We start from the raw sequence: 287,909 nt of genomic DNA, 5'->3' as shown, positions 1-287,909 counted from the left end.
AAGCGTATAAATTATTAAACAGTAAAACATTAACATTTAAGAAGTAAAGTTACATTAAGTACTACTGCTGTGCCTTCGGGTATACCTCATTTTTTGTTTGCCCATTACATGCTTAAATGTATACATTTTTTGGTGCACCTACCCGAGAACACGCGACATATATAACCGAGCGTGGGAGAAGCATGGATTTTAAACACGCGTTGAGTTGATGTGCTGGTCTCCCTCGTGAAATAACTGGTAATGTTTGACTAAAATCTACAGCGAGTAAAACGACATTAGCTCCTATTTTTTTTTTTACGATCTCTGAGATGTTGCTTTTTTCGGTTCAAGGCTTCATAAGCTCTTTTATGTTGTATGGTGTACTTATCCCAAACCATCATCTTTGAATGTTGCAAGACTTTCGCCTTGTATGTAGATCGGGGTAATTACATTCATTGCATTCCTAGTCTGAATCATAATGTGATTGTATGGGTGGTTACCTGGCACTGTAGGGTTGCCACCCGTCCTTTAAAATACGGAATCGTGCCGCGTTTGAGAATGAAATTGCGCGGCGTCCCGTTTTGAATCAATACTGGACGGGATTTATCCCGTATTTTTGTTATCATTTTTTTTTTAAAGCAGCGTCTCATGCAAATCATCCCACACGCATTTTATGAAGATGCCTCCTTTCCTACTTTTGATTGGGTAATACTTGATGTCATCGTTAGTTTGATTGGTGTTTTTAACTGTCCAGTGAGTAGGGCGTGTCTTTCAACCGTAAGCAGATTTTTTGCAGTGGTATCACTGACCTCGACGACGGCGACGTTATACGTCAAAAATAAATTACGATAAATGACGATTTTAGCGATACTTTATTACGACGGCGGCTACATAGACACGATCAAATAAAAACAAAAAAATCAAATAATCATTCTACATTTTCAAAACGTCGAAAAAAACGACGGAATGAAAAAAAGGCCCACCCGACGACCCACCCATTCCATTTTTATATATATAGACTAGTCATTTAGCCCGTTACAATAACGGGCGCTAGAACAGTAGTGCATAAACATTAGTAGGAACAGTCTATATTAAATGGCAAGGGACTTTGACCTCATTCTTTTTGTTGGTCGTATTTTTCTTTCTTTCAGCCTTTCTTTTGTTGATGTTTACTTGCTGAGCTGACCGTTCTTCGTGGGCTGCCGCCGTGTATTGTGTGTCTTTAATTTTCTGTGACAGTAATACTGTCTTGTACGGCTCTATTCAATGAGGGCGCGCACAAAAAGGCGAGCTTCAAAAGGGCGACCTCAATTGAGCGCGGCGAATAAAGGCGTTCGTAGATAATTTAGTTCAAATGGCTCTGGAATATGTGAAGAGCAACAAAGGTGCAGATCTTTATTTACGCACACCTTTATTCGCTGCGCCCAATTGAGGTCGCCCTTTTGAGGCTCGCCTTTTTGTGCGCGCCCTTATTGAAGGATACCGTCTTGTACGTCCGCTGGCTTGTACGTCTGCTGGCTTGTACGTCCATAATATACCTTTAATTTTCTCTGGCGGTAATACAGGCGTGCGCGTCGGTAATATGCCTTTAATCTCCTCTGACAGTAATACTGGCTTGTATGTTGCTGTAATATGCGTCACTGTATTGTGTACCTTTAATTTCCTCTCGCAGTAATACTGGTTTGTATTTCCGTAAAACGCCTCTAACTTTCTCTGACAGTAATATCGCGCATCGCACCGTGCCCCGCGCATGCGCACTTCACCAGAAGACACCCACACACGGACACCTGGACGCACACAGGGATTTTATATATATATAGATGATATCAGTGCCCACATCTGTGCTCAAGAGTCTAAGAATTACTCCTAGAAATTGCACTAAAAGTCTGACTAGGATAAGAATTTGCCCTACTCAAGACATGGACAAGACAAGAATTTATGAAGAGTCCCACACTCACCACCAGTTAGGAGAATGAATGATGTCACAAATTTATAGCCCAGCGTAAAATTAGCTGCCAAATGGCACTCATGAAAGTGTTTTGTAGTTTCCTTTTAAATCATGATGATGCTTTGTAGTTTTCTATTACTAATGCTAAGGTGTCGCAATCAGACCCCTTCATTGTTTCTTCTTCCTTAATTAGCAGTCAAATAATAATGAGATACAAAATGAGCCAAAACATGACCAGCAAACTATGATCATCATTCAGTATCTGAAAATAAAAAGGGTGGAGGTCTCAGGAATATTGATTTGCTCAGGTCCACAAAACATTTTAACAGTGCTCTTAGAAAAGCAAAGAAAAAATCAACAATTTCGGAAATGTCTCCCATTGCACAATAAGAGCAGCAACAAGCCATGGAATTAAAGAACGGGTTTACTTAACAAGACTCAATGCCTAATTAAGCAACTGGTTGGAGTGAAATTATTTAGAGTTTGAGGCCCTGACTTAGTTGGTCTTCTGTTGGCTCACTCACTGCACATTTCATTTCTGGTTAAGGAAAGAAAAGAAACAATTCAGAGGAACGATGAAGAAATTCCAGAGAAAAAAATCTTAAAAAACACGTCGATTAAAATGAATTCAAAAAAGTTAATTAGCAGCGAAAACAGATCACTAATTAAGAAAAGGGTTAGAATGAAAACCTGCAACCACTGGGGCCCTCCAGGACTGGAGTTTGAGATCCCTGCTCTAGAGTCATCCATTGAACCAGGCTATTCGTAACAACATTAAGAATAATAATACAATGATGAACACCAAGATGGAAAGACAGAGATACACACACTCCAAATGAGAGTAAAGCCAATAACAGACATGTTTAATTAACAATGAATGATCCACCTTCCCGCTTTTATAGCCACAAAGAAGCACCTTGTAAAGTAACAATTATACTGAAACTAGACAGGGCTATTCATGTACTGTTTCTGAAGTCACATTCACTCTTCCAGTGTTGCCGCTCATCTTCTGCAGTTGCGTAACATGTCTGTCTATCGTCATAATTCCCATTTATCTTCTGCAAGACCCTTTTTACCCAATGGCCCAGGAGTCTGTGCCTGCCTTCTTGAACCTCCCCTGGCTTATAAAGTGTAATCTGAACATTCCAGGGGTTCTTGGAATGCAGAGCTCATTTTGTTGTCAATCACCCATCCAGTCCCATCTATCTTCAGGGTAATATGCTGACTACTACAATACTGTTTTCATCCATGACCACCTGTGTGTCTGTACTGAGATACTGCTTGCAACTGACGTATGCATGCTCAATTATCTTTATGAGTGTGCTGATTTGCATGAACATGGGGAATGTGGAGCGGTGGGGAAAAACTGTACATTAATCTGCATATAACATCATGTGTTATAAGGGCATTCAGTTTGGGGCAAAATTTGTGAAACAGTTGGTTGTGATTAACAGGTTAGATTAAGTTTAGATTAAACAGTTGATTAAGTTGTGTCAAGTTAAATCATTGCATTTGTAAAACTGCATTTTCCCTATGGCCAAAAATGTAATTTTACCAACCCTTTCATTCTGGATGACAGCACGTGGAGTCTTCTCAAGAGAGAGAGATATCGTAACATGCAAAATTTGTTACAAGTGTTTATTCCATCGATCGATTTTTTTATGAGTTCACTGTTGTCCAGCCATTCAGCCATTCTAGGGATGTACGTGACTATCTCTGCCTGAATGTTATCTTCTGGCAGCTTCTAGAGAGTCAGAACAGCACATGAGCTATCCTAAATCCTGGAGAAGATAGGAATTATTTCCTAAATTAAGTAAATTGATTAAATGCTTTTCACAAAATCAAGCTGTAATAAGTTGACACCCATCAGACTCTCAGGAAAAGTAACGGGTCACATGGCTGCTCTGTCAAATCATGTCCTGTCTGGAGAGGACCTAACAGAAACACAGTAATTAGTGACTCGTCTGCCCAGAAAAAACAGTGGGTTTTTACAAGACCAGTACTGAATCCCATTTAACCTTGGACAAAAACCCAATCATCTATCACAGTTCCCCAAAAAATGTAAATCTGTACTCTCTAGGATTTCAGCTTTCGAAGGAAATTCGTTTGAAGCTTTTGAGAAGAATGTCTGTTGTCAGAGAATTTTTACGTTTTGAAAACAAGCTAAAATGTGTTTTTTCCCCAACTACAATCCTTGCCAAGCTGTACAGTACAGAGATTTGGAGCATGAGCCATGGCTGAAGACCTTCCAAAAGAAACACTGCTGACTCAGCCGAGAAGGCACCTCAGCCCTCTTCACCATTAGGACAGCCATAAACTGCTCACGTATCTTTGAAGAAAAATTGCATTTGTTTAATGCGCTTCACATAAAGGAGACTTTGCTTTTCTGACCATGCCAACTGGAGCCTGGCAGAGAATTGTATAGCATCTCACCACATTTTATTACAAAGAGATAGTACAGTTCAATCGCAAGAAAGCCCCCTTTCTTCATGCCTTTCACCACAACCTTCCACTCTTGTTCATCTTCACTGTTGCAGTGCTAAAATGAAAAAGTTGCACAACTGGTGTCATTAAAGAAGAACCAAAAGTGGGAAGAGAAACACACATTTTCATCACCTCTATGTCTGATATGACTGGAAAGAGAGGCCCTGCACAGAAAACCTACAAATCATGCCCACCTAAATGACCAATATGGGAGACAAAGAAGGAGAGTGAGAAACAGCTCCTTAAAATCAGGGCTGGGCGTCTGCTCAGAAGTAAGACTTCAATTAGTGTGGAGTGTCTTTGCTTCTTCAAGCTCGTAGAAGAATCACAATTTAACTGTAAGGGGTTATATATAGTTTAAAGGAACATCCCTTGATGGTTTCTTGAGGATCACATGAGGTACAAAGTTAAATGTCTTGAGTGATGAGTGGTTTCACAATTTTTAGTTCTATAGTTTCGCTTCTTAAGGTACATGCATGTTACACATTTTTACTTCTTCAGGCTCGCATGGTGTTCAAAGGTCCAATTCTTTGGGGCACATGGGGGTCATAAATTCCACTTCTTCGTAAAAGTTTTTCTTTTGACAGAAAAATTGCATCCTGTCTATTGGTTTTTGAGCAATATATGGGATCCAAAGAGATGCTCAGAGAGGGACATACAGTAGAAAGTTCAATGTTTCATCTTTGAGTCTTTCATGAGGGCCATGTGGAGTTTAAAAGCCATTTTTGAAGACCACTTCTATCAATTTATTTCTTAAACCCGCCCATCCATCCCTCCATTATCAAACCTGCTTAAATGTAATGGCAATTATCTCAGCAGCATTGCACATAAAACAAAAGAAGGTTTAAAGAACACTTGGGCTCTTAAATTCAAATTCCTCTTCCACGTTTTAGTGACCACAAGAGATTAATGATATATAAGTAAATGATTTGTTGATAGCTACTTGCAGTGCTCCACTCTGGTATACACATGCTACACAATAAAGAAAGCTAAGGTAAGTACAAAAATCTGTGAATCTTGTACGCTTGCCCTACTTCTTTTTGTGCTCCTTGCTTATGTTTTTATTTCTTTTCTTATTTATAATTTTGGCCAAGTCCCTCTCCCTATAATTATAGAAATTTAGTTAGTACCCTGTACTGTATGTGCTATCTGATTGCCTCCATACTTTGCGTACCCATTCTCTAACCTTCCTGGCTATTGTTCAACTTCTCTATTGAGCTTCCCCTTTGTGAGATTTTCTTTATCTTTTGCTTATTTTCATTGTGCTCTTTTTAGCTCTTGACTTCCCCTTTTGGTTTTTAATGACTAGCTTTAGTTGTTATTGTTGTTGTCCTCACTTCTTCCTTCTAAAAAATGATACAGAACCTTTGGTACTTGCACTGGAAGACTGCCATGGGAAAGACAATTGAAGTCACTTTGTTTGCAGTTTAACAATTAAAAGGGTATCATTAGATGGGTGGCAAATTAAATTATTTAAATTAATTATTAAATTAAACCCCTACTCCTCATCGTGTTTTATTCCATATATTACTACAGTATATACAATATAGTAATATTTGCAGTTGTGCACATGGATAAAAGACATGCAAGTTGTGATTGTTACAATAGCTTTATTAACGCAGTAGCTTTATTAACTTCATTAACTCAAAACAATGTTACATTAGCACAGTGCACTTAGGTACGATCTCATAAGTGCTCAAATTACCTATAAGATATATATGTTTCACATAATCACAACAGTAAACCTAGTATTTACCACTCCCATATATATATATTGTGACAGATAGGGGCCCTCTCGCTCCCTTGAACCCTCGGACAATACGTCAGACACCAGATAAAAGTCCAAAATATTGAACTTATTATAATAATACTGTGCACAAAGCACCACTACTCCACACTACTCCAATAAACAATACACAATAATCAATAATCAATCCTCCACTCTCCCAGATGCATTGCCACCCTTCCACCCAGCTCAGCTCGTTTGTCTGGGATTTCCCAGAGTCCTTTATAGTCTGTGACCTGAAAGTGCTTCTGAACCCTCAGTCCATGTGACTTCTTAGCACTTCCGGGTCAGATCAAAAACTCTTCTTTTTTATCCCAGAAGCACATCATTCCTTCTGTCCATGTGACTGGGACGTACTTCAGGGGTGTAGGGAAAATAGATGTCCTTGAGCTTCCCTGCAGCGACTCCTGGCGGTCCCCATGGTAGCCAGCAGGGCTGTGCATAAAAACTTCGTTGTCCATAATTCCCTGCTGGCATTCGGGGCACCTCCATGCTGCAAGGAGGGCTCCATCATGCGGCCTGGGGGTACTGGCCGGGATGAATGACCGGCCATGTCTCACAATATATGTATTTGCATTTTAATATTGTGTATATGTGTGTGTAATGTAATATTACATCTTGTATGAAGAAGGGGCCTGAATTGCCTCAAAAGCTTGCATATTGTAATCTTTTTAGTTAGCCAATAAAAGGTGTCATTTTGCTTGGCTTCATAATACTTCAAAAACAAAACAGAGGTCTCCAGTTTTATGTACAATTTATTTTTATTGAGTCTGGCAAGTACCTCTTTTAGACAAGTGATGTAGGTATTAAAATTACTGGAAAAACTTGAAATATGATCTGTATCGAAGGTGTCCAGCTCTGATCCTGATCTGGCCATAGTGGCTGCACTAGAAACTTTCTTAATTAGCAACCAGTTAATTTAACAAAATGCACATGCCTAAATTATGATTGACTAAGCTTTGTTTTTTTTCTTACCCGGCACCCAAAACAATAAAGAGCTACAAAGCAGACCAGCAGATGACCAGTTAACTCAGAGTTGTCCAACAGTCCTGGAGGGCCACCATTTTCAAACCAACTAGTTTCCTATATAGCTGTTAATGAAGCACGTTATTTATTTTGATGGCTTGTTAGTAATCTCATTCTCCAAGATCAGTTATTGCCAAAGCCGAATTTTTTTTTTTCTGAGATCAGCATCCAAATATTTTCTGGATCAGAGTAGATCAATATTTCACAAACCTTCATTTGTTTATTTTCAGATATTTTATTGAGACAGATATGTATGAAAGACAGAGAAGCACATGAGATCTAAGTTAACATAATCATCTTTTACGTCACTTTGTATCTTATTATCATTTGACTGCTTGTTAAAGAAGAAATCAATTAATTAAAATGGAAGTCAATTAAAATGAAGACAAAGTATGTTCCATTATCAATAATAATTGGTCAATAGTGGAGAAAGCAGCTAGAATGAAAACCTGCTGCCAGTGCGACCCTTCAGAAACTGAGCCGGACACACTATCTATCTATATAAGCCAATACAAAGACACCCACTCCAAATGTATCATTAACAAAATTTCTGAAACAAATGCTGGAGCACTGGCTAACCCATAGCGGGATACTGACAGGTCCAGAAAATCTGAACTTACTCTATGTTACTGTATGAGGAACAGCTGTTCTAAAATCAGGAACCCAGTGGTATTTTATAAACCTGCCATTATGTATTCATGGTTATTTATGGAGCTTGTTACAAATCTAAACAAAAGATCTTTTCGGAACCTTCATATGGATGGTTCTTTAGGTAACCAAAAATGGTTCCCGCTCTGAAATTGCTCTGAAGAAAAACTCTGCCACTCTGGTCCAAGTAACTTTACCAGAATTTTCCTGCCAATAACACCACTGATATAATAAGTTAACTATATAAGCAAATACTCTTCCCTTATTTTTTAAGTTTTTCTTTTATTTTTATTTAAAGTTCAGATGAGACCCCTCAATCCTATATAATGTGGATGCTACCACTTCACCAATTGGCCAATGAGCAGTGGCTTTATCACAGTAGGAAAATGCCATTGGAAACCAAAACTAGAAAGATTGATGCTACAACAATGCAGCAGAAATAAAATAATAATTCAAATACAAGGAATTCCAAACACTGGAATGAAACACTTTGATGCTTTTTATATGAAAGCCACATTGCTTGAGTACACAGCAAAATAGCATTTTGGATTTCACTCTCCCTGTGATTATGGAGGGCACTGTTCTAATCCTGACCGCCATTCTCCATGCCCAGATACAGCAGGGCTGAAATTCCCACAAGGTAGAATAGTAGGAACAGAGACCAGATGCAGCATATGAGTATATATAACAAGGTACCAAGAAAATAGCAAGGACAGAAACAATTTTATCATTTGAAAACAAGAGGCAGACATATTCTGAGTAGGAGTTTAGACATGAAACTGAACCAAAAGCAAAGGAAGACACTCAAATTTTCAAAAACATCATGAAGGACCCTACATCATGTGCCTAGAAATTCCTAAAGAAGTTTAATCACTATTAGGCTCTGGCAGAACTGCTGATATTATCTGTGATACATAGCTTATCAAGTGTGTTGCAAAGACCTCAAGTGTCACCATTGACTAGTTCTAAAATTCAATAGACCAGGACCTCCTGAAGACCACAGTACTGTGCAGAGCAGTGTTTTACTAGATGTAAAACTTGATGTTCCATCTATGTTTTGTGACCTACTTGGCACCTGTCAAGTGGTTTGAGGGAGGGAACATCCAGCCTTTACCTTCTGTCCTGAGTATGTGATTGCCAAAAGGTGCTCTGCTACACCGCAGTCTGACAACACACATCTCAGAAAAGATTGTCCCATTGTGATCTGCATCTTCTTCTGCTCAATCTTGTGGACATAAACACCTTTTAAACATGTCCTGTATTTATGTGTGCATGTCCAAGTTTATGTGAACAGTTAAATTAATGGTACATGAGCAAAACTTTCTCTTCATCTTCTTTTGGGAAATTACTGATTCTAGGCACCCTGTGGCTCCTAATCATTCCAGACCAGCTTTGTTACAATTACCACTTAAGAACCAGGCTTTATTTCTTCATAATTTAACTATGCAGAAAAACTTCGACTTATTTTGAATTTGGGACACCTAGCAGCAACCAAGAAATTACTGTATATGTTTTTAAATCTATTAATACCTTTAGGGTATAATTTTCTTTTCAAACCTCATTTGAACAGTAAGGCTAATGGAGTGGCTGCTGTATTATAGACAGATAAAAATAAGGAGGTTTGTTTATCTTTGTAGGACAAAGTGGGCATTGCTGATTCTGCTAGGCTTTCGTGTACCAGGCCCGTTAAGAAAGCAAATTTAACAGGGATGCAGGCATCTAGCTGTGCCTTCAACATCTTGCTTTCCAAATGAGGCAAGTGAACTCCAGCTCGTACTAGGATTTGTCTGGACTTTATCTGATAACAAAGGTGAAAATCAAAGTTGCACTGACATTTTCCCAGGGGACCCTCTGCAGACCTCTTGAGCCAGAAGGGGCAAATTGGACTCAAGGAAGGATCAAGACCTATAATTCAAGGGGTGACAACTAAGATGGAGAGAGGGATGTGCATATAAAGAGACGCCAGTTTTGTAAATGGAAGTGACTTCAATCCATTCAGGAGAAGGTTCAACCTTCTGCTAAAATCACATGCACCCCATCTCTAAGAGGGAAGTAAGAAGAAGCAAGCAAGAGGGAGAGAATGGCAAGTTAAGAGAAGTTCAAGGATTCTCTTAGGGCACCTTCTATGGGATTCTGTCAGGGAGAGGAAACTCTCCAAAATGACTGAAAATATCTGAATTCTAACCTCTGAACCTAAAAGTTACGAGCCTCTCTTCCTTGTCAACAAACTCTTCTCTTTGTGAGACTAAGAGCTAAGATCCAGTCTGCCGAGCTAAGCACTGAGTTATGTTTGCTTAGGGCCAGCCATTACTTCAAGAAGGGAACTTCAGCATCAAAACTCTTGGGCCACAATGAGTAATGCCTTCTCCCTTTGAAATGGCAAAAGACAGCTGAAGTTAACACGAGGAAGCAGCAGCACAGCACTGACAAGGATCATGAAACAAAGAGAAAGATTGCACTCCAATGCATGAAGAATCTTCCACTTGAACCCTGAGCAACAATAAAGCAACACCTCTACACAACATCAGACATCATCCATAAAGACTTGGTATCACAAAACTATTTATCTGTGCCAAGATAAAGTAGAACTATAAATACCATTAAACAGCCAGCCTATGTGTTATGATTGTCTGTCTAGTCTGTCTGTGTCCAGTGTTATACAGTATGTCAATATACAGTATACTGTATATGCAGGTATCATACTTCTATAATCCTTGTGTTTATCAATAAATTGTATTATTCTGTTTCTTAAAACAAATGTGCTTCACTTACCTTGATATAAGACTAAAGGCCAGAGACCCACCTCCTACAACAGAGAAAGGTAAGCTAAATAAAGTAGAAGCCTTACCAAACTATTTGATTAATTACTGGCATTCCCAAAGACAAAACTGATAATTAATTAACCAAGTTAAAAAAAATTCTTCAAATCCCATATTATTATGGTGTTCTCCTGGGTGGGTATTGTATTGATTATTAATCATCAAAAGTATACAACCTCCTTTAGAGGCATTCAATGTCATATCCTCTATCCCACTGCTTACTATGTTATTATATCACTCTCCTAAAATTGTATCTGTCTGCCCTAAGTAAATGAATCGCTTACACTTGCTTCAGCTGTATACTGTGATGAGGAATTTTAATATGGTCATGGATACTAACTGTTCTTTTGCAAAATAATTTTTGACTATTTTTGAATTTTTTTAACCTGACTCAATGTGTTCATTTTCCTACCCCTAATTGTGGTCATACGCTAGATCGGATTTGTTCTTTTGGACTTGATGAATTTGCTGTCTTGGGTTTCTTGGTCGGGGATTCTGCTCACAAACTCATAAAAAGTGAAACCTCATAGAAAACCACTCTATCCTTTCAAAATATTAGGTCTATTGATCCATTTGTTTTTAACAAGCCCCTTTTTACTTATACTGTATTTTTCAGATCTTTTCTGTCCAGACAACATGGTTTCTCATTACACCTGTTCAAATAAATGCAATTATTTTGCCCTTCTAAGAATGATTGAGGTCCCTGCTGCTCACTCTTCCCCAGTGGTGTAATCCAGGGCTTAAGGATGTTAAAAACAACTGGTGTGTCAGCTTGAATGTGTTCTTACAGTTTCTGAGCCTTTGTGGACTGAGTCTCCCACTGCTCATTATTTGTGAATCATGGAGTTAAATCCTGATCCTCATAACTCAATGCTGCTCCTACATCTCTTCTTAAATCCTGTGCCTCAGTTACTACAGGTCCCATATTTTCTTATTAATACATCTCTAGCTTCCGGCTATATTCTATCTTCTCTTAGAACTTGTCGCTGTTATGCTCATTCCTAAGAAACTTGGTCTTTATACAACATGTCTTGATAGCTTCAGGCTATTTTCCAACATCCTATTCCTAGTTAAGGTGATGGAATCAGTTGTCACTAAGTCACCTAAGACCTAGTTACGTAGGATCTTTATGAACCTTTTTGGTCTGGTTTCATGACACTAAGACTGCTTTCTTCAAAGTTTTATCTGTTGAGGATGAGGCTGCTCTTTGGATTTAGTAGAATCTTTTGACATTAAAAAGTGTTATATACTTCAATCTACCATTCTTCGACACAATTATATCTTTGTTTACATATTTTCTAAGTATTAGATTATATTTGTTAAACATAAATCATCTTCATCTCCTGTTACCCAAGATGTACCACAAGGATCTGTCCTCTGATCTCTACTTTTTTGAATATACAGTATATGCTCTTAATGAGACGATGGATGGTGTCCTGGGGGATCTCCTCCCAGATCTGGACCAGGGCATCACTGAGCTCCTGGACAGTTTGAGGTGCAACCTGGCAGTGTCAGATGGACCAAAACATAATGTCATTATGTTCTATTGGATTGAGGTCAGGCAACTGAGTGTGGGGGCCAGTCAATGGCATCAATTCCTTCATCCTCCAGGAACTGCCTGCATACTCTCACCACATGAGGCCGGGCATTGTCGTGCACCAGGAGGAACCCATGACCCTCTGCACCAGCATAGGGTCTGACAATGGGTCCAGGGATTTCATCCAAATATCTGATGGCAGTCAAGGTGCTGTTGTCTAGCCTGTAGAGGTCTGTGCGTCCCTCCATGGATATGCCTCCCCAGACCATCACTGACCCACCACCAAACTGGTCATACTGAACAATGTTACAGACAGCATAACGTTCTCTACGGCTTCTCCAGATCCTTTCACGTCTGCCACATGTGCTCAGGGTGAACCTGCTCTCATCTCTGAAAAGCACAGGGTGCCAGTGGTGGACCTGCCAATTCTGGTATTCTATGGCAAATGCCAATTGAGCTCCACAGTGTCGAGCAGTGAGCACAGGGCCCACTAGAGGACCACCCTCATGAAGTCTGTTTCTGATTGTTTGGTCAGAGACATTCACACCAGTGGCCTGCTGGAGGTCATTTTGTGGGGCTCTGGCAGTGCTCATCATGTTCCTCCTTACCCAAAGGAGCAGATACCGGTCCTGCTAATGAGTTAAGGACCTTCTATACCAGGGGTAGGCAACGTCGGTCCTGGAGTGCCACAGTATGTGCAGGTTTTTGTTCCAACCCAGTTCCTTAACGAGAACTCAATTATTGCTGATGAAGCACATATTGCTTAAGTGACATTTTAATGCTTCATTTTAGTGGTCTCGCTTGTTAAGGTTCTCCAACCTTAATTGCTTATTTCAATCTTAAACTGCTGCATTCAGTGTTTTAATTGCTCCTTATTAGCAATAAGATGTAAAACAGGGGTAGGCAATGTCGGTCCTGGTGAGCCGCAGTGGCTACAGGTTTTCATTCAACCCAATTGCTTAATTAGAAACCAATCATTGCCAATCTCAGACCTTATTTAATTTTATGGCTTGTTAGTCTGTGCAATGTAAAGCTTTTATATCGTAGATTTTTTTCCTTTCCAAGGATATCATCCAAATGATTTGAAGCCTAAAACAGATCATTTTCAGTCTGTCACATTTTTCTATTAAGTGTTTTATTAAATCAAACCGTGCATGATGAACACACACAGATGTAATTGGAAAAAAGCTAGCTGGAGAACTGCTGGCTGCTTTGTCTTTTACATCTTATTGCTAATAAGGAGCAATTAAAACACTGAATGCAGCAGTTTAAGATTGAAATAAGCAATTAAGGTTGGAGAACCTTAACAAGCGAGACCACTAAAATGAAGCATTAAAATGTCACTTAAGCAATATGTGCTTCATCAGCAATAATTGAGTTCTCGTTAAGGAACTGGGTTGGAACAAAAACCTGCACATACTGTGGCACTCCAGGACCGACGTTGCCTACCCCTGTTCTATACCCCTGTCCAGCTCTCCTAGAGTAACTGCCTGTCTCCTGGAATCTCTTCCATGCCCTTGAGATTGTGCTGGGAGACACAGCAAGACTTGATGTGCCATCCTGGAGAAATTGGACTACTTGTGCAACCTCTGTAGGGTCCAGGTATCACCTCATGCTACCAGTAGTGACACTGACCGTAGCCAATTGCAAAACTAGTGAAGACACAGTCAGAAAAGATGAGGAAGGAAAAATGTCAGTGGCCAGGAATGTTAAACTAGTCCTGTTTTGGCGGTCATCTCATTGTTGCCCCTCTAGTGCACCTGTTGTTAATTTCATGAACACCAAAGCAGCTGAAACTGATTAACAACCCCCTCTAGTACTTAACTGATTATTTAATAGCCCCGAAGTTTCATTGACTTGATGCTATACTCTGATTAAAAAGTATTCCTTTAATTTTTTTGAGAAGTATACGTATCGTCTAGGTGTGCGAACAGCCCCCATACGTTAGGATCAGAGAAAGTCAGCGCAAAAGAAAGAGAAAAGTAAGCTGGGTAGCTTCTCAGCCATCTGCCAATAGCGTCCCTTGTATGAAATCAACTGGGCAAACCAACTGAGGAAGCATGTACCAGAAATTAAAAGACCCATTGTCCGCAGAAACCCGCGAAGCAGCGAAAAATCCGCGATATATATTTAAATATGCTTACATATAAAATCCGCGATAGAGTGAAGCCGCGAAAGGCGAAGCGCGATATAGCGAGGGATTACAGTATATATATATATATATATATATATATATGTATGTATTTGTGTGTGTGCGCTCATGCCCAGCTTGGTTTTGCATCCTGGCCAGGTTTAATTCTTGCCATTTCCACACAATAGTGTTGAGTTAAGCCCCTATCATCTCCATGTGACCCTAAACTTGATATGGGGATTTGGTAATTAATGGGTGAAACTAAACGTATTGGCATTAAACTACAGCATACAGACTTTTCTTGGTAAATATGTCGCTCCTGCTCGCACATTACACAAATAGAAAGTGTGAGGCTGCAGCCTGGCAGGCTACTTCTGTAATTTAGTCCACCCTGTCTCTCCTGATTCATATTGGTAGCGAAAGACGCTATTTGAATCAAACCATTATTAATCCTTTATGAAGCAACTAGCAAAATACCCGCGCTTCGCAGCGGAGAAGTAGTGTGTTAAAGAGGTTATGAAAAAAAAAGGAAACATTTTAAAAATAACGTAACATGATTGTCAATGTAATTGTGTTGTCATTGTTATGAGTGTTGCTGTGTTTTATATATATAAAATACACACACACACATATAAACATATATATACATATACATATACACATATATATACATATCTACATATATATATATATATATATATATATATATATATATATATATATATATATATATATACATATACACATCCACATATCAACATATATATATACACATATATACACACACACACGCTTTATGGGTGATGATTGTTTTACTGTTTTAATCTTTATTTTATTTTATTGTAGAATCAACTCCTATCTGCGCACAGCAGGGCAGCCGTGGGCGGATGCGTATGGTGTATTCACTCCATGTTATCGTGCATTGCGCTGTCACTGGTATTTTGATAAAAGAATTTGAACAACATATAAGAAGCGTATAAATTATTAAACAGTAAAACATTAACATTTAAGAAGTAAAGTTACATGAAGTACTACTGCAGTGCCTTCGGGTATACCTCATTTTTTGTTTGCCCATTACATGCTTAAATGTATATATTTTTTGGTGCACCTACCCGAGAACACGCGACATATAACCGAGCGTGGGAGAAGCATGGATTTTAAACACGCGTTGAGTTCATCTGCTGGTCTCCCTCGTGGAATAACTGGTAATGTTTGACTAAAATCTACAGCGAGTAAAACGACATTACCTCCTATTTTTTTTTTTACGATCTCTGAGATCTTGCTTTTTTCGGTTCAAGGCTTCATAAGCTCTTTTATGTTGTATGGTGTACTTATCCCAAACCATCATCTTTGAATGTTGCAAGACTTTCGCCTTGTATGTAGATCGGGGTAATTACATTCATTGCATTCCTAGTCTGAATCACAATCTGATTGTATGGGTGGTTACCTGGCACTGTAGGGTTGCCACCCGTCCTTTAAAATACGGAATCGTGCCGCGTTTGAGAATGAAATTGCGCGTCCCGTTTTGAATCAATACTGGACGGGATTTATCCCGTATTTTTTTTTATCATTTTTTTTTTAAAGCAGCGTTTCATGCAAATCATCCCACACGCATTTTATGAAGATGCCTCCTTTCCTACTTTGGATTGGGTAATACTTGATGTCATCGTTAGTTTGATTGGTGTTTTTAACTGTCCAGTGAGGAGGGCGTGTCTTTTAAGTACAGTCTGCAAAGTGTTGGCACTGAGATGTGGCGTCAGCGCCATAGTTGAAGCCCCTAACGTTGCGGTCAGCAAGTCGGCAAACATCCGCCATGTGCCGTCTTTCAGTTGCGAGAAGCAGATCATAGAATGGTTGAAACTGTTGCCCCTAACGTTGCACCACGGCGTGTGGTTCGTTTATACCTCGTGTCTTCTCATTAAAGTTTTATCTCGCGAATATGTTATTGCAATCCGCAGCGGGAGCGTTTCTATAAACTTAATTGAAACTTACGTTTTACACCGTGCTTTGTTTCCCTTATGAACATGCTTGTATGCTTAACTCGCTCCGTTCTCAATTGTTTAATTAATTTTTTACTCTTAGCTGTTCGTGGCTCTTCCTCCATTTCCCCCTACTTCGTTCTTTTATCTCGCGAATATGTTATTGCAATCCTTAACGGGAGCGTTTCAATAAACCGATTGAAAATAGTTTTGCATTTACCTTTTTAGTAAAAGGCGAGCTTTTAAGCCTGAGAAATCACCCCGTAAATGCACACGTTTAATTGCACATATGTTAATATGTATGGTTACACAGTATTAAAAGACAGTGAACAACGTCAGTTACCTTTGTTCCCGCGTTTGATAAAAGGTGAGCTTTTAAGCCTGAGAAATCACCCCGTAAATGCACACGTTTAATTGCACATGTGTTAATATGTATGCTTACACAGTATTAAAAGACAGTCAAAAATTAACGTCATTTACCTTCGTTCCCGCGTGTGACTCGTGCTGTAAATCTCTTCCTTGTTTTTAGTTCACGTGATTACGTAGGAGGCGTGATGACGCGATACGTGACTCCGCCCCCTCCATTACAGTGTATGGACAAAAAATATGTTCCAGTTATGACCATTACGCTTTGAATTTCGAAATGAAACCTGCCTAACTTTTGTAAGTAAGCTGTAAGGAATGAGCCTGCCAAATTTCAGCCTTCCACCTACACGGGAAGTTGGAGAATTAGTGATGAGTGAGTCAGTGAGTCAGTCAGTCAGTCAGTGAGGGCTTTGCCTTTTATTATTATAGATTATCATGCCAAGGTTTGACACTGTAGATAGATAGATAGATAGATAGATAGATAGATAGATAGATAGATAGATAGATAGATAGATAGATAGATAGATAGATAGATAGATAGATACTTTATTAATCCCAATGGGAAATTCACATTCTTCAGCAGCAGCATACTGATACAATAAATAATATTAAATTAAAGAATGATAATAATACAGGTGAAAAAAAAAAACAGACAATAACTATGTATAATGTTAAATATTAACGTTTACCCCCCCTGGTGGAATTAAAGAGTCGCATAGTTTGGGGGAGGAACGATCTCCTCAATCTGTCTGTGGAGCAGGACAGTGACAGCAGTCTGTCGCTGAAGCTGCTCTTCTGTCTGGAGATGACATTATTTAGTGGATGCAGTGGATTCTCCATAATTGATAGGAGCCTGCTGAGCGCCCTTCGCTCTGCCACAGATGTTAAACTGTCCAGCTCCATGCCAACAATAGAGCCTGCCTTCCTCACCAGTTTGTCCAGGCGTGAGGCGTCTTTCCTCTTAATGCTGCCTCCCCAGCACACCACTGCGTAGAAGAGGGCGCTCGCCACAACTGTTTGATAGAACATCTGCAGCATCTTATTGCAGATGTTGAAGGAAGCCAGCCTTCTAAGGAAGTATAACCAGCTTTGTCCTTTCTTGCACAGCGCATCAGTATTGGCAGTCCAGTCTAATTTATCATCCAGCTGCACTCCCAGATATTTATAGGTCTGCACCATCTGCACACAGTCACCTTTGATGATCACTGGGTCTATGAGGGGTCTGGGCCTCCTAAAATTCACCACCAGCTCCTTGGTTTTGCTGGTGTTCAGGTGTAGGTGGTTTGAGTCGGACCATTTAACAAAGTCATTGATTAGGTCCCTATACTCCTCCTCCAGCCCATTCCTGATACAGCCCACGATAGCAGTGTCATCAGCGAACTTTTGCACATGGCAGGACTCCGAGTTGTATTGGAAGTCCGATGTATATAGGCTGAACAGGACCGGAGAAAGTACAGTCCCTTGTGGCGCTCCTGTGTTGCTGACCACAATGTCAGACGTGCAGTTCCCAAGACGCACATACTGAGGTCTGTCTTTAAGATAGTCCACGATCCATGCCACTAGGTATGAATCTAATCCCATCTCTGTCAGCTTGTCCCTAAGGAGCAGAGGTTGGATTGTGTTGAAGGCGCTAGAGAAGTCTAGAAACATAATTCTTACAGCACCACTGCCTCTGTCCAAGTGAGAGAGGGATCGGTGTAGCATATAGATGATGGCATCTTCCGCTCCCACCTTCTCCTGATATGCAAACTGCAGAGGGTCAAGGGCGTGTTGAACCTGTGGCCTAAGGTGGTGAAGCAGCAGCCTCTCCATGGTCTTCATCACATGTGATGTCAGAGCAACAGGCCGAAAGTCATTCAGCTCACTAGGACGTGATACCTTTGGGACTGGGGTGATACAAGATGTTTTCCAAAGCCTCGGGACTCTCCCCTGTTCCAGGCTCAGGTTGAAGATGCGCTGTAGAGGACCCCCCAGCTCCGATGCACAGACCTTCAGCAGTCGTGGCGATACTCCATCTGGACCCGCTGCTTTGCTGGCACGAAGTTTTCTCAGCTCTCTGCTCACTTGCGCTGTTGTTATTATGGGTGGGGATGTTTTTCCTATGCTGGTATCAGCAGAAGGATGTGTGGAGGGTGCAATACTCCGAGGTGAGAGTGAGAGTGGGTTAGGGTGGTCAAACCTGTTAAAAAAGTTGTTCATTTGGTTTGCTCTCTTCACGTCGCTCTCAATGGTGGTACCCCGCTTCGAGCTGCAGCCAGTGATGATCTTCATCCCATCCCACACTTCCTTCATGCTGTTATTCTGCAACTTCTGCTCCAGCTTTCTCCTGTACTGCTCCTTCGCCGCCCTGAGTTGGACTCGGAGTTCCTTCTGCACGCGCTTGAGCTCATGCTGATCACCGTCTTTAAAAGCCCTTTTCTTCTGATTCAAAAGGCCCTTGATGTCACTTGTAATCCATGGCTTGTTGTTAGCATAGCAGCGTACTGTTCTTACTGGAACTACAATGTCCATACAGAAGTTGATGTAATCAGTAGTGCAGTCAACAACTTCCTCAATGTTCTCATTATGAGATCCCTGCAGGATATCCCAGTCTGTAGTTCCAAAAAGTTCTCTCAGAGTATTCTCAGCCTCCGGGGTCCACTTCCTGAATGATCGTGTGGTTACAGGTAGGACTCTAACTTTTGGTTTATAGTGAGGCTGAAGCTGAACCAGGTTATGATCTCCTTTCCCAAGCGCAGGCAGCGGGGTGGCGCTGTATGCGTCTTTAACATTTGCATACAGTAAATCAATAGTCTTATTTCCCCGGGTGTTACAGTCCACATACTGGGAGAATGCAGGTAATGTTTTGTCCAGCGTCACATGGTTAAAGTCTCCAGCGATTAGCACAAGCGCCTCAGGGTGCTGCGTTTGTAACTTAGCAACAGCAGAATGGATGATGTCACTCGCTGACTCCACGTCTGCCCGAGGAGGAATGTATACAATAACAACAATGACATGTCCAAACTCTCTGGGCAAATAGTAGGGACGTAAACTTACGGCCAACAGTTCGATATCCCTGCAGCAAGTGGAGATTTTGACGTTAACATGTCCAGAGTGACACCACCGTGTATTAACATAGAGAGCGAGTCCTCCTCCTTTGTGCTTCCCACAGGTACTTGCATCTCTGTCCGCTCTAACTGTGCTAAACCCGGATAGCTCCACGTTGGCATCTGGGATGGTGTTATTTAGCCACGTTTCGCAGAAACACAACAAACTGCATTCTCTGTAGGTCCTTACATTTTTCACCAGCGCAGCCAGTTCGTCGATCTTATTTGAGATTGAGTTTACATTCCCCAGAATCACAGAAGGCACCGAAGGCTTGAAACGCCACTTTCTCGCAAGCCGCTTCTTTTTTAGCTTAGTGCCGGCTCTGCTGCCACGATACCGCCTTCTTACCTCGTCGGGTAAATATGGAACCACACCGGCACTGGCATTTGTTCTCAGCGCCCGAAGTTGAGTACTTGAATAGACGAGTCTCGGCGTGTTAAAATCCATGCCCACGTTGTAAAAGTAAGTGTGTCCAGGGAAGGAATCCACATAAAATAAAGTGGTAGGAGTGATCAATAAATAAAAATAGAAAAATAAAAGTAGAAAAGTACACATACAGATACAGTCACACAAGGCAATCACTGGCACCAAATGAACACTTGACCACCAGGGACACCCAAAGACGCCGTTTTAACCTTTTCGCATCGAAATGTCGCGATAAATTGTCCGTTAACTTCTTACATGGCCGCTATAGACAAATCGTGTCCTCTATTTTACTCACCCTTATCTTTTTCTTATCTTTTCTTGTCACACGTAGCTTTGAGACACCATAGCTGCTCATCTCCAGACTTTAAAGGACCAGGGGAGGTGCGGCTGCTCCTCACGGCTCAAGATGGATTTGTTCACACTTCCTAGGTGGTGTTTTCTGACAGAAAGCAACGTTCAGAATTGTTCTTCTCACAGCCTCACCACAATTTGAAGAACTTATCAGTGCGCACGAAACACAGTTGTGCTCTGCAGGAGTTCCGGATGAGACAGAGGTATACTTCTCTCAGACCACTACCGACACGCGTCACCAAAAAAAAAAAATCAGATTGGGATTGGATACAAATCTGGAACAATGCTTCAAGACAACAATGCTCGTCTAAAAAACGATAAATCAACAGAAAATGTACACTAGGAAGTGCCTGCAATCTAAATAAATTTGTCGCACACCCAAATCAGTAGCTGAAAAAACAGTCAACCGAATTGACGTTAGTGCAGTAAAATAATACAAAGTGACATAAAATTAATTCAGACATAATAATGTATAAATAAATCGTGATTTTCAGGATTTATCGAACAAAACGTTATGGTAGCCCGCAAAAGTTGAGGAACAGCAAAGTTAAAACGTCGTGTATCCGTCGAGCACGGGTTCAAAAGCTAGAGCTGCATTTGTCTGTGTTCAAGACAAGTCGGGTGTACTGTTCTTTCTTTTCATTCTTTTGGATAGCTACTTTTTGTCCCGTCGAACTGTCAAACGATTGTAAGCTCTAATAGCCTACAGCACGTGTCGTTTTTATTATAAACTGCAAATGATGCCACAAATGTTTGGATTGTAGAATAACTCAATAACTCCATTATTGCCGTCATAATACAGCATGTAACTAAAAATTGACCTACACCTTTAGGCAAATCTACTCTTAAAAATAAAGGTGTCAGAGTAGTTCTTCAAAGCAATGCCATAGGCAGGGCCGGATTTATATGAAAAGAGGCCCTAGGCTATTCCACTTATGAGGCCCTTTCACCTTCCATTTTTAAGTTTGTAAATTACATGAGAGATAATAAAATTTTGCTAACAATTTGAATGTAGGCCCCTCTTGATCTTGAGGCCCTTGGCTGAAGCCTAGTTAGCCTATAGGAAAATCCAGCCCTGGCCATAGGGTAAACATTTCTGCCAACTGGTGAAAAACTAAACATACTAATGTATTTTTGCATTCATTCTATATTTATAAATGTATCTTTTTTTAGTTTATATTCACAGCTGAAAATACCTGATACTGTGAAAATAATCCAGTAGCAGAATTATGTTTTAAAATATTTGTCCCCCTTTTTTCAATTTTTCTGTCTTTCTCAAAATAGATAGCTGAAATATCATATTCTTTTTATTCCTAACATCAGCCATATGATACATTTTGTATACCAGGGATTTTTCCTGCCAAGCATCCAAACCTGCAGGGGAAGGCTCCAGGTTTCCTGCCATCCTGCTCTGGATAAACAAGTTTAGATAATGTATATATTGTTCCTAATCTCAGATGCTGTCTCTGTCGTTTTGTGCCCATCCATGCACCGATTACCTACTCTTGCTCTGCTCATTATGGGTTTACTGTTCTTATGCATGGGCTTTGTCTCACTGCCTCTAACCTTTTCTTTGTTTCCCTCCATACAGCTAGGTGGGGTCTACACACTAATTCAAGCCAAAGAGCTTGTTTCATTGATGCCATTTTTGAACTGAACTTCAGAAATTCCAATAACGTGCAGCACAAGTGACAGAATAACAGGATTCAGTGGTGGTAATGCAATTAATAGCCATCATGCATTTAAAATGACAAATTAAGGATGAGATAAGACAGTTGACCATTAGGAAAGTGGGACTTTGCAGTCCTGTGTGAAATACTAGGGTGTTTTACCGTGTTAGCCATTATGAATGTAGAGAAAAGCCAAGCAAAATGACACCTTTTATTGGCTAACTAAAAAGATTACAATATGCAACTTTCGAGGCAACTCAGGCCCCTTCTTTGGCAATGCTGATAATGCCTTGGCTGTAATTTAAAATCTATCTAATGGTATCTTGATAAAAAGGTATCAAGTTTTTTCAAAAACGCAAACATTTCTGGGTGTGCCAAGACTTTCCCCTGGTACTGTATGTTCTGTGTCTTGGCATAGACTATGTGAAATATTCTAGTTATAGACTCTCTTGCAGTTTATTGATCAATGATTTTCTTCTCATGCCCTGGCCTTAGTCTGTTTAATTCCTTTTCCACCCATTATGACCATGGCTTGTTATTACTATTACCATGTACTGTGTCTTCTGATTTTACCTTACATTAAACTCTTGTCACCCTGTATAGTCAGTACAAGAAATAATGGAAATGGTACAGAAAGAAAAATGTCAATAAAGTCAAAAGAGAACTATCTTATGTCTTGAGCAGTCTTTGATTGTAGACAAAATCTATATCCCTGCCTTCATGAGAGAACACTCAACATTCTATTGTCAAGCCAAAAAAGATTTTTACGTGGGATACTAAATCTAAAAGATTGAATTGAGCCAGGCCTGCAGCTTCCACCATTTTCCCCCTTCTTTGTCATGTCATTTTCTCCCAATATTTCTTCTGTTAGCCTCTCTGTAGTTCTTCCATAGCCACCTACCTCAATTCTTTACCTCCAATTTCCTGGTTATTGATTAGTCCACCAATAAACAAACCCTCACCCTGTTTCCATTGCCCATGCCCCCTTCACTGCTTTGTAGTCTAAACTTCTCCTATACTCTAGAAAGTGTAGAGCGACATAAACATGAACTGTTAAATTAACACTGGCGATTTTACTGTGCATGGAAGCCGCTTGGATCCATGACTCACCAGAGCACTTTTGTCCCTAAAATGCCCAGCCATGCTTCCAAAAGTGGTGTCACATCCAGCTGAGAGTGCTTGTGACCTGAGGTACCACAGCCACAGCCTTGTCATTACCTATAGAGTTCTGTCTTAAGTTTAAATGGACAAGAGCATATACAGTAAACTTGTATAAAAATAATAATTGTTTACATTTATATAGCACTTTTCTCACTACTCAAAGTGCTTCAGTATGTAGGGAGCCATTTCAACCGCCACTAATGTGTAGCATCCATCTAGATGACGCGACCGCAGTTTTTTGCGCCAGTATGCTCACTACACATTAGCTGTTAGGTGGTGAAATGGTGAGACAGATAGCCAGCTAGAGAAAGGGGATGATTAGGGGCCAGAATGACTAGACCATGGTGGGCAGCTTAGCCTGGAAATCATTCTTAATGAAGGATGCCCAGGGACCTTTTATGACCACACAGTCAGGACCTCAGTTTTATGTTTCATCTGAAGGACAGCATCATTTTTACATCACAGCATCCTTATCACTGCACTGAGGCATAAAGATCCATATTCAGTCCACAGGGTAAGTGAAATAAGAGTATGAGTTTAATATGTCACTGTACTCTGTGCAAGTATATCTTATAAATCTGCCTTTTTCTGCTCACATGCACAGTTGACACAGAGCCAGATTTAGCACAGGGGTTCACCAAATAGAACTGCTAGGCAAGCATTAAATTATGAAAAGACAGAGAGACAACTGAGAAACAGGCAGTCAGACCGAGGACTGTTGTATGCTATTTTTTGTCTGTCAAAGTCAGCATGAAACGGTATCCTCTTTTGCCTTGTTTGGAATTGCATGATTCACCTAAGTGGGGGCCCTCACGTGAAGAAAGAGTATAAAGCCTTGGAACATTTGGAACACACCTTTGAAACTGACGAACAGATGAGAGATAACATCATCCGATCCTGAACATCTTCCACTGCAATGGTGAAAATGGCAGACTCTACACATCGGGCCCCCACTCCCGAACTGGGTTCTTGCCATTGGCTTCCTTCATCTGTTATGCAGTATAAGCCATCATTAAACAAAGCTAAGTTATTTCTCCTATGTGATTTCTTACCGCCATATCACTAAGGGAGTGGTATCACCTTTTTATATTATATCTATATAGTTTCAGGTTATATAACACTCCAAAATTACAAAAGAACTCATTGCCAGGGAGCTAATGCTCTCTGCTGGATATAGTAAGTGCCCCGTGCTGGTCTCACCAACACCTCCTCCAACAGCAACATGCTTTTCCTAGATGGTCTCCCATCCAAGTATTGGCCGGGCCTAAACATGCATAGCTTAAGCTCAATGCTTCCATTGTGCCCTCAAGTTTCTTTTCTATGTTTTTGTTTGTTATTGTCCTTTGAATATAATTTTGTAAGTTTTGCTACTGATTAGGTTTTCTTTCTACATGTATTCTCAATTAGTGCTGTTTTGTAGTTATGTTTTATTGTGTTATGTTATGTTATTATACTGTATACCAATTCCTGTAAAGAGTATTCATTCTTTTGGAAGTTTTGACATTTTATTGTTAAACAACAAAATGTTTTGTTATTGGACTTCTGTGCTCGTCACGGATTGTCCATAACGAACACCATGTTCAAGCATAAGGGTGTTCATATGTGCACTTGGCACCAGGACACCCTAGGCCTCAGTTCGATGATTGACTTTGTGGTCGTGTCGTCGGACTTCCGGCCACATGTCTTGGACACTCGGGTGAAGAGAGGGGCGGAGCTGTCAACTGATCACCACCTGGTGGCGAGTTGACTTCGATGGTAGGGGAAGATGCCGGTCAGGCCTGGTAGGCCCAAACGTGTTGTGAGGGTCTGCTGGGAACGTCTGGCAGAGTCCCCTGTCACAAGTAGCCCTTAACTCCCACTTCTGGCAGAACTTTAACCACGTCCCGAGGCAGGTGGTGGACATTGAGTCCGAATGGGCCATATTCCATGCCTCTATTGTTGTGGCAGCTGACTGGAGCTGTGGCCGTAAGGTGGTCGGTGCCTGTCGTGGCGGCAATCCCCGAACCCATTGTTGGACACCGGTGGTGATGGATGCTGTCAAGCTGAATAAGGCGTTCTACCGGACCCTTTTGTCCTGTGGGACTCTGGAGGCAGCTAATAGGTACCGGCAGGCCAAGCGGAATGCAGCTTCGGTGGCTGCTGAGGCAAAAACTCGGGCGTGGGAGGAGTTTGGGGAGGCCATGGAGAATGACTTCCAGACGGCTTTGAGAAGATTCTGGTCCGGCATCTCAGGAGGGGGAAGCAGTGCAGTGTCAACACTGTATATGGTGGGGATGATCCGCTGCTGACCTCGACTTGAGACTTGTGGGTCGGTGGGGGGAGTATTTCGAAGACCTCCGCAGTCCCAATAACATTCCTTCCAATGAGGAAGCAGAGCCTGGGGACTCGGTGGTGGGCTCCCCCATCTCTGGGACTGAGGTCACCGAGGTGCTTAAAAAAATTCCTTGGTGGCAGGGCCTCGGAGGTGGATGACATACGCCCAGAGTTCCTCAAGGCTCTGGATGTTGTAGGACTGTCTTGGTTGACACGCCTTTGCAACATTGCATGGACATCAGGGACAGTGCCTCTGGATTGGCAGACCGGGGTGGTGGTCCCCCTGTTTTAGAAAAGATCACACTCCTCAGCCTCCCTGGAAAAGTCTGTCCTGGAGAGAAGGGTCCATCAGATAGTCGAACCTCGGATTCAGGAGGAACAGTGTGGTTTTTGTCCTGGTCACGGAACAGTGGACCAGCTCTACACCCTTAGCAGAGTCCTGCAGGGTGCATGAGAGTTTGCCCAACCAGTCTACATGTGTTTTGTGGACTTGGAAAAGGCGTTCGACCGTGTCCCTCAGGGAATCCTGTCGGGGGTGCTCCGGGAGTATGGGGTACCGGACCCCTGATAAGGGCTGTTCAGTCCCTGTGCAACCGGTGTCAGAGCTTGGTCCGCATTGCCGGCAGTAAGTTGAACCCATTTCCAGTGAGAGTTGAACTCCGCTAGGGCTGTCCTTTCTCACTGATTCTGTTCATAACTTTTATGAACAGAGTTTCTAGGTGCAGCCAGGTCATTGAGGGGGTCTGGTTTGGTGGGCTCAGGATTGGGTCACTGCTTTTTACAGATGATGTTGTCCTGTTTGCTTCATCAGGCCGTGATCTTCAGCTCTTTCTGGATCGGTTTGCAGCTGAGTGTGAAGCGGCTGGGATGGGAATCAGCACCTCTAAATCCGAGACCATGGTCCTCAGCCCGGAAAAGGGTGGAGTGCCCTCTCAAGGTTGGGGGTGAGATCCTGCCCCAAGTGGAGGAGTTCAAGTATCTCGGGGTCTTGTTCACGAGTGAAGGAAGAATGGAGCGTGAGATCGACAGGCGGATCGGTGCGGCGTCTGCAGTAATGCGGGCTCTGCATCGGTCTGTCGTGGTGAAAAAGAAGTTGAGCCATAAGGCAAGCTCTCAATTTACCAGTTGATCTATGTTCCTACCCTCACCTATGGTCATGAGCTATGGGCATTGACCGAAAGAACGAGATCGTGAATACAAGCGGCTGAAATGAGTTTCCTCCGCAGGGTGTCTGGGCTTTCCCTTAAAGATAGGGTGAGAAGCTCAGTCATCCGGGAGGGGCTCAGAGTAGAGCTGCTGGTCCTCTGCATCGAGAGGAGTCAGATGAGGTGGCTCTGGCATCTGATTAGAATGCCTCCTGGACGCCTCCCTGGTGAGGTGTTCTGGGCACGTCTAACCGCGAGCAGACTCTGGGGAAGACCCATGACATGCTGGAGGGACTATGTCTTCCGGCTGGCCTGGGAACGCCTCGAGGATTCCCCTGGAAGAGCTAGAAGAAGTGGCCAAGGAGAGGGAAGTCTGGGCATCTCTGCTCAAGCTGCTTCCCCCACGACCCAATCTCGGATAAGCGGAAGAGGATGGATGGATGAATGTTAAACAACATGAAATCATAGTAGATTTCATTTGACGTTTTTTTTTTTTTGTATGGATCCAAAATGTCAATGTGCAAACAGTCCTCTGCAAAGTGGTCTAAATGAATTCTCAGGCAACTGGACATGAATGGTCTTAGTTGGAGCTTCAGGCAAAATGCTAAGAGTGAGAGTACTCAAAAACTCTCAATCAGGTTCAAGGACTGGCAACCCAGACTTGATGCAAGGGTTTTGATGTTAATTACGTTTATAGGTCTGTACAGAAATTTCTTGAAGTGTTCTGGTACATGTTGCATTTGGCCATCAACACTGTGCATGTGATGGAAAAAGTCATCTAATTCGTCTGGATTTCATAGGCCAAAAATATTGAGAACAATTGAGAAAGGACCACAGGCCTACAAATATCATTTAAGTGAGAGGGGGACCATAAGAGGGCGGCACGGTGGCGCAGTGGGTAGCGCTGCTGCCTCGCAGTTGGGAGACCTGGGGACCTGGGTTCGCTTCCCGGGTCCTCCCTGCGTGGAGTTTGCATGTTCTCCCCGTGTCTGCGTGGGTTTCCTCCGGGCGCTCCGGTTTCCTCCCACAGTCCAAAGACATGCAGGTTAGGTGGATTGGCGATTCTAAATTGGCCCTAGTGTGTGCTTGGTGTGTGGGTGTGTTTGTGTGTGTCCTGCGGTGGGTTGGCACCCTGCCCAGGATTGGTTCCCTGCCTTGTGCCCTGTGTTGGCTGGGATTGGCTCCAGCTGACCCCGTGACCCTGTGTTCGGATTCAGCGGGTTGGAAAATGGATGGATGGGACCATAAGATCCCTGAATGAAGAAAAATATATTATTAATTATTTAATTTACCTTATTAAATTAAAAAGGCCAAAAGCAGAAACAGCAAAAAACGTCAAAAATAACATAATTTCAAAAATAACATATACATTACAAAAATATAGATGAAAGATTTAAAGAAAACAAAGCTAAATACTAATGCAGCCTAAATAAAGTATGACAAACCAAATTAAAAAAACAAACAAATCCATAATATACGTATGAAAACAGAGAGCAAGAGCAAATTTTCAAAAGCCAGGAAATCAAAATCTTCTTTTTCTTCTTTCAGCTGCTCCTGTTAGGGGTTGCCACAGCGGATCATCTTCTTCCATATCTTTCTGTCCTCTACATCTTGCTCTGTTACACCCATCACCTGCATGTCTTCTCTCATCCCATCCATAAACCTTCGCTTAGGCCTTCCTCTTTTCCTCTTCCCTGGCAGCTCTATCCTTAGCATCCTTCTCCCAATATACCCAGCGTCTCTCCTCTGCACATGTCCAAATCAACGCAATCTCACCTCTCTGACTTTGTCTCCCAACTGTCCAACCTGAGCTGACCCTCTAATGTACTCATTTCTAATCCTATCCATCCTCATCACACCCAGTGCAAATCTTAGCATCCATCCATCCATCCATCCATCCATCCATCCATCCATTATCCAACCCGTCTTTAACTCAAAAGCCAGGAAATCAAAATGAAAAAGGCTAAAAGGCCAACAAAACACACAAAGAAATAGGAGATCAAAATGGAGGCTGAGCAACATAAGCAAGACGATGCATACATCTCTGTCACAGCTTACTGCGTGCTAGACCCTCATACTGGCACCACTAGCCTCTTCATCAGTTCAAGTGTCACAATGCCTTGTCCTCTTTGTTATAGAAAGATTCATTTGATAATTTTTGCTCTTCTTCTGGGATGAATATCGATAATTATATACTATTTACTTTGGTCTTTGAGCTCAAAGGATCCATTTTTCATAATAGATTGAAGTTTCTTTGCCTTGTTCAAGTTTTATCATTTTATTTTGAACTGCTTTATCTGCTATTTTGGTTAGTGTGGGTGTCTATATTTTGTCTTCCTGATGATAAGGGCACCTTAAGGTTGGGGGGCAGAATTACGAAGGTCACAATCTGAGTGAAAACTAATCCTTGTAAAAGGTCGCCTGATGCAATGCTTCGCTATCTGAGTTCACAAATAAGACTTACAAACCCTTCATGCTGAACTGCTTATTCTTTTTTTGTAATTTCTGTTTATGACCCTGTTCTTGAATAGTATGACTGAATTTTCTTGACGTCTTGGTTTTGTCACCTGAGCTAACAATCACTCGGTTTTTGACTTATTCACTACATCCTGTCCACATCTTATCTACTGATCAGCCTCATTAAAATTGCTCTGCTCCCTAAAAGCTGAATGCCCTTAGGCTCAACAGTCAAACAACTAAACTGATACATTAGAGTAACTGGAAGACAAAATGAAAATTTAAAAAATACTTCAAAAATAAGAGGAAAATGAATGAATAATAAGTAGAAACAAAGTCAAAGAAATTACAAAAAGATTTTCATCAACAAATATAACAAAATAAGTAAACAAACAAAAAACAAGAGCCTAAAAACAGCATCTGAACCCTGGAAAAACATGACAGTATAGGGTGGTCCAGATCTAATTATGCAATTTTCATTACGCTATAACTTAAGTTTATTACATAGAGAATTCACAGCACCTGCCCTGCACATAGAGATTTCACTTAAAATTCTTTTTGTTGCCGACAGATGGCAGCACCTGCCCTGCATTCCAAAATGGCGGGGAGATGGTTGTCAGTCGAACAGTTGCACAATTAGATCTGGACCACCCTGTACTCCAGGATGGGGCATTATTAATGCATACAGAAACACCCTGGTGTCAGCGTGGCTCCGCTGTTGTTGCTACTAACAGAACAGTACATTGGATTGCTCTGAGTCTGCCCAAGGGGTTCAAGTTAAATCTTTAGTATTGAGGTACTTGTTCTTCTTGTTCTTTACCTAATTTCAAGCAACAAAAGGTCTTATGCAGTAGACAAATGGCTGAGGATTATGGGTCAGCCCTGCAAAGCAGCCAAGCAGATTCGAGTAAGCTGATGAATGCCTGCACTCCAAGCTGGACAGGTGAGTCTCAAATTCTGAATACTCAAAAGACATTGAAGCAGTGGTTGTTCATGGGACATTTCTTGCCAAAGTGCAAGACTACATTAAGCTCCAAGGTCAGAAGGAGAAGGCAAAGTTGCTAAGAGGGTTTAAGAGATGGAATATCAAAGGGTAGAACTGGCACATTCTCTGTTACCAGTTTAAGCACATTTGCCATCAAAGCAGTGAGGTACATATACTGTATGTGACTGAACTAAGGAGGAGGCAGCACATGCTAAGGAGGATGCAGATAAGAGAATCTGCAAAGCCAAGGAAACAGGATTAGTATCATTTATTTTTTAAAATGTTAATGTTTTACCTGATGGTGTCTCTAATCAATGTGTTAACCCTGTAGGATACTCTATATGGATTTAAAATTGGATGTGCGTTCTTTTTATGGGTGGGCTGTGCTTTTAGAAACAAAATGATTAACACTAGCTTTCATGGACAGTAAATGATATAATGAATAAAGAGGTAAAATCATAGAGAATGGTAGGATCAAACTCTTAGATTCCACTTCAAGCTTGCTGAGATAAGCTCCAGCCCTCTACAGCCCTGCTCAGGATTAAGCAGTATGGTATGGTATGGCATAGCTTCATACAGTAGTCTCATCACTTGGTGTGTATTCCATGAGAGAGCTGGGAAAATTAAGAATCATTTAAAATTTATATTATGCCCACGGTGGCACAGTGGGTAGCGCTGCTGCCTCACAGTTGGGAGACCTGGGGACCTGGGTTCGCTTCCCGGGTCCTCCCTGCGTGGAGTTTGCATGTTCTCCCCGTGTCTGCGTGGGTTTCCTCCGGGCGCTCCGGTTTCCTCCCACAGTCCAAAGACATGCTGGTTAGGTGGATTGCCGATTCTAAATTGGCCCTAGAGTGTGCTTGGTGTGTGGGTGTGTTTGTGTGTGTCCTGCGGTGGGTTGGCACCCTGCCCGGGATTGGTTCCTGTGTTGGCTGGGATTGGCTCCAGCAGACCCCCGTGACCCTGTGTTCGGATTCAGCAGGTTGGAAAATGGATGGATTACGCCAAAGGGCGCTCAGTTATTGATGCTATTAATGAGGATGACTGGCATGTACAGTACCAATCTTGTGATTGTGAAACCTACATATGGGTGCTCTTGTGCTTAAAGTAGGTGTTAACTCTGCATTTAAGCTACTGCCACTGCACCCAGAAATCTTAAATTTGGAAGTTGTAAACTCAGTGGAAGGCACACCATTGTTAAATGTTTGTGATGGGCTGTGGCATATTATACAGTATGTCTCTTTTGAAGCATCAGTTCTTTCATTGGTGCCTGGTAAAGGGGACATGGTGAGATTGAGTGGCACATTATCTTGATGATTTCCTGTTGGTGGAGAAACCAGACTCTTATCAGTGCAGGTAATGCCGGAAAGTTCATGGGAATTTTAGTAGAACTAGGAGTACTAGTAGGACATGATAAACTGGTCCCTCCAATCACTGTTTTGTCATTTTTGACCACTGAGATTGACACTGATGCTGGCCTGCAGTAGAGAAGAGGAATGAATTGTTTGATTGTTTTTTTTATCAATCAATTAATCAATCGTCACCTCTGCTTTTGTCAATGTCAATAATTAATGGGGTGTTTTGGTAAGGCTGTCGCTTTATTTTCCATATCTGTCTCTGTATACAGGAGTTCTTTGGCATTTGACATACATCAAAGTAACTGAACTCTACTCATTTTAAGAAAAGAAACATTACTGGGATTTTGGACATGAAACAAATGCTTATACAAAAACATAAAAGACAGCACACAAGATGGACAAACATGACACAAAAGAGTCTGTTGTTGAGGTTTTCGGGAGTTTCCTGATTTTACAAGCTTTCATGTTTAGTGTTTCTTTTTGTAATTTTTTGTGTGTCACATCCTGCTTTTTTTGCTGTAATGTCAAATGGGGACAAATAGGTTTAGCAGAAGCTCAAGGCTATTTTGTTTCCAGATGAGTCTAAAGCTTGTACAAATTAGTTTGCCTGGCACAATAACAATTAGGAAAAATAATCAAAGGTTGTCTGTTTACTTGATACTTTGAGTTGTAATTTGGTGGCACAAGTAAAGCAGTTTTGTGATAAATGGTACATTAGATAGGAAAGAGAGGGTTAAACTGAACAGACATGTTGCAACTTTTTAATGAGGTAACAGGCAAGTTGTAATTACCTTCAGCAGCTATAATGCATGAAGGAGGGAATGACTGGCCAGAACCAGTTGGACCTTGGTCATCTTGTTTGATATTAAGGCCTTCATTTTGAGGCTACTTTTGCTATAGCCAGAGGTTAAGCTCACACAGTCCTTTACCTTGCTTAGGCGCTCCTACAAGAGGGTTTAATCACAAGAAGTAATGTAAAAGACGTGGAAGAAAATGAACAAAGTAGTGGAGGCTTTTCTGGCTTCTGTGAGTGCTATTGTACCTGAACGAGAGATACAATTTAGCTATGTAGTACTTTGTAGAAGCAATGGGGTCCACTTTTCTATAATTAAACTGGGCATATCCATCCATCCATCCATTTTCCAACCCGCTGAATCCGAACACAGGGTCACGGGGGTCTGCTGGAGCCAATCCCAGCCAACACAGGGCACAAGGCAGGGAACCAATCCTGGGCAGGGTGCCAACCCACCGCAGGACACACACAAACACACCCACAACACCAAGCACACACTAGGGCCAATTTAGAATCGCCAATCCACCTAACCTGCATGTCTTTGGACTGTGGGAGGAAACCGGAGCGCCCGGAGGAAACCCACGCAGACACGGGGAGAACATGCAAACTCCACGCAGGGAGGACCCGGGAAGCGAACCCAGGTCCCCAGATCTCCCAACTGCAAGGCAGCAGCGCTACCCACTGCGCCACCGTGCCGCCCAACTGGGCATATTCAATACAAATTTGCAGGAGGGTTTGGATTTGTTTCTTAGGGTCACTTGATAAGCAGAGCCATTTTCACTTTGGCAAATTGCTACATTCCATAAATCCATGAACTCAACAATATGCAGGAAGGCACTGTCAGTATGTCTGGGTTAATAAGTACTGCAGGGCAGTAAAGGGAATAATCACATTTGTGAGCAGGACAGCACTTACTCTCTAAGGTTATGGCAACAACAGTTGGGCTCGGGATATCAAATCTTTTTGGGAGGAGCTGGGAATTTTCAGACTTTGCAAACTATAAATTTTTTTATTTTACTTAACTTATAACTAAAAGAAAGACTTCTGCAGTTTTTCCCAAACCAGATGTTTGTGTCATTATTTGGAAGGTGAAATAGATGATGTGTCCTCCGCTCTTAAAGAAATTCTTACTTTTTCCAAAACCAATTGGTACATTCATACAGTTTACTTTTCATTCTGTCCACTTATGAAATTAGTACCATTTCTTCAAAGATGGAAAGCGGCAAGGTTCCATCTCCACTTCAGCAGGGTAAATCTCAGCTTTCTTGTTCTAAAGATCATTTTTTTGCCGCTGAATGACCAATGGCACCAGCTTAGTCATGTTTCTTGGTATTCCAAATATGACTGAACATATGGCTCTTTTAGAAGATCTGCATCTAGCACAAATCCAGTAAGATCTCAGTTTATGAAGCAGACATGTTTCTAGTATTGAGTTTATTATAAAAAATGTTCTTAATGAAGATAAGATGTACTATAGGAAGAATAAGAAAATGTATTACAGTGACTCCTGTTTGGGTGTAACTGCATTGTATATTCCAGGGACATGTCAATATTTCCATTTAATTCCTTGTCCTCCCTCTAGATAATACAATGAAACCTTATTTTTCAGCACAGAAAGAGTTTTGCTGCAAGCCCAGGTTCTTACAGTTTTTGTCAATTGACTACACACTGGTACTGCATATTGGCACACCATTTTCAATACCTAAAGCTCCATTGTCTGATTCGAAGACAGTGGCACAAAACTCTAAGCACAAACCCTACAGTTCACTCTCATTACGAATCACACAGTACTCAATGTCACATCATCATTTGCTAATGCTAAGTTAAAAAATGCATACTTGTGAAAAGCAAAGACATGACACAGAGCTTCACAGACCAAACACTACAGAGCTTTTCTCAATACCATTCAAAATAAAATACATACACTTATTACAGAATCAAGAGGCATGAGACTGAGGTAAATAAATAAAGTTAATAGGAAGGTGGAGTCAGATAAGATCAAACTCATGATCTCCACGCTCACTTATGTACAGGGCTAAATATTTACAGTATTGTGGCCACTAGGCTACTGCCACCTCACTATACACAATGATGATGATGTGTACCTTTACCATTTTTACTGATTATTTACACACAAAAGTGGAACCTGAGGCACGTTTACAGAAGCAATCACTTTATGTACCAAATCTCATTACCAAGACTGCAAAATAATATGCTCATTCTCTGCTTAGCACTTCAAAACACACATTTTGCATAAAATAGTACATACAATTCTCTGCATTACAAACAGAATGAAAACCATGTTGTGTGTTCTTTGGAAAACACAGCCAATCAAAATGCAACACTCTTTGGTTAACTGGCTACACCCGATTCTCAGGTGTGAGAACATTCACAGCTTAGATAGCAGAGCATGAACAACAGGTTTGTTATCTTGCTTTGGATAACAATGGAGGCAAATGTTGCACAGAGAGGAGTGGTGTGAGGGTAACGGGAGGATGTTGACGAGAAAGAAAACTAAGAAGGTCCATAATTAATGAAATTTGTGCCACCCTGTTTGATCATGTGGTCAACCATGGTTTGACTATGAGGGAGGCTGGCCAAAGAGTCCAGCCAAACCTTAGCCACTTCACGGTAGCTGGTGTCATCTGAGTATTTAGAAATGAAAACAGGTAAGTAACCTAGAGACTTCATGGTGCTATGATACTTTTTTACATCACTACATACAGTAGTACCATCACATCTATAGTAGATCCATAATGTATATTGTCTAGACATGCAAATTACAGTACATGTACAACATTTCATTACACGCTGCATAACATCTTACACCAAAACTGTTCATATCATGGTTATGCAGAATTGGAAGATGACCACTTGTTGGTGGAAGACACTGGCTGTTTACCCCACAACAGATAGAGCATATTGTGAATATAGTCTTGGCAAACAACAGCATTCAACTGAGAGAGCTTCAAAATCATATTCTCTCAGACACCACCACCTTCAGTAATATCAGACAGGTCAGTTTGTCAGCATTGTCCCGTCTCCTTCAACTGCATCAGATCAGAAAGAAACAGCTGTACAGAGTGCCATTTAAGAGGATCTCTGGCAGAGTAAAAGAATGGCACTATACATTAGTGAAGGTGAGCTTTTTCTAGCTTTTTTTGTCATTGTTATAGTTACTGTAGATAGATAGATAGATAGATAGATAGATAGATAGATAGATAGATAGATAGATAGATAGATAGATAGATAGATAGATAGATAGATAGATAGATAGATAGATAGATAGATAGATAGATAGATAGATAGATAGATAGATACTTTATTAATCCCAAGGGGAAATCCACATACTCCAGCAGCAGCATACTGATAAAGAAAATATTAAATTAAAGAGTGATAACAATGCAGGTATACAGACAGACAATAACTTTGTATAATGTTAACGTTTAAGGGGAGAGTCGCATAGTGTGGGGGAGGAACGATCTCCTCAGTCTGTTAGTGGAGCAGGAAAGTGACAGCAGTCTGTCACTGAAGCTGCTCCTCTGTCTGGAGATGACACTGTTTAGTGGATGCAGTGGATTCTCCATGATTGACAAGAGTCTTCTCAGTGCCCGTCACTCTGCCACAGATCTCAAACTGTCCAGCTCCGTGCCTACAATAGAGCCTGCCTTCCTCACCAGTTTGTCCAGGCGTGAGGCGTCCCTCTTCTTTATGCTGCCTTCCTAGCACACTACTGCGTAGAAGAGGGCGCTCGCCACGACCGCCTGATAGAACATCTGCAGCATCTTATTGCAGATTTTGAAGGACGCCAGCCTTCTAAGGAAGTATAGTTGGCTCTGTCCTTTCTTACACAGAGCATCAATATTGGCAGTCCTGTCCAATTTATCATCCAGCTGCACTCCCAGGTATTTATAGGTCTGCACCCTCTGCACACAGTCACCTCTGATGATCATGGGGGCCATGAGGGGCCTGGTCCTCCTAAAATCCACCACCAGTTCCTTGGTTTTGCTGTTGTTCAGGTGTAGGTGGTTTGAGTCGCACCATTTAACAAAGTCCTTGATTAGGTTCCTATACTCCTCCTCCTGCCCACTCCTGATACAGTCCACGAAAGCAGTGTCATCAGCGACATCAGTATACAGCAACAGTACATCGTTACGCCATACAGCATTGACTGCTCCACATCTGTTTTGAGTGCTGAAATGAAGCAATTCAGAGGAACAAATCTTAACAAACAAATCAATCAAAATGAATTCAAAAGAAGTTAATTAGCAGCAAAAACAGGTCACTAATTAAGAAAAGGGTTAGATTGAAAACCTGCAGCCACTGTGGTCCTTCAGGACCGGAGTTGGGGACCCCGGTCCTACACAACATCCTGATTCCTGACAACATCAGAAGGTACCACAGCAGTCCAGGTTTGTCACCTTCGGGGATATTGTGAGTCTCCACCAGTCTGCTATGGTCCAAAATTGTTTAATCAACCATCCACACATGTCTGTGCTGTATTTCCCACCATACTCTCCATTTTTAAACCCAATTGAAAAATTCTTCTCATCATGGAGGTGAGAGGTGTATGATTGCCAGCCATATAGATGTGTGCCACTTCTCCTGGCAATGGAGGAGGCCTGTGAAGATATAGATGCGGGAGCATGCCAGGAGTGAATATGTCACTCCAGAAAATACTTTCACTGCTGCTTCGCCAGGGAGAACATTTCTTGTGATATAGATGAGATGTTAGTGTAGGTGTTGTAGCCAGACACAAGCAGGAGAGAGTTTGTTGCCTAAGTGTATCCCTTTATAGTTCTTTGTTTTCTTTTTCGGTATCACTTTCTGCATTTTTTGCCTAGAAGCATACAATACAGTATGTTGCTGCCCACACACAGTGTTAAATATATTTGTTTTTGGAAAAATAAACTTGGTTTTGTACAGTATGTTTTATTGACTAAAGGCTGTCACAATCACGTACTTGGGAGACAATTTATGGGCTCGAATATCTGAATGTTACACCTGACCAAGGATTGGCGCTGCCTTCTAACTGTAATAATAATAATAATAATAATACATTTTATTTGTATTGCACTTTATATTTTAGCAATCTCAAAGTGCTACAGAGTCAAAATAAAATCTATAAAGCACTTTAACAAAATGTCTTTCTGAAAAGATGAGTTTTTTGGTTTCGTTTAAAAGCATCAGTCGACTGTGGGGCTCTTAGGTAATCAGGGAGGGTGTTCCACAGCCTCGGCGCCACAGATGAAAAAGCCCTTTCACCCATGATGCTGAGCTTAGTTCTGGGAACTTGGAGGGTGTTAGTGTGTACAGAGCGGAGGGTACATGAAGAGGTATGAGGGGTGAGTAGTTCCTGTAAGTAAAGGGGGGCATGTCCATAAATGCACTGATGGGTGAGGAGGGAGACCTTGTACTCTATTCTGAGTAGGACAGGGAGCCAGTGAAGGGTTTTCAGGATGGGGGTGATGTGATCATGCTTTCGCACCCTCATTAGGATCCTGGCAGCGCTGTTCTGAATATACCGAAGTCTCTGGATACTCTTGCCAGATATCCTGATGAGGAGCGCATTACAGTAATCCAGCCTGGAGGAGACAAAGGCATGGAAGAGCTTCTCTGCGTCTACCAGGGTGAGTGTTGGGCGGAGTTTGGCGATGTTCTTGAGGTGATAGAAAGATGACTTACATCTGTTCCTTAGTTTCTCCTCTTTCCCTGCAGACCAGTCAATGAACCCTCTAAAGCCACTTCCATTCCTCAGAAGACAGTCAACATCACTTCCACTTCCAGTCCTCAAGATCTCACCTCCATTTGATGTAATTTCCGGTTCCCAGAATTCCACCAACCCATCACATCACTTCCCATCTATCAGCTATATAAGGCAATCATCTTTCCTTTTTCTTCAGTTCTGCTTTGAGCTCACTCATGTAAAGACCTATCTAACCAACATTTTTTCCAAGTATATGGGGTGGATCCCCAAACCTTTCTCTTTGTCTTGTATATTATTGTACGGTGCATATATTTTGAAGAAATACTTCAGTTCTTTTCAAACCATTTACAGAAGACTGCCATCCATTGCACATTGAAAATGCAACATAGGATGCAGTGTTTTGCCATCAGTGTGTAGTTCATTATTAGGATGATGTACTCATTTGATAGTTTATATGTAGAGTTTTGATGCAATTGTATCCTTTGTATAATGGTTTATATTGTTTTGAATGTATTGTGTGCTTTCTTAAGAGTTTTGCTCATCTTTTTCACTTTGTGTCTAGTGTTTTCAGGGTTTGTGTTGTAGAGTTTTGCAAAAATGTGGTATAGTTTCAGAAAATGTGTGTAAGCAATCAGAAAAAAACTGTAAAGTGTACATATATGGAGAAAAAACACACAATGGATGCATTAGTCACACTTGTCGGGCAGGCTTCAAGCAATAAGTCTCCACATTGTTATTGAGCTTGAGGAAACTGAAGAGGCCTATATGCCTACCTGCTACACAATGGAAAAGAAAAGGAGAGGGAAGAAGCAGAGCAACACAAAGGGCTCGTCCAAGGAGACATATAGTCTCAAATAAGATATGGGTTACACCAGCTGACCATGTCAGGAACAATGGCTCGGGCATGCAGCCCAATGCATCACATTTCACACTTCTTCGTTTTATACCTTTCATCATATTCCCCCTTTCTGAAACCCACTAAGGAATTGTTTCAGATCAGTAGGTGTTCCTTCTTCAAGCAATGGAGGATGTCTGTGGACAGGTAAGGACTGATTGTTGCAAGAATGGGTAAGGCATTTCAGGAGGCTTTTCCAACCATAAAAGAAAGACATCAAAAACAGACCTCCATTCTTTTTAGGGCAGAGATTCCTGAACTGCTTCCTCACTGGACAGTCTACACAACTGATACTGTATTTATGAGATTCTTCTCTAGTCTTCTTTTAGACATCTCTTTCTGGGTTTTTCTTCCACCAAAGCACATGAAGCTATAAACCAAGGTAGCATATAAATTCTTCAATACAGTAAACATTTGCTCTATAGCCTTTATTTTTTAGTAAATGTTAATAATGTATTGTCATGCTTCTGCGCCTAGGGAACTTCCTTGCTGTCTCTGCCAAAGTAAGTGATACCACTCCAGAATTAAAGGTGGCACTAACTGTGTCTTCTTTTTCCCCCCGCAGATCCGAGAAGGTGAGCAAGGAAGACACCTAGCCCTCTCCACAGTGCCCAGAGAAGGCTCTGCCCCTTCTGCTTTGCTTGCCATACTGTTAAAGCAGTGACTGGAATGGAATTTGAGGCAGAGCTCCCAGTGTCGGACACATATTTTAAAAGATTATCAACAACACCAACAACAACATTTATTTATATAGCATGTTTTCATACAAATGATGTAGCTCAAAGTGCTTTACAAGATGAAGAAAGAAAAAAGAAAAAATATAAAAATTAGGCAATACTAATTAACAAAGAATAAAGTAAAGTCCGATGGACAGGGAGGACAGAAAATACAAAAAAAAAAACTCAAGAAAGCTAGAGAAAAAAAAAAAAACAAAATCTGCAGGGGTTCCAAGGCAACGAGACCACCCAGCTCCCACTAGGCATTCTACCTAACATAAATGGTCTAAATCAGTCCTTAAGGTTTTCAGGCTTCACATGAAAAAATTAGATGATGATGATCATGTCAAACTTTGGCCTTCAATCCATCAATGTACAGAATGCACGGTGCTTTGATCAGGTGGTGGTGTTGCAGGTCGCCACCACAGAAAACTGGAAAAAGAACAGCAGAGAAAGTAGGGATTAGTACGGATTTCAGAACCATGAAAAAAAAGATAATTAAATCCATATACAGAATATCAGGGTTACACTAAAATGAAGCTATGATGAAGCCATGTTAAAGTAATGGGATTTTAGCAGTTTTTTAAAGTGCTCCACTGTATTAGCCTGGTGAATTTTTACCGGTAAGCTATTCCAGATATTAGGTATTTAACAGCAGAAGGCCGCCTCACCACTTCTTTTAAGTTTAGCTCTTGGAATTATAAGCAGATACTCAATTGAAGATCTAAGGTTACGATTTGGAGTGTAAGGTGAGAGGCATTCTGAGATATAGGATGGAGTGAGATTATTTAAGGCTTTGTAAACCATAAGCAGGATTTTAAAGTCAATTCTAAATGGCCCAGGTGACCAATGTAGTGACATCAAAAAAGGAGAGATGTGCTTGGATTTTCTTTTCCTAGTTAAGGTTCTGGTAGCCGCATTTTGCACTCGTTGCAATCAATTGATGTCTTTTTTGGGTAGTCCTGAGAGGAGTGTGTTGCAGTAATCTAGTTGACTAAAAACAAAAGAACAAATTTTTCAGCATCTTGCAGAGTTATAAGGGGTCTAATTTTTGCTTTAATTCTTAAGTGAAAAAATGCTGTCCTAGTAATCTGATTAATATGTGATTTAAAATTTAGGCCAGAGTCAATAATTACCCCTAAATTCTTTACCTGTCTTAACTTTTAAGCCTAATGGTTCAAGTTTATTTCCAATACCCTCATTATATCCATTTTTGCCAATCACTAAAATTTCCAATTTCTCCTTATTTAGTTTAAGAAAATTACTACTCATCCATTCAGAAACACAAGTAAGACATTGTGTCAGTGAGAGAAGAGAGTCGGGGTCATCAGGTGCTATTGATAAATACAGTTGTTTGTCATCAGCATAGCTGTGGTAGTTCACAACATCAGGGTGATTAAAGCTGACTTTGCTACCCATGTTGCTGTTTTTGTTGTACCAATTAAATGGCTTCCCTTGGTCTGTTCACCCAATCACAGCATATGTTCTTTCCAGGTCAACATAACAGGATTTCTCCCCTACACCCTGTCTCTACATATTACCCATTGATAATGACAATGTCAGAACCACAGTGTAAACATTTTCAGGCAACTGATCATGTCAAGTTTCTGGTTCTATCAGGTGGTCATTGTCAGTGGACTCCAACTGACTTAATTTTGTCGGAGCTAAGTTATAATAAGTACAAAAATGACTTCTTAAATAAAGATTGCATTCACATCAGTGGAGATAACATTTAACAGAAGCTATAATAGCCATTGAAACACAATGAATCTGTTAATTTTCTGTACCTACTTTTTCTAATTCATAGTTGTTGAAACCCTTAAAAGATAAGACATACTCTATCAAATCAAATCCAATTTTGTAGTGAAATTCTTAGTTGCTAAACTTTAAGACTGTACATTAGAAGATGAATATAGAAGACAATTGACAATAAATACAATTTTATAAATATCAATAAACATCATCATGTGCAAAGACACCATAAATAAATAAATAAATTGATATTAGAGAATTAACAATAATGTAGTCCTAAGCATTGTTGTTATTTAGATGTATTGTGGAAAGAAGCCCCTCTTCAGTCTTTCTGAACTGGTCTCCAGGAAGTGGTAGCATGTTCCTGACAGCAGCACAGAGAAGAGGTCACTGTTTTGATGTCTGGTGTCACGATAATTTTGTTTTCCCTGGTCTGACATTGCTTGGTGTGGATGTCTTCAAACTTAGGGAGTGCACATCCAGTGATGTGTTCAGCTGACCGCACCACTCTCTGCTGAGCCCTGTGGTCCTGCTGTGTGCTGTTTTCAAACCAGGCGGTAATGCTTCCTGTCAGAATACTTTCAATAGTAAATATGTAATCGTTCTTTAGTATCAGGGAGGGCAGCCTAAAATCACTGAGGTGTATGAGGTAGTAAAGACTTTCCCTGACTTCTACATCAAGATGTCAGTGTGCTTGGATCAGGTCAGGTCCTCTTTGATGCAAACCCAGTGGTATCTCAGACTGCCCAACCTCTCCACCTGAGTGCTGGTATTGTTATGACTAGGAGTCCCAAGACATGCAAGTGCCAAAAAGTTGCAAAATTTCCCACTAGAGGGAGCTATACCACCACAATCCAACTAAACAAAAATGGGCAAAAACATAAACTTTCAACAAGTGTTGTGATGTGAAATTTTGCATACAATTTGATAAATATTTTGTATGTCTTTATTTGTAACTTAGACAAAGCAATGTAATACTGTATTAGTGTTACATTATTGATAATAACAGCAATGGTTTGATGGTTGAGAACCCCTTCCCCCATTTTAGGAATGAGGCTTTGTAATTTTGGGTTGGGGGAAGTGCCTTAAACAAGTTTGACCAATATTTTTCTGCTGGAGTGTCTCAGTCAACCCCACCAGGAAAGCCAGACTGCCTAACTGCCAAGTTTTACATTAACACATAGTTTGGAGGGCAGGTATGAAGGTATTCTGTCCCCCCATTGGTCTGAAGTATGGCTGTTTGGAACTGGCTTGTATCAGAAGCCTTTAAGTACCATGACCCCCTATTGGCTCTAGGGGTTGGACAGTAAACCTATAAATCTGCTTGCTTTACTCAGCTCGCTCTCTCTCACCAAACTGATGAAAGATCATCTCACACCATGAACTCAAAAGGACAACACAATGAAGAGCACAGCTCAGCAACCATATTGAGACAGGCATGCGGCCTGTTCTGAAGAAAGCCGACCACAAATGATGCCTTAACTAGAGACATTTTAAGTAACTAACAAGTCTGTGTGCCGCCTGAAACTACACATCACAATTTATCTGGATGTATGGTTGCCAATATTCAAATGTACTTTGCATATTGTTATTATTTATGAATATTATCAATAATACATTATTTAAAGTGTAACTTAACTCCTATTTGTCTTTTACTACACCTAATTGCCTGAGGTTATAGATGTAGAAGAGAAGGTGAGGAGAACTTATATGGTATACAGTAATCCCTCGCTACTTCGCGGTTCACTTTTCGCGGATTCACGACTTCGCGGATTTTATATGTAAGCATATCTAAATACATAACGCGGATTTTTCGCTGCTTCGCGGGTTTCTGCGGACAATGGGTCTTTATACTTGCTTCCTCAGTTGGTTTGCCCAGTTGATTTCATACAAGAGATGCTATTGGCGGATGGCTGAGAAGCTACCCAATCAGAGCACGCAGTTAAGTTCCTGTGTGTTGCTGATTGGCTCAGCGACGGAGTGTTGCATTAACTAGGAAGTCTCATCTCACTCATTCGTCATTAACGTGCTAATGCTTCAGGGGCCGTGTCCAAGCACCAACAGAAGATGCAAATGATTGCAGAAAAGGTAAAAGTTTTGGATATGTTGAAGGAAGGGAACAGCTACACCGCTGCAGGACATCGATTCTTTTTATTTAAAAAGGAGGAAAAGCATATAAGATCTACGGCTGCAGTGTCCTTTAACCAGGGTGCAAAACAAGTTGCAAATGGACATAATAAGGCAGTAGTCTGGATGGAATCTGCTTTAGGAATCTTTGCAACAAGGTCGACGACGTCATGACTGCCTACAAGCTGCTACATGTACTTCGTAAGTGTAAACTTATCTACCGATTTCATATTGCTTAGCAGTTGTCCCTGTTTTTAATAGAGTAAATGGTGGGTTGTAAACAATACAGGGAGGGTTAAAAACGTCCAAATACACGTTAAATAATTAAATAAATATAGTGTCCCTACTTCGCGGAAATTCAGTTATCGCGGTCGGCCTTGGAACCTATCTCCCGCGATAAGTGAGGGATTACTGTAGTACCTTATAAACAGTGGTAAGTCTGTGAGATTTGAAGCATTCTGACAAAGGGCTATATATTAAGAATACAAAAGATAGATAGATAGATAGATAGATAGATAGATAGATAGATAGATAGATAGATAGATAGATAGATAGATAGATAGATAGATATAATATTTTTATTTTATTAATTTTCATTGTAATCATTCCATACAAACAGATCAATTTATAACCCAACAAATTTGAAAACAAATCAAACTCCACCCCTGAGAAGGAGAGCTTAGCTAAAGGAGAATTTCTTTAAGCTTTTTAATAAGGCAACATTAGACAAAAGAAGGGGAGAAGTAAATATCTATATAAATAAGAGATGGAGAAGGGAGTTAAATGCAATAATAGTTAATTCTCTTATTCTAAAATAATATTGATTAAATCCTGCCAAGTTTTGAAAAAATTTTGTACAGATCCTCTAACTGAAAATTTGATTTTTTCCAATTTCAAATAATATAAAACATCGGTTTCCCACTGACTTATAAGAGGAGAATTAGGATTCTTCCAATGTAACAAAATAAGTCTGCGTGCCAAGAGTGTAGTGAATGCAATCACCGTTTGCTTGTCCTTCTCCAATTCAAGTCCATCTGGAAGGACACCAAACACAGCTGTTAATGGGTTAGGAGGGATTGTGATACTAAGGCTGTCTGAGAGGCACTTAAAAATTTTTGTCCAAAATGATGTTAGTTTGGTGCAGGCCCAGAACATGTGACCCAGTGAGGCAGGAGCTTGGTTGCAGCGCTCGCAGGTTGGATCCTGGCCTGGAAACATTTTGGACAGTTTTAAGCGAGACAGATGAGCTCGATATATAATTTTTAGTTGAATAATTCTATGCTTTGCGCATATAGAACTCGAGTGAATTCTCTGCTTTGCTACCTTCCACTCCTTTTCTGATATATTGATTAAGAGATCTTCTTCCCAATGTCCTCTTGGATCTTTGAAAGGTAGGGACTCTAATAAGATTTTATATATTGCGGAAATAGTGTTTGTTTCCTCGAAATTGAGCAGTATTTTTTCCAGCATTGTGGAGGGTGCAAGGTGGGGGAAATCGGGCAATTTCTGTTTAACAAAATTTCTAATTTGAAGATAGTAAAAGAAATGTGTAGCTGGGAGGTTAAATTTTGAACGTAATTGTTCAAAAGATGTAAATATGTTGTCTATATAAAGATCTCTGAGCATTTTAATCCCAAAACTTTTCCAGGTATTAAAAACTGGATATACTTGCGAAGGTTGAAAGAGGTGGTTCCCTTGCAGAGGTGCCACTGATAAAAGATTTTCCATCTTAAAATGCTTCCTAATTTGGTTCCATATTCTGAGTGAGTAAAGCACAATTGGGTTATTAGTATATTTGCGATAACTTTCATTTATTGGAGAGCAGAGCAGGGAATATAAAGAAGTACTACAGGATTTTACTTCTATTGCAGACCAAGCCTGGGTATGTGCATTTATTTGTGTCCAGGTTTTTATGGCTTGTATGTTTGCTGCCCAGTAATAAAACTGAAAATTTGGTAAAGCCATGCCACCTTCTGCCTGAGGTCTTTGTAGGGTCGCTCTTCGGATACGTGGGTGTTTTGAGTTCCAAATGAATGAGGTTATTATTGAATCTAACTGTTAAAAAACGATTTATTGATATATATTGAAATGTTTTGAAATAAAAAGAGAAGTTTAGGAAGGATATTCATCTTAACAATGTTAATTCTTCCGGCTAGAGTGAGATGAAGGGTTGACCATCTATGCAAGTCTTGCTTAATTTTTTCCATACAGACGCCAAAATTTTGTTGATAAAGAGCTTTATGTTTACTTGTGATATTTACCCCTAGGTATTTAAACTGATCTGCTATGGTAAAAGGTAGGGTGTCTAATTTAATATTATATGCTTGTGAGTTCACTGGAAAGAGTATACTTTTATTCAGATTAATTCTAAGACCAGATATCTTTTCAAATTCTGTTAGTGCTGTTAAAACAGCAGGGACAGTGTTTTCTGGGTCCGATATATATAAGACCATATCATCTGCATATAGAGAAATTTTCTGTTCCAGTCCTTCTCTGACAATCCCCTTTATCTGATAAGAATTTCGGCAGTGAACCGCCAGTGGTTCAATAGCGATTGCAAACAACAGTGGCGACAAGGGACATCCTTGTCTGGTACCACGTTCTAGTTTAAAGTAGTCTGAGCAAATTTTATTAATACAAACTGAAGCTTCTGGACTGGTATACAGTAGTTTGATCCAAGCACAAATATTCGGGCCAAACCCAAATTTCTCCAATGCACTGAAAAGGTAATTCCATTCGATCATGTCAAATGCCTTTTCTGCGTCTAATGATAGTAATATCTCTGGGGTGTTTGATTTTGCTGGTGAATATATAACATTAAACAAGCGTCGGAGATTTGAAGATAGATGTCGGCCTTTAATAAATCCAGTTTGATCTTGTGATATTACCGAGGGCAGCACTTTCTCCATCCTTCTAGCTAGGATTTTTGAGAGTATCTTAACATCATTATTCAGGAGTGAAATTGGTCTATATGATGCACATTGTAACAAGTCCTTATTTTGTTTAGGAAAGACGGTGATTAATGCTTGTCGAAATGTTTGAGGTAGTATTTGGTGGTCTTTAGCTTCTGTAAATGTTACCAATAAGAGTGGAGCTAGCTGAGTGGAGAATTTCTTATAAAACTCTACGGGGTAACCATCAGGGCCTGATGATTTTCCGCTTTGTAGTGACTTTATAGCGTCTAGTAATTCTGTTAGCGTTAGAGGTTTATCCAGTTCCTCAGCAGTTTAAGCATCTATTTGTGGTATTTGTGAATTATCCAGAAATGCATTAGATTGCGTGTTGTCTTCTTTGGGCTCAGTGGAATATAAAGACTTATAGTAATCTCTAAATGTGTGCATTATTTTATTATGGTCGATGATTTCTTCTCCATTCTTGTTGGTGATTACTGGTATTGCATTGTGAACTTCTTGTTTATGAATTTGTTGAGCTAAAAGCTTATTAGCTTTTTCTCCGTGTTCATAGTAATGCTGTCTAGACTTATAAATAAGTTGTTCAGTTTCTTTAGTTGTTAAGATGTTAAGTTCTGTATGCAGGGCCTGCCTTTTCCTGTGAAGAGCTTCACTTGGACGCCTGGCTTGTTCTTCATCTATTCTAGTAATTTCATTTCTTAGCTCTGACACTTTCTTGGTTTCTAATTTATTTCTATGGGAAAGATATGAAATAATCTGGCCTCTTAAGAAGGCCTTTAGAGTTTCCCAGAGTGTTCCTGCAGAAACCTCTGTGGACGTGTTTGTCTCTAGGAAGAAGCTGATTTGTTTGGATATAAATTCTGTGCAGTTCTCGTCTGCCAATAAAAGAGGGTTAAGACGCCATCTGCGAGGTGAGTATGAGGGGCTTATTGATTTTAGCTCCAAGACTAGAGGGGCATGGTCAGAGATAACAATTGTGTCATATTTGCATGATTTAATTGTAGGCAGGAAATTATTATCTATAAAAAAATAATCAATTCTTGAGTAGCTATAATGCACTGGTGAGTAGAACGAATATGTTCTTGAGTTTGGGTTAAGAAACCTCCAGGGGTCTGATAAGTTGTGATCATTTAAAAACTGTGTAATTATCTTTGCAGTATTAGATGTCGTCCCCCCTGTCACAGGAGTCCTATCTAAGAGTGGATTTAAAACACAATTAAAGTCCCCAGCCATTATAATTTTATGAGTGTTCACATTGGGAATGGATGCAAATAGATTTTGCATGAATTCCTTATCATCAACATTGGGTGCATAAACATTTATCAAAATCATTTTACTGTTATATAAGTTGCCCATGACCATCACATATCTCCCTTCAGGGTCCGACACTACCTCTGATGCTACAAATGGAACTGTTCTATGTATGAGAATTCCCACCCCTCTAGTTTTCTTTATAAAGCTAGAATGGAACATTTGGCCAGTCCAGTCTTTTTGTAATCTGAACTGATCCTTGGTTAGTAAGTGGGTCTCCTGTAGAAATACTATTTTAGTGTTTAAGCCTGTTAGGTGAGAGCATACTTTCTTTCTCTTTAATTCGTGATTCAGGCCTTTAACATTCCAGCTCACAAAGTTAACTGTCCCATCATGGAGACATTGATTCTGAGTTTTTAATGTCATTTATAGTTTTAATTGGTAATATGGCAGTTTTAATCTTAGTTTCAAGATTCCCCATGAGTTGTTGCATGTTAGCCTGTTGTTGCATTGATATTTATAATTATAAGGATTATAAGAATAGATTAGATATAACCTGCTCTCCTTCTCTCCCCCCTTTATCCCCCCACCCCCCCATTTTGCCTCCCCACATGAGGCTAGACCCCACTTCGCGATGTCCCAGTCCTCTGACATACGAAGAGACAGAGCACGTCCAAAACAAAACAAACCCCACCCTGCAGCGGCGTTACAGAATTAAAACAGAGATATCTTTTACAGTTAAATCCTTAATACTATCTGCCGAAAATGTTCTCATTAACAATATTTAAGCTTGAAGTAATCTTCAGCGCTTTTAAGTTAAGATATTAAGATTAAAAAAAAAAAACAACCCTGGGAATGATTTTAAAAACTAGTCTAGGATAAACCTGGTAATTCCTACTGTAATAGTATAATGGTAATTGTATAAATAGTAGAACAAGCAATAAACCAAGGGTATGAAGTTAAACAGTCTACTTTAAGGTATAGTAAAATAAAAAAAATAAATAAATAAATAAATAAATAAATAAATAAAACGAATCCTACTTTAATCACTTCCACATTTTCACACTCACGTCTATAACTCTATAACTCTGATTAAAACATAAACATATAACATATAAAGTCCAGATAAAAAAAAAAAAAAAAAAAAAAAAGAAAATAAGGGATGTATAATTATAATACCAGTCTCTTTAAACATGGATCCAGCGATCAGATCATAGGTCCTTCCCGTGCCTCGATAGAATACGGCTCTTTAATTTTAATTAACTTTCAAAAAAGTGTCGGAAACAGCTTCTTTAATTCTTTTTCAGCTTCTTCTTTGCTGAAGAAAATATAATGTCGATCTTGAACTTCCACTTTCAGTTTGGCAGGATACAAGAGGCTGTATTTGATATCGGCTTCCCGTAGCATCCTTTTAATGTCGATGTAGGATCTGCGTTTTGCAGCTGTTGATGGTGAGAAGTCGGGAAAAATACGAATAAGATTATTTTCGAATATAATCTCTTGCTTGATAGATAGATAGATAGATAGATAGATAGATAGATAGATAGATAGATAGATAGATAGATAGATAGATAGATAGATAGATAGATAGATAGATAGATAGATAGATAGATAGATAGATAGATACTGTATTAATCCCAAGGTGAAATTCACATAAAAAGGGGAAACTAGAGGAATATATTACTCTACCAAGACAAAACAAGTAAAAAGATTTTATTTTGACAAAAATGCTCCACGTGAAATTGCCAAGAAACACAAAAGGTAAAAATGAGTTGTCTAAAGCCGGAAGGTAATCTAATACAAAATGCAAAAAGAAAATACAAAAATGAGTTCATAAAACAGAGCAGAATGTAAAATAAATCCAAATGCTCACAAAAAGCACAAGTTATAGCAAAAATACAGAACTTACCAAACCTCCCTAACTCGATTAAAAAATGAACCACTAGGAACTATGGGAGACCCTTGGAAAGTACAGGGAATAGGGCAGTTCCTGGCAGTTATTGGCAGGTGGCACCACCTCCTGGGGGACCACCCTCAAAACACATGGAACATAACCCAAGCAGCTTACATACATAGAGACAATCAAAAACAAAGAATAGTGCAAATAATCAACAAAAGTATCATTAACATGAAAAAGAATAAAAAATGAACAAACAGACATAAAACATGAATTTGAACTTCAGCTGGAAGGGAAACCCCAACAGTTATTACTTCGGGAGTGGTAGTGCCTCTGATGTTTTCTCCCAAAGTCCACACTCAACTCCTTTGTCTTGCTGACATTCAATAGTAGACTGTTGTTCTTGACACCAGTGTGACACTTGATCCACGTAAGCCTGCTCATGTTGTTAGAGAAGAGGCCTACAACAGCTGTGTCATCAGCAAACTTGACAATAAGTCATTGAGTCATGGGCAGCCATGCAGTCATATGTGTAGAGGGAATATAGAGGACTCAGTACTGCGGAGCACCTGAGTTGATAGTGAGGGATGATGAAGCTGGCCACCCACTCGAACACCTGGGGTTTGCCTATCAAGATGTTTAAAACCCAGCTGCACAGTAAAATGTTCAGGTGCAGTTCCATATGGTTTCTGATGAGTTTAGAGGGGTTTATTGAGTTAAATATTCAGCTGTAGCCTAAAAATAGCATTTCAACATACTGTAGTTCCCTCTCCTATTGTCCAGATGGGCCAGTACTGATTGTATCATCTGTGGATCTATTGGAGTGATATGCAAACTGTAATGGAAGCAGTTCTTTGAGCCATGAAGAACATATGTAATTCTTTACTCACCTCTCGAAACATTTCATTGCTATAGGCATTACTTTGGGATTTTTCAAGTCAAAGTTACTTCTTCACAATCATAGTTTATATTATTTTGTAGCATAAAATTGTGTTCTATTGTAAAGTATTTTTTATAAATTTCATAAAATGTTGTAAGAATGACATTATATAGCGCCTGACTCGACACAGATTGGACACGGGTGGCACGTGTAAAATAAGACAAACTGTTTATTTTCTTCAGCTGGAGGGTACGTCTTCCCCATAATCCTTCCAGTCACAACACAGTCCCAAATAAAGCACACCACTAATCCACTGCACTTTCTCTTCCTTGGCACCAACACTCCTCCCAAGCAACCTTGACCTCCTCCACCCGACTCTGGCCGCTGAGTGGTGGGTGCTGGCTTCCTTTTATCAAGCACCCAGAAGTGCTCCAGGTGGTTGATTGCTGACATCCGGCTGCACTTCCGGGTAAGGTAAAACCAGTGCCCAAAAGGGGCCAGCCGCTCCTGTTGCAGCATCCCCTGGCAGCGCCTGTGGAACCCCACAGAGCTGCACAGAACTCCAACCCCCATGAAGCCCTGGGGGAGTCCGAGGCACCGTTGAAACCCAGGGATGCTGCCATCTAGCATCCAGGGGGAGATACTGGGCTTCCCACCCTTGTCCCCCTGGCAGATGTGATGAAGGGGCGTCTCGGCCAGGCATGGACCCCGGCCATTTGTCACAATGTCTACTCTATTTATTGAGATAGTTCAAGATGCCTGAGCACCAAACATGAAAACAAAAGTGTTAAACTTATTAAATATGTCAATTTTTCAACCCAAGAGTGTTATTGAGTATAAATCTGCATTTTGAGTTTGCAAAACAGTGTAACCATTGTCACAGGTGGCTGGGTATGGTCGGCATTCAGCTGCCTATAAAAAGGTCCGCCTCCCGACAATCAAGGCTGGAGTCGGGTGAGGAGGTGGACGAGGTCGGAGAAGGAGGTGGGCGAAGAGAGGCCCGAGTGTGTGAAGAGAGAGGAAGAAGGCTTAGTGAAGAAGCCAGGACTGTTGAGAGACTGTGGGGGGTGTTTGGTGGCAGTGCACATAGTGACTTGTAAATATTAGTTGTGAATAAACGTGTGGTGATGCTTAAGAACGTGTCCTCCTGACTGTGTCCGGGCTGTACCCTTTCACACCATATTGTTTTAGAAAGGAAAAAAACAAAATGCACAGCATTTTTCTGAGATTCAGTCATTTTTAAGAAGACTGACTGTATGCTTCACCTTCTTGCTCATCTTCTTCTGTTGCAATTTTTCAGCGTCAGGAGAGTGATTTTCTCCAGCATACACTTTTCACCTTGAAAAATCATTTTCAAAAGCTTTTATTGAGATAGTTATGTGTTGATAGCCAGAAGGTGGATTGCTGTCTCTGTTTTGAAGAAAACAATACATTAATCACATGAAAGAATGTCACCTGATCATTCACAGTCTTCATGCTTTCATACAAAAGAAAAACGGAAAAAAGGAGATGGATGTAATTTATTTCATTACACATGAAGGCCTAAACATTATTGGTAATTGACAGCTATTACTGGCACATTTCCAGTAGTCAGCATTAAACCAGGTAAGTTTCCATGGCTAAACACACTGACTGATACCTATCACTCTGTAAATGCATGGGGAGAATCTGCAAACTCCATGTAGACCCTGGCAGTGTGAGACAGCAATGGCAGCTCTGCCTTACCACTATGCCCATGTTAAAATATCTATAGATTAGATTACATTTGACAAAAAGCTCACAGAACAAATAATAAAATAAATCAATAGAAGTATAAATAAATAATGTATATTGTGCAGAAATTGATTCAGTATGTGTGCCAGCATTAGGGGCGCACAAGAGGAAATGCCAAAACTTTATGTACAATCACCACAACAAGCAGACAACCAAAAAGGAAATGACTTCTTACCTTCAGAAAAATAGTACAAAGAATTTGTGTTAAAATTATAATTTCTATTTTTCTTTCATTGTCACAAAGATGCCTAATAAATGTCATAGTTTCGTAAATTGAAAACTTTGCTGCTTCAAACTGGATGTATTTGGTAAGTTTTAAGGCTCTTGTTTTCACATTTGGACTCCAGGCACCTTCAAACCCTTGTAAACATTGCAAGAACAGATAAGGTGTATTTTACAATATATAAAAAAGGTTTCACTTTATAACTCAATTTCATATGGCAAACTAATAACACTGGTGTAACGTCCACGAGGCGGGGGCCACCAGACCCAAGGGGTCCACTCACCAGACCTCCCCAAAGCCAGTCACAAAAATGCTTTTAATTTTTGTAAAAAAAAAAAAAAAACATCTATCTGTTTTGTACAATAGGTTGAATTAAATAATCAAACACTGGTGTGCCACGTCACTTAACATTACAGGCAACAGAGGGCCGAACGTAAAAAAATCTGTATGAGTAGACAATGAACAGGTCCATCATGATAAGAAAATAAAAATAACTGAGTGCTTCCCAAATCAAGCAACTAGATAGATAGATAGATAGATAGATAGATAGATAGATAGATAGATAGATAGATAGATAGATAGATAGATAGATAGATAGATAGATAGATAGATAGATAGATAGATAGATAGATAGATAGATACTTTATTAATCCCAATGGGAAATTCACAACAAATTCACAATAGTACAACACACCACAGGTAATGTCTATTCTTAAAGCATTAGTGGAAGACCGAATTGGTGAAATGCTGTTCATGTCATAAACATAGCAGATTATCATCCGGTGTATTGAGCATGGCAGCAAGTGTATCAGAAAATTCTTCTTCTGCTTGCCCTCCTTGTCCACCTCCTCCCATTGCAGATGACTGCAAGTTTATTTACAAAACGATGTGCCGTGCAACCTCATGGCCTCAGACTCGGGTAGAAGTAAGAATGTGCAGTGTTTAAATAGAAATAAGAAAATAATAACATTTGGATCTCAGAATATTTCAGTGTTGTACAGTATGTTAATACTGCAGTGGTTTTTCTCAGAATTGTAACAAATTGGCCAGACACAGTGCAGGTTTAATTTAGATTCTAAATATTTGTTTGAAATGATTTCTGACTTCAGCTGTGAGGCAAATGAGTTTGAAATAAGATAGAACACTCATGTAGCACTTTCTAGGAACAAAATGACAAATGCAGGAAATTGTCAAGGAGTTCTCAGGATGCCATACTGGTCTCAGTTCGCTGTGATTGGTTTTTTGTATGTATTTTCTCTGTGTTATTTTTAAAATTAATAGTTATCATACAGTTGGAAGTGTCCTGATTTGGTCCATTTAATCTGCTGAATTATTACTGTAATTTTTGATGCTTCCGATTGTTATTCTTTTAACAAATGCCGCATACAATCTTGCATTTTATATTTTAAACCAAAAAAAGTTATATTCATCCTGCAGCTCTAGTCCCACTTTTTCACTCATTCTGATTTTTTACAGAAGTATGATTAGCAAACTGTCATGGAATCAACACATTTCAGGAAGTATTTACACTGCTCTTGTAATGACATTTTTTGCACCCAAACTGTCTCCCACCAGTCCTGTCTCCTGTCCTTTAAGCCACTGGTTTCTATGTACAGAATACAGGGATGAATGAGCTCAAACCAACAGCTGTGATCTTTCATTTCTTGATTCTCTTCCCTGCCATCATGAGCTAGCTAACACATTCTCATATACATCCTAAAGTGAAATGATGTGAAGCAGTGCAGCAACCAACATCTTTTAGTTTGTATATTTGTCTAAAAAGTAGTTTTATTAATTTTATTCATTTCATTTACATACAGTACAGGATAGACATATTTGTATCTGAGCAGTCAAAAAAGTAGATACAAGGCAAAAATCATCCATCCATCCATTATCCAACACTTTATATACTAACTACTGGGTCATGGGGGTCTGCTGGAGCCAATCCCAGCCAACACAGGGCACAAGGTAGGAAACGAACCCTGGGCAGGGCGCCAGGCCACTGTAGGACATGCACATACACACACACACACACCAAGCACACACTAGGGACAATTTAGGATTGCCAATTCACCTAACCTGCATGTCTTTGGACTGTGGGAGGAAACCGGAGCGCCCGGAGGAAACCCACGCAGACACGGGAAGAACATGCAAACTCCACGCAGGGAGGACCTGGGAAGCGAACCCAGGTCGGCAAAAATCAAGATAGACCATTTTAGCTACCATGTGAAAATAGCCTTTAAAGACTCACGCTTCTTCAGACAAGAGCTTTTTTATGTCAGCAACAGCATCAAAATAACGTTAAAAATTGTAAATATAGGAATGTTACATCAGTGCTCTGTTGTAAGTGCTTTATTTTCAAGGAGGGGGTCACCTGATTAATGTATACCTTGACTGTGAAGATAAAACTTCAACATAAAAAATACCAAGCTTATCCTTTAATAAAATTTTAAAAAAAGTCTATTTAGGGCAGTACGGGACACAAACCTAATATCTTATTTTTTCTTTCTTGAGCTACACAAATCAAAATGTATCCACTGACTCATAAAATTATTTCCAAAAAATAGTTAAAGACCTAAAAGACATTTTTTACCAACTCACAAAGGAACTTCGGCACACAGACCAAAAAGATGATATGTTAACTTTCTCAATACAGTTTTTTCCATTTTTCTGTGCATTATTGCATTATTGACGAGAGTGTACAGAAGCGATCAAGAAAGCTAATAGGCTGTTAAGTTAGATATTACGATGTATGGTGTACAAGTCAAGGGAGGTTATGTTTAAGTTATGTGATGTACTAGTAAGGACTCACCTGGAGTACTGTATTCTATTTTGGCCTCCATCTTACAAAAAAGACATAGTAGCAGTAGAGAAAGCCCAGAGTACAACCACTAGGCTGATTGTGAGACTGAGGGGTATGATAGACATGACACAGTTCGCTGATGACACTGCTATCGTGGGCTGCATCAGGAGTGGGCAGGAGGAGGAGTATAGGGACCTAATCAATGACTTTGTTAAATGGTGCGACTCAAACCACCTACACCTGAACACCAGCAAAACCAAGGAGCTGGTGGTGGATTTTAGGAGGCCCAGGCCTCTCATGGACCCCGTGATCATTAGAGATGACTTTGTGCAGAGGGTGCAGACTTATAAATACCTGGGAGTGCAGCTGGATGATAAATTGGACTGGACTGCCAATACTGATTCTCTGTGCAGGAGAGGACAGTGCCGGCTATACTTCCTTAGAAGACTGGCGTCCTTCAACATCTGCAATAAGATGCTGCAGATGTTCTATCAGACGGTTGTGGCGAGCGCCCTCTTCTACACAGTGGTGTGCTGGGGAGGCAGCATTAAGAAGAAAGACGCCTCACGCCTGGACAAACTGGTGAGGAAGGCAGGCTCTATTGTTGGCATGGACCTGGACAGTTTGACATCTGTGGCAGAGCGACGGGCGCTCAGCAGGCTCCTGTCAATCATGGAGAATCCACTGCATCCACTAAACAGTATCATCTCCAGACAGAGGATCAGCTTCAGCGACAGACTGCTGTCAATGTCCTGCTCCACTGACAGACTGAGGAGATCGTTCCTCCCCCAAACTATGCGACTCTTCAATTCCACCCGGGGGAGTAAACGTTAACATTTAACATTATACAAAGATATTGTCTGTTTTTACCTGCATTATTATCAATCTTTAATTTAATATATATTTTTTTTGTATCAGTGAGGTGCTGCTGGAGTAAGTGAATTTCCCCTTGGGATTAATAAAGTATCTATCTATCTATCTATCTATCTATCTATCTATCTATCTATCTATCTATCTATCTATCTATCTATCTATCTATCTATATGGGGAGAGATTGAAGGAGCTGAATCTTTTCAGTTTAAGCGAACAGAGATTAAGAGGGGACATGATTGAAGTGTTTAAAATTATGAAAGGAATTAGTACAGTAATTCCCAAATGTTACCTTAAGATAAACTATGCAACAAAAACATGGAGACACACTGAAAGTTGTTAAAGGCAAATTTTGTACAAATGTTAGAACTTTTTCTTCAAGCAAAGAACCATAAACACATGGAATAAAAAAACAAGTAACATGGTAGAGAGTAGGAATTTAATAACTTTAAAAGCACAAGCTGATGTTATTTTGGACAATCAAGATGAAAAGGATGGACAAACTTGTTATGCTGAATGACCTGTTCTTCTCACAACTTTTTTAATGTTTTGAACTTTTTTACTGTAGTAAGGGCATGGAGCCAGGAGTCTAGCCAGGAGCATCAAGCACAGGGCAAGTTTTAAAACTAGCTGGAGCACATGTGTGATGATATCCCAGATACTGATAGCAGTAATAGATCAGGAACTTCACAATAAATAAAATAAATCGCTAGGCACATAGACGGATAAACCTGCCAGGAGCCTTTTAAGACACATGCATTGCAAATGCTGAACTCTGAGGAGGATGTGAAAAGTAGAAGTTCTGCTCCCACAGAAAATAAGTAATAAGTAACCTTTTGACACCCACTGCTCTCCCAACCTACCTGGAAAGGGGTCTCTCTTTGAACTGCCTTTCCCAAGGGTTCTTCCATTTTTTTGAGAGTTTTTTCTGGTCTTCTTAAAGAATCAAGGCTGGGGGGCTGTCAAGAGGCAGGGCCTGTTAAAGCCCATTGTGGCACTTCTTGTGTGATTTTGGGCTATACAAAAATAAAATGTATTGTATTGTATTGTAGTGCAATGTACAGTAGATGTAATCCACCTAACTATTCCATGCAAGGTGAAGAAAACTGGAATATGTTTATTACAACTAATAAATAATATTAACAATTAGTAATAGCGAATGTAACACACAGCTGCATTACATCAATACTAGACCAGCACCTGCTTCATGCATAAAACTCTTGTCATTTGTGTCTTCCTCATTTTATTCTCATCCATGGTGCTGCACCCTCTCATCGTGACTTTCTGCTTTTTACTCCCAGTGCTCAACTTTTCCTCCCACATCTTTTAGATGGAAAGTTTATATTGGCAGCACATGAGGAAGTGTGCTCAAAAAGAGTTAAGAGGTTCAAAAATTAATTTAAAGATAAATAATTGCATATTGTTAGTGAACTTCAAAGACAAAAGTTACCTTGTAATAAAAACCATACATACAAGCAATTCTTCCTGTCTTAACCTTTTATTACAAATGACAAAAAACTTTAGTGTATCGTACAATAACACGGTCAAACCCACTTAATCCTACAGTTAGGTCCATAAATATTTGGACAGAGACAACTTTTTTCTAATTTTGGTTCTGTACATTACCACAATGAATTTTAAATGAAACAACTCCGATGCAGTTGAAGTGCAGACTTTCAGCTTTAATTCAGTGAGGTGAACAAAACGATTGCATAAAAATGTGAGGCAACTAAAGCATTTTATTAACACAATCCCTTCATTTCAGGGGCTCAAAAGTAATTGGACAAATTAAATAACTGGAAATAAAATGTTCATTTCTAATACTTGGTTGAAAACCCTTTGCTGGCAATGACAGCCTGAAGTCTTGAACTCATGGACATCACCAGATGTTGGGTTTCCTCCTTTTTAATGCTCTGCCAGGCCTTTACTGCAGCAGCTTTCAGTTGCTGTTTGTTTGTGATCCTTTCTGTCTGAAGTTTAGTCTTCAACAAGTGAAATGCCTGCTCAATTGGGTTAAGGTCAGGTGACTGACTTGGCCATTCAAGAATTTTCCACTTCTTTGCTTTAATAAACTCCTATGTTGCTTTGGCTGTATGTTTTGGGTCATTGTCCATCTGTATCATGAAATGCTGCCCAATCAATTTGACTGCATTTAGCTGGATTTGAGCAGACAGTATGTCTCTGAACACCTCAGAATTCATTCGGCTGCTTCTGTCCTGTGTCACATCATCAATAAACACTAGTGTCCCAGTGCCACTGGCAGCCATGCACACCCAAGCCATCACACTGCCTCCACCGTGTTTTACAGATGATGTTTGTATGCTTTGGATAATGAGCTGTTCCACACCTTCTCCATACTTTTTCTTGCCATTATTCTGGTAGAGGTTGATCTTGGTTTCATCTGTCCAAAGAATGTTTCTCCAGAACTGTGCTGGCTTTTTTAGATGTTCTTTAGCAAAGTCCAATCTAGCCTTTCTATTCTTGAGGCTTATGAGTGGCTTGCACCTTGCAGTGCACCCTCTGTATTTACTTTCATGCAGTCTTCTCTTTATGGTAGACTTGGATATCGATACGCTTACCCCCGGGAGAGTGTTGTTCACTTGGTTGGCTGTTGTGAAGGGGTTTCTCTTCAACATGAAAATAATTCTGCGATCGTCCACCACTGTTGTCTTACGTGGACGTCCAGGTCTTTTTGCGTTGCTGAGTTCACCAGTGCTTGCTTTCTTTCTCAGGATGTACCAAACTGTAGACTTTGCCACTCGTAATATTGTAGCAATTTCTCGGATGGGTTTTTTCTGTTTTCGCAGCTTAAGGATGGCTTCTTTCACCTGCATGGAGAGCTCCTTTGACCGTATGTTGTCTGTTCACAGCAAAATCTTCCACATGCAAGTACCACACCTCAAATTAACTCCAGGCCTTTTATCTGCTTAATTGATAATGACATAACGACGGACTTGCCCACACCTGCCCATGAAATAGCCAAAGAGTCAATTGTCCAATTACTTTAAAGCCCCTGAAATGAAGGGATTGTGTTAAAAAATGCTTTAGTTGCCTCACATTTTTACACAATCATTTTGTTCACCCCACTGAATTAAAGCTGAAAGTCTGCACTTCAACTGCATCTGAGTTGTTTCATTTAAAATTCATTGTGGTAATGTACAGAACCAAAACTAGAAAAAAGTTGTCTCTGTCCAAATATTTATGGACCTAACTGTATATGGGTTCATGAAGGTTGAAGCCTATCCTGACACCATTGGGTGCAAGGCAGGAAACAGCCCTGGACACGATGACCATTCATCACAAGGTTTACACACACACACACACAAAATCACTCAAGCATGGATAATTTGAAAACACCACTTAACGCAACCCACACTTCTTTCGGGATATGGGAGGAAAGAAAATGGAGGAAAACCCACACAGAATGGACGACATTCACAAAGGATTCAAAGTCAGAATGCTGGGACAATGAGACAACAGCTTTATCAGCTACACCACTGTGCCTCTCACTTTTGGGAAGCATACATTTTAAAGTGAGAACTAATTCATTTCTACATGCATACGATTTTCAGTGTTTGCGGCCTGGCAAATGTCTCCATCTGCTGGGCATATGTCCAATTAACTTGAAGATTCATTGGGACTGGGAATATATTTTGCATCCCATGACCCTGAAAAGGGTCAGTGCTTTAGGAGTTCAATCTATATAATGAATTTCAACAAAAGCATAATCTATATAGCACATTCTTATACAGGAAAATAACCAAAGCTGCTTTACAGTAATACTGGAAAAACAGAGTTACATAATACATTGTCGCAGGTGGCTGGGGGTGACCCAGCCAGGATGCCCCGGAGGACTGGAGGAGGGCTTACGCCTCCCCCAGACCACGTGGGGGCGACCGCCCTGGCGGCTATGGGGACCACGGGTACAGAGTTTTGAAGCTCAACCCTGTAGGGGACCATGGTCACCGCCAGGGGGCACCCCAATGCCTTGGGAGCCCTGGATCTCAGCACTTCCGCCACACCCGGAAGTGCTGGGGGGAAGAGGATCGGGGACACCCGGAGTGCTTCCGGGTACGCAGCCGGCACTTCCGCCACACTGGTGAGTGCTGGTGGAAGATTGTCAGGAGGCACCTGGAGCACATCCGGGTGGTTATAAAAGGGGCCACCTCCCTTCATTCAGGGCTTGAGTCGGGTGGAAGAAGGACGAGATCTGGGAGGAGGCAAGGAGGCATCCTGAAAAGATTGAAGGCATTTGTGTTGTGGCCAGGACTTTTGGGGACTTTGGGCTTGTGAGCACTTTATTGTAAATATGGACTTGTATAATAAACGTGTGTGGGGTGATTTGAACGTGTCTGCCTGTCTATGTCCGGGTCATGTTCCACAATATATATAAAAATTCTTTTTAAAAACCACGCTTATATTAAGTTAAAGTAAAAATAAGTCTCTAATACATCACTCGTAAAATAAAAGCGTGGGCACTTTTCATCAATCAACATTCAAAAAACACTTCTTAAAATCTTAGCAAAAGCGCCCACCTTTTATTACGAGTGATGTATGAGAGACTTATTTTTTACTTTTTAGTACACTTAACTTAATATAAGTGTGGTTTTTAAAAAGCATTTTTTTATTTAAATAATATATATATATATTTTTTCAACTTTTTAGTCTTGGGTTTGTTTTAGTTCTATCTGTTACTAGCACCATCTATTGGTGAAATCTTAAACTATTCTTCATATGAAAATTTCATTTCTTAATTAACATGGATTAATTGATGAATTAGTGAAACTGATTATTGATTCATGTATTGTCATCGGAAGTGAGTAAGTGTGCAAAATTTCAAGTCATTTAAACAATAGGAGGTGGGTTAAATATCGATTACAAGATTTGTACCAGACAACAAACAGGTGAAGTTAATATAAAGCGGTGGTAAAATGGAAGAAAAAACTAAAGAGCAGTTCATTATAACAGTAAGGAATCATAATGTGCATCTTAATGACAAAATGCATGATCAGATGACCAAGGAGAACAGGAAAATAAAAACCTCAGTTATGGTGTGTTGGAGAAAATAAATCTGAGGGGGTTCCAAGGCCAAAACACCACCATGCTCCCTCTGGGCATTCTGCAGTCCTTGGGTGGTGTCACCATTAATGGGATTCTCTTGTGGAGCTCTCTTCATCTTGTCTGGTGGCTTAGGCCAGGAGGCACTGAGGCAGATTACAGCTGACACATCAGGCAGTTAAGTGACTTACTAGGAGTCACAAGGACAGTTACAGACTGTGGTTAAACCAGCAGCCAAATAGTTTAAACCCATTGGATCACACTGGCTCACTACCACAGAATTCTTGCTCACATTTTTTCCCTCTGTAGCAAATAAAAAGGGAATATGCAAACCCACATCATATCACACATCAGGGTGGCACAGTGACTAGTGTTGTATTCACAGAGGCCTTCGTAAAATTTTTAGCACATTCTCTGACAATGACGTGCATTCACTTTGTCTGGGACTCATTTGTTCATTCATTTTCATACAATGAGAAATTTCTTGTATAAATTCTTGATTTCCATTGAAATCCCAAAGAAAGGAAGTTTAGTTTATGTGGTGCTTCAAAACTGGACTCTCATGAATGAGTATTGAGTGTTTCAGGTTGGTGTAAGAACAGTTCATTCCCACATGGCCTGATGGTAATGCAGTAGGTTCTGACTCAATTTATTGGAGAAAGAGGACCCAGAATCTGAATTTACAGAATTTATATGAAGTAAAGGGACAAATTGATTTATCACAGAAATTTCAGGTTAAAAATGTCTTCACTGTTTGTTTATGGTGTTATCCTAAAAGTTGTAATTCACTCTGTAGTGATCTGATTGTGGAGACAATCCACAAGACAAGCCACCGTGCAGAGTCAGTCAGCTGACATGTTTATGTGCCTTTACGTCTGGCATTCTATTTTCCCGCTACATCCTAAAAATGTTATGGTCAGCTTAATGTGTCATTGCTCAGTTGACCCAATGTCAGTGAGCATGTACACACTATAATGGGATGAGACACCTTCCAGGACTGATTCATGCCCTGTGTCTGATGTTGCCAAATTAGGTTTGCCAAAATAGAAAATTAGAAATACGGGACACTCTTAAAATTTCTCTCTATATTACTATATATATATATATATATATATATATATATATATATATATATATATATATATATATATATATATATATATATATATATACATTTATGCATGCCCCCTATACACCCAGACCAATATATTACATAAAAGTAGAGACATAAGTTAAAAACATAAAGCAAGGATTTTAATGGGTTATGAGGAAAACAAAAGTAAAATCATTTGAAAATTATTTAATACAAGCTAAAAAAACAAATTCTGTAAAAGTGACATCATTTGAAAATATTTATTTAATACAGACAACAGAGAAATATTATTATTTAATACAGGCAGTTAGAAAAAAAGTGGGCCATGGCAAGTAGTAACAACACACTTTGTTGACGCTGTATATTACAATACTGATACAGAACTACACAGCAGCGCGGCTGGAGAGCAAAACGGTAAGAGTGTCGCTGTCCTCAGCCAACCATAGCAACTGAACAAGCTGCAAACAGGCAGCAAACACTCGTTTCCTCGTTACATTTGGGTTATTTTCATCAAGAGAATCTGAGAAAAGAAAGCATAATTACTTATAAAGTTACAACTAAGTACCGTAACAAGGTAGTAAAAATATATTTTTATTCCGAAATTTGAAAATGAACTAAATACAGGACATTTTGGTGTCCCTGAAAGGTCAGTACGGGACAGGGGACAAAATGATCAAATATGGAACATGTCTCGTATATAAGGGACGTCTGGCAACCCTATGCCAAATAGTCTTTGGACCCCTGTGAACTTGTTTTGGGTAACAGAAGCTAAAAAAGGGATGAATGGATGGGAGCAGTGGGAGCCATTGTCCATTTGCAGTCATATGCATTTAACATATAAAATGTACATCGCCTCATTGAAAATCATCTGCACTGATGACTACTAGTGATTCAGTTTCATTTGAGGAGCACTCAATACATATTTTAACAGTGGCATTATTTATGTAAGAAATGAAATGTAAACAGATTTTCTCAGACTTTATTGGCAAAATATTATTTGAATGCTTTTCTCTTACTTTTCAAATATAAATTGAAAACTAACTACAATTCACCTTTAAATAAAATATGTGATATGATGGGTACATTACCTTTTCACACTACTGTATATTAAGGTTTGTCAGAAGAGCTTGCTACTTTTTTTGGTTTGTGAAGTAGCTTTCTTTATGTGCTCGCTAACTTTAGAAACCTCTTTTTGTTTTGCTATTGAATATTTTCACTTTCTCTCTGTAAAACTTTACATTTAATCACAATAAACTTAATTTACTACTGTAAAACATAATAAAAAAACAAAGTGGAAGAATTGGTAATACCATTTTATTTCATTGTTGGCAAATTGAAATCTTAAAAATAAATCTGGCAGAACCAATGCGCTCATCTATGGCAGTGTTTTCCAGCTATTTTCCTGTGCTGGCACAATTAGGTGGATTGGCGATTCTAAATTGGCCCTAGTGTGTGCTTGTTGTGTGTCCTGCGGTGGGTTGGCACCCTGCCCAGGATTGTTTCCTGCCTTGTGCCCTGTGTTGGCTGGGATTGGCTCCAGCAGACCCCCGTGACCCTGTGTTCGGATTCAGCGGGTTAGAAAATGGATGGATGGATGGATGGATGGATGGATGGATGGATGGATGGATGGATGGATGGATGGATGGATGGATGGATGGCACATTTTTATAACCATAAACAACCATTCTACTAACCACATTAAGTCTCAAAAACTGTGCTGAACTGTCCAAAGGGGCAGAACTACCAGAGAAGCCAGTAAAAAAGCCAAAAGAGTCTAGCTGTGGACCCCCAGAGCTCCACTACGTTGAAGAGGTTGTCACTTTATATTATACGTTAATGATAACACCTGGTTACACTATGGTTAAAGTTAGGGTTGGGGCAGGTTTATCTGACTCAAGTCAACTAAACCAGCTGGATCCATCTCATAAAAGTAGCTCTGAGTTCTGCCTTAGTGAGGATTTTGCTGGCATCTCCCAGCTGCTTTGTCCCATCGCCCACCCTTCTCTACCTCAGAGGCAACTCGTATGCCCACTATCCACAAGTCCTGTGAGACCTACTGTGTGACCATACCCAGGCAGATGGACTCTAGCAGCCAGGAGATGCATCCAAAATGCACTAAATTCTGTGTCTGCAACATATCGATCGTGGAGCTGCTGCTATTCCAGCTTCTTCAGGTAGTCCTGTCCTTTTCAGACAGGTCTCGACCACCCATGGAGCTTGTCCCTCTCCGATTCAGGCCCAGGTCTTCTACACTATTATTTCCATTGCACACCTGGGTTGTTTTCACGGTGTACCACTGTTCCGTGGCACACATGATTGAAAAACACTGATCTATGCTCATTTGAGGATTTAACCCATTCTGACAAGTTGTGCCTAGGACTCCCGCAGGGCTTCATGGGAGTTGGAGTTTGGTGCAGCCCTGTTGGGATCCGTGGAGATCTGTGCTGCTGAGCCCTGGAGAGCATCTCTTTCGCCACACCCAGAAGTGCTGCCAGAAATAGGCCATCAACCACCTGGAGCACTTCTGGGTGCGTTATAAAAGGAGCCAACAGCCACCATTCCAGGAGCCATAGTCGGGAGGAGGGAGAGGAAGCTTGCCAAGGAGGAGTGGAGGAGAAAGAAAAGAAAAGAGAAAGAAGGAAAAGAAAAGTATTTTATTGAGGTGTGCTTGTGCTGAGAACTGTGTTTGACTTGTGGGGACACGGAAGGCATTACCCACAAGGAAATAAGAAAATAAAATCACGTGTGCTTTGAACTTGTGTCCTATTCCTCTCTGTGTCTGTGTAGGGTGGCTGGTATGCCCCCTGTTGGTTTTACAATGTATATATATAAAAATATATATACACACAGTATACATTTATATATATTTATATTTATATATATATATATATATATATCCATCCATCCATCCATTATCCAACCCGCTACATCCTAACCACAGGGTCACGGGGGTCTGCTGGAGTCAATCCCAGCCAAAACAGGGCACAAGGCAGGAAACAGACCAGCCAGCCCACCGCAGTATATATATATATATATATATATATATATATATATATATATATATATATATATATATATATATATTAGCTATCCCCCGTGGCTCCACCCGAGTAGTAATGAAACATGACAAACTTTGAAAATCAATAAACAAACAGGTATCGATATCTAAGTGGAGGCAAGATACGCTCCAAAACGTGGCCAGAGGTAGAGCGATTCGAACGGAAGCTGGTGAGTAAGTGAGGAGGGCCCTGCCTGGCTCACGTTGACGTCATGCTTCCCCCTCCCCATGGCTCGCAGCCTCTGTCTTGGATTAGCAAGCATATTATAGAAAAAAAGTATACAGTAATCCCTCCTCCATCGCGGGGGTTGCGTTCCAGAGCCACCCGCGAAATAAGAAAATCCGCAAAGTAGAAACCATATGTTTATATGGTTATTTTTATATTGTCATGCTTGGGTCACAGATTTGCGCAGAAACACAGGAGGTTGTAGAGAGACAGGAACATTATTCAAACGCTGCAAACAAACATTTGTCTCTTTTTCAAAAGTTTAAACTGTGCTCCATGACAAGACAGAGATGACAGTTCTGTCTCACAATTAAAAGAATGCAAACATATCTTCCTCTTCAAAGGAGTGCGCATCAGGAGCACAGACTGTCAGAAACAGAGAGTAGGGAAAAGCCAAGCAAAATGACACCTTTTATTGGCTAACTAAAAAGATTACAATATGCAAGCTTTCGAGGCAACTCAGGCCCCTTCTTCAGGCAAGAGAGGAAAGCAAACAAATCAATAGGGCTGTTTGGCTTGTAAGTATGCGAAGCACCGCCGGTACAAAGCTGTTGAAGGCGGCAGCTCACACCCCCTCCTCAGGAGCAGGGAGAGAGAGAGAGAGAGAGAGAGAGAGAGAGAGAGAGAGAGAGAGAAAAAAACAAAGTCAAAAATCAATACGTGACCTTCGAGCTTTTAAGTATGCGAAGCACCGTGCAGCATGTCGCTTCACGAAGCAGCTGCACACAGAAGGTAGTAACGTGAAGATAATCTTTCAGTATTTTTAGACGAGCGTCCGTATAGTTTAGTTGTGCGAACAGCCCCCCTGCTCACACCCCCTACGTCAGGATCAGAGAAAGTCAGCGCAAGAGAGAGAGAGAAAAGTAAGTTGGGTAGCTTCTCAGCCATCTGCCAATAGCGTCCCTTGAATGAAATCAACTGGGCAAACCAACTGAGGAAGCATGTACTAGAAATTAAAAGACCCATTGTCCTCAGAAATCCGCGAACCAGCAAAAAATCCGCGATATATATTTAAATATGCTTACATATAAAATCCGCGATAGAGTGAAGCCACGAAAGGCGAAGCGCGATATAGCGAGGGATCACTGTATGTATATGTATTGTCACACATGTGCGCTTGGGAGGCAGCCAAAGGGTCCAAACAGGAGTGAAAGTACATGGGTCTCAAATCTAAGCATTGCAAAAAAGAAATCTGGTGGCCTTCGTGTCTGTGTGGGATCTTCGAGTTGTGAACAAAGCTGTGGTGCCAGATAAATATCCGTTGCCAACTACAGAGGAACTTTCTACAGTTTTTAACAGTTTTACGGTGTTTTCCAAGCTTGATTTACGTCAAGGCTACCTACAGGTACCTCTGTATCTGGACAGCAGGAATTTAACTGCTTTTGAGACCCACATGGGCATTTTCTGTTATACGAGGATGCCTTTTGGACTCTCTTCAGTGCCTAGCTGTTTTCAAAAAATAATGCACACCATCTTGCAAAACATCCCTGGTGTTGTAGTGTGCCTGGATGACATAGTAGTGTATGGCTCAGATAGTGCAACTCATGATAGACGCCTCAATTTAGTGTTTGCTGCTTTGGCCCGGAATGGACTCACTGTGAATGCAGAAAAGTGCCTTTTTGCTGCCTCACAGGTAGACTTTGTTGGTTTTCGCCTGTCAGGACATGGACTCTCACCATTACAGTGAAACGTAGATGCTATACACAATATGCCTGAACCATCCACTGCATTCGAGTTAGCTTCATTCCTGGGAATGACAGCATACTAGCTCTGTTTTCTGCCCAATTACTCTTCAACAACTGCGCCACTACGACGACTGCTGCAGAAAGGTACACCATGGGACTGGTCCCCTTCCTGCCACCGAGCAGTTAATTCACTTAAACAACAACTCACATCAACCCCAGTGATGGCACACTTCGATATCAACAACCCCACCTTTGTGACTTGTGATGCCTCTTCTTCCGCTATTGGTGCCGTGCTCTCACAAGTACAAGACGAACATGAACATCCTGTTGCTTTTGCTTCTCGTGCTCTGACACCCACGGAGCAAAGGTATTCAGTAGGGGAGCGGGAAGCCTTAGCGTGTGTCTGGGCCTGTGAGTGTTGGCATGTTTATTTGTATGGCAGGCACTTCACACTTTGTACTGACCATCAGGCTCTCACAACTTTGCTGACCACCAGTGGCACTGGCCACCATCATTTGCAGATTTTTCGATGCGCAGATCGTCTGCGCCATTGTAACTTCACTCTACAGTTTACCCCAGGAAGAGAAAATGCAGTTGCTGACATGCTGTCATGCACAATGACTGTGAAAACAGTTGTAGAACTACACCAAGACATGGAGGCAGATCTGGTACAGCTGCTGCACTCTCCCCTTCAAGATATTGTGTCCCTTGAGGAACTGCAAAAAATCTCCAAAAATGATTCCCTTTTCACAACCCTTCATGCCTACATCACTAATGGATGGCCATCCAGAGTGTCCTCTGAACTGGAGCCTTACTTTAGAGTGAAAAATGAGTTATCTATTTGGAATGATCACTGCATTGCAAGAGGAAACATTGCTGTCATTCCAGAACCACTCCGGGGCCGTTTCTTGTCAATGGCACATGAGGGTCATCTTGGCATTGTCAAAGTAAAGCAGCGATGTCGCGAATGGGTATGGTGGCCAGGTATTGATCTGGACATTGAAGCCCTTGTCCGTGACTGTGAATCCTGCCTTTTAAGTGGTAAGACAGGTTTGCCACCCACCCCTCCTCTTCAGCCTTTGGTTTGGCCTTTTCATCCATGGGAACATCTCCAGCTTGACATTTGTGGAGAACTGCATGATGTTCCACATCACCAGAGGTTTCTGATTGTGGTCTATGATTTATATTCGAAGTGGCCTGAAGTTTTTCCTGTGGGCTCCATTACATCAAAAGTTGTAATAGACATTCTATGTAATTTGTTTGCTCGATGGGGACTGCCTCATGTTATAACTACAGACAATGGCCCACAGTTTACCTCACATGAGTTCCAATCATTCCTATCAGAAAGAGGATTGAAACATATTCGTACTGCTTTCTATCACCCACAGGCAAATGGTGGTGTAGAATGCTTCAATCAGACTTTAAAAAATGGTATTCGTGCACACCTGACTCAGGGGTTTCCCTTCCACACAGCACTACTGGAAACTCTTCTTCATTATCTAGCAACCCAACATTCTACCACAGGCGTTTCCCCAGCTTTCCTGATGCTAGGACAGGAGCTGCAGCTTCCTTTGGACACATTGAGCCCTTGCACCATAATCAAACTTCCCTCAACTTTACAAGCCTCAGTTAACAGTAAACAAGCCAGAATGAAACAGAGAGTGGATAAAACTCGCCGTGCCCGTTCTCAACACATACAATTGCATGACTGGGTACGTGTTAGAAGACCCCAACGACATAATAAGTTGTTGCCCTTTTGGTCGGCACCAATTCTTGTTATGCGCTGTTTAGGCTCTTCAAGTTTTTTACTGGAGGATGGTTCCAGATGGCATGCTAGCTGCCTCAGGAAAGTTCTTTCGCCCATGCCACCATCATCACAAACAGCTGTTTCAACTTTTCAGCCATGTCTGGAGGACAGAAATATGACCTCCTCTACTGTTTGTGCTCCTACTTCACCTGGAAGGCTCTGTCCAGCTCCGGCTGACCTGCCAACACACTCAGACGAGATTGTTGCTGCAGCCGCTCGGCCTCCTAGGGTCTGACAATAACCAGCCTATTTGCAATACTATGTGACTACCTTTTAGTACATAGATAATTTTGTTTTTTTTCTTCTTCTCTTTTGGGAGGGGGGAAAATGTGATGTTGGGAGGGTCATTAGAATACACAGAGGGGATTGGCTGTTGATTTGCTCCTGTGACAATTGGAGGATGCACACTGTAAGAAAACGTGTGTGAGTAAAGAGTTTTTGGAGTTTGGAGAAGCAACTGGTCTCGTGTGTTTTTTTCTGTAGCAGACACAACAATTATACTTACATAATTTTACAGTTTTTTCTACTAAAAACTTTGCTTACCATACCTGGAAATAGAATAGGTATTGTCTCATAGGATCACTTTGTTTGTCATTCCTTCAAAGGTCATTTCCATGTATGATATTTCTGCTGCATTATACACATTTATTTAATAAGCATCAAGGTGGAGGTGGAACTCACAGAACTGAAAGTTCAGGTCTTGTTATTGTCACGCACGAGCGATTAGGGAGCAGCCGATCGACCCGGTTTATTGCGTAAAACTTCCCGCGAGGGAGCCACGGCAGTGGCAGATACCTCTCTAACATTGCCGCCCCCAAATATGCTATGCATATTTGCTATTTATTTCAAACAAAAAATATTATTAAACTTATGATTTATTAATATCAGAGTCCTGATGTTGAATGTCCGGAAGGGGTATAAGACAAGCAACAGGCCTAGTATAGAGTCTATCCTTCACCTTCACCTCTACAGCTCTTACATGACCATCTGGGCTGGGGAAGGTTCTAACAATTCGGCCTATTAACCAAAGTGCTCGAGGAAGCTGAGGATCAACGAGCATGACTACCATCCCTTCTAGTAGGTTTTCAGGCTCCTTATGCCACTTCTGTCTGGCCTGTAAACTGGGTAGATAGTATTTAACAAAACTTGACCAGAATTGTTCAGTAAGCACTTGACTCTGTCTCCATCTCCGCCGCCCCATCAGCTCATTAACGGGATAGACAACCTGTGGTAGAGAACTATCAGGCCGCCCCATCAGTAGGAAATTAGGTGTAACTGGGTCCAAGTCGGCAATGTTTGATGACACATACCCCAGAGGCTTACTGTTCAAGATTCCTTCTATTTCAATAAGAACGGTTTTAAGTACTTCTTCAGACACCGACTGTGAACCTATTGTGGTGTAAAGGGCCTGCTTCACAGACCGAATTTCTCTCTCCCATGCGCCACCAAAATGTGGTGCTCCTGGTGGGTTAAATCGGAAATTGATTTTTTGCTTTGCAAGCAATTTCTGAAGCTCTGAACTAAGGGTGGAAAATGTTTCTCTTAACTCCCTCTCTCCACCATGGAAATTTGTGCCTTGGTCAGACAATAGCTCGTAGGGTGTGCCCCTTCGAGCTATGAACCTTCAGAGTGCCATTAGGAAGGAATCTGTGTCAATACTACTGAGAACATCCAAATGCACACATCGGGTAGTGAGACACTTAAAGATAATGCCCCATCTCTTCTCACAACGCCTACCTATCTTAACCTGAAATGGTCCAAAGCAGTCCATGCCAGTGCTGAAAAAAGCAGGTTTTTGAAGCCTCAATCTTGCTAGGGGTAGGTCTGCCATTTTAGGGATAAGGGGCTTTGCCTTTTGTTTACGGCAATCGGTGCAAGTATGTTGGAATTTGCGAACTGCTTCTCTGCCTCTTAGGATCCAGACATTTCTCCTTAATTCAGCAAACACTCTCTCTGGACCTGGATGATGAAGTTTGGCATCATATTCTTGAATAATTAATTTAGTGACTGGATGGTGAGGGTCTAAAACAATAGGATGAATTGATGACTGCTCAATCTCTTCAATACGACGCAATCGCCCTCCAACTCAGATAAGCTGACATGATGTGTCAAACTCTGGTGCTAAAGTAAGAAGTCGGCTGGTGGCAGGAACAGGCTTTCCATTCTTCAGCAACATATATTCCTCAGGAAAACTGTCTAACTGTGAATTTTGAAAGATAAGAAATTCTGACATTCGATAGTCTTCAGCGGTAGGAATGGTTTGGTCACTCCTGCTTTGAACTACAGCTTCTACTAATTCCATCCATGTATGGTATTCCTTAGGGTTAGGAATTAGATGAGACGTCACCGTACTACCACAGAAGACACTCTTCCGTTGCTCTGCTTCAACTTCTGGAACCGTAATATTCGGCCTTACTGGCCATTCTGACTCAGGTTTATAAAGGAATAATGGGCCTTGATTCCATCTGTGTGGTACAGACAATTCAGCTAGTGTTCGACCCCGTGTGATATCATCTGCTGGATTCCTGTTGGAGTCCACATACCTCCAAGAATGGCGATCCGTTAATTCTTGGATTTCAGCTATTCTGGTTCCCACAAATACTTTAAAGCGGCAGGATTCAGACTGAAGCCAGGATAACACAGTTGTGGAATCAGACCACAGAATCACTTGGTTTATTGTTAAAGTAAGCTCATTTTCTAAGAGTTTAGATACCTGTGCTCCATTTAATGCATCACATAGCTCTAGTCTTGGTATGATTTGTCGACGCTTTGGTGCAACTCTAGATCTGGCCATAATGAAGGTAAGATGAATATTACCATCTTTATCTTCGGTTCTTAGGTAAGAAACGGACCCATAAGCGTGTTCAGAGGCATCACAGAATATGTGAATCTGTATGGTAATAGGAAATAAGTCCATATCAACAGGTGTATAACATCTTGGGATACTAATGTTATCCAGAGCGTGAAGTTCTCCTTCCCATTCATTCCAGGCTCTTAATAGATCTTCAGGCAACATAGGGTCATCCCAATCTCTTTGTTTATCCCACAATTTTTGGACCAGGACTTTGGCACGTGTGGTGAATGGAAGAATATACCCCAAAGGATCATACTGACTGGCTAGTACTCTGTATATGTGGCGCATAGTAACAGTTGTCTTCTGCACTGGATGAGACTTGTACTTGAACGTGTCTGAGGAACAATGCCACTTCAAGCCTAAAGTGGGTTCGGTGGAATCTGATCGATCCTGAGACAACCAGAGTTCTGTACTGATTGAACGAGCTTCTTGTGGCAGATGTTCTAGTATCTTGGGAAAATTGCTAGTCCATTGACGAAGGTCAAATCCACCATTTGACAAAAGATCTCTTAGATTGTTTATCAGTTGCTTTGCCCTCTGGGTTGATGGTAGACTCTGCAAATAGTTGTCTACATAGAAGTTCCTTTCAACTAAGGATCGGATCTCATCCCCTGATTCAGTGTTGTCCATTACATGTCGTTGAAGTGCAAAAATTGCACAACAAGGACTACAGGTGGTGCCAAAGGGAAGTACTTGCCATTCATAGATAAGGGGGGAAATGCTACTTTCCAAATTACGCCATACAAAACGGAGAAGAGGTTTATCTTCAGGTAAAAGGCGGATTTGGTGAAACATTCCTTTAATGTCGCTACCTACTGCTACAGGATGTTCCCTAAAACGTAAGAGCACTCCTAATAGGGACGGACTGAGGGCTGGCCCAGGGAGCAGGTATTCATTCAGGCTATGTCCATGATATTTAAAGGAGCAATTGAATACAACCCGGTTCTTACCATTATGCTGAACCAGATGGTGAGGAATAAACCAAGATTCTTCAGAGGAGGTGATTGTTTCTGCTGGTAACTTAATAACATATCCAGCCTCCTCCAGTTTTTTAATTTCTTCATTGTATGCAGCTGCCTTTGTAGAGTCCTTTGACAGACGTCTTTCAATGCTTCGCAAACTCGGCATAACAGCTTCTTGGTATGCTTGTAAACAAGGCATATCTTTCTTGCGTAGCAGTGGTGTGGCATAACGGTTTACACCATCTACCATTACCTTTATCGTTTTCGCATGCAGTAGATCTATGGCCTCTTGATCTTGTTTAGACCTTGTTAGGAGTCTCTCATTTCTGTAAGGTATGATGTCTGTTTGCCAGAGTCTTTCAACATTTCTGAAAAGTTCAGACATTAAAGGGGTGAGGGTAATATGAAGGCATTGCTGTGGTTGCAGGTTCTCCTTAAGTAGTTGCGCTGGACCTTGTAATGTCCACCCTAATCTGGTCTTAACTGCTGCAGGACCCCCTGGTGGTCCAAGGCGCACAGGTGCAATAGGGGTGATCAAGTGTGGATGATCAGCTCCAATCAACAAGAGAGGGCATGCTTTATGAACAGGTTGTAGTGGAAGACCCTTTAAGTGATTGTATCGTTGCTGCAGGTCTGCTATTGGGTATGAATGTTCTGCCAGACTCAGTTGATCAGCTGTAAAGGCTCTTGTGATAAGATAATTCTTTTTAGGTTGTGAAACTGAAGCTATTCTGAAGGATACTGAAGCACCATGCAGTGTCTTCACATCTTGTCTAATAGTCCTTAGTATTAGATCCTCTGGTTCTCCTTTCAGACCTAGTTTCTGGGTAGCATCAGATAACAGGATTGTTCTCTCTGATCCATCATCCAGAATAGCATAAGTGTCTAAAACTTTATCTTGGTGTTGTAGACGAACTTTGATTATTTTAAGGAGGACACGGCTGGAGCCTTCAGGTTTATCTAGGTAAAGAGTTTCACTTGTAGAACTCACTAAACAAGTTTCTTCATTTGGTGGTCTGTCGTTTACTTCATGTAGGATTTGAAGATGCTTCCTGTTACAGATATGACATGGCTTCTTCAGTGTGCACTGAGCAGCTTGATGGGCTCGTCCACACCTCCAGCATCTATTCTTAGTTTTAATCCAGTTGATTATCTGCTCCTTATTAAGCTGTTGAAATTGAGAGCATTGACTCAGGTAATGCTCAGTGCTATCACAGTATGGGCAGAAAACTTTGCTCTTCTCAGGCTTCTTACTTGTAGACTGTGACACGGATGCTGATGATGTCAAAGTAGGTGACGCTGAAGATTGCTCTGTGCCATGAAAGATAGTGGTCTGTCGGGTTTTAGCTCCTATATCTCTTCTGTTGTCTGGTCTGTGCATCGCTCGATCCTTGTGTCCTTTGCCTCTGGTCTGGCCTTCATAGTTTTGGCACCAAGATTCAAATTTAAGCCATTTTGCTAAATCCAGAAGGGTATAAATAGTGCCCGGTTGGTAGCACATTTGTCTTCTAAGATGATCGCAACTCTGAAGGTAATTTGGTTAGTAAACGAGCGACATGTGAGCCACAATGTAATTCGATATCACCTTTTGGACCTAAAGTTTGGAGTAGGCCCACTAAGGCTTGTATCTGAAGGGCAAACTTTTCAAATCCTGCTGCATCACCAGGTTGAATATCAGGCGAGTCCATAACTGCGGCTATTTTGCTTAAAGCTAGGTGATGAGGTTGTCCGAATCTTTCTGTTAATGCTGCCATTGTGTCTGTGTAGGGAGTAACCGAGTTCAGAAATGAATCAGCTATTAGACGTGCCTCTTCTAGCTTCAGATGATCCAACAACACCTGATATTTAAAGAGCTCGGTGGCATCTTCTGGCAGTAGGTTCATCAAAGCTAATCTGAGACGGGCAAACTCACTGGGATCCCTATGACTGAAATGTGGAATTGTTGGTTTTGGACCTCTATACGTCATTTCTTGCTTAATAACACTGTGCTGCTGTCCCGTTTGAGCAGAGTGCAACATGGGAGGATAAGAACAGTGTTGTTCGTGTGGTACTGAATAGGTTTGAGTCAGTTCTAGTGGCTCCGACTTCCGAAGATCTTGATATTGTCTAATAGGAGTATGCAATAAAAAACTTGGTTGTGGAGAGCAATGGTTTACAGATCCATACATAGGAGAAGATTCTTCACATACGTATTGAATGCCTGGGGGTTCTGGAACCATAAGAGCTTGCTGCTCTCCTGATGGTCTATGATGAATGAAGTTTCAGCCCGTACTAGGTTCGTTGTCATCAAAAGAGGCGCTTTCTTGTTTATCTGCCACTTGTCTACGCCTCGGAGCGGGTAGTGGTGGAGTATTTCGATCAAAGTTAAAGGCAATCTTCTCTGCTGATCTAATACGAGTTCTGGGTGCAGGCACTGGGGGAACTTGATCTTGGGTCAGTTGTTGATTTAATTTTAACTGCTCTTGAATGCCTACCTGCATCTCCCATAAGCGCCTGATCTCCTCTCTCATGGACTGTGTAGTCTGTCTTAACTGTTGATTCTCAAGTTCAAGGTCGTGAATAACTAAGTTGTATCTCAGTGGTAAGAAATCAGCATCTTCTGTTTGAAGTAAAGGTGTTTTCACATCTTGTACATCCCACCGATCTACTGTAGTGTGCAATCTATTCTCTCCTCCATAGGAACTGTACTGACTGGTAGGAGATGAGGCTGTAAAGTGATTTGTTGACTTCATTGGGATGTAGTATTTATTGGTATACTCTTGATACCTTTCCTTATCAGGTGATGGGCGTGCTGTATGGGCCACAGATGGTAAAGGAACTTGACCAGGATACTGAACTTCAAATTCTTTAAGATAGGCTGGTGGACGGGTCAAGCGTCGAGGACGGTCACTGTAGGACTGATACTCTGACATCCGTTGTAAACACACTAATCCGGCTCGAAGGACCAAAATATGTAGCAAAGGACCACTTTATCTTTCGTATGTTCAGGACTTATAGTGTTCACTCCGGAGTGTCGATCAGGACACTGGCAAATGATGCAGAATATTCCACACAGCAGCTTAGTTTGAAATTGAACTTATTTATTTGGAGATATACACCTGCATTCGAATAGGTATAGGTGTATTTGTATTTGTGTGTGTGGTCTACAATAAAAAAGAATACATAAAACTTATTGATAAAGTACCCAAAGTCCACTAGATGGCAGTATTACTGAAATTAAGCACTAGCTTACCGGCAGTATAGAATTCAAATCAATAACGTAATCAGTACATTTAAACGACTTTACATCTTAACATATAAAACATAAAATACAAGGAAAATGCAAACGAACCCACCTCTGGTCATCAACGCGCACTTATCTTAACTCGGTACACTGTTGATTCTTACTTATAACAAATAGATGTTTCTTTTTGCGGATTGACTATTGCGACACTCGCGCACCTTCTTCACTTTTTAACATCCCATAATAGACACTCTCATGCATGCTGGGAGGTGCACCATTAAATGTGATCCGTGTCTCTTTATAATTGATACCTCTCTAACACCGGACCTCGTTGATTAAGCACGACATTGTGACAGCCCCAGGGGTGGTTGTCAGGGAACGGCCCTACCGCTTCCCTGAGGTGAAACGTGCTGAAGTGGAGTTAGAGGTTCAACGGATGTAGGACATGGACATCATCGAGGAGAGCCATAGCCCTTGGTCTAGTCCTATCGTCCTCGTATCCAAGCCGAACGGGTCGTGGAGATTTTGCAATGACTTCCGACGCCTTAACCAGGTCTCGAAGTTCGATGCCTATCCCATGCCCCGGGTGGATGAGCTCCTAGAGAGATTGGGGACGGCCCGCTATCTGACTACCCTTGACATGACGAAGGGGTATTGGCAAATTCCCTTAACAGCGTCCACGAAAGAAAAGACGGCCTTTAGTACCCCTAGCGGTCACTGGCACTATAAGGTACTCCCATTTGGACTGCACGGGGCACCAGCGACCTTTCAACGTCTGGTTGATCGAGTGCTACGGCCCCACCAGTCCTTTTGTGCCGCCTACCTGGATGATGTAGTTATCTATTCCGGCACCTGGAAGGAACATATAGTGCAGGTTTGTACGGTCCTCCTGACGCTAGCGAAGGCTGGGCTTCGTATCAACCCTCGTAAGTGTTACTTCGGGATGAACGAAACCCGCTATTTAGGCTACCTAGTTGGGGGAGGATTAGTTAAACCGCAGTGCACTAAAATTAAAGACATCTTGGAATGGCCCTGTCCGATGGTCAAGAAGCAGGTGCAAGCCTTCTTAGGATTGGCTGGGTACTACCATCAGTTTGTGCCCCGTTTCTCTGAGAGAGCAGCACCCTTGACGGATCTCACAAAGAAACGGGCTCCTTTTACTGTGGTGTGGACCAAGGAAGCGGACCGAGCATTCTGTGACTTGAAACGGGCCCTTACCTCGGCACCAATATTGCGCACTCCTAACTTTTCTTTTCCCTTTATTCTCCAGACCGATGCTTCGGACACAGGTTTAGGTGCCGTGTTGAGCCAAAGCATCGATGGTGTCGAGCATCCTGTGCAGTACCTGAGCCGGAAACTGCTGGACCGGGAGAAGAGGTATACGGCGGTGGAGCGGGAAGCCTTGGCTATTAAATGGGCAGTAACCCACCTGCGGTACTACCCGCTGGGACGGGAATTCATGTTGGTAATGGACCATGCCACCCTCCAGTGGATGGCCCTGCATCGAGACTCGAATCCTCGTGTCACCAGGTGCTTTTTGGACATGCAGCCGTTTAAGTTCACTGTTGTTTATCGTCGGGGCTCCCTGCAGGCTAATGCTGATGCCCTCTCCTGCATTCACGACCTCTCGGTTCGGGTCGTCCGACCCTTTGGGTCTGGGCTAACGGGGGGGGGGGTCCTGTCACGCATGAGCGATTAGGGAGCAGCCGATCGACCCGGTTTATTGTGTAAAACGTCCCACGAGGGAGCCACGGCAGTGTACTAATCCCTGTCTCTTTACTTCCTCAGAAAGGTTGAGGAGGCGGAGCCGTAAAGAGCGCCCAGACGTATCAAGGAAACGCACACTTCCGGGTTCCTTTGTAAACAACTGATGAGCCCTGATGACGTCAGACTCCCAGAAACCACCGCAACACTTCCCAGCATCCCTCCACGTTATTTCCTGTCCGCCATTATAAAATGTCCGTCCTTCCCTGTTGTTTTTGTCAATTTGAGATGCCGAAACTGACTTGACCGTTTTTTTGATTTACGGTATATGGGGCGTAAAAATCCTCAATCATTAATCTGTTTTTCGTGTGTTTATTTCACATTATTTATCTACATGTATTTCTTTTTTTTATTAAAATCATGCTGACCTCCTTGCTAGAACACTTGTAAAATAACAAATTGGAGTATTCTGTCCAAACTTATCATTGATGCTATTCACTGAGCTCCTATTCACCAGTTGCAAACTGATTACACCTGTTCACTTCCTCTCTCTCTCTCTCTCTCTCTCTCTCTCAGCTCACACGAGTCCAAAAGCTGTCATTGGACTTTGCACAGCATCTCGTTATCTGAAACATCACCACAGAGTGCCTGACTCCTGAAATAAACCATTCTGAGGATTAACTCAATCCTTATGGAAAAGATCATTCCAGAAAGCCATTGGTGCTGCAGGCAGATATTACATCCAAGCTTATATTTTATCAGTAGGCCTGCAGTTATAATATTTTACCTCTATATTTTGTACTAATCTACTGCATTCTTATCTTAGTAAAAACTAATTAAGTTACAGTATGTCGACTCCAGTCTTAATACACATTTAATTTCGTTCTAATCTGTCAGTCTCCTCATCTACTGTGGATTTTATTGTGCATTATTATTCATAAATGGTTGTACATTACTGTTATGCATGTTGACACTTTAAGAAAATTAGTGTTATTTTATTATTTATTGATTATTTTTATTAATTATTATGGACATTTCAGTTTTTTATTGGGGTTTTTAATTATCTAGAATTTTGTTTCATTTTAGTTTTCATTTTCCTTATTTCTTGAACTTTATCATCATGCTCAGAATGGCTGAGATTCTATATTGTTTTTGAATGGGCACTGCCAGTCTGAGTGCTATGGGGCGAGGCCCTCAAAGTTGTGTTTTGTTTACTTTTTCTTTATTCCATGCAAAAAGTAGCTCTGTTATTTTTGTGAAAATGAAGAAGTGCTTTAAGCTTGTATCTGATCTTCACAAAATTAAATAAAATTACCAAATGCTGTATCTGGCTGATTTTTTTAACTTTATATGTTGAAATGAGGTGAGTGGTCAGCATTACATCACATTTGGGAATTTGAGATATCTCCAAATTTTCCCAATGGGACATACAAACAGAAAAGGTGAGGGCTCATATTTGCCATACTTCCTATATTTCATGAATATAGCTTTTCTCCCATTCAGTCTCTATCACCAATTGAGGATTAATTTTAAAACCATCTTGAAATGAGCTTGGAGATCTTGACTTTGGCAAAGGTAATTCTTTAATCCCAAGGACCTGCTGATGCACACCATTTCTGCAGCATCAGCACTGCATGTCTGCCAGCCTTTTCCCTATCTTCAAGCCCAAATGATTATTATGAATCACTTGCTAAAATCCTGGGCTTTGAAACCTAATGTTTGCATTTTTACATAAAGGCATGTAGAAAAGTGTACAGTATGTGGTAATCGTAAGGCACAATTTACATTAATAAATCACTTTCAGGACGTACTGTATCTTTGACTTTGCAAAAATGGTCCTCTGTCTAAAACACTTTATAAACCACTGCATTAGACAGTAAATGAACACTTTTTAACATTTAGCCTCATTCCATTATTCTGGCAGTGGAGTAGTCACCTTTGTCACAATTTTCTGTGTAAATGGCAGCTGGTTTGTACGGGCATCCCGACCTGGAGATGGGATGGTTCCTTACCCAGATGGGAGGCTCCTAGTAGGCAGACAAGCATCCCGTCCAGTGAAGAGAAAGGTTCCAGACATGGAAGTAATGGCCAGAAGGGATGGACCAACAGCCCACCAAAAGGAAGAAGATGTTGCTGGGGACTCTTTATTCCTTCAGGATGCTAGATGGCAGCACCCCATATGTCGGTGCCCAGTATGGAACCAGAAGGGCATGCTGGGAGATGTAGTCTGCCAACATAGCCCTGCTGGGGTCTGTGGGTGCTGTAAGAAGGCGATGCAGGGATATGCACTCCCCAATTCATGGGTCCTGGAAGTACTTCCATTGGGCAGTGGCCCTGGCACCAGAAGTACTCATGGGTTCTCAATAAAAGGGGCTGCACTCCCTTATCCAGGTGAGTCACAGATGGGAGGATGGAGAGGAATACTCAACTGGAAGAGGAAGAGGAGGTGGAGGAGGAGGAGGAGGGTAGTGCAGTGGTGAAAGGAGAGGTATTGTGGAGTGAATTGTGGAAGAGAGAGATAACTTTATGTTTTATAACTTTTGGAGATTTTTGGTTAATAAACCATCCTTTATTTGAACCTGAGACTACCTTTGTGTAGTCATGTTGGGGTTTCAGGTCCATCACACTGTGTATAAAATGGCATATAAGATTATGATTAGAAATAAAATCAGTGCATTTGGCATCATCTGTCATTTTTATTTTGTTCTCTGTCCATTCGTACTGATGAAGGTAACAGGTTGAACAATGTGACTAGACCGTCCTGTTTCCACTAGTGACTTAAATTTCCTTCTTATGAATTCACACTCACTCCCAGGCCAGTCGAGACAGTTAATATTTCCAGAGTGTCTTGGATCTCTCGTGATTTGTGTATACTACAACTCTTGCAGGTGAATACCCCAGGCAGTGTTGCCACCAAGTGGAGGCCAAAGGGGGCCTCCCTGAAAATAAATAGTGACCCCACGAATCTCCCAACAGCCAAATTTAATTTATTTTTCTTATAAATGGAACAATGAATGCATATTACATGGAGACTGCCATTGGAGCTTGCCGTTCATTTTTCTCTCTCCCCGACTATCACATTGCCCTTCAAGGGACATGTTGACCCAACGAGTTCCATGTGTGCTGTAAACCTGTGATGGATCAGTTTTGTTTGATTGAGTTTATCTTTTGCAAATATATTTTCCCTTTTGTTAAGTTTTGTTCCCTACAAGGTTGTTCGAAAGTAACATTGCTTGCTCATTTGTTGTAGTCATTGATAGCCCCACTTCTCTACGTTTCCCATATACGTAAGGCAGGCTGACTCTGATCCTGTGGTAGCCATCATTGATGTTTAGCCTGACAACTCAGTTGGCTCTCATCCACTATTTCAAAGTTGACTTGAGTTCTAAAGCTAGTGCTAATAAAAATCATTCTCAAAGTTTAAAAAAAAGAAAAATGCTGATAAAGTTATCCAATTCTGCATTTGTAGTGAATGTTGGCGTGCACATACTAATTTTAGTGCTATGAATCAATTTATGCTGACACTATGTTAAAACAAATGACAAAATGAAAAGAAGCTCAATGGATATCCTGGTGTTTTTTAAAGACTGTAGAGATAGGTGAAGTGAGGAGGGGTGAGGACATTGAGGATTTGGAAACAATGAAAAGGCAGAGCAGAGAGTACTTGTTAAGAAAAACAGCCATAGCTTTAAAACGCTTAAAAATCTACTTGATCAGACAATGCTTATTGAGCCTTATAAGAAAGTTTTTCATGAGTTATTAAGATTGTGGTCACGTTACCTGTTAGCATTGCAGCTTGTGAGGAGAGTTGTCCAATTCTAAACCTTTTAAAGAGTTATTCAAGACGTATAATTAATGATAAAAGAATTATGAATTTATTAAGTATTGAGTCAAGGAGGGCATAAATAAGTTTAGGTTTAGGTTTAGGTTTAGGTTTAGGTTTAGGTTTAGGTTTAGGCTTAGGTTTCTTTATTTAGTCATGTTTACACAAGAAAACATGAAATTTGCCTTCTCAGTTGCATTTAATAACAGACAGAATGAAATAAAACAGACAATTAGAAATAAGAAAGGTTAAGGTAAGGCAGTTAGATAATACATATTTACACCAAAAAAAAAGGTTACAGGATATATATCAAAACCTTAAACATTATCTCTGATATTTCTTATTGAAAAGTCATATGGCACTAGGAAGAAAGGAGTTTCTGGAGCGATTTGTGTGGGTTTTCAAAGCAACTATCCTTCCTGATTTACTGAAGTTTAGTTCTACATGTAATGGATGTCTTTTATCAGTTGAGATGATTGAGGATATTGTACCCATAACTGTCAAAAGTACAATCTTCTTCTTCTTCTTTCAGCTGCTCCTGTTAGGGGTTGCCACAGTGGATCATCTTGTTCCATATCTTCCTGTCCTCTACATCTTAATCTGTTACACCCATCACCTGAATGTCCTCTCTCACCACATCCATAAACCTTCTTTTAGGCCTTCCTCTTTTCCTCTGGCATGGCAACACTACTCTTAGTATCCTTTTCCCAATACACCCAGCATCTCTCCTCTGCAGATGTCCAAACCAACGCAATCTTGCCTCTCTGAATTTGTTTACAAACCGTCCAACCTGAGCTGATCCTCTAATGTACTCATTTCTGATCCTGTCCATCCTCATCACACCCAATGCAATTCTTAGCATTTTTAACTCTGCCACCTCCAGCTCTGTCTCCTGCTTTGTGGTCAGTGCCACAGTCTCCAACCCATATAACACAGCTGGTCTCACTACCGTTCTGTAGACCTTCTCTTTCACTCTTCCTGATATCTGTCTGTCACAAATCATTACTGACACTACTCATTCCACCCTGCCTGCACTCTCTTTTTCACCTCTCTTCCTCAATCCATGTTACTCTGTAATGTTGATCCCAAGTATTTAAACTCATCCACCTTCACCAACTCTACTCCCTGCATCCTCACCATTCCACTGACCTCCCTCTCATTTACACACATGTATTCTGTCTTGTTCCTACTAACCTTCATTCCTCTCCTCTACAGAGCATATCTCCATTTCTCCAGGGTCTCCTCAACCTGCTCCCTACAGATCACAATGTCATCAGCAAATATTATAGTACACAGGCACTCCTGTCTAATCTTGTCTGTAAACCAATCTTCTCTATACTTCTCCAACACCCTCACAGCAAACATCACATCTGTAATGTTCTTTCCTGGCATGAAACTATACTTTTGCTCACCAACCATCACCTCCCTTCTTAACCTAGCTTCCTCTACTCTTTCCCATAACTTCATGCTGTGGCTCATCCATTTTACCACTCTGTAGTTACTACAGCTCTGCACCCAACCCCCTATTCTTAAACCAGTAAACTTCTTCTAAACTCCTCAGGCATCCTCTCATTTGCCAAGATTTTATTAAACAATCTGGTTAAAAACTCCACTGCCATCTCTCCTAAATGCCTCCATGCTTCCACAGGTATGTCTTCTGGACCAATGGCCTTTCCGTTCTTCATCCTCTTCAAAGCTGTCCTTACTTCCAATGTTAATCCGTTGCACTTCCTGATTCACTATCTCCACATCATCCAACCTTCTCTCTCTCATTCTCTTCATTCATCAGCCACTCAAAGTACTCTTTCCATCTGCTCAACACACTCTCCTCGCTTTTGAGTACATTTGCTTCTTTATCCTTTATCACCCTAACCTGCTGCAGATCTTTATCAGCTTGGTCCTTCTGTCTAGCCAGTTGGTACAGGTCCTTTTCTCCCTCCTTAGTGTTTTTCTCCCCACCTTTCTCTTCACCTTGTGCCTTATCTCATTGTACTCTTGTCAACTTTCTGCATCTCCCAGACTAGCCCACTTCTTCTCCATCCTCTTCCTCTGTATACTCTCCTGTACTTCCCCATTCCACAACCAGGTTTCCTTTTCCTCCTTCCTCTGTCCAGATGTCACACCAAGCACCCTTCTTTCTGTCACCCTTACTACATCTGCTGTAGTTGACCAGTAACTCTTCACTGCCATCCAGTGCCTGTCTCACTTCCGCCTTGAACTCTACCTTGCAGTCTTCCTTTTTCAACTTCCACCATTTGATCCTTGGCTCTGCCGTCACTCTCCTCCTCTTAATGATCTCCAACATCATCCTACACACTACCATCCTATGCTGCCTAAAAACACTTTCCCCTGCTACCACTTTGTAATGTTCAATCTCCTTGAGAGTGACCCCACTGCATAGGATATAATCTCCCTGTGTGCATCTTCCTCCACTCTTCTATGTCACCCAATGTTTCTCCCTCCTCTTAAAATATGTATTCATTAGAGCCATGCCCATCCTTTTCATAAAATCCACTAACCTCTGACCTTCTTCATTCTTCTCCTTTACACCATACCTACCCATCACCTCCTAATCCCCTCTGTCCCCTTCACCAACATGTCAATTGGAATCCGCTCCAATCACCACTCTCTGTCCCTTGGGTACACTGTTCTCCACTTCATCCAACTCACTCCAGAAATCTTCTATCTCATCCATCACACACCCAGCTTGCGGGGCATATGCACTAATAACATTCATCATCGCACCTTCAATTTCCAACTACATAATCATCACTCTGTCTGACACTCTTTTCACCTTTGTTAAAAAAACAGAACAAAGCAGAAAGATTTGGGGGACCCACGCCATATATTGTAGATGAAACACATAAAAAGTCGAATTACAGTAGTCAATACGGACTGAGTCAAACATAAGACTGAAGTGAAGTGTGGAGGGATCCATCTTATAGGAGCTGTACAGGAAGAGGTGGGTTCTTAGGCGGAAGTGAGGTCTGTAGGAGTGCGTGGTCTGGCAAGGGAGGTGGGTGGAATTCTAAGTTGACTTCCCTTCTGTATAGGTATATGGGAGAGGGAGAAAAAGCATTAGTACAGGTCGTCTGTACTGCATTTATCCCCAGTTAAGCCCTTAGACTGCCTCCCATGCGCACATGTTTGACACCTCCAAAACACTCTTGACATACTGTTCCTTCAGAATAACCCCTACTCCATTTCTTCTCCCATCCACACCAAGATAGAACAATTTGAATCCACCTCCAATCCACCTGGCCTTACTCCCCTTCCATTTAGTCTCTTGCACACACAATATATCAACCTTCCTTCTCTCCGTCATATCAGCTAACTCTCTCCCCTTACCAGTCATACTGCCAACATTCAAAGTTCCTATCCTCAGTTCAACTCACTTTACCTTCCTCCTCTCCTTCTGCCTCTGGACACGTCTCCCCCCACTTCTTCTCCTTCTACTTCTCCTTCTTCGCCAACAGTAGTCCAATTTCCGCCAGCACGCTGTTGGCTAACAGTACTGATGGTGGCTATCGTTAACCCAGGCCTCAACCGATCCGGTATGGAAATCTGTATTGCTGTCCGTATATTCATCTGGCAAAATTTTATACTGGATGCCCTTCTTGACATAACTCTCCACATTTATTCTGTGGTTGAGTTGCGAAAAGCACAATATCTGGAAAATAAAATTAAACATATTTTGTTTTATTAGTAGTGAAAGCCTCTGAATATTTTATTTAGCACTAGTAATTAGATACACAATTGATTAGAATAGCTTAATCTGATACTTAATTGAATTTTATGTTACAATGACCATTACTTTTGCAATGTTAAAGATGAAGAATATAATTTCAATAATTTATTGATTTAATTGAACTTAATAATCAATTTAAATTGGCGATGGACAGGTTAATTAAAGACCACCATTACTTCCATCAGTCATTGTACAACCAAACGGTTGCATACATTAAATCAGTTTTGCTACTGACTTTGATATACCTCTTCAAGATTTTCCCTGACTCACATCTGCTCAATGCTGGCAATTTTCTGCCTGGACCACTTAACCCAAGGGGTTCTATTTTTACTACCTACCATGTTTCCCCGAAAATAAGACCAGGTCTTATATTAATTTTTGCTCCAAAAAATGCACTAGGGCTTATTTTCAGAGGATATCTTATATTTATTCATGTACAATAATACACATTTATCCAAATACTGTACAGTCATGTCATCTTCTTCTGGAATATTGTCATAACTCCATCCATCCATCCATTTGCCAACCCGCTGAATCCGAACACAGGGTCACGGGGGTCTGCTGGAGCCAATCCCAGCCAACACAGGGCACAAGGCAACAACCAATCCCGGGCAGGGTGCCAACCCACCGCAGATTGTCATAATTCTCAACATTCAAACCCTGAATTCCAGCCTGAATTTCTTGCTACCCCAGTTGCTTTTAGGATCCTACAGGATCGATGTCCATGCTTCGATGTTTGATGAATGGTTTGATGTGGTGAAGCAAAATGCCGACATACAAATGCATTTGTAGTGTTTTTATATTCAAGCATCGCATATTCCCCAAAGTAATGACACAATACATTTTAAAAGTCTCACATACCATCTTCTCTGCCGTCTTTTTTTTTTTTTTGCACCTTCACAATACCATCAGAATGTACAGCGGCGTATTTGAGCCAAAGAGAAAACAAAATAAGGACATAATTTTTGTGATTAAAGTGGAAATTTTGGCTTTAAACTCGAAAAGTCCATTTTAAACTCGTAGTTTACTTTATCATTAAACCAGACCATTATAAACGTCATCTTAAAACAGACCCAGTTGTTAAATCACTACGTGCTTCTGGTTTTTCCTCCTGACCTGATAGCAGTGGAAAGCAGCAATAGATAGCCACACAGAACACATTAAATTTATAATATTCCAGCTCTCTGCACATTTAGAATTCTTAGATTTATACTTGATATCACTTTAATGATGAAATGTATTAAAATATGTATGTTACATTTTACAGATAAATCGTTAACTTTGTTTAAATAATGAATACTGTTAATAGTTACACATATGGGGAGGCACGGTGGCAGAGCGGTAGCACTGTTATCTCGCAGGGAGTCACGTCCCTTGTGATCCCTGCCTGGAGTTTGCATGTTTTCCTGGTGGGTTTCCACAGTGTGCTCAGTTTTCCATCCAAAGACATGAAGGTTTGAGGATCTGGTGAAGCTACAATGACGTTATTGTTTTTGTGTGCTTGTGTTCACCTTGCGATGAGCTGATGCCCCGTCCAGGGATTTTGTTTCTGTCTTGTGCCGATGCTGCTGGAATGGGCGCATTCCCCGAAATGATGGATGTAATCATTAAACATCCTTTTCAGAGATATTGTGGCAGGTGTCCTCGGAATTTAATAGATGTTTCGGGCACACGTCGCATCGCGTGGCGTCTTACTTTTCAACTGACTATCTTGACAAGGGCTTATTTTTGGGGTAGGGCTTATTTTCAAGGAAACACTGTAAAATATTTGAATTTTAATAATCCTAATCAGTAGACTGACCACTTCCTTTAAAGAATTAACTTCCATTTTTACCCCCACAGACCTATACAATATTTGCTCCTTTGCAATGTTTGCTTCCTCATCTGAACATTGTAACCTGCTGTTTCAGCTGAACTTTCAAATCCTGCTTATAGGAATCACAAACAGCGCAGGAAACAGCATGTACCCTTGGCAGAATTCTGTGCTAAGCAGATATGGCCTTTATAGTAGTTAACACCAGAGCTGGAAAAAAAGGACCAAAATTCAAACAAAAGCAGTACCAGAAGCCCATACTTTTGCAGCACTTAAGATACATGGTCATACACTTTCTTCAAATCTAAAAAACATAGACAAGCTCTCATGACCCTTGAGCCATCAATACAAGGATAAAGAGTCGGTCTACTATTTATAGACTGGATGTTATCTGCTTTGGTCTTTCTGAAGAGGAGGTTCCTTTATGAGACAGTATTTCCCCATTTGGGTCCCTTGATAACTAGAAATACACTGTACTCCCTCTTTGAAAAATGAGACCACCAGAACTGTAAAATGTTTAATTAACAATGACATCCATCCATCCATCCATCCATCCAATTATCAAGCCTATTAAGTTGAACTCAGATTCACAGGGCAAAGGTATCTTTTTGGGTAACATCAAAAGAAGACAAGAACTAATCCAGGATGGGACATGAACTTACACTTTGTCAGTTTAGAATTTCCTGTTAACAGAACACAGACATCTTTGAGACATGGGAGGAAATCCAAAGTACCATATTAAGCAGTATCTACCACTTATAGCACTTACATCTGGATCTCTTACACAGTTACCTTGCCTTTAGAAAGCTTCTCAGTTGATAGAGTGATCTATTATCTTTCCCTAGACATGGACCTGTTCACAATCCATGATAGGCACAGCCCAATTTATCAATTCAGCAAAATGCTCCTTCCCTCTCCCATCAATAGCTTCAAATGATGACAGTTATTTGCTGATGACAATTGGAATGATGTCCTGTCTATACTTTGTGAGTTATGCAGCATTTGTGGCCTGTCAAATCCTCTCAGTTAAATCCAGAAAGCACAATGCACTGTATCAGTGCATGCTCCCAAACCTCTCCTCTCTCTACATGTCAACATTGCTCTGATAGAGTGTTTCATATTCTTCATGACTCCCCCTACCATTGGTCTCCACCAAAGGGACCGGAGGAGGTCATCAAGACGGGCACTAACCACCCTTTTCTTCAGCACCTTGAACTTTCCAGCCATATTCACAGCTTGAGCAGAACTGAGTTAGACTCCAAGCTACAAACCACTTCATGCAAGGTGACTTCACTCATCTTGAATGGTGTCACCTGGTAGGTGTCCCCAGGACATTCTCTCTATTTATATATGTATTTATTTATTTACTCATATTTTTTAGCTCTGTCCATTCAACACATCGGCTAATGCTGATGCTAAGTCAGGTTCTAACATCTACATCTGTTCCACCCTGTCTGTCGATGATGCTGCCATTGTACTGTCGATGATGGGCATTATACTGATTGTGTTGACCTTTAGCACCTTACTCTAACATCTTAGTTGATGTTGAGGCCCATATTTGCCGAGGTGTCTGCTATGATGCTAGTCTTTTCCTGCATTTGTTGTTGGCAATGTGAAAGAGGTAATCCGCAAAGTGGAGGTCATCCAGCTGTGTCCAGAGTGTCTACTAGATCCTGTCTCACTTCTGTGCTGTGGATACCTTCATGACCCACTCTATTGCCAAATCCCATAAACGCCTGAAGTGACTCTACTCTGTTGGGCCCCTGAGTGAGGCCCTTAACCTGCAATTGCTTCATCCTGAGTATGATGTTAATCTGCATCCAGCCCTACAAGTAGGCTCTCCAACCTGCAGGGAAAAACCTGGGGGTTGGTGGCAGAATTGGCACTCCAGCCACCATAGAAAACCTCACACTGTTCCAGTCCATCTGAACTAGTGTGGTGCTGATGTGTCACCCATTGCATGACTGCACTCTGTCATGTGGTGGGTGCGGCAATGCGCTGTATCAGCGCATGCTCCTAACCTCTCTCATTCATCTCAAGGCATCTGGTCATCCCTTGGTAGGAGTTCCTGATGATATTCATGATCTTAAAATAGCTTCCAAAGGGTCTGTCTATCCACACTATCAAATGCCTTCTTGTAGTCAATGAAGTTGATGTAGAGAGGTGAGTTCCACTCCAGCGACTGTTCTAAAATGATATGCAGTGTTGCAATCTGGTCAATGCAGAACCTGTCCTTATGAAAAACCAGCTTGCTGATCACGGAGTTGCTGCATCTTTTATCCTGTTCAGCAGGGTGGATGAACACTTTTCTTGGGATGGACTGTTATCCCTCTGTAGTTTGAGCAAGAACTGAGATGGCCTTTTTCAGGAGCTTGATGAGGTGACATTCTTTCCATTCTATCTGTAACTTTCTCCTCTTCCCATATCTTGCTGATGAGGGGGTGCAGCAGCTCCACGCTAGTATTCATGTCAGCCTTCAGCACCTCCGCTGGGATGCTGTCAGGTCCTGCAGCCTTGTCATTTCTTAACTGCTTGATGGCACTGCAGATCTCCTCCTTCATGGGTGTACTGCAGTCTACTAGCAGATCATCAATTGCTGATGGAATGAACCTGTGGGTCTGGGGGCGCTGGTCTGTTTAGGAGTTCCTCAAAGTGCTCTGCCCACCTGTTCTTCTGCCCCTCCTCATCTGGTATCGCTCTACCATCTCTGTCTTTCATTGGCCTCTCTGGCTTAGTGTATTTTCCTGAGAGCTTCTTGATGGTGGTGTACAGGTCACGTGTATTGCCATGGTGAGCTGTATCTTTGGCCTCTGTTGCCAACATCTCTATGTAGTTTCATTTGTCCAACATAATGCTGTGTTTGACCTTCCAGTTTGCCTCTTTACACTCCTTTTGCCCCTTGGTTTTTGTAGCTCTCGTTCTGCTATTATTTACTGCTGCCTTCTTTGTTTTCCTCTCTTCTATTTTCTTTAGTCACTCTTTTGACATCCACTCTGAATTCTTCTTGCTTGTCATTGTCTTTCAACAGGGTGGTATTATATTGCCAGTGTTGGCTGGGACCTCCAGACCAGTTCTTCTTTAACTTGAGCTTCAACCATGCTACAAGGAGATGATGATCTGAAGCAACATCAGCTCCTCGCCTGACGCTTAAATCCTGAAGATATCTCTGGATCTCTGGAACTTACTCCCAATTCACATATGGTTGATCTGGTTCTCCATTAATAGGTCTGGTGATACCCAAGTCGACTTGTGTATCCTTCTATGATGGAAGAAGCTCCCTGCAAAGATTAGCTTGCTTGTGGTACATTGGTCAGCGAATCTCTCCCCATTTCCATTCATCTCACTTAAACCTTGCTGCCCCATGACCTTCTCATAACACCTGTTGTCACTGCCAATCTTGGCATTAAAGTCCCTGGTAGCAATGATAATGTTTCGCTTGGGTTAGTCTTGGATGATAGTCAAAAGTTTGTTGTAGGAATCATCCTTCTCTTCCTTACCATTGTTGTTTGTAGGGATGTTGCACTGGATCCTGTCCAAATTAATCCTCCTCTTCTTTGTGCAGAAGGAGGCTATAATTAAATGTGGGTCATGTGTCTCCCATCTAAGGAGTGCTCCCCATGCTGTTTTGGTCATCCTGCTCATGTTCTGAGAAGAGTAGCAACTTTCCAGAGGTCATCTGTCTCTTACCGGAACCATTTCATCTTGACCTGCTGATTCCCAGAATGGTGAGTTTAAATCTTTTCATCTTTGCAGCCATTTGGGCTGTTTTGCCAGTTTCATACATTGTTCGTACATTCCATGTTACGATGGTGGTGGTGATCCTGGTGGAGATGATGGTTGTCGGCCTGATGGCTTCCAGATGACTATGGGTTTCACTATCCAGCATCATGCATTAGCCAGCTGTAGGTCCAACTTCTCCCCAGACCATAGTGTTTGTAGTTGTGCTTTTTGGCGTTTCCATAGCAAATGTTGTTGTTTTTTTTTCAGGATGGGATGGTTGGCTCCTCGCCCAACCCTCCTCCTTTCTCAGCTGAGCTTGGGACCAGCCATGGTTGATCACTATTACTCTATTATTACTCTACTACTCTATTATTAGTGATCACTAATCACTAATTCACACCAAAAATAATAATTTGACACTGTGTAAGTACTCTTGCATCCATAAAAACTCTATATCATGATTAAATGCCATGAGCTAGAATAAAAACAGCAGCCTTTGCATTTTTTAAACAATCTTTTGTGGGGATTTCTCAATATTAGTGTATTAGTTATGGAGTAAGGTGCATTACCAGAGATTTTACTTTTTTCTGTTCTGTTTGTTTAGCAAGTGAAATGAGTTTTCTGATTAATTTATGGATATGTATAATTAAGTCAAGCCCATGTGTTCTAAACCTGTCAATAGGGCAGAACCCAGGACTTTGAAAGGCTAGTGAAACAGTAAGGGAGGCTGACACAGAGATGCAGTTTTAAAAGAGGGGCAGCTGTGCAACAAAATACTTCAATAAATATATAAAAACACTTCCAAAAAGTGTACTTTCAAAAAACGTAAAAATAATTTAAAAAAAAACAGGAGGTGTCATACATGCATGCCTGGGGACCTGCTCCCAGACAATGAAAAAATAAGCAATACCACATTGGGACGAGAGAGAGGGAGTGCTAGAGCTAACCATTTCTTCTCTCCATACCTTTGGCTACTGAAAGCCCTATAATCTGAGTGCTGAGAATAATGATTGTTTATTTATTTTTTCTCTCTACAAATAAATGGGGTTGTCTGGCCAACCTTTTCTGGCATCCTTGGTATGTTCACCTGGTCATAGCAGTTATTAGATTAGATTAGATTAGATTAGATTAGATTAGATTAGATTAGATTAGATTAGATTGTAATGGTAGTCTGAAATATGTGTGTGTCACTGTGAGTTTGCACCTTTCCCTATTCCTGATAATTGTGGAATGGCTTAATTTGTAAGGCTGGCCAATGGTACAAAGGAGGGGAGCACCTGGCTTGGAGAGCCCAACAGATTGTACGGGGAGAAACCAATGGTATGTAAATAGGTGGCGGGAAAAAGGAGAGAGGAGCGCAGAGCCAAGAGAGAAGCAGACGCCATAAAAGGAAAAGGCAAAAAGGGAAAGAGATTCACACCGCATGGAAAATGTCAGGTGAACCAGGATTCATTTCAGGACATATTATTTTCCCTTTCTGGTGAAGATATTCGAGAAAGGACCAGCTGGGCCAGCACAAGGGACTGTTGATCTGTACGTTTCCCGCAACAGGAAGTATGGTTCAGTGCATCATTCCCCACCACAAACTGTAGATAGTCATCCCCAACAAAGAATATTTAAAGGACTACAAATACTTTGATTTTTCCTTTTTCTTGTTCTCAAATGTATGTATTGGTGGCATATGAGGTTAAGTGTTTTGTGCTGTGATTTGTGTGGGGTGGGAGGCGCTGCAGTGCAATAATATGTATATAGGGTGTGGTCCACCAGGCTGGCACCACCAGCTGAACCCGACACAGACACGCGTGGGACACAAGTTCAATGCACACTCTGATTTTATATTCTTTTTCCCTTGTGGGAAACAACTTCCCCATTCCCCACAAGTATAACACAGTTCCGGCACAACCACAGCACAAACAATTAATCCCTTCCTTTACTCTTTTCCTTCTCCTCCTTCACTCTTTGGATCAAGCTTAGTCGCTCCTCCTCCTGACTCTGGCTCTCCGAGTAGTGGTTGCTGGCTCGTTTCCGGCAGCACTTTCGGGTGTGGTGGAAGAACTGCCCATAAGGGCTCAGCAGCTCCTGCTGCAGCACCACATGGCAGCGCCTGCGGATCCCAACAGGGCTGCACCACAATCCAGTTCCCATGAAGCCCTGCGGGAGTCTGAGGCGCTGCTGCAACCCAGGGGGGTTGCCATCTAGCGTCTCAGGGGAGGTAACACTCTGGCCAAGCTTGCTCCCTCCGTCCTCCTAGAGTGGAGGCGTCCCAGCTGGTCAAGAGCCCTGGCCGTACACTACAAGGTGTTTTTGTTAAGTGTGTGTAATCTTTCAAATAATCATTTTTTAACTTACCTCTGCATTCACTGGTGTGTTTCTGTACTTGGGGTGGTGTAGTAGAAAAGCAGTGTTGGTCGCTCGCAACCATGATTATTTCTTTTTTTTTTCTTTGTTGCCGCTCTAGGATATAATCATGCAAGATTAGATTAAATTAGATGACAATAAACCATACTGACATTAATAATCAACTATCTCAGCTACCTCAGACTCAATGCACCCCTACCAAATTCTCGCCAGACTTTCATAATTTTCTACCTCTATCAGCTGATAAGGGACCTAGTCATCCATTCCCCTGTCACACTTGCAAGTATTACTTTAATCAAACGAGCCTTGTGCATACTGGTGCACACTCACCAAACCATCCTGACTCCTGTGTCTCCCTTCCCACGCCTTCCGAAGCGCCCTTTTTAATTCCAAGGCAGCATGCTTCAATAAAGCCACAAAAGCACACATTTTAAACCTTTGCAGGCATTGTCTCTCTTGCCGTTTTCAAACTAGGGACAGCAAGTAAGCGACTTTAAAGGGAAGCCAACAGGCAGTGGCTGCAGCAGCTCCTCGACGGCCTTTCAAGAAGGCCCAATATTATCTGTAAGAGCCATTTTCCTTGTTCTATAAGATTCATGAATGTTTATTAGATGACAATGCATAAACTATGGAAGGTTCCTATAACCCCCGTGAATAGAATCGTTTTGGTATGTTCTTGCCATTTCTAATAGCTTGGAGTAAACATTATTCGACAGTGAGTTAGTGTCAGCTTTGTCTTGTATAAGGTGTAGAGGCATACGGTTTTTAACCGTGATTGCACGTCACCGTGCCTGGGCACTTGCCTATGTGCCAACTGGCTTACGAGCCTTTAGAGTGCGTGAAGTAAATATGCACTTAACAGCACTTAATTTATGTGTTGTGCCGTACGTAAAGCGTACAGAAGAAGAACCTTTAAGTAGGAAAGAAGAAATTAAGAACCTTTAAGTAGGACAAAAGAAATTAAGAACCTTTAAGTTGGAAAGAAGAAATTAAGGAAAGAAGAAATTAAGAACCTTTAAGTATAAAAATACTAAAGTCTTTCAAGAAAAGCTAAGTTTATAGAAGATTCATTTTTCCCTTTTTTGCCTTTTATTCTACGTGTGTAAATATTTTTTCTTTTATTCTTGTTTGGATCATTCGCTTTTAACTTTCACTAAAAACCATTAAAACGAACTCTTGGACTCTGTGAATTCTTTTGACACGCGTCTTACCCGTGTCTGATGACACCTTATATTTTTTGCAGCTACACTAAAGTTAAAAACCGGCCTAAAATTTCAAAACTGCCTAAAATTGAAATCGACCTAAAAAAGAAAACTTGAAATTTCCTTGGATTATAAAAGAAAGCAAGTCTGTGTCTTCAACGCTTCAGATCGGACTGCGACGAAAGAAAACAACAACAACTTGACAAAGATTCAACAGGTATCTTTCATCCTTGTTTTCCATCAGAGTAGGACATATTTGAGAATTATTATTGCTCCTCGCGAGACTGTATAAATTATAAGGGAGTTTAAACACCTAATAAAATCATCATGCCCCCAGTATCCGGCATCCAGAGGAAACATCTGCGAGGCGTGAATGAAAGTCGCTTTGAATATGACGTTTCTACAATGGAGGACCATCTCCATGACAACGGAAAGCCGTTCAATACAGTGACAACCAAACTTCAATCAGAAATGGATTACAAATATAGACAATTATCTGATTCTATGAAGAACATAACGGATTTACAAAAAAATGAATATAACTGTGAAGATATAAAATTAACATTCGAGAATCAGTTCGCCAACCTGAGAATGGAATACAAAAAGTTAAGCGTCAAACTTTTATCCATCCAGAACATCGAAGATGCAAGTATTCGTGACTTTCTACGTAACAATGAAAGTAAAAACATTTCTCAGCAACAGCTTTATGAACACTGTCATGATCAACTGAAAGACCAACAGTATATGACTCAAGTGACTTATGTGTCATACATTCATCCATCCATTTTCCAACCCGCTGAATCCGAACACAGGGTCACGGGGGTCTGCTGGAGCCAATCCCAGCCAACACAGAGCAGGAACCAATCCCGGGCAGGGTGCCAACCCACGGCAGGACACAAACAAACACACCCACACACCAAGCCCAATTTAGAATCGCCAATCCACCTAACCTGCATGTCTTTGGACTGTGGGAGGAAACCGGAGCACCCGGAGGAAACCCACGCAGACACGGGGAGAACATGCAAACTCCACGCAGGGAGGACCCGGGAAGCGAACCCGGGTCCCCAGGTCACCCAACTGCGAGGCAGCAGCGCTACCCACTGCGCCACCTTGCCGCCCTGTGTCATACAGTAAAATCCCAATATTTGACGGCGATCCCTCGAAATATGTGGATTTTATAAGAGCATTTGACTGAGATATCAACGATGTGATAGAGAATCCGCAAGACAAATTGGATTTTATGACACAGTTTACTAAAGGTCAGAGCGATTATGCGATCTCTCCTGGCGAATATACAAACATTATGCCTGACTTACAAGGCGGACAACAATTTGAAAGTAACAATAGCATTCGTATTAAAGTCTGTAAACTTCCTCAAGACCTACAAGCACCGCGGCAATTCAAAGTTCAGAGTATTGAAAGTAGGGAGAGCAGGCGAACCCCTCTCGCCGATCCTGCGAACGTTCTGGACAAACAGACAACATCAGCTTTGAACCCTGTGTGCAGCTCAGCTCGACAAAGCTGATCAAGAGAAGTATCCTTTGAAAGGCGTCCTAAGAGAAAGCAGTTTTGCTACAAACATTTCTGCTGCAAACGGAAAAAGGGATACAGACACCTCAGTCGAAACGGCGGAGAAGGCTGGATGTACAAGCGATAAGCTCTGTCATTTTTGCAATGAAAATCACAATCTTAATGAATGCAGTGCAATTCAGAAACTAACTTATGAAAGTAGAATTGACTTTTAGAAATCTAAAGGCTTATGCTTTAAGTGCCTTAAACAAGGACATTTTAGTAAAAAATGTGAAGAAAAGACTGAATGCCAAATATGCTCTCATTTACATCTAGTAATTCTGCATATGAATATGGAAAAAGGCACCGACGATAAAGCTGGACCTCCTAAAGAGGAGAACGCTAAGTCGGAAGAGAAGAACGTTTCTTCTGCCCATATTTCTGTTGAACCACAAGAGACTTGTACTGATACCGGGGCCGGTAAAGAGTGTGTCTTAACTGTGACTCCAGTTGAAGTTAAGTCTGAAACGAGTGAAAAATGTGTAGAAACATCTGCTCCAAAAGACTCAGCAAATCAGTTATACCAGAAGATGCTACACCCTGAAACTCCTGGGTAAAGACAATACCAAATGCAAAGGGGGCAGTTGGAAGAATTTGTGTGCAGACCTAGACCAGCACACTGGACATACCTGTGAACAAACTGCGCCTGCTCCAGGAAACAGCAAATGATTGAAATAATTAATTTTTCTTTTTGCATGTTTAATTATACATTTCTTAAGCTTTATGTTTTTATAGTAGAATCTAAGTTTCTTAAGTTTAGTAAAGTAGTAAAGGCTCTTAGTAAGTAATGTTAAAGTAATTGATTTCTGCCCTAGCATAAACAATTAGGGGCCGGATATGTAAGAGCCATTTTCCTTGTTCTATAAGATTCATGAATGTTTATTAGATGACAATGCATAAACTATGGAAGTTTCCTATAACCCCCGTGAATAGAATCGTTTTGGTATGTTCTTGCCATTTCTAATAGCTTGGAGTAAACATTATTCTCCAGTGAGTTAGTGTCAGCCTTGCCTTGTATAAGGTGTAGAGGCATACGGTTTTTAACCGTGATCGTACGTCACCGTGCCTGGGCACTTGCCTATGTGCCAACTGGCTTACGAGCCTTTAGAGTGCGTGAAGTAAATATGCACTTAACAGCACTTAACTTATGTGTTGTGCCATACGTAATGCGTACAGAAGAAGAACCTTTAAGTACAAAAGAAGAAATTAAGAACATTTAAGTATAAAAATACTAAAGTCTTTCAAGAAAAGCTAAGTTTATAGAAGATTCATTTTTCCCGTTTTTTGCCTTTTATTCTACGTGTGTAAATATTTTTTCTTTTATTCTTGTTTGGATCATTCGCTTTTAACTTTCACTAAAAACCGTTAAAACGAACTCTTGGACTCTGTGAATTCTTTTGACACGCGTCTTACCCGTGCCTGATGACACCTTATATTTTTTGCAGCTACATTATCCACCTGCAGAGCCACAGCACCATACGTCTCTGCAGGTCTAGTCCAGCAGTTGAAGACAAGCAGTTTCAGGACGGAAGTGAAAACACCATATCTAGGCAAGCACAACATTCCTGAGCACAAAACAAATTCAAAGATGGCAGAAAGCAGCACAGTATTGTTATTACGAGGGACATTCAAAAAGTTTCTGCACTTTTATATTTTCGTTGGAAATGGTGAAGGCGGTAATTGGGCTTTAAAAAGTTGGTATGACACTGGGAAAATTGCATCGCAAACGAAGGTGACTATGTAGAAAAGTGATGTAATTTGTTTTTGAAATTCTTAATAAACAGAGTTAAAATAAAGTGTGGAAACTTTTTGAATGTCTCTCATAGTATTATTATTATTATTATTATTATTATTATTATTATTATTATTATTATTATAAAAAAAGTGTACAACTTGCAAAACATTTTTCAAAACAGGCTGAAAAGTTAACGTGACGCTTTGTGTATGTTATATTTGTTGTTTGACTTGTAAGGTAATTGTTAATAGTTGTAACACTAGTCTGCGGTGGGTTGGCACCCTGCCCGGGATTGGTTCCTGCCTTGTGCCCTGTGTTGGCTGGGATTGGCTCCAGCAGACCCCCGTGACCCTGTGTTCGGATTCAGCGGGTTGGAAAATGGATGGATGGATGTAACACTAGTTGCGATGCTGTTCAGTTTGGCTTGTAAAAACTGGAGTGGTAAACACCAAATGCTGTATTGTCAGCAAATTACGATAAAAGGAAATTTTGCAAAAACGTCTGTCTATTTCCCTGTTGAATGGAAAATTCCCAGTACTGTACTTTTAGAAGATATTTTAACATATATATTTTAAGTTTGGAGGGGGTGGGGTTTCATGAAACAATCAATCCACATGTTCCTATTCTGTTTAGAAGTGAAGATTTTATTAAAGTTATTTAGTCTGCGTCCCTATTACTTGCCCAGAGAGTTTGGACATGTCATTGTTGTCATCGTGTATATTCCTCCTCGGGCGGACGTGGAGATAGCGAGTGACATCATCCATTCTGCTGTTGCTAAGTTACAAACGCAGCACCCTGAGGCGCTTGTGCTAATCGCTGGAGACTTTAACCATGTGACGCTGGACAAAACATTACCTGCATTCTCCCAGTATGTGGACTGTAACACCCGGGGAAATAAGACTATTGATTTACTGTATGCAAACGTTAAAGACGCATACAGTGCCACCCCGCTGCCTGCGCTTGGGAAAGGAGATCATAACCTGGTTCTGCTTCAGCCTCACTACAAACCAAAAGTGAGAGTCCTACCTGTAACCAAACGATCATTCAGGAAGTGGACCCCGGAGGCTGAGAATACTCTGAGAGAATGTTTTGGAACTACAGACTGGGATATCCTGCAGGGATCACATGGTGAGAACATTGAGGAGGTTGTTGACTGCACTACTGACTACATCAACTTCTGTATGGACACTTTAGTTCCAGTAAGAACAGTATGCTGCTATGCTAACAACAAGCCATGGATTACAAGTGACATCAAGGGCCTTTTGAACCAGAAGAAAAGGGCCTTTAAAGACGGTGATCAGCATGAGCTCAAGCGCAGGAGAAAGCTGGAGCAGAAGTTGCAGAACAACAGCATGAAGGAAGTGTGGGATGGGATGAAGATCATCACTGGCTGCAGCTCGAAGCAGGGTGCCACCATCGAGAGAGACGTGAAGAGAGCAAACGAAATGAACATCTTCTTTAACAGGTTTGACCACCCTAACCCACTCTCACCTCGGATTACTGCACTTTCTACACATCCTTCTGCTGATACCAACATAGGAGAGACATCCCCACCCACAATTACAGCAGCGCAAGTGAGCAGAGAGCTGAGGAAACTTCGTGCCAGCAAAGCAGCAGGTCCAGATGGAGTATCGCCACGACTGCTGAAGGTCTGTGCATCAGAGCTGGGGGGTCCTCTACAGCGCATCTTCAACCTGAGCCTGGAACAGGGGAAAGTCCCGAGGCTTTGGAAAACATCTTGCATCACCCCAGTCCCAAAGGTATCACATCCTGGTGAGCTGAATGACTTCCGGCCTGTCGCTCTAACATCACATGTGATGAAGACCATGGAGCGGCTGCTGCTTCACCACCTGAGGCCACAGGTCCAACACGCCCTCGACCCTCTGCAGTTCGCATACCAGGAGAAGGTGGGAGCGGAAGATGCCATCATCTATATGCTACATCGATCCCTCTCCCACTTGGACAGAGGCAGTGGTGCTGTAAGAATTATGTTTCTAGACTTCTCTAGCGCCTTCAACACCATCCAACCTCTGCTCCTTAGGGACAAGCTGACAGAGATGGGAGTAGATTCATACCTGGTGGCATGGATCGTGGACTATCTTACAAACAGACCTCAGTATGTGCGTCTCGGGAATTGCAGATCTGACATTGTGGTCAGCAACACAGGAGCGCCGCAGGGGACTGTACTTTCTCCGGTCCTATTCAGCCTATATACATCGGACTTCCAATATAACTCAGAGTCCTGCCACGTGCAAAAGTTTGCTGACGACACTGCTATCGTGGGCTGCAACAGGAGTGGGCAGGAGGAGGAGTATAGAAACCTCATCAAGGACTTTGTTAAATGGTGCGACTTAAACCACCTACACCTGAACACCAGCAAAACCAAGGAACTGGTGGTGGATTTTAGGAGACCCAGGCCCCTCATGGACCCCGCGATCATCAGAGGTGACTGTGTGCAGAGGGTGCAGACCTATAAATACCTAGGAGTGCAGCTGGACGATAAATTAGACTGGACTGCCAATACTGATTCTCTGTGCAAGAAAGGACAGAGCCGCCTGTACTTCCTTAGAAGACTGGCATCCTTCAACATCTGCAGTAAGATGCTGCAGATGTTCTATCAGATGGTTGTGGCGAGTGCCCTCTTCTACGCAGTGGTGTGCTGGGGAGGCAGCATTAAGAAGAAGGATGCCTCACGCCTGGACAAACTGGTGAGGAAGGCAGGCTCTATTGTTGGCATAGAGCTGGACGGTCTGACATCCGTAGCAGAGCAACGGGCACTCAGCAGGCTCCTATCAATTATGGAGAATCCACTACATCCATTAAACAGTGTCATCTCCAGACAGAGGAGCAGTTTCAGTGACAGACTGCTGTCACTGTCCTGCTCCACTGACAGACTGAGAAGATCATTCCTCCCCCAAACTATGCGACTCTTCAATTCCACCAGAGGGGGTAAACGTTGAACATTATTCAAGTTATTGTCTGTTTTTTTATCTGCATTTTTTATTACTCTTTAATTTAATATTTTTGCTGCTGGAATATGTGAATTTCCCCCTGGGATTAATAAAGTATCTATCTATCTATCTATCTATCTATCTATCTATCTATCTATCTATCTATCTATCTATCTATCTATCTATCTATCTATCTATCTATCTATCTATCTATCTATCTATCTATCTATCTATCTATCTATCTATCTATCTAATGAGAAGGTCCTGAAACTGCAGTGATGTCACTTCTGTCCTGAAACTGCTGCCCTAGGTCTGTGGTGACGAATAGTGCTGCAGCTCTGCAAGTGGGTGCTACTCTAAGGAGGGACACCCTCAACACCATCCACTTCGTTCCAAACACCCAGGTATACTTAACTGAATTCAGAGAGACACCAAAAAGTGAAACCCCGACTGTCCCACAGAAAGATGAAGAGACCACATATAACACTAAAATGTTGTGAAGGGAGTTGAATCATCACAAGCATGTTCATCTTCTACTGACATGTCCGGAGGATCTATGGATCTGTTAAGGTAGGTGAATGCTGGAGGATGTCAAAGATAAGTCCATATTGATACAATAGTAAAATATTAAAGAAATAAATTAAAATCTGAAAGATTTTAAAAAAACAAATTTGAGTAATGAGTATTCTTTGTTTATTGGAGCTGAAAGTGAAAGTAAAATTTTACTTGGGTAGTTTAACCAAAAATATAATTGCCCTTTTAGAATTTAAAATGCTGCCTACAGGTTTTTCCCTGGATCTGGCCTTGCCTTTGCATCAAAAGATCACAGTGCAATGCAAGCCTTTTAATTATGCCAAGATCACAGTGTTTGGGAGGGTGTGGAGCAGTTAGAAATAATTAAATTACTTGAACTGAAAAACTTAAGTGATGGGATTTTACCATGTTTAAAGAGCTGAGCTTGGTTTTTGTTAGCGTAAATGATTAGCTGTCTTCCTCTTGAAACTTCCTTTTAAAGGAGCAATTCTCTTCAATTCAAAGGTGATGAATGATAAAAGTGAAAAGCTATATGCAACTGGAAACTTATCAGAAGTACAAGCTGGACAAATGTTGAAGTATAATAATTTTACCACCTCAGTTGTCAGTGTGTAGAATCCATAGGTTTGCAGCAGATTTAAATAGCAATTAAATTAAATGCCATTATGTGACCACTTCAATTAAGCCATCAGGGAAAGTGCTAATGGCAAAAATCCCTTGATAAGAAAAATCACATTGTCTGCCTCAAAGCAGCCAGTGCAGTATCTTCATTCATTCTCTCATCTCAGTATTTTTAAGTAATAATCATGACATCTATAAATCACATATTTCTAGAAACTAAGTAAAATATGCATTTTAATGTAATTACTGATTTAATCTGGCACAGACAGATAATAGGAAATCGCAAGCTTTGCTCTTTTTTAACTCTCCCTTTTCACTTAGCCTTTAGTTTTCATTAGCAGGCAAGAAAAACTAATTAGAATGATTCTGGCATTAACAATGATAATGTGAAGGAATTATTATACCTCTAATAATGTGGGTAATGAATCATAAAAATAACATGTCAAGGGATTGACTTTAGCATACAATGTACTAGTCTAAAATATGTTTTCACTTAATATTTCTGTAAATGGCTAGTACTTCTAAATAGTTTACTTCTCTGATGCTTTACCACTTTAATAATCTAAGTAAACATATTGTAAAAATCAATAATTTAAAATAAATCTATCAGTAGCACAGTCATATAACTCGTCCATCTCAATCAAATCAAAATTTGATCTATTACCAATGAAATATACTCAGCAGAAAAGATTTAAAACTATTATCCATCCATCCATTTTCCAACCCGCTGAATCCGAACACAGGGTCACGGGGGTCTGCTGGAGCCAATCCCAGCCAACACAGGGCACAAGGCAGGGAACCAATCCTGGGCAGGGTGCCAACCCACCGCAGGACACACACAAACACACCCACACACACACTAGGGCCAATTTAGAATCACCAATCCACCTAACCTGCATGTCTTTGGACTGTGGGAGGAAACCGGAGCGCCCGGAGGAAACCCATGCGGACACGGGGAGAACATGCAAACTCCACGCAGGGTGGACCCGGGAAGCGAACCCGGGTCTCCTAACTGCGAGGCAGCAGCGCTACCACTGCGCCACCGTGCCGCCCCTAAAACTATTATTAGGTAACTAAAACATTAGGGCAAAATTAAAATCAGAAGTCAACGTCATAAAGGGGATCAAAACCAAAAACAACGCTTGACACGAGAGCCTATTTGGATTTGAAACTAACTATGCTAAAATTCACAAACAAGGAGTTTTATCCACCAAGAGATGAGGTGTGATGTGACCACTGCCATAGTTATAAAATCATGTCCTGTAATGTAATCATGTTCACAAGATACATTAAGCAGTGTCATGTAAACAAAGAAATACAACAGGAATAAAATAAAACTTTTCTAATTCACTCGACAAAGATCACACAACCTCATCTGATTCTACATGTAACAAACCATAAAATAGCCCATAATACACTTATGAAACATGTGAATTGTTACAGTAGGACAAAAATGGCATTGCCCTGTTTCCTTTGGTAAGACACACACAACTCACAGATGCAGCTGTAGCTCTTTCATTAACTTTTAACCCTTAAGTTCAGCTAAAGTGGGTGCTTCAAAGATGTCACAGTGGATCACTCCATGGAATGTTCTTTCAAGTCTATATCTGATCAAACTTCATCAATCTGGTCTTTTTGGGAAAGAAAAGGCAGAATAGGGAATTTCCAGAGAATAAGAGAGGGACATTACCAAAAAATCAGTCAAAATACTAGCAAGGGTGACTACCAAAGTCAATATGTTAACCAAATATGTTACCAAGCCCAATATGTTAAACAGAAAAGTTGAGTAACTACAATACAGTTACTATGAATTCACTTTTAACCACACAAGAACGTTTTGAATATAGCCTGTATCTTGAACAAGCTGTGAGAGCATCACTCTGACCTTTATACCTGTTGTGATATGGGAACACAAAATGGCAAAAACAGGTGCTAGTCAAAAAATACACAAAAAGACCAGACCAGAACCTTCAGTGGTCAGCCTAGAAAAAGGCCTCACCCTAGGCATCCAGATCCCAAACTCAAGAAGCAGACTTTCAGAGCTACACATGCCCAAAAAGGGGAGTAGTAGCATTTTATCAATTTTCCTGATTTAGGGAAGTACTCCTAACTTCACCAGGATTTTGGAGATTGTGTGAGCTGTCCTAACTTGCCAGGAACTCCAAGAAGATGGTGTTTAGGCAAAGATCAGCACACACATTCCACAAAAGGCGGACTATTTAAAAATACTGGACAATAATGGACTCATAAAAATATATTTATTTGAAAGAAATTGAATAATATTAATTAGAAATCCTGTACATCACATGATTGAGAACCAATGAGCTGCCACCTGAAATGAAAGTGTTGGTGACATTACGTTTTTGGCTATGGGGAAAATGCAGCTTTGTAATAGGGATGATTTGAGTATGTCGCAACCAACCATGTCTCACATTTTGCATCAAACTTTGGATGCCTTTATAACATGTGAGGTAATATGCAGATTTATACATTTCCCCATCACTTTCTGATCCTGAAGTGATTTGTCATGTGGGTGTGGCAACACGCTGTATCAGTGTATGCTCCTAACCTCTCCCTCCCTCTCTCTCTCTCTCTCCAAAAGGTATTGTTAAATAAAGCTGCATTCATGCAAATCACTGGTTTTCCTGGAGTTGTTGCAATCTTGGGGTCAATGTCCCAAGTGTACTTATTTGTGATCAATATCAATATCATAGTATCAACATACTGTATAGGTGTTCATGGATGCAAACTGTATTGTGTTAGCTAGCATATTATCCTGAAGATAGGTGAGTATGGATGGGTGAATGATAATGAAATGTCACACAGGTGCACTGAGTTCTGCATTCCACAAAGCCCTGGAATTAGGGTGAAGGTTCAAGAAGGCAGGTGGAGACTCATAGATCATTGGATGAATAGAGCCTCACAGAAGATAAGGAGTGATCATGGAGGAAGGCATGGCATGCAGCTCTGGAAGACAGTAGAAGAGTGTTCATAATTTCATAAACAGCACTGAAATAGTTGTAGCTAGATTCAGTAACTTTTTCTATATGAGGTGTTCTCATGGCCATAATAGCGAGAAGGTGATTATTCTGAAAGTATGGCTGTGGATTATTCATTCATTGTTAAATGAACATGCCCATTATCAGGCTTTACTCTTATTCAGTGTGTGTCTTTTACCCGTGTGCCCATTACAGTATTATTCTTGATGTTGTTGCAAAGTAGCAACAATTACATGCAGCTTAAGCGCAGTATCCTACCCTATCATGTTTTCTTTCTTATTTTTCTTCTACTATTATTATTATTATTATCTTTGTGATGAAGCCTAAGCATTAGTATGAGAAAACTACAACAAGTTAACATGATTTCCAAGGAAACTCCAAAATGCCTTCAGAATTGTCATTTTGCAGTTTGGGGTATCATAAAATGGAGACACCATTCATTCTGAAATGTGAACTTCATCTCCTTGCTAGGAGTGGGTGTAGGACACTTCATAATTACTATTCATGTGCTAATAGGTGCTGGGACAATTTTTTATCTCAGTCAGACTTTAGTGCAATTTCTAGGAGTAATTCTGAGATGCTTGATAAATAAATGTGCAGACCTGCCTCCTTTTTAATTCCAAACAAATATTGGATTATTATAGTATTCTGGACTATACATTTGTTTATATACCAGCAATAAAAATAAATTTTTTGTTTTGTAGACTGTAGATGCGCTGTGGGAAGCAGGATACCAGATGTCGCTGTGTATTGTATAAACCCAGAGTGTTCATGAGCCCTGCGGGACTGTAGAGCCTGCATAAAGAGAGCACCATAGTTCAAAACTAAACTACACACCCTGCCCCTAAGCAGCATAACAGTGAGCTGTAATCAGCATGTTCACTCTTTCCTCTTTTTATAGCCTAATGAATATGCAATTCATGTTTGAAGGCACAAGGCCTATAATTATGAAGCTACCCTAATTTGCATATGAGTAGTGCCCTTAATTTCTTATGCATAAATGCTGTTTTATTGTTTCCAATGATTGAAAGGGAAAACAGAAAATGATAATAGAAGGCATGTGTTGGTTTTGGTTCTTTTCCAGTTCCGTGCTCAATTTAATGATAGGAGCATTATATTCATAGGTTCCAAGAGATTGCTTGATCACTGCCATACACACTAAAGTTCGCTACTGCACATGGGTGGCATGTGAATCATTTTAAGAGTGCTAATTGAATAAGGTATTTTCATGAAAAGGTACTTTGCATGAAATGATCAACATGACTGTACATTCTTGGCATTATGTAAGCTACACAGAGTCACACCGGGGTAAGTTTAGGCATTTTAATTTTAACTTTAGCCCAACCCTGTGGAGGACAGATGCTGATATGTGGTGAGGACGACAGTCGCTCCATATGAGGAAAACGTTAATTAAAAAGCATATGGAAAACAATGAGAGGAAGTATTACACCTTGGCCAAAAATTCTCAGTGAATGAGAACTGATTGAGTGAGGAGACAAGCACAGTCTTGCAATAGTGTTAAGGAGTAATTTGATGTTAGGGTATTTTCAGGACTGTTTTTAATAAGCATAAGAGGCCACTAAAGGGGAAATCGGACCACAGACCAAAATTTCAGTCAGTTGCCAGCAAACAAACCTGCAGAGGGAGTAGGAAGGAGACAAAAAGCCAACTTCTCTCCAATTCTTCTAAAGAGTACATGAAGGTTACCCTGTGGATCTGAGAGATTACTAACTGAGTTAAAGTGACAAGATGTCACATTATTTTTTTGAGGCTTCCAGTTAAAATTGTTCCACACTGATACCCAAGCAAGTTAAGAGGAACATTCTTCATAACTGAATCTCCTAATAGACATGACCCAGTAATCAGTCCCCTCTTAAAGACACCCACATCTCTTCCTTAACCCATGCCCTATGACATAATGAGAAACTGGGTCTGCTTAACATTTTTATATGATTTTTTTAGCATGATGAGATATTAATCGCATTATTATCTCAATGTCCATCCCTATATATAAGCATCAATAAAATGTATCTCCCTCATTTCCTTAAGCATTACCTTTGTCTTATCATCTCCTGTGTATAACGTATACAACAGTATGGTTGGGGCAATACATCTGTTGCCATACATGTTCTCATTCTGTATGTGAGATGCCAGAAAACTGATTTAAATAAAGACTATCAATTTTATTGATATTTCATGCTGGGCAAAGGGTAGAGGAAGGCAGATTTTGCATCCTCAGCTGGAGGCAACTGTGGGCAAAAATACAAATTCATGACAATGATGTCCAAGCCTTGATTTGAGACATAAGTTCCAAATAAATCAACCAGCTCTTGAGTTAGGTGACTTCAAATGTTAATCTATGGTTTAGATGAGACATTTATCAACAACCGCCTTGTGAGGACTTCACAGAGAGTATCACAGTGGTCATCTTGTGGCATACAAACCCCTTTCCACACCTGAAAATTCATGTTTGTGGGTAGATAGATAGATAGATAGATAGATAGATAGATAGATAGATAGATAGATAGATAGATAGATAGATAGATAGATAGATAGATAGATAGATAGATAGATAGATAGATAGATAGATAGATAGATAGATAGATAGATAGATAGATAGATAGATAGATAGATAGATAGATAGATAGATAGATAGATAGATAGATACTTCATTAATCCCAAGGGGAAATTCACAATTTATTTATTTATAGATTGGTGTAAAGAACACAAACACTTCCCTACTCAGCAGTGAAGAAAATCAGACATGATCTCCTTTTTCTTCTTCATGCAGGAGTTCAGTGTGTGCCTGACAGATTTACTGTGTTGAATGATTTTCTCAAAGGTGGACAGAAAAGGCGGTCAAAGACTGGAGAAGATCAACAGAAAAATGTAATACTGATATATCAGGGAGAGAATGACCAACAAGAAATATTGCTGGGTGTGTTTTTTTCTTTCTCTTATTAGAAGTCAAAAAGCTACAATCTTTTGTATACCAAAGTGTAGCATGGACATCTAAGCCAAATATTTTCCAAAGTAACCTCTTTGTAACCCTTGTATTGTTCTCCTTGTGAGATACTAGCCACTGCAAAGGAGTATAATCAGTAAAAAGAGTGAATCCCTACTGAGGAGGTAATACCTCAGTTGGATGATTGCCCACTTTATGGCGAGTCCCTTACATTACTAGGATGAATAGTTCCTGTCCCAGTCCAGCAGTTTTCGGCTTAGATATATTAAGTGTGCTTGGGGCTACCAACCATCTGGCTTAGCACTGCCCCCAGGGTGGTGTCAGACACATCAGTCTGGAGACAAAGTCTGGACCAGTTAACACAGGCAGTGGCATTAGAGCCTTCTTAAGGTTTACGAATACTTCTTCAGCTTCAGGACTCCAAACCACCGTATTAGGGGCCCTTTTTCATGAGAGCACTGTCAAAGGTGTGGCTCTCTCTGAGAACCTACAGTAGGTATAAAGCATCAGTAGTAACATGACATCTCCAGGAAAGCTTGCACCTGTCATTTGACTTTTGGCTGGGGCCAGTTGCAAATGGCTGCAACTTTCAAACATTGATCTTTGACCTTCCCCCCACCCTCCACATAGCCTAAATATTTGGCTTTGTTCAATCCAAAGTAACAGTTCTTTGGATTAATATAAATTACAACTTGATACATGGTCTGGATCACAGCCAAAACATGCACTAATTGTTCCTCCCTGGGTCTGAAATAGATGACCCTAAATAGACAGCACAATATGAATTATGGGGTCATTGCAGTTTATCCATTAGACACTGGAAGGTCACTGGGACTCTGTGTAACGTGAATGGGAGGACCTTATAATTTCAATGTCTACTAGTTGTACTTCATATCTTCAAAACCAATCATACAGCTGTGTAATATATTCAATAATATTAACTGAGAACAAATTTTCCATCTCCAAGCCTCCTTTTTAGATATCCCGAAGTCCCAAAGGTTAACTCCTTACAGCAAGTCAAATGTAGAAAATCCTGTGGTGGCCTGGGGAACCTCCTGAAAAACAAACAAGAGTAAGGGAATATGCTATTCCCAGTCTTTTCCATCCTTTTGTAAGACTTTTCATAACATATGTTTTATCATTTGATTGAAACACTGTACCAACCAGTTAGTCTAGGGGATGATGTACAGACGTTTTCAAATGTTTAATTCACAGGACCTTGTCTACTTCCATAAACTTATCCTAGATAAAGGGATTCCCTTGATCTGTTAAGAATTCTTTTGAGATCCCCTTGCATACAAATAGCCCCACAAGTTCCCAAGCAATGTTTTTTTAATTAGCCTGTCACATGGAATTGGCCTAGCGGAGGGTTCTAAGGGACCCACAGTACCTACCTCTGTCCACTCGAATGGCAAATCTGTTATAGCCGTAGGTAATAATTCAGCTCACTTGCAGCATGGAATTTGGTGAATTTGACACTTGTGCAAAACATGCAAAAGCATTGTACCTCTTAATTTATTTTTGACCAAGAAAACCACATTTCAATGCCTTCAAATGTTTTGTCGGTGCCTAAATGAGCTCTCAAAAATGGCACATGCACCAGATCACAAGGAACAAGGAGTTGATGTTCGGCCACCTGATATAGAAGATTGTTATTCATCTCAAAATATGGACTGGTGAGATTAAAATTGAAGGTTAGTTGGCTGTCAATTAATCATCTTTACATGGCTAATGGTCAAACAAAGTGGGCAGTAGCCTATATTGAAATTAAAGAGAATGGTAAAGGATAAGGCAGCACCTCAAGTGAAGTTACTTCCTCCTCTATGGGTAACCCTGATGCAGCATCATCTGACATCACTCCTGGGGATTCCCAAAAGTTAGCCTCCCCACATGGTATGGTGACTCCCTTACCTGGCCTCTTGCATGGCATGGAGACACCCTGGGATTAGGTTGTATCATCCACGGCTAGGCTCTGGATTATTTACTATAGGTTACAGGTCAGCATTGTTGCATTTACTTTGAGATCAGTCAGGTCCCAGTATCAAGGCAAAGGGTAAAGTGTGGGCATGACTGTTGCAAGACGATTCCTTGAGGATGTCTGAAAAGAGATCTCACACACAGTAGTATCATACCACCATGTCTCACAGTGGATACAAGTGAGACTGGTCTTTTTGCTATCCAGTTGTTGCAGCGGCATATATTGGCAAGCGACAATGATGATGAAGCTGCCTGTGTCAAGAAGAGCTGGGACCTTGTGGCCATTTATTACTACAAAAAGGGTTAGTCCCAAAACCAACACAATATCTGTAATGATGGGCCCATCCTCAATCCCTTGGCTCTTCAAGTTGGGAACAGTTTGGAATGATATGTCTGAGTTCTCTGCATTTGTAGAAGCAAGGGCGGTTAGTGAGGGCACTTGTTAACGTGCCCCAGGTTAATTTTTTCATCAATAAGATTCAGGATTGTGTAATTGAACAGGGGTTTTGCCATAACTTTTTTCTTCAGGCTTTTCCATTTGGAGGGCAGTGCAGTGTCACTGGGCCTCCAGTTTTTTCCAACAGTGTCTCCTGACAGTCCTGAAGGGCATGTATAAGGTTGTCGCAAGTGATAAGTTCAACTACTTTTTAAGAAAAGTTTTCCCTGGGTCTCAGCCATTGTGCCAGCTTGGCCCACAATTTGAAAACCTTTATACACGTAGGCCGATCAAGGACTCCAGTCATGGCATCGTTGAACCTGGCATGCCACACCCAAGCCATAGTAGGCAAGGATTTCCTTTTTTAAGGTGTCTAATTGTCCGTTAACTTTTGCTTCATGTCAAAATAGGCACGTTGGACTTCTCATATTAAAAAAGGAGCCAGAATCTGTCTCAGTCTTCCTTGAGACATTTGTGTCATGCAGCGGTCCATTTGAAGAAGTAAACCTCCACATCATTCTTAGGATGGAGAAGCATTAATATCTGGGACAGTCCCATGGCTTTATCTTGCATGGCTTCCCTGGTGGTTCTTCAGGCATTGACCTGTACGTTATGTGCCTATTGGGTGGAGCCTTTCAGTTGAAGTTGACATACCTGTACTTACAAGGCACATGAGACTTCTGCAATATTGATTAGTTTGAACATCGTTCTGATGAGCCCAAAATCCTGCCACCTACACCAGTGTAAATAATTACGGAGTCAGACAAAATTGTTGGGGAACCAGCAGATCCCCACGTTTAATGTCAGCAGCTGGTTAAACATCAAACAAAATTAAAATAAATAGCACTTATGGCTTCTCTAAATACAAAAGAATGCAGAGCTCCTGCGTATTCTGAGTCAGTCACTGATGAGTCTAAGACTGAATGCCTCCTTCCAGTGCTGGGTGGTTTTAAAGTTTAGAAGTGAGGTCATCCATCTGGAAGATAGAAAACCTTAAGCGCTATCCCAAAAATATGATTTATGAAAAATATGATATATGAAATATATGTAAATATGTTTTATGACTTCTAATCCCCTCTTTTTTGGGGGAGAGGTTTTGTAAACCAAACCCCTAATCACACCCCTTTACCGATTCCCACACCCAGGATATAAGCCTTCATCTCCTCTAAGAGCCTATAGCGTCAGGGGGATGTAAATGATGATCTTACGTCCCACCCCCAATAGTAATACTAGAAACTGTCAAATAGATGACTGATGACCCCAAAATATGATTTACGTAATATGATTTATGAAAAATATGATTTATGACATAATCTAATTTATTAAATAATATTTATGAAAATATGATTTACAACCCCTAAGCCTCTCCTTTTTGGGGGAGAGGTTTCGAAAAACCAAACCCCCTTATCACACCCCCTTACCGATTCCCACACCCAGGAGGTATGCCTTCGCCTCCTCTAACAGCAGAAAATATAATGAGGATAGCCACGAAAGTGAGGAAGAGTACCAAGAAAATTAGATAAAAGAACAAGTGATTGAAATGAATTTTTCTATAAAAGACTTGACTTTTTTGAAATCTCTTATTCTGAATATTGATGAAGCTATCCTCTTTACAGTATATTCTGGATTGATAGGCTATTTCTTGGACCACTGTGAGATGTCCTATAGCATTTCTTTTTATTTCTACTTGTCTCAAACAACAATTAGAATCATACCAAGCTGAACTGAATCAATAGTTCTGTAGCTCAAACATTCTGGAAACAGTACTAAGATCGTCGATTCTGTGCGTTTTAAATGTCATAACATTTTCACTAAAAGGACAGATTTTTATACAGGGCATCTTTCTCTTCCCGTCACGGGAGGGTGGAGCGGCATGCCCCCCTGACCCTATACTCTGTTAGAAGAGATGAAGGCATACCTCATGGGAGACAAGCCACCATTTTGCGAATTCCCTGTTATTTTTTGCAGTTTGGCAATGACCTGTTGTTCCAATTGCTTAATTTGGGCAGTGCTCACTTATTTTCTTTTTATTATCGTGATGGATTTCTTCATTTTCTACAAGCTTACTTATGCAGATTTTCTTGTGTTCACCCATTTATTGCGTATAACGTTATGCAATGTGACACACAAGTTTTTCATTGTTTTGTTTCTTTTAAAAATGCACACTTTTTTTTCTTTTTGCAAACATTAAATATGTATGTTTTGTGGAGAACTTTGTGTAGATCTAGTAAGGGGACCCTTTGGATCTAGGTTGTGGGAATGGCTGCTACACCAGTGCACATTGTGTTGCTGTTCAACCACTGTCTATTTGCTACCCAACTCACCCAGCTACTCTCCAGCTATTTCAAGCACATGATTACAAGCAGCAATTTCAAAGCATAAGGTTTGAGACTGTATGACCAATAACAGTAGCAGTTAGTACTTGTAACAAGGGCTGTCATTGATCTAATTGTTTGAAGCCCTACACTTTCAAATTGCTGATAATAATACTGATCACATGTGGTTGCTATAAGGATTGTTAAATATGAAATGATGGGAATTTTTGGGAAAAAAGGGAAGTTTCTTAGCCCCACCCCGTCTTGGGGGCCTGTGGGATTGGATTACCCACCCACTCCATAAGGTTGCTATGCCCTGGATCTTAATCCTATGACAAAGAATTTCTTGGCTTGATAGTAGTGGAATTTTCTAAAATGCCTCTATTTAAAGGGCACAAGAGGTCAACATGTGATTTGTAGAGAATGGCAACAATGTCAATCATATATTACATTCCAGTCACCAGATTACATCCCAAATGAGCACTTATGGGAAGTTGTCAAGTAGTGACTGACAGAATCTTTCCCAGCACCATCACCAAAACAACAAAAAATGAAATTTCTAATGAAGGAAAGGTGTTTAATCCACCCAATACCACCGAAGACACCGAATGAATCTATGCAAAGGTGTATTGAAGCTGCTTTGGATGAAAGTGATGAGTCTGTGCCTTTTACTAGAATTTACTCGTCGTTTCCTTTCTTTTGCTGTTTGTCGAGTCTTAAAGAGAGACGCTGCAGTGCGTATTGCGGGCTCATTAGCAGAGAACTGTATGCATATGGGATCTCTTTCTTGAAAGCACATCTCTTACCAGACTGAAACACATCAACTACCTCGCTGTCTTCTCTTGGGTTATGTTCTGTACAAAACCGAAAATGAACCAGGATGAAGGAAACGGCTGGTAAGAAGCTTCTGCGTGCTACAGTGCGTCTGTATGCGACATGGTGCACTTAGCAGATTTGCAATAATAAATAACAGTAACTCCTGCTTTACACGCGGTAACATTCTCCACGTCAAAGGGTGTATCTTTAATCAACATGGATCTTGCACCTTCCACGTCTTCCTGCTCCTGAATTAACAAACCTCCAATAACCAAGTCTAAACACCAATGTTAGCTCTTGAACGTTTTTGTTGGAAAGCCACTTTGAAAGAAAATGACTCCGCACCGATTATAAAGAATCAGGAAAAAAATCGTGCTTATAATTAAAACACGCTTTTGCGGCATCCGGATAATAAAATATCATTTTTTGATCTGACACGAGAGGGCAGTAAAACCCACACCTGCCCATATTTGTCACGATTTTTGTCTTCGTCCTTCCCCTTTAGAAGTTGTCAAGCAGTCAAAGCAAGCCTCCCACGCATGCGCTGCCACATGGTATTTGTAGTTTTCATGAACGTTGCAGTAATCGTTTCCTGCAGCTCTCATACTACATCCCCCAATACGCCTTTAGAGCTACGTCTTGGAGTCTCCGCTAGCCGATGAGATCACTGCTTCCTCAGTCTGTCGAATTAATTAAGTAGGAGAGCGGAGGACATGAGCAGCTGCAGGGCTGTCGCAGCCATGAAACAATCCCTGCTTTAAGAAATAATAAAGAACAGACGTTTTTTTTTCGGCGGAAAGTCGCCTTTGCGTTTTAGTGACAGTGGCGCGAGAGTGAGTAGGTGGCAGAAGGCGACAACATGAGCTGCAGAATCGCAAGAGTGCGTTGTTGAATCCGCAGAGGTGTGCTTTGCAAGCCAAGCTGAGCTGTGCTTAGCCGATCTGCAATGTCCTCCGTCGAGGAGCCGCAGTGGCTGCGCGATGAGCTCGAGCGGCTGTCTCGCGAATTGAGCGAGACGACGCATGAGAAGATCCAAGCGGCCGAATACGGACTGGCGGTGTTGGAGGAGAAACAGCAGCTGAAGCAACAATATGAAGAGCTGGAGGCGGAATATGAGGGAGTGCGACAGGAGCTGGAGCAGCTCAGAGAGGTGGGTCTGGCCTAGGGCGAGGTGAAGGGGCACTAGCTTTTTTTTTTTTTGCTGGAGCTACCGCAGATTGATATGGATTGGATCTTAGACAAGGACTGCAGCAAATACGTGAAGTTGGTCTCAGGTCCCGAGAAAGGAAATGGGTGTGACAGTTGAAATGGTCATATAGTAGGGGTCTCAGTAGGGAGCTATATGAGATCGATCGAGGAATGTAATCCAAGGCAATTGCCGCACAGTACGGTGAGCTTGAGCCAAGATTTCGGTGTAAACGGGGAATGGTGGTGACTGGGGGGGCGGGTCATTGAAGTTATAAAACAACCGGGGGGTTGCTGGTGTTGTGGATTGGGGTTCAGTCTTCAACCTGCAGCCGAACCTTTCTCAGTGGGTGTGACACTCGGTGGGAGAAGGAGGGGCGTGTGTATTGCCCAATGTCCAGGGGCAGGAGTTGTGGGGACTTACCTGAACGTGGTTTGGGAGAAGGAGCTGGGATGTGTGGGAATCGTGCGCATTGGACCCTTCAGTTTTGTGTAGGAGCACCTCTTTTTGTTGGATTATGGTAGATAGGTAGAGACAGCTTGGGATCCAAGAATATTGTGATATTTATCCAGATAGAGTTGAGCTACAAGAATGTCTGTGCTGTGAAGTGTTGTGCTTTACCTACCAAGAAGGTAAATCGGTAGCAATATAGGTACAGTTTCACATACACCCCCACCCTTTTCACTGTCTCACTGATCAAGGCAAATAACATGTCAGAACTGTAAACCATAAGCAAGACTATTCCATTGGAGAACTAATATATGCATAATTTGGGTATCTGTGTTTTTGTAAACCATAAGCTGGGTATGTGTTTTTGTAAAGAGCAATGTTTCATACTCAATGTGGCCTTAACGCCTGTGTGTTTCTAAGGGTATTGATCGTCAAATGGAAATAGACAAATTAGATAGGAAATACAAATTAGTTCTGCCTTTCATTAGTATACTTTTTGCAGCCAGACATATTCTGGAATGCTTTCTTGCATTGTACATAAAATTATTCTGAATATTGGTATTTATTAAAATGGACAGTTGATAAATCATTTTGTTGATTGAATGACTTGTTTGAAATCAAACAAATGGCATTCAGAAATATCTAGTATACAGAATACATTTTAAGATTTAACAATAGGAAAGCAATTTGTAGACTTGTTTGAAAATTGTATCTCTCTTGCTGTTTATATTCTGGTTGAGAATATTAATTTGTTGTCCTAATAATTCCAGATTCAACTGGAATAATTAAACTTTGTATGTCAGTTGCTTTTGTTTGTAATAATATTAATTTGTGTCACCTTGAGGGGGAGTTTGGGTGTGTAAAGGTAACTATCATGCAGTGTTTTGACAAGTTGTAACCTTAATGAAATCTGAGGAATGCTGGCAGTTTCCCTTGCAGAAAATCAGATAAATGTCCTGTACATGTTTGAATTTTAAGTTTTTGCGCCAAAATGTGGTGCTTCCTGATCAAGTGTCAGCAACTGTACAAACGTTCATTCTGTGATCATCTTTGACGCCTTCTGCATCTGATTATAATTTTGCATTTTCTTATCTAAAATATATATAACATTTTTTAAAGTTAACATTTTTAAAAGGTGGCTTTTAAATTGGCTTGGTACTTTTCATTTTAATCCAATATACTTCATATATTTGATCTTTAACTTTTCAGCATTCTGTTTGTAAAAGTATGCAACTTTGCAAAGACTAACTGAGTCACGGGAACATAATTTTGCATCTTGCTAACTACCTCACAAAATGACTTCAGTAAAATGTAAAACCTATATATCAATTTTGTTATGATATACACATGCATTTTGTGCTGTTTTTATATACAGTTTAGTAAAATCTGATTTTTCAGATTAAACATTCATTTTCAATTTTTCAACATCCACTTATGTTTCCAGATCTTGCTGGGAAACTGCATCTTTTGATAAGATGGTGGAATGGGAGAGCTTGTCTTTCCTTCAGGAAACAAACAAAGGATTTCTCAGATGAGGCCTCTAGAGAGCAAAGACTGTTGAAGGCAGTAGATGGTCGAGCATTAGTCATGAAAACGGCATAAAGCTACAGGCAGTGACTTCAGCTTTTCCGTTTCAAGTGTACTTGCTTCTCCTCTGAGGACAATTGGTTCGGTGCTTTATGGGGCTGTAGCTCAGCCTCTTCTCTGATTCATTTCCCATGCATTCCTCTAGCTTCTCCCACAAGTTTTAGGAGAGAATACAAGCAGTTGTTTGCCTTTCCTGATCTAGTTACTATAGCAACAGAAACTGCTTGCATTGCAGGGAAAATTATAGCTTTAAATCACTTTCTACAAAAAAGCAGTCAGCACTAGGAAATTGCAGAGAGCCTCTTAAAAATAGCATGTGTGAGCGGCATAAACCTCCACTGATTTTTGTTATGATAATATGAATGTCTTTTTGGGTTTATTTTGGCACATCTTCTTGTGAATACTCTTCCCTGGCATCTGTATTCTTAAATAATAACAGAACAAATGAGTACACTTCAAATATAGGCAACATTACGGTTGTGAACAGTTTAGTGTACAGTAGGCCCCATGAATGTTTTATATGATAAGATTTGAAAGTAAAGGTTGGCTAGTATACCACAATCCTGAATTTTAATAATTAGGTCTACAAAATGGGTGGATAGTTTGTTGTCTAGAAAGGGCTAGGGTGCTGCTTTAAACACTGGTTAAGCTGAGGTACAATGTATGGATTTAATAATAAATCATCGGTACTTCCTGGCAGCTTTGCCACAGTAATCTAAATATAGACGTGTCTGCAGTCTCGGTATAATCAGATTTTTGAAATGAAATTACTGCCTTATAAAATTTGGTTGGTCTGTTTGAATTGTATTTTTGATAACAGTGACAGTATTATCTCTAAAACTGCATGTGGGGGCTTGCAGTGTATGATTTTAAAAGTGAGTGCAGCTTAAAAACTTCAAACACAAATGTCAGATTGCTTGGTGTCATGTGTATCTGACACTGAATGCTATAAAAAATTGGGTCAACTTATGTGCAGTTAGAGATGTTATGTTTTATAAACTTGTGCAGTGACGTATTTGCAAGCCTGTCCACAGTTAATGTGTGCCATCTGCCCTCCTCCAGTTGAGTGTTGCCTGTCTCCCTCCCAGCTCCGACTCACCTGGACAATGGAGTCAGTCAGTCATTGTCCAACCCGCTATATCCTAATACAGGGTCATGGGGGTCTGCTGGAGCCAATCCCAGCCAACACAAGGTGCAAGGCAGGAACAAATCCCAGGCAGGGCGCCAGCCCACCGCAGGGACAATGTAGTGTGGTCCCTTTTATTAAGGACCCGGAAATACTTCCGGTGCCAGTTCCACCACCTAATGAAAGTACTTCCGGGTAACGCAGAAGTCCCATTTTAGATGACGCATCTCCCTGCAGCACCCCCTTGCGGCACCCAAGGGTTCCTGCAGGGCTGTGTAGCTGGACTATACTTCCCAGCATGCCCTACTGGTTCCATACTGGGTACCATTATCCAGGGCTGCTTCCATCTAACGTGCTGGATGAATAAACAGTCCACAGTGACATCTTCCAGTTCTGGTGGGATGTCTGTTCATCCTATCTGGCCCTGTCTTCCAGGTCTAATCCATTTCTCTTACCCTGCCAGGTTGACTGTTTGCCTGTTAGGAGCTTCCCATCCAGGTAAGGAACCATCCCCTCTTCTGGCTGGGATGCTTGTTCAGCCCCTGTGGCATCTACAGTATTTATGACTTAATTTACTTCGAGGTTACTATAATGAATTCCAGGAGCTTTAGTACTTCTTTGTGTGTTAGGTGTGGAGTGACAGACAGAAGTCTAGCTTTAATTGGACTTAAATTGCTGTTTGAACTGGACAAAACTAACTAGGTATTAGCGGAAATTTATAGTACATGCTACCATCCATTTTCTTTTTTAAGATACTATTTATCCTGGTTTTGTGGGGATGTAGATCCTAACAAGACATCACTCAGAATTTAGTGACCACTCACCGTAAGAAGCATATGTTTGGTTTGTGGAATCAAAGAAAAAATTGGTTCTTACAGCTTGTTGGTTTAAGTGCAGATTGTTATAGGAATGCATTTTTATTGTATTGCAAAACATAAACAGGAGAATAGACTTGATCTTTCATAGCACTTAAGAGCAGTGGGGGTTGTGCTCTCCAGACCAGTTAATCCACCACAGGCCAGGCACACATTTCTGTTGTTTCATGATCTATGACTTCATTTTTTGAGAGTCCTAGATCTTTGTCTGGTTTGTCTCAAGTTAAGTAAAGCTTTTTCAACTTGTGCATGTCTGTATCAAATCTGTAAGCAATCAGTCATTTTAGAGGTTCTTTGTGTACCAAGTTTCCAGATGAAGATCTTGAAAGGAAAAAAAAAATGTTGCAGGAAATTTGCACTTGCTTCAATGATTTCAGTGACATAAGAAAATGTATTTATTTGGTGGTGGTGTTGGTTGTCAGATTAGTATTTTTGGTGATGGAATGTGAAGTACTGCATCATCTATGTATTTATATGTGTGTTTGTAGGAGTCCCACCATGTCATTTAAGCTGTTGTTGTGTGAAGGTTTCCTGGAATATTTATTATATGAATGCAGCAGAAAACTGCACATACTTTGGAGTGTATCACCAAGCACATTTAGGCATCTTGTATTTTAATGCTCAAAGTGTAGGACCTGATCAGATTTTTAAGATGGAGGGGACTAAAAGGAGGTTATGCACCAGTATCTCTGATAAGCTTATGTTGTTCACTCTGGATGTGTTTTCTTCTAGAATTTCAGTATATAAAAAATGAAATTGTACCCCCACATATTTTTAGGTGCTTGTATCTCTAGAGATATGCTGGTGTTAACTTTGCACATTATATATTTATAGATTGCTGATGGCACATTTATTTAGTTTGCTTTAAGGAAATCTATACTGCTGACATTTAATATGGTTAATGGAGTGATAAGGCTCACTAAATACATAGTTAGTGCTGGCTCACATTGTGTGTATCAAGGATGCTCAATATACCCATATAGCCAGTATAGACAATTCCTTGAAAATGCAGTATTGAACGTTGGCAGGTTTTACTTTTGTGTGATCAATGATTTTAAAATATTTGGCTGTGGTCTGTAATAAAAACTGGAGCATGCTGTACATGGTGATTAATTCCACCTGTCTGGTTAAAGCCAGATGTTTTACTCTGAGAATGAATGGGAACCTACCACTCAGCAAAATTAAGATAATTTGAAGGTAAACCACTGGTTAGTTCACCAAACCGGCCTCACACTACACGACTTCTAGTTGGAGAATATGTTAAATTTAGCAACTGCATTTGCTGAATGCCATGCCTTTAAGATTGTTGGGCAGTACAACTAGGAATGTCTGAATGTTTCTGATTCCCTCAAGACTTTTCATCATGGTTCATAGTTTTCTTACACTGCAGAAGCATTGGAAATCATATAATTTTGACATTTAATCATTGTGCACTTTGGCATGACTGAACAAGTGCTTGCTGGATAAGCCGATTCATCCACAGTTTTCATCTTTTCTTTGAGCCACTTTTGTTATTCAGGGTTTATTACTAGTATATATGTACTGTATGTACTGAGCTTCCAATTGAAAGGTCATTGGCCATCAGCTGTTGCACACTTAAGAACCCAGTTCTACCTTTTGCTTCCAATATAAAATCAAACCAGCTTGATTTTGTTGTACAAAGTCCAAAAGCACTATTACTGAGTCGCTGGAGGGTTTCCTACTAAAGATTATGCAGGTAGTCATTTTTTTGTTGACCTTTTTAGTTGCATTATTAGATTTGATATACGGTGTGAAAGAAATTAGATAAATTGGCTGCTTATTTATTGGTGGATGCATATTTGTGTTCTGCAACTGGAAGCAGTGCTACTGCGTAAAAGCCAATTCTCATTTTATGTTCTAATTAAGGATACAAATATTGATCTCATTTCACAGTCCATAGTTGACCCCCTTTGATCTGTTAATAACCGTCAATTGTTAAAACAAGATAACCTGCTTAATAACCCAGAAAATAATGCAAGGATACATTTTTCTGAATGTTTTATTAATATAATGCATTTGTAAGAATTTCTTTTGACACCATGTGAAAACATTTTTTTAAACATTGTTTGAAAGCTTTTAAAGTATTTTTATTTTAGAACAGAAATACTTTATATCAATATGCTCAGGAGCCAGTCTAATGTGTATCCTGTTAACTGTCAGGCTGGAAGCTGAGAACACCTACTTTGAAAGCACTGATGTTTCCGTCATGCTTAATTAGTCTCTTGTCAAGGTTAAGATACATGATAAATTTGTTATTGCCTGTGACTTGCAGTGTATGAGAGAAGCTGTTACCGAGAGCTGTTTTTTGGACTAGCATGAATTAATGGCAGCAATGTTACTTGCAATAGCATAAAGGTACATAACCACTTAGTTTCTATGTCTACGTAGTGGCAGTTAGCTTTGATGATGATGTCAGCTGTATGTATGAATGAAGCATTTTGTGTCTGTAGTTCCACAGATTTAATGTATCTTCATCTCTGATGTATCATGTTATTCTGAGCAGATTTTTGATTGTCAGTCCAGTCCAAAAGTCAGTTGTTCATGCTTTTATTGACTGTTGTTTGCTGGGTTTTTAGCATCTTCCTCGTGAAATGTTTTTCTAAATAGCTTTTGACAGTGAATGTAGGTGGAACGTTGGATAATTCCAGGATAATTGACTAGCTATCAAAAGCTTTTTCTTTTAGCCTCACTTGACAGAAACATGTTTTATTCTAATATTGTACACATGCTGTATGTAATTTCTTCTTACTGCAGGTTAGCAGAGCATAGTCTTTTTGGATTCCATATGACACAAATGAACTAACAATTAGCTGGTAGTTACTTAATAACCATTATGTTGTTAACCTCTATTACCTGAAAATGTTTCCACAGATACCTTTATATTTTTATAGATGTAAAGGTAGCAATGAACAGTTTCTCAATACTTATATAATGAATGAAAAGGCAGTGCTTGACAAGATTGTACTTTGGAGGGTGGAAGTTATTCATTCAGTAATTGTTTCATGGTGGCATAAGATAAAACAAACAGTTTGGTAAAGTAGGCAATTTTGCTTTTCTCATTGCCAGCAATCGTGACTTTATAACCTCAACACAACAGTAAGAAATAACTGCTATCAACACTAAGAATTTTAAAACCGATCTGTACCACATGCATTTGGAATAAGTACAGCTTGTAAGGTAGTAGGTAGCCTATTATCATGCATCCTGGCAGTGCACATATAGTGAAACATCATTAAACAAACACTTGCATTAACCCTGAAATCACACCAAACCTAGTGTAACCTTTTTTTCATTAATATATGCATGGTATATACAGTGTAGATGCCATCATTGTGCATCACTATCTTTAAATGCAGTGCATAGTCACATTACTTTGTGTGCAGGCAAGTACATTGTTGGAACTGAAACAGGTGCCATGCATTCTTTCAGATCAGTACAGCCAGAGTTACTTAAAACAGAACATTGTTTCACAAAAATGACACTTAGCCAGTTGGTATCAACACTTGAGAAGATACATGTGGTGAGTGAGGCAGAGAAATTATAAAAGGCGTGACGGTGGACTGATGAGAACACAAGATGGTTATGTCTCGCTTTTCCTCACGCTACTTTAAACAGCAGTGTAGAACAGAGTGAGAATAGAGCAGGGTAAGGGAGACCACACAAGAGTGTAAGGAGAAGAGTTTCTTGTTTCTTGTTGTCATGCTGTGGATGAAACCAAGTAAGCTATTACCATGAACTTTCTCACACTCTCTTACACCTGTGTAAAGCAGTGAAAGTGAGATATTGGAAGTACAGTTGGACAAGCATCAAGTTGTCCTTGCGCTGCAACATGCCAGAAAGAATCAACCATAGCAAGTGTATCTTGGGAGTTCTTTTGTACTGATGTGGATGAGGAGTATCTTGAAAGTACTAGAGTATGGCAGACACTCACGTTGCCGTGACTGAGACATGCACAATATGAGGAAAAAGAACAAATCACTGATTACATTTTTGCACTCTTTTCCTTTTATTATCTTCCTCCAGTTCACTTGAAATTTGAATTTGTATAAGTTGAGGTTCTTCTGTAAATATTCTTTCTTCCTCCCTCTCTCTCTCTGTCCCTCTCCCATTCATGTATATAAAATATGCTTAGTTATGGTTTAATTTGTGCTGCTTATGTTTTTCTGTGCTTTCAGTTCATATTACTTTGTAGTTGTGTGACTTTTTTATTATTTTCACTGACCTTTGATGGGGGAACAGTGTAATTTTAATATGGTTTAGTGTTGATCTTTGCTAGAATAAAAACTCAGACGTGAGCTTCAGTAGACTTTCCATACTAGGAACCAAGTTACCAAAACTATTCTGTAACATTTCAATAATTATTTACCACTGTGATGCTGATCTTTCTGATCATAAAATAGGTCATTACGATAGCAATTGACAAGAACAAATTCTTAATTAATTGCAGAATTACAGAATTTGAGGGTTTCTCTAGAGTGCCTTTTTCTCTTGCATGATTTGGTCCTAAAACTAATCAGCACATCGTCCTCTCATAACAGGCTTAAGTTTTGAGTTTGATATTTTTCTCTCTGGCCATTTTAGCTCTAGACCGTCCTCAAGATACTGTGACTCCCAAACACATACCCATCATTGAGATATCAATGTTTTCGGAATCCGGAGACCCAAAAACATGGAGATCTGTTGAAAACCAGAGATTGAAATTTTTGACAAATCTAAAGCTTTCACTCTTCACCCATAGACAATAGGTTATGGTTTATGGGGGATTTGCGCAAAGCAAAAAATATCCCAGCCACAGAACCTGTTTAGGTAGGTTGGGTTATCTGAAGCTTAAATACTGTGTGTCTAATTAAATGAGCATCATGTCCCGAATTAGTGCTTTGTTCACACTTCTATAGTTGCCTGCATTATTTCAGAATCCACATAACACATGGATTCTGCAGCCCAATAGCACTCATTCATATTCATTCATAGTGATATGCTGCATAATATCTGCACATCTGCATGCAGAAGGGTTGCATTTAAATTAACGTAGACACACAAAAACGCAAATACTCTCCGTTTTAGCTTGTGTTTTCAGTTGCATCCTGCACAGCACAGAAAGCCTGCCCCTTGAAATTCACTAGCAACCACCATTTCCTGTTCACTTCTGATCAGGCTGAGCACCTTCATGATTGTAGGTGGAGGAAATACTAGTGCTGCCTGCTGAGCACCTGTGTTGTTGACCTAGACTGGGGGATCTCTCCTTGGAGTCCTCTCTTTCAACAAGTGAACAAAGAAGTTAGCTTTCATAAAACTATGGAAAATAAAAGGAAGACCATATGTGGTAAAGTGTATGTGCATATTTTTTCGCCATGTTTGTCATCATCACTGGTAATTCATGCATCATAGTAGTAGAACACATACATTTTAACAAACCCTCACAGCTAAACAAATAACACAAGTAACAGAAATAATTAGTGCTGAATAGGGCATGAAAACATTTAAGCCTATGTAAAATCAGACATTTTATAAATACATATCAATATGCAAAACACATGGGAAACACACTGGTGCATATGCGTGTCTCTGTGTACACATTGATGTGAATTTAGCTTAAGGCTGTATCAAGCTTTGCAAAGCAAGGCAATTACATTTCATAATGCAAATTAGGTTAGTTGTTTAATCAATGGGACTTTTCGGTTTAAACCTTCGTCGGTTAATAGAGGAATGGCTAAGTGTTAACATTACTAGTTGTAATATCTTTCTAATACTGAAATTAATCACAAAGAGTATCCAAAAAAGCTTTCCAACATAACAAGGTATAAATCCCAGTGTCTCAAGTCTGAGTCAGCATTCAGAACATTCCATTGAGATGAAAAGAGGTTATTGACACTTGAAAGTAAACAGAATTTCATGAAAGGTTCACATTGCACAGATATTGCAGAACAACATGAGGTCATCTATCACCTACACTCAAGCTAGAAATTCTTGGAAATTTTGGTTTAAAATCAAATAAAGAATTTATTTAAAAATGCTTTTGAATTTTAAATAAACATTGATTACAAAGACATACCGTAGGTTCTTGACTGTTACTAATGATTTTGTATTAGGACTGTATCTTTGCTATTTACAATATGGTGAATATTTAAATATGGTTGAGCTGTATTTTGTTATTGTGAGAGGGAGAGAGAAATTCTATTTACTCTTCATAAATATTTAATTTGTTCAAAGTAAAAATACTTTATTTTATGACCGTTTGAATAGTGAGGTTCTCAAAGAATGGTGGAACGTTCTCAAATCCATTTAATCCAGTTAAGGTTTTTTGGGAGCTGTAGCCCATCCTGGCAGAACTGAGCACAATGAAGATTTAACATTAAATCTTCCAATCGGCCACAACATTAAAAGCACCTGCCTAATATTGTGTAGGACCCCCTTCTGTCGCCAAAACTGCTCTGACACACAGAGGCATGGATTCCACATCCTGTAAGTTGCAAGGTGGGACCTCAAAAAAATTTGGACTCGTTTTTCCAGTGCATCCCACAGGTGTTCAATTAGATTGAGATATGGGGAATTTGGAGGCCAACTCAACACCTTGAACTCTTTGTCATGATCATCAAACTGTTTCTGAATAAATGTGTGGTAGGAGGGTGCATTATTTTGCTAAAATAGTCTGCACCTATCAGGGAATTCCATTGCCATGAAGGGTTGTATATAGTCCACAACAATCTTTAGGTAGGTGGTTTATTTGAATGAATGAATGCCGGGACCCAGAATTTCCCAGAAGAACATTGCCCAGAGCACCACATTTTCTCCGCCGGCTTGCCTTCTTCACATAGTGCATCCTGCTGCCATCTCTCCACCAGGTAAACAATGAACATGTATACGTCCATATGATCTACAAGAAAATTTGATTCATCAGACCAGGCCACCTTCTTTCATTGGTCCATTGTCGAGTTCTGATGGTCACGTGCCATTTGTAGGCACGTTCAGTGGTGGACAGGGGTCAGCATGGGCACTTTGACCAATCTGCGACTACACAGCAAGCTGTGGTGCATTGTGTTTTCTGACATATTTTGATCATGGCCAACCTTGAAGTTTTTCAGCAATTTATGCTCTGGTAGCTCACAGTTGGATCAGATCAGATGGACTAGCCTTTGCTCCCCATACATATCAACAAGTCTGGGATGCCTATTACCCTGTTGCAGGTTCACCAGTTATTCTTCTTTGGGCCACTTTTGGTAGGTGCTGACTACTGCTTACTGGAACTCCCAACAGGATCTTTTGTTTTATAGATTCTCTGAGCCATTTGCCTAGCCATCATAGTTTGGTCCTTGTCAGTGTTACGTACTGTAGATCCTTATGCTTGACCATTTTTCCTGCTTTTAACACATCACTTTCAAGAACTGACTGTTCACTTGCTGCCTCCTTTACAGGTGCCATAATCAGTGTTATTCACTTAGCTCTTGGTAGTTTTAATGTTGTGGTTGTTTGGTGTATACATTTATCTCAGTCAGTTGATGTTATGTGAAAAAACAAAGTAACAATCAGCATATTTAAATATTTAAGTGTATTCCCAAAAAATGTTTGGTGTGATCCTACATTCTTAAAAATTAAGTATTATTCCAGTATGCCTGAATGTGAAGAAAGTTAACATAAGATGACAAAGACTGTATGAAATTTCCTTTTCCGCTTTGATTATGTTTAAACATCTTGACAAACATTATCCATCCTGTTTGGCAAATCTACAACAGTAACTCCATAGTAATGACCAAATGTCTATGCCTCTACAAGAATTGGTTAAGTGTGAGTGGAATCTGATGGTGTTACATACTGTATTTTTAAGCAATTATTGGTTAATGCCCCAATAGTCAGCTTGATATCAAGTCCCATAATTTATTTTCCATCCTGATTGAAACTGATAAAGCAGGAGCCATAAACATAATTGTGACTTCAGGAAAATGGAGTAAATATCAAACACATAGATGGGAACTTCCCCCTGCAACTTAAATGCTTTATCCTGCTTTGTTTTCAGCACCTTTATGGAATTGCACTAAATTAAAGCTTTTAGTGGAAAAGAGGGAATGGGTGGCAGCACAATTACACGGAAGCCTTTCATCAAGTCAAACCACAAATGGGTTCTCTTGAAGTATGATCTAATTCTTGCATGCATTATTATTATAGGTCATATTTCCCCTCTGTTTTGAAGTGATGGTCAGGATATGAAAAGAACGGTCTTTGCAGATTGCTTTGCTGGTGCTTTGTTTTTCAGAATGGCATCTTATTATGATTTCTTTTTCAACAAAAATGTGAGTGTTAGAGTAGTACATTCAGTTTTACAGTATCCATGTGCTGCTTGAGGACCTTATTTAGAATTAGACATTTTTTTTGGGGGGCATTGTAATGGATAGTTTGGATATTAAAGTTATGAAGTAGTGTAAAACGTTTAAGGAGTTTTTGAATTTGCCAATCAGCTTTGAATTTCTGCCACAACATGTGGCACTTAGCTCAGTACCTCTTCTCTTTGTCTCAGACTTGTCTGTAGAGTAGGATGTGTGCATGTATAAATGCTTTATATGTCCTTTATAACTTTAGTGTATTTGCTGACAGTAGAACTTTGTTTCTTTTGCTCTTTAGAATTAACAGCTTTATCTGTTCAGTCATTAGTTGCAGGTCACCAAGTATTTCCAGTTCCTGGTTTGTCCCCTCCTTTGCAATGGCTTGTCTTCTTCCCGAATATTTCCAGACCACACTGCTTTATTTTAACTGTTTCTAAATGGGAATGTAGAGAATAAAGACAGCTGTCAGGAAAAAAGTAAAGACCCACTTTCCTATTTTTAAGCTGTTTCACTAGCTCTTTTTGTAAGCAGATAGGCAAAGAGTTTGTTTTTTTTCTTTCCTACAGTATTTTAACACTTAAGACAGGTTTTGACAGAGATCTTTCAGTGACTGTAATGCAGTGAGTGATTAGTTTTTTTACTGTCTTGATCATAAATTGTAGTTTCTAAAACCTAAAGCCTATCTGTTTAAAGTCTGATTTCAGTGAATTGGTCAAACTTTTTTGTAATACTACAGCCTTCACAAGAAGCAGCATAGCAAGACTATTGTCTTTGAATGCAAGCCAAACTAAACTTTACATAAATAAGCATTAAATTAACCAATTTAAGAGTCACTCAGCAGCCATTAATTAAGTAGATTGGGTTCCTTTACTTAGCCATTAGGTAAAGTGTCATTCATAAAAGTAGGCAGCGTTTAATGATCTTTTGCAAAGAGTGTGGTCCAAGAGTTAACTGGATATTCCGAAGATAAGGCAGACAAGGTGAGTGACACTAAACAAGTCAGTTAAGACATAGTTTCTCCTTCCTGCTAGTAAAAATTGAGTAAGTTAAAAGTAAAAAAGAATTCCCTGATTAACTTCCTAGTTATTGTGCATATGATAATTAATCTGTTTGCAAAACAGTCCAGAGGGTGGTATCAGTCTTGGGGACCCTCTAGTATTTTAAACACCACCAACTAGTTTTTCTTCAGTATTCCTAATAATGCAGTTGATGAAATGTCAGTTAAGTGGAGTTTTAACTTCTAAGCAGACACTCATCTAACCAATATTATTGCCTTTTCTAGTGTGCTTTGTTTCTGTGCAGCCTTTGTCTGATTTCATTATAGCAGAATTACAGATATCCTGAATTTTTATATTCTGTAATAAATACTATATAAAAATTAGTATTGTAACATTTAGTAAAGAAATTTCTAAGCATTTTTGCTTTGCAGACCCTTTGGGGTTAACCTATATGTCATAACTGGGGGCTTGTTTCAGTCTTCCTTTTTTATTTTAAGTCATTAAGTCAAGTGGTGGCACAGTGGTGCAGTAGTTAGTGCTTCTGCATTCCGGTTGTAGGCGACTGGCTTTGACTTCTGGTCTGGTCATTGTCTTTGTTTAAGTTTGCTGCTTACCCCATATCTCTATAAGACTTTTCCTCCAGGTTCTTTTTCAAGGCAAAAAGACATTCGCTTTAAATGAATTGCTGTCTCCAGGTAGACCTTCTGTTTATGACTGCAAGTCTGCCCTACAGTGGAGTGGTATTCCACTTTATCAATGGTTGCTATATGCTGTGTTTTTAATGCTTTGTTGTTCACAGACAAGTGTAATTTCAAACGTATTTTCTAAGTTAAAGTACTATTTGAGATATCTTGATGTTGTGGCATTCACTTTTAGCATTTTCATGTTTGTGCCCTCCTGTATTCTTGGAATTCTAACTCTCTAGTTTTCATTGGTGTCTTATATTTTTGTGTGTATATTAGTCTATAGTTGAATGTGCATGTCTTGTATGTATTTCTTCCATCCATCCATCCATTGTCTCCCGCTTATCCGAGGTCGGGTCGCGGGGGCAGCAGCTTGAGCAGAGATGCCCAGACTTCCCTCTCCCCGGCCACTTCTTCTAGCTCTTCCGGGAGAATCCCAAGGCGTTCCCAGGCCAGTCGAGAGACATAGTCCCTCCAGCGTGTCCTGGGTCTTCCCCGGGGCCTCCTCCCGGTTGGACGTGCCCGGAACACCTCACCAGGGAGGCGTCCAGGAGGCATCCTGATCAGATGCCCGAGCCACCTCATCTGACTCCTCTCGATGCGGAGGAGCAGCGGCTCTACTCTGAGCCCCTCCCGGATGACTGAGCTTCTCACCCTATCTTTAAGGGAAAGCCCAGACACCCTGCGGAGGAAACTCATTTCAGCCGCTTGTATTCGCGATCTCGTTCTTTCGGTCACTACCCATAGCTCATGACCATAGGTGAGGGTAGGAACATAGATCGACTGGTAAATTGAGAGCTTCGCCTTGCGGCTCAGCTCCTTTTTCACCACGACAGACCGATGCAACGCCCGCATTACTGCGGATGCCGCACCGATCCGCCTGTCGATCTCACGCTCCATTCTTCCCTCACTCGTGAACAAGACCCCGAGATACTTGAACTCCTCCACTTGGGGCAGGATCTCGCTACCAACCCTGAGAGGGCACTCCACCCTTTTCCGGTTGAGGACCATGGTCTCGGATTTGGAGGTGCTGATTCTCATCCCAGCCGCTTCACACTCGGCTGCGAACCGATCCAGAGAGAGCTGAAGATCACGGCCTGATGAAGCAAACAGGACAACATCATCTGCAAAAAGCAGTGACCCAATCCTGAGCCCACCAAACCGGACCCCCTCAACACCCTGGCTGCACCTAGAAATTCTGTCCATAAAAGTTATGAACAGAATCGGTGACAAAGGGCAGCCCTGGCGGAGTCCAACTCTCACTGGAAACGGGTTCGACTTACTGCCGGCAATGCGGACCAAGCTCTGGCACTGATCGTACAGGGACTGAACAGCCCTTATCAGGGGGGCCGGTACCCCATACTCTCGGAGTACCCCCCACAGGATTCCCCGAGGGACACGGTCGAATGCCTTTTCTAAGTCCACAAAACACATGTAGACTGGTTGGGCAAACTCCCATGCACCCTCCAGGACCCTGCTAAGGGTATAGAGCTGGTCCACTGTTCCGCGACCAGGACGAAAACCACACTGTTCCTCCTGAATCCGAGGCTCGACTATCCGACGGACCCTCCTCTCCAGGACCCCTGAATAGACTTTTCCAGGGAGGCTGAGGAGTGTGATCCCTCTGTAGTTGGAACACACCCTCCGATCCCCCTTCTTAAAGAGGGGGACCACCACCCCGGTCTGCCAATCCACAGGCACTGTCCCTGATGTCCATGCGATGTTGCAGAGGCGTGTCAGCCAAGACAGTCCTACAACATCCAGAGCCTTGAGGAACTCCGGGCGTATCTCATCCACCCCCGGGGCCCTGCCACCAAGGAGTTTTTTGACCACCTCGGTGACCTCAGTCCCAGAGATGGGGGAGCCCACCTCTGAGTCCCCAGGCTCTGCTTCCTCATTGGAAGGCATGTTAATGGGATTGAGGGATCTTCGAAGTATTCCCCCCACCGACCCACAACGTCCCGAGTCGAGGTCAGCAGCGCACCATCCCCACCATATACAGTGTTGACACTGCACTGCTTCCCCTTCCTGAGACGCCGGATAGTGGACCAGAATCTCCTCGAAGCCGTCCGAAAGTCATTCTCCATGGCCTCCCCAAACTCCTCCCACGCCCGAGTTTTTGCCTCAGCAACCACCAAAGCCGCATTCCGCTTGGCCTGCCGGTACCTATCAGCTGCCTCCGGGGTCCCACAGGACAAAAGGGTCCTGTAGGACTCCTTCTTCAGCTTGACGGCATCCTTCACCGCCGGTGTCCACCAGCGGGTTCAGGGATTGCCGCCACGACAGGCACCGACCACCTTACGGCCACAGCTCCGGTCAGCTGCCTCAACAATAGAGGCACGGAACATGGCCCATTCGGACTCAATGTCCCCCACCTCCCTCGGGATGTGGTCGAAGTTCTGCCGGAGGTGGGAGTTGAAGCTACTTCTGACAGGGGGCTCTGCCAGACGTTCCCAGCAGACCCTCACAACACGTTTGGGCCTACCACGCCTGACCGGCATCCTCCCCCACCATCGAAGCCAACTCATCACCAGGTGGTGATCAGTTGACAGCTCCGCCCCTCTCTTCACCCGAGTGTCCAAGACATGTGGCCGCAAGTCCGACGGCACGACCACAAAGTCGATCATCGAACTGAGGCCTAGGGTGTCCTGGTGCCAAGTGCACATATGAACACCCCTATGCTTGAACATGGTGTTCGTTATGGACAATCCGTGACGAGCACAGAAGTCCAATAACAAAACACCGCTCGGGTTCAGATCAGGGGGGCCATTCCTCCCAATCACGCCCTTCCAGGTCTCACTGTCATTGCCCACGTGAGCATTGAAGTCTCCCAGCAGAACGAGGGAGTCCCCAGAAGGTATGCCCTCTAGCACCCCCTCCAGGGACTCCAAAAAGGGTGGGTACTCCGAACTGCTGTTCGGTGCATACGCACAAACAACAGTTAGGACCCGTCCCCCCACCCGAAGGCGAAGGGAGGCTACCCTCTCGTCCACCGGGGTAAACCCCAATGTACAGGCTCCAAGTTGGGGGGCAATAAGTATACCCACACCTGCTCGGCGCCTCTCACCGGGGGCAACTCCAGAGTGGTAGAGAGTCCAGCCCCTCTCAAGGAGATTGGTTCCAGAGTCCAAGCTGTGCGTCGAGGTGAGCCCGACTATATCTAGCCGGAACCTCTCAACTTCGCGCACTAGCTCAGGCTCCTTCCCCTTCAGAGAGGTGACATTCCACGTCCCAAGAGCCAGTTTCTGTAGCCGAGGATCGGACCGCCAAGGTCCCCGCCTTCGGCCACCACCCAACTCACACTGCACCCGACCTCCTTGGCCCCTCCCATAGGTGGTGAGCCCATGGGAAGGGGGACCCACGTTGCCTCTTCGGGCTGTGCCCGGCCGAGCCCCATGGGTGCAGGCCCAGCCACCAGGCGCTCGCCATCAAGCCCCACCTCCAGGCCTGGCTCCAGAGTGGGGCCCCGGTGACCCACGTCCGGGCAAGGGAAAACGCCGTCCAAAATGGTTTTTCTTCATAGGAGGTTTGTTTAACCGCTCTTTGTCTCATCCCTCACCTAGGACCAGTTTGCCTTGGGTGGCCCTACCAGGGGCATAAAGCCCCGGACAACAGAGCTCCTAGGATCATTGGGACACGCAAACCCCTCCACCACGATAAGGTGACGGTTAAAGGAGGGGTGTATGTATTTCTATTAAGATATATTTTTATGTATTTCTATTTCCTGATCCATCAGCATGTTTGTGTGTTCTTGTGACTATGTATGTACTTATTTACATTTTATGTTTATTACATGAGTGTGCATTATTTTCTTCATCATCATCATCTCAGACTGCTTTTTCTGGTGAGAGATGTGCCAGCAGCAAGCCAAGCAGGTCAGCCCAGACTTCTCTGTCTCCAGTTACAGATTCCTAAGCCAACTGAGACATAACCCTCCAGGATATCTTGGCTCAGGGATAGTGTCTCCGCCAAGAGGGAAGTGCCAGAGCAGCTCTAGGGTATGCCTCCTGGAGGGGGCTTCCTTAAGACATACCCAAACCACCTCAAATCTCAATACAGAGCATCATACAGTGGTGTGAAAAACTATTTGCCCCCTTCCTGATTTCTTATTCTTTTGCATGTTTGTCACACAAAATGTTTCTGATCATCAAACACATTTAACCATTAGTCAAATATAACACAAGTAAACACAAAATGCAGTTTGTAAATGGTGGTTTTTATTATTTAGGGAGAAAAAAAAATCCAAACGTACATGGCCCTGTGTGAAAAAGTAATTGCCCCCTGAACCTAATAACTGGTTGGGCCATCCTTAGCAGCAATAACTGCAATCAAGCGTTTGCGATAACTTGCAATGAGTCTTTTACAGCGCTCTGGAGGAATTTTGGCCCACTCATCTTTGCAAAATTGTTGTAATTCAGCTTTATTTGAGGGTTTTCTAGCATGAACCGCCTTTTTAAGGTCATGCCATAGCATCTCAATTGGATTCAGGTCAGGACTTTGACTAGGCCACTCCAAAGTCTTCATTTTGTTTTTCTTCATCCATTCAGAGGTGGATTTGCTGGTGTGTTTTGGGTCATTGTCCTGTTGCAGCACCCAAGATCGCTTCAGCTTGAGTTGACGAACAGATGGCCGGACATTCTCCTTCAGGATTTTTTGGTAGACAGTAGAATTCATGGTTCCATCTATCACAGCAAGCCTTCCAGGTCCTGAAGCAGCAAAACAACCCCAGACCATCACACTACCACCACCATATTTTACTGTTGGTATGATGTTCTTTTTCTGAAATGCTGTGTTCCTTTTACGCCAGATGTAACGGGACATTTGCCTTCCAAAAAGTTCAACTTTTGACTCATCAGTCCACAAGGTATTTTCCCAAAAGTCTTGGCAATCATTGAGATGTTTCTTAGCAAAATTGAGACGAGCCCTAATGTTCTTTTTGCTTAACAGTGGTTTGCGTCTTGGAAATCTGCCATGCAGGCCGTTTTTTCCCAGTCTCTTTCTTATGGTGGAGTCATGAACACTGACCTTAATTGAGGCAAGTGAGGCCTGCAGTTCTTTAGATGTTGTCCTGGGGTCTTTTGTGACCTCTCGGATGAGTCGTCTCTGCGCTCTTGGGGTAATTTTGGTCGGCCGGCCACTCCTGGGAAGGTTCACCACTGTTCCATGTTTTTGCCATTTGTGGATAATGGCTCTCACTGTGGTTCGCTGGAGTCCCAAAGCTTTAGAAATGGCTTTATAACCTTTACCAGACTGATAGATCTCAGTTACTTCTGTTCTCATTTGTTCCTGAATTTCTTTGGATCTTGGCATGATGTCTAGCTTTTGAGGTGCTTTTGGTCTACTTCTCTGTGTCAGGCAGCTCCTATTTAAGTGATTTCTTGATTGAAACAGGTGTGGCAGTAATCAGGCCTGGGGGTGGCTATGGAAATTGAACTCAGGTGTGATACACCACAGTTAGGTTATTTTTTAACAAGGGGGCAATTACTTTTTCACACATGGCCATGTAGGTTTGGATTTTTTTTCTCCCTAAATAATAAACACCATCATTTACAAACTGCATTTTGTGTTTACTTGTGTTATATTTGACTAATGGTTAAATGTGTTTGATGATCAGAAACATTTTGTGTGACAAACATGCAAAAGAATAAGAAATCAGGAAGGGGGCAAATAGTTTTTCACACCACTGTATCTATATCGTGTTCTTCTTACCATATCATGGCATGTTAGCTCGGTGACCTTGCGAGGAAACCTCATTTTTGCTGTTTGTACTAAAATTCTCATTCTTTTGGTCATTGTCCACAGCTCTTGACCATAGGTGAGGAGAAGGGTGTAGATCAACTGATTTTATGTTTAGAATTGGCTTCTGCCTCACCACCACAGACTGGTAAAGCATCAACAGAACAACTTCCACTGCTCCATTCCACATGTTGATCTTAAGTTCCCTTCTTCTGTCACTTGTTAATAAGATCCAGAGATACTTGAACTGCTCCACTGAGGACATTTGTAACCCACTCACCTGGAGAGAGCAAGGCACTCTTTTCTGAAAGAGAACTATGATCTCAGACTAGGAGGTGCTGATCCGCAGCCCTTCCAGTTTCATACTCGGCAGCAAATTGTTCAGTTCTATGCCGAAGGTCTCAGACAGATGAGGCAAAGAGCACAACATTATCTGCATAAAGCAACAAAGATACCCCTGTTCTCCCCCACTGGACAACCTCACATCCTTGGCTGCACCTTTATAGCCTATTCATGAAAACCACAAACAAAAGTGATGACAAGACATATCCTCAATGAAATAACACACTGATAATGATAGGATTCAAGTCATTCTGTAATCCCTCTGGTCACCTTTCTTAAATTATGAGACCACCACACCAGTCTGCTAGTTTTTTTTTTTTTGTTTTTTTTTTCCTTATTTCACCTTATACAGTTTCTTGTATTAGGAATTTGTTAGTTTTCGCATACCCCTTGGGGTCACAGCGCAGGGTCAGCTATTGTACAGCACCCCTGGAGCAATTACAGGTTAAGGGCCTTGCTCAAGGGCCCAGCAGTGTAGGATCTCTTTTGGCAGTGACGAGGATTCGAAGCGGCAACCTTCGGGATACCAGCACAGATCCTTAGCCTCAGAGCCACCACTCCACCCCTCAAAGGTACTTTACCCCTCTTTCATGTGACACTGAATGTACAAGTTAACCATGCTATCCCAACAATGTCCAGTGTATTCAGAATCTCCTGTTAGATCTTATCCACCCCAAGCAGACTTGATACCACTGAGTCTTCAGAACATCATAGTGTCTGTGGCAACAGTAATAGGATCACTGCCTAATGATAGGATGGCATCTCTACTGGGTTGAGGAGGTCATCCACTGCTCAACAATTTTCCCAGAGAAGGCCGACACCTCTCCATCCTGCTCAATACAGTCTGGGTAAGGTTGTGCCTTTACTGTCTACAAGTTGACCAGTTTTCCAGAACATCCTCAAGGCCATCTGATAGTCTAGATAGTCTGTATCCATTGCCTCTCCAAACTCCACCATGCTTCAGCATTTGCTTTCGCAACCACTTTTTCAGCTGTCCTCGTAGCCTCTTGTTACCTCACAAACAAATCAAGAGATCCCACAGGGGGGATTTCCTTAAAGACTACCTTCTTCATTCTAATAGTTTCCTTCCCCTCTGGTATCCAACATGAGATGCCCCAACTTCCTTAAGTACACAACTTTTAGCAGCTGCTTCCATAATTGAGGTCATAAATGGGGTCCATTTGGAATTACTGTAATGTCCCTGTCCTCACTCTGCACAAGAGAGAAGTTCTCTGAGAGGTTCTTATGAATGGAATCCTCAGCTAGACATTCCCAGGACACCTAAACTGCTCATATAGGCTTCCACTGTCTATTCGGCCTACACCCCTTGCTATGAATCCAACTCACTACCAAGTGGACCCGAGTGTGCAAAATATATGGCCTTAGGTCAGATGACTCGACTACAAAGTCTGTCATTGACCTTTGGTCCAAGACGCTCTGATACCAGGTACACTTACGATCTTCCTTATGTTCAGACATGGTGTTTGTTTTGGAGAATTCATGACTAGCAAAAAAATCCAATAACAACTCACTTCTCTGGTTCAGATCAGGCAAACCATTCCTTCCAAACACTGCCCTTTCAGGTATCTCCATCATCCCAGGCATGGGACATTCTTTAATTGGTGTTGTTTTTATATACAGTATCTCTTGGCATGTGTAAAAATGTATTTACTACTGTACTGTATATTTGCTTATACTTTTGTTTCTTTATGTGAAATTATGTAGTTTTTGTGTGTGTTTGAATGGAGCTCTTGCAATATCTGAGTGAAATCCTGCCTTAGTGCCAGGATTGACTCTATGTGACTTTTGATCTTCTGTCGGAATAAATGGATTTAAAGGTGGATAATATTAAATGCAGGCATTCATTACAGCTCATGCTGGGCATTAGCCTTCAAGAACAAAAGAGATAAATGTGAGCCCAGATGATGATGATCTTTATTCACTGGGTTTATTTTTCTATGATGAACTGTAAGCTTAGGGTTAATAAGATGTTGCCTAGCTGGACTTATTTGGCTTATGGAAGGGGGGGGGGGGGGGGATTCTGCATTGGCGGATTCTTAGTCTCGACAATCTGGAGCCAAATGTAACTCTTACTTACTCGAGTTTATATTTATATGGAAGGGCAGGGTGGCCTACCAACGAAAGCAGTTGTTCTGCAAATCACAAGGTTGCTGTTGCAGTGCCCATCACTATCTCACTGTGTGATCTCAGAAACTGGGCTCCAGTTACAAAAGTACAGAAACACAAGTTCCATGCACTAGGGATTTGTAAGTCCCACTGGCAAAAGCTATCGGCTGAATAAATAAAGGAAAAGATGCCTGTTTTATTTTGACCATGCTAGAAAAGACTGGGATTTCTGATAAAATTCTACTTGTGTGCAGGCATAAATTAGAAGGTTTGCCTTTCTCTATCTATTTGCATGCCATTGTGTGGGTAAGTAAAACTTGAGCATGTATTTGCATGAATAATGCTACCAGGGTGTTTAATGCCGTCCCTGTGTTTTCTTCTAACTGCTGCTGGGCTCTCATGGCTTCTGCTTTGCCCCGTGATGAATGAAGGGTTTTGTGTTTTGTCTAGGGAAAGTGTCAGCTATGCAAAGGATACAGCAGCTGCTGGTTGTGGTGGCTCTTTTCATTCTTTTAACCCCTTTATAGATTCTGAACATGCAAGAGTGTATGTGACTGTAGGCATGCCAAAGTTTTTATGCAGTCCCAAAGTGTTATGAGAGGCAGTAGCAAGTGGACAGCCCAGTTTCTGTCCGGACCATACTCCTATCACTTATCTGCAGCAGGCCCCCGCCAGCTCCCAGTGCAATTAATGGGTAATCTGTCCTAAATGACACTAAATAAAGTCCTAAATCCCCTTCCATGGGCAACATAAGAGGATGAATCCCTGTCTCTAGAAAAAGGGCTTATCAGTGGGAAAACAGCCAGTAGTGTGCAGTTAGCACATTTTGGCTGGCAATCACACTATTTAGGAGCTGAACAGAATACAAATCATTTATCAGTTAACTTTAGGCTTTTTGATATACCGAAAAAAGCTTTAATGATACAGCCTTACTTGTAGGCGCTGCTGATAGGGCAATGGCTGCTTTTTGCTACAGAAGCTGTGTTCTGTCCTTCTATTGTTCTTGTTTTTATGGTTAGAAGGCAACACTAAAAGGAATGTTGCATACTGACGGCCAGCCCATCTTCCCTCCTTTTCCTGTGGCTCAGAGTACTTAGTAGGGATTCATGAAAGGCTGGGAAAAAGATGCATTCTGCGTCTCCATCTGCTCTCTTGTATTGGTGGCTTTGACAGATTACTCTGTGGCTATGCTAAATGAATTTGGTTTTGCAGGACATAGCTGAAATATGTAAGTTTTAATATGACACTCATGTTGCAAAATAAATTGAAAATCTTTGTGTCATGGCAGAGCTTAGTTCTAAGCCATCATAATAGTGAAGATCTTAAATGTATAAAAATGATAAAATTGGACAAACCATGTGTAGTTTTAATTGGAAACCCATTTCAGTAGTAATGATGGTTTACATTCACTACTTTCACAATATGAAAAAATATTCAACTATTTTTTTTTTGTTTGTTTTGTTTTACAGTCCCTGGGTTTACAAAAAACACTGTAGAGTAATAGTTTGTTCCAGACAATTTATATTGCCATTACTGGTATAGCAAATCTAATGCATAAGAACACGTACACTAGTATTGTATTCAGGGTAGGGCTGTGTGTAGATTTTTAAATTATGAATGATAAATGGACTTTTTGTTTTCTGTTACTTGATATTGTTGTTTATAAAGTGTTGATTTTGTGTTTGTGGCCAAAGAATGTTTTCTACTTGAGAGAAACAAAAAGAAATAATAAGAAAATGAGAAATAAAATACATATCTTGATCAATGTGGAAAGAATAAAACATAACTAAGTTGCCTGCAAGCTCTTTCAGCAATAATACTTCATTCTTTTTGAATTTGATTTCACTTGAAATTGTTGGTAGCAAATCACACGTAATATCGCTTTACTTCAGTTTTAACTTTGTCACACTATAAGAAATTGATGCAAAATATCCATTATTGTCATATATTTGGCTGAAGCCTTTTTGCAAGGGCACCTTATAACATCCGCTGCATTTTAACTGTTTACTATTTTTTTGCAGATGGAGCACAAGCAGCTTAAGTGACTTGCTTAAGGGCACAAACGTGTGGCAAAGGCAAAAATTCGTCTTGCAGCATTGTGGTTTAAGGTCTAGTGCCTTAACTCTCACATCACTCTCCTTAGGCCAGAACCTAGGCTATTTTCCTATTTAAAAAAATGATATACTCTTCATGGATGTTATTTAGATAATATCCTTACCAAAAAAGGATAGTTGCATTTCAGAAGCTAACATCAAGCTTATTAAATGTGTGAAAATTTGCCTTCAAGTTTCGAGGTAACTAATGAGCCTTTTTAAACCTCCCTACAGGTGAAATACTTTTTTTTTTTACTCATCTCAGAATAAATTACTTTAATAATATAATATAACACAAGCTGCCTATCAGATTTGTTTCTTTCTTTTTGTGTGAAAATGAAGTAGTGATAACGGTCTTAAACAGCATGCAAAGCTTAGGACACCCCCTTCTGCTAAAAACAGACATCGGACACACCGCAGATGAGCCATAATTCCTACCCCCCACCCACACCCCATCACCAGCTTAGAGTTCAAAGGGTGCAGTCTGTCTATTCTCAGTATAATTGTCACTACTGACTGCAAACAACGGCTGCAACTGTAGCCGCAAAGAAAGCCTTTATTCTGTGATGCAGTGCTGCGAGGAACAATGGCTCGCTTATGTTGTAAACCGTTGCTGGACACTTCATCTGTTATCACCTCCCTTATTAATTTAGTTAATATGTTAATTTGGAGTAGTGCTTGCTTTCTTTTGGTGAGTGTAGCTATACACTTGCAATGTCAGCTTTATATTTCGTCAAAGGCTGTCCAAATGGCATTCTTTGATTTCACCTACAATTCTGGCAATTCGAACTGTTGAATAATACAGTATGTCCCAAGTCTTGACCTTTGAATAGTTTATTTCTTCAGGTACCCCAGAAAAGTAAATGCCAACCTAATTTGTAGCTCTAATTTGAGTTAGTGAGTGTTGGTAGATGTGCAAGTGTGCCCTAATTCTGCCTTTGCCTAATATCCCAGTGATAGGTATTGATTCCCAGTGATCCTAAACCGATCTTGTGGTTTAAAAAATAGGTGGCTATATTGTTTGTGTGGGTGTTTGTTAAATGACTTTTCTTGAAATATTTATTTCTAGACAAAAATATTGTTTTTGTACTTGATAGTTTCTTATTTTTGATGGTGCTCAACCTCCTTAACTTCCCTTAAAGATAGGGTGAGAAGCTCAGTCATCCGGGAGGGGCTCAAAGTAGAGCCGCTGCAGATGAGATGGCTCGGGCATATGATCAGGATGCCTCCTGAACACCTCCCTGGTGAGGTGTTCCGGGCACGTCTAACCGGGAGGATGCCCCGGGGAAGACCCAGGACACGCTGGAGGGACTATATCTCTCGGCTGGCCTGGGAACGCTTTGGGATTCTCCCGGAAGAGCTAGAAGAAGTGGCCGGGGAGAGGGAAGTCTGGGCATCTCTGCTCAAGCTGTTGCCCCCGCGACCCGACCTCGGATAAGCGGAAGAGAATGGATGGATGCTTAACCTCATTAGGCTTTTCTGTCCGTGACAATGCTTTTGAACATTTGTAGTCTGAATTTTGACTTCCACCATACTATCCATCAGTCTGGTTTCGTGTTTGTTTACATTTTCAGTGATTTCAAGCATCAGTGCTGCCAGTTCTCATAATGTATCAAAAATATATTAAGTTCTACTTGGTAGTGTCCCAGTTCGTGTCATTCATAAAACAGTTTTATCTTTGTCTTTTTTGTAGTCCATTTTCTTTGCTAGTCTTCCACTTCAGTCTACTTTCATAATGGTCCAGCTTTTTGATACTATTTTTTTCTGCTGGAATGAACCATTACTCTAGATATTTGGCTTTTTTGTCAGTTATACAACATACAGTAGCCTACAGGGGTGTTTGTTCTGCATACCAGAAATGTTATTTGGACCAAAAAGACAGACTAAATGCTAAAAGCTAATAGTATTCAAAGTGGAAATAACAGCAAAGACTGGAAGTCCAAAATGGCAGGTTGTAACGTTTGGGCAGCTGCTTGTTGAGTTCAGATGAAATACATGAAATAATTTCTAGTTGCACACTGTGGTAGCTATTAGCCTGACTGTAGAAGACCTTTATTCAAATAATGTCTTTTTAAAATTGTTCTTAATTTTGTTTTCTGTCCCATTTCCTAGTGAGGAAGCACTTCCTTTTAGGCATGCTTTTAAATATGCATGCAAGGTTAACACAAACCTTAAAAAATACTGTCCATCACTGTCCAACATGCATATCCTTGGCATTTAAAAAACTACATCTGCCCTGTGCTCACTAAGATTATTTAAATGAAATGTGCGATTGAAAAATGATGGAAAACTCATAGTGTGACAGGGGTTAAGGGGCACTTGCTGCCTTGGTATTAGTCTGTGTTGACTTTGATAAATGGACTCAGCCAGTTAAATTAGTGGCTCCTTTTCAATTTTATCTTATTTTAACAGTGGTTATGAACTGTACCCAAGGATTCCAGGTAATCATGACATTTCTTCACCAACAGATACCACTATTCAAATGTTTTTAGATTTAAAATAACTGTTTAACCCTGCCAAGGAAATGAGTATTTTAAAATAGATTTTTGCTGTTGACACAATTGCTTGCCTCATGGGAGCAATTTTCTTGAAGAGATAGGCCATCTGCAGTGAATATAGCTGTAAGGAACCTTTCCATTATGGGATGAAATCAAGGGAAAGAGGATCATGGAAGTCATAAGAAAGGTCTATGACCACTGATGTACTAAGAGGTTTTCTGTCCAAGTATGTCTTAACTATATCAGATACGTTCAAAACGTTTATATATACTTTTTGTATATTAGCAAATATATTACCATTTAGGTGATAAGTAACTACTCTGTTTCATGGTACAGTAAGCTTATAGAAAATGTTAAGTAGCTATCTTTGAGAAACCAACAAAAAGTTTATGTACTTGTTTAAGCTACTTCCTTCCTTCTATACTTTATCAATCCAGTCTACTAATTACTTTACTTAAATTAATGTTCACTTGTCCTCTGTAATGCTATTGTAAAGTTGATTTACAAGCCAGACAATGAAGTGGATTCCTAGTAAATCCATGTTAGGTCTTGATCTATGAAATGTTTTAATTCACTGGGATATTGACTCTGTCTTTAATTCATTCATGACCATGACCTGATTATTTAAAGTTAATTTCCTAGAGTAGCCTGAATATTTTAAAGTGTTTTGTGTTAAATACTGAATGGGCAAAAAAAAGGAAAAGTTAAGAAAAGTTCAGAATCTTAACATATATGTAAACTAGTCTGATTGAGATTGGCTGATTTTCATTCCAAATGACTTGAACAGTGATTGGTAAATTAGTAAATCTCAAAATCTCAATCTACGTTTCTAGTCTTTACAGTAGTTTAGTTGTAGTTCTTCATTATATGAAGTAATACAGTACCACAGGAATTGCACGTGTTATTTAGCTGCTGAACTTCCTAGAAACAGAGAGCCAATAGTCGGCTAGAAACAGCGAGCCAACAGTCAGAGAGTGAAGACAAGGATATTGGCTTTTACATTAAAGAAAGAGGAAGGCCTAAGAGAAGGTTTATGGATGTGGTGAGAGAAGACATGCAGGTGATGGGTTTAACAGAGCAAGATGCAGAGGACAAGAAGATATGGAAAAAGATGATCTGCTGTGGCAGCCCCTAACGGGAGCAGCCGAAAGAAGAAGAAATAATAAACTGAGAAAAGAGAATATGAGGAGTCTTCCTGTGCGTGGAGGGGGACTCTGAAGTGTAAGAAAAGAGAGGTTCATCTTTGGCAAATATTAGAATAGAATGAGTTCAGATTTCATTTTCCCCTATAATTAAAATGGACACTCCTTGTCTGAATGTTGATGATGAGAAAACTTGCATTTAGGGCAGCAGCTCACATTTTTAATTAGAAAGAGAACAGATGAAGAATAATTTGTAATAATGGGGTTCTGAGCTTAAAGGCCAAATGTTTTACTTTTACATGTACAGTAATCCCTCGCTATATCGCGCTTCGACTTTCGCAGCTTCACTCTATCGCGGATTTTATATGTAAACATATCTAAATATATAACGCGGATTTTTCGCTGCTCCGTGGGTTTCTGTGGACAATGGGTCTTTTTACTTCCTCATTTGGTTTGCCCAGTTGATTTCATACAAGGGACGCTATTGGCGGATGGCTGAGAAGCTACCCAATCAGAGCACGCAGTTAAGTTCCTGTGTGCTGATTGGCTCAGCGACGCAGCGCTGAATTCGATTCTGCTGCATTAACCAGGAAGTCTCGTCTTGTTCATTCAGCATCAACATGTTTCGCTGTGTAAAGAGTTAACTTTTGTGCTCTTTTGTGATTACCTTTGTGCATAGTCAAGCCCTTTGTTATGGCTCCAAATAGACCTGCTCCTGCTACTGCTTCAGAGTCCTTGCCCAAGTGCCAAAGGAAGATGGTAACGATTGCCGAAAAGGTAAAAGTCTTGGATATGTTGAAGGAAGGGAACAGCTACACCGCTGTAGGACGCCATTACGGCATCAATGAGTCCACGATTCTTTTTATTTTAAAAGGAGGAAAAGAATATAAGATCTACAGCCGCAGTGTCCTTTAACCAGGGCGCAAAACGAGTTGTAAGTGGACGTAATAAGGCGGTAGTTTGGACGGAATCTTCTTTAGGGATTCAGATTGAAGACTGCCGGAAGAGGAACAACGGCAGAGCTACACAGTCGCCTGAAGAGGCTCTTTTAGAAGAACTGTAATGCTCACCTTTGTTGTGCAGTAAAATTAAACTCCTCGTTATCAGACAAGTCATCGTGTCATTGTTGGTGATTAACAATAATTTTCTATGTACAGTACTTAGTACATGTACGTACGTTTAGTGTCACTGTACACACATTTTACTGTATACAATTTTTCTTGCATTGTACGTATTTATTGCTGGTGGCCTGTCTATCGTAATGGCTGTAACATATGTGATATCGGAGACGCTCGATATCTTTAAAATAATATTTAGGTTTTACTGTATATAAACAGTGTGTTTACATACATAATTTCAATGAATCTTACCTAATATCTAAGAGAATACAAAGGGTTTATGCTGTATAACTGCAGGAAATGTTTATAAGAGTGTGGGAGAGTTTATAAGGGCTTAAAATATATAAAAATAACCATATGAACATTTTGTTTTTACTTTGCGGATTTTCACCTTTTGCGGGGGGGTTCTGGAACTGTACCTCTTTTTAAGCTTTTTATCGTTGCATCTTCTTGTTAAGCATTCAAATTTTATTTGAATAGTGGCCTGTATTTATGACAAGAATTTCTGTTTTCTTTTATGGTGTGCGTATGTTAGAGTTTTTATTGATTTGAGGGTTTTTTTTGTTATGTAATTGAACAATAAGCGTACAGAATTTTATTTTTTTAATAAAAAATACAACTTTAATATAGAACATAAGGCTTCTACATGACTTCTTATGCAGCAGCTTAGTGTAAAATAAATAAATAAAAATTTTAAAAGGGTGAAGAAAACAGACAAGGTTGACTGCGGCTGCCATACACCCTTGAACCTGGGAATGTCGATAGTCCTATTCGAGGATGAGTCAGTGCTTCCTTCTAAAAACTAACGTCTCCTCTGCTAACCCTGAAGGCATCACTACAGCAAAAGGAAATGTCAATCTTTCCATGCTCGGTTCCCTGCCACCATCCTAGGCACTCAGTGTGATGCCTTTCTAAGTCATGCTTCTGTCTCTAGCCACAGTTCCTTGGTCTTCAGCCGGGAGATGTCCAAAGCGGTAGGTCTTTCTTGCTCCTAAGTGCGCTCATCAAGAGCAACCTCTGATCCCCCCTCCCCACCAAGCAAGAGCCATATGCGTGATCCCGTCTTCTTGCTTCCTCTCCATGTTCGCAATTGCTCCACCACAAACATGCTCTTTACCTTCATTTTCGATTTAACCTCCAATCATCTCTTTTCTTTTCAGTTTCCCCAGTTTCCTGTTCAGGCTTCTCTTTATATAATTAATTCAAGCACAATTGCCACAATTACAGTTCCCGGAGCACTAACAAAGTGCTCCTTTTTAAAACTGAATCACCATGGACTTCAATCATGTGCTATACCGCAAAAACAATTTGGAATTTGTACTGGAATTGGCCAATTCTAGTAACATGAAATTGGTCATAAAAAAAAAAAACCTGATTAGAGCATAATCTATTGTAAACTAAATATAATGTAAACTAAAATAAGTGAACGAATGTCAGACTGAATCAACTCTTTTACTAGTTATGACTACTTACAGATTGAACATTTTGTACTTTCTTAGACTGCTGATGGAGACTATGATGGAATAAGAGATTCTGTTTTCAACCATAGTCTTCATACATTTCTTTAACCAAATTAACAATGAAATATGGTGAGTTCGCAAGTTTGAGGCCTGTATTTCAGGAGATCTTTATATATCAAATTCTTGAGTGTCAAGCTGCAAATCTTGCTTTATTTCAAGTTCTTTTATTACAGTATCTTCCATCTGCATTTTCTGGCTCTGAATGTGCCAGATTTGTATTCTTTTTTTTTTTTTTTTTTTTACCCTCTAGATAGGCGAGAAAATGTTCAAGGTCATGCTGCAACTTGTGTTGAAATGATTCATATCTTTTAGCTGCTGCACAGAAAATTGTAAAATATGATCAAAACAACAATAAAGTATCTTAAGTGAATGTTTCATACATGATCACGGATAATTCATGCCGTGACTCTATGCTAACAACAGATGATTTGATCTCTTATATTTTCTTTTCTACTTGTAATTCAGTTTATGAATGTAGAGACCCTGTTCAAAGACGATTTTTAGCTTGTGGTGAAGGAGGAGGCTTGTCTGCTAAGCATTGTTTATTTACAGCACTGAGGGGAAAAAAGGCAAGTGGGCATAGAGAAACGGCACTATCTCCTTTGTTGAAATCTGCACTTCCGCTGATTGAATTTTATTTTAGCCTGCCTTTTATTTCCCCCAGTTATTTTTTTTTCTTTTAAAATGTTAACTTAAGAGTATATTTTTACAATCAAAAAATTAAATGCACTGGGGTTTTCTGAACAATGAAGAGAAAATGGTTGAATGTGATACTATAATTAAGGCTCTGTTGTTTAATTTATTTAAAATAGTTGCATATTATGATCCAATGGCAAAGTAAATTCTTAACAGTTACATGAAATGAGTAAGCAAACATAATGTGCAGTATACTGCAGTTAAAAAAAACAAATGTTTAAATGGTAACTGGAGCAAGGCTTAGTTTGCATTAAAAGAATGCTCAAAAGTAATATATATAATTTTTAATTTGTTACTGACCTCGTGTTTGTAATGATATCCAAGAAAATAGTTTTATGTAATTTCATGGAGACAGGGCATTTGGAACAATGAATAAGGTAGATCTTCAGTTCAAAAGCTCAGAGTCATGTGAGTAGGCTTCACATTCATGCACTGCTCTCATTTTCCGAACAAATTTATTTAAAAATACTTTAGCAAAAAAATTCATGGGCTTTGAAAAATTGTGAGCATATAACTGGATAACTGATGTATGGATTATTTGATATTGGTAACTTGAGTCTTTTTTATGGATAATTTAATATTGTTTTCTGTTGTTCAGTTTTGGTCCCCATTGAAACCCATTGCATCGGAAACATTGTTGTCCATGAAAACATGAGATTAATTTTTTTCTTGGCTGTCTCTGCAAACAACAGGATAAGTAACAGATCAAATGTAATTTGTGAGTGGAATGTTTCTATATACTACTCAAAGATGTTTTGGATTATGTACTTTTTACAACATGAATAAGAGTGGTTACTAGAGAAAGTCTTTTCTAAAGTAACAAAAGCCTGGTGATGTAGAGTGCCTGCAACCAAAGCCATCTAACACAAATGCATACAGGCAACTCTTTCTAATTTGTTAAACTATTGAAAGAGTAACAAGTGAAAATCTTTGGTCCATTGATCAAATGAGCAGGGTTTTAGTGCTTAAGCTTTGTGCATGTATACCTTTACATATGAATTTTGTATATTTAGTGCTTGCAAGTTGCAGTGGGAAGCCTGAAAGGAGTACATGCTTCTCTGAGTGATTACTGGTTTTTGTACTTTGCACTTATAGGACAGTGCATCATAGAAGAATTGGTTACAATAGTATAGTAAAATACTCTTACGTGTTCGGTAGTACCATAGGCTTTTTGGCACAGCAGTCCCCATCATGAGCTTTCATAATTCAATTCAAAACCTTTATTGTCATTGTACATATAATGAAATTTTGGAGATGCTATTCCTGATCAATGCAATTTCAAACAAATAACCACAACAACAGCAGTAAATACCTACAAGTGTAGATATAAAGTGTAATCTCATTTAAATTCCTACACAAATTTTAGAATGTTGAATGATACTGGATAAAAGAATTTAACTTGTGTCTAGCCCTTAGAAAAAATCTGTTTTTAAATCTATTTGTTTGAGTTTTGATTGATTCGTAATGCCTGAGGGAAAGTAGTAATTCAAATAAGTAACTGACAGGATCTGAAAAATCTTTCAAGATATTAGTATCTCTTTTAAGACAATGAGAAATGAAAGTATCCTCTAGTGAGGACAAGAGATAGCTGATAATATTCTGTGCTGCATTTATAATTTTCCTGTCTGTTACTGAGCAGCTGGGACACCACACAAAGATGCAGTGTGCCAGCACACTCTTAATGGAATAATGTTAGAAGTAGTTTCTCTGCCAAGCAGTTCTGTACCCCCAATACACGTGTAGCTTCTACTCAGCCTTTTTAACTACTGTGGTGGTGTTGGCTGTCCACAAGAGGGTCTGAGAGATCTGTGTTCCTAACAATCTGAGGATGGGAACTCTTTCCACACAGACTTCATTAATAAAAAATGGGGTCAGGTCTGCATCCTACCTCCAGAAATTGATGAGTAATTATTTCATTTTTATAGCATTCAGTGCCAAATTACTCATTGAGCACCACTCGATTAATCTCTGGTCCTTTATCCCTGTAGGGTGCCCAGTGTCCTTCTGAAATCAGTTCAGCCACAGTTGCGTCATCTGCAAATTTAATTATGGTTTTCGTGAGATGGGTAGAGACACAATCATGTGTAAGAGTGTATAATGATGGACTGAGGACACATCCCTTAATGAAGCCTGTGCAGAGTGTGAGGTTAAGAGACATGAGAGCCAAGTGACAGTTTAATGTTGATTGACAAGAAAGTCCTTTACACAGTAATATATAGATTTGGAAAGTCCTAATTCAGATAGCTTTATCAGCAGTCTGTCTGGTAAAATTGTATTGAATGCAAAGTTACAGCCTTTAAAAAGCATCCTCACATAGCTCCCCTGTTGCTCAAGATGAGCAATATGTAGTGCTATAGCAATGACATCTTCTATAGACCTATTTGCTCTGTAAGTTAACTAGTCTTTCAGATGCAGGCCATTAGTTTTAACGTGTTGTAAGATCAGTTTCTTGAAAACACTTCATATTATCTAGTGTCAGAGCAACTGGTCAGTGATCATTTAGACAGCTAATAACTGCCATTTTTGGGGCCGTAATGATTGTAGTGGACTTGTAATAGAGATAAATTAAAAATCTTTACAAAAATGCCTACAATTGAGCAGCACAATTTTTGATGACTCTTCCAGTTATCCCATCTGGACCAGCAGTTTTCCTCCTGTTCACTGATCTAAGCACACACCTCACATTATGCTCCCAGACCGTAAAATTTTGATCATTAAAGGCTGAAGATGGTGACAACAATTAAAGGAACTCTCTTAAACATGCAAGATCTATATTGTATGTGTAATAGGCTTTGCAGAGTCTTTCATTATGAAGGGGCACTATGTCTGTCATTTGTTTTTTTTTTTTTGTACTCCATAAACTATTAATAGAAATCCTCCTCATCAAACCTGTTGAAAAACCAGAGCTGCTATTTACATTGATCCCTACATATAATCCTTACAATATGACTTTGTTTATGGTACAAATTCCCTTTTGTTCTTAAACTATTAATATGTCATGTACATTGTCTGCATGTGGTTAGGTAAAATGTTACACAAATCACAAGTTCCTTTAACATGTATCAAGACTACATAGATCAACATCAGAAATGGGTCAGACCAGAGGAGGCATCGTTTTTTTTTAAATGATGCCTTAAAGCATTCTCTCTGAGAAAGTGAAACATGGTAGCTGAAGAGGGAACTGTGAAACAGTGGTGACGCAATAGAAGCAGCTGGGGAAAAGTCACAGTTTCACTGCTGCATTCTGTTAATTGCATTCCCTACTTGCCGTAGAGGGTGGTGTTGACTGTTTGTCTCAAAGCCTTGCTACTTTACGGCTTATCAACTGTGCTAACCAATTTTTCTCAAATATTTTTAGTATTCTTGTAGCTTGAGTTTATCTCTGTTAAGGGCAAATAAAGGTGTTCTTCAGATTACACACCATAAGAGAGCTGCATACTTCAGAGATTTTAAGCATTTACAAATGAATGACATGTTAACGCCCACCACAGTTTGTGAATATTTTGCTTTTTAGAACATGTCAAGAGGGAGAAAGCCAAGCCTTGAATTCCCTTTATTAAAGACAGGAAATGCAATGATAAGCCGCTGAATAGGGTCAGAAAATATTCATTTCTTGTTTTGCAAGCTAGACAAATGGAAGTTTAAAACACCAGGCTTGGTTAATGCTGCAAGCCTTTGTTTAGTGTGCAAAGAGCCAGCAAAGTTAGACTAGAATGGTGGATCTCATGTTTTGGAAAACAGCAGTACTCTTTTTGTCCCAAAATGCTGGTGAGTGTTGGTTTGGCCTCGGTCCCATTAGATTGTTAAATTTAACTGATTTGCTTTTACTCTACCTGTCATTATTTGCTGCTCCTATTCCTTGTGTGTCATTGTTAGTAATGCATTGACACCTTAGAAAATGTTAGTCTGTTTATAAGTGATAGCATGTTAGATATAATTAAGAGTGAACCCAACAGATATGCAGAGCAACTGATTACCGGCACACATTAGGTGTGTTCTGATGAGCTGCTGGTTTTCTTTGCAGTCAAGGCAAAATTCAGAAGTCTGAATTTGAAATTTAATAGTGAACAAATCTTTTACTTGAAATACCATATTGACATAATATGTCAAGTGAAAAAACATTTGAACTTACTTTGCAGACATATGCATGTTGTTGAAAACTAATCCATCACATTGCAGGAGTGGTGAAAAGTAGTAGTTAGAAATCATTTCAAACCATTCTTTGATGTACTGTTGGAGAGATTCAGTAAGGTTTATATACCAGAGCAGAATGTTGTTGTTTTTCAAATCATTATGATTTGGAAAAGTCATTTGGTAATGAAGTAATAGGTACCTCATACAATTACTGAGTTGGCTGTACTTCTACTGAATAAGTGGTAAAGTAATTTGGAAAAGTGCCTAGAGTCTGCAAACTGGTTAAAAAAAAAAAAAAAGCTAAACCTTCTGATGTGGGATTTTTTTATTATTTTTAAAATTTGTTTTTATTTATTTTTATTTCTTGGTTTTCCCTTCATCTGAAACTACTTCATAATGCAAAGCAAATTTGCTGCCAGAATAATGTTTTTTAAATATTTTTGTCACTCAATATCACTGTCTATGTAACTTCAGTAGCTGAAGGATCATACTCTTTGTTCTTAACATTTGACATGTTTTTGTCTTGACATGTTTGTGTTTTGTGGCTACCTGTACTGCTCTTGCTGTTCTTGTGTAGGGGCTATTCAAGTCGCAGCGACTCCTAAGCTTTGACATAAATTCTAGTTTTTCTGTGGTTGCCTCAATACAGTTAACGGTGATTTGAGCTCAAGGGTCTCCTTCCCACTAAGTTTGCCACTAGGACACAGAACTGATCTAACCCTAGGAAATTATGTGCATTATGAGTAACATTTGTGCATGCAGTGTTAATAACACACTGTACATCAATCAGTGTGAATTATTATTACCAGCTTAGAAGCCCATCTCTCTCAATCAGACCACATTTAGAAAAAAAAAGAAAAAGTGTAAATTATCTTGTGATCAAGTTGTTCAACCACATACAGAGCTTTAGAGAAATGTGCCTTGTGTGACAATCAATCAGACTTTCTAATTTTACCTTATGTCTACAACATGCCCACTAGTAATGTTGAGATTCGCTTCAAAGTTTGCTGTAAAAAGCATAAACTAGCTAAAGCGGAAACAAAATAATTAATCATCTCCTGATTCAGCACAAAGCAAACAGACTACGAATGTGAAAACACTTTTAGAGACATTGTGTGGCTTAATCAAGTCATGAGCCGCACAACACAGAGCACATTTTTTGGAAATGTTTCGTCTTTGAAAATTACAACTTAGATTGCATTAAGCAAAAGTTAATGTTGCTGTTTTTTTCAAAATGTCCTTGGCAGTGTCTATTGGCTGGGAAATGGAACTAGTGGAAGTGAAGGTGTGCATGGAGTTTTATTGTTAGTTTCCTTCCCCCTCCCCTGATCACACCCTTGTGTCCTAGCAAACCCACGGAGAGATCTTGGTGCAGCAAGATTACAGAGTATTTGCAGAGCAACACCAAGGGTGGTTTATTTTTATTTATATGTTTATATATATTTTTTTTTTTCCTAGGATGAGCTTCTTAGATACACTAGTGGTTGCAATGCTTTTCAAGTGTTGCCAACCTCCCAAGTGAGTTATCACTTGTCCTTGAGGAAGTTAGACTTACTGCCTTGGGGTATACAGTCTGTGTTCACACTCTTGTGTCCTTAATTGGGCTGAAGATGTGTAATGTGAGAGACCCGTGGAAGCAACACACTTCATTAAACATGTGAGACTGCTTTTGCTTCTGTTGTTTTTACGGTTTATTTCAAAACACTTATTCCTTGGTTTTTTCTTGTACTGGCTAAGCAGTCAAGTGCAGGGTTGGCCTCCTGTGTAACATATAGATATTGTATAGTTGTCGGAAAGATGAGTTATATTCTCATTCAGTGGAGCAGCAGTACACAGTTTAGGATTTTCACTCAGGGTTGTCATCTTAGATGTGAAGTCTTTGTTCTTAGAAATATGTTAATTTCTTTTGAAAAAAGTGAATTGAATAAATATCTAGCAATACAGTGATTAAAGCCCATGTCACATAAGACAACTTTTCCAGTGATTTTTGGGTAGGGAGTTATCACCTTCATTTACATAATATTGTCCAGTCGGGAGCAGTTCGATTTGCTCCTGTGAAGCTATTTGCCTAATGTGACATACACTATGACAGAGACTGGTTATGATAAAATCAAACAGGTTTGTTTTTCTTTGTAGTTGGTGAGGTGGGCTATGTGTGCAGGAGAGCTGCCAAACAATAAATGCTCATCCAGAATTTCAATGCATAGGATGTAGTGACAAGGAATAAGGAGCACTCATGTTTTGAACCTTGCCAACAGAAAAGAGGCTCGTCTTTCTAATGTCATGTTTTATGTACAAAAAGAGAATCATCCACCTGAATTCTCATGTTTTACGTACCATGGCAAAGTTGAAAAAAGGATACTGATTACAGTTGAACTCACCGCAGCTGTTAACCCTTCACTCAGTTCTGGTTCAACACTGGCTTCATTGGGCAGCACGCTATTCGCTGTCAGAAAAAGGGGTGAGCATAACCTGATTGGTAAAGCAGACATGCCCAATGAATTTCAGTCATGTAAATTGACATGGCAAAGCAATCAGATTATCAATTGCAATCAGTAAGTCTGACATGCCCCTCGACAAAAAGTCACTTAATATAACATTGGCTTTAGACTACCAAGGCTACCTCAGTGGTTACTAGCAGTGGTTGTTTTTCTGGTTTATTTTTTTGACAGTCATGTGGTGTTTATTTTAAAAACTTGTTTACTCATAGCAGAGACAGTAATAATGGTTTTCAGTTTTCATTATATTGTATGGGTGTTTCAGTTCAAATAAAACACATCTAAAGTGCTATCTGCCAAGGTATCTGTTTCATGTAGCTAGCAAACAAGACAAGGGTGAATGCCATTGGATAACTGTGTGCAGACATTTTCTGATCATTTGTGTACCTTATAATATAACAACATCCCAATGATGCACTTTCTTGGCTCCCATTCTTAACATTAATCAACAAAATGTTAAAATTGAAAATGATATAATTTTAGTTACTGACTGGTCAGTGTCTATATCTTTTAGAAGGTTTAAGAGTTTGAAATGCAGCTGATAAATTACAGTCACTGAGCAAAGTTAGAAAATGGCTTGCAGGTAGATTTGTGCAGTTCTATTACTAAAACTGGGGTGGTTTATAGAAAGAGATCAAAAGGATGCTTTATGTTCCATCTTGGTCTGCTTCACAGAAGCAAAGAAAGAAAGAAAGAAAGAAAGAAAGAAAGAAAGAAAGAAAGAAAGAAAGAAAGAAAGAAAGAAAGAAAGAAAGAAAGAAAGAAAGAAAGAAAGAAAGAAAGAAAGAAAGAAAGAAAGAAAGAAAGAAAGAAAGAAAGAAAGAAAGAAAGAAAGAAGATGACTATTACTTCAGCACCCTGCTGCCTTTCTTCTCTGCTTTTTATTAATACACTATCCTATGGCTAATATTTGGCAATGTACGTGTTTGTTCAATCTTAATCTCTATAATAGTGTTAATGTGGTTTCTCAAACTGTGTCCAGCAAGTAATAATAATAATGAATAATTCATTAAATTTATATAGCGCTTTTCTCAGTACACAAAGTGCTACCACACAGGGAGGACCCAGGACATGAATCCATGATCTCCTTACTGTGAGGCCATAGCACTCAACTCTTTAATTTGTGCATTGTTGTTCTTAAGCCATGTTTTTAAATAGACAGAAGGTTTTAATTTGTAGAGATGGCCTTTGTGCAAATTTTTCACAGATGGGAGAACTTTTCCCAACTCATAGATGATCAGTCTCTGCTAGTATATTGGAGATTTACCAGGCTATGGAATAGGTTTTATTTGAAAAACAAATGAAATTAAGATTTCTACAAAAAAAAATATCCTCTTACATTAAATTTATTTTTCTACCACACTGCTTTGTCAGTGTCCCACTTTTGGGTTTATTTATAAGCATTGCTTCATACATTTTAAATAGAAGTTCCTGGATTCTCTAATTCTTCCATTTGTTTGCATCATGTTGTTCACACAACTTTTTAGAATTCACATTCACTTTTAATCTTAAATACTCCAGTAACCTATAAAAGCAACACCAGCAAAGGATGGCTCAAATATACTCCCAACATCCCTGCTTGTAGTTTATTTCATTTTAAATAGTTTTGAAAGGAAGATTTTAACTGTTAATGTAGTAATTTGAATGTTTTGTGCTTTAAGTCTGCTGTAGTTTTTTTAGATGGCCGTCTTTAATTTTGTTGAATTGTTAACATCATACATGCCTCTTAAGTTTTAACCTTTATCCATTATAATACCAAGAAAAAAAGTGCAGTTATGTTTTGATTCACTTTTAATATTGTATTGCACCCAAAATGATTATGATTATGACCTTGGTACACTGGAGGAACTTGTTTGCCTTATTGATTTTTTAGAGTTCTGTGGTCAGGAGCCATTTATTTATAATAAATTGGTCCTAGCAAATCAGGTTTACGAAAAAGTCGCCAGAAAAAACAGCAGTATTTAAATCACAGGGCAATGTTGTTGTTTGTTATTAAACATAATCAGATCATGCTTGGAGAAGGGACGATGAGACTCACTCTTAGAGCCAGTCCTTAGGTTTGATGGATTACCCCTGTAGTCCAACGAGGCTCATGACAAAGAGACTGTGTGGAACAGCCATATGGTTTCATCTTCAATACATATAATTACAGTGTTTTGTGGTGCCAGTTGTCTTAGGCAGGTTTACTAGAACTTTTCAACGGAAACTGGCATTTTTGAAAAACTGAAAATAATATGTCTGCAAATGGAGAAGACTGAACTTATCTGTGAGTTTTAAAAATATTGGTTGGACAAAGTTGAACATGGGCGGCACGGTGGCGCACTGGTAGCGCTGCTGCCTCGCAGTTAGGAGACCTGGGTTCGCTCCCTTTGTCCTCCCTGTGTGGAGTTTGCATGTTCTCCCCGTGTATGCGTGGGTTTCCTCCCACAGTCCAAAGACATGCGGATTAGGTGGATTGGCGATTCTAAATTGGCCCTAGTGTGTGCTTGGTGTGTGGGTGTGTTTGTGTGTGTCCTGCGGTGGGTTGGCACCCTGCCCTGGATTGGTTCCTGCCTTGTGCCCTGTGTTGGCTGGGATTGGCTCCAGCAGACCCCCGTGACCCTGTGTTCGGATTCAGCGGGTTGGAAAATGGATGGATGGATGAAGTTGAACATACCCCTTCATGCACCATTAGACCAGACTACTTGATTGAGATCCTTCTCTTTGTATTTCTGTCAATTTTATACAAGAGAAGCAATGTGAAGGTGTTCACATACTTGCCTGTCTTAGATTGAGTGCACTGTAGTTTCCTTTGTTTCTGATGAGTTCAACTCATGATTCTCTGTATCTTTCCAAGGAGTGAAAATATACTGTCTGAACTGACCCAGTTTAAGGCTACACTAATGGATACAGCTTTAAGTTGTAACAAATGATAGCTTTCTCCTGTCATGACCCGCCTGATGGGCACCAGTTGTAAGAAAAGTAGTCATATTAGAGAAAAGGCTTCTTTGTAATGTTACAAGGTGGTTAATTTTATTTGTCTAACGGCTACCAACATTCTAGGCAGTAGCTATAACAGGGGCAGTAATTAACACCAGTGTGTGGGAGGATTTTAATGATGCCAAGAAAAATTACCTTTTGAGTGGTTTCCAAGTAACACTGACAACACTTTACATTACCTAGACATTGCAAATGGGACTCCGTTCAAGCTCCATAGCAAAGGTGGAAGAACATTTGCATTCTCTTAGATATAAACAAGGAAGGAGTAGCAAAAGCTCTCTAGTGCTGAGGCTGCAGATACAATAATTTTTAAGGGCATAGTTGGTTAACATGTCTTGTCTGTTGTGTAAGGGAATCCACCAGTTATCCTCTGTTGTTCCTGATGTTGTTGAACAGTATAACAAGTTGGAACACAGTCTCTACAATTGAACAAGAGGAGTCCTTTGAGATGTAGGATGCTCTCTAAGAGCTTCTTTCAGAGGTGTTCCAAGCTTGGCCCACTGAGAGGAGCCCTAGACATAAACCTAGCATACAATAGTGAAATTATATCACTCTGTAGGCCTGGAAATTCCACAGAAAGTATGTTAGGAGAGACTAGCTTGACAAACTCCACCTTTTACCACCACAACTTCTATAGGAACATAGAAAATGGTATGAGGAAAAAAATGTTTTTCAGCAGAAACACATTTTTGCTGTGATTAAGTATATCTAGTGTTGCAAATAATACTGCCATTGATGATTTCTTTATTAAAAATTAAACTTCTCTTTTTATTTCAAAACATTTCAATATATATCAATAAATCGTTTTTTAAACAGTTAGATTCAATAATAACCTCATTCATTTGGAACTCAAAACACCCATGTATCCGAAGAGCGACCCTACAAAGACCTCAGGCAGAAGGTGGCATGGCTTTACCTAATTTTCAGTTTTATTACTGGGCAGCAAACATACAAGCCATAAAAACCTGGACACAAATAAATGCACATACACAGGCTTGGTCTGCAATAGAAGTAAAATCCTGTAGTACTTCTTTATATTCCCTGCTCTGCTCTCCAATAAATGAAAGTTATCGCAAATATACTAATAACCCAATTGTGCTTTACTCACTCAGAATATGGAACCAAATTAGGAAGCATTTTAAGATGGAAAATCTTTTATCAGTGGCACCTCTGCAAGGGAACCACCTCTTTCAACCTTCGCAAGTATATCCAGTTTTTAATACCTGGAAAAGTTTTGGGATTAAAATGCTCAGAGATCTTTATATAGACAACATATTTACATCTTTTGAACAATTACGTTCAAAATTTAACCTCCCAGCTAAACATTTCTTTTACTATCTTCAAATTAGAAATTTTGTTAAACAGAAATTGCCCGATTTCCCCCACCTTGCACCCTCCACAATGCTGGAAAAAATACTGCTCAATTCCGAGGAAACAAACACTATTTCCGCAATATATAAAATCTTATTAGAGTCCGTACCTTTCAAAGATCCAAGAGGACATTGGGAAGAAGATCTCTTAATCAATATATCAGAAAAGGAGTGGAAGGTAGCAAAGTAGAGAATTCACTCGAGTTCTATATGCGCAAAGCATAGAATTATTCAACTAAAAATTATATATCGAGCTCATCTGTCTCACTTAAAACTGTCCAAAATGTTTCCAGGCCAGGATCCAACCTGCGAGCGCTGCAACCAAGCTCCTGCCTCACTGGGTCACATGTTCTGGGCCTGCACCAAACTAACATCATTTTGGACAAAAATTTTTAAGTGCCTCTCAGACAGCCTTAGTATCACAATCCCTCCTAACCCACTAACAGCTGTGTTTGGTGTCCTTCCAGATGGACTGGAATTGGAGAAGGACAAGCAAACGGTGATTGCATTCACTACACTTTTGGCACGCAGACTTATTTTGTTAAATTGGAAGAATCCTAATTCTCCTCTTATAAGTCAGTGGGAAACCGATGTTTTATATTTTTTGAAATTGGAAAAAATCTAATTTTCAGTTAGAGGATCTGTACAAAATTTTTTCAAAACTTGGCAGGATTTAATCAATATTATTTTAGAATAAGAGAAATAACTATTATTGCATTTAACTCCCTTCTCCATCTCTTATTTATATAGATATTTACTTCTACCTTCTTTTGTCTAATGTTGCCTTATTAAAAAGCTTAAAGAAATTTTCCTTTAGCTAAGCTCTCCTTCTCAGGGGTGGGGTTTGATTTGTTTTCAAATTTGTTGGGTTATAAATTGATCTGTTTGTATGGAATGATTACAATGAAAATTAATAAAATAAAAATATTAAAAAAAAAATTAAATGTTTTTCAACCTTCTGAAATATGTACAATGTTCTACTGTACTAATGTTAAAATGTTATATTTATTATAAGTACATGTACAATGTGTGTGTGTGTGTTAAGTGCTAGCTATGTTTCAACAGCTTTGCCAAGGAAATTTCCAAAAACAGTATGCCTTGATTATATAGTGCTATTTGGTTAAAGGAATGTATCAGAAGTACTATATAACTAAGTACTTTTATGTATATAATATCTATATTTTTTTGCCAAGGGCTAATATTATTAGATCATTGGAACCCCTTACTCTTGAACATGTTACATATAATTTCCCATGAGTAAAATGGATTTATGGTTTTCATACTGACTGACCTTGGCTTTAATTTATGGTCATTGCAAAACACAGTTTTACAGGAAAGTGCATTCTTTTGAATTGAAACAGGTAATCCGTAGGAATAATGTGAATTTTGGGTGTATATTATTATCATTATTAGATGTTAACAATTTTCATTTGTACATGTCGTTCAATCGAGTGTTTCTATAAATATTTTTCGTTAGTTGTGTGTTCAAGCTTCTATTTTTTTTTTGTGTGTGTGTGTTTTGCATATAATGCACAAAGCACTTATTTCAATAGCCTGTGTCTGCCAGAAACCAACACAACCCCACTGGAGTAATTTTGTTGAAATGTGGCACACTTATTCTTCAAGCAAATTTGTCAAGATAGTTCAGTTTTTATTGAGATGTTTCAAAAAGAAGTTTTGACATTTCAAAATCTCCCATTGAAAAGCTTTGGCAAATCACTAAAGCAACACCTAAGCTCACAGCCACAGCAAGTGGCAACTGCACTCAATTTTATAGGATGTTTGCTAACTGTGTTTTCCGTGAACTTCTCCAAACTTTCTTTCTTCTACTTCACAATTCACTGTATATGCGAATTATGTTCAGTGTCTCTCTCCTGTCCAGGAGACCCTTCCTTCTTCACTCATCCTTCTACTAGATAGGCCACTCTCACTCTTTGTGTTCTTTGTCCATTTCTTCTTCTGGTGGCCTTCATTTGCATAAACCGAGAAGCCCTGTCTCTGTGCTGTACCAAGCACGTACACAGCTTGTTATCATAGAGTACTTGCCACCGTATTTTTGGTATTTTGGTATTTGGTACACTGTATAACCCCCAGGGGAAATTGTCTTTTTGCATGACTTTTAGAAGTCAGAGAGCAGGGTCAGCCATTGTACACCACCCCGGAGCACATTTCAGGTTAAGGACTTTGCTCAAGGGCCCAACGGAACAGGATCTGTTCTAGCAGTATTATCAACAAATAAAAAAGCACTGGTCAACTCATATTCATTTTTCTATAATGTCGCCAAATTTCAATCAAATCAGTCAAAGCATTTTTTTAGATTTGTGATATTTAGTTTCTGTTGTAGCAGTCGTTTTTACTCTTAAATACTGATATATCAAAATGTCCTTTCTTAGCATATGAATAGTGCCTTAGATGAACATTTCAGTTTTTAAATTAAACAGGAAATCATGTTTTTGTTTGATAAGTAAGTGAACTTTGAATTTTTTTTTAATATACACCTAGAATGCTTTCCTGCCCTGTCCAGAGTTACTTCTCACCTTGTACTGAATACTGGCAAGATAGGCAACAACTCAACTAAACCATAAACTGGATAAGTGGGTCAAAAAATGGGTAGATATTATTTATAATTTATTCTTATGACTTAGAATTCTGTCTGTTTATTATCCTTGACTTTTATTCTTTTAGAGTACAGTAATATTAAGACTTTTTTTTTAGAAAATGGCATTTTTAAGGTTTTTTGTAATAAATGAGAAATATAGATTTGGTATAATGAAGTAAAAAAACATCTTCGCAATGAGGTGATGAGTACTTTGTGTGTGTGTGTACTTTTATCTTCATATACTGTACAGAATTAAATTCCACTACTGAAACCCAGAGAGTGAGGTTCTTTATAAAGTACTTTATCTCTTTCCATATAGCTAATGAAGTCTTTCTTGGGCCAGATATGTAGAATATGTAATGAAGTCATGAGCCTAAGCTCCTTAACATTTAATCTGGATTTTGTAAATGCTGAATATGCTTCATAATAACTAATGACGATTGTAAACTAAAGCTAGCTTTTCCATTTGAATGCATTGCCCGACTTTATTTTCACACAGAGAAATAATCCATAAATTATTTTGGGAATTAACATTTTGTTATTTTAACATATAGCAATTTCCTTTTTAACAGATAGAACATAACATTGTTTCTGATAGGTAAATATTTTTCCAAGTAACATGCAGAGCCAGAAAGAATGGATAACACTAGTATGATTAGAATTTTCATACACGACACATGGGAAGTACTTCTCATCTAGAATTGTTTTTTCATTTTGCATGTTTGGAGAACTGTAAAGGTTCTTGACTGTGGCTGTGATGAAAACATTTTAGGCCTTTAATATTTAAAACAATACATTTCAACTGTTGACAATGTTACTTAGAGCAAAATGAACAAAAGGCATGTTTTACTCACATTACCATCATGCAATTTAGTTCCTTTTCTCCTCATTTCGCATAGTATTTTACATATATTTAATTTTGTTTCTCAAAGCTCAGAATCGCAGCAAGCTTTGGAATTGTCAGTCTAGTCTGCAGCAAGATTTAGGTTACTAGGAAATGGTTTTCTACATTTTTGATTTGTTTCTATTTCTCTAAGTCTGAACGAGATTTCAAGCTTTCAATTTGCTTCCCAAGATTACTTGTTGTGTTAAAGCCCTTAAACCATGCCTTCTAATCATGGCCTTGGCCAGGCTTTTTTTTTTTCTTTCTTTAATGAATTACTGAAAAAACTAAAGCTGATATAAAATAGAAGGTACTGCCTTATTTCAAAGTAGTAATCAAATATTGTACAGCTCTAATGACATAGTATTTTGGTGGCATGGAAACTAGAAGTATCCAAAGAATTCCATGATAAAACAACAGGCTTCATGAATAGTTGGCTACCAATATTTTGCTTATACTAGTTCATTAGTACTTTATGAATTCTTTCAATTAAAGATTTGGATACCCCTGTGCACCAATTGCTTTTTCTTAAAATGGTTTGTGACTTTGCCATTTCTGATGGATGCCTTTAATTGTTTTTTTTTTTTTTTTTTTGAGGGCAACAAGTAGAAGCCTTTATTGGATAAATCATTAGCGATTTGCACTTTTTAATAAAATTACTTTGGAATGCCACAGCATGACCTTTAGAAAGTTTCAGCCTCTTTTCTGAGATGGAAATGGTGTTTAACAGATCTTCACATGGAATAATAATACCCTTGTGCTGTCATTCAGTTTTCTTTTGATAAACCTATTCTGTTGTTTTCTTAATTCTACTCTTGTCCTTGTTTTTCCTTCTGTGCTTGTGTTCACTAAAACACAGTAAGAAGTAATAAGAAGCAGATACGTTGTAAGTTCATGTGGAATATTTTAGCCAGTCATGCTGTGCAGTGTCCACTGAGTCATGTTTTACAGGAATTGGGCCTTGTACTCTCCATCCTTCTATACCCTTGTTTTTTTTTTTAAACTTGGCTCTCCCTCATAAATGAGATAATTTGAAGTCTGCCTTCAGTTGCAAGGTCATTCGTATCATTTATGCAGTACTGCCCATGTATTTTTTTCTAAACTTGGCACTGAACTGATTTTCCATGCTTTCTGTTTGCTCAGTGAAGAGTATGTTGTTGTTAATTTATCAAAAACACTTAATCTTTCAGTGCAGGTCAGATATGTGCTGGAGTCCTTGTGTGCTGCTTGGCTGAATCCTCCTTATGGCTGAAGTTCTTATAAATCGTAGGTGACAAGCTGACCTACATTTTTAGAACCTGACAGTGGCACATATCACATGGCTGTCTGCTGGATTCGTTCAGGGATTAGCAAAGAGCAGGATTAAATCTTTCTACATGGCTCCTTTTAAAGTCTGCCTTGTCACTGTCACATGAAAATATCATTCTCTAGTAAGAAAGATTAGTCTCTTCAGTGGCATTAAGAAGGATAAAGATTCTTTCAAATTAAAGTGATCCAAAATTTAAAAAAAAATATTGTATCATGTGCTTTGAGAATTAGGTAACATATCCTATAATATACTGTATTATGAGGATGGTGTCTGTTTTTTAAACCTATATTGTCTTGTTTAGTGCAGTTTTATGTTCCCATAGAATGGTCCTAACAACCTCCTTCCAGAAAATGCAAATTCCTTCTCATTGCAATAAATGTTTAATAATTACCAGATAAGTATTCAAAGAATTTGTACACTAAGCCTACTTCTCGAAAGAAAAGAGTGTTAATAAATAATGTGTCACTGATTAACATGTAATGATTAGCATACTTCAAATGCTTTAGTTTTATTAATTAGGGATTGGAAAAATTAATGATTTGAAAAACTGCTACTTTAGGTTCTTTAAAACCTGTTTGTCTTTTTGTTTCTATGCGTGTGGTAGAAGGAGAGACTGCTTCAGTGAGACTTTCATTTGGGTATGTTTCTTGGTCTCCAAAGGTAATACAAACCTTTGTCCAATGTGTTTTGTCCTCTGGATGTCATTTATTTCCTTGCAGTTGTGCTGTTTACCAAAACTAAAGAAAAAAAGAGCTTACACTGTTCTTTTATTGGACTTGCAGGCCTAGAATTTATGTGGAGAACAGTCAGATGTAGTGTAGCTTGGTATTTCTGGCTCACTTCCTGTGCCCTGACACAGTAAAGGAAATACGGGATGTGTATCATTTTTATATGGGAGACTTAGATCTTTGTGTTTTCGTCTCTATTTTTGTTTTTCTCCAATACTAGGGGGCTTCGTTCTCCAACCCCCCCAGCCTCGCATATGTGAATTTCACTTTCACCAAACAACAAATCTTTTAATTCTCGCGGATAGGCCTCTTCATTGGGGAAAAAACACTACTTTTCCCTGATGGCAACACAAATTAGACAATCTACAAGTCCCTGGCTTAAAGTTTAAAGCCGAAACAATATCTACATCTATCATATCACCTATGTCCATATATTCAATCTCTTTTTGCTGTTCCATTATTTCAGAGTAATACTTTCCGTTTGTTAGCACTAAAGCGGTCTTTACTATCAGTTTTTTGAGACTTCCAAATTTTACTACTTTTATAATCTCTAACCTGCTCTGCATGTGTATCGCCCCAATGTTTTTGAACCTCTTTACGACGTTCTACTTTGTCTTCTACTCTTTGTCTTTTATTTCTGACCCAGCTTGGAGCTGAGAGTGCAGGAACTGTGTCTGACAATAGCATTCACACAAATGAGAAGTGAGTGGACCGTGAGCGTGGCTGTAAATGTTTGAGAGGAGGGCGGATTTGTCAAAATCTCTTGCTAAAGTCTTGTCTCGCGGGACCTGAAATTGGGAGTTGAAATTATCTCAGAGAAAGTCTTCTCAGGATTTCTTTTTATAATAGACAGATATATGCAATTCACATCTGTAGGTCCTCCTAAAGTCCTTTATAGTAGCAAGTACAGTGTACACAATACATTGTAGTGCAATCATGTTTACTTAGACAAGATTTCATTTTTTATTTTATGTTGCCTGTCAAACATTAGTGGTGTTATGCTTCAAACATTTTTTCTACGAAAAGGTTTTAGGTTATTAACATGTTAGTCTTCTTAGGTGTATTTTGTGGAGAGAGGAACTGGTTCTGGTTTGTCTGGTGTGAACATGAATTTCTAATGCTTTTTACATTAAACTTTTATATCCCAAGAACCAGGAAAATGCTGTCTGCTTTAGTGCATGAAAGCCCAGGGGAAGCCCATTTTGTATCTATATATTCACTGCTTTTACTTGCTTCTGTTGACATGACATGCTTTTGTGTTTAAATCTCTTGCTTCAATCTTTTGTTTTCTTCATTACATTTCTTTCTATTTTTCATTGAATCTATTTGTCTATTTATATGTAACTGCAATGTGGAGAAAAACTGTTTTGATGTCATAAATGCATGAGTCAGACAAATGGTAAATAATTTGTATGTAGAGCTATTAATAGGGTGCACCATTACAAGGTCTATCTAGAGTCCAATATTATGCTAATGCTACAAAATTGTAAAAATTTAACTCTGCACCACACAGTGCTTTTGCCAACACACTTTCCCTTGTTCATTGTGTTAATGAAAGCATGTGTATTGATCTGCCCTTTGCAAAACCATTTTTGCTCTAGGGAGATACTTGTTTCCAGTGTAAGGGGGTTGAGGTTGTTAGTATGGAAGAAACAAAAGAAGAGGATGGAAACCAAATAGCTGTGCCGGGAGGCTGCCGGAAGGCAGTGTCTGGTTTGAATAGAAAGAGCGAATGAAGGTCAAAAGTAGCATGTGTTCCAAAAAAAAAAAAAAAGAGCTTTAGTATGCGTAAATTCAATTGATTTAAATATGATTGCTCACATTTGTTTTACTATTTTATTAAGAAATATTATTCTCTCTTAAAATTGTTCATCACTTGTTTTTTTTACAATAGCTTTCTTTGATGGGTCATTCCAAGCATTATGAGGTGCAATTTATGAGAAGAATAAAAGATAAAATATCAAATGTAGAGTTGACAGAGTGTTCCAAATCAAAATCAAATGGTGATCAGTGTATGATACCAATATCTGTTTTCTTAGAAAATGTACTGTGTAGCTCATTTGGTAGCCAAATTTTACACCAGATCCTGTTAGGTGCAGTAATATTATCGTTCACATCACTTTTCACATTTTTCCTTTAATCAAAGTTTGTTAGTTGCTTAAATTAAGCAGTTATGCTGTTAAAGCTTTCTGTGTGTTTTTTTTTTTTTTTATGCTGAAGTGATTTAACTCTGCAAGACCACTTACTGGGCATAGCTGGTGTCAGTGGAATAAATCTACATTGCATCTGTTTGTAAGCCTCAGTAGTTATACTGTACATCAGTGTAGATTTCTTCAGTGCAGCTGCATGTTTTGCTGTACTAGCATTGTTTATTGGATCATTTTTTGTTTGAATATATTTTTGAATATCAAATTTGCATAGATTTTAATTTTTAAATATTTCATATTTTGGTGTTTTTTGTAATACCCAAGTAGTGCTTCATGTATGATTCTTAATATTGAAGTCATTACATGTTCACTGTGGGTTTTTGTTTTGTTTCTTGTTGGACCCACAATACACTTAAGTTTCTCATGTCATTGAAATGAATGAAAGGTTAAACAGATGTACAGTATTCTCCATGTCTATGTTATATATATTTACTCCATTCTTAGTCTGATATGGCCAATAAGCAAATGATCTGTTTTAAATTAAAACTCCTTGCTGCTACAGTGCTAGGGACATGGTAAAGACTTCCATCAGCATAATTCCTGAAAGTTATGCTGCTCAAAACGTAAAAAATGTCTTCTTTCCTTATTTGCACATATTGTAGCCTGGGGTGGGGAAGAGTGGGTTGTGTGTGTTGTCCTGTCTTTGGTTCTGTTTCCAGATGTTTTAAATAAGTTTTCCTGTGTGTTTTTTCCTTTTTAAAATGTAAGTTCTTTTTAAATGAAATTGAATTTAACAAAAAATAAGGTTGGTTATGTTTTGTGAACACTTGGCTGCAGATGTCGTTGTATAGTTTATCTCATTTTCTCTGATGCTGCCTTAGGAAATATCTCAATGGCCTTGGCACAGATTTCTCTTGGATTTGTCATTTGTTCAATCCTGAGTACTTTCATTTACATTTGATGAAGTGTGTAGGCTTGGGTAGACTTAACCTTATACTCTAAAGCAGGGGTCCTCAATCACAGTCCTGGAGAGCCGCAGTGGCTGCAGGTTTTTGTTCTAACCTGGTTGCTTAATTAGAAAGCAATTCTTGCCAATAATTTAATTTCATGGCTTGTTAGTGCTTTAGCTCTGCTATACGAGGTCATTCTCATATCCTAGATTTTCTTCCCCTTTATAAGGATATCATCCAAATGATTTGAAGGCTAAAATGGATGAGTAATTCTCAGTCCTATACTTTTTTCTCTTCACTTTCCTTCCAAGTATTTAATTAAACCAACTTGTATATGATAAATACACACAGGTATAAATGGTAACAAGCTAAATGGAGAAATGCTGGTTTCTTTTGTTATTTGCATGTTATTACTTATTAGGAGCAATTAAAAACCAAGAATACAGCTGTTTAAGAATAAAATAAGCAATAAGGGTTCAAAATCTTAACAAGCGAAACAACTAAAGTGAAGCAGAAGTGTTACTTGAGCAATAAGTGCTTCTTATTAAGCAAATGGGTTGGAGCAAAAACCTGCAGCCACTGCGGCCCTCCAGGACCGTGATTGAGGACCCCTGCTCTAAAGCATTACTAACATTAAAGGAAAATGTCACACAACCAGGTACAATGAACTGATAAATCTGTACTTGGGTAGCAAGCTTTGACCTGATTTGTGTTATGTCCAAACCTGTATTTAACATGCTGCATAGATTATGTCTAAAATTAGTACAGAGAGAAAATAGACTAAAATAAATAGGTGAAAAGACAGAAAACAGAAGATAAGAGAGAAGCAAACCTCAAATATATGGATTTGAAGTAACTCATTGGTTGCTCCTCGACATTATGACACATTGGAATTATCACTGAACTAGTATTTCAGGCCGGTTTACCAGTTTAAGTGATACTGGTAAAGCCGTAAGATGTACCAGATGTCAAAAGTCGTTCTTTTTCACACAGGACTTCCTAACAAATGCATATTTTCCAAATATTTTTGTTTTTGCATTCTTATCTTTGCCATTTTAAATAAGCTTATTCAGCCTGAACTACAGAAGATGTTAGTTGATGACTATTTTTGTGTATTTTGAATATTGCCTCTTTTTCATATTACTTAAATATTTGACAGAAGCATAAATTACATAATGGAGAAACAGAGCAGGTGAATGCCATGTTGAACACTTTAATATTTAATGCTGTCGGTGAAATCAAAGCTGCAGCATGTGAATGTGAAACCACTTCTCTGCCCAAGTCAACAAGGGTAAAGGCGATCGGAGAACACCAACTTGATATGAAGACTTTTTAACATAATTACACCTCTTCCTTTTGTTCACCTTGTGCTATCTAGTCATTTTGCAACAATGCTTTTTGTTAAGTGCAGTATTATTTTATTATTTTAAATACTTGTTCACCTTCTTAAACATAAAAAGAACTATATTCTAATTGCATTAATTTCTGCAACCATATAGAATAACTACTGTAAAATTTTTGGTGTCTTCCTGGGCATAATTTGCATTGCTGATTCTCAGCATAATATTTGATACCTGTTGAGAATTTTCTTCTTTTTTTTTTTTGACTAATAACCTTATTCATGAGATGACATGAAGTAAACTGACTTTTCAGCAGTCAGCCGTAATGCAGAAACTCCTTTGCCTCTCTTGAGCTTTTATGTAAGTTAGATGTCAGTGTATTGTAAAATTGATTTTTTTGTTAATGTGTGTTGAACTTGGACCTTAGTAATACCAGTGTATTCGAGTCTATTACCACATGACTTGACGTTGCTGTAATAATAATAATTATAAATGTAAAGCTTTCCACAGAACCCAAGAGGAAGAAGAATAGAATTGTAAAATGTGAAAAGCAGAGGTCATTGTCCTATTAAATTTGAGTCATCAGCAAAAGATTTATTATTTGCATGCTTAAAGCTTCAATAAAATGAGTGAGGTGGGTCTACAGTGTAGGCAGTGTAGATGGGCAGTGAGATGCTTGGACATTTTGAGAGCACAGCAGTTAATGATGGCTCTTTCAATAAATTCAACATACACTGTAGCTGATTTTTTTCCAGTGTGATCTCAGAATATTCAGTGTATTTAAAAGTGGTTGAATTTCCCTTTTTAAACCCATTTGCCAGTTAAACTGCCTGGCAACTCTCTTTTCTGACCAATGCTGTCTGTCTTACATGCATCTAGTAAATAATTTACTAAGTGTTACTAGTGAAAAGTCAAGCAAAATGACACCTCTTATTGGCTAACTAAAAAGATTACAATATGCAAGCTTTTGAGGCAACTCAGGCCCCTTTTTCAGGCAAGATGTAAATTATTATTGTTGTATTACGTCTTACCTGAAGAAGGGGCCTGAGTTGCCTCAAAAGCTTGCATATTGTAATCTTTTTAGTTAGCCAAAAAAAATGTGTCATTTTGCAAGACTTTTCACTACATTCATAATGGCTAACACGGTACAACATCTTAGTACTAAGTGTTACTGAAAAAAGCTGAGCAGTAAGGGTGCTAGTGCTATCACCAAACTGCTCCAGACACCCAGCCTCAAATCCAAACCTTTCGATTTCCGTTAAGTTTTGTATATTAATGCATACTGGCTCAAAACACATTCATATACTTACAACTGTGATGTAGTAGCAGTGCATTAAATCATACAAAATAATGTACATAATCTCAAAGATTACATTAATTAAATCAGTGATCCCCAAACTTTTTGACAGCAAGGACCACTTTACTAGAAGCAGGAGGTTGAGGATTCTGGGCGGGTTCATAGGGCAGTTTTATACACAATTTACATTACATTTCTATTATTATTAAGTTATTAAGCAGTTCGCACACGTTTGCAACCAGAGATTTTTCTTCTTTTTTTGCATATAACAAAGACGTATGCATTGCATTTGTCATTCCAACAGATTGTGATGTGCAAACATTAACACTGCTATCTTTTTTTCATGTCTGCTGTTTCTATAGGAGGGTGAAATTGAATTAAATTCCGCTGGATTTTTTTCAAATGTTGACAAGCAATAAGCAAAAGGTAGCACTGAAAACCACAGAAAACAAAAACAGCAAAAAAAAAAAAAAAAAACAGTAAGAGGAAAGTTCGAAGAAAGAAATTTTTGTACACTGTTTCTGTTTGGGGATCGATGTGCAAATGTGAACAACTAAGCTGCGACCACAGATTTAACTGCTCTGTGGATGATTCATTCAAGCATTTCAAGGTCACTTCGCAGTAATGAAAGTATCTGCTGAATGTACTTCATAGTAATGAGATTTCTATAGACTCGTGTCATATGGGGAAACTGTCAGGACCATAAAAATAGTTTGTTGTAATACTCTCTCACCTCGGTCTTTCTCCTCTCTCTGCGCTGCTGCAAAGCCCCGCCCGCCAAGCGTTCTAAAAAGTCTGAGTGAGTCTCAGTTGCCAGCAGTTCTCTCGCAGCCTGGCTGTCAGACGGCTGCGGACCGGTAGTGGGCCGCGGACCGGGGGTTGGGGACTCCTGAATTAAATAATCTGAAAGGGAAACAAAAATATTAAGTCCATTAAATTTATAACTGAAGTATTGCCATTTAACAACAGAGATGAGGAAAAGAAAAGCTGATCAACAGTCTTCCTGGATAAAATAAACCTTCAGGGCCAACAGTCACTTATAACAAACAGAGTCATAGTTCTGGCAACCTATACCATAAGAACACAACACACTGTATCAACCCCCCAGACACTGTACAAAATCGTAAGTAATATTCTGCACAGACACATATTACATTCTTTTATTACTGAATCACATGACTCCTTATGTCTGGTAGCACTTTCTGTGGTGTTGAAGTAGTAGCTTTTAAATGTTGCAGTGGCACCAAGTGCCACAGTAGGATATTTTGAAAAAAAACAGAACAGAGGAGAGTCAGTTCATAATGATTGTAGGGCTTCTGTTTTTGTGCCAATGATTAACAGACAGAGTTGCAATAAGAACAGTTTGGCCAACAGCCCTAGTTAGGATACGCTAGGCTAAGGTTTGTCACAATAGCAGAAATGGTTCTTTGTCTTTAGAAAACATACAGCCAGTTATTATCTGCATACAAGTGAAAGTGAATATTATGTTTTATATCTATATCATATTAACATATGAAATGAAAACAGTAACAGTCCCAGTACTGAGCCCTGACCATCACTATCACTATTTATGTTTCCTTCCCCAAAAATGAATCTAAATTGGATTGGATTCTCAAAAAAGTTATGAAACTTTTATAAGGTCTGGCTATTGTGTAGAAAATTGATTTTCTACTTAAGCTAGTTATGGTCCGAATACAGTACTTAAAACCTTTCTAGCCTTATCCATTAAGTGAGTCATACTTTTGACATTCATTGTAATTTATTTATGGCCCAGCTTCTATCAAAGTTGTGCATAGTGTTGCTTCCAATGAAGCAAAATATTCTTGTTGAGACTGGAGATTGCTATTCTCAGATTCCAGTAGGAGAAGTCTTTTAACTGAATGCAAGAATCCAGTGTCTGTTTTCTGACTCTGATTTTATCCTTTTTCAAAAAAAGAAGAATGTCACAGATAGGACGTAATGTTACAGTGGCAGGCAAAACCCCCATTTTATGTTTCCGTACATCCCACGAAAAAAAAGGGAAATTATTGCTTCTATCCAGCTTCTGATTTGTGGCTGCCATTGTGGCTTTCACCATTTCTGTTAAAATGGATGTCAAAAATGTCTCAGTAATCTATCTGAAAATAGGTATTTTGTATGGTCAGTAGCTATCCAGAAGTGTAATTGAGCTGAATGAAGTGAATGTTGTACTCATTTCTGTTTCAAGTTCTTTAATGGAGAGAGGAAAAAAAAACATAGTCGACTCTGTGTTTTACTCTGGTCTGCATAGAGTATTAACATTATTGCTGTGCATTTCTGTACATCAAGTACAATTTCTTGTCATATGTCTATTGCAGATAAAATAGAGAAGAAGTCTAGCTTGGGACACAGTAGATGTTGGAAAATGGATAGGAGGACTGATGTTGGTATAGTTTTCTTTTTTCCCCGTTGCCCTGAATTGCAATAAAAAGACAGATGAAATAATGAAATGTCTGTTTTGAATGGTGATTTGTTGTTTAAATCAAAGGAATACAAAATAAGCAAAACAGAACTAATAACAGATGCCAGAACACAACACTATTTTTGTAATCATCCCTCAATGTAGAGTAATTTATAGTCCTTTTTTGCAGGAGGAGCTCAGCTGCTTGTTTTGTTCTATGGAGGAGGTGAGGAATCCCAGTAATTCACAAGTGTTGTAGAATAAAAATCCCAGCCCTGACAAAGTAGTTGGGCCAGTAGTGAGATATAGATTCTAGACTCCTTTTACTGCCTCTGTAGCATCATGTCTATTTTACTGCCTCTTTCCTTTAGTGATCTCTAACTTACTGAAGAATTCATTAAAATTCCCACTTGTATTTGCCATTTGTTGACATTTTTGTGCTCTTGCCAAGCATAATGGTGTACCTTTAAAAATAAGCAACACTGGTCACTTTGAAAGTCTTATTCAGGTATTTCTGTTTTCAGTTTCTTTGCCATTCCAACTTTGCATTATTCTTATTTTTATTCATCACCAAAGAACAAATTTGTATCAGATGAGAACTTTCTCAGAGTGATTGTTGTCACTCCACGAATCCATAGACTAAATAGCACCCTTTAGCAGCTCTCGGTACCATACTTTTGTAGCACTATCCACAGAATGACAGTATTTACAGCCATAGCCCTTCTTAAAATCCACAAATCATCTGTCGATCGGAAAGACAAACACAAGTGACTCGCCCAATATTTGTATAACAGTAAAGAGCTGATCCACTGCTTTGTGTCCAGTGTAGAATCTGCATTGTTCCTCTTGAATCTAAGATTCATCTCTTTATCTTAACCTTTTGTTACAGAGCATAGGTGCTTTCAGCATTTTCGACCAAATCTTTTCTGCCTCTAGTGCCTTTTTGATCTCTGAAGATCTTTGAAGACAAGAAAAAATGGGCTGTACACCAAACAATGCTTCTTTGAAGTTCATATCAACCACATGTAAGAGCTACTCAATGAACTCCTTTCAAGGATTCTGCCAGTCAAGATTAGCATTTCCAAATCCTTTTTGAGAACAACCTGGTCAGTGTCTTGTCTAACCTTCTAGAGTCACAAAATAGTTGGCCGGAGCTCCTTTGAGGCCATCAGAAAGTCATTATCCCTGGCCTGTCCAGGCTTCATCTACACATAGAATTTAATTTCAGTATCTGGCTGAGCTTTTTGTCTAAAACTGTAGTCTAATTGAAAGATCTTCAGGTCACACTGTTTACTGACAAAAGCACGCGGGACAAAAGGGGGCCAATAAAAGATCATAATGTCAAATTCACATGTTTAGTGAAAGATGAACGCAGCTGATGGGCTGTACTTTACATTTCAGGTAGTTGCTGTGGTGAAGAGCAAACAACTAAATGTAAGGGGAGTAAGGCCAGGTGAATCGGAGGTAGATTCAAATTGTTTTGTCGTGGTGTGGATGGCAGGAGGAATGGGGTAGGGGTTATTCTGAAGGAACAGTATGTCAAGAGTGTTTTTTGGAGGTGACGAGAGTGTCAAAGACAGAGTAATGATTATGAAGCTGGAAATTGGAGTTGTGATGATGAATGTTGTTAGTGCATATGCCCCACAAGTTGGGTGTCCAAAGGATGAGAAGGAAGATTTCTGGAGTGAGCAGGATGAAGTGATAGACAGTGTACCCAAGGCACAGAGGGTGGTGATTGGAATGGATTTCAGTGAACATGTTGGTGAAGGGAACAAAGGGGATTAGGAGGTGATGGGTAGGTATGGTGTCAAGGAGAGGAGTGAAGGTCAGATGAATAGTGGATTTTGTGAAAAGGATGGGCATGGCTGTGGTGAATACATATTTTAAGAAGTGGGAGGAACATTGGATGACATACAAGAGTGGAGGATGATGATGCACACAGGTAGATTATATCCTTTGCAGGAGGGTCAAGAGATCTGAAGGAGATTGAAGATTACAAAATGGTGTCAGAGGAAAGTGTAGTTAGACAGCATAAGATGGTGGTCTGTAGGATGACATTTGAGATCAAGAAGAGGAAGAGAGTGAGGGCAGAGCCAAGGATCAAATGGTGGAAGTTGAAAAAGGAACACTGCAAGGTTGAGCTCAGGGGGGGAGGTTAGACAGGCACTGGATGGCATTGAATAGTTGCCAGATAGCTGGGGAACTGCAGCAGAAGTAGTAAGTGTGACAGCAAGAAGGGTGCTTGGCGTAACGTCTGCTCAGAGGAAGGAGGGAAAGGAAGCCTGGTGAAGGAATGGGGAAATGCAGGAGAATATACAGAGCAAGAGGTTGGAGAAGAAGTGGTATAGTCAGAGAGATGCAGAAAGTAGACAAGAGTACAAGGTGATAAGGCATAAGGTGAAGAGAGAGGTGGCGAAGGCGTATGATGAGTTGTATGAAAGGTTGGACACTAAGGAGGGAGAAAAGGACCAGTACTGATTGGCTAGACAGAGGGACCGAGCTGAGAAAGACATGCAGCACGTTAGGATGATGAAGGATAAAGATGGAAATGTACTCTCAAGTGAGGAGAGTGTGTTGAGCAGATGGAAAGGGTTAAGAAGATTAATAAGGGAGGTGATGATTAGTGAGCAGCAGTATGGTTTCATGCCAGGAAAGACCAACACAGATGCAATATTTGCTCTGAGAATGCTGATGGAGAAATATAGAGAAGGCCAGAAGGAGCTTCATTGCGTCGGGAGTGGCAGAGAAGTATGTAAGAGTTGTACAGGATATGTACGAGGGAAGGATGACAGTGGTGAGATCTACAGTAGGAGTGACAGATGCATTCATCATGTAGGTGGGGAGTAGCTGAAAGAAAAAGAAGCAGCAGCTGTGGTGAAGTGTAAGAATTTAGTGGGTACTTAGCAAAAATGAAAATAAATTCCTTCTACAATACAATGTTATTAGCTTTAGGTTTTGTGCCTTGTGATGACATTCTGCTTTTTAATACTTACAATACTTTTAAACATAAAACATATCGTATCACAAAAGGAAATGAGAAATGTGATTTAGTTTTGTTGTATTAATGTCTTAAAGGTAACATCTTTACCAATTTCTTTGTGATCTGTTAGTAATAAGTTAGCCTACCCATTTAAGAATATTGTACATACAAAAAGAAATGGAAACATGTTACTTCATTATACATCTTGCCTGAAGAAGGGGCCTGAGTTGCCTCGAAAGCTTGCATATTGTAATTTTTTTTTAGTTAGCCAATAATAGGTGTCATTTTGCTTGGCTTTTCTCTACATTCATAATGGCTAACACGGTACAACACCCTAGTATTACGTCACTATATAAATTCTTAAAACATGTCTTTGTGTATGGATTTGTGGGTGATCTGTGCCCAATGTCATTGATTTGTAGAGCAGCAGTGCCGTTATGTCAGTACACAGAATTTTATGTCATGACGCTTAACTCTACAAAAAATAAAATAATCTATCCTCCTTAAAACAACTCACTTTTCATGTCGCCAATCCTTAAAACTGAGAAATACACTATATAGTTTCACTTGACATTTAGTTCACTGTTTGTGATGTAGGGTGATAGATGTTTTTAAAACTTGAATTTATTGCATACAAGCAGGATTTTCCTCTATTACATGCCCTATGGTCCCTCCTGTCGTTAAAACAGATCCTCAGTAGTCTGCACTATAGCAATTGAAACGGCAGAGCACCTAGCTGCAGCTTATGCCTGCCTGTACAAACAGTGGTGTCACACATACCGCTGTTGTAAAATATTTCAAAAAACAAAAATGTGATATTTCTCCCCTTGAAGCCAAAAAAATAGCAAAAAAACGCTACAACTTTCAAATCAGTTAACTAGGTCATACCCAAATGTAATGCGTTACGTACATTTTCTACCTTATTAATGTAAGAAAGTCACAATAAAAATACATATACAAAGAAACTTAAAAATACAGTATTTTCTGTCATTTCAATAACATAAATTGTTGTTGTGTCATTTTTCATAATGATTGCTGACTTACAAGCCAATTTAGACTTCTTAGGGCCGTCCTCTTGAAGTTTTGTGCTGAATTGGAGCCTGCATTACAAAGACCATCATGCATAAATCACAGAATCTCTTTTCTGTTACAGATTTAGAACAATCAGATCTAGATGATGGATGGATAGACGGGTGGGCAGGCATCAGAATAAGACTGATGTGATATTGAAATACACAATGAAGCAAGATTTTCTGTTCACTTTATCATCCTTCTGCCTGGAATCAATGTCAATGTCAACTTTATTTATATAGCACATTTAAAACAACATCGGAATGCTGTGGCCAAAGTGCTTTACAATAATAGAATTAAAGAAAAACATACAATTAACATGAAAATGTAGAAATAAAATATGTGAACATAAATAAAATAAGTAATAAATAGAAGTAATGTTACATAATCACAATGAGGAAACCATCAGTATTACTGAAGGTCACGGAATGCAAGTGAATAGAAATGAGTCTTTAATCTTGTTTTAAATAGTTCAATTGTAGACAACTCCTTTATGTGATGAGGTAAAGAGTTCCACAGGCGAGTAGCAGCAGCTACAAAAGCCCTGTCCCCCTTAGTTTTACACTTGGTACAAGGGACAACAAGAGACAACTGACCAGAAGATCTAAGCACTCTGGATGGCTGGTGTAACACACATAATTCAGATAAATAGGCAGGAGCAAGGCCATGTAAAGATTTAAAAACTAGCAACAAGGTTTTAAAATCAGTTCAAACACTGACAGGCAGCCAGTGTAAAGAAGCTAATATTGGAGAAACAGAATCATACTTTCTTGCCCCAACCAGAAAGTGAGCGTCAGCATTCTGGACCAACTGTAACCTGTGTATCAGGAATTTGCTAATCCCAGAATACAGCGAGTTGCAGTAATCAAGGCGAGAAAAGATAAAAGTATCAGTAGCTTTTTCAAGATCCCTAGAAGATAAAAAAAAAAAAAAAGGCTTGATCTTACCTAATAGACGAAGCTGGAAAAAGCAACTCTTGACTACAGAATTAACTTGTTTCTCAAAAGAGAGGTTATTGTCAAAGATAACACATAGATTGCAGACTTGAGGTTTGCAAAAGACAGAGAAAGAGCCAAGAAGTCCAAGACCAATTTGGGCTTTAGCTGATGGACCCACTATAAACACTTCCATTTTATTTTGATTCAGATCAAGAAAATTGTTAGCCATCCAGGATCTTAGTTCAGAAAGAGAGTTGTGCAATTGATGTATTGCAGAGTTGCAGACAGGAATATAAACCTGTGTATCATCAACATAGCAGTGAAAAGAAAGGTTAAATTTCCTAAAAAAAGCTCCAATAGGGTGAAGGTATATAGAGAATAAGATAGGACCCAAAATGAATCCCTGAGGAACACCACATTTAGCAGTAGACAAAAAAGAGAAATTTAAAGTCACTGAAAAGTGTCTACCAGTTAGATATGACCTGAACCAGTTAAGAGCAGCCCCTTTAAGCCCAACAAGATGTTCAAACCGCAACAGCAATATCTCATGGTCAATAGTATCAAAGGCAGCAGTCAGTTCCAGGAGGACAAGGACCGCAGCGCCACCTGAGTCAGTAATAGTAGAGATGTCATTGAATACTTTAAGGAGGGCCGTCTCAACACCATGATAATGCCTAAAGCCAGATTGGTAGATCTCAAATAAATTATTGGAGTTAAGGTGATCAACCAATTGATTATTGGAGTCACTAAAATACCAACACCAAGCCAGTCAGCATAGGACTTACAGATGATTGAAACTTTCTGTAACATTAAGCCAATTTCCATACCAGGTTTATATTTTATAAATCCCAACTTTTGTGTAAGAAATGGCTTACACATATTTCCAAGCATAAGTACATTTTATACGTGAGGCCCAAGCTCTTGTGGCACCAATAGTATATAGTGCAACCTATTGTGGTGGTTTTACTTGGATCTGATGAGCAGATATAATTATGTATGCAGATGTGAAAAGTGCATTTGGATTGTTGTTGTTTTTTTTTAATGCAAAATATAATAACATGTTACATAATAGCATTGTACATATCACATGAATCTATTTTAGAAGTAATAATGATAGAGAAAATTTTATTCAGAAAGAAAATAAAAAATAACCCTATTAAAATATACATATTCTTATTTAAATAATGCAGGCAGTGCAGTTGATAAGATACTGGACTGTAAGCCATGAGGTTGTTGCTTGGATCCTCATTTAGTATTCTTTGCTGGGTAATAAGCCACTCGAAGTTCCAGTGTGCACAAAGTTAAAATATACTAGGAAAAATTACCTAAAGCCATTTAATTGAAAATCACTTTAGAATAATACCCACTGTCAAAAATATGTAAAATTTGTATATTATTATAGGATGGTGCATGTGGATGTGTGTACACCCTTCTTATTATAAGCCAGCAATACATTGCAGTATACTGAATGTACTAGGCAGCAAAGATCATGTTTTAATGGGGAAAATGGCAAAATGTAACAAACATTATCTGATTATTTCTCATTTAGGAGATTTTTGTATGGTTTGAAGCTTTATTTCAGCAGTCTTTTCAACATTTGCTGGACTAACTTGGTCACAAATATCCATCTATTTTTTTTTAATCAGTATTATCACAGAGAGTTAGAGCCTGCCCTCACACCTTTGGGCCCACGGCAGGCACTAGCTCTGGGTAGAACATCAGTCCATGACATAACACTGGATGTATTTTTATCGAAAGGACAAGTGCATTAGTAAAAGTAGAAGGGGGCTCCGCCCCCTGCTCGCTTCGCTCGCCTACCCCCGGCGTTGGGTATTCTGAAATACATTAGTCGAGCTCGTTCGTTTTGGAGCCATGCCCGCTTTTCCCGCGGCATTTCAGACGCGCGTTGTAGGCGCCTGCGTTCATTGAGTTTATCCAGGCGGGCTCATGTTTGTATATCCGTCAGTCGAGCTCGTTCATTTTGAACCCGTGCCTGCTTTGCTTCCGCAGTATCAGACGCGCGTTGTAGGCGCCTGCGTTCATTGATCTTATCCAGGTGGGCTCGTGTTTGTATCTTTGAGCTGTATTGTGTTTGAATTTGGTGTAAAGCGTTCAGCAGTTTGTACAATCCCAAGCAGCACATTATTCATAACTTCACTTCGCAGTAGTGCCACTCACAATGTGGCGGTGACGCCTGCGCCTTCACTCCGCAGTAGTGCCACTCACAATATGGCTGTGACGCCTGCGCCTTCCGTACTATGTCGGGTTTCACTATGCTGTGTAGGCGCCTTTGCCTTTTGTACTTTCCCGCGCCTTCCGACGTGCGATGTAGGCGCCTGCACCCTCCGTACTATGTCAGGTTTGCCTCTGCTGTGTGGTGTGGACGTTTAGGGTTCCGTATTCTCTAGGCTTGTTTTATTTCTTATTTCTGTTAGTTGAGCTCTTTCGGTGTTGGCGGTGTATAGCGCGTTGTAGGCTCCTGTGCTTTCCGTACCATCTCGGGTTTGATTACGCTGTGTGTTTATTATGCTCCGTAGTCTGTCCCGTTTCACTCTGGGGCGGGGCGCTGACTCCTCTTGTTTGTGTGGCTGTGTCGTTCGTAGTCTCTCCCGTTTCACTCTGGGGCGTTTTTGTGTGGCGCCTGCGCACTATGTCTCCTGCGTCCATATCCGGTTTACCATTCTCGGTTAGTAATATGGATTTGCGTTTCTCCAAGGATACTTGTTAATATTGTACAATACACTGCAGAAGGTATTAATGGTTTAGCTATATACTTTGAAAGAAAGAAGACACTGCATACCATTGTGTTTCATGTGAGAGCTTCTTAACTGAGCTGCTGTGCATTTAATTATTTTAGTTTTTTACTGTCAGTAGTTTTTGAATTTCTACTCTTAGCAAAAATGCATGTATAATGCCTACAGAATATTTGGAAGCCATTTTTAGATAATAAAAATAAATAGAACAAATTATGTAATGCTGATATCACAAGAGTTAAATATATAATTTTCCCCTTGTTTTTATACTACTTGTGATCAGTGTGGTATGACCAGTATTATGACTTTGCAGTTACACCTTGGAGTTTGTGCTTTGACTGAACATCTTTTTAACATATATATTCTCTCTGTTCATGTTCTGCTGGGTGTCATTATTTTGTGGCAGTGGAATCTTCTGAACAATGTTGTAATTCAAACAGACTGCTATTTACAGAGGCTAAAATTGCTTAAATTTAACCTCAACCTGGAGGATATTATTTGGGTTCTCATGTAACAGATATTTGTTTTGTAATATTTCAGATACATGTGCAAAGTGTGTCGAGTAGCATGAATAGACATCAGATCAGTCTGCTGTTAGCAACATTTTAGTTTTGTTTTTTTTTTAATGTTATTTGCAAAGGACACCTTTCCTCTTTAAGCATTGGTTTCACATATTTTAAGGACGGTAACATTGTGGCTGCTAGTAAGTATGGATTACTAAAGCAACAACCTGGTAAACCAAAATAGCTATTAAGAGGAAAAGTCGGAGCTTTCACTGTTTCTGTTTTAATATGAATGGCCTTCTGATATATATTTTATTTTATTTCATTTTTTGTTTTGCAAATTTATAGGCATTTGGACAAGTTCATTCTAACCATAAGAAAGTGGCTGCAGATGGAGAAATCCGTGAAGAGTCTTTAATACAGGAGTCTGCATCCAAGGAGGCTTACTATGAACAGAGAGTTTTGGAGCTTCAGACAGAGCTTAAACAGTTGCGTAATGTTCTGGCCAATGCCCAGTCTGAGAATGATCGGCTCACCTCTGTTGTTCAGGAGTTGCGAGAGGTAAGCTGTTAAATGATAAAGTCTTAATTACTCAGAACCATATCTTTGTCCTTGTTTCATTTTGTTTGTTTTTTTATATTTTATTGATGTTTATTTAATTAAAAGGTTAGAACTATGACAAAGAGTACCTTCTCTCATTTAATGTTTTAACTCCTTTTGTTATATTGCAGTTTTACATTAAAATATATATATATATTTTTTTATCTGTGGAAAATATACATTCATCTTGTAGGTCTCTTTTCAAAAATCACCAAATATTTTATATATCACACAGTCGATGGTATGTCAGAACAGAAAATATCTCGTGAAGACCTAAGAGCTACCGTGAAAAAAAATAGGCCATTTAAAAAACGTTTTTGAGTGTTTAAATTTATTAGGAGCACAGTTATGTGTATTATTGAAAAATAAATAATTTCAGGCTCTTCCAAATATTTCCAAAGAGACCTTCCTTCAATACTGAATAATTAGGTAAGAACAACCATAGGAATAATAATAGGAATGACTAAGTAGCAGTTACCCTCCTGGCTAAACTATTGAGGTCCATGACTGAGCTGCAAGAACCTGATCAGAAGAAGTCATTTCATGGGTATAGCCTTTCTGATATTGTTTAAGAAGGGAACTTGTTCTTAGAATAAAGGCATGGATTTACAGACTAAAATATAGCAAAATATTTTCTGCTGTCATGAAGCTAAAATTAAAAAGATTATCTTGTATGAAACTAAGCATCACGTCTGATATATATCTTAAAGGAATGATATAGAATCATCATATTATAGGAGTGTTTTCCAGCAAAAAGGACTCAAAACAGTTGTCAGGACAGAGGAATAAATGAGAAACACCCAATTGCAGGTGAATAGTTTAGGCAGACTGATCTCTGTTTGCAAAAGGATAGTGACTAAATCTCTAAATAGAAAACTTATTGGCACTGGATTTGCAATGAGTTTAAGGTACATTTCCTGTTTAAATAGACAGATAAGTCAAAACCCAATATATTTTCATCAAATAACAGTCATCTTTCAATATTGTGGCTAACACAATAAAAGTGAAAGTTGCTATATTACAAAAATGTGCAGTGTATCTTCATGATACTTGAAGAGGATGCAGAATGGTAGTGAAAATGTGGTAAGATAAACAGCATAAATCCTTTGGTCTTTTTCAAAGTAACAGAAAAGAAAATATATGACTTTTTCCTCAATTGTGAAAGAGATCCCCATCATAATATTCCATCCTTCAAAACAAATGACACATATTTCTTTCCATTCTTTACTTAGTTTTATACCTGGCCAGGTTTTAATTGATTTTTTCAGAAAAATACTGCCATTGATATACCAGAAGAATGTAATTTTTCTCTTGTGTATACTGTATCATAATGCAGTATAGTGTAGTGCCAAATGTACACAAGCATTACAAAGGAAGAGTCTTCATCTGCTTTCCATGCAAAGTTTGCTTTGTTAGGTATGGCAATGTTTATGGAACGACCTTGTCCCAAAGGGCCCAATGAGACTAGAAAGCAGGAACCCAACACTCTCCATGGTCCATGATTTTCTGTTGTTGTATGTTATCAAGCTTCTATTCCAAACAGGGATTCTGTTGACATCTGTAAGTTTTTTTGGTTTTTTTTTGGGTGTTGTATGGGGAAAAAAACTATACACTATATTAGTTTTCTTGCAGTAGCATTATTTCCACTTATGATTCTGACTCCTATTTATTTGATGTTAACAGGACTGGTGGTTCTCTGTAAAACATGTTTATTTAGCTAGTTCAAATGTGGCAGGTGGATTCATTACATATGTCCATTTTTTTTTTGATGCTCCCTTGACTGCACCAGGTTTTTAGTCATTTCAGTCTTCTCTTAGTAAGCTTTGAAACACAAGCTACACTGCTTACTCTATTAGGTCCAGTAAAAAGCCCAGTTTGAGCTGTGTGGAAACATTAAGACTTTGATCATATTTTTGGAATGTGTTTGTGGAACTCTTTTTCACATCACATCATTCAAGTATAGACTAAAAGTGATGTACAGTCTAAGTAAAAAGTATGTGAACACCTAGGAATTATCTATATTTATGTCTAATTCCCATATAAAACATGATCGTATCTTCATGTCAGTCACAATAATGAACAAACACAGTCTGCTATAACTAAAGATACACAGATTTTCAGAGAATTTTTGACCATATTGAATAAATCATTCAAACTGTGAAACTGAAGGTTGGAAAAAGTAAGTGAACCCTAAGCTAATGACTTTTTAAAAAGCTCATTGCAGTCAGAATTTAGCACATCTGGAGTCCATTTAATGAAACGAGTTCAGAGGTGTGGCCCAGAATTACTTTGATTAATAAAACACACTATAAAGTTTGAGTTTGAGCTTTTGACAAGAAGCATATCCAGATGGGAATCATACCTTGCACAAAAGAGCTGTCCGAAGAGAAGAGCTACGATCGAGAATTGTTAATCTACATAAGGCTGGAAAGGGTTACAAAGTCATCTCAAAGATTTTAGATATTCATCAGTCTACTGTTAGGCAAGTTGTCTATAAATGGAGACAATTTAGTATTTTGGCTACTCTGTCTAGAAGTGGGTGCCCTGCCAAGATGACCCCAAGAGCACAACGCAAAATCAGCAATGAGGTAAAGAAGAACCCTAGAGTGACAGCAAAGGACTTGAAGAAGTCATTAGAACTGACTAACATCACTGTTCATGAGTCAACTATATGCAAAACATTGAACAAGAAAGGAGTCCATGGCAGGACACCAAGATGGAAGCCGCTGCTATCAAAAAAGAACATTTCTGAACGCCTGAAGTTTGCGAAAGAGCACTTGGACACTCCACAACGGTACTGGGAAAATGTTTTATGGAGTGATGAAACAAAAAAATTGAACTATTTGGGAGGAACAAGCAGAACTTCATTTGCCATAAAAAAGGCACTGCATATCAACATCAAAACATCATCCCTACAGTCAAGTATGGTGGCGGGAACATCATGATTTGGGCCTGCTTTGCTGCATCAGGGCCTGGACAGCTTGTCATCTTTGAGGGGAAAATGAATTCACAAGTTTATCAAACAATTTCTCCAGGATAATGTGAGGGTGTCTGTCCATCAACTTAAGCTCAGAAGAGGCTGGGTGATGCAACAGGACAATGACTGCAAACATCGCAGCAAATCCACAGCACAATGGCTTCAGAAGAACAAACTCCACGTTTTGGAGTGGCCCAGTCAGAGCCCAGATCTCAATCCTATTGAGATGCCGTGGAATGACTTGAAGAGAGCCATACACAGAAGACAACCAAAGAATATGGAAGAGTGAAGGCAGTTCTGCAGGGAAGAATGGGCTCAAATTCCCCCCGCACGATCTGCAGGTCTGATCTGCAGTTACAGGAAGAGCCTGGTTGAGGTCATTGCTGCCAAAGGAGGGTCAACCTGTTATTAAATCCCAAGGTTCACTTACTTTTTCTACTACCACTGTAAATGTTGAATGTGTTTGTAAAATAAAGACATCCATCCATCCATCCATTTTCCAACCCGCTGAATCCGAACACAGGGTCACGGGGGTCTGCTGGAGCCAATCCCAGCCAACACAGGGCACAAGGCAGGAACCAATCCTGGGCAGGGTGCCAACCCACCGCAGGACACACACAAACACACCCACACACCAAGCACACACTAGGGCCAATTTAGAATCGCCAATCCACCTAACCTGCATGTCTTTGGACTGTGGGAGGAAGCCCACGCAGACACGGGGAGAACATGCAAACTCCAAGCAGGGAGGACCCGGGAAGCGAACCCAGGTCTCCCAACTGCGAGGCAGCAGCGCTACCCACTGCGCCACCGTGCCGCCAAAATAGAGACATGAAAGAGTAAAATGTTTTGTGTGTCATTGTCTTAAGTTCATTGTGTATATCAGTACCTGTGACTTAGATGAAGATCAGATCACTTTTTATGACCAATTCATGCAGTTAACCAGAAAATTCCAAAGGGTTCACATACTTTTTACTTTGACTGTACCTCTTACCTGCATAATTCTGTTTTTACTGTGATATTTTTTCTTTGTTTATAATACTGAAAACCTAAACACAAATAAACCCAAAAGTAACAACCGTCCATCACCTCAGGTCAATTTCAGCTAAATGGTATTTCAGTACTAAATTAGGCTATCTAGTACAATGTAAAAATGTGCAGCAAATCTCAAGAAATATGTCATTATAATGTAAACAAATATTTTTCTTAATGATTTAGCAAATTAAGCACTAGGTACATAGTAATAAATAAAAGCCACAACTGCATTAGAGTAGTCATTTATTTTGAATACTTCCAAATGTTAAGTTCCAGTTCATGTCCAAAATGCAGACTTATTGGGCATTCTTAAAAATGGACACATGAACTATACAATTAATATAACAAAAAAATGCAATTTGACATCTAGTGTATTGTTTTTTTAGAATAAGCAAGTTAGAAATATTTATAGGTAGAGAGATATGTTAGTTATATATTCCCTTTTTTACAGTGTGGCTGAGCAGCAGGGAAGGCTTGCAAGGGATGTCCAAGATTGTCTCATTCTGCTTTACTGAATATCTTTAGTTTATTGGCTAATATTTAGTATAGTGAAATGAAATGTTTATTCCATGCTCCCTGAAATATACCGAAACATAATTAAATGAAACAGCAACCATATACAGTGGTGTGAAAAACTATTTGCCCCCTTCCTGATTTCTTATTCTTTTGCATGTTTGTCACACAAAATGTTTCTGATCATCAAACACATTTAACCATTAGTCAAATATAACACAAGTAAACACAAAATGCAGTTTGCAAATGGTGGTTTTTATTATTTAGGGAGAAAAAAAAATCCAAACCTACATGGCCCTGTGTGAAAAAGTAATTGCCCCCTGAACCTAATAACTAGTTGGGCCACCCTTAGCAGCAATAACTGCAATCAAGCGTTTGCGATAACTTGCAATGAGTCTTTTACAGCGCTCTGGAGGAATTTTGGCCCACTCATCTTTGCAAAATTGTTGTAATTCAGCTTTATTTGAGGGTTTTCTAGCATGAACCGCCTTTTTAAGGTCATGCCATAGCATCTCAATTGGGTTCAGGTCAGGACTTTGACTAGGCCGCTCCAAAGTCTTCATTTTGTTTTTCTTCAGCCATTCAGAGGTGGATTTGCTGGTGTGTTTTGGGTCATTGTCCTGTTGCAGCACCCAAGATCGCTTCAGCTTGAGTTGACGAACAGATGGCCAGACATTCTCCTTCAGGATTTTTTGGTAGACAGTAGAATTCATGGTTCCATCTATCACAGCAAGCCTTCCAGGTCCTGAAGCAGCAAATCAACCCCAGACCATCACACTACCACCACCATATTTTACTGTTGGTATGATGTTCTTTTTCTGAAATGCTGTGTTCCTTTTACGCCAGATGTAACGGGACATTTGCCTTCCAAAAAGTTCAACTTTTGACTCATCAGTCCACAAGGTATTTTCCCAAAAGTCTTGGCAATCATTGAGATGTTTCTTAGCAAAATTGAGACGAGCCCTAATGTTCTTTTTGCTTAACAGTGGTTTGCGTTTTGGAAATCTGCCATGCAGGCCGTTTTTGCCCAGTCTCTTTCTTATGGTGGAGTTGTGAACACTGACCTTAATTGAGGCAAGTGAGGCCTGTAGTTCTTTAGACGTTGTCCTGGGGTCTTTTGTGACCTCTCGGATGAGTCGTCTCTGCGCTCTTGGGGTAATTTTGGTCGGCCGGCCACTCCTGGGAAGGTTCACCACTGTTCCATGTTTTTGCCATTTGTGGATAATGGCTCTCACTGTGGTTCGCTGGAGTCCCAAAGCTTTAGAAATGGCTTTATAACCTTTACCAGACTGATAGACCTCAATTACTTCTGTTCTCATTTGTTCCTGAATTTCTTTGGATCTTGGCATGATGTCTAGCTTTTGAGGTGCTTTTGGTCTACTTCTCTGTGTCAGGCAGCTCCTATTTAAGTGATTTCTTGATTGAAACAGGTGTGGCAGTAATCAGGCCTGGGGGTGGCTACGGAAATTGAACTCAGGTGTGATACACCACAGTTAGGTTATTTTTTAACAAGGGGGCAATTACTTTTTCACACAGGGCCATGTAGGTTTGGATTTTTTTTCTCCCTAAATAATAAAAACCATCATTTAAAAACTGCATTTTGTGTTTACTTGTGTTATATTTGACTAATGGTTAAATGTGTTTGATGATCAGATGATCAGAAACATTTTGTGTGACAAACATGAAAAAGAATAAGAAATCAGGAAGGGGGCAAATAGTTTTTCACACCACTGTATTGTAGCAGTTAAAAGTAATACATGTTGAAACAAAGAAAAAAGTGAAAATTGGTGTTGGCAGTAAAAGTGGTAGCAGTATTGGTCTTTCAAGACATTTCGGGAACAGTATCTCTTGTATTTCCACTCTAATGGAGACTTGCTTTGATTTCTTTTTTTAATAGCAGTTTGTTAAATGAAACAAAACCTGTTATTAAATGGTTAAAGTGAGAGTAAGGGAAGAAGAAAGGCATAATACTTTTACTAGTTAACATAAAATTGAAATAAAAAATGTAAAAACATTGAGGTAGTCTATGAGAACCCCAAAATTTATCAGAAAACTTTCTAGTGTGTAGTTCACAAATTACAACATATTGCATGTTTCATCATATTCCCTGTCAATAATAATCATTTGTCCTGATAATGTTTTTAATGTGTTATTCTTAGAGGTAAAATTAATCCAAATGATGGTTTAAGCTTAATTTAATTTATTTAACTATTTTAACATATACTTTCCCCACAATTGATAAGGTTTATAGCATGAATGCTGATAAATACCTCTGTCAAAAATTGTTTGGACTACCTGGGGAATGTTGAGGATGCTTAGGAATGCACAACTTTATGTGTAATATAGGATGTTCTTTAGATGGTATCACTCAAGTAGGTCATATTTGCAACCTGTATTTCCTTCCTTTTATTAAAAAAATGAATCTCCCTAATAAATTACTTAGTGTTATAGAGTTCCTTTCATGCTCTGCTCCACAATTGATGGGGATGAGCTATTACATAATTGTAATACCCAGAGCTGTGTATACAAAATAATAATGATGAAAAATTGTCTTTGTGATATTATGTCAGTTATATCTAGCAAGGGTAAAGATGGGCACAGTAAGAGTGGTAGTATTTGATCAGAAAGTGGCTGAAAGAATAAAGTAGTCTTAGTAATACCTCTTAGCACACTGAGATGGAGAAGAATGAGCCAGTACCTAAATGTGGTCATGAACAGTGTGACTATCACATTTGTTTTACCAAAAGGGAATCCTCTAGTACTGACCCAGCCTTCTCAGGCAATCACACTCAATTCACCAAGGAAAATGGTCTGAACATACACCAGAATTATTAAAAAAGAAAAAAAAATTAAAAAGAGAGAACATTTTGATTTGACAGTTACATTCACAGTGAAGCATTATGCAGGCATATTGCTGTTGGTGTAAAGGAGTCCCAGTATTGTTTCTTGACACAATTCTGCTGAATGATGTGTTGGCGGAAAAAATACTTAATGTTCGTGTATCAGAGAGAGGATTTGCAGCATTGCTCATAATGGGACTTGTTTTGTTTTTAATCTGTCATTTGCTACTACCTCCAGGGGGTACAGAGTGCATCCTATAACTGAGCCTGCCCTTTTAATTAGTTTGTTGATTCAGTGGGCATCTCTTGAAGTGATTTTACCAGCATAGCACACCACCGCATAAAAAATCGTACTGGCCATCATACGGTTATGTTGTAAGACCAGGTCAGCCTGATCCCTAAGTATTTGTAGGAGTGGAACACCTCCGCATCCACTCCATGAATAGTGGCTGGGCATAGAGTTTCTTTGCTGTGGTGAAAGTCAGCAGCTAGTTCCTTGATTTTGCTGTGTTAAGTTCCAGGTAATTTTTTCTGCAATAATAAACAAAGTTCTCCACACTGTCTCATTTCCCTTATCAATACACACCATAAGTGCAGAATCTATGGAGAATTTCTACAAGTGACATGACCTGGTGTTATATTTATAGTCTGAGGTGTACAGAGTGAAAAGTAGACAGGACTGGTGGTGCTCCAGTGTTGTTCACATCAATATCTTAGACACCGTTCTTGAGCCATGTATAGTGACTTAGTGATATTTCACTATGGTTCTTCTTTGTATTGATAGTAGCCCATCAATTTTATGACATAAAATTATCATTGTCGGCGGTCAATGTCTGGATGGCATACCCTTCATAAAACCATCTACATGACCCTCTAGTAGTTCATAACCATGATAACCACAGAAGCAAGTGAGACAGCAGTTTTGAAAAGTCCAAGTGCACTATGCAAAAATCAATAAATACTTTAAAATTCATTTTAAAATTCTTCAAGGCATCAGGTTAGTCTCTTTAGCAAGATAAGTACAGCATTTTTTCTCTCTCTCTTTCTAGCTCACCCACGTGGGTCCTGCGTGCCATCTATGGTCTCAGCTAAAATACACCTACCCGGCCCTCCGTCATCCCATAGGCCATATCACGCTACCTGTAACATCAGTGGGGACACACCTCACAGCGCCATTGCCTCCGCTCCCTTGCAGTGGTCCAACCATCCTGCCTCCTCTTCTCATCCACGCTTGCTGACAACACTGACCTTGCCTTGATGCTCCCTCTCTGCTTATTTTCTAACTTTGCCTTCTCCCTTAGTGCTCAGTCACTCATTTTAAGTATTCACGGGCAAAGGTGCTTAATTAAGTGTCATGGAGTGCCAACAAAGCAGTTGGTTAGACCGTGCATGTCTGCACATGAATGCGCAATCCACTGAATACCTCATTAACTTCCCCTTAGCTGCTTCACCCCGCTACAAAACACCTGTACCACCATGGACCTCACCTTGTGACAATCATATTGTCTCCTTAGTAATGAAAGTATGTAGTCAGACCTAAGATCAATACACAAATAACTAAATGATTTACACAAACCAAATCTGTCCAATTTTAATTTGTCTTCAACTCTTAATGTGCTAACAAAGTCCAGGTTGCTAATTTTGTCCAGAAAATCAAATTAACTAAATATAGTCAGCATATAAAACTATAAAGCTCTTGGAACATTAAGCTGCTGAAAGACACTCTGGTATCTTGTCAGGTCTAACTAAAAAATGCTGAACCTCACAAAATTCTGTTACAAACATAAATAGACTGCTAGGAAGAACCTGCAAATTATAGCAATTTAAACTTTGCCAACATTTGCCTTCCTTTAGTTGGTGCACCATATGGTAATTTCACTCTGATGCAGATTTGCTCTTAAAAGGCCCATACAAAGGGGTTTGCATCATTTTCACATAGGTTCCAAACAACATACATGATCTTTCGAAGATGTCGGAGTGAATAGCATTCACTGCTGAAAATCCATTTCAGATTATACAAGTGTAATCTTCAGGGCATACCAACCGAGCAAGAAAAATATTCTTTTATTACTAGTATGGCCCTGAAAGCAGAGATTCTGGCTATATGAAACAAAAACATTCCCTTGCAGATTATACATAAAGATCTCTTATTCATGCCATCATCTTTCCCTCAGTCCTACCAATAAATGAGCCTAACAGTAGGGTCTAAATTATGGGGAAACTAACACATTATCATATCTGAATTTTTAATTTTTTTATCTGAGCTTAATGCAAAATTGATTCAACCTGTTTTGACTGTCTTTGTAAAAGCACCCTTGTATTATAGATAAACAGATATATACATGCTAGTGAGATTTGGTTTATTTATTAAAGGCTTAATTTTCCAACCTTTGTTGTAAATGTAGTGTTTCTGTTTTCTAGTGATTTAAATACCCTAAGATAGTTGTATCATTTAGTTAAATTCGTTTTTTAACTCAAAATAGATGAGTTCAGGCATTACTAAATGGAAATGAACCAGGATATAATAGTCTATCCAGCAACATAATTTCAAAGACATACCAACTTATGCCACAACTTAAAGGCCTAAATGTGATTTGACATGCTGTCATGTTAGGATAATCTTCTTAAATTATTGGACATCTCATTATTGTATAAGTCTGAAGTCTGATTATTTTGTTAGCTTCTAGGGTAAGTTATAAATATACATCGCTCATATTTAGTTCCTGATGACTCTTCCGGCTGAGGTTTTGGGTCTTGTGTATGGTTAAAATTGGCTTCAGTGTCCCAGTTGGATTTTTTTATCCTTATTAACAGGTTGGATGGAAGGATGGATGGATGGATTAAGCATTGTTTTTATTGATGCCTTTATTGATAAAAGAAGTAACTTTAGATGACTTGTTTTTCTTCTAAATTATTTGCGACCTATTTTTTTGAGTGTATGCGATAGGTGTAATACAATTTTACACATGCTTATATATCAGTTTATTTTTTGATGTAATACTTCTAAAACAGTAAGCAAGTAGTATGTTTCAGAGATCATTATTGTAAAAGAAAACTGTGGCAATCGTATAAAATCTACTATTGTTCAGTTTCTTCCTAACCCCCATATCGTCTTTTAAAGAACAGGCATTTAGATAATATGGTCCTTGGTGTCAGTCTGAAACGCTCCTTTGTAATATACTTTTTTATTCTGTGCTTTGCAAACATATTAAAGTATTATTAATAGAATGAAGATTGTCATTTTAATTCAAAGCTGGTGAGTCTGAATAAATGATTGATTATGGTAATAGTGCCAGTGTTGTCTTGAGGTTAGCAGTAAGTTTTCACATGGCTAAGGTGGCTACATGATAAGCTATGGTGAGGACAATCTTTCTGAAGTAAATAATTGGATAGGAGTTTATGAAGGAGCAGTGACCTGAGGCTTACCTTTTAGACTGATTTAAGCTGTCTGCAGATGGTGTTTTTTTTTTCACTCCAGCACAACTTGGAGCTATAAAAGTTTTGCTGAAGTTCTTAAAACATATTGCCTTTTTCCTCTGGTAGAACACTTTCCTGCTAATATAGCAGATGCTTTTCAACATTTGTATGAAAAAATGTATTTTAAAAATATTCAGTAAATTTGGTGTAATTTAGTAAAAATATGCATCATTTAAAATGTTACTTTTTTACTTGCTAATAATTCTTGGTGTATCTTTATAATTTCTGCCTGCATCTTTTAGGCAGGAAAAATCCTTTACTAAGCATACTTTTATTTCCTTTATTTTTCATCTTATTCTAAAACCCATTTAATGCAAATCAGAGTAAGGCAGTTCATTGCCCCTTCATTGCAGCACCAGGAGCAATGCAGAGAAAAAACCTTCAGCAGTGCAGCAACCCATTGCTTTTACTCACACAAGGGCCTGTTTAGATTCATTAGTTAATCTGACCTGCATGGTATTGAGTATGTAGGAGGAAAACCCACATAGACATGAGCAAAACGTACAAAAACCCCTTATGGCAGTGCCTTGGCGCAAAATTCAAACACTGGATGTTGAAATCACGAGGCATCAATGCTACTCTTTTCACCAACGGTTTTAGAGATTTACTGAAATGTATTTGTTTTCTTTTAATTCCAAAGCGAGTAAGTGTTTTGTTACAGGGCAAATGAAGACAGTGCTGGGAAGTGAAACTGCAAAAATGCTGTTTCCATTTGCTAGATTATCTTGCTGGCTTTCTTGTTAATCTACATTATTTATCTCTGTAGTAATATCAGATTTGCAAATATGAGAGCTTAAAGTAAAATGCAAAGATCAGTATACAGTAGATCAAAGAAAATATTTCTGTGCTATAAAAAAAGGGGATGCATTATTCAAAAACTGTACACTCGTTTAATAAACAGTACATGGCAAGTACTTGATTAATAAAGTTTCTGTGAAGTTGGATAATTTCCTATTTTTTTCCCTAACATTCACCTAAATAAAATTAATGGAGCTTACAACACTGTCTTTAAAATTCCTTCATATTATTTTTTATGTGTTTGGCTTCAATACTAACAAAATTCTTAGTGTCAACTATAGGTCAGTCACCCACTCAGCCCTAGTATAAGTGCTCTGAAATGTTTCACCTCAGTGACAATTCTAGCAAAATAGCACAATCAGGTAGTAGTTAGTCTGTCAATATCACCCCTCAGAAGAGAAGTCAAGCAAAATGACACCTTTTATTGGCTAACTAAAAAGATTACAATATGCAAGCTTTCGAGGCAACTCAGGCCTCTAGAACATCTTGACTATACATTGTTCTCCTCTCTTGCTAAATGAATCTTAGCCTGAAGAGGTCTATTCATTTTTTACATTTAGGATATCTCACTTAAAGGTTTTCCAATATTGTTATTTGTCCTAGTGTGTATATAAGCACAGGGAACTCCAGTTTCTGTATTACATCTTGCCTGAAGAAGGGCCTTAGTTGCCTCGAAAGCTTGCATATTGTAATCTTTTTAAGATGTCATTTTGTTTGACTTCTCACTACATTCATAATGGCTAACACGGTACAACACCCTAGTACTACTCCTCAGAACAGAAAGAAAAGACTTTGTAACAATTAGTTAAAACATTTGATGCAATTAGTAAAATGCAATATGAACAGAAACTTTAAGGCATATGCTGTCACGGTGCATATACGATTTGAGCAAAATGTTCTAAATGATAAGCAATAATTGAATGGACAGAAAGAATACATTTAGCTAATGCTACTCAAGCTTCAGAGCCAGAAAAAGCCTTGGGTTTTCTATGAGAGAATTAGTGGTTGCTGAAGTTTGCTTGTATTCTTAGTCTGTCATTCTATATCAAAACAAAATATTTTGAATGCACATTTTTCATAAATATGTAAATAAAACATAGGATTAGAAGAATGTTTGAGATTCTTCACTGTTGCATTGTTAAAGTTTTGCTGTTAAATACCAAATACACCATTGCCTACACTATTTGCTTTGGAGTGTGTCATTTTCTGGTTTTAGTTTTAATTGACATTTTATGTGTTAAACCTGTTTAATGTCTAAAGGGTAGGCATGTAACAATGACTTGGAGACACCACCTGGGTAGCAGGGCTGAACTTGTCATTTTGTTAATTAATGTAGTGGCAAAAGATTTTCTGACAACTTCTTCATATTTTATGTGACTAGTACAAATATGCCAAGACATTTATTAAGATTAGTGTATGTGCTGCTGTATGACATTTCTATAGACACTTTATGGTGTGTATATACAGTGTACAAAATAATCTTTAAGAGCAATTTTGCCTTAAGTGACTGAAGTCCTGTGGTAATTTATAAACAATTGGAAGCATTTTAACAAATGCTGAAAATATACAAAATAGCATTTTATGGAAGGGTTTGGTTTAATTCTATATAGAAATAAGGAAAATATTGCAAATAGGAAACTGCTTTACATCCACAGTACAGTGAGCATCTTAAGGACATCCCATAAGAATAAGTTAATATAATGTTTTAGCTAACAATAGCTTGCCTGTTAGCTAGCTAAATTAATTCATTTTTAAATCATCCTAAAAGAGATTATCTCTCATAAACAGATGTGGTTCTTAGTCAGTTGGTTGTGGAATGTAACATTTTTTTGTGTTTTTGATTCATCTCATGAAATTCCTAGGAGCACTAATGCTTATAAGTCTTCCTCAGGCACAATTGTGAGGCATTTATCAGCACAAATTTCTCTTTAAGCCAGTCTGATTTCTTCAGTTGTTGCTGCATTAGCCTGTTTAATAGTTATGGGCTGTTGTGTTGGTGGTGGTGCTTTGTTTTTGCAGCAGGTTTCGCAATAACTGGTTATACAACAAAGCAGTCCATTTTACAAATAAGAGCATTTATGCAGATAATCTGGCCAAAGTGTGAAAAGGAAAAGCATTATACAAATATAATGCATTAGATGAAATTTGAGTTTCAAAGCTTTGCTTTAGTATTATAAAAATAGTCATACACATTAAATTATTATTAATATTACGCCTAATTTTAGATAAAACTTTTGCATCTGTTCTTATATTTAACTGGGCTGTTAATTTGAGGGAATTTGCCTTATGCTTATTATTTCCAGTGCTATTTGTATATACTGTGATGTTTACTGTGTGATCATACAGTATTGTACTGATAGTCTGAGAACCTATATTCTAGTACTTTAAAGTTATTTTCAATTATGAAACCATTTAAACAAAATTAGTATGTGCATTTATAAAATTAGGGCTCCATTTCCATATTTGTTGATTAGAGGAATCCATGCATACAGTAGAAGTAGAAACAGAAGTAGAAAGAACAAGACTATTGCAAGTGTAAAGATAAGTATTTTACTTTAACATGTGTTTTTGTTACATCATTTAATAGCTATGAGTAACCATATGTTTACTACAGTTAGTAATCATTCATTCACATCTGTTTTGAGGAATTTGTGGCTATTCTACCTTAAAAACCTGCTACAAATCATCAACTCCAGATTTGTTCGCTGTTATGTTCAAAACAAAGACTTACTACAAGATTTCAATTGATCTCAGATCTAAATTTGGCATTGGTGTGTTCCAAAGTACAACATTTTTTATTCTCTGTCTCTTCTTTGATGAAATTCTATAGGACCCATTTTTATATCTACTTGCAAATTATCTATTGGATGTTAATCTGTTTTTTCACCTATTATAAATTTGCAGGAGACAGTAGATGATGAATTTCAAATCTAATATAAGAAACTGTACTCTATTTTATGGGTAAAGGTTTCCTCCTAATCGTTTTTCATGATTAATGCTAGAAGTGTGGGAGTAATTAAAAATGAGGCCACTCACTGTTTTTTTGTTTTTTTTGGGGGGGGGGTTTATATATATATAAATGTCACAAATCCCTTAAGTAAAATGTTACATTATTGTCTTTGACACTTGAAATTAGGAGAATAGCTTGTGAGAATATAGACTTACTAGTAGCAAATGATTCAGGTATCTTGTGCAAAGTCAGCTTGTATAGTCTCTTGACCTGCTCTTTTGCTCATTCTTTGTTAGATTACACTTGATGAAAAGAAATAGTAGATGATACTAAAGTAGAGACATAAATATTTTTTGACTCATTTATTGTGTTTAGAAACTTGTCAAAACCTGTTTGTTTATTTGATTTTGGCTACAGTGTTTTTTTTTTTTAATTAGGTTGGTGTGTCATGCCTTCAGGCTGCTCAAGGGTGTTTGCTTTAAAGTGGTTTAGTTATAATAATTATGGCTTACAAAAATATACTGATGATTAGATACGGAGCAGTTTATATTTAAGCCATCGCTGGAAAAAAACAGAAACAAATTTTAAAAGTTAGTTTTAAAGTGGGAAATGAAAGAGACCAAATGTTTAACCTGGCTGTCGTTATTGGACCATTTTTTAATTTTACGTTTTTGTTTTTACAGTGATTCCTAGTTCAGCTCTTTTGGACCCATGTAGCTGTAGGTTTTTGGGTTTTTGTTCCAACCAGCTTCAAAATTGGAGTCATCTTCCATTATGTTGATCTCATTATTTAATTAACCATTTTTATATATATTTCTTCTCCTGGTATATTTTCAGAAAAGTACACGTGCATGAAATATTCTTTACATTTATAATTTGTAAATATTTGGGTTTTTTTGCCATAGCACTTCAGTCCCTTTTCCTATTCATTCACCTTTTCTGATCCCTTAATTGTATCCTGATAATGAAAATTAACAACATTCAGAGCAGACAAGGAAAACAACACTGAGTGCTGAAAGCCTGTGACTTCTGGATCAGACCCACTAACAGGCTCATACAGTATGCAAATAAATAAACTGGAAAACACTTTGAAAAGAAGAATCAAAATGAAGGTGACATCAGATCTCTTTACTCTCATTTTGTCTCAAACCTTTATCTTCACAGGTAGTCTCCCCATTATCTACAATGAAAGAGCATTTACATTCACAGGTTTTTTGTTTTTTTTTGTCAAGAATACATCAGCCTGCTTGTTAAGTTTTCAAAAGGATACGTTTTTTGAGCCAGTGAGACCTTTGCTGTAGACAGATGTCTCCTCTTGTGCTACTCTAGGAATTAAAAGTTCTCAGTATGGAATTAATGTAATATAACATCAAGCAAATGACTATGTGTTTGCATTAAAAACGCTGTGACATTACTACACTGCATTTATTTTCTTGTAGTCAGCGTTAGTAATGAATTACCTGCCTGACTTTCTTTAATTTACCTAACAGACGTACCCTGAAGTGCCACAGTGTACAACACTTTGCAGGGTAAAGGAACTGCAAGTCTGCCATTCTTTTTCCTATTACTAAAACAAGGAAAGCACAATAAGAAGCACAAAAAAAAAGCCTAAAGTTCAGGCCAAACTCACCAACCCTGTGTATAACCAAGAAATAAGCTCTGAAACAAAGTGGCTGAATGGTGGAGGTCTGTGTATCTTAAATCATAACCCCTTGCACATTGAGGAAAACCTTGTAACACTTCCACAGCTCTGTTTGGCTTGGAACACATCTATTAGCGGGGCATGTCAAGAAATACCTATACTTCAGCATTCTACCGAATACCAAGGATGCCCACATCCAATAACTTACTGTTGATGTGCAAGATATTATTTGTAACCCTTGTGACTCATTAATTCATTAACAAAGTAAAAGATGATTCTGTTTAGGGGAAATCATCTCAGTACTAAAAGACCAAAGACACTTTGCATAATGTTGCCCTACTATATTACTGTTTATTAAACAAATATTACTTGTGCAAACATATAGCCTAGTGGGATTATTTAGAAGCATTGGGTTTTAGTGGGTTCATTTGTAATAAACCAGAAAACGTTAATGGACTCGACATGATAGACAATTTACATCCCATAGAGACCTTCCACTCCACCACACTTCCATCTTGTTTTGCACAACTCTGTGATAAGAGCATTAGTAGAGTAATTGAGCTCGCTTTGGAAAGGCAAACAATTTGCTATGTTAAATAATGGATGACTAAAATGATTATGTGTGCAAAAACAGAACTATTCTCTTTAAAAATAAAAAGACATGAGTGACAAGAGCCAGACTACATAACATTATTTTCTGTTAACCTATAAACACAGAACTTTTTAGGATACAAAGATAAACATCATACTTTGTGAAATGCAAATGACTCAAACTGAAGCAGCATAAGATTATTTCAATTTTTTTATAAGAAACTTAATCCTATCTGGCCAAAGTAGTTTTTGTAATAAAATATTTGTTTTAAAATGGATAAAAAGTTATTGGAATCTAGGGCAGACTCTTGGAGCATTGCCCTCTCTATATGCTGGCAAGCTAAATTCACATATTTCCTCTTGTAACTTCTTTTAATACAAAGAATTTTAAGCATTTAATTGGAGCAGACATTGAATTGGCTTGATAATCTCAAAGGTTTTGTTAGCAAAATGACACCATGAGAGTGCTTGTGTGATAAAACATCAAGCTGTACTTACTGAGTAGTTTTGCTAACGATTTGTAAAAACAAAACTTTATATATGTGTATTGGTTTTATGTCATTCTCGGTCTGAGCAATTTCTTAAATTCTCTACGATGGGCAGTAACAGCAGTGGCGATGCAAAAGTGGACTTCACCTTTGTCTGTTATTGTTGTGGCTTTGTTTTACTTTTCATCTGTAATGTTTACGATTTAGTTAGACTGTAAAATTTGAAGATAGTTTGTGGTAGAAGCGAGTCCCATGACAAATGGAATTCTTTATTTGTATTGGGTTACCATTGCGAAACATACATATTTAGAATGTTTGTCACTCATTACAGTGCTTATTAAAGAAGAAAGTTGCTAAGGTAGAAAAAGAAGCAACACATACTCTGGATCCCACACTGACCCTTAATCCGTGTTAACAAGGATACATATAAAAATGCTATTTTATTTGAAGACGTTTTCCATCCACACTGATATTTTCAGATCATTTTGTAAACATTTGACATTTTCTACTTGGAATGAGCAGGTTGTCAGCCAAACATGAGGAATGTTTAGAGACAAAGCCTGAAGGAAATCAAAATACTGAAAGGAAAAAACAAACTGGAACAGACGATAAAGTACAACGGCTTTTAAAGGTTACAAGTGAGTACAAGGTCCTGTAAAATACAGTATAGTGAGTCCTGTGAAAAAATATATACATTGTTTCAAGGTGCAGAACCAGTGCTGACTTAGAAAAATGGTCTATTCCCATAATTAAGATGAAATAACAAAGGGAATTTTTACAACAAAACTGAAGTCTGTGCCTGATCACAAGACTATTTTAAGTCAGTGTTTTTGAAAAGTTTCTCTTTCTTCATCCACACTACTATGCAAGACCCAGGCCTTGTGTATAAAACCTTGCTTATATTCCATATTAAAATTTTACTTATGCTCAAATGTTGTATGCATCAAATAAAATCATATTTATAAAATCATACATACACCACATGCCACGCCAAGTTCCTTTATTAATCCGAAGTCAACTTTGTTCATGTATATGCTTTTAGCTACTCCCCATCACCGCCCACCACTAACCAATTGTGAATTAACAAAACAGCCTTTTTAAATATTCATGAAATAATCACCAAATAAATTTGGCCATATGCCTGAGTGACATCTTTACTTTCAAGCCATGGGAGAAAAACAGAAAAAAAAACTTTAAACAGAGATTTTGAACTCCATGAATATTTGGACAGAGACAACTTTTTTCTAATTTTGGTTCTGTACATTACCACAATGAATTTTAAATGAAACAACTGAGATGCAGTTGAAGTGCAGACTTTCAGTGGGGTGAACAAAACGATTGCATAAAAATGTGAGGAAACTAAAGTTTTTTTTTAACACAATCCCTTCATTTCAGGGGCTCAAAAGTAATTGGACAAATTAAATAACTGGAAATAAAATGTTCATTTCTAATACTTGGTTGAAAACCCTTTGCTGGCAATGACAGCCTGAAGTCTTGAACTCCTGGACATCACCAGATGCTGGGTTTCCTCCTTTTTAATGCTGTGCCAGGCCTTTACTGCAGCGGCTTTCAGTTGCTGTTTGTTTGTGGGCCTTTCTGTCTGAAGTTTAGTCTTCAACAAGTGAAATGCCTGCTCAATTGGGTTAAGATCAGGTGACTGACTTGGCCATTCAAGAATTTTCCACTTCTTTGCTTTAATAAACTCCTGTGTTGCTTTGGCTGTATGTTTTGGGTCATTGTCCATCTGTATCATGAAACACCGCCCAATCAATTTGACTGCATTTAGCTGGATTTGAGCAGACAGTATGTCTCTGAACACCTCAGAATTCATTCGGCTGCTTCTGTCCTGTGTCACATCATCAATAAACACTAGTGTCCCAGTGCCATTGGCAGCCATGCATGCCCAACCCATCACACTGCCTCCACCGTGTTTTACAGATGATGTGGTATGCTTTGGATAATGAGCTGTTCCATGCCTTCTCCATACTTTTTTCTTGCCATCATTCTGGTAGAGGTTGATCTTGGTTTCATCTGTCCAAAGAATGTTTCTCCAGAACTGTGCTGGCTTTTTTAGATGTTCTTTAGCAAAGTCCAATCTAGCCTTTCTATTCTTGAGGCTTATGAGTGGCTTGCACCTTGCAGGGCACCCTCTGTATTTACTTTCATGCAGTCTTCTCTTTATGGTAGACTTGGATATCGATACGCCTACTCCCTGGAGAGTGTTGTTCACTTGGTTGGCTGTTGTGAAGGGGTTTCTCTTCAACATGAAAATAATTCTGCGATCGTCCACCACTGTTGTCTTCAGTGAACATCCAGGTCTTTTTACGTTGCTGAGTTCACCAGTGCTTGCTTTCTTTCTCAGGATGTACCAAACTGTAGATTTTGCCACTCGTAAAACAATTGTAGCAATTTCTCGGATGGTTTTTTTCTGTTTTCGCATCTTAAGGATGGCTTCTTTCACCTGCATGGAGAGCTCCTTTGACCGCATGTTGTCTGTTCACAGCAAAATCTTCCACATGCAAGCACCACACCTCAAATCAACTCCAGGCCTTTTATGCACTTAATTGATAATGACATAACGACGGACTTGCCCACACCTGCCCATGAAATAGCCTTTGAGTCAATTGTCCAATTACTTTTGAGCCCCTGAAATGAAGGGATTGTGTTTAAAAAAATGCTTTAGTTGCCTCACATTTTTATGCAATCGTTTTGTTCACCCCACTGAATTAAAGCTGAAAGTCTGCACTTCAACTGCATCTGAGTTGCTTCATTGAAAATTCATTGTGGTAATGTACAGAACCAAAATTAGAAAAAAGTTGTCTCTGTCCAAATATTTATGGACCTAACTGTATTACTGCCATTTGGTGGCGGTTAAGAGGTAGCTCCAGATAAGGGGGTATTATGTACCAAAATATGGATACACTATCCTACTAAAATAAGTTCCAAAAATTTTATTTTTTCCTTAGTTTTTTTAAGGACATGGTTAATGTGAATATATTAATCAACAAATGAGGTACACAGTGATGCAGCAATAGCTCTGCTGTCTCATAGTAAGCTGTTGGAGTTCATGATTTGGGTGCTTTAAATGGAGAAATACTCTTTACAATTTTAATTACTGGTTAGTCCATTGGTCTATGGTTTCAAATTTAGCTTGAGACAGGTTATTTCAACAAGCAAATGGTTTACAGTTGTATTTTAAATAGTGGATATGATGAACATCTGTCAGCACCTGAACACTACTCTCAATAGAGGTGATTAGCAAAAAAAATGTAATAATAGATTCAAGTGTTTTTAGCCCCCACATTTGTTTTTTCTGTCACATTAAAGCATTAGACCTTAACCACTTTTCTGTTGTTTGGCAGTTGTTGTTGTTTTTTTTATTTTAGTTCCCAATGTGCTGTTTTTCCACAGATTATGGTGGTTAAATATAGTATCATTCAGCTTCATCCAGAGCTGCTGTAGAGTATGAATTGATAGAATTTCTATGCCACTAACATTTATAAGAATCTACAATGAAGAAAGTAAGTGTAGGTACATAATGATCTCCACAACCTCTTGCTGAAGTAAATTAAAACACTGTTAAAATTGACTTCCTTTACCTGATTCTTTTTTCATTAACTTAATCACTCATGCCCATCTGAAATGAGTTGTTGATGACGACTTCTGACGACTTTGAGCATGATGAGCTATAGTAGAATGATTGCTGAACATTCCTTTTTCTACCTTCCTGCACTTTTTTCTTTTACATGCAGCTTTGGTTGGTCCTCAAAGCATGCAGCATCTGTCTATCATCCCCCATCTTATCTCATTTATTTTTCAATTTTGTTTCAACAACCAGTTTTCAATTAAAACCTGTCTTAATGCTGTACGCATATCTCCTGAATGATGGTAAAAACCGTCTCACTATTACAATTAAGTGGGTTTCATATCTGCACTTCTCTTCTTCTTTAAACAGGGATTCAGTGAAAAACTGTTCCAAAAAGTCCAATTGCCAGTTTATTCAATCTAAAATTGTTCATATGCTTTGTTCAACTCCTTTAAAAAGATGTTGTAATGGGTTTTTGCCCCTGACCTTAAGGTGCATGGCTCCTTTTTTCATATATTTTGGTCCTGGCCTTCTGCCCCATCTTTGTGGACCTTCTTTCCACCTTCCTTTCACTCATTTTAGATGTCTTTGACCCTTGTTCTCCACAGTTTTTTTTCCTTCATGATTTTTCATTGTTTACTCCTTGTCATCCTCTAACAGGAAACTGACTTCAATGAGTTCTTTAGCTGCTAAGATCATCCTGGCATCTTGCTGGAAAAAGCAAAGCCAATGTCAAATACATTTTTGGAGGAGCATATTTTACAACTTATTTCTTTTAGAAGTTTCAGCTGATCATATTAATTCTCTTCTCCAGCCACAATATCATCCTTACTGCAAGCACCATTTTTTTTGTTTCGGCCATCTCCAAATGGAGTGGGGGTTGTAGGTTTGGGGGTATGTCATTGGATGGGGACTTTTCTTATCCTGTTGTTCCCCTTTTTTTTCTGTCTTTAAAAATATGTTTAAAAATTGTTCACCACTTAATTACCCTAACCAACATATTGCTCAGCTAAACAAGTGAAAGTAACCTTGAAACAGATAAAAAAATGATCAAACTTGCATTCAAATACATATTTTAGACAGACATTTTATTTCCTTACATTGTGTCAGGCTAAACATGTATCTTAAGTTCATCTGTTGTGTTTGCCAGATGGGCATAATTTGGTTATGTTTTCCTTTATGCTGTATAGCTGCCCTAGTCTATATTACTGGACACAAACTTTGCTTTTGTTACATGTAGGCAATGAAACTTTGAAGTTGTCTCATGTTCCTGTGTTTACTAAAGGATTCATATATATGAATTCACTAACTGAAAAATGTACATCTCAAGATCCCTAAAGGCAATCTGTATCAGCTGCTGCGTTTTTTAATCTCTCAACAAAACTCCCAACCCACTCGTCATTATTTATGAGCTTTTCTGATATAACTAAACAAGAAGGAGTCATTGCAATGTAGATGGAAACAATTGAACATGGATGTTCTAGTAAGGTGAACCTCTGCACTTGTATCTTCTGCACACTGTCATCTTTAGTGAACTTTAACACACAGTGGTAATAAAAAAATGTGCTTATAAAGATATGTTTTGAAATGAGGAATTTTAGAAATGTTCATAATGTGCAAAGATTAGCAGTCTCCATAACTATATATAAAAAGAGAAAAAGGCACTCCTCCTCTCAAAGTTTATGATCAGTTTATGTTTTTGCAGTCAACTGCCATGATACTCCATGGGCAATCGTGTCGGAGCTGAAAGTCCATCGAAGCTGACATTATATTCTGTGGCTCGTTTGCAGTCAGGATGCCATAATCTGGAGAACTTTACTTGTTAAAAATGTGAGAGAGAGATAAATACAGAAAAAAGGACCTGTGTTGTAACAACATTATGACAATTTAAAATTAAGTTCTGTATCCCCTAGACATGGATAGTCTAGATAAATGGATAGTTTGATTACTGACTCCCATATACAGTATAATTACTTTATTCTTTTTTTCCCGTGAACAGCATAGTTTTCCTTTAATAGAATTGGGTGAAGCTTGTAAAAACAAAGCATCACTACAACAAAATAATGACAGATTTAGTCATTATTCTCTAATGTCCCACAAACAGGTAGTTTAACGAAAACACACTTAATCATTATATATTCATCAGGGTAATGTAAAATAATTTTAGGGGATGGTGCATCTGATGGTTTGTTTGCAAGTGCTTATGAAATATGGTAATTCTGGTCTTGATTGTTTCATTCTGGTAAATAGGTTATGTCAAAGTTGAGAGAGAGTAATCTACTGTAGTGTCAGTTGTAAGAAGTATATGCCTATTAAATCAAAGTAAACCAAATGTGCATTAAAAGTATTTCAAACCCGTGTTCTTCATAAATCAATTCTTTGGAAAGCAATACATTTTTGTATACTGCATATTTCTGACTTTCTGTGGACTCCATTCAAAACTTGTTTCAGTTTATAGCCAGCATCCTTTTATGAATAAGTGCAAGGTGCACCAAAGATAACGTGAGATTTTGTTAACCACTGTGTTTTGACATTGCATCCATTGGTATTTTCTTCCTGTTGTTGTTACATAGATGTGTCAAAGAATTTTGTGAGCACCTCAACTGACCAGGAGATGACAACATAAGGCAAAGTAGTAGTCAAGTGGCAAAAGGTGGGTCAGAGCCAGAAAGACTGTCAGGAAAACAACCAAAACTAATGGGCACAACAAGGAGCAAAGACAAAAAGAGTTCAACAATTGAAACAATACCCACTTTACAGAAAAATTAACCAACACTAAGAATTTGTTCTCTTATATAAATGAGGGATAATTCACAATAGAAATGGCACCATATACCCCAGTTTCAGCAACATCAGAAAAGTACCAACCAAGGCCATGTGATGCAATACAAGTGTTGCATACCCAAACAGAACACAATGCAAAACTAGAAATAAACATTGTCAAAACAATCAACATGGAGAACAAACCTTCATAATGAATTCTCCTTTAATATAAACCACAAAATAACTCAAAATATATTCATAAATGCTTATTAATGTGACACGTTTATAAACTGTATCTACTCATTGGTGTAGTAAAGTTTTCTTTTTTTATAGCTTTATTATTATAGACATCATTATTATTATGCAGTTGCATGTTTTAAATAACAACATAAACCATTTAATATTCCGTAAAGTAAATAGGTTCGTATAATTTATAAGTGACCGGCACTTCTGCCTCATAGTTACATAGTTGTGAATTTTATTCCAGGTTCTTGTGCGATATGATGTTTACACATTCTTTGCCAGCATGCATTTTTATCAGAGAACTCAGATTTTCCTCTCATATACCAAAATGTGTGTGCTAGTTAAATTGAAAACTCTAAAATTGGCTGGAGTATGCAAAGGTTTGTGTATTTGAAACAGCCCAGGTCAGCTTCATGCTCCCTGTGCATCTGGGACCCTCTTAAACTTGGACCATCAATAGTCATGAACTGAGATGAACTGGGCAAATGAGGATACACACGTGCATCAAGGTGTACATGTAAAAAGTCTCAAGTGCCTTTATTAAAATCAATCAGATCCAAACAGTGTCCAAATTAAAGTACAGCGAACAAGTCTTTTTATTCTAAGCAAAGTAATAAATAAATAATCCATAAAATCTGTAAAATCTGTGGAGGTTAAAACAGTCCAAGTAAATCATCCATAAAATAAGGTTAATAATCCAGAGACAGACCTTGTCCTTTTAAAGCACATCCTACTTTAACATGGGCCCTCCTGCTCTCCTTCTTCTGCCTCTTGCTCCTTCTTTCTTCTTTAACATCTGTTCTCTCCTTTGCCTTTTCCTTCTGATCGCTCTCCCTTTTTCCCTTCCTTGTAGGCTTTCTTTATATGGCCTGACGGGGTGCAGATGTGACCCTCTGCCCACTCCAAGGTGTGAATGTGGCACCTGACCGATCCACTCACATTTGTACATGAGTGTGCAATCAGCCAAGCACTGCAGTCAGCCCCAGAGCAGTGCCATCATGGGCACATCTGAACCTGCACACTTCCTGAAACTTGATTATTTATTTAAAACCTGCTCTACGCCACAGACCGCTTATTACAATGCCCTACAACTACCGGGCAAATCATCCATGGATAGTTTCTGGTCTCCAACTGATGTTGCCAGATTGCGCTCTAGCCCCCATGACCTTGAACTTGATGTAGTTGGTTCAGTAATCAGTAAGTCAGCATGAATAATCAAAAAAACATATCACAATTTCTCTGTCACTACCTTACTGTTTTTTGTATATTGTTAATGCTTAAAAGAAAAACATTCTTTAACATAATTTCATCATTTTCATGCAAAGTGAATCCTTCTAGAGAGTGCTATAGTGATACATATGCCATATGTACTTGATATTACTCAGTTAACTTGGCTTCCATGAAACGTCTCTCTATTATAGAAGAAAATTTTGGAAAGGAGACGAGATGTGATCTTCTTGGAAGACACTTTGACGTCATGAGAGACGAAACAGTGAGACAAAAAGATAGCTGCTGTACAAGATTTTAAATGATCGACGCGCAGTGTGATAAGCAGAATACGCAGCTTGCCAGCAGCAACAGCAGCAAGCCAGCAGATGATCCAAGTGCATCTCCTTAGCGTATGTAAAGCCCCCCCCCCCCCCCAGTTCACAACGCGAGCAGCAGAGACACAAAGTGGCAAAAGGACAATTGCTGTACAGGCTTTTAAACGATCAACGTGCAGCGCGACAAGCAGAACATGCAGCTTGACAGCAGCTGATCTATCCGCATCTCCTTAGCGTGCATTCACCCTTCATAACGCGAGCAGCATTATACGTCCCGCAAGAGAGGGATTTAACCACACCCGGGGCCGGAAATAAAGGACAGAGTAGATGACAAAGTACTGTAGAACGTCATAAAGAATTCAAAAATGTTGGCGCGGTACACATTCACAGCAGATTAGACATAATGGAAGTACGACAATTCCAAAGTCTCAAAAAAAGGATAGGAAAGATCACATTAGCACAAACAAACAGACATTATTGCTCTGTAAAATAATGGAACAGCGAAAAGAGATTGAATATATTGTTCGGATTTAAACTTTAAGTCAGAGACTTGTAGATTGTCTAATTTGTGCTGCCAGCGAGAATTAAAAGATTTCCAAAAACATTGTTGCGGTATGAGACTTTTCACATGAGATTCTTTGAAGTCACTCCCTACTTACAACTATTTTCAAACAAGAAAACAGTCATCTAACCTCAGTCATGTGAATGCTTTTGTCAGACACACTTCCTGCGCTCTCAGATCTTATAAATTTTATCAGGACAATAATTTTATATGGTCTAGATGACACGTCAATGACATAGTGAAGAAGAAAGAGCATGGACAAACATTTGAGAAAGTAGTTTTATTTATTAGACAGAAAGAAAACGATATTCACTCACAGGCAGATATACATTGCGCTGTCATGATGTAAGTCCAAACACGGAATCAAAATTCACTGCGATCTTGAAGAAAAGTTCATTCAAAATATTGTTTTAACAGAAGTTTTAAAGTAAAAGTGAAAATAATGCATATGTAACAATTCCCATGACAATAACAATCTCTTTAAATTATATATCTGGTAAACCAAACCCGGAGGAAGGCAATCAAAGCGTGCAGGGGGCGGAGCCCCCTAGTATTCAAAAAAGACATCTTTGCCTATTTACATCTTCTTCTTCTTTCGGCTGCTTCCGTTAGGGGTTGCCACAATGGATCATCTTCTTCTATATCTTTCTGTCCTCTGCATCTTGTCCCGTTACACCCATCACCTGCATGTCCTCTCTCACCACATCCATAAACCTTCTCTTAGGCCTTCCTCTTTTTCTCTTGCCTGGCAGCTCAGTCCTTAGCATCCTTCTCCCAATATACCCAGAATCTCTCCTCTGCACATGTCCAAACCAACGCAGTCTCGCCTCTCTGACTTTGTCTCCCAACCGTCAAACTTGAGCCGACTTTCTAATGTACTCATTTCTAATCCTGTCCATCCTTGTCACACCCAATGCAAATCTTAGCATCTTTAACTCTGCCACCTCCAGCTCTGTCTTCTGCTTTCTGGTCAGTGCCACCGTCTCCAACCCATATAACATAGCTGGTCTCACTACCGTCCTGTAGACCTTCCCTTTCACTCTTGCTGATACCCGTCTGTCACAAATCACTCCTGACACTCTTCTCCACCCATTCCACCCTGCCTGCACTCTCTTTTTCACCTCTCTTCCACAATCCCCATTACTCTGTACTGTTGATCCCAAGTATTTAAACTCATCCACCTTCGCCAACTGTACTCCTTGCATCCTCACAATTCCACTGACCTCCCTCTTATTTACACACATGTATTCTGTCTTGTTCCTACTGACCTTCATTCCTCTCCTCTCTAGAGCATATCTCCACCTCTCCAGGGTCTCCTCAACCTGCTCCTTACTATCGCTACAGATCACAATGTCATCAGCAAACATCATAGTCCACGGGGACTCCTGTCTAATCTCGTCTGTCTGAAGGATGCCCATCCTGACGTAACCCTCCCCATTTATGCAGGCTTGAGACCAGCACGAAGAAACACACTGGTTTGTGCATCCCCTTTGGCTGGGTTACTGTACATCTTTGCCTATTTAAATGGCTTTCAAATGGGAAGTTTTGCTCTGCTTGTTTATTTTAATGTTAGTCATTATCTATAGATTATCGGCTATCCAAAGTTTAATAGTAAAATGGGAATAGGAAGAGAGAGTGTTTATAAATATGAACCTTTAAAGACTTCATTGTACTTGTTTTGAAAAATAGATGGGGAAAAAAAACTCTGTAAGGCTAATAGGAAGTGAACTGAACTATTGTGTGAATCTAATTGTTCTGTTTCTAATGCGATTGTCAGCATTTGCATAAATGATTCTCTGTGTCTCCTCCTTGAGTAGTATGATCGATCTTTTGTAGATGCTTAATTTCTCTGGAGACTGCCTGCTGCATTGAGTTTTTATACATTTTGCTAAATCACCCCAATATTTTCAACCAAATCACCCTAATATTCACATGAATAGTATTTTTATCATGCCTTTAATTTCAGGAAATTCCATTCTAGCTTTTTTTTGTCTAATAATACCTCCATGCCATTTAGTTCTTCTTTGACATCACAGAGGCACACAGCTGACCTTCTGAAGGACATTTCAGTGTAGCCTTTTCAGTCAACACTATGGCAGATTTGTGAAGTCATTTGTGGTCTTCTGGGAGATGTGTGATTCCTTGGCCTTTTTCAGATCACATTTCACTTAGTGCATCATTGCTATCTTGAACAAGGGGTCTTTTTTTATATATAAATTTAATGTTCTTGAAAATGTTGTCTGTCTTCATTATTAATGCCCTTGTTATCTATTTCTGTGATTCCTTTCAATATAGTCTTCCCTGCCGTGGAGATAATTGGTGTCAAAATGGAACCATCTGCTCCCAAAGCAGATCTACAGAGATAATTATGATTGTCCACTTTCTTGACAATTGAACGTTGTGCATTTGTGTTATTTTGTTTTTATTTTGTATTCTGTGTACTACAACATTCTTACTGTGCACATGTGATTAAGATATACACATTTGCATAAGATTGATTTTTTTGAAGGGGAAAGGTTGAATGTACTCATGAGAAATTCCTTTCCCTTCACAGTAGGAACTGGATGTGAATATTAAAACATGATGTCCACTGGGACATCAGACTGTCAGAACTGCTGCTCTAGATACGCAGTAGAGACCCATGCAGGTCCTTGTATGGTTCCTCCTGTGCTCTAAACTTTGGGTGAAATGGTGACTTTAAATATAACAGGTAAAGAAAGCTAAAAAAATGTATTAAATAGCCAGGAGAAGGAAATGCACACTATTGACCTAAAACAATTTATGAACTGTGAGGTGACTGTTTAGGAAGAACCTCATCAATCCTCTGCTCCAGTTTTATATATATATATATATATAGATATTCATTATTTTTTTTAAATACTACAGTCAGTCATTTTCTAGTTATATAGATTTGAATTGGCTCTTAGAGCAAGATGTGTGTGGCTTGAAGAAGGGATGACCATAGATCATTAACTGAAAGCAATTCCTAATATGTTAGATGTTCCATTTAAATTTCTTTTGTGGTACTATCTTTTGTAATCAATCAGTAACATATTTAATTATGTAAATTAGCTCTATGAACAGCTTTTCATCATTTCTTAATGCAGATGTTTTCAAGTGTCATTACTCGCCTGGAAGCCTGTTCAGGACTGAGGATATGAGGATTTTAATAAAAACCCTGTATAGCTTACATTAGTGTTTCTCAGAACCTGCTTGTTTTATTACAAATGCACTTACAGTCACTGAATGATAAATGTAAAATAGTGAATGACATTGTGGATTGTGGCACTTGTGGTATCTTTTGATTTATGTGGATCAACACAGATGTCCAAAAGACTGATCACACATAGATTATACAATGGCTATGTGAGGAACCAGCTATTTGAACTACTAGAGACAGCACATGTAAACTGGCCTGATTGGAAGATTGTTTAAAAATTAATTAATTATATTTTTGTTACCGGTACTAGCCAGTCTCCCAATGCAATTTACTGGCAGAAATGATGATGAAAATCAAATGTAAATTTTTTGTGGTTTAATTGACAAAACCACTTTTGCTGCTCTTTCGGGGTCTGATTGGCATGTTGTGACTGGTGATTCTAATCCTGGCAATCTCATTAATGATCAAGCTAAGGGTGACATGTAGCCCTCAATTCCAATTCCAATTAGTTTGCAGATGGTTTACAGAATAAGTTCTACAAAAAAGGAAAAGAGGAATGTCTTCAGTTAAAACAAGGAATTCATTTGATGTTGCTATTTACTGCTTTGTTTCATTTGTTCGTATCCTTTAGTTTTGCTCTTCAGTGGCCTCTTCCATTTGAAGTTAAAACACATACATAACCATACAGACATAATAAATTTAATTATATATGTTAATCTCATTAAGGGATCATTTTTTTCACCCCTGTTATCAGGCAATGTTTTTTAGGTCTCCTTTATCTATTTCTTATGCAGAAAATATGTGCATTTACAAACTTTGTCGGGACATTATTTTTTCCTTGGCAGCCATCTGTTATCTTGCCTTTCATATCATATGTGCAAATATTTATTTATTTATGTACTTTCAAACTCCATAAATCCAGTTCTGGGTCACAGGGAACTGGAAATCCACCAAAATCTAGTGCAACAAAAGAACCAAACCTGAATGATGCTTATTTTAGTATATTCAGAATTTGTCAATGATTTTTAGTCAAACACTGGACAATAAGAACAATTTAGTTATCCTAAAATATTCATTTCTGTTTATTTATAAAGTAATAACACACTGGTAGAATGCTTTAAAGTACCATCTTCCTAAATGGCCAACACTGTGTTGTATCTTGCATTTGTTTTCATCTCCAGTAAATCTATACAGTAAAGTCACAAGAAGAATACACAGGTAAAAAGAATGTGTCTTTTTTTGTAAATAATATATTAATTTCAGTGATGTGAACTCTTATACCTATAGCCTGACACATAACAGTCTGGAAGAGTTTAGGTGAAACACTGTGTTTTATTCAATTTCAGAACAATCAGGTGGTGGAGCTGCAGCGAACCCGCTTGCGTGATGACATCAAGGAGTACAAATTTCGGGAGACTCGCCTTCTGCAAGACTATACAGAACTTGAAGAAGAAAACATTTCCTTGCAGAAACAAGTATCCATCTTGCGACAAAATCAGGTGGGATAACATCTTTCCTGAAATTGCAGGGGTAAAGAACATGTCAGTTTGGTGGTAGTTTATTCTATTTAGAGAGACAGACACTGCAGGAGTTACACAAGTTTTTTGCCTCCTTCTTTTTTCTGTTTTTAAATTGTAGCATCGACAACACAGCAGTGCTCTGACAACTTAAATTTGACAGAAAAACACAGTATAAACTTTAACAAGCATTCTGTTTTTATTTTTCCATATCTGTAAGAATGTGCATGTAATTTATGCTTGGCTATTCAATATAATTTCACTGTAGGAATTTTGCAGTCCCAATACTTTTATATTGTGAGGAACATGCTGAGGAAATGCTCCTATACCTTTTCTCAGTAAATCTTTTGACCCTGGCCCCTGTTAGCTCTTTTTATTTAATTTTCATTTTCATTAGACGTAGATACGAGAGGTCAGGAGAAAATGATACATCGCTAGGCATAATGCCTCAGGCTGTTCTTCACAGGGACTGACAGCTAAATTAATTTTATATATTTTCCAAAAGAGAATACTTGGTGATGTGCTTATTTGTTGTTACGGTGTTTAGTAAAGCTTAGTCCATATACAACCCCAAATCAAAAAAGTTGGGACAGTGTGGAAAACGTGAATAAAAAAAGAAAAAAGCAAGTTATAAATTCTCCTCAAATTTTATTTCATTGCAGACAGTATGAACACAAAATAATTCATGTTTTTTTTTTTTGTCAACATCATTTGATTTGTAAATAAATATCCATTCTTGCCATTCAGGCTTGCAACACATTTCAAAAAAAGTTGGGACCGTACAGCATTTACCACTTTGTACAGTTCCCCCGTCTTTTAACAACACTTAAAAGACGTTTAGGCATTGAAGAAATCAAGTGACTAAGTGTTGCAGGTGTTAGTTTGTCCCATTCTTCCTGCAAACAACGTTTTAGGTGCGCAACAGTACGGGGTCTTCATTGACGCTTTTTTCGTTTCAAAATGCGCCAAACATTCTCTATAGGAGACAAATCAGGGCTGTAGGCAGGCCAGTCAAGCATCCGCACCCTCTTCTTACGCAGCCATGCCTTTGTTATATGCGCAGTATGTGATTTGGCATTGTCTTGCTGAAATAAGCATGGGCGTCCCTGGAAAAAAACGTCATCTTGAAGGCAGCATTTGTTCCTCCAAAACTGAGATATACTTCTCAGCATTGATGGTGCCATCGCAGAAGTACAAGTTACCTTTGCCGAAGGCACTGACACAACCCCATACCATGACCGACCCTAGCTTTTGGACTTGTATCTGGTAACAGTCTGGTTGGTCCTTTTCCTCTTTGGTCCGCAGCACACGGCGTCCATTTCTTCCAAAAAAGATGTGAAAAACCGATTCGTCTGACCACAATACACGTTTCCACTGCACAATGGACCATCCCAGATGCCTCCGAGCCCAGAGAAGTCGACGGCGCTTCTGGACACTATTTATGTAGGGCTTCCTTTTGGCACAGTACAGTTTTAGCTGGCATTTCCTAATGTAACTACGTACTGTAGTGCTTGAGAGTGACTTCCTGAAGTAGTCCTGAGCCCACACAGTTATATCATTTATTGATGAATGACGGTTTTTAATGCAGTGCCGTCTGAGGGCTCGGAGATCACGGCCATTCAGTTTAGGTTTGCGCACGGTAATTTCTCCAGATTCCCTGATTCTTTTCACTATGTTATGCACTGTAGAGGGAGAAATGCCCAAATCTCTTCCTATCTGTCTTTGAGAAACGTTTTTCTTCATCATTTCAAAGATTTTTGCCCGCACTTGGTGGCAAACTGGCGATCCTCTGCCCATCTTTGCTCCTAAAGGAGTAGGCCTTTCCTCGATGCTGTTTTTGTACCGAATCATGATTGCAATCACCTGTTAACATCACCAGTTTCAAATCACATCATTATTTAGTTATTATACCTCATTACTACCCCTTAATTGCCCCCATCCCAACGTTTTTTGGAATGTGTTGCAAGCCTGAATGGCAAGAATGGATATTTATTTACAAATCAAATGATGTTGACAAAACAAAACATGAATTATTTTGTGTTCATACTGTCTGCAATGAAATAAAATTTGAGGAGAATTTATAACTTGCTTTTTTCTTTTTTTATTCACATTTTCCACACTGTCCCAACTTTTTCTGATTTGGGGTTGTACTTTCTATTATATGAGAGGAGTCTTGAAAAGTGCAATGCAGCTTAACTCAGTTTTGTTGTGGTCACACTAATACTCTATATGGTAATTTTAAAAATTCATGTTTTTTCCCCTCTTGTTTTTACACAAGAAAAAATGTTTGTGAATTGAACTTTCCACATGTATTATTACCATGCATAATTATTCTACATTCAGAGTCTTGAGCCATTGTATTTTATCTTTTTGTATCAGAGGAACCTGAGTGATAGATTACAAAATGGTATAATATTTTAATCTTTAATCTACTTTTTTAAAATAAATGATCATGCACAAATATTTTTTTTCTTAAAGCTTGACTTAAACTTCACATTGGCTTCACTTTCTAGCTTTCTAGGTTTTAGAAGGATGACAAAAATGTTGGACCATAACAGTTTACTTATTTCATATATTATATATATGTGCAGCCTTTTTCGTGCTCTAGGTACCCTGATGCCATTGCCTATATAAGCATCTCGTAAAGCCAAGTATCATTAGTATTATTCTTTTTTACATAAGAAGGTGTATTATTCATCTTGCCAAGCTCCAATGGAGATCTGCTGTACTTGATTTTCTACTGATGCCACGCATTATTGACAAGGCCAAAAAAAGCCTTACTAGGAATTTAAAAAGATGTCTAAGGTACTCTTTAGAATAGCTTCCATTTTCTATACAAACAACCTGTGGGATTCTTTTATTTCAGGACTGAAGGAGCTGCTCATTGAGGTCAAATCCATAGCCTCTGTTGCTAATATTGCAATGAGTGCAGTTTTTCTAATCTGACAGCTTCCTTACCATTTGCTTATTTAAGTGTAGCCACAGTGACAGTCACTGACCACTGCTACTAAGGCCAACAGTGGAGAGTAAAAGATTAAAAACCATTCTGAACAGACATCCCCTAGCCATTCCCAGTAGATTGCTACTACTCATTTGGTTCTTCCAGGTCATTCCTGTAGATGCTCCATCCACCTGAACCAGCTCACCACTAAGAAGCGGTCAGTTGATAGCTTAACACTGTTCTTTACTTGACTGAGTGTTTGTAACACACAGACTGATAAGATGGCATTACAAAGTCAGTCATATTTGGCTCAGTGTACTCTGCTATCAAGTAGACTTAAGAGTACTCTTGTGTTTGAACTTGATATTGGATATGGGCAGTTCTTGACTAGCACAGACATCTGCTGTCATTCAGCTTCAGATTAGACAGTTCATTTCTCTCAAACACACTCATCTAGGTATCTTTGTCATTAAAAAGGCACAATTACCTGATGACTATATTGTTAAGGTAAAATATGTATGCTTTTGCTTCCAGTACTTTTATCCCAGTAGCTCTAGGGAATATTCAGACCTATTCAGCACAAAATTCTCATGTGTATGCTGTATCCCCAAACTGGAAGGGCATGATACTCTTAAGTGTATCCTATGGGAGCCATGTGATTATGGGTAATGTGCTAATGAGAGGCTAATTAAGTAGGTTGCATTTAAGAAACTAAAATGGAAAATCTCAATTGTAAGCCTGCAAATGATTAGATATTTGTTAAAGTTTGCTGTATGTTACTTTTCAAAATTTTAAAGTGCATTTTTTAATTCTCCATACCAGGTTGAGTTTGAAGGCTTAAAACATGAGATTCGAAGGTTGGAGGAAGAGACAGAGTTTCTTAATAGCCAGCTTGATGATGCTATCCGGCTTAAAGAAATTGCAGAGCGTCAGCTGGGAGAAGCCTTGGAAACTATCAAAACAGAGCGGGAGCAAAAGAACAACCTGAGGAAGGAGCTTTCACATTACATGACTATCAGTGACTCTATGTACAACAGTCCTTTGAGTATCTCGCTGGATGGGCTTAAATTCAGTGACGACGCTTCAGAGCCCAACAATGATGATGTCCTCAATGGTTATGATAACAGCACGATTACAAAGATCAATGGTAGCAGTGAGAACAAGATGTCTGCACCAAAGAAAAATGACCTTTTCCAGCCAGCTCCTAGTCTTGTCAATGACCTCCTCAGTGAGCTCAACATCTCTGAAATTCAGAAGCTTAAGCAGCAGCTAATGCAGGTATTGTGTTAAGAAAGAGTGCCAGTGCCTCCGCTTGTCACAAAGTAGAATGTGGTGTCTAGGAAAGTGTTTAAGTGCATCAGTGTTTCTGAAACTATGGGGCACATCCAAAATTGGGACACAGACATGTTTATAATGACTTGTGATAACTGTGTAGTAAAATTAGCGGAGTTCATCCAAGTGCAAATTCTGTGGCATTTGTTTTACTGTCCTATATTTAGTGTACTGTAAAAATCCAGGGGTGCAAGAGATAGAGGAGTAGACTTAGCACTCTGGGCAAAGCTGGTAGTAGTTAATCCTGAAGAGAGCCATTGTTTCTTTCAGTGGCTGGACACGATACCATCTTCTTCTTCAGCCATTTCTGTCTATATTCACACCAGATGCCAAGCCTCACCTTTCATTCCATTTGCACACACCCAGGTCAATAGGTTTTAGCAGCAGGGAGGCATGCAAGAAGTTTTGTTAAAGTGCTGTGTCTAAATCCTACAGGTGCTTTTATGGCCAGCTTCTCTGAATGTGCCCACCTTTTCTGACTGTCCTCAGCTACCTGAGGAACGTGTCCTTCTCGAGTCTAGATCCAGGAAACTACTGTACTATTCTTCCAAAAATTATTCTCATGCTGCATACATTATAAAGAATATATTTTTCTCAGCTTTACTAAAGCTGACACTGAGCATTTACAGTGGCAGTGAAATACCTTAGGAATCTCTTACAGTTTGAAAAATAACTTTTTTTTAATTAACAATACATTTACATTCTACTTTTCTATTTTAGTAATATTCATGTGAGAAATAAGCTTGAATGGAAACAAAAATATTTACTTTTTTCTTATATGAATATAATTTGACTATGTAAGGCTCTGCTGTCATATGCTAATACTGTAATCCTCTTCTTAGGTTCCAGTGTGTAACCAATATTCTTGTTGATGTTCACAGATTAAAAAATTTAAGAACCCCTTATGTATATTGATACAGCTACATAGAAATAGCTGCTCTGTTGCACAGAAATGGAAGACATTTATGGTTTAAGAAAAGGCCTTTTTACTTAGATAGCTAGACTGATATAACCAAATGAAGTACTGAATTAACAGTCAGAATTAGGAATGAAAGTAAGCCTGACTTTGTAACTGTGCTTTGAAGCAAAGTCAGTAACTGATACACCATGAGTTCCACTTAAAATACACTTTATACTTATTTTTTTATTTATCCAGACTTTCTCTTGTTCATTGTAACTTTTAACAATGCCTTAAGTATTATCACATATTATGAAGATTACACTTGTGCTTTTTGAAAATGTCAAAAAATATTCAATGTAACCTTAACTTAAGTAACTTAAATAATAATCAGCGCATTTTGAATATACATCATACCATTCTGTATACTGTAGTTCTATTTGGATTTTTTCATTTTACTTTCTCAGGTTAGAAAGATGACATCCACGGCTGTTTGTACATTTATTTGAGCTATGTTACCACACAAATAGTACAATTTGTAGAGCATGTTTAAATGGCTGGATTGTATGTAACTCTCTATGTGCATTCTAAAATGGTGTGGGGAAGCATTTCACACTGGTTTTTGAAGCACAGGTTTCATGCGTTTATTACTAACTTTCTCAGTTTTCTGGCCATGTACTTGAGAAAGCTGATAGCATCTCTGTGCTTAATGCTTTTTTTAAATATTGCTTTCCTCATTCTTAGGTATGGTTTACTCCAGAATGTAGTACTTAATTAAAATATGTGTGTTTAGCAGTTCATGATATATGGATATTTGCTATACACATAATGCATTAATATTTAACCACATTTATTGTACAACATATAAAATAATTTAGTAAAACTATAGAGTATAAATAGTGCCTTTCTTTTCATACTGTGAATCTGCTTATTTTCGATAAATTAATTGCTGCTAGACAAGAATGCTTCATTTGTATTTATGTCTGTGTATATTAAAATGATGTCTAAATAGTACAAAACTTATGTTAGACAGCTCATCAGGTAAAGCCTTATGCATAGCCAGTGAAATAGCAGTACACATAACCATCCTCATGGCTCTCTGCTATTTGTCTTAAACTTTCCAAGCTCACAACAACAAAGAAAACAATTAAGATATGCATAACTAATACCCCTAGGTTTGAGTACATGTAACCATAGAGACTGGGTACACTTAGTATTGCTTTGTTCAGATTTAGTAAGTTATACCATGTCTACAGAACTACTCCGTATGCTTATACACTTAACAAAGACCATTTACAATGTAAAGCCATGAACATACCAGTTAATGTCATAGTTTAATTTAAAAATCAGAAATATTTGCAAAACCAAGATATTTTTCTGTCAAAGGAATAAGAAATATGTTGTTAGATTCACAAGATAAACTGGATGCAGACTAGACAATTAACAGTCTCTTATGCCGATGTCACATCACACGGCTACTAGTCGTGAGGGAGTGTCATACTTACCAACCTCGGTTGTTGTTTTTCTTTTTCCATTCTGTCGGGTATTAAAACACAAGACATCAGACAGGCAAGCTTCTGTTTTGTTTGTGAGGTCTAAAACACCTGCACTCCTTATTCCTCGTTGCTCCATTATATGCACTGTACTTCTAGATGAGCATTCATTGGTTGTCAGCTTTCATGCACACAGAGCTCACCACTACAACTAAAGACAAAATCAAACCTGTTTGATTTTATCAGAGAGAGTTGTGGGGAATGTCACAGTATACAAACAGCTTCATGGGAGCACGCCGGCAACTACCTCTAACTTGCTAAGATTATGTAAATGAAGGCTACAAGTGAAAATCATTGGAAAAGTCATCTAATATTAAATAGTCTTAATGGGCACATTTATTGTGCTTGACTGCTTTTTACTCAGACCAAAATCAAAGACATTTACAAGGTCATTATTGTGGATATTCAAGCCTCTAGAGCACAGATGCATTTCTGCACTAGAGCCTAATCCATGGATAAACACTTAAACTATCTCTCTCCCTCACCAGTTCCCCCAACATGACGGCCCATCTCTGATTATAACCATATCGTTTTATATTAGTTACATTTACATATCTATATTCTGTCCTGGGTCTGCAGCAGTAATCATAAATGCAGGTAGATAAAATAATTTATCCAGTAAAATAATATTACAAGGTTCATTTGTACGTAATTAGTTGTGTCCTCCAGAAATGCATTGCTTGGAAGAGGAGCTGTTTGAAGTAATTGCTATAGAAGTCTTACCATAAGTTATATTACTATCCCTGAAATGTCAGACTAATCTAATAGCACATGTGATTAGTAAGTAGAGGAGTTTGTTGAGTATTAGAGGGTAAATTTCAAATTATACAGTATAGTGACAGTTATAAGCATCTGAATGAAGGGAATAGAATGTTTCCCTTTTTGAGCTGACACTTTTCATCCTTACATAGCTTATGTTTAAAATTAAAAAATGAGAGCTATCAAGTACATGTTAAATTTTCTCCCATCTGTTTGATGTACTGTAATTTAGAATTCCAGATATGTAGACATTTGTGTGAACCTCAAACACTAGTAAGATTGTTTTCGTAATCCATAGCCTCATAGGATGTGCAGCTACATTTTTTTTCCTTTTTGTCTTATAGGTGGAAAGGGAAAAAGTGAATTTGCTGTCCACTCTGCAAGACTCTCAAAAACAACTAGAGCATGCACGAGGGGCACTATCAGAACAGCATGAAAAGGTTGGCAGACTCACTGAGAATCTCAATGCTATGAAGAAGCTGCAGGCCAGCAAGGAGCGTCAATCTGCACTAGATAATGAGAAAGAACGTGACAGCCATGAAGATGGTGACTATTACGAAGTTGATATTAACGGCCCTGAAATTTTAGAATGCAAGTATAAGTTGGCTGTGGCAGAAATTGGAGACCTCAAAGAGGAACTGAAAACATTGAAAACCAAGTATGACGAATATGAATCCAAGTATGAAGAAGAAAAGAGTCGCAGAGAGAGTGAAGTGCAGGCCTTGACAGAAAATCTTTCCTCCTTAGAGAAGACTAATCGAACAGACAGAGACCAGTTAGTGAGGATTGAGAAGGAGCTCAGAAAGGTGAGTGATGTTGCTGGAGAAACACAGGGTAGCCTTAGTGTGGCCCAGGATGAACTGGTCACTTTCAGTGAAGAACTTGCAAACCTCTACAACCATGTCTGCATGTGCAACAATGAAACGCCAAACAGGGTGATGCTGGATTACTACAAGGAAGGAAAAGGTGGACGCACCAGCCCAGAGGGTCGAGGTCGCAGGTCCCCTATCTTACTCACAAAAGGACTTTTTCCCGAGCCCCCAAAAGCTGAAAATGGTAATGGGGATAGCACTCCATCTCCTGTCTCCTCTCTTCCATCCCCTGTGTCAGATCATCGTAAGGAACCAATGAACATCTATAATCTGATTGCCATAATCAGGGACCAGATAAAACACCTGCAGACCGCTGTGGACAGGACCACTGAGCTCTCCAGGCAAAGAGTGGCTACACATGAGCTTGGTCCAGTGGTGGACAAAGACAAGGAAGCCTTCATGGAGGAAATCCTCAAGCTGAAATCTCTGCTGAGCACTAAGCGTGAGCAAATTGCTACTTTGAGGACTGTGCTCAAGGCAAACAAGCAGGTATGGAACATTTCCTCTCAATATCTGAGGTTGAAACTGGACTGTGTAAAATTACAATATTCAAAAAACAGTTTATATTCAATTTGCCAGTTACCTTTCAGTTTCTGTCAGTAGTATTATATACTTCGAGGGTATTTTTTAATGTACTGTGTTCTTAATGCCTTTTTGCAGAATTAAACCATGTAACAACATGTCTTGTGCTAGCTTTCCAGAATGCTATTGCACAGAAACTCTTTTGATGTTTAAGGCATCTGTTTTATTTCTAATAGAACTGATTTTGTACTTGTCTATGGAGGATAATCAAAAGTAATCAACTGTAATGTTTTAGGAGAAGAGGTACATATCCACCGTTTTCAGTGATACCTGCTTGTTTTCATGTGAAAAGCTGCACCAAACTCCAAACAAATTTGAGAAGCACCATAGTGTGATGTGTACATTGATTGTCAATTTTATAAAAGCAATCTAGTAATTATGGTCTTCCTTTCCTTCATTATTTTATTAAGACTGCAGAGGTGGCGCTAGCTAACCTGAAGAGCAAATATGAGAATGAGAAGGCCATGGTAACTGAAACAATGATGAAGCTGAGAAATGAACTGAAGGCCCTCAAGGAAGATGCTGCCACATTCTCATCCCTAAGAGCTATGTTTGCTACTAGGTGAGCATGGTTGATTTCCACAGAATCCTATTTTCTTACTTTTTCCATCACTTATCAGTGGTTGCTTACTGAGTCAGGAAACCATTAATGCTAGAGTCTTCTGCCTAATTGAGAAATCGGTTAACTTGACTGTTACTGAAAACATTTACCAGTACTAATAACCACTTTTGTAGGTAGAGTAAATTCACACACATTCATATAGTCTTTGTCACATCTGTATGATATAACAGGGCGCCAGCAAGCACAAATCCTAAACACGAACTCACCAAGACAGTCCATGTAATTTGTGGTGGTGTCTGAAAAAATTGTTTTATCTCGGGTCTGTCTAAATTTTCTTGGCGAAATTACATTTTGAATATTCAAACCTAAAAGAACCATGCAGAAACCAGTTCTGGGACAGTGGCAAGTGAGGTGAAAAATGTCCATCGAAATAAAGAACACAAATTCTCACATAACTTGTGTTGCATAATCTACATGTCCATTGTCTGTTTCAAATTGTCAACACGTGCAAAATGGGTGCATTTTTCCTAAAATATTAACCTCCTGAAAACTCTTGAATGTCACTTAGAAAGACCTAATTCCCACAATGACTATGGATATGAATTAGAAGACTGCTTTTCCAAGCACCACTACAAACCACATGGAGTAACATTTTTGGGCGGAGCATTCCTTTAACCAGAATTCTTGAACTGTCATTGTCTTGTCATCTCTGCTCATCTTAGGTTTCTGTGCCTTTGGAGCTTGTTGTTTAACATTACTGCCTTGAAAGTCAAGAGATTATGGTTCAGTTACAAGCCTGGTCACTATCTCTGAAATTTTGATGCTCTCCACAAATTGTCATGGTTTTTTTTTTTTTTTTCTTTTTTGTTTCCAAACGGGTAATGGGTATTATTGGTTAACTGGTGACTCAAACCCTAAAGATTATGAGTAAGGTTGTGTGTGCGTGTGTGTGTGTGTGAGTGAGTGAGGGATTCTCTGGTCAGTGAACTGCCATTCTATTTTGGATGGGTAATTTGTCATGTGCCTGATGCTACTGGGTTAGGTGTTGGGTCCTCAAAACCCTAGGATGGGAAAAAATGGTAACATTAGCGAGTGATATGAAACTATGCATGCAGCCATTTGGGTACAGCAATTACTCACTTTTTTAAACACATTGTTTTCTACTTGGCTTTTAAAAACAATGGTTGGATTATTTGTAGTATCATTGATTAGTATAACAGGGAATGAACAAGTATGATTCTTTCTGTTGCTCGCGGTCTAGATATAACTACACAAAGTAGAAAACTGATCTGTAAACAATGCTTTACAAAAAAAACATTTGCAGCTTTATAGCCCCTTTGGCCCCTAATTCTTTCAGAATGTGTTGGCTTCTGAGTATCTCATAAATTCTCTTAATGGAATCCTAGCCAGCTGATGGTTTTTATATTTACTTTGTTTCTGTATGCTTAAATTCATCTAGAATTCTGTAATAATGTTGATATGAGTTCAAGATTAGCCTACAAATTTTGCACAACACAACTATGCATGGAATGAGCACTATCGGCATTAATGAGTTTTTCCTCTATACTGGAGTGTTGTTCTTCTGAAAAAGATCTCAAATAATTCATTTTTCTGTGCCAGCAACAAGCATGCACAGTAAAGAGTTCACATCAATGATCACTAATCTGTTTTGCTGTTCCCTCTATCTGAGCTACCCCACACAAAGCATGTAGCTTTATTCTTTTACAGGTTAACTTCAAGGAGGCTGCTTGCTACTTTGTACTACAGTACTTGGGGTAACTGGCCTTCCATCTATTGACCTACTTTTTAAAAGATCAGTAGAAAAATGAGTATTTTTCAGCTGTTTTCAATAAATCATAAAAAAGGCTAGAAGAATTGCTATAATTATCCAGCTTGGGACATAGGTTGTTTTAGATTTGTCATAGTAGATCTTATCTCATTCCTTTCTGGCAAATGTTAGAAGCAGTGAGCGAAGTGTTAGTGCTGTGGGGAAGGCTGTTAACCAGTCAAGCTAAAATCATCAGCAGTGAATCAGTGTTTTCCCTCACAGCTCTTTTTAAAATAGATGTAACAGCTGTAAATAGTATGGATAATTTCATGGTAAATTCACAAAGTTTAACTAATCAGTTAATAAATCCAGACACAAACTGTATTTTGTCAAGTTTTATTTTGTATTTTTTCCCCTTTATAAATTGATCTCAGAGGATGAGAAATGTAATGACACATTGGCACAAAATAAGGGCTTTTGAAAATTCTATTCATCGGTGGGTGACGCCATGTGCAGACCATATCTAATCAAATAATTTTGGAGGTTGGGGGGAGGTTTGTCCCTGTTAACATTTGGGCACCATCAAATGATATATTGATAACTGGAACTAAATATTCTTGTTGTTGAAATATAAGTTTGTCAACCAAACTAGAACAACTGAGAACATGTGAACATGTAAAGTAATAACCTTTTTTTATTTATTTTTTGGTGGGGTATAGCCTGTTAGAAACTGTTCATGGAAAACTCTGTGGTGTACTTACGCGGTAGTATGGACCGTGTCTGTATGTGTATGTATTATTTTAAAAAGGTCATACCTTACTTGCATGGGCAACGTCGAGTCATCAAATATTATATTCAGGTAGGATATGGGACTTCAGCTGGCAGACACACACAAGGCTCCTACTCATACCTTATAGCCATGTAGCAACTTGACTGGAGCCACAGAGTTATTTATTAGATTGTCAGTTCAATATTCCACTGATTGATTCCTCTGTTGTATGATTTGGTGTTTAAATGTGCATATCCCATCTATATTTTAGTTTATTTTATTGTATGTAAAATTCATTTTTGTATTATTCTATATGGTACTGACACTTTTTTCTTTTTTTACATCTGGCATTCTAATAATATGTGTTAAAGAATAAATTAGAAAGAAATGCAGTTTTCTTACCTCCAGTAAAATGCAAGTGCTAATAAGATTTATACCCTTTTACTGGCTATTGGTACTATAAAAATTCAGTTTAATTTATTGCACGTCTTCTATTGATAATTTAGGAGTGTGGTACAGATTTACAAAAAGCCCCTGTTTTTACCTTTCAGTTGTGAAGTCATTGTTACTGGAACTAACTGGTTTCCGTCATGGCCTTTCTGTTGTGAAAAATTTTGGTGTTTTCTGAAAAGTCCATCTATATTCTGTACAAGTAATGAGTGTGGATATTTCTCTTTCATCTCAAAGCTTCATCAGTCTCTTCACTGTTTGAATGGAAACTGATGCTGTGTGTCATAGTTGTCTGGATGCCAACTGTGTAGGAGAGAAAATTTCCTTGTTTCCTGATACTGTCAATTTTCCCTTCCTCCAACTATCATATTTATCCTGTTTTGCCCAATGATTAAGTTTTATTTATTAAAGAGAAACACAATTATTCAAATGCTAATCAGTGTTTTGTTGCATTAGCAGCTACAGCTTACATGCCTCAGTCATTTCCCACAGACGTGTTTCTTTGTCAATCCATTTTGCACAGAACTAAATGTATAGTCCTAGTACTGATAATATACTTCTAGCTATAATGTGTGAAAAATCTATAAATACATTTCAGTGCTGTCTCCAGTTTGAATACAGTGCTATGTGTTTAGATATCTGAACTTTCTTTTGTTAAATCTTCAGTCCTCGTGTTGTGTTTTTTATGTGTGAACCTTTTCACACAAAAGCTTGGCTATGGCTCAGAGTTGTAGGTTTAAGCTGTTTTTTCAACTTGTCGAAGACAACAGTAAAGAGGTGGGCTTTGTTTACAGAGATTGCTGAAATGTTGTTTATAGAATTGGGAATAAAAACCTTCACATTTTCTGAAGAGTATAATGATTTAAGATTTTAATTGAGAAGGCATAGAATCAGTGATTATGTTAAAATTACAAATTGCAGAAATGGTGATATTAGCACATATAACCAAATTCCATCTTTGCCGTCAATTATGTAGGCTTCATTAAAGCTGTCAGAAAGTGCATCATTGTTGAATGGCTTTTCGTTTTGTTGAGAAAGCCGAGTTGATTTTTTTTTTTCCTAGGCTTAAAAACAAAACAAAAAAATGTTGTTTACCAAGTTTGGGTAGGAAGGTAATGGAAAAAGCTAAGTGCATTGATACAAGGCAGATGTTAGCTGCTCAGAATGCTGTGTTAAGCTGGGAACTGGTGGGTAAAATCAAAAGGAATGCCCAAAACATTCAAAAGACATGTTCCAACAAATATGTGTTCTTTACAGTTTTATCTTGTAAGTTAATTTTGTCTAAACTACCATGTCCAAATTCTATTTGCTTGTATTTTCTGGCAAGAATTTAAGAATAAAATGGTATTTTTACATCATCACCTTCTAACAGTTTTAGCTAAGAAGTCTAAATTTAAAAAGCAAGAATTGTGGCCATTTGGGTTATTGAGTAAAGAATCTTGGCACACTAATAAAGCCTTGCCATTAATTTAGGGTGTCTGTAAGACCAGGTTGATGATGATAATGGTTACTGTTTCATCATCGGCTCACAAATGCAGCCTAGTATTTGTACTTCCCCTGTTGTTCCTCACTGGGAAAGCAAAAAAAAAAGAAATGAAAGCACTCTGGCTTCGTGGTATTGTTGATATGGTGCTTCAGCTCAACAAAGCACTAGGGAACAGAGAACTTTGAATACGTATAGTTGTAATGTGACTGCTATTGCAGTATTTTAAAGAAGAATGTATCAAAAACATTTTAAGACTTTAGAGTTTTGTTGATATCATATAAAAGTGCTGCATGTAGCCGTTTGTAATTTGGTCCGCCTGAAATGCTAATCAGGCCGTGCTGATCTCTTTCTCTTGTTGTTTTTTTTTTCCCTCACACATGGGAGCTGAAGCTTTCCCGGGAAAATCCCTGACCTTCACCTCTTTTCAGTGACTGGTCACACCCTCCAATAGTTCTCTTCTCTTCTTGTTAATAGATTTAATTTAATTCATGGAAAGTTACCCACCAAAAAAAAAACAAATAAGAGTCTGTGAAATGTAGTGTTGCTAATCTTCTTTGTTCGGTAATTTCCCTTTGTGCCATTTCTTATCAGCCTTGTTTGTTGAATATATTTATAGTAAGAGACTTTTAAAGGAATACATTGTGCTATTTTAAAGCTGCTGCTTTCTTGTAAACACACAGGAGAAAACTATCCATCATGAAAATTTGAATAGTGACCACTGGAATTGTAACACCACTCATATTACACACCAACAAGATGTCCTTTGCATACAGCTAGAAAAAAAGGCAGAAGGGGGCTTAGCTTCATAATGATTTTGTAACTTTTCCACTGCCTTATGGTCCTCTTTCATATGGCGTTTTGTATTGGATTTAGTATTTACAGAGAATACAGAGAATAGTAATAACACCTTAAGAAAAGAGAATCCCAACACCCAGTGTCATTCTCTGACTAGGAAATGGATGAGCTAGTTTGAGAACAATATACTAGTAGTGCTAAGACATGCTGATACTTGCACACTGATCAACTATTTAAAAAAGAAAACAAAAACTCTTTGATCAATGGAATAAACACTTTCATGCAGCTGTATATAAATATGGTTTGATGATTTATCTGATGGGTTTACGCAAATTTTCTACAAAACTATGGAAGCAAAATAAACATAATGCGGAATATAATTAACGGCCTTATCTATCAAGTAACTCTTTTGTCGTCAGTCAGGTATTTACAGGATTCAGTGAAAGATCTTTGTTTAGAGACAGAGTGGTATACCCTTCTGTTGTCTTAATTGTTCTCTAGATCATGGCAAAGCTTTCAGAATTCTTCAAAAAGAAAACATAGTTTGATAACCATTCTGATGTATGAGCTTTTATTTAATAATATGTGAAATTGTTCTCACATATACCTTACCAGTGGCATTACACCAAGACAAGATAAGCATTGGACTGTAAGCAATAGACTAGACAAGGTTATCTCTATGTGATCGTCTACTGCAGAACCAATAAGGAAAAGTGATCTAAAAGGCACAAATTAAAAAGACTGTCTTAGAGTACATTTGCCTGCTTCACTTCAATCAAATGTTTAACATAAAGCAGAAAATTACACAGGGGAATTTGGATAAGTTTTAGAATAATAAGAAGACTGGCATGAGGAGAATTTTTTTTTATGTGTAGGCAAAGATGAATCCCAGAGTGGCTTGATATAAAGTAGACTTGGGAATGCTGAGGGAGATGGTATTCAGTGGATCAGCACTTAATGTTTTCCATTTTTGTTTTTCTGATGTAACATCTTAAGAATTTTATTCATACCCCAGCATGAATATTTCATGTGTCAGTAGTGCCATCTAGCTCAATAGGGAAGAAAATGTGTTAAGTAGCTACAATTTGGGATTTTTGTGCCATCTGCTGGACAATGTGTAATTTTAGTGTTGCAAACATTTTCAAAGCACTTATTCATTTAATTTTTTTATTTCTCCATAGGTGTGATGAGTATGTCACCCAGCTTGATGAAATGCAGCGACAGCTAGCAGCCGCTGAAGATGAGAAAAAAACTCTGAACTCACTGTTGCGCATGGCTATCCAGCAGAAGCTGGCTCTTACTCAGCGACTGGAGGACCTAGAGTTTGACCATGAGCAGTCAAGGCGGGGTGGGCGTAGCAAGACCACAAGCAAGAGTAAAACAGCCTCGTCCAACCCTAATGTAAGTCACGGGCGCTCCTGTGCAGTCAGGCCCGAAGCGTCCGTGCTTAATAACCAGGTCTTCTGCAGTGAAAAATATAAAATCTGTTGCGACTAAAAAAGCACATTTGGAGGTGTAGTCTCGTGGTATTTCTACACCTTACATAGATGTGAAGCCCCACACTACAGTGAATTTTCTAACTTGTGTTGGTTTGCTGTCATAACTGTTTGGCTACTACTAGTTGTTGTTGTCTGCTAGAAAAATGTGTATAAGAATGCTGTTAGCCAGTTGGTAATATTATATGGCATGAAAATAGCTCTTTGCAGATTAGCACCTGTGCCTTGGCATTGCTAATGAAGACTTTACAGCAGCGTCTGTGAAAGTAGTGGCTTCAATCTAACTTTAAGCTCCCTCTCTGTAGTGTAGGGCTGCTCCTTTGGGGCTTGTATCTTAGTACATGTTCTACTGAGATGTTCTTTGTCATCCCATTAGCCTGCTGCCAATGCTGTCCACTACGCTAAGGCCATTTGACTTGTCCTCGCTTACTGAGTTGTAACAATACTTCAGGGTGTCAATGCGTGTGACGCTGTATCAGCATTTTTGCAAGGCCGAAAATTATTGAAGGTGAACTGCCTCCTTTTCTGATTTTATTTAACTGAAAAGCATCAGTGTTCATTGATGCCCCACAAATAAGAAGGATATTGCTATCTGTGGGTCTTTTTTTATAACAGTTTTAACCATGTTATAGCCTGTGTCAAATTTAGCAGTTTGTTACATTACACAGTACTTAAAAACAAGCATAATGATGTCAAGTCCACAGTTATGCAGCACATAATAAACTTAACTTCTCTCTGTTTTATAAATGGAAACAGTCTGCACGTAAAAGAAAAAGCTGGATAAAATAATGTTTTGTATTTGAAAACAGACCAAAGCCATAATGCTTATTTTTTTCTGTCTTCATTTCGTGTGAAATGCGTTTTAGCTTTGACCAATTGTTATTGCATTCTAGTTTTGCGGTTTACTTATGGATAGCTCATTCTGAAATCGGAGTGCGTCTAATGCTGTTGCACTTGTTTACAGTTCAGCATATGCAAAGAGGTTTTTTTTTTCTCTTTTTAAATTTAACGGCATAGCCTGCTGGCTATGATAATATTAATGGGTATCGATTTAAAATAATTGACAGCAGGTTTTACTTGAGCATTGTTAAATACTTTTGAAATTTTTCTAACTTACCTTCACTCTTTCTTAAGTTACCTTGTGGGGGCAAAAGTAGTTTAGCGCTCTTTTTTTGTTGTAAAATTGCATAACTGCCTCTTGTTAATGTGGCAGCTGGTATATCTGAGTATTGCCAGGAGCATGGAGCATTGCTTTTCAGTATTATAGTTAATGCTACTTGTGCGTCTTGGCTCAATATTATAATGCTAATAGTAATGCAAAGTGTATAATGTTTAATGCAAGCACAGATACCACAGGGCTCTACATTACACTTTGGAGTCAGCAAAACAGCCTGTGTAATGAATTCTCTATGTGTCCCCCATAACTTGATCACGTTATGGGAGAATTTAAATAATAGCCATTCAGATTCAGTCAATCAGAATTATTTAAAAAAAATGTTAAAAGTGTACTTCAAAATTGGTGCCTATATTTGTTTATCAAAAAAATAACTGATGTGAAATCCAAAAAAAAAAAGCCAAAAGCAAAAAAAGTATAATTGATTATGATTAATAATTAGTCTATTTTGTCTACAGTTATTTCTAATCTCACGAGCACAAAGAGGCACATTATTTTGAATTAAGAACAAATCAAATTATGTTACATGAAAAGTGCCTGTTCCTCAAGTCATTTACCATTTAAATGTAAAGCCCTGTTACCTTTTTTTTTTTCCTCTTTTTTGTCTGTACTGCAGACGGTAGTCGCATGTGTACGTCTTCTGTATGTCTTTCTTTGATTGTCTCCCGCTCCTATGCTTCAGTCCCTCACATGGAGGCAGCAGACTGCTAAGCACTTGGCTCTGTTTCTTTCCGTTTCTCTTTGTCTGCTATGTTACATGACTGCAATTTCTTTTAGATCGTCAGCAGCTTGCTTCCTCCACATCACCGCTCTACTTGCCCCCATTATTAACGAAAGGTAACTCCTGAGCCATCTTGCTTCCTAGAACTATTGAGGCTGCAAGCTGCCTGTAACAATTCCCTTTAATGCCGCTGGATGTTGAAGCCAGAAAATGCAAGAAAACTGTTTTCATTTTTATCTAGCATTTTGCATTACTAAACCTATGTCTTCAGCCTGAGGTATCTTTATAAGATTAAGAAATTTTGATCAGATTTGGCAAAAAAATAAATCAATGATCATGCCTAAAGTGAAACGAGCCTCAGTTTACAGAAACTGAGTGATTTTTATTGGGCTCTGAGTTGGAAAAAAAGATTTAATTATTATTACTTAATGAGAAAATAAGATGAGCAAATTTTATACACAAGTTCAGTGAACTTTTTCAGGCTCTGTACTGGAAACCATACTAATCAGATTGATCAATTCATGAATAATGTTCTTTCTGAAAAAATGTCAGAAGTAAACCAGCTGCAGCAATAGCTTTATAGTTATTTGTAGATATTTTCAGCTTCTGTATGGATATGCAGATCTCCTTTTTCATAATATGCTGACACCTCTGGCGTGCAGATCATAACGTACACAGTCATAGTCCACTGCTCATTTACACGTGAATGTTAGCTTTAATATATAAACTTAAATAAGGAAGCAGGGTTGAAACATGAAAGGTGTAAAATAGGGAAATTAGAGCACATAAGATTTTTTGATACAGGTGCGAGTATTTTAATTTGTTGTTTAATATTGTTGAATAAGGTTACGCTGTTTTTGAAACTGTATTAAAGGTTTACTACTAAAATAGCTTAATTAGATATTTTAAAATCCTAATTCTACTAAAACAAAGGAACTCATGATTAGTGGTTCATTTTGTTGAAGACAACTGTGATGTTCAATCCTGCTTTCCATTATGCTGCATAACCCTCAAAGGCCTTCTATCTCATATTTTGTGCGTATTTTTTTTTAATATTTGCAACTACTAATGGATATTATATCCGGCATTGAAAGCTCTGTTCGGTAAATTGCATTTGTTGTATTGCTTCCACAGGGTTAGGAAGCCTTCCTTTTTTATATAAGGGCTGATTGCTCTTGTGTCATGAAACCAGCCTGTATGTGACATTAAATTTAAAGCAAAAACTGAGATTTGCAGATGGTAGGAAGGGCCTGGGATCTGACAGTCATTTTGAAATGTGGAAAATGTATAGCTTTTGAACTCATTGTGTCAAGTGTGTTTAAATAGCTACTCTAGGCATTGCTTCAAAGTTATCTGCTTTTCACATTAGCACCTTCAAAGCCCAACCAATGGAGTGGCCATGGGTTTCTTGCGTACATCTACAAAGGTAGAATCTGATTCTTGCGGAGAACTTTGAACCAATGTCTACAGTTAGGACCCAGCATGTGAAATTGCTTACTACCTCTGCTTTCCAGCTTTTTTAAGTTAATGTGATCCGATTCATTTTTGATCTAGCAGGCTGCATGCAAACTCAACCTGCATGGTCACCTTTCCTGAGTGTGAGTGAGTGAGTGCTTGTGTGTGGCTCTTTTCCAGTGCATGAGCAGCTTGTCGGGTTCAGCACTTGAGACGTGGGCTTCCTGCACGCAGCTTTTGTCCAACAACAAGCTTTCCTGTATAACATCCTCGATGCTTGCCTTTATTTGAGGCAAAAGAGACACTCGTCTGTCAGCTGCCTTTAACTTTGGAAGCTAACATGCATCTGTGCCTCTTCATTCACTAACCCAGATGCACCAATGCTCTTCTCTGGCCTTTAGTCAGCAGCAGTCAAACTTTGTTTTTTAAAGTATTTTAACTCTTTTGTTTTTATTTGTGTTTTGTTTTTCTTTATTTTTGCAGTAATAGGCTAGATCCTGGAGATGGACATTTCGACTGAAAGCAGTTAATATCAGTACTAGTTATGGCTGCTGATGCTGCCACACGGTAGTCAGTTAAAATGTAACAGGACTAACTAAAGGAACCTGGACAGTACACTAAAAACAAAAGTGCCGCACCAAACCCAACTGGCGGCTCCCACACTAAGCCCACGTCATGTCTATCCTTACCATTTCAGTGCTGCTGCAGGAAGACGACGCTCACAAGTGTTGCTGAAATTCCACTTCTGCTCAAACTGAAGTCATCACAAGTTACAATAATTTTTTGTTAAGACTTGGAAAAAAACCGAGTCTTTCTTCAAGCTGGTTTAATTGCAGTTATTGATTCAGTGTTTCTTACTCAGACATTTTATACCTCTGCACTTTTTTTTACTTCACACACATATATACATGTATATATATATATATATATATATATATCTATTTTTGTTTTTTGTTTTTTGCTTCTCTCTCTAGGATCAGTACATAGTGCTGTGGTTTGTGACTCTTTGAGCTATTAAGAATATTTTCATTTGTTCCCCTTCCTGTAGTTGTGCATGTATTTGTTTTTCGAGTGGCGCTTCAGCACAAGCATATTATGTGCTACAGTCAACTTAGGATATTAATGAGCTTTATGGGCTTGTTTTTTCATGTTGCTATTTTTATTATTTGCTATTGTTAAACTGCCATGTTTTAAACAAAATCCAGGTTGAGCAATTCTGGGATTTTTTCATATATTATTCTTAGGAATAGTTCAATGTAACAAGGAGAAACTTGACGTTGTTCTGGTTTTAAAAGGTAGATAGGCACTTGAAAACCATGAATAAAACGATTAGTATTACCTACACGATCCAGGATTCCTGGATGTTTTTTTTATTTAGTTAGTATCCCTGAGAAACAGAATTTTTTACAAATGCAAAGAATAAATTCCAAATTGGAATTGTTTCATTCTCTCTTTGTTTATCGTGCCATGTCTTGGTACATTTAGGTAATTATATAAGAAAATTTGCAGAAATGTGCAGCTCAGCAGCCTGCTGTTCAAAGCCTTGCGTTATTTTACTGTTTGTTATTACCAGTAGTGCCTTTAAATAATTTCAAGGGAGAATATTATGTTAGTTTTCTTTTTTTAAGGATGTAGGGAAGAGAAATGTTTTAAAACATATGTTACAAAAAGTCGACATTAGTAGCAATAAGTGCAAGCAGAATTCCCCTTTTTGCACAGGTAAAATCGTAGTCTTAATTTTATTAAAAATTAATTGTATGAAATTCTGTTAATCAGTGATCCTGCAAACATGCAGAACCTTGCAGATTCAGGGGCGTGTTAAAAACTTCTTTTTTTGTTTTTGTTGTTTTGTTCTTATAATTACACTTTTTGGGAACCAAATAACTGTAACTGTTTTTGGGCTCCTGAGGAACAAAAGGATTCAATTCTTTGAACACATCTGTGGTTGTAGGACAAGAGGACTTGTTTGGATGTTAATATAACTCTCGCTTTGTTTGGTGAAGGTCATGTGATCTCTCAATAGTATTGGTGGAGAAAGCGAACGGGACTGGGGGGCATGTTGTAGGCTTGTTTTCACTTGATACCCTGCTTAACCCACCTGCGTGATTTCAGGAAACAGAAAACAAGCTCTGCATCAACAAGCTGGCTTGTGCCAACCGTCACTGGGCCGTTTGTTGAGGCTTTTAAAAGGCAAATTAATAATGTGGTTGGAAAGATTTTTAGGTTGTTTTTTGTTTTACTCAAAATTAAGTGCAATTTTAATGCTATTTCAAGTAAAGAAAAAAAGTTTTCTGTTTGCTGGAAACGATAGCATTGTGATTACTAGGCGTGCAAACTTTATATTGTCATTTTCTGTTACAGTATTGATTCATATAAGAATTTGATACCTTTATATGAGAATAATTACTTTGCCTGTATGGTGGTATTTATTTAAAATGATGTCATGCAGTACTGTATTATTTTATGTGCATTACCATTAGTGACCTTTCGGTCTCAACTTAATGTCATTTGCATGTACACCAGCCAAGGGACCTTTACACAGATCCAAAATAAACGTACGGAAACAAATGTAAACTGAATTAAACAAATGAGAAAAAAAAGTGTTAATCTTTTGTATCTTAACTAATCCAAAAATATGGTCTTGTTTTTAATAATACTAGAAAGGCTATCTGTGTAAAGGTAGGCTTTTGGCTTTATCAATAAATGTGACTAAAAACTCTTGTGGAGTCTGGCTTGTTTTTTTTTTTTGGAATATTTTTATAACCTGGTTGTCTTTTGAAATGTTCTTTTTCTCCAGTCAAATACATTGGAGGGTTCAACAGTAGATAGAAAATGATTGATGTTACACATGGATGTCAGAATGTGAATGTTTCTGGCGTCTTTAATATAAGCAGCAAATCACCGCTTCACAACAGGGTTTCTGTCTGTTGTCTTTGCCTGTTTGGAGCACAGATCCCCTCCTCGTGACGCCAGCGCACCAAGTGCAGGATTGTGCCGTTTATTTTCTTGTCTTCTTAGACTAAACGTCATTATTACACTTTTAGATTCTTTCCTGTTCACCAGAGAAAGGACTCCCTCCCAGCCTGCCCTTGCTGACGGTGACTACCCAGCCTTTCTGTCCATTTCGTTCCCTGGCTGCTCATTTGCATTGCCAGGCTGTAGTCCTGGGGTTTATAAGAATTTCTTGATCTGTTTTTATTTTGTTCATGTACTATGCTGGTCTGTCATAGGTTTTACAGTCTTAAACAGCCTACTAATTCTGTGTCTACCATAAGAATATTCAACAATTACTCAAAATATTCTTTCAGTGTGGAACTGCTGAGATATGAATGTGTCTGCTTTTACTGTTCATCCTCCTGGCTGACAGATGCAGTGTGCAAGTAAGTATCATACTCTCAAATTAAAGAAAAACTGAACATTTTTTAAAACTTAATATTGAAAAGGTGGTACTTTCAGAAATGCATAATAAATACGGTGTGTAAAGAATGTTGACATGAATGACTGTTCCTAATTTGATGAATGTTTGGTTCAAATGAGTCAGAATGTTGCAGAGACCCCACAACCAATATGTTGTTATTTAATCAAAAACACTCAAAATATAAATATGCTGGAAAATGTGTGAGGCTGTGCTTATGTGTTGGGAAATATAAAGGGATTTCTCATACAGGGAACGTATTTGTACTTCTGTCTGGTAAACCGCCTGAAACCAAAAGCCTTACTGAATCTGAACTTGCTCAGCAAAATGATTCATTTAGTGATCTAAATTAAGGAAGAGCAAACGTACAGAATGTAATGGAGCTTTTACCTTTATCCAGAGATTTGGATGGATGCTGATCAGAAACTTCAGTCCCATCAGGAGTTTAGGTAGGGTGAGCCTGGGCTAATTGATCCTAACCCCATCCAGTCAGCCCAGAGTACCGTGGGTTCTCGCTTTATACAAGTTTGAAATATCTCTCTATTATAATAAAAAAAAATATTGGAAGACGAGACTTTTTATCCTGCAACGAGAGGTGATCTTTTGAAGAGACATTTTGGAATGAAGTCCCGCGAGATGGTGACTTTTACCATTAGATTCCTTCAAGTCACGCCCTACTTACAACCGTTTTCAAACAACACCACAGACCTCTCGCTTCTCATTCATTCAATTCAATGTTTTTGTCAGACACAGTGGTTGCTCTCTCAGCTCTTATAAATTTTAATATTTTCCTCACTTTAAGTTCTCAATTAAAGAAGACGTATTATGTCCAAATCTTCTTGAAGAATTTAATCACGAAAGGTTATCAACAAAAAAAATGAGTACACGGGCAATCCTAGCACCGAGAAAAGATGAAGTCAAACGAATTAATGCCAAAAATGTCGATCGGTAACACGGCAAAATGGTTAAATGCATATCAATAGACTATGCTGAAACAGCTGGTGGTGACCGTGTGGAAGATGAAAACGTCAACTTACAATATCATGAAGAATATCTACAACCGTTAACGCCGTCTGGTTTTCCACTGGCCGGATTACTGTTGAAAGAAGGATGTATCCAAGAAAGGTAATGTAGTACATGTTCCGCAGATAACATTAGACAACAAAGGAGATCTTGATACGTCATTCGTATTAAAATGTTAACAGTTTCCCGTTTTTACAAATCTCAGAGCCAAACATTCAAAAAAGTCATTTTATTTAATAGAGAGAAAGAAACGAAATGCAATCACGGGCAGTTATACGTGGCATGGATGCAAATGCAACACTTCATATGAAAATTAAAATTTGTTTACATTGTGCATTCACATCCCCAGACGTAGAGCAGCAGAACCGCGTTGAGGTTAGTGTGTAGCGCTGGCCAGGGGGTTGGCGAGCAGAGCCCTCCTAGTGCATCTTTAAAGTAATTCCATTTACACTTAAATATTTTTGTTTAAATTGTATAGGAATAGCATGTGCATCATAGTTAGACCACTGATTGGCCAGTGCAATGCATGTGTAGTCTGCATCCTGATTGGCTGTCATCATTGTGAGACACTCTTGGAGGTCATTGGCAGGTTTTGGTTGTTTTTTTCAGCCAACATGACAAAACAATTGCATAAATGTATAATTTTTAAAAAGCATTTAGATGACCAAGCACTCCCAAGCAAGCAATAATACCCATGAGGTGCTACGTGCAGCTGTATAGTTGATGGGGGCTAAGCCAAAGTTTCTTCATTTGAGGTAAGTGTACCTTCAGGAACTAGAAGACAAGTATCTAATGACATGAGGACCACCAACAAATGTGACTGCTATTGCCAAACCAGTCGCCCAACCAAAGCGGGGAACTCGTGCCATTTTTCAATGAAGTGGTATAAACCGTGTAAATGACTAGAATCCAGCATAGCTTAGGATGGGAGTGTATTGTGATGTGTGCAGTCACTTCCTAGGGGTGCATACAGAGCAGGTGTTCAGTAGAGAAGTATTTAAAAATAGGGGCTAACAAGAGCAGAAACATACCCCATGCAGCCTTTGGATAGATAACACAAGAACAACTGCAGGAGGATGCCAGCTTTTCATTTATAGAGACAAACCGCAAATACAGTGGGGCAAAAAAGTGTTTAGTCAGCCTCCAATTGTGCAAGTTCTCCCACTTAAAAAGATGAGAGAGGTCTGTAATTTCATCATAGGTATACCTCAACTATGAGAGACAAAATGAGAAAAAAAAATCCAGAAAATCACATTGTCTAATTTTTAAAGTATTTATTTGCAAATTATGGTGGAAAATAAGTATTTGGGCACCTACAAACAAGCAAGATTTCTGGCTCTCACAGACCTGTAACTTCTTCTGTAAGAGGCTCCTCTGTCCTCCACTCGTTACCTGTATTAATGGCACCTGTTTGAACTCGTTATCAATATAAAAGACACCTGTCCACAACCTCAAACAGTCGCACTCCAAACTCCACTACGGCCAAGACCAAATAGCTGTCAAAGGACACCACAAACAAAATTGTAGACCTGCACCAGGCTGGGAAGACTGAATCTGCAATAGGTAAGCAGCTTGGTGTGAAGAAATCAACTGTGGGAGCAATTATTAGAAAATGGAAGACATACAAGACCACTGATAATCTCCCTCGATCTGGGGCTCCACGCAAGATCTCACCCTGTGGGGTCAAAATGATCACAAGAACGGTGAGCAAAAATCCCAGAGCCACACGGGGGCACCTAGTGAATGACCTGCTGAGAGCTGGGACCAAAGTAACAAAGGCTACCATCAGTAACGCACTACACCGCCAGGGACTCAAATCCTGCAGTGCCAGATGTGTGCAGGCCCGTCTGAAGTTTGCTAGAGAGCATTTGGATGATCCAGAAGAGGCTTGGGAGAAGGTCATATGGTCAGATGAAAAAGATTCTACTCGTCGTGTTTGGAGGAGAAAGAATGCTGAGTTGCACCCAAAGAACACCATACCTGTTGTAAAGCATGGGGGTGGAAACATCATGCTTTGGGGCTGTTTTTCTGCAAAGGGACCAGGACGACTGATCCGTGTAAAGGAAAGAATGAATGGGGCCGTGTATCATCAGATTTTGAGTGAAAACCTCCTTCCATCAGCAAGGGCATTGAAGATGAAACATGGCTGGGTCTTTCAGCATGACAATGATCCCAAACACACCGCCCGGGTAACGAAGGAGTGGCTTCGTAAGAAGCATTTCAAGGTCCTGGAGTGGCCTAGCCAGTCTCCAGATCTCAACCCCATAGAAAATCTTTGGAGAGAGTTGAAAGTCCGTGTTGCCCAGCAACAACCCCAAAACATCACTGCTCTAGAGGAGACCTGCATGGAGGAATGGGCCAAAATACCAGCAACAGTGTGTGAAAACCTTGTGAAGACTTATAAAAAACGTTTGACCTCTGTCGTTGCCAACAAAGGGTATATAACAAAGTATTGAGATGAACTTTTGTTATTGACCAAATACTTTTTTTCCACCATAATTTGCAAATAAATTCTTCAAAAATCAGACAATGTGATTTTCTGGATTTTTTTTTTCTCATTTTGTCTCTCATAGTTGAGGTATACCTATGATGAAAATTACAGGCCTCTCTCATCTTTTTAAGTGGGAGAACTTGCACAATTGGTGGCTGACTAAATACTTTTTTTCCTCACTGTATATGAAACTTGTTTTGTTCAATTCTTAAAGGTGCAAAGCACGATATTCCACTTTGAGGGCACTAGCAAACTGAAGAGTCGCATAACAAAGGGAATTGTATTGAAATGCCTAAACGTTATTTCACAGTATGATCCACAAAATGAAAACCGGCACAGACACAGCCCAGAGATACAGAATGAGCCCTCACCTGTGGTACGCGGCAGACCAGTTGGGGGTATGTGAATATAATATTGGTAATGGCAGAAAACACCAAAAAAAGGACAAATGACAAAATCGAGTCTATGATCAAGAAATTGGATTTTTGGGAATCGTGTATCAAAAAGTTTTCTTTTTTGTTTTAAGTTTCTTTTATCTGAGAACGAGCTGAAATTGTCAAAAGTAGTAAAGAGCAGTATAATAGCTCACTTAAAAGGACTTAAGGTGTCGTTCAGTCAGTATTTTCCGAAGCAAAATAGTGAAGATAACTTTGATTTTAAATCCATTCAACAAGTTGTTTTTTCAACAAGACGAAAAACTACCAGTTTCTGAAAAAGAAAAATTGATTGAACTTTCAACTGATTCTTCTTTACAATCTGATTTCAATAAAGGAAATGTCATTGACTTCTGGGCAGCAGTGAAAAAAGAGTATCAAGAACTCTGTGATAAAGCAAAAAAATATTTATTACCTTTCACAAACACAGAGCTTGTCGAAAGAGCATTCTCATCTTATGCATATATTAAGAATAAATATCGCAATAAGCTTGACGTGCAGCTCCTGATTTGAGGTTCTATCTGTCTTCATTTGAACCTGATGTTAAAAAACTCTGATTCATGAAACAAGCATTAAACTTATTAAGAGCCACGTTGGAAGACTTGTATATCAAGATGAATTGTTATGTACTTTCATCATAAGTTAATGTGGGTAAAAATTATTTTAATGCTGTTTTTATTTGTTTTGATCTTATGTTAGGCTGCTGTTATAAAAAAAAAAAATTGAAATAAATTGTAAAATGTAAAATCAAAAATGAAAGCCTATAAATGTCGTTAGGTTAATTTGAGTCGTTTTGATTATTTAGAAAATGAAAGCCTATAAATGTCGTTAGGTTAATTTGAGTCGTTTTGATTATTTAGCTAACCTCTTCTTCTTTTTTCGGCTGCTCCCGTTAGGGGTCGCCACAGCAGATCATCTTCTTCCATATCTTTCTGTCCTCTACATCTTGCTCTGTCACACGAATCACCTGCATGCCTTCTCTCACCACATCCATAAACCTTCTCTTAGGCCTTCCTCTTTTCCTCTTCCCTGGCCGCTCTATCCTTAACATCTTTCTCCCAATATACCCAGCATCTCTCCTCTGCACATGTCCAAACCAACGCAATCTCGCCTCTCTGACTTTGTCTCCCAACCATCCAACTTGAGCTGACCCTCTGATGTCCTCATTTCTAATCCTATCCACCCTCGTCACACCCAGTTACGGAGTTAAAAAGCAGTGCTAAGAAGGAAATATATGGAGTCATGTGCTGCCACTGCCCATCTCCAGTGCTCCAACTATTCAGAATATCTGCTTAGCTCACAGAATTCCCTGTTTTTATTTAGCAAATAAACCACAAAACTGAAGCAAGAGTTCTCCTCTCTCTTGACGGCTGCCCTGCAGCAGTTTCTTATAACCTAAACACATCGTTTTGCTAGCCGTGCTTCCTACTTCATCGTGCTCTTATTCAGATGCTGTTTATCAAGACATATTTATGATCCTAAATGTCCTCTGATCATCACTGGAGAAATGTCTTTAATATGAATTGAATGAGAACGTGCCAGCTCACTAAAGCAGGAGTAGTAAACTCACATCCTGGGGTTGGGGGGGCTGCAGGTTTTCTTTCCAGCGACGTTCTTAATTAGTAACCAATTACCACCGCTAATGAGACATCCTACTTTTAATTTTAATCAACCTGCTTTTAAGATTTCAGATTCTGGATTGTTTCATTTTTCCATAGCCAAAAGCCAAGCAATAAAGTGAGCCAACAGGTGAACAGCATGAAACAGTTAAATGTTTTAAAACTAAAAGCAAGTTAATTAAAACGTATTCATTAAAAGTGTCTGGAATGAAAACCTGAAGCCATTGCAGGCCTCCAGAATCTGAGTTTGACACCCCTGCTGGAGACCATGAGGAGGTTATCTTGATGTTTACCATCTGGATGTAATGCAGAAGGTGAAAACCTCCTGACAAAGGTGGGCACCGATTGATTTTCTGTGTGTGTGTCCACCATGGGAGCCTAGAGAATTGTTTCATAACCATCATGTGCTGCGGTGGGTTGGCGCCCTGCCCGGGACTGGTTCCTGCCTTGCACCCTGTGTTGGCTGGGATTGGCTCCAGCAGACCTCCATGAATCCTGTGTTAGGATATAACAGGTTGGAAGATGACTGGCTGACTGACCATTATGCGTGTGCCAAAGAGAGATGCTGTGTGTAGAACGGTGCGTTCAGGCCCCTTCACTTTCTGCACACTTTGTTGTGTTGTAGTTTTAATTTTAAAATTTAGCCCATCAGTCTGCACCCAATAACCAATAATGAGAAAGTAAAAACATTTTTGTTCATGAAAGTTTTCAGACCCTTGGCTGTGGCATTCTTCATTGTGGTTGGGTGCATCCTGCTGGCTTTACTTATCCTTGAGATGTTTCTAGAACTTGTTTGGTGTCCATCTGTGGCAAACTGAGATGACTGGACATCATTTAGAAAGACACACAGACCTTTTGTATAGAAGGTTCCACAATTCACACTGTACAGTTGTGGTCAAAACTTTGGAGAATGACACAAGTGTTGGTTTTCACAAAGTTTGCCGCTTCAGTGTTTTGAGATCTTTTTGTCAGACGTTTCTATGGTATACTGACATAGAATTACAAGCATTTCATAAGTTTCAAAGGCTTTTATTGACAGTTACATTAAGTTTATGTAAAGAGTTAATATTTGCAGTGTTGGCCCTTCTTTTTCAAGACCTCTGCATTTCACCCTGGCATGCTGTCCATCAACTTTTGGGCCAAATCCTGACTGATGGCAGCCCATTCTTGCATAATCGATGCTTGGAGTTTGTCAGAATTTGTGGGTTTTTGTTTGTCCACCCGCCTCTTGAGGATTGACCACAAGTTCTCAATTGGATTAAGGTCTGGGGAGTTTCCTGGCCATGGACCTAAAATTTCAATGTTTTGTTCCCCAAGCTTCTTAGTTATCACTTTTGCCTTATGGCCCGGTGCTCCGTCATGCCGGAAAAGGCATTGTTGGTCACCAAATTGCTCTTGGATGGTTGGGAGAAGTTGCTCTCTGAGGATGTTTTGGTCCCATTCTTTATTCATGGCTGTGTTCTTAGGTAAAATTGTGAGTGAGCCCCCACTCCCTTGGCTGAGAAGCAACCCCACACATGAATGGTCTCAGGATGCTTTACTGTTGGTGTGACACAGGACTGATGGTAGCGCCGCTCACTTTTTCTATTTTCCCGGATGTCCCAGAAAGTCAGAAAGGGGATTCATCAGAGAAAAGGACTTTACCCCTGCAGTCCTCAGCAGTCCAATCCCAGAATATCAGTCTGTCCCTGATGTTTTTCTTGGACTGTTTGCTGCCCTTCTTAACACCCACCAGGCCATCCTCCAAAAGTCTTTGCCTCACTCACACCTGTCTGCTGCCATTCCTGAGCAAGCTCTGCACTGGTGGTGCCCTGATCCTGAGCCATGAATAAAGAATGGGACCAAAACATCCTCTGAGAGCAACTTCTCCCAACCATCCAAGAGCAGTTTGGTGACCAAAAATTCCTTTCCAGTATGACGGAGCACCGGGCCATAAGGCAAAAGTGATAACTAAGTAGCTTGGGGAACAAAACATCGAAATTTTCCATCCATGATCAGGAAACTCCCCAGACCTTAATCCCATTGAGAACTTGTGGTCAATCCTCAAGAGGCGGGTGGACAAACAAAATCCTAAAAATTCTGATAAACTACCAAGCATTGATTACACAAGAATGGGCTGGCCCAAAAGTTGATGGACAGCATGTCATAGCGAATTGCAGAGGTCGTGAGAAATGGCCAACACAGCAAATATTAACTGTTTGCATAAACTTAATGTAATTGTCCATAAAAGCCTTTGAAACTTATGAAATGCTGTAATTCTACTTCAGTATACCATAGAAACATCTGAAAAAAAGATCTAAAAACACTGAAGCAGCAAACTTTGTGAAAACCAATACTTGTCATTCTCAAAACTTTTGGCCACAACTGTATGTCAGAATGAAAACAAAGCCATGAAGTCCAAAGACCTCTCTGTAGACCTCCATGATAAAATTGTGATGGTAATAGATCATCCATCCATCCATCCATCCATTATCCAACCCGCTATATCCTAACTACTGGGTCACGGGGGTCTGCTGGACCCAATCACAGCCAACATAGGGCGCAAGGCAGGAAACAAACCCAGGGCAGGGCACCAGCCCACTGCAGGGTAATAGATCATTGTAAGGGTTTTCTCCATTTTCAAAGCTTTGAGTGTTCTCAGGAGCACAGTGGCCTCAATAATTGTTTAAAGTTTGGAATCACCAGGACTCTTCTTAAAGTTGTTTGTCTTGCCAAATGGATTAAATGACCATGAAGGGCCTTAGTCAAGGAAGTGGACAAAAACCTAATGGCCATTCTAACAAAGCTTCAGAAGTCCTTTACTGAGATGGATGAACCTCTTAGAAGGACAATCATCTCAGCAGCATTCAATCAGTCAGGTGCACGCGGCAGCCGGTTTGGAGTTTGTCAAACAGCACTGAGAGACATTTTCTGATCTGATGAGAGAAAAACTGAACTCTTTGGGTAGAACTCCAAGTACTACAGTATGTCTGGTGAGGACCAGGCACTGCTCATCACCTGCCTAACAGCATCCCTAACGTCAAGTTTGGTGGTGGCAGTGTTATGCTGAGTGGTGCTTCTCAGTGGCAGGGACAGGGAGACTGGTCAGAATCCAGTGAAGGATGAATGCCAAGATGTCCTTGAAGAAAACCTGCTTCAGATTGCAAGCAACGTCAGACTGAGGTGATGAATCCCAACAATAATCCAAAGCATGCAGCCAAGACACTTCTGTAGTGTCACTTCACACTTTACACAGTGTCCTTGTGTGGCCCAGACTTAAACCCCATGGAACAGAGAGACCAGGAGAAGGTCAGTCTACAAATACTTTCCTTACAATCTCATGAAGTTTAATGGGATCGGTCATGTAGAATGGGGGAAACTTCCCAACTCCAGATGTGCAAAGCTTGTAGACACTTGCCCAAAAGACTTGAAGCTGTAATTGCTGCCAAGGGGGCTTCTACAAAATGCTAAATTAAGAGTCTGAATATTTTTATGAATGAGAGATGTTAGTGTCTGCGGTGGGTTGGCACCCTGCCCGGGATTGGTTCCTGCCTTGTGCCCTGTGTTGGCTGGGATTGGCTCCAGCAGACCCCCGTGACCCTGTGTTCGGATTCAGCGGGTTGGAATATGGATGGATGGATGGATGGATGGAGAGATGTTAGTCTTTGATTTTTTAATAAATGTGCAAACTTTACTGAAAATGTTCTCAGTTTGTCATTATGGGTCATTGAGAGATCTGCAAAAATGGCAGATTCATCAGTTTGAAATTAAATTTATGACACAGAAAGTGAAGGGGCCTGAATACTTTGAGTCCACTGTGTACAGTTGTCCTAACTCTGCACTTTGAGTTTGTTGCATTGAGAACTGGATTGTACATTTTTGGATGGTGGCCTTTATCCTGACTGGATGGTCAGTTAGAGCCCAGGCTGCCCACTTTTGCACAGGCCAACCCAACAGTCCGTTCCCGGCTATGCCACAGCACACCTTGGAAACAAAGTGAGCCAAACGTATACAAGAAAGCACCGAGTTTCCTCAGGGGCATTGAGCTTGGTTACACTCTTTATGCCTCTTTGTAGTCAATTTTAAAATCCATGTGTGTTTCTTCATTCTCTGTGCTGACATCATGGATGCTTATTATGGTCTGACACCCATCTTCCATTAGAGCTTTCTTTTTTACCACAGAATATTGATGTCCTCTTGCTTGATGGCCACCTGGCTTGCTCTGTTGGTGCTAGAAGAGACTAAGGAGGCAGAATCAAACAGATCTGGGAACATCCAGAGAAGTAAAAACCTGAACGAGATGACATGAGTGCTTTGTGCATAAATGGTAGCCTGTAGTATGGAGATCTAGGGCTCTCCTCTGGGCCTGCAGTTTTTTGAGATGCGACTCATTTCACAGCATGGGTTGTGGTATCTGCTAATGACAGCTGACTGTTGTCCACTGCAGCTAGATGGAGGGGGCTTGACTGTTTTGGATTGGCGACGGGTCCTTTTAAATCACTGAGTCCCTTCATTCTCCAGGACTCATGACCACCATATTCACACACAGAGACAACGTCCCAGTTTGAACAGCCTTTCTAAGTGACACAGCATCAGAACAGTAGGTATCATGATTTGGGGAGCCATCACAAATTAAAGCCACAACGACTGGTCACCCACTCTGCAGCATTTAATGCCAGGTCATCTTTGTGAGCTGCAGTGTCCTGAAGTACTCCCGTGCCATCATTGCTCTGGTGGAGTTCATGGTCTCCTTGTTGCATCACTAGTCAGTTTGCAACCCAGGGCACCATGCAGCACCTTCCTGACTCCACATTGTAACCCTGCCACTTATATTTGCCTACTGTGGATGTTCTTCCCCTCTGAATCAAATGACAACCTGCACGTTAGCCATATTTAGGAACACAAATGGTTCCTTTACCCTGATTCATTTCTTATGTGGTCCTTATGCAGACTCGATGACTCTTTGTTGATGCGTTTATTTTTGGGTTAGTGTTCTGACTTTAAAACATCAACGTTATTTTCTGAGGTGGCAGGCAACTTGTGGAAAAGAGAAAAGGAAACTGCATGTTTATTAATGGGATGGTTCAAAACTTCAAATTAACAACTTGAACTGGCATTAGACCAACAAAATGCCTGAGGCATGCGCTGCTAGGTGGTCTCTCACCACACACACACACACACACACACACACACTTTGGGAACTGTGGTAGGAGTTTGTGATTCAGCGTGTCAGGGGTCCATGTCGGCACATGATGTGGAGTGTGTGAAGGTGCATGCGGGCAGAAAACCATGCGGCCCTAAAGCATTTAATGGGGAAATTGGCTGATTGGTTGTTCATATTGTGATAAAAAGTCACAAAACAACTATAAAGAGTTGGGGATTGGCCCGTATATTGCTGTGGTGGCTTGCAAATTGGTCAAAATGTAGAAAAAAATTCAAACAGTTGACAAAATACAGAGGATTGAGGGTTGCTTTTATACAAGAACATGGCTGCTGTTAATGATCAAAATGGAAGTGACGTCATCAATGGAGGACCGGATGTGATGTCATCAAGAAACGTCGGATGTGACGGGGAAGATGGATGGACAGCCATTTTCTGGAATGTGAACTGTTGTTGGTGAGTGATTATTTGTCTTCTTTGGTTCTGGAAATTTAGAGAGAGAGGCATCAATACCATCAAACAACCCTTCATCTGTTATAACTTCACTCACCTCAGGGCTTGTTGACAGTCTCCTAAGCACTCGTGTGTGACAATATGTAAGTGTGATCAGCCCAGCCATTCTTCATTAACACTCTGCACCTACACTCAAAGGATAAATAGGGTTCTGAGTGGAGGACACAAAAAGAATGAACAAAAATCGGAGAAGAGAATACTCACGGGACGAAGTGCAGACTCGAGTGATCGTGTCAATGCTCAGGAAAGGTCACCTTCTAAACAGTCAGATTGACTGAAATATAAAAGAAATAAAATAATAGAAGAAAAGTGGCAAAAATTTAAAACTTGCAGTGTTTGAGGTGGATGAATGAAAAGCCAATTAAAGAAAAAGTGAGCGCTGAGACTCGAAGGCACACCACACTGCCCTCTGCTGGACCAGCGCTGGACTGTCCGTGTTGATCTGTTGGGAAGTGAAAGTCTTCAATGAAGTCATTAGAGCTCTCTGCTGTTTATTAGTTTGTTCCTGTGGAATGTCTGAGCTTAAACATCCCGACAAAGTAACATAAACAGTGCATTCCATGCGGAATGGCTGACTGAGGCAGGGTGACTTTGATTTTGAATGGGCGCTGCCTGTGGCCATCACATTTGCACAGTTTGCCTTCCAGGACCGGAGACACAGTAATCTGTACATGTGACAATACTGCTACTACAGTACTGTGTGACCGCAGCACACAAGACCACCACCTGGCAAGGAGCCCGTGACAGTCACCAGAGATGTCACATGAAGCCTTACAGTCTGTGAAGTATGAAGAGCCGGGGAACTGAGCGTTAGTGTCAACTATAGCCAGCAAGAGCAGGAAGGGTGACATGCAGAGGCTCAAATAAGCAGAAGGACTGAGCAAGGAGTGATCTACTGGGACCTCTGTATACACAGTGCGTCCAGAAAGTATTCACAGCGCATCACTTTTTCCTCCTTTTGTTATGTTACAGCCTTATTCCAAAATGGATTAAATTCATTTTTTTCCTCAGAATTCTACACACAACACCCCATAATGACAAAGTGAAAAAAGTTTACTTGAGGTTTTTGCAAATTTATTAAAAATAAAAAAACTGAGAAATCCCATGTACATAAGTATTCACAGCCTTTGCTCAATACTTTGTCGATTCACCTTTGGCAGCAATTACAGCCTCAAGTCTTTTTGAATATGATGCCACTAGCTTGGCACACCTATCCTTGGCCAGTTTCGCCCATTCCTCTTTGCAGCACCTCTCAAGCTCCATCAGGTTGGATGTGAAGCGTCGGTGCACAGCCATTTTAAGATCTCTTCAGAGATGTTCAATCAGATTCAAGTCTGGGCTCTGGCTGGGCCACTCAAGGACATTCACAGAGTTGTCCTGAAGCCACTCCTTTGATATCCTGGCTGTGTGCTTAGGGTCGTTGTCCTGCTGAAAGATGAACCGTCGCCCCAGTCTGAGGTCAAGAGCGCTCTGGAGCAGGTTTTCATCCAGGATGTCTCTGTACATTGCTGCAGTCATCTTTCCCTTTATCCTGACTAGTCTCCCAGTCCCTGCCGCTGAAAAACATCCCCACACCATGATGCTGCCACCACCATGCTTCACTGTAGGGATGGTATTGGCCTGGTGATGAGCGGCGCCTGGTTTCCTCCAAACGTGACGCCTGGCATTCACACCAAAGAGTTCAATCTTTGTCTCATCAGACCAGAGAATTTTCTTTCTCATGGTCTGAGAGTCCTTCAGGTGGCTTTTGGCAAACTCCAGGCGGGCTGCCATGTGCCTTTTACTAAGGAGTGGCTTCCGTCTGGCCACTCTACCATACAGGCCTGATTGGTGGATTGCTGCAGAGATGGTTGCCTTTCTGGAAGGTTCTCCTCTCTCCACAGAGGACCTCTGGAGCTCTGACAGAGTGACCTTCGGGTTCTTGGTCACCTCCCTGACTAAGGCCCTTCTCCCCCGATCGCTCAGTTTAGATGGCTGGCCAGCTCTAGTAAGAGTCCTGGTGGTTTTGAACTTCTTCCACTTACGGATGATGGAGGCCACTGTGCTCATTGGGACTTTCAAAGCAGCAGAAATTTTTCTGTAACCTTCCCCAGATTTGTACCTCAAGACAATCCTGTCTCGGAGGTCTACAGACAATTCCTTTCACTTCATGCTTGGTTTGTGCTCTGACATGAACTGTCAACTGTGGGACCTTATATAGACAGGTGTGTGCCTTTCCAAATCATGTCCAGTCAACTGAATTTACCACAGGTGGACTCTAATTAAGCTGCAGAAACATCTCACGGATGATCAGGGGAAACAGGATGCACCAGACCTCAATTTTGAGCTTCATGGCAAAGGCTGTGAATACTTATGTACATGTGCTTTCTCAATGTTTTTATTTTTAATAAATTTGCAAAAATCTCAAGTAAACTTTTTTCATGTTGTCATTATGAGGTGTTGTGTGTAGAATTCTGAGGAAAAACATTAATTTAATCCATTTTGGAATAAGGCTGTAACATAACAAAATGTGGAAAAAGTGATGCGCTGTGAATACTTTCCGGATGCACTGTAAAAGGGGGAGAAGTGATCTGGTGGGCTTTAAATCAGCCACAGGAGTGGCCCAACATGTTTAAATAAGCAGAATGAGTGATCTAGTCAGTGATAATGATCCAGTGTGTCAAAGGTAAGCAAGAGTGGGCAATGTATAAAAGGTGGAGTGATTCCATGAGCCAGACATAAGCTGGAAGAGTGGTCTAGTGGACTTGAGATAACCAGGGGGTGCTTCAGTGGGCTGTAAATAAACATGAAGCGTGACTTTGTTTGCCATACTTAAGCAGGAGCAGGTCAGGGACAAGATCTAGTGGGCCACAGATGACTACACCATAATAAGCAGATGAAGTGATCCAGGGTTGGGGGCCGTTCATGAATTGAATTGAGAATGCTTGGAAGATTCTGATTCACTTTCTGGAATTGGAATTAGAATGGCATGCAGCTGAAGGGAAATGGAATTGAGCTTGAAATGGAATGTCAGGAAACAGAATTGAATACAAATACATTCCACCAAATTCCACTTTGCTAAATAGTCTCAGGTCAGGTTGGGCAGCATGCACTGGTACAGAATGTTACCGCACCCACCACACAACGAAACAGCTCGGGATCCTAGTTGGCAACCCCCCAGGCAGACACACGGTCCAGTGCCACCCTCCAGAAATGACCATCTATCTACCACAACCAGGTGTTACATGGGCGACCCTTTGGCCTGGTCCAGCAGCTCAATAATGAGGATCCTGCAAGCTGATCACCCTCGAGGAATCGCACCACATGGTCATAGTGCAAGTACTGTGCCTTATTCTGGACTCCATGAGCAACTACTCATTCAACACAAAGTCAAACCAGTGGTACCCAAGGATTCTCCGAACAAACACTGTACTGAAGGAGTTCAGTCTTTGTCTCAGGTCACTGGATAGCGTCCAAGTCTCACAACCATATAGCAAGACAGGAAGCACCAGGATACTAAAGATTTGGACCTTCATCCTTTTGTAGAGATATCAGGAGCGCCACAAACCCCTTTCCAGTGACCTCATGACCCCCCATCCTCTCCCAATCCGTCTACTGACTTCATAGGAAGAGTCACCAGAGACATGAATGTCACTGCCAAGGTAAGTAAACCTCTCAACAAGGTTGACAGACAGATACACTGCTGATGGCTGTGACCAAGAGGTCATCAAAGGCCTGGATTTTGGTTTTTATCAGGACACTCACAAGCCCAGAGCCTCCATTGACTCCACGAACATCAAAGTCAAGATCAGTGAATCTTACTTCACCAACAGATGCCCCACAGCCGCTGGACCCCACGACCTTGCCCAACACGCAGTCCATGCAAGCATTGAACAGAGTAGGAGCAAGAACACACCCCTGACAAACCACAGGATCAACAGAGAAAAATGCCGACATTCTGCCTCCATTCTGCACTCACAGTACCAATGTACGGGCTGGCCATGATATCCAACAACCTTAGGGGGAATCCAACAAAGTCTCAGGATATCCCACAGGGCAGCTCAATCAACTGAGTCAAACGCTTTATGAAAATCAACAAAGGCCGCAAAGAAACCCTGCTGATATTCGCATTTGTGCTTGATGAGAATCCTTAGTGCCGGGATGTGGTTAATGGTAGACACCTCAGGTCGCTGGTAAGTGATCAGTTGATCACAGATCCTATTGAGGACGACTCTAGCAAGGACCTTACCCAGCACTGACAGCAGTGTTATCCCCCTGTAGTTGCCGCAATCCTGGTGATCACCCTTCGTTTTCCAGATTGAGGAAGTCCCGTTTATGATGTTAAACTGCATCTATCCTTGCAAATGGTCCTCCAGCTTGCTTGCAGGGAAAACTTGGGTGTTGGTGGCAGGGTTGGCACTCCAGCCACCGAAAAAACTTCACACAGCTCCAAAGCAGCAGACAAGCCTCCTTTCTATTCTCCACGGCCTAAGGAAGGCTGCTCGCATTACGAAGGGGATGGGGGAAAGCCCTTGGGAGCCCCATCCCCAGAAGAGTCGAAACCGCCAGAGATCCAGTGGGGTCAGGCCTGTCGGGGATCGGAATTGGTTCACAGCCGCGCTCGGATCCCAATTTGGGGCGGCCTATCCGGGTAGGCACATGGAACATCTCTCTGGCATAATGATAATCTTCCTCTGCTGTCGGAGGAGCTTCGTAAACTCTGCATTTCAGTGGCGGCCCACTCTGAGGTGTGCACACCTGGTACTGGCCAGATCTCTGTAGGTGGGTACGCCTTTTATTGGTCTGGTCGCTCTGATGGCTGTCATACTCGGGAAGTAGCTGTTGCTGTGGCAGATTGGCTCCTTCTGATGTTACAGTGTCACTCCTAAACAGTCTACAGTACACTAAATATTATGAATCACAAACATATATACGAAATACAAGAGTAATGTATGTCTTATACATTATGTACGTTCATTTCACAAATCACTGTTACAAATAAAAAGTAAATAATGAAATTTGATTGTCTCATTTGTATGCGTCACTCTGCGCATTAATGTCCCTCACAACATTTTTTTTAATTTGACTAGGGGGCTCACTTTGCTCGCCTGCCCCCAGGTTTGGTTAACAATTGGTATACAATTTAAAGAGATTTTTATTTCATTTCATTCATTTTCATTCTTCTTTATTTCTTGATATTTGCCAGTAATAAAGCTGTAGTGATTGAGTTATTTCTCCTTCTCCTCGGGACGTGCTACACACCAGCCACTTCGCATCTCTGCCTCTTGCGTTGTGAAGTGGGGGGCTGAACGCATGCTAAGGAGATGCGGTCGCTCCTCCAAAACCCCCTCTTAGAGAAACAAATACAATTTTTTTACCTCCTCTATGCTCGATCAACTACTGTCTTGCTGCTGCTACTTGTGCCGTGCTGCGTGATCTGCATGTCGCGCTGCGCGTCGATCATTTAAAAGCCTGTACGGCAGCAGTCCTTTTGTCTCACTTCCTTGTCTCATGGGACGTTAAAGTGTCTCCAAGAAAGTCACGTCTCGACACAAGATTTTTTTATTATAATAGAGAAATTAAAACAATGTTTCCCAGAAGTCCATGCAAGGTGACCTATGAGTATAAATGAAAGACAATTAGAGCCCATGTTGAAGGTGTGAGATTGGAGATTTTCTTTGAGTTTGATTGGAAAGATTTAGATGGACTTTAGATTATTTTTTTTTTGTGTGTGTGTACGATCTTGGACTGTTTTGAGGATCTGATTTGTGTATGGACTCTTGACTGCAGTATCAACACATACTGTAGATTTGGAATCCCTATTGAACTAGAAATGGCTGAGAAATGAGAGATTTCTGGAAGGATCATTTCAGTGAACCAATTCCTACAACATCAGGTAACAGCAAAGCAGTCTGTGGGCATTGTGGTCTACCTGTTCAAGGATCCAACCGAGCTTCGTCAAACTTTAAACGGCATCCTCAGGTGAGTACTTGCACTGGTTGTGGACTGAACACTTTAAAACATTTATATATGAACGACACTTCTACACGAGAATCATACACGTTGGATTTTATCTATTGCTGATAAATGTGGAGGTTTGGTTATTTACAACTGTAAAGTAAGAATTCTGTGTATGATGTTGCATGTATAAAATTGTACATGGGACAAGAAGGTAATCAATAAGTAATATGAATGAACATGTCTGGCACTTGTATTTCACTTTCTCATCTTTGTCATGCAATAATGCTCAGTCCCAGACATGTGCCTTTCCAGTTGCCATTATTTAATGTCGGGGGTCTTCACCATGCTGCAGCAACAGTGGAACCAAGTCACAACCATGCATTCTTCGATTGAGAAACATCTGGCTCAGTTTGAAAATATGGAGTGGTTTCAGTTGGCTATAACCTTGAACATAAAATTTAAAATTGACTGGTGCAGGGGCAGAGAAAAACAAGACGTTCTAACAAAGAAGGTCCTTTCATTCTCTTCACTAAAAGTAGCAACTACAAACGACTGCTCTTCACCACCACCAAAAAAAGAGAACAAACTTTTTTTGGATTTTTGGACCCCCAAGTCCCACCCCCATCTACTGAGTTATCTAAGTCTACCGTGCCATACTGAGGAGTCTGATCCTCTCCAGTACTGGAAGGACAACCAGAACCAGTTCCCCTATTTGGCTCAAATTGTATGTCAGTATCCAGCTATTCCTGGCTAATCTGCTCCTGTGGAACTTCTTGTCAGCATTGCTGGTAAGATAGTTAGGCCTGAGAGATGCAATCTTAGTGATGCCAAATTTCAGGATAAGATGATTATTCGATGCAATAAAAAGTGAATATATGAGAATGAAATACATGAATGAACATGAATCATTATTTTGTGGTTTGAGAAATATATCATGTGGTAGCATTTAACACATTGAACTGGTAATCATAACTGGTATTAACAGTTGTCACACACGTGCGAGTAGGAGGAAGCTGTATGGACCAAGTGAGGGTAATTCCACAGCAGGCCAGGGGGTGGCGTGATACGGTAAACCTTCTTATCTCTGCAGACCACACACGGGGAAACCCTGTCTGACTCATCGCAGAAGAACGTCACTTCCGGTTACGACGTCAGAAGGTCACTTCCGGTCTTGGCATTTAAAGCCACCATCTTAAGAACCATTCGGCAGTTCTTGTTAGGACTCCCTCTAAGGCACTAATGTCTTGTTTTCAAAACCCATTGTAGCCAGGAATATTATACAGGTGGCTGCCCCAAACCTTTTTAAGTGTGTCAAGTCTGATCATTTCACACAGTATGTTCAGATACTTTTGGCCAGTGTCACTCATCATTTATCAATTGTTAATTTACTGTTCTCAGTTTTATTTACTTACATTTTCATTCATTACTTGGTATTTGTAACACACCATAAATAAAGTTCCCATGTATGCCCCTACATGTAATCCCAAATTAATGCTCAGCAACAGCAATAACTGGAATTCTGCAGAATTTCACTGAATCGAATTCCACTTCCTGAAATCCCAATTCAATCCAATTTTCCAATTTCAAATGAGTTCATTCCCAAATTGACCCCAACCCTGGAGTAATATAATGACCCAAAGATACCGTAAATGCTCACGTATAAGTCAGGTCTTGAAACCCGAAAAATCGATTATAAAATCAGACCCCGACTTATACGGCCGTTCAAAAATGCGACACTTCATTTTTTTTTTTTACATCTTCTTGCCTCCTCCAATCTCGCATCAGTTTCTCAGACGCATTGAATTTTGTTGCAGCAGTGCAGTTACCACTTACTTTCGCTACTTCAACGATGTTCAATTTAAAGCCAGCTTCATATTTCTTCTGATCGAAGGCTCCATCGTAGATAAGGGATGCTCTTACGATAAGGGTGTATGAGGGTGTGAGATACAAAAAACACAAAACAGTGCAAACGTCACTTCGGAATAGTTTGGGTATTACCATGTGGTCACGTAGGCACAATAAATAGAAGAAAAAGGCTGTGTGCTCCGTTGTTACACTCTCTAGTGGGCATTAGCATATCATAATCTCTTGGATCAATAGTGCAAGTTTTCTGCATTCGACTTATACGACTGACATTATAAAATACCAGAAATTATACAGTATAATCAGGCCCCGACTTATCCGTGGGAGAACTTATCCATGAGTATATATGGTAAGTAGAAGTGACCTGGTGGGCTTTAAATAAGTAGGTTTTAATAACTGAGAATGTGAACAGTCAACGAGTTGGGGTTCTACTAAATAGTGAGACAACTCACACAAACATGGGCTTCAGTTAGCCAATACAAATGGCTTCTTCTGGGGATGTCTCATCCTTTTTAATTTCCTATGAATGCCGTCTTCCAGTGAGTGCATCCTTTAACTATTGTATGGACCAGAACGTGCAGAAGGTTGGTGGAACTGACATCAAGGCTCCTCTGGAGTGTCCTCCTCTGCCCAACAGCGGAAGAAGTAAAGGAAGTTAATGACTGTGTCCCACTGTTGTTCTTCCCCGTGAGTCAATAAGATGCCCCTTAGGCTCACATGTCTGACATTGTGAGGTAGCCCAATGTAAGCTGCATCAGTGATTTAGGGGGCTTGAACCACTCCGAGGTGCCATACTGTGAGTCAATGAACAGTCAACTCACTTACTCACTCTCTGTTTAAATGAAGGTGTGACTTGCATTGTTCTGTTCATGTAAACATCCAACAAACTACTCATCCTGAAGGGTGTTATATGAAGTTAAGATCACCTGAGTTACTAACAGACAGCAATGCGTTCTTTGATAGTTCCTTAGATGGTGACGGATCCAGAAAAGCTTTTCACCCTTCAAATAATTTCGTCTTCATGGGCCACGTGACCTTATAGGTTCCATTGCTCCTCTTCAGCTACTAGATGAGTCTGCAGTTTCTGTCGCTGATTTGTTTCTGGCAGCAAGCAGTAACACTTGGCCCTCCCGAGATGTCCCCAACTCATAGTTGTTTTCTCTGCTTTTGGATTTGTTTGCTCTCATGCCAGGTGGCACAGCACATACTGTAGGTTCTGTTCAAATGTAGGTGTCAGGGTGTATGATGAACCTGTCAAGTGGCCTAATACAGAACACGTTATAAAATCACACCAATGAATCCACTGCAAGCTGCTTGTTGATAGGGATGAGTGAAACACAGAAGTTTCGATTACACCAAATGTCATTAAACTGACACTAAAGTATGTTTTGCTGGTGATTTTACACTTGTGAAGCTCTCTAAAAACAGTTTTGGGGAGTTTAAAAGACATTTTTTTGGGTACAAAACAAGGGATTTTGTTTCTTTAAAGACTTATTTATACTTCTGCGTTATTTCCACAGCTGCATACGGCAGGTAAATCGCCTGTAATACCTGCAAAATGAGCTCAATTTAAGTTTCTCATTCAAATCACAGTGGACATGTAGTAATGTGACATGCTGCGTATTTTACACACAAAGGCACACCAAAATGGACATTACTGTGTTTTCTCCACAGAAAGCGTCACTGCTCAGAAAGCTGTTTACAGGCCACCGAGGTCAAGCCAGGCCATTACCTTGCAGCAGCCCATTCATGTTCCTTGATTCCCACAGACGAGGGTTCACACAATGTCTTTGCATTGCTGCCGCCGTAGAGAGCACGTCCGGTGTGTTCATTGTGCACGGCCTCTTTGCACTTATCGGCCACTGTAGCTTACACAATGGAGCTTCCACTTTCATTTCTGTCCCTGGTGCATCTTTAGGATTGTGATTGCCATCACAATTAGCAAAGTGGACGTCATCTTTCCATTGCAAAACACAACACATGTTGTGGTTCAACAAAATGTCTACTGTGGTGGATGGCTGGCAACTTATCCTGGCTGGAACGCCCCTGAAATGGAAGGATGGGGGAAGGCAGCTTTTTCAGGACACAGCCTCCCCAAAACGCTAGATGGCAGCTTCCCTGGGATCTGGCGGTGCCTTGGATTCCTGCAGGGCATCCTGGAACTTGGATTTCGGTTGCTCAGCCCTGTTGGGTGCCGTGGGTGCCGTCAGGGGGAGGTGTAAAGGAATAGAAGGACTCATGTCATATTTGTAGCCCAGAAGTACTCCCAGGTCACAAGAATGGGAATCCCAAAGTACTTCCGGGCTGAAAAAAATCCAATTCTCTGTCTGACCCGGAAGTGCTAGCAAGTCACCTGAGTGGAAGGAGAAGCACTTCTGGGTCAAGGACTATATAAGGGACTGTTGGAGACCCAGCAAGCGAGCCAGAGTTGGAAGGTAGTGGACAGAGCTTGCTGGGAGGTGTGGAGGAGAGATTTGTGTGGATTATTATTATTACAAGTAAGCCCGCGATTCGCTAGCGAATTGGAAATCCAAGAATGGCAATCAGTTTCTGTTCCGTCTGATATTTGGATGGATGACATATCATGGAGGGTGGGTGCATCTGGGGAAATGCCATTTAATTAAATAAGCATATCTGTACTAAAGCAGTTTCGTTTTGTGGAGACGTGATTCTGTTGCCTTTGCTGACACCGACTGCTGGCAGAGTGGAGCACAGCAAGTTTAGTTCACAGATTTTAGTGTTCGTGTGCCAGCCACTGAGTCGGGGAAGCCGCTGGATTTGAGTCTGTGACCGTTATGTGATCTATATTACTGGCACAGTGGATTAGAGCAAGTGTAGTGAACAGGTTGTGTTGTTTGGGCGCCACCTACTGACTCTGGGAAGCTGCTGCGTTTGACTCTGGGGCGTGCGCCACGGGACAATGTGCGCCTCGGTGGGAAGCTGCTGCGTGATGAAATATCATGGAGGGTATATGCGGTGGTGTGGGCGGTTGCATCCGGGCGACTGTACAACCTGGCGTGCACGCTTTACCTCACGTTTAGTTCACAGGTCGTAGGCATGGTAAAGTTTCCATTTAATTCAATAACCCTATTTGAACTAAAGCGGTTTCTTTGTGTGGTCACCTTCGTTCATTGTTTGTATCCATACGGGCTCGTTTACAGGTCGTAGCCATACGGGCTCGTGTTTGTATTACTAATCGTTGAGCTCCCTCCATTTGGATACGTGCCTCCTTTGCCTGTGCTGTGTCAAAAGCGCGTTGTGGGCACGCTCGTTCATTGTGTTTATCCATACAGGGTCGTTTTGTATTTCCGTTAGTTGAGCTCTTTCATTGTGGAGCCGTGATGTCTTTGCTTCTGGTGTGTGTGAAGCGCGTTGTGGGAGCCTCCTGGCACAGTGGAGTAGAGCAAGTGTATTTTACAGGTTGTGTTGTGTGGGCGCCACCTGCTGACTCTGGGAATCCGCTGCGTTTTGGCAGCATTTGACTCTGGACTCTGGGGCGGGCGCCAAGGCCACAGTGCGCATGCACTTCGGTGCGTCCGCCGTGCATAAATTAACTGTGGTTTAGTAAGATAGATTATTGTTATTGTGTTGCCTGTTTATGGTGGCGGAGGTGCTTCAGGGCACTATTACAAAAAGAAAAAGTATTAAACAACTTCTTGGTGATTTTACCCAGTGTTCAGTGTGTCTGTCTGTTAGGTTGAAAGAGGCAACAGGGACCTCTAGCGTCTTACACTACATAGGACTGGAAATGAGTCCAATTATTTATTTTTCATTTTTACTAGAGATCTTTCTTTAAATCCTAAATTAATTCATGAAGATGCTTCCAGACAGGAACTACCATCTCCCTTCTTTTTCTTCCTCTTTTCCCATTTCTATGTGGGGTCGATTTGCTTAATCAACCTTCCCTAAACAGCTCAGTCCTGAAAATCCTCACCGGTTAACCCCTTTTCTTTCTAATCTTCTTTAACTTTTTCTATCCAACTCTGCTTTGGCCTCCCTCACTTTCTTTTCCCCTGCACTTCCATTCCCATCACTGTTTGGCTCACATATTCATTGTCTCTCCTTATCACATGCCCAAAGTACTTCTACCTACGTTCCTGTGTTTTCTTAGATATCTCACCCACTTTTGTTGTACCTCTGATTGTCCCATTTCTTATTCTGTCCTTCTCTGTAATTCCACCCATCCATCTCAACACTCTCATTTCTATCACATCCAACTTCTTCTCCTGCATTGCCCAAGTCTCGCCTTAATACATCATTGCTGGTCTTACCACTGTCTCAGAAATGTTGCCTTTAACCTTCACCTTAACTCTTCAATCATGCAATATTCCTGATGCCTTCTTCAAATTGTTCCATCCACACTGCATTCAATGGATTATCTTTGCATATAATTTTTTCAATCTTGAGCTACCACTGATCCTAGATATTTGAAATTATCCACTCTTTTCAAAAGCCCTCCCTGCAGGCTAACTTCTGAATCCTGTTCATCCTTATTCCTCATATAGTCTGCCTTCATCCTATTTATCTTCAACCACCTATCTTCCAAAGATGTCTTCATTCTTCCAACTTCCTCTCCTTTTCTTCTTTTCTGGTGGTACACAACACAGTGTTATCTACAAAAGCCTGCAACAGGGGGATTGTTCTTTTATCCCATGACTCAACAACAACAACATTTATTTCTATAGCACATTTTCATACAAATGATATAGCTCAAAGTACTTTACATGATGAAGAAAGAGAAAAAAGACAAAATAAATTAGAAAATAAAATTAGGGAACAGTAATTAGCATAGAATAAAAGTAAGGTCCAATGGCCAGGGAGGACAGAAAAAACAAAATAAAAACTGCAGATGGCTGGAGAAAAAATAAAATCTGCAGGAGTTCAGAGGCCACAAGACCACCCAGCCCCCTCTAGGCATTCTACCTGACATAAATGATCTAAATCAGTCCTCATGGTATTCAGGGTTTACATGGAAGAACTTGATCATGATGGTCATGTGGACTTCTGGTTTTTTATCCATCATGGCGCTTTGATCCGGTGGTGGTGGCACAGATTGCCACCACAAAAAAACATAAAAGAACAGAAGAGAAAGTAGGGGTTAGTTCGGATTTCAGATTTCATCACATTCATAACCAGATCAAAGAGGTAAGGACTTAAAGAAGATTCCTGATGCAGACCTTCTCTAACTGGGATCTTAGTTAAGACATTAAAACATTCTAGATGAGGACAGGAAATTCAGCCCAACAAAACCCACCAGTCTTATCCACTTAATGTTTCTAAAATAACATCAAGTTGAGTTTTGAAAGACCCTAAAGTCCTACTGTCTACCACACTACACCAACTGTGTCCCCGTGTTCTTATTGAATTCACTTTAAAATAACAGTCTCGATCCACTGTCCTAATTCCCTTCATAATTTTAATCACTTCAGCCATGTTTCCTCTTAATCTTCTTTTGCTTCTTTTAATCTTTCTTCATAACTCAACCCCTGCAGCCCTGGAATCAGCCTAGTCGCTCTTCTCTGGACTTTTTCTAGCGCTGCTATGTCCTATTTATAGCCTGGAGACCAAAACTGCACCCAGTACTCCAGATGAGGTCTCACCAGTGTGTTATAAAGCTTGAGCAGAACCTCCTTGGACTTGTACTCCACACATCAGGGTGCTATATAACCTCACATTCTGTTTGCCTTCTTAATTCTTCTGAACACTGTCGGAAAATTGATAGCGTAGAGTCCACTGCGACTCCTAAATCCTTCTCATAAGGTGTACTCTCGATTTTCTGACTGCCCATTGTGTATTCAAACTTAACATTTTTACTTCCTATGTGTAATTCTTTACATTTACTGACATTAAATTTCATCTGCCACAAATCAGCCCAAGCCTGTATGCTGCCCAGGTACTTCTGTAATAATTTAACGGATTCCAAATAATCTGCTAATCCACATATCTTGGTATCATCTGCAAACTTAATCAGGTTATTACTTATATTCCTATCTAAATCTATACTAATTAATAAAAGGCAAAGCCCTCACTGACTCACTGACTGACTGACTGACTGACTGACTGACTCATCACTAATTCTGCAACTTCCCGTGTAGGTGGAAGGCTGAAATTTGGCAGGCTGATTCCTTACAGCTTACTTACAAAAGTTAGGCAGGTTTCATTTCGAAATTCAACGCGTAATGGTCATAACTGGAACCTCTTTTTTCACAATATACTGTAATGGACGGCAGCTCAATGGCCGTGGGAGGAAGAGTTGAGTGTCACGTCATCACGCCTCCCACGTAATCACGTGAAAAGACTGTGAACGCAGTAGGGACAAATGAAGGAGGAGCCGCAAACAGTGAAGAACAAAAAAATCATTAAACAATTGAGAAGGGAGCGAAACAATAAGAAGGGAGCGAGTGAAGCATACAAGCATGTTCATAAGGGAAACAAAGCACGGTGTAAAACGTAAGTTTAAATTAAGTTTATAGAAACGCCCCCGCTGCGGATTGCAATAACATATTCGCGAGATAAAAGTTTAATGAGAAGACATGAGGTATAAACGAACCACACGCCGTAGCACAACGTTAGGGGCAACAGTTTCAACCATTCTATGATCTGCTTCTCGCAACTGAAAGACGGCACATGGCGGATGTTAGCCGACTTGCTGACTGCAACGTTAGGGGCTTCAACTCTGCCGCTGACGATAGAGATTCGATTCCCGAGAGGGGATGAAGTGAGTGTGTATGCCTGATGAGCCCAGAATTAGGGAGAAACACGTGTCGCATACTCTTTGCATTATTTGAAAGTAAACTATTACAACCATTCTATGATCAGCTTCTGGGAACAGAAAGAGGGCACGTGGCGGATGTAAGGCGACTTCCTGACCAACCACAAGCGTTACCTGGCAGGTAACCACCCATACAGTCAGATTGTGATTCAGAAAACGAATGCCATGAATGTAATTACCACGATCTACATACTGTCAAATAAACGAAACACACGCCGTAGCGCGACAGCTGTGAAAAGCGAGGTTCACAAAAAACAGATCCTTAACAAATTGTTATTGGTATATTTTCGATCCGTTTAAAAAGGTTTTATTTTCTTCTTAAAAAATTAAAAGCAGTACTTCGCCGCAACGAAGCGCGAGAATTTGGCTATATATATCTGCTTCTCACAATTAAAAGAGGGCACGTGGCGGATTTTAGACGACTTCATGACCAAACATAAGTGTTACCTGCCAGGTAGGGTTACCACTTTTAATACAAAAAAATAAGGGACGCATACTGCAGCGGGTGCCACATCCCAGTGCCAACACTTTGCAGACTCTACTTAAAAGACCCGCCCTCCTCACTGGACAGTTAAAAAGACCAATCAAATGAACGATGACATCAAGTATTACCCAATCAAAAGTAGGATAGGAGGCATCTTCATAAAATGCGTGTGGGATGATTTGCATGAGACGCTGCTTTAAAAAAAATGATAAAAAAAATACGGGACAAATCCCGTCCCGTATTGATTCAAAACGGGACGCGCAATTTCATTCTCAAATACGGGACAATTCCGTATTTTAAAGGACGGGTGGCAACCCTACAGTGCCAGGTAACCACCCATACAATCAGATTGTGATTCAGACTAGGAATGCAATGAATGTAATTACCCCGATCTACATACAAGGCGAAAGTCTTGCAACATTCACAGATGATGGTTTGGGATAAGTACACCATACAACATAAAAGAGCTTATTAAGCCTTGAACCGAAAAAAGCAAGATCTCAGAGATCGTAAAAAAAAAAAATAGGAGGTAATGTCGTTTTACTCGCTGTAGATTTTAGTCAAACATTACCAGTTATTCCACAAGGGAGACCAGCAGATGAACTCAACGCGTGTTTAAAATCCATGCTTCTCCCACGCTCGGTTATATGTCGCGTGTTCTCGGGTAGGTACACCAAAAAATGTATACATTTAAGCATGTAATGGGCAAACAAAAAATGAGGTATACCCGAAGGCACTGCAGTAGTACTTAATGTAACTTTACTTCTTAAATGTTAATGTTTTACTGTTTAATAATTTATACGCTTCTTATATGTTGTTCAAATTCTTTTATCAAAATACCAGTGACAGCGCAATGCACAATAACGTGAAGTGAATACACCATACGCATCCGCCCACAGCCGCCCTGGTGTGCGCAGATAGGAGTTGATTCTACAATAAAATAAAATAAACATAAAAAGAGTAATACAATCATCACCCATAAAGCGGATAGTAGACGTGACGTACTATATGTGTACCAGATTTCAAGTCAATAGGTGAAACGGTTTGCGAGCTACAGGTGATTTAAAATCCTGGACAGACAAACGAATAGCCACGGTAGCAAATTACAGAAGAAGATTTTACTGTTTAATAATTTATATTTATATTAAATGTGCTTCTTATATATTACTTCATATTCTCATATGAAAATGATGTTAATGTTGTTTATATTGCTTTCTATGTTATCGAAACTGCATGTATGTGTGTATATGTATGTATGTATATTTATATATGTGTGTATACATATATGTGTATATATATATATATATATATATATATATATATATATATATATATATATATATATATATATACATATATATATATATATATATATATATATATGTGTTTGTGTGTATATATATATATATATATATACTAGCAAAATACCCGCGCTTCGCAGCGGAGAAGTAGTGTGTTAAAGAGGTTATGAAAAAGTAAAGGAAACATTTTAAAAATAACGTAACATGATTGTCAATGTAATTGTGTTGTCATTGTTATGAGTGTTACTGTCATATATATATACATATACACATACACATATATTATTTGACAGCAACACTCATAACAATAACAACACAATTACATTGACAATCATGTTACGTTATTTTTAAAATGTTTCCTTTACTTTTTCATAACCTCTTTAACACACTACTTCTCCGCTGCGAAGTGCAGGTATTTTGCTAATATATATATATATATATATATATATATATATATATATATGACAGCAACATTTACATTTACATTATTTAGCAGACGCTCTTATCAAGAGCGACTTACAACAGTGCTTAGTAGTCTACGACTGTTCTTCAGTCTTTAAGGCTAGGATTAAATCTACTGTCATTAAACAAGTTACCGCTGACCAAGTTGTACACAAAACCATGCTAGAAGAAAATAGTAAGTTGTTAGTACAAAAATTTTTTTTTTTTTTTTTGAGAAAAAGGGTAGAAAAAAAAAGTATGGGGACTTTAGTCCAAGTGCTGTTGAAAGAAGTGTGTCTTCAGACAACGTTTGAAGACAGTGAGGGTCTCCGCTGTTCGTACAGCAAGAGGAAGTTCGTTCCACCACTGAGGAGCCAACACTGCAAAGAGTCTTGATGCATGTCGTCCTCTTCTTTTAAGTAAGGGTGGTTCGAGACGAGCAGTGCTTGATGTTCTGAGAGAGCGAGAAGTGACACGCTGCTTAACCAGTGCTGATATGTAAGGTGGTGCAGTTCCAGTTTTGGCCTTAAAGGCAAGGGTTAGGGTTTTGAACCTGATGCGGGCAGCCACAGGGAGCCACTGCAGGTTCCGCAGCAGAGGTGTAGTGTGTGAGAATTTGGGAATATTAAAAATGAGTCTTGCAGCTGCATTCTGGATCAATTGAAGTGGTCGTGTTGCCTTTAGTTAAAGTCCAGACATCAGAGAGTTGCAGTAGCAACACTCATAACAATGACAACACAATTACATATATATATATATATATATATATATATATATATATATATATATATAATATAGATATGTATATATATATATATATATATATATATATATATATATATATATATATATATTTATATATAGATATGTATATATATATATGTGTCAATCTATGTATGTACAGTATGTATGTCTAGATATATATATATATATATATATAGATATGTAGATGTGTATATATGTAGATATGTAAGTATTTATGTATATATATGTGTCTGTGTATATATATATATATATATATAAATATATGTGTGTGTGTATGTATGTCTATATATATATGTGGATGTGTATATGTATATATATATGTAGATATGTATATATGTAGATATGTACAGTATATATATGTATATATGTATATGTATATATATATGTTTATGTGTGTGTTTGTGTATATTATATATATAAAAGATAGCAACACTCATAACAATGACAACACAATTACATTGACAATCATGTTACGTTATTTTTAAAATGTTTCCTTTTCTTTTTCATAACCTCTTTAACACACTACTTCTCCGCTGCGAAGCGCTGGTATTTTGCTATTTATCTATATATATAAAGGAGAGTTGGGATCCGAGAGACTGTGTTTGTGGAGAGATGGAGAGTTAAGGCGGGTGTTGGAGTCACGTGATCATCTCCCCTCCCATTCACCTCATTTCATTCACTTCATTTCGCTCCGAGCTGAGCTCCGCAGCTGGCGCGGTCTTGCTGTTCTTCATTTGCTTTTCACATGGCCAACTATATGTTGCATGCTGAAGAGTAAGCTCAGCGCACAACTTGGTCATATTACAACCGGAGGGGCGAACTGACAACATGGTATACAAAGAGATCCTTAACAAATAATTATTGGTATAATTTCCCTCAGTTTATTATTTAAAATTTTAAAGCAGTACTTCGCCACTGCGAAGCGTGGGTATTTTGCTATATATATATATATATATATATATATATATATATATATATATATATATATATATATATATATATATAGAGAGAGAGAGAGAGAGAGAGAGAGATGGATAGATAGATGTGCAATTAAACGTGTGCATTTACGGGGTGATTTCTCAGGCTTAAAGCTCAAAGTGATCACTCAAGTGAAGGTAGCTTCACAAAAAAAACAGTTCCTTAACAAACTGTTATTGGTATATTTTACCTCAATTTTAAAAGGTTTTCTTTTCTTCTTAATAAAAATTTAAAAGCGGTACTTCGCCGGTGCGAAGCGCGTGGATTTGACCGACTGACACATACAGACATATTCATGAGTGCAGGTACTTTGGAAAGAAAGCACCGTGTAAACCTAAAGTTTAAATTAAGTTCATAGACCTACAAAAGGTTGCCATTGATTTCAGGCAAGATTGCTTTTCTCCTGTACAACTATATGTTGCATTCTCAAGAGTGTGCTTGCACAGCTTGGTCATATTACAACCAGAGTGCTGAACTGACAACGTGATATACAAACAGAACAATCGTAAAAACAGGATTAAATAAAAAGGCTGCTTCCGTTGGCAAAGCAACAAAAAAGGAAGACCTTATATGACGTTCGTTTATAAAACAGCGGAGAGGCTGTGTGAAGTCAGCTTCACAAAAAAACAGATCCTTAACAAATTGTTATTGGTAGATTTTCACTCAATTTAAAAAGGTTTTCTTCTTAATAAAAATTTAAAAGCAGTACTTCGCCGCTACAAAGCACGGGGATGTATATAGATAGACAGATAGATAGATAGATAGATAGATAGATAGATAGATAGATAGATAGATAGATAGATAGATAGATAGATAGATAGATAGATATGTATATATATATGTATATATGTAGATATGTGTATATGTAGATATGTATATATAAGTATATATGTTTATGTATATATATATGTTTACATAACCTCTTTAACACACTACTTCTCCGCTGCGAAGCGCGGGTATTTTGCTAGTCATTTATATATTGTGAGCTGGGGGGCTGTTTGCACCCCTACAGGTTAAAAGAGACGCTGAGGGATTGCCTTCACGTTGCTCCTTTGCTTGTTGGGCTTGCTTGTGGCTAATCTATCACGCGATCCGCGTGGTGCTTCGCAGACTTGGAGGTCCGAACAGCGCTTGTCGCTTTTTAATTGTTTGTTTGCTTTTATCTCTCTCTCTCTCTCTCTCTCTCTCTCTCTCTCTCTCTCTCTCTCTCTCTCTCTCTCTCAGACTTTCCCTGCTCCTGACACACACTCCTTTTGAAGAGGAAGATATATTTGCATTCTTTTAAATTGTGAGACAGAACTGTCATCCCCGTCTTGCCAAAGAGTCCATTTAAACCTTTGAAAAAAAAGAGGCATATGTTTGTTTGCAGTATTTGAATAAAGTTCCTGTCTCTACAACCTCCTGTGCTTCTGTGCAAATCTGTGACCCAAGCATGACAAGTGGTACCAGGAGTGGTTGCACAGTTGAAAGCACAGATGAACGCACGGTTGAACGCCGAGCGGTTGTTTCAGATAGCTCAAAATATCCCGCTTCCTCCCGACCCAGAGATGTTTCTTTTAGCTTTTGAACATGTGCTGACTTTGCTGGGATGGGACAAACGAAGCTGGGCTGTCATCGTCACCCCTTTTTTGTCTTGGGTTGCCTTAAATGCTTTACGGAATGTGCCTCACGATAAACTTGGCGATTATGATTTCTTAAAGAGGCAAGTTGTTTTATGAAAAACTATGAGCTTTTTGTCTAAGGGTTTTGCGCTTCATGATTGGAAACTGAACATCGATGGTCCCATTCGTGCGCAAATTCAAGATTTGATTCATAAAGTTCACTGCTGGTTTGAAGGAAACGAGATGGAGTGCATTGTAGAAAAGGTTGTCATGAATATACTGCTGGCAGGGATCCCTGCAATTCTCCGAGATGAATTCCTTCGTCATGATGTTGAATCGTTGACGATCATGGCCAAACGTTTGGAGGGTTCTCAAACCGCTTGGAGAAAAAGTGGTGGATTTGCTGCTCCTTATGCTGTTCCACAGCCTCCGAGAGATCGCCCAGAAAATGCTCATCGCTTTGAACAGAGATTAGAGAATCAACGTGCTGTTAACCCTGAAAATTGGGCTTCTTCAGGAAGACCTCCAGGGGATCCAGCTGTTAGCGTAGCACCCATATCTGGGGAAGTAGGAGGCCGCGGATGTCGCCGTGGATATTTCAGCAGTGGAGCTGAATGAAGATGCTTCCAGTGTGATCAACCAGGCCACTTGGCGAGGGATTGCCACCTTTCCCCTGCTCAATCGATGGAAATTGGTCTCACCGAAGTTTATTGTTCCGTGTTCCTCATTCCTCAGATAAAAAGGATGGCTTAATGGTCTCGGTGAAGTTGGGGGGCCGCAAGATCTCGGTATTGTTGGACTCAGGGAGTGACCTTTGTATTGTTAGACTGGACTGTCTTGACGACAGGTATCTGTGTAACACTGAAAGTGTAAACATACATTGTGTACATGGAGATGTTAAAGACTATCAGACATTGATTCTTCCTTTAACATATAAGGGTCGACATTTTAAAGTTTGGTCTGTCGTTTCGGACTCCTGCCCCTGGCCCTTACTGATCAGCAGGAGGAATGCATTTTTTCCTAGATTAATGACCGAATGTCGGCTGGCAGTCAATGAGCCCCAAGTCAAACTTAGCAGGGGGGGAGAGGAAGAACTGCTGGCTGTTGAGGAAGATCTTGAGTCCGGTTTAAATATTGAACCCAATCTCTCCAGCGAGACCGAGGGAGACACCCCCAATTTCCCAGGGTGGTTGGCTGACCCATCTACAACTTCTCAACTTGCAAATGTCTCCGAACAAGAACCGAGCACTGGCGAGCAGACTGATTTTGTGTGCTTGCAGCAGGTTCGCTCTGCTAGTGACTCTTATTACCAAGAGCTTGCATCTGGGGGCTTAAAAACCCCACACTTTCTTGAGAAAGATGGCTGCCTTTTTAGAATGATATCAGATCATTTAGTCGGAGAATTTATTGAACAGTTAGTTGTACCTGAAGTACATAAAGACATTCTTTTGCAATTAGCTCACTCTCAGTGAGCTTGGGTGGGCACTTGGGGACTGATAAGACTAGGGAACATTCATCAAAACGATTTTATTGGCTGAATATGGGGAAAGATGTGGAGCAATAATGTACTTCTTGTCCTGATTGCCAGATTGTCTCTGCTTATGAACCTCCTCGGACTCCCCTTTCTCCTATGCCTATTTTGGAAGTCCCTTTCCAACGGGTGGGATTAGATATAGTAGATCCTCTACCTAAGACTAAAAGTGGGTATCAATATATGGTTGTGTTGGTTGACTATGCAACATGATATCCGGAAGTGGCCGCTTTGAAAAAAGCTAATTCCTCCACTGTAGCCAAAACTTTGTTTGAGATTTTACTCGTATTGGCATCCCTAGAGAAATTTTAACTGATCAGGGCACACCTTTTACTTCTCATGTGATGAAACAATTGTGTGACAGCTTTTCTATTAAGAAATTAAGTACCACTGTTTACCATCCACAAAGGAATGGTTTGACTAAACGATTTCACAAAACTTCAAAACAGATGGTCAGGCGAGTCGCTCATGATGACCCGACGTCTTGGGACTCGGTCCTGCCTTTTGTTATATTTGCGGTGCAGGAATCGCCGCAGGCGTCCACTGGCTTGAGTCCATTCGAGTTGTTGTTTGGCAGGCGTCCATGAGGCGTCTTGGATGTTATACGAGAATAATGGACAGGATTCAGGACAACAGCTCACGGACCGAGCTTTGCAGATCGGGTAATTTCGTTGCAAGAAAGAATTTCTAAACTTTCTTCTATTGCTGTAGAGCATCAGCAACATGAGCAAGAAACTCAGAAATGCCTTTATGATAGACGTTATAAGCTCCGTGAATTCAAACCTGGCAATCGTGTTCTGGTACTGATTCCAACAGATCCGCACAAATTCCTAGTGAAATGGCAGGGCCCTGCCATTATTGAGGAACATATGGTTAGAATACCGGGCTGGCATAAACCATTCCAGATTTTACATGTTAATCTCTTGAAGGAATGGCATGATCCACAGGGGGGGTGCACTTCTTTGGCTGCTGTCTCTCAGACCGATGTTGCCATTGGTAACAATTTGACCGACTCGCAACAGACAGAATTGTTATATTTGGTTGAACGGAACACTGATGTTTTTTCAGACTTGCCAGGCATGACTAATCTTGCAGAACATAAAATCACTACTGAACCCAGTGTTAGGGTGCAGATGCGCCTGTATCGGATTCCAGAAGCTCAACAGAATATTGTGCGCGAGGAAGTCAGAAAGATGTTGGCATTGGGTGTAATTCGCAAAAGTAAAAATGACTGGTGCAGTCCAGTCATATTAGTCCCAAAACAAGGCGGCTCGGTTCACTTCTGTATCAATTTCAGGCGCTTCAATAAAGTCTCAAAATTTGATGCTTATCCAGTGCCCCGTGTTGACGAACTGTTGGAAAAACTGGGTTAGGCATCCTATATCTCCACACTGGATCTCACGAAAGGTTACTGGCAGATGCCTCTTGAGGATGATAGTTGCAAAAAAACAGCATTTGTGACTCGTGATGGACTTTATGAATTTGCTAGACTCCCATTTGGTCTTCATGGCATGCCTCTAAGTTTCCAGCATATGATGAACCAGATCTTGAGTTCTCAGTGACTTTCAGTAATGATTGGCAAACACATTTAGAATGTCTCCAGGCTGTCCTTGAGAGCCTAAGACAGGCTGGTTTGACAGCTAACCCCTAGAAGTGTAAAATGGGTATGTCTGAGACTCATTATCTGGGCTACTCCATGGGCAGGGGTTTACTCCGACCTCAATTCAGAAAAGTAGAAGAAATGATTGCTTATCCACGTCCAGAAACGCAGAAACAAGTATGTGCCTTTCTGGTGTCTTTCAGGTTATTACAGAAGATTCATCCCTGATTTTGCAAATAGGGCTGCTCCTCTTTCAGATCTTACTAGAGGCAGAAAAAAACACCTTGTTGTATGGACAGATGTTTGTGAATGTGCCTTTTGTGATTTTAAAACTACTTTGTCTTCTTATCCAGTTCTGCGGAATCACGACTTCTCCAAGGATTTTGTTCTACAGATGGACGCAAGTGCATTTGGTGTAGGCACCGTCCTGTCCCAGGTTTTTGATGGGGAAGACCACCTTATCACATTTTGAGTAGGAAGTTGCTTCCTAGGGAGCGTAATTATTCGACTATTGAAAAAGAATGCTTGGCAATAAAATGGGCTGTGGAAGCTCTTCGTTATTATTTATGGAGACGAAATTTCACATTAGTGACAGATCACGCTCCACTTCAGTGGTTAAACCATCAGAAAGAAACAAACTCTCGTCTCATGAGATGGTTTTTGGGTTTGCAACCTTACAGTTTTGCAGTGAGGCATTGACCCGGCTCTGAACATATTAATGCTGATGTCCTGTCACACTTGTTTGAGCCTGGTTTGGAATGTTGCTTGATTCACGAAAAAGTGAATAAAACTGAGAGACGGGGTGTGAGCTGGGGGGCTGTTCACACCCCTACAGGTTAAAAGAGATGCTGAGGGACTGCTTTCACGCTCCTCCCTTGCTTGCTGGGCTTGCTTGTGGCTAATCTATCGCGCGATCCAAGTGGTGCTTCGCAAACTTGGAGGTCCGAACAGCGCCTGTCAGTTTTTGATTGTTTGTTTGCTTTTCTCTCTCTCTCTCTCTCTCTCTCTCTCTCTCTCAGACTTTCCCTGCTTCTGATGCACACTCCTTTGAAGAGGAAGATATATTTGCATTCTTTTAAATTGTGAGACGGAACTGTCATCCCCATATTGCCAAGGAGTCCGTTTAAGCCTTTGAAAAAAAAGAGGCATATGTTTGTTTGCAGTGTTTAAATAAAGTTCCTGTCTCTACAACCTCCCGTGCTTCTGTGCAAATCTGTGACCCAAGCGTGACAATATATTAAAATAGCAGCAGCCCTAGCACTGACCTCTCTGGAACATCACTCTTAATATCAGCCAATTCTGATTGAGTTCCTTGTGCCATAAACCTCTGCTTTCTGTATCTGAGCCAATTCTGCACCCGTCTACAAACATCACCCTGAACTCCCACTTCTTTTAGTTTGATGCCCAGCCTCTCATGTGGCACCTTATCAAATGCTTTCTGAAAGTCCAGATAAATAATATCATATGCTCCACTTTGATCATATCCCTTTGTTGGTTCCTTATAGAATTCCAGCATATTAGTTAAACACGACCTCCCTCTTCTGAACCCATGCTGACATTTCAGTAAACCTCCTCTTCTCGCTATGTGTTACTCAATCTTATCCTTAATAATCCCTTCCATTAATTTTCCTGTGATGCATTTTAGGCTTACTGGCCTATAGTTGCTTGAATCTGCCTGGTCACTCTCTTTATATAATGGGATAATATTTGCCATTTTCCAGTCCTTTGGAATTTCCCCAGTGTGCAGTGACTTCCTAAAATATGCAGCCAGGGTTTATATATGCACTGACTAACCTCCTTAAGAAGAGTAAATATTATCTGGTTGTTACCCCTACACTGCTCACTCCCTCGTGTATATCCTGGACAATCCTCACACTCCTCTCTGGTCCTTCTTTCTCTCTCATGCGCCTTCAGATCTCTTGATGTGGCTTTCTATCTTAAGCCTTCTCTAATTCAAAAAACAGCAAATGCAAACCTTTCTGGTTTTTTTTTTCTGTTTCTTACTTCTTGTGTCATGAATTTAGCAAGAAACAAAATGTTATTTGCTTCACAAAAGTTTAGTTAAAGCAAAACATGGAGTTTCACTGTGAATTCAGTTTGTGGGAATCGTTTTGCTCATCACAACTTGTGAACATCAGCACTATGTGGACGCCCCATTTATCCAACTCCCAAACTCAAAGACAAATGGACTTCTCAGTCAAGTGCCTGCATGTAGTGTACATTGTATTGATGAGTGTGTAAGTAAGGACTGTGCTTATGGTCGTCATTACTGGGTATCCAATCCTTTACTGCCAGTCTTACCACCAGCTCATCAATGTAAAATATAACATTGTGCTTCTGGAAGGAGCTTGGCATGAATACCACCGTTCAGAGAAACTAAGAGTGCCAGCTGTAGCAACACTATGAGCCTTCTCATCATCACCCCAGTTACCCCAGTTTGTCCAACTAGAATATGGCACACAAATCACAGGCCACGCTCAGCCAGAGTTGAGCTCTTCTTTCAGCAGTTTATATTAAATGGATGTTTTAAGAGATTCTGTTGAATGACCCATCTTGGAGTTTGTGTGGGGTTTGCATGTTCTCTTTATGTTCACATGGGGTGTACATGTGAGTGGATCGCCATCTTAATGCTACCAAGACAGGCAAGAATAATAAAAAGTAGGTTTAAGAAAAGGATGGAGCATTAAAATGCTGAAGTGAAGAAATATCTTAAAATAAATTTATCAGCACAACTGTGGGCAAACTTCTATTAGGAAATTGGCTGCTCATTGCTAGCTAGTGAGTGCTAGGAAGGCATTTTTAGGTGTAGACTCATCAATTTGCACTTTTCCACCACGTGAACCTTTTTCAGGAATGAAGCATTCACACTGCAGGACCTCAGAACATTTGCAATTTCTGTTTTTTTTAGCTTCTCCTCCAAGGGTATGTGCTTTTCATTCAACCAGGAGATATTGTGGGTGAAGCTTGGGCAATGAATTGTGCCGATTGGTTAACCACAAATGCTGGCACCATCTTACAAATCTGTTATTACTTTGGACTTTGGAGAGTCACCAGTGAAGATGGAGTGCCACACTTCGCGCCGCTTCACTCTTCATAGTCGCCTCCCTGGTGTGCCATGCCGTGCACCGCATCAAAGCAATTCTCTCTCCTGTGAACTCCCCAACACATGTGACTTGGCACTGCATCACTCTTTGGTGCACATCACATATTTTGTATAAAGGTTACAGTTCCTGTTGTGCAATGGGAGCGCAACACATGAAAGTGGCCAGGGATCACAGTACTCATTGAGCAGAGGCGGCCTTAGGGGTGTGCAGGGCCTCGGGCTGACCAACCCCACGCGGGGCCGGTTATGTCAAACGCTGCTACCGGTATGTGTGGACTGTATAAACCTGCGCACGAATTTAACAAAAAATAATGTTAACATGGGTGGCACAGTGGCGCAGTGGTAGCACTGCTGCCTTGCAGTAAAGAGACCTGGGTTCACTTCTCGGGTCCTCCCTGCGTGGAGTTTGCATGTTCTCCCCGTGTCTGCGTGGGTTTCCTCCCACAGTCCAAAGACATGCAGGTTAGGTGCATTAGTGTTTCTAAATTGTCCCTAGTGTGTGCTTGGTGTGTGGGTATGTGTGTGTGTGCCCTGCCGTGGGTTGGCACCCTGCCCATGGATTTGTTCCTGCCTTGCGCCCTGTGTTGGCTGGGATTGGCTCCAGCCGACCCCCGTGACCCTGTGTTAGGATATAGCAAGGGTGGATAATGGATGAATGGATATTGTTAACATACACCGGATTTTCTCATTACAGGATTCAGCTAAATTTTTGCAAGATAAAATGTGGACTTTATCAAATTATAAAGATATAATCTATTAAAAACTGCAATTCATAATTCATGACAGTACCAAGACAGTGCGAAATGCGATGCGGTGTCATGCAGAAATTGCAAGTCTACTCTGAGTTTCGATATGCAGGATGTCATAATCATAACTCATGTTGATGTCATGTCAGCTGGTTATCATTAGCAATACATGTTTTTGTGCATTAATAATAATAATAATAATAATTCATTACATTTATATAGCGCTTTTCTCATTAATATTCGGACATGTTTATGGCCTACAAATAAAATGTGAGTTTCAGTCTTTCAACAGGAAGTGTGAAATTAACGTAGACGTATCATCATGAAATCTCTTACCGATTTCCAGGTTCAGAGACAAAAATCCACTTTTCTTGCCTTCCGACTGGAAAAATCGTTGATGACATCTTCGGAGTCTAATATGGATCTGCAATGTCTTTTTCTATAGATAGGAGAAGACAACCCAGTGACTAATGGCCTATACCTATTTTAGGAAGGGGTTATACTGGCAACCCTTTTCGGGCGAAGAAGGTGGACTATGGAATGTTTTCAAAGACATACATGTATGGAATTTGACCTTGAAGAGGGATTTTAAAAGGGTTCCTCTTAGAAGCATCTCAAAAATATACATATACTGGAGAATATAACTTGACAAATCCACTTGAACAGGACACACGGACCTGAAAAGCAGGGCCCCCTTAGGCATGGGGCCTGGGGCGGTTGCCCCATTTGCCACCCCCAAACGCCATTCTTGCTCATTGATTACAGAAGACAAAGTCCTGCGGTGGGGAAGTGCATGGTGTGTTAGCCAATCAACTGCTGCAGAGGTGAAGCTCTAAGCATTGTTCTGGTGAACACGTCCACTCATAAAACACCCTTTACAATCTAAGAAAGCTGAGTGAAGACAATTGGCAGGTGGTTGTCTTCCAAAACAGCCACAGATCACTCAAATGTTGGAAATATTATGTTAAACTGAATTTTCCAGAAATCATGGACCATCTCCAGTTTGAACATTGTCACAACAGGTCCAAAACGGATGCCATGTCAAACTATCCTGGCACACCTGGACAATGCAAACTGTTATTCCAGATTCCTGCTTATTGGACAATAATAACCATCTAACACTGTTGCACCATTAAAGCTGGTCAGCTGGACTTAGAGCCACCCTCTGCAACTGGAGTTCTTGTTCACCTTTGACTGTGTGGTCAGGCACAGCACCAGCTCCATCATTAAATTTGCTGTTGACACCACCACCATAAGCCTGATCACCAATAATGATGAGGTGGCTTGCAGAGAAGAAGCCCACCTGCTGACACAGTAGTGAGAGTCCAACAACCTCACCCTCAATGTTAGAAAAACAAAGAGCTCGCCATAGACTTGAGGAAGCAGGCGGCACACACTGCCATTGGTGAGGATGCTGTCAGCAGCTTTAAATGTCATGGAGTGACTGACACTGATGACCAGAAGGGACACAACACATCTCAACTAAAGTTAAGAAGGCTCAGCCTCACCTTTACCTCCTCTGATGTATAGAAAGCTCTCTATAAAATATGGTAGACTTGACATTGAAAACCATGAAAAAAAGAAGATGTTTGGATTTTATTTGCTGAGCTGAGCTGCTGCCCGGTTGTTTAGAAATAAATCAAATCCCAGAATCCTATATGGAGAAGCATTAATGGAGACACCAATCATCAGAGTGTGGCAAGGTGTTTGCCTCCTTGGAAACCTGGAGCCCAGTGGTTCACAGAAATGACTGGCTAGTCAGGACATGCTGGCCCGGACCCTCTAGACTGTCTGAGCTGCGATTCCATTAGAAGCGCCTTAGGCTTTCCATCTCTCCTGTCTTTCTCATTTAGAGCCATTGTGAAATCTCTCTGAGTCAGCATCAATGCACAAATCCTAACCAATGCTGACAGGTCACACAGAAAGCTGGGGGCCACTTAACATCAAGTGGCAATGAAGTGACCTTATTCCCTGAAAAGCCTGGCAACATTGATGACTAGAGGCACACCACAGCATAAAATATCACACAGGCCATCACAGAGTTATAGAAGATGTGAAGGATGTCACTTCTCACATTAAAGGAATACAGGCTCCTAAGGAAGAAGAAGCTATTCTGCCTTTCCTTATATAGTTCCTTTATGTTTCCAGACCAGTCCAACCTGTCATTAATGTGGACCCCCCAAGTGCTTGTAGGAGGTGGCCACCTCTACGTCCACTCTTTGAATAGTGACTGGACATAATAGCTCAATACCCAGTTCCTTAGTTTTTGCGGATGTTAAATTGCCGACAGTTCTCAAAGCTCTCCACTGACTCCTATCCTCTGTCTCAGTCCCTTCATCAATACACCCCATAAGTGCAGACTCATCTGTGAATTTCTGCCAGTGACATGACTTGTTGTTATATTTATAGTCTGAGGTGTGCGGAGTAAAGAGAAAAGTAGAGAGCACTGCTCATTGTGGTGCTCCAGTATTGCTCACATCCATTTCAGAAACACAGTCCTTGAGCTTCACAAACTACAGTCTGCCCAACAGATAGTCCATTATGGAGGACGTCATAGGCTCATCCACCTGTATATCTCTCAGTTTAACCCTTAACAGGGATGCCTGGATAGTAGAAGGTGCTGGAGAAATCAAAAAAACACCATCCTCACAGTGCTGCCCTCTTTGTCCAGGGGAGAGGAAGCCTTGTGGGGCAGATAGATAATTGTATCCTCCTCTCTAGTCTTTGTCCAATAGGCAAACTGCAGTGGGTCCAGGTGGTCTACCACAAGAGGACTCATATAGTCCAGGACCAGTCTGTCAAAGGTCTTCATGATGTGAGACGTAAATGCCCTGGTCTCTAGTCATTGGGTGAAGAGGTGCCTGCCTTCTTCGGAACAGGAACAATGCAGGATGTTTTCCACAGCAGTGGCACTTTCTGAAGCCTTAGGGACAAACTGAACAGGTGACAGAGGACACCACAAAGTTGGTCAGCACAGGACTTAAGAACTCAAAGACTGACTCCATCTGGTCCTGTAGCTTTTCCTGTGTGTAGCCTCCTCAGTCTTCAGTTATGGACAGTCCACACTCATGGTCAGGGTTGAATTCATCACTGGCCTTACCTCTTGAAGGTGTAGTTGTTAATGAAGTAGGGATGGTGTGGGGGGACTGGCTATTAGAAGAAAGTGGTGGGTGGAGGGAAAATCTATGAAATACAGTGTTTGTTTCAGGATGTTAGCTCTGTGCACATCCCCTTGCAGCCCCCTGAGCCCTGGATTGTCCAGTAATATACTCAGTCCATTCCAGACATGTTTTGTGTTATTCTGAGTGAGTTTGTTTTCTTTTTAGATTTTTAAGCTTCGTTCCCTTCACTCCAATTTTTCTGCAGCATTTACTGTATGCCCACATTGAGTAGCCCCTGAAAATGCATTAATTTGCTAATTTATTTTCTAAACCAATACAGGCTGGAGTGGTGACTCGAGGACAGAGATCTGCGCTGGCAATCGGAAGGTTCCTGGTTTGAATCCTATAAATGTCAGAAGTGACTCTGCTCTGCTAGGCCTTGCAATTGCTTTTTCCTGGATATGAGTTTAATCTGCATCCAGCCCTGCAAGCAGTTCCTCCAATTTACAAGGAAAACTTGGGGGTTGGTGGCAGGATTGGCACTCCAGCCTCCGTAAAATAGCTCACACTCTTCCAGTGTGGTGCTGAGGTATCACCCGCTGCACTCGGGTCCCAATCCAGGTGGCTCATTGTGTGGCAATACAGTGTTGACAGGCAAAGGAGCCAAATCAGGCAGCATTCAGCACAAAGCCTTCTGGGATGCCAGTCCGTCACAGCGCACACTCGTTACCTTTGGTTCAGTTTCCAATCTCTAATCAGCCCACCCAACACATCTTTGGAATACGGAAGACTTTGGGAAAACCCGCAGACCCCACAGATACTGTGATAAGGCTTTGATTTGAACCAGGAAGCTGTCAGAAAGTAGCGCTAACCACTGTGTAACTCACTGAGGGAAAAATGTGCATTACATAAAACTTTTTGTGTTTTTTATCTTCAGTAATAGCCTTTGATCACAGCAAGAGGCACAACAGGTGCCGGCTAAAAACAACAAGGCCGCCTGTACCTCCGCTGAAGTCTCTACATCAAGACCTACTGTGCATTTAGCCCCATCTCTGCCACCAGGGTTGCCAGATTTAACAGTCACTTTCCAGCCCAAGCACAGTCAAAATCCCACCCAATCTCACTAAGTCGAGCCCAGTATTGGACATTCCATGAAAAGCAAGCAAGTTGCCACCCAAATGCACCTTCCTACCCCCAAGCTGTAAACATCTATCTATGTATGCTGCTCCTCTGATTGGCCAATTGGTCCTGAATTTGCATTAGTGGGTGGAGCCAGATAGTTACATTTTGAGAGTATTTTGCATCAGCATGCGTCTACAAAGGAAAAAATGTTAAAAGTTATTTCCACACGCAAAAGGAAAGAATGTTATAACATTTCAACAATACAGCCTTCATCAGGTGAACTCTTAAAAATAAAGTTGCCAAAGTGCCTCTTCTAAGCGATGAAATGGGGGAGCCAAACTCACGGACCATATGCATGAGGGTTCCAGGAAAAAACCTCTTATTTAGATCTATAACTGGCTCCATAAATACGCATAAACAGATGCAAACAGATTTGTGAAACACCAATGGGTTCCTGATTTTAAAAGGACTCTTAATGCACACAACAACACAACCGAAGTTCAAGCCTTCTGATCTGCCATAACCTGCTAGGTAGCCTATTAAACATTAAAGATTTCTTATTAAGAACCTCCTCAAAACCCAAAGAACCAGTTGTGTATGTGCAGAACCCTTCCCAGAGTTAAATCTCCAGCAGTGGTTCTACTAAAAGCCACACAACCCAGTACTGTGCCCTTTAGAACCAGCCTTTTCAAGGGTGTGTGTCACCAAAATGGCACGTCTCTTACCTTCTTTATTCTTCAGCGTGAATGTTACTTTTAATTTGTTTTCCTTATCAGAAAGATATAATAGTACCAAGCTCAAGCAATAAAATTTCATGCATCATGGTGAAATACAACACATTTTCTTCACAAAGGACCACTCTTTAAAAAATATGCAACCAAATGTATAAATGTATTCAACTGTTTAAAACTTTATTATAAATGTTGCTGCCAAATAAGAAAGAATCACTTACCAGCTATGTTGTCGGCTTTCACCTTTGCACTGTCTCAAAGAACAAGTACAATACAATATAATACAATACAGTTTATTTTTGTATAGCCCAAAATCACACAAGAAGTGCCGCAATGGGCTTTAACAGGCCCTGCCTCTTGACAGCCCCCCAGCCTCGACTCTCTAAGAAGACGAGGAAAAACTCCCAAAAAAACCTTGTAGGGAAAACATGGAAGAAACCTTGGAAAGGTGGTTCAAAGAGAGACCCCTTTCCAGGTAGCCTGGGCGTGCAGTGGGCATCAAAAAGAAGGGGGTCAATACAATACAATACACAGAACAGAACAAATCCTCTTTAGAAGTAAAAAAAATACAAATTTTAGGAGCAGAATTCAACAGTAGATGATATCACATAATAAGATTTGGATTTGTTTAGAGTCCTGGAGACCTCATCCATCAAGCTGCCTCCCCCATTTGGCCATTCCACCGCTGAAACAGCGCTGGGCCAGCCAATCCGATGAAAGGACCCCTCTTTCCCACGATTCCTGCGATCCTCCATCAGGGATGACTTTACCTTAGGCAGGCAAAACAACCTGGCAGGTGGGCCATGGCACCAAGTGCCACATTTGAATACTAAGAAGAGAAACAGAATAGGTGAGGGTTAGTATCCAATTCTAACTATCATGTTACTTATGTTTTAGTGCAGGGGTGGGCAGATTCAGTCCTGGAGGGCCGCAGTGGTTGCAGGTTTTTTCTCCAACCCAGTTGCTTAATTAAAAACCAATCCTTGTCAATTATTTAATTTCATGGCTTGCTAGCGCTTTAACTCTGCTATGTAAGGCCATTCTCATGTCCTAGATTGGTTTTCCTTTCTAAGGATATCATCCAAATGATTTGAAGTCTAAAACAGACGAGTTATTCTCAGTGCTTCACTTTTTTCTCTTCACTTTCCTTCCAAGTATTTAATTAAACCCAATAGTGCATGATGAATACACACAGGTGTAAATGGTAACAAGCTAAACGGAGAACTGCTGGTTTATTTTGTCATTTGCATGTTATTGCTAATAAGGAGCAATTAAAAATCAAGACTACAGCTGTTTAAGACTAATACAAGCAATAAGGGTTCAAAATCTTAACGAGCGAGACAACTAAAGTGAAGCAAAAGTGTTACTTGAGCAATGAGTGCTTCTTATTAAGCAACTGGGTTGGAGCAAAAACCTGCAGCCACTGCGTCCCTCCAGGACTGAATCTGCCCACCCCTGTTTTAGTGCTAATGACTAACAACAGAGATGCAGTCTGTACAGTTAATCAGCAGCACTAGATAGATAGATAGATAGATAGATAGATAGATAGATAGATAGATAGATAGATAGATAGATAGATAGACATGAAAGGCACTATATAATAGATAGATAGATAGATAGATAGATAGATAGATAGATAGATAGACATGAAAGGCACTATATAATAGATAGATAGATAGATAGATAGATAGATAGATAGATAGATAGATAGATAGATAGATAGATAGATAGATAGACATGAAAGGCACTATATAATAGATAGATAGATAGATAGATAGATAGATAGATAGATAGATAGATAGATAGATAGATAGACATGAAAGGCACTATATAATAGATAGATAGATAGATAGATAGATAGATAGATAGATAGATAGATAGATAGATAGATAGATAGATAGATAGATAGATAGATAGATAGATAGATAGATAGATAGATAGATAGATAGATAGATAGATACTTTATTAATCCCAAGGGCAAACTCACATACTCCAGCAGCACCTTACTGATACAAAAAACATCTAATCAGGATATGCTAAACTGAAGTAGTGAGTCAAGTCAAGTTGAGGAGCATGCACTGGTACAGTGCGTTGCCGTACCCACTACACAACGAAACAACTCAGGATCCCGGTTTGCAACCCCCCAGGCAGACACGCGGTCCAAGTCCCACCCTCCGGAAATGACCCTCTATCTGCCGCAGCCAGGTGTTACGTGAGCGACTCCTTGGCCTGGTCCAGCCACTGATCCCCAACAATGAGGATCTTACCAGCTGGATCAGCCTCGGGGAAACGCGCCACATGGCCGTAGTGCCGTAACTGACACTCCCTCACAATGCAGGTAATGTGCCTCATTCAGGACTCCATGAGCAATAGCTCATTCGACACAAAGTCAAACCAACGGTACCCAAGGATTTTCCGGAGAGACACAGTACCAAAGGAGTCCAGTCTTCGTCTCAGGTCACTGGATAGCATCCATGTCTCACAACCATACATCAAGACAGGAAGCACCAGGACTCTAAAGACTTGGCCCTTCGTCCTTTTGCATAGATATCAGGAGTGCCACACACCCCCCTTTCCAGTGACCTCATGACCCCCATGCCATCTCAATCCGTCTACTGACTTCATAGGAAGAGTCACCAGAGACATGAATGAAAGAAAGAAGAACAAGAACAAGCACAGTTAATTGTTTAGAATGGGATTGTCTTCTCATATTTTCAAATACATTGTTTTCTCTATTTTAAAAAACTAGGGGGCTTCACCGCCTGTGCTACACACTAGCAACTTCGCGTCTCTGTCGCTCACATATGTGGATTTCACTTTCACCAAACAACAAAACTTTCATTTCTCACGGATACGCCTCTTCATTGGGAAGAAACACTACTTTTTGCTGATGGCAACACAAATTAGACATTCTACAAGTCTCCGACTTAAATCTGAACAATATATTCGATCTCTTTTCGCTGTTCCGTTATTTCACAGAGTAATAATTTAAGTTTGTTTGTGCTAATGCGATCTTTGTTATCCTTTTTTTGAGACTTTCAAATTTTCATACATCCATTATCTCTAACCTGCTCTGCATGTGTATCGCACCAATGTTTTTGAATTCTTTACAACATTCTACTTTGTCATCTACTCTTTGTCTTTTATTTCCGGTCCTGGGCCTGGTTAAATCTCTTGGCACAAAGTCTCTTCTCACGGGACGTGAAAGTGTCCCTCTGAAAAAAATCACGTCTCGTCTTCTTCCAAGATTTTTTTTTATAATAGAGAAAATAATTTTACTTTATTTCCACGTTTCCAAAATGTAGTCCAATAGTAGTACAGTTACAGCAAAAATCGCTTCTGTACTGGCATTATCCCACCTTGCATTCCTGTTTTGGCCCCCCATTTGTGCTTTTCTTTTTTTACACACACCACGTGGTTGATCTCCACAGTAAAGCCCAAGTGTTATCAGCTGTTGGGTGGCAGTAGCTGTGACTGACAGGTTTTTGGTTCAGTAAACGGTGTAAGCCTCTGTGCCACCTGTGAAACTGACGGGTTTTAATCTTTAAATGAAGGAGGCTGTGTGAGGTTTCACTGTCATACAGTACATTGGCGTGGAAATGCAGATAGACATTTTTAGCCTTTACAAAATATCACACAATTCCCCAAAAAAATAGCACAAAATGGAGAGTCACAGCCAAGCCATTTTTTTCATACACAACAGATTTTAAAATGGCCCAAATGTGTGTGAAACTGCTCAATGTGACAAATATGTCTGCCACCTCATCTGTGCCACTTCCTCTTTCCCTGCATGGAAGTGTTTATTCTTATAATTGGGTTAAAAGAACAAAAAGAAATGACCACAGTGCTGTAGCGTTGGTAGCCTCCAGTGACAAAATGGAGTCCACCTGTGAGTTCTGCAACTTCATGCCACAAAGGTACCAGGTGGACGACTCCCTTCATAGACAATACTTTGGGAATGAATGAACAGCTAATGGAAGGACCCAACTTGTGGGCAAAACATCCATGGACAATGGCGCCTAACGATTCGTGTTCTTTAACACTGGTATATCGTCTGTGGCCACCAGGGGGTTCCCCAGAGCCCCAAACACCAGACACAACTCAGACAAACACACTTTTAGGTTAAATTAAAAAATGTCACCTTCTGTCTCCATCCACCACACCTCCACAAGTTTCATCTACCCGCACCTGACTCTGACTCCCCGGTAAAGATGAGGTGGTGTCTTTTATGCCAGACCCAGGAGTACTTCCAAAGTCAAAGTATTGCACATCAGGAGCACTTCTGGGCTAGGTGGGCATCCCCCAAAGTAAGCACAGTGTCCACCTGCAGCTTCCCCTGGTGGCACCCAAGTACCCAAATAGGACTGCCTCTCAGAACTACAGTATAGCTCCCAAAATATGCCCTATAAATGGGAGATCCACCAGAAGGATCCTGCCACCCTGTGTACTGGGGGAATACATGGCCCTGGAAAACAGAACCCCCCCCCACCCATCTTGACATTATGGCCTCCTGACCGGGAAGGGTACTGGCAACCAATCCAGCTGGGATGCTTGTCCAATCACATCCTTTCATTACAGTGTCCCGGTCAGGTAAGGAATTAATCATGATCTCCTTCGAGGTGTCAGTCCATCCACTCCAACAATTACACTTCAAAGACCTTGTCTGTATCCCTTTTTCCTCACTGGCAATGACAATATCATCTATATATATATATATATATATATATATATATATATATATATATATATATATAATATATATATATATATATATAGATACGAGGGGGAACCAAAAATAACCGGAAATATTTTTAAAACGTGTTTAATTTAATTTTCTGTACAAACTACAATTAGTCTCCTTCAAAGTACTCTCCATTGGCGGAAATACACTTATCTAACCGTTTGTTCCATTGTTCGAAACATTTTTTAAATTCGTCTGAAGTAATGCCCATTAATGCTCTGCTCGTTTCTTGTTTTACCTCTTCGACGTCAGCAAAACGCCTTCCTTTCAAGTCTTTTTTCGTCCGAGGGAACAAAAAGAAATCACACGGAGCTAAATCCGGTGAGTAGGGTGGGTGGTTCAGGGTTGTCATATTGTTTCCTGCCAAAAATTGGCGAATGCTGAGAGCAGTGTGAGTTGGAGCGTTGTCATGATGAAAGAACCAATCGCCCGACTCCCACAAATCAGGGCGTTTCCTTCTCGCACTGTTGCGCAAAACTACTTTTACAAAAAAATTCACTGAACACAAGCACAACCTTCCAGACTGATGGCACTTGGCAGACTGACTTGTGAGGAGTGTAACTAGATCGCCCTAGTGGCCCAACCACGTACTACAAGTACCAACCTAACAACAACAAAAGTCTGGTTATTTTTGGGTTCCCCCTCGTATACAGTATATATATATATATATATATATATATATATATATATATATATATATATATATATATATATATATATATGGTTGAAATAGTTTACTGTCAAATAATGCAAAGAGTACGCGACACGTCTTTCACCCTAATTCTGGGCTCATTAGGCGTACACACTTTACTGCACTCCCTCTCGGGAATCGAACCTCGGCACCAGAGGCGATGCCCCTAAGCGTTACCTGGTAGGTAACCACCCATACAATCAGATTGTGAATCAGACTATGAATGCCGTGAATGTAATTACCCCGATCTACATGCTGTCAAATGAACAAACCACACACCGTGGCGCAACGTTAGGGGCATCGCCTCTGGCGCTGACGTCCGAGGTTCGATTCCCGAGAGGGAGTGCAGTGAGTGTGTACGCCTGATGAGCCCAGAATTAGGGCGAAACACGTGTCGCGTACTCTTTGCATTATTTGACAGTAAACTATTTCAACCATTCTATGATCTGCTTCTCACAACTGAAGGCACCGTGGCTGATGTTAGCAGACTTGCTGGCCAAGCACAAGCGTTACCTGGTAGGTAACCACCCATACAATCAGATTGTGACACAGACTTTGAATGCCGTAAATATATATATATATATATATATATATATATATATATATATATATATATATATATATATATATATACAGTGGTGTGAAAAACTATTTGCCCCCTTCCTGATTTCTTATTCTTTTGCATGTTTCTCACACAAAATGTTTCTGATCATCAAACACATTTAACCATTAGTCAAATATAACACAAGTAAACACAAAATGCAGTTTGTAAATGGTGGTTTTTATTATTTAGGGAGAAAAAAAAATCCAAACCTACATGGCCCTGTGTGAAAAAGTAATTGCCCCCTGAACCTAATAACTGGTTGGGCCACCCTTAGCAGCAATAACTGCAATCAAGCGTTTGCGATAACTTGCAATGAGTCTTTTACAGCGCTCTGGAGGAATTTTGGCCCACTCATCTTTGCAAAATTGTTGTAATTCAGCTTTATTTGAGGGTTTTCTAGCATGAACCGCCTTTTTAAGGTCATGCAATAGCATCTCAATTGGATTCAGGTCAGGACTTTGACTAGGCCACTCCAAAGTCTTCATTTTGTTTTTCTTCAGCCATTCAGAGGTGGATTTGCTGGTGTGTTTTGGGTCATTGTCCTGTTGCAGCACCCAAGCTCGCTTCAGCTTGAGTTGACGAACAGATGGCCGGACATTCTCCTTCAGGATTTTTTGGTAGACAGTAGAATTCATGGTTCCATCTATCACAGCAAGCCTTCCAGGTCCTGAAGCAGCAAAACAACCCCAGACCATCACACTACCACCACCATATTTTACTGTTGGTATGATGTTCTTTTTCTGAAATGCTGTGTTCCTTTTACGCCAGATGTAACGGGACATTTGCTTTCCAAAAAGTTCAACTTTTGTCTCATCAGTCCACAAGGTATTTTCCCAAAAGTCTTGGCAATCATTGAGATGTTTCTTAGCAAAATTGAGACGAGCCTTAATGTTCTTTTTGCTAACAGTGGTTTGTGTCTTGGAAATCTGCCATGCAGGCCGTTTTTGCCCAGTCTCTTTCTTATGGTGGAGTCGTGAACACTGACCTTAATTGAGGCAAGTGAGGCCTGCAGTTCTTTAGACGTTGTCCTGGGGTCTTTTGTGACCTCTCGGATGAGTCGTCTCTGCGCTCTTGGGGTAATTTTGGTCGGCCGGCCACTCCTGGGAAGGTTCACCACTGTTCCATGTTTTTGCCATTTGTGGATAATGGCTCTCACTGTGGTTCGCTGGAGTCCCAAAGCTTTAGAAATGGCTTTATAACCTTTACCAGACTGATAGATCTCAATTACTTCTGTTCTCATTTGTTCCTGAATTTCTTTGGATCTTGGCATGATGTCTAGCTTTTGAGGTGCTTTTGGTCTACTTCTCTGTGTCAGGCAGCTCCTATTTAAGTGATTTCTTGATTGAAACAGGTGTGGCAGTAATCAGGCCTGGGGGTAGCTACGGAAATTGAACTCCGGTGTGATACACCACAGTTAGGTTATTTTTTAACAAGGGGGCAATTACTTTTTCACACAGGGCCATGTAGGTTTGGATTTTTTTTCTCCCTAAATAATTAAAACCATCATTTAAAAACTGCATTTTGTGTTTACTTGTGTTATATTTGACTAATGGTTAAATGTGTTTGATGATCAGAAACATTTTGTGTGACAAACATGCAAAAGAATAAGAAATCAGGAAGGGGGCAAATAGTTTTTCACACCACTGTATATAATCCAACGTCTGTCTGCATGTCAGTCCACTTTTCACGAGAGAACTACTTAACAGATTTAGTTTGTTTTTTTTTCTATAATTTGCTTGAACATTTCGGTTGATTTTGCGACTTCTCACAGCACTAAGAATCATAGTTCACTTGCAGAAGCAATATATTCATGCTAATCCGAGACAGAGAAGGGTAACGCCAGGAACGGTCTACCTCTGTGTTTTGGAGTGTACCTTGCCTCTGCTTAGCTAGTGATACATTTTTGTTTATTGATTTTTAAACTTTCTCCTATTTCACTACTACACGGGCAGAGCCGCAGGGAACGGCTAGTTCAGTAATAATAATAAGAAAATTGTGAAAGCCAGGTACTCTTAATGGCATTATCTAACTCAAGGGCAATAACTCAGGTTTCTTCTACCATGAATAATATTCCCAATTAAACATATTAATACTCATGGGCATCATCCTTCAATACTAATAATACACCATTCATGTTCTGAATTCCCTATTTTAATCACCAGCTCACAGGGAGTGGCAGTCACCCGGACAGCAATATCTACAGGCCTGGAAGTGAGCCAGAATGGGACACTCGACACTGGCAAGCCACACTCGTATTGGACATATTTAGACTCAACCGTTCACCCAACTCATATGATGTTTTGGTGTTGGAGGAAACAGGATGAGCTGTAGAAACCCACAGATATAAACGGAAAACATACTAAGTTAGTGAAGCTTGCAGTAAGACTAGGAACTGAGCTGACGTCCACAGTGCTGGACCACATCATCATCCTTAACAACGTAACTTCAATGACATTGGGACTTGCCAACCCTCTGGTCAGCAAACAGGGCCTCCCACCCATAGACTAAATCAGCCCATAAGCAGTACCCTACCCCCCAGTCTGTAGTCAACAATGTCCTTTATGAGCAATAATACTCCCATTGGCAGTGAAGAGTCAAGACCTCCTTTATCAGTATGCATCACATTTAATAGAGAGTGCTGCCCAATGAGTACCTCTTTGCCTCTCTCAAATAGATACTCTATTATACTATTCAACATTTTATTGTATATTATTAATAACAACAATTATTACTTTATATAGTACCTTTTCTATAACAAACACCTTCCCAAAATTATTTGACATTGAGCCTAATGAATGAACCACCAGCCTTATGGTTTCAGGTCCATTGTTTGAGCTACTAAGTCATCCACCTGCCAAAGCATTGTTCGTGGCCCCCAAGGCCAAGCCCACCCATATGCCCAAGATGTCTGCATCATCCAGAACAATGTTTCTCAATTGTGGTGTGTGTCTCTTCAATTTGTAAAATCATCCCTCATGACCTTCCTGTATAAATCCCCCAATCCCAAACACTGCCACACAGGTGTATTTCTGTTTCCCCCCAATGCACATAGCTCTTTACAGAAGTATTAACCATGGACAGTTGCCCGCAGTGGTACTTTCCCCAGATCAGTACACAATGCTTAACACAAATATGGAGGAGTTTACTCTGACAGCCCTAGTTTGATTCCTCGGGTGGCTTCTTTTTTCGATTCTTGTTTTCTTTTTTTCACATCTTTGCGCCCCCCTAGGGGGGCCCATCCCACAGTTTGAGAACCACTGACTTACAACATCAAGGTGTCCTGTAATCTTCGGACATGTCACTCACACATTCTGAATGTCATCCTAATCCTTTTAAACACAAGATCAGTAGAGAGGTGTCATTTTCAATCCTTGGTGCCAGGATCAAAGCCATTTGCTGCAGCTTTCAGCATTTAGCATTTTAAATATTAAGTCTACTTAAGCAAAATATTTTATTTAAAGACCTCCTCTGGAAATATTTAAATAAATGGAATGCTGCACCAGGATTACAGTGGTGTGAAAAACTATTTGCCCCCTTCCTGATTTCTTATTCTTTTGCATGTTTGTCACACAAAATGTTTCTGATCATCAAACACATTTAACCATTAGTCAAATATAACACAAGTAAACACAAAATGCAGTTTGTAAATGGTGGTTTTTATTATTTAGGGAGAAAAAAAAATCCAAACCTACATGGCCCTGTGTGAAAAAGTAATTGCCCCCTGAACCTAATAACTGGTTGGGCCACCCTTAGCAGCAATAACTGCAATCAAGCGTTTGCGATAACTTGCAATGAGTCTTTTACAGCGCTCTGGAGGAATTTTGGCCCACTCATCTTTGCAAAATTGTTGTAATTCAGCTTTATTTGAGGGTTTTCTAGCATGAACCGCCTTTTTAAGGTCATGCCATAGCATCTCAATTGGATTCAGGTCAGGACTTTGACTAGGCCACTCCAAAGTCTTCATTTTGTTTTTCTTCAGCCATTCAGAGGTGGATTTGCTGGTGTGTTTTGGGTCATTGTCCTGTTGCAGCACCCAAGATCGCTTCAGCTTGAGTTGACGAACAGATGGCCGGACATTCTCCTTCAGGATTTTTTGGTAGACAGTAGAATTCATGGTTCCATCTATCACAGCAAGCCTTCCAGGTCCTGAAGCAGCAAAACAACCCCAGACCATCACACTACCACCACTATATTTTACTGTTGGTATGATGTTCTTTTTCTGAAATGCTGTGTTCCTTTTACGCCAGATGTAACGGGACATTTGCCTTCCAAAAAGTTCAACTTTTGACTCATCAGTCCACAAGGTATTTTCCCAAAAGTCTTGGCAATCATTGAGATGTTTCTTAGCAAAATTGAGACGAGCCCTAATGTTCTTTTTGCTTAACAGTGGTTTGCGTCTTGGAAATCTGCCATGCAGGCCGTTTTTGCCCAGTCTCTTTCTTATGGTGGAGTTGTGAACACTGACCTTAATTGAGGCAAGTGAGGCCTGCAGTTCTTTAGACGTTGTCCTGGGGTCTTTTGTGACCTCTCGGATGAGTCGTCTCTGCGCTCTTGGGGTAATTTTGGTCGGCCGGCCACTCCTGGGAAGGTTCACCACTGTTCCATGTTTTTGCCATTTGTGGATAATGGCTCTCACTGTGGTTCGCTGGAGTCCCATAGCTTTAGAAATGGCTTTATAACCTTTACCAGACTGATAGATCTCAATTGCTTCTGTTCTCATTTGTTCCTGAATTTCTTTGGATCTTGGCATGATGTCTAGCTTTTGAGGTGCTTTTGGTCTACTTCTCTGTGTCAGGCAGCTCCTATTTAAGTGATTTCTTGATTGAAACAGGTGTGGCAGTAATCAGGCCTGGGGGTGGCTACGGAAATTGAACTCAGGTGTGATACACCACAGTTAGGTTATTTTTTAACAAGGGGGCAATTACTTTTTCACACAGGGCCATGTAGGTTTGGATTTTTTTTCTCCCTAAATAATAAACACCATCATTTAAAAACTGCATTTTGTGTTTACTTGTGTTATATTTGACTAATGGTTAAATGTGTTTGATGATCAGAAACATTTTGTGTGACAAACATGCAAAAGAATAAGAAATCAGGAAGGGGGCAAATAGTTTTTCACACCACTGTAAATGATTTGCGAAACAGATGAGATTTTATTCTGGGAATGGTCTTTGCATATGAAATATTGTTTGTTTGGGACTGGAAAAAGTTCCTAATTTGTAGACAAAATAGAAATGGCTTCAAGTGCTTGCACTTCCTGAGCTGCCAAGCCAAACCACCTGCCAAAGTATACCTGAACTCCTGATTGTGGGTCCAGTTTTAATAACAAAGAACGGCTCCTGTAT

The 287,909-nt window shown here is 39.7% G+C and overlaps 1 protein-coding gene across 3 annotated transcripts; it reads left to right on the top strand.

The window, feature by feature from the left end:
• Positions 1 to 114,430: 114,430 nt before the first annotated feature.
• On the top strand, positions 114,431 to 230,601 carry LOC114669038 (protein bicaudal D homolog 2-like). Of its 3 annotated transcripts, none has more exons than XM_028825139.2 (8): positions 114,431 to 114,654; positions 179,264 to 179,476; positions 210,031 to 210,183; positions 213,965 to 214,420; positions 218,029 to 219,045; positions 219,549 to 219,700; positions 226,150 to 226,369; positions 230,298 to 230,601. In XM_028825139.2, exons 1-8 carry the CDS (start codon positions 114,451 to 114,453, stop codon positions 230,298 to 230,300), a joined length of 2,418 nt encoding a protein of 805 aa, XP_028680972.1. In that variant the 5' UTR covers positions 114,431 to 114,450; the 3' UTR covers positions 230,301 to 230,601. The 3 variants fall into 3 exon arrangements, with proteins under 3 accessions (XP_028680972.1, XP_051777394.1, XP_028680971.1); XM_051921434.1 differs by having other exon boundaries at positions 228,416 to 230,601; XM_028825138.2 differs by having other exon boundaries at positions 226,150 to 230,601.
• The last annotated feature ends 57,308 nt before the right edge of the window (positions 230,602 to 287,909 follow it).

The sequence above is a fragment of the Erpetoichthys calabaricus genome, chromosome 18 (genome assembly GCF_900747795.2).
Source record: "Erpetoichthys calabaricus chromosome 18, fErpCal1.3, whole genome shotgun sequence".
Taxonomy (NCBI): Eukaryota; Metazoa; Chordata; class Cladistia; order Polypteriformes; family Polypteridae; genus Erpetoichthys; species Erpetoichthys calabaricus.
The sequence above is the reverse complement of the archived record's forward strand: the minus strand, read 5'-3'. Positions and strand labels throughout refer to the sequence as shown.

Excerpts from the sequence above, each read along its gene's own strand:
- LOC114669038 (XM_028825138.2), top strand. The coding sequence starts at position 114,451 with ATGTCCTCCGTCGAGGAGCCGCAGTGGCTGCGCGATGAGCTCGAGCGG. Across the intron at positions 210,184-213,964 it reads CCATCTTGCGACAAAATCAG|GTTGAGTTTGAAGGCTTAAA; the intron begins GTGGGATAACAT and ends TCTCCATACCAG. Across the intron at positions 219,046-219,548 it reads TGCTCAAGGCAAACAAGCAG|ACTGCAGAGGTGGCGCTAGC; the intron begins GTATGGAACATT and ends TATTTTATTAAG.